Source organism: Aythya marila, assembly GCF_965140915.1.
Source record: "Aythya marila genome assembly, chromosome: 13".
Classification (NCBI taxonomy): Eukaryota; Metazoa; Chordata; class Aves; order Anseriformes; family Anatidae; genus Aythya; species Aythya marila.
In genome coordinates, this window is record NC_139054.1 from 1,215,158 (window position 1) to 1,452,364 (window position 237,207).

The window sequence follows — 237,207 nt, forward strand, 5'->3', positions numbered from 1 at the left end:
CTTTCAAACCTCCTCACCTGGGCTGCAGCTCCGTGGGCCCCCCCGGTGCCTCGCCGCTTCCCACGCGGGACCCGGCTCGGTGGCCAGCACGGTGCCCGAGCGAGGGCTCATGTTCCCGAGACAGAGCTGTTCTCAGAACATGTGCTAGCGCATTATGAAGCATAATCATAAATAATTAAAACTCTGCTACACTTGTCAAATAAATGAACAAAGTACATTTTGTGATGTATTATCCCCGCTTTCTCTTGACTGTGTTTGTCACTCGCTCGTCGAACTGGGCAAACTATTTATAGCGAGCGATTTATTCAAAGCATTTTGCCCTTTCTTCTTTCTTCCTGCTTGTGAATTGTTCATGAACAGACTCCGATTCTTTACTAATTTCTACACTCTTCCTAATTGCCCAAAATATGTTTCATGTGCATCGTCTCCAGCGTGTGGGCTGATTGCAAACAGCTTCCCTTACATCCAGCCACTATTTTTGTTGCTTCCAGCCCTGGGATTGCCACTTTAGCCGCGTTTTGTCCCTGGTGCAACGCAAAGGGACCGGCGTGTGGGTTTACCCGGACGCCGGAGGGAAGATGGGGCTCTGTTTTCCCACCAGCAAGACGGCCAAGGACCCGAATTCGATATGAGTCCTTCTTGGAGCTGAATTCAGTTCAGCCTCTGCAGGGGAAGGAGCCTTCCTTGGCCAGCATGGCCCACAGAAATGATGGGTGCAGGCTCCAGCCCCCAGCCCCTCTCCCTGCCCTGCAGGAGCTCGGGCGAAACTCGAGGTGCGCCCAGCCGGGGAGCCGCAGTGTCTGGGGGAATGGTGCTCGGGGGCATCCCTGCTTGGGCTTTGGCCACCGGGGCAGGATTTTACATGACCAAACAGTTCTTCTTTGCGGCTGGTTTTGGAGAAAATATGCAGAACGAGTTACTCAGGGAGGGAAAAAAAAGAGTTCAGAGCAAGCTTTTAGCATTCAGGTAGTTCCTCTTTCATTGGCTGGGCTATTTTCATACAGAAATACATCGCTTTGTTGTGTGTGGTTTTGTTTGTTGGTTGTTGGCTTTTTTTTTTTTTTCTTATTAAAGAGAAACCACCTTCAAAGTGGCATTTCCGTTAACCCCTCACTGCCTGTGAGTCCCAGCACTGCGGGTAAATCTCTGGTGCAAAAGGCAACAGGGCAGCAATGACGGCTTTTGGCAGGCAATGATGAGTGAGGAGACAGAAGCACATGCTCCCAAAATCCAGGGGAATCCCCGTAGCCTCCAGGCTGGTTCCTGCTGCCGGGAGACCCATGAGGTCAGCACGGGGAGTCGTGGCCATGCAAGGCCGCGATGGGCTCCATGGGGACCCCATCGATGGGTGGCAGTGGGGCGAGCTGGAGCAGCAGGGTGACTCAGGGGACGGCCACCATGCAGCCACCAAGCCCAGAAAGCCACCAGCCACCGGCCCTGAGAGCGCAGCTGGGGGTGGAGGAGATGAAAGCGGGTGGCCGGGAAGGCACCCGCAGACACCAGGATGCTGACACGCCCGGTGCCGTGGTTTCCGACTCGGGTCCGCGCCCAGGAGAAGACAAAGAGCTGGGGCAGGAATTTGACTGCAGGCTGCTGTCTCGTCAGGGCATCGTCACACCAGCTTCGTCTGGGGCTCCCGGGAGACGTGTGTGCCTCCTGGGGAGCCCGCCGGCACCCGGCCCCTTCCTCACCCACCCTACGGATGCTCCGCGCCCGTCCCTCCTCACGGGCTTTCCCAACGCCTTTCCCCTTCTCCTCCGCTCCAGACACGCAAATCCCAGATGCAGCCGTCATGCTCCTGGTATTTCTGGTGCGTCTTTGCCCCGAGGGAGCTGGGGACCTTCCAGCTCTCCTGTTCCGATGCGGTTAGTCAGGAAATTCAGCCCAGTCATCGCAGCCTCCGTGCAGCCACCGAGCAGGCTTCCCGGGAGCACCCGCTGCGGCGGGGCTGAGGCACGGGGGGACTCTGCTGGAAGGAGAAAGCAGGGTGTGAGGCTCCACGAGTGCTCAGCCACCTCGGTTCCCATGCAGGGGGGAAGGACACCACCAAAAAGCTGAGGTTCACCCCTCTGGGGCATGGCCAGGTGGCTCCCGCAGGCGCTGAGCACCCAGCTTTCCACCCAGTGAGACCATCGCAATGCGCAGTGAGGCTTGGCCCATCTTTGCTCAGGGCCGCAATAATGCTAAGGGATTTGGGAGGATTTTAGGCCTTTCTGTGTCTTTCACAAATGCAGAAAATGAAGAGGTACTTAAGAATCTGCTGTTTATATTGAAAGCTAAAATCCCTTTAGAATTTAATCTCCCAGCGATGGATTTAAAACTGTTACAGGCAGTCGAGTTCTTTTTTTATCGCAGGAGTCGTGGTAACTCTTTGAGGCAGGGTTTTGTTGCAAGCACAGCATTTGTCTCTGAGGCCCCATCACGGTGATGTCCATGTCTGACTCTGGGGACAGGCACTGTGACAGCCCCAGGAGGGGACAGCAGGGACGTTCCTGCGCCGTGACACAGCAAGGGCACGCAGTCCCACCTGGGGGTGCCAGCCGAGCATCCCTGTGAGAACCAAATTTTATTTTGCCAGGGGCCTCGGGGAGCACCTGAACCCCAAGGGGACAGGAGCCTGCAGGACATGGGGTCGGCAGGGTGTGAGCTGCCCAGCACCCAGAGGGGAGTGGCCGGATGCAGGAGCAGCATGGCCAGACCCTCCCTCTCCAGCATGAAAGCAACCCATTTGCTTTAACTGGGCACAATTAGCCAAAAGCCCCTTTGTTTCCAAGAAGAGGCGATGCCCAAAAGACGGTGCCCGCAGCAGCGCAGGGCCTGGCACGGCTGAATCAGCCCTGACTCAGAGGAGGCAGCCTCACCCCGAGCCGCGGCCCCGCTGCCCGCCAGCGCCGGCTCCCACCGCGCCGTGTGGCTGACCCAGTTCCCACTTAGCATGTAGAAGCTGGTGAGATTATCTACCTCGGCCAGCACGGCACAGACACCCTGCGTGCCTGCAGGGGAGGAAGGACTGAGATCATTTTGACGTAACGAGAAATAAAGTGAAAAGGGAGAGATGGAGCCGCGGCTGCGCGGGGATGGAGAGGGAGCCCGCTCAGCCATCACAGCAGCAGGGCAGCCGAAGCACGCAGCCATCCTGCGGGATGTGTCCAGCTCCTGCAGCAAGGAACAGAGCTCCTGACAGCCTGGGGTGGCCGCAGGGTGCTGGTCTCCAGGTAGCATCCGTGCTTGTAGGGTTTCTCCCGCTGACAGCCCCGGTCCCCTGATATAGTGCTCTCACTCAGTGCCCGCAGCATGATACAGCAGCAAAAAAGCCCACATCGACACTAAATCAGGCACTGGGTGCCACCTCTGATTACCACAGTGTCCCCACCTCTCTGCTGTGCCCCCACAGCCCCACCACTGTGCGTGCAGCAGCTGCAGAGGGCAGGAAGGTGCTAGCACAGCTCAGGCAGCGTCCCCAGCAGCACAGAAACGCACGGCTGGAGAGCAGCCCTCACCCCTCCCCAGCAAGAAAACTGCCAGCAGGAGTCACCAACCTTGTCTCATCTTCCAGATGCTGTTCCAGGAGCTCGGAGGGACGCACAAGGTCAGTGTCTCTGCCCGGAGGTGGCCAAGCAGCCGTTTCATGGCCGTGGAGAGGCTGGCGCTGAAGCACGGCTCATCCCGGGGCGAGGAGCTGACAGATGGGTGCTGTGTGGGCAGGACCAGGGAGACCTGACCTCAGTGCTTCCCAGAGCCTTCCACCTGGAGTTAGGCAGCTCTTCACTTCATTCAGCAGCTCCTCCATTGCCCCCACCCATGAGATGGGACACACTGTGCCCTGCGCAAAGCTATTTCCCACGGGGAGGCTGCAGAGGTGTCTCCTTTTGGTGGAACTCGGCTGTTCTGTTGCTCACGTCCTTTGAAAAAGCTGCTCTAGCCCCAAACCCCTCATGATATTTAGGGGACCTGGTCCTCCCACCATGAAGGAGGCAAATTTGAGGCCCAGACAGCGCCGTGTGCCATCCCTGGCTGCTGCCACAAGATGCAGGCACTGAGCATCACCTCTGCCCTGGCCGGGCACCCGAAAGAGGGCTCCTGACTCACCAGACCCTGCAATCTCCACTGACCCCAAACTGCTGCCTCACTGTTATGCGTCTGTCTCATTGGGAACTTGCTGGAATGACGTGCTTGAGAGAGCTGTCAGGTCTGCTTAAAATTATCCCCTGGGCTCGGCGTTATTACCGGGGGACAGATGGACACTGGTGCGCACACGGAGCGCGGCCGCCTGTGCCCGGTACCTCAAGGAAACCACGCTCACGTAACCACTGCGAGCCTGCCCCTGGAGAGCAGAGCCTGCGAGACACATCGGGCAGGCTTGGCAGATGGTGGAGGGCTGGAAATTGGGCTAAAACCTGGGCTGGGGAGGACTGGCCCCGAGCCTGCCCAGCAGCACACTGTGCTGCTGCTCTCCCCTGCTCATGGAAAACCACAGACAAGCGCATCCGTGTAAGATGTTCTCGAAACCCTCTGTAAAAGGGCAGGAGGCACCTGCCCAGCACAGGCTGCAAGGTTTCAGGGCCCTCCCTAGCCCCCCCAGGCCACTTTTACAATCCAGGGTGGTCCAGATAAAACCTCGCCGTGCTGTGGCTGTGTTTATGGGCAGCGATTCCAAGCCTTGCTGCAGGGCTCCCACAGCGCTGCCCTCGTCTCATCCCACCTGCCAATGAGCGAGCACATGGACAATTTTCTTTCTTTCCCCCAAAAAGAAAAGCCTCAGATGGGGAATTTTCTCCCTTGCCAGTCCCTCGTGGTCTCGCCATGCTGGCCGGTCACCAAGCCTCTACCCATCCCTGGGTGACCCCATGGGTACCCACAGTTGGCACCGTGGCATCCCAAAGCAGCTCGTGCCATTCCCACCCCCTGGCCCCGGTCCCTTGCAGGCAGATAATTACCATCTCCTGGCCTGGGTAGTCATAATGAGGCCAGGTGCTCATTTCCCATCCAAGCAATTTACTTGGCAGATCCTGCAGCGAACGAGGAGTCCCACCGAAGGGCCTTGGAGAACGGCTGCGCCTGTGATAAATGCGTAGGACATCTGAGCAAAATTACCTCCTCGAGGGAGGAAGTGAAACAAAAGATAAGAAAAAAGGCTGGAGAGCCTGGGAAGGGGGGAAGGAAGAGACAAAGAAAAGAATGGGAAAAATGCAGCCGAGGTAGCGAAGGAAAGAGAGCCTCTGATAGATGTTGTTCTGTGGCTTCCCCGTGCCCAAGCCCTCCAGCACCTTAGCAAATACGGTCCAAAAATCCTGGTAAACACAGGCCTTAGACTACAGACATAGCAAGAGCCAGCAAGCTCCAAATGGTATAAAAACACAAACACAGGAACTCGAAGGAAAACAAAAACATCCTGCTCAGCACCAGAGGCATGTGCCGGGCAAGGGCTGGGCGCCGGGGAGGGGGCGAGGGAAGGGGGAGAGCAGAAGGGAGCTGCCTGGTGCTCTGTGCCCTGCGCCCAAGGGCTGGAACCACTGCCAGGAGGTTATTTGGGTTATTTAGGTTATTTCCAGCGTTATTTCGGCCAGGCAAGTGGACTTGTGTACAACCCCTCACCGCCCATCCGTGCTCAGAGTGAAGCAAAGCGCCTGCTGCTGTGGGTAGGGCAGGGATTGAGCTTGGCCGGTGCCAGGCTGAATCTCTTGCTGCTCAGATGCCCTCGGACCGGGCTTTGGCAGGGCAGGACTTGGCAGGGCAGGATTATTTCACTGACATCTGCGAGCTCTGCAAGGCACCGCATGGGGCAGGCGCTCTGGCAGCACCAGCGCGTCTGCAAAGGTGAGTGGAGGGGAAATATTATTTAAAAATAGCGCCTGGCTTCACCTTGACGCCTTTCCCCTGGGAATCCCAAACTGCTTTTCGCCTGCCCCGTCCTTCCCTCATCCATTGCAGGGTAGGAGATCTTCCCGTGGTGCTCAGGGTCTGTTCTGGGCTGCTGGGTGGTGCTCAGCGTGCCACGTTTAGTGCGGGTGCATCTGTATGGATGTGCGTGGGGGTCCCTGCCTGACGGCCACAGGCAGAGGGTAAGGTTGATGTCATAAAATCAGCATACAAAAAGAGCAAATCACTTCCCTTGGATGTTTCGATCTAGCAGATCTGATGCTTGTACCCCTGTTTAACTTCCCTGTGCGTGCTGGGCACAAACTCCCCATGAAGCTGCTGAGCTCCCTCCTGGGTCCAGCTGGTCCCCGGCCAGAGCATCCCTCTCCCAGAGGCTGCTCCAGGCTCACCCCCAGCTGGTCAGAAACCCTTTTTCGATACCTGGCCTAAATTTATTCATGACTAATTCACAGCCGTTTGATCTTGTGCTGATATTATCACTTCACGTAAACGGTTTATCTCCCTCCTTGGCAGGTGCTCCTCCAAATTTGTTTATTGGGAGTCATTACATCCGCTCGCCAGCTCCGTTTGGCCAGGCTGAACAAACCACCTCCTCTCATCTCCCGGCATGGGGCAGATAAGGCAGATCCTCTTCCCCAGCCATCCTCTCAGGGTGCCAGCAGGCACGATGCTGCCTGAGCCTGCAGCAAGGGGAACCTTGGCCTTTGGCTCTGGGGAAGGCACCCAGCCCTGGGGAAGGCACCCAGCCTGAGCAGGGTCAAGCCAAAAGCTGCCCTGCCCTTCACACTTCCCAATTTGCCAATGCAGGTGTACCCAAAACAGACAGTTCCGTGTCCCCAGCTCCCTGGAAAAGGCTTTTTCCCCACGACCGCCTTGCAGAATTGGGATGTCTGTTAACAGGGCAGCCAGCAGTAGCTGGGGAGGCCTAGGCAGAGATAAAGCACTGTTAAAAAAAATAAAAATAAAAGAAAAACAACAAACAATCTAAATGTTAAGGGAGGAAAAACTTAATAAATTAAATGTAAATCTATTTTTGTTACATCTGTTCGGATCCTTTAAGGAGCTTTAGGACAGATGTTTCTATATCCCATTTAATCTTGATGTTACTGTAATGAGCTCGGGCCTGGGGTCTGCGCTGGTCGCCTCCCCAGGTGAATTCCTGAGCCCCAGGAGCACACCGCCCCCAGCCCCACGGTGCCCCCCGGACCCCGGGCAGCTCCGGGCGCAGACCCCAAGACAGGGCCGTGGAGCTGCTGGAGGCAGAGAGCAGCCCCAGGGCAGGGCGGCGCACCCCAAACTCGGCCGGGGCCCCTCCATCACCCCCCAAGCCCCCCCATCACCCCCCAGGCCCTGCAGGCGGCCGCGTTGTCACGTCCCCCCTTTGCGCTCCATCTCTCCCCCCCAGTTTGCTGGCATGGTTATTACCCTGGCATTAGAGGCTTTGTTTTTAATTTCCTAAATTACAGCATAATTTAGGCTAATTATTGCTTTGTCCCTCTGATCTTATTAAACCTTTAATCCCTCGGTGATTCCCCACCCAGAGCAAAGTCTGCTTTTCTCACATTCAGTTCTGCGCTGGGTCTGCTCTTGCCTCTCGCCCCGGGCAGCCTCACCTCCGAAACGCGTTGCAGATGCCCCTGGATCTTCCCTCCCCGTTTCCCTCCTCTTTGGTGCCGCGGGAAGCCCTCCCGCGGGCTGGGCAGGACTCGGTGTGAATGTTTTTACCCTCCTTTTGCCTCGCACCATTTGCCTCTGGCTCCCGGGGACTCTCCGGTGGCCGCCCCGCAGTGAGGAGTGCGCAGCTCGCTGCCTTCACCCCAATTTTTCTACCTGTGGAGCTCTGCCCCATCCCTTCCTGCCAAAATCGATACGGCCAAGGCGCCAGGCGCACAATGCCCGTGCTAATTTGCTTGGGCAAAACAGATTGCAGAAATGTACTTTTTATAGCTATGAAGTCAAAGGATTTTCTGACCACAGGCTGCAAAAATCCCCTTAATGAAGCCCCACAGCTCTCCGGGGCTTTAGGAAGAGCTCTGGCCCTTGGCCCCCCTTCTCCACTTGAAGTATTGTTTCTGTCTTCAGCCTCCTGCCAAGAATCTCTTCAGCTCTGCAGCTGGATTTGATACAGGGGTGGGGAGAGGAGCTTAATCACAGCAATAAAGAGAGCGGGAGAGAAGCTGCTCTGGGGGAGTCTTTCAAGGAGCAGGGTTTAAAGCATCCCCACGAGCAAAGGGGGCTCCCAGATGCGCTGCCCAAAGCCGGAGGAGGAAAAAGAAGGAATAAAAATGCCAAACAAAACCTCTCCATGGCCAGCTCTGCCTCTGATTTATCCCAGTCCCAGGCTGAAGCAGGTCATTGAAGTGGCGGCAGGGAAGGGGTAAGGACAGTGCTGCTTCTGCCGGCGAAGGGACAGCAAATTTGTGGCCCCTGCCCCGGGAAGAGCTGCAGGCACCCATCACAGGGCTAACCATGCCGTGCCGACCCCACAGAGCTCCCCATTACCTCCTGGGGGGCGCGGGCGAGTGCCCCACACCTACAATCACCGTGCAAAGCGCCGCCGAGCGCGGGGGGCAGCGGAGCTCGCGCTGCTCCCGGCGCAGCACAAAGAGGCCCTTACAGCAGCTCGGCAGCCGGCGCGCGCTGGAGAGGGGCACAATTATATTTTTATTCCCTCGTTTCGGCACTGATTAACATTCCTTCACACGGCAGCCGAGGGCCGGGCCAGAACAGACGGGAGCCACGGCGAGGACAGGCGTGGAGGCAGATGTCCCCAAGGCACTCTTGGGCCCGGCGGCTGCCAGCAGCCCCGCTCCTCGGCGAGCCAGCGCCAGCATCCCCGAGGCCGGCAGCATCACACCGAGCTGGGGGAGAGGGGAGCTGGGGTCGGCCGCGGCTGGCTGCTATAAATAAGAGTAAGAAACCTGCTTGCCTCGGCCTTACAAGGAAGTGCAAGTTGGAAGCCATCAGCTGCGGATCACAGAGCCCAGACACGCTTCGCGGAGCAGCGGGGAGCGGAGGAGAGGTTGCAATCCCCAGTAACACTAATTACACCAAGCACGAAGCTGCATGGGGCCCGGGAGCTGTCACCGTCTGCCAGGGGCTCCTCCAGGTCTCAGCCTGCTCGCTGCACGCCGCGGCGTGCTCTCGCCCCGGGCTCCCGGGGAGCCTGGAGATTTGCCGGGAAGCGCCGGGCTGGGAGGCTCAGCCGGGGCTGGGGGGGCAGCAGGAGGTCCGACAGCCCCACGGCACGGGCAGGACCCCGGGCACAGCCAGGGCTGGGGGCCAGCAGCAGGACCGACAGCCCCACGGCACGGGAGGGACCCTGCCGTGAGACGTGCGGCCGGGAGCATCCCGCGCCCCACCTCGCCCAGGGGATGTTGGCCAGGGCGAGCAGAGGCTGGCTCCTGCGGCAGAGGTGGGGTGGCCCTGTCCCGGGGCACCCAAAGCTGGCAGGCTGGAGCCGAGCCCGGCTCCGTGCCGCAGCGTGATGCACGTGCAGGAGCGGGACAGGGCAACGCGCTCCAAAGCGGGCGGACTGCCGGAGCCTTCCAGGTGGCCCCGGCGGCTCCTTGCTGCCAGCCAAGGAGGATGCTGAGAGCTACAGGATCCTCCTGCTCTTCCCAGAAAGAAGATGTAATTTCACACCAGGTGCTAGGATTTGGAGACTGGCGTGAAGGAGATGGGGGGGAGCTCTCCATGCCCCCAGCTCCCGGTGCCGTCCCGCTGACCCTGCAGTGAGAGACAGAGCCTCTCCCACCTCCATCCCCGTCCCGTGCCAGCTGAGGCCAGTGGGACAGAGCCACGCTGCTGCCTCCAATTAATGTTTTATTCCTGCAGCCTGGCCAGGCCCAAGCAGGTGTTTGAAAGAGAGACCTTCAGCTGCCCACGAGCACCTCCCCAACTGCCCTGGCTCCTCGCAGTCCCCTCTCAGCTCCCACCTGCAGTGGGGCAGGGGGAGATTGCATGGGGACAGAGGGGGCAGAAAGGGCTGGGAACGCCTCCCTGCACCTGGAACTGCACTCGGAAGCATCCTGGCCCCCAGTGCTCTGGTACCCCAGCCCGAGGGCTGTCCCCTCTCCTCTCCGCCTGCCTCTGGGGCCCCTCGGGACCCTCCCGGCCGGTGCCTGTGGCTCGGTGAGACCCAGCGCTGTCAGCGCTAACAATAGCGAGGAAGAGCTGGCTCTCGCTGGCGCCACGAATCCTGGGCAGCCAGGCTCACCACCCACAGCACAAAAGCAATTAAAAGTTGCACACAGAGGCCACTGTAAAGAATGAGGGCACGTAGCCATGTCGCTGCCGCGGCGTTCACGCCTGTCACACCAGCGGAGCCGGTCCCGGGGGACGCGGCACGGCCGGGGGATGCTGCTGGAGCGGGGCTGGGGCAGTCCCCAGGGGCTGGCGAGCAGGGTCCCGGCCGTGGCCAAGGCGCTTGCGGAGGACCAGGGAGCCTCCAGGGAGCAGGGACTTCCCCAGAGCAGCTGCCGTGTCCCCGGGGATAAATAAACCACCCCTGGGTGCCGTCTCCAGCCTCCTCTCGTGCCAGGCTGCCTCTGCTGCAGGCTGCGAGGGGTCACGGTGGGCACCGCTTCGCCCGCCCGCAGCCCCCCACCACGCAGCCGGCTCTGCCGCAGCTCCGGCCCGAGTTCAACCCATCCGGGGCCATCCACGGAGCGGGGGCCCAGTGCCCGCAGCCCCCACCTCGTGCCGCAGCCCATTGTATAACATGGCCGGGCCGTCAGGACGCATCTCGTCAGCCTGCACGGCCGCTCGCCCCCAGGGAGCCGGCGGCAGCAGCTGCCAGCACGCATTAGGCAGCGCCGCCTGCACCCAGCAGCGTGGGGGCACAGCATGGGGAAGGGTTTGGCTCCCGGGGGGCCCTCGGCTGCTCCCCAACGTGGGTGTGGGGCACCAGGAGCGAGGTGAGGCAGTGCCGGAGCCTGGCCCTGGAGGTCACAGCCTGAAAAGATCAGTGAGGGGGAAGCGGCGCGCCGAGCCACTCGTCCTGGCGGCACATGAAGGAAACGTCGCGGCAGAAGGTGGAAGAAAAACCGAGGGCAACGCGAGCTGTGAAAATGACTGACTTTGTTTTCCGTTCAGCCACCAAACAATAACAAGAATAGGAGAGGGAAATTTGTTTGAGCAGACCCGGAGCAGGCGAGGAGCACCACAAAAGGGAAGGCCTTTGTCTCCGCGAGGATAAACAAACAGCACGTTGTGTACAGCCGGCGAAAGTCGAGTTTATTTGGGGAAGGCAGAGCTGTCTTTAAAAAAAAACGTGCCCTATAGCTTAACCTGAGCTCCAACAAGTCTCCAAAGGCAAAGCCAAAACATTGTGCTTCAAAAATGTCAAAGCGAGACATTTTTATATTTCTGAAAATCCGTTATTTTGGCCACGAATCCAGAATGCATGAATAGTTCAGGCCAGTCCAACGCCGCATATTTCTGTCGAGCAAAGCATTCGTCGGAAATGTTTCACCAGGCTCCTCCAGAAACAAAAGTGCAGCCCGCGAAGGCTCTCTCATCACCCAAGCTGCGAGAGAGGTTCGGGCTGGGCAGGGAGCGTAAACACGGGGAAGTAAATCAGCTGCTTCCAGCCCCTTTCGCCTTCCCGAGCGGGGAGGTGCTTCGTGACACCGCCAAGGGGGCTGGGGAAGTTCCTATCCACCCATCCCGGTGGCCCTTTGCAGCAGGCTCGCAGTGGGATTTTGGCCCCAGGCAGTGACCCCGTGGCCCTGCAGCGGGATGGAGCAGGGCGCAGCACCCGCTGTGGGGACAGCATGGGCACTCGGGGTGCTGCAGGGCATCCCACTAACCCCCACCAGCAGCCATTCCTGGGCTTCCATCTGTCCTTGCTCTGCAGATTTTTCTCACACTGGGGGTAAGGAAATCCCCCTGTGCACACAGCTATGGTGCAGCAGAGGGGGAAAGGGGTGGCAGCATCCCCCTCCCTGCACACACCGCTCGGGGTTTTGGGGCCACCCCGCCAGCCCCTGGCGGAGCAGCTTGCATGGCTGCACTCCCTGAAAAGCCTTTTCTCTCCCATTTGTGCTGGCCACGTCAGGATTTGCCCCATTACCACCAAGCATGCATCCCATCCAGGCTTGCACGCATGCCCAGAGGGCGCTGGGCACAGGCACAGCCGGTGGGGCACAGCTGGAGCAGAGCAGGGCTCGGGGCCGGTGGGAGCAAAACCCCACCACATAAACCCTGCGGGAAATGGAGCAAAACCCAGCCTTTGCTGGCTCCCTGGAGCATGGCACTTGGCTGCCTTTGCTGGAGCTGCAAGCAGCCCGCTGCCTGGGCTGTTTTTGGGGTGCAGGATGTGACCCCGGCCCTCAGCCACCTCCTGGCTCTCACGGACACCCGCCCCTGCGCGCCACCCGGCAGCTCTGCCAAGGATGGCAGGGCTCGCCTTTCCCTTTTATTAAGAGCTAATTACCCCCCTATTAGTTTGGGGAAGGATAGTGTCGATGTTTGTAAAATCAGCATTCATTAACCCTTTCACCCCAGCCTGGGATTAATTTCCTGCTGACCCCGCTGGGCGATGCGCGCCCGACGGGGCCGCGGGCCGGGGCGCAGACAGTGGGGCTTTGTTCGGCTGGGTTGTCGGGGCAGGATCACCTTACGTGCGGGTTCTGCAGCCCCACCGAGGCTGTCAGGAGCAGCAGAGCCCAGCAGGGACCAGGATCATTACTGGAAGTCCAGGCAGGGCGAGGAGCAGGGGGTGGGAGGAGGCACCCCGTCCCATGCGCTCCCCAAACCCCGGTCCCCCCGTCCCCGGGGAGCCACCTCCCTGCAGCTCAGCCCTCTGCAGGAGCCGCCCGCCCGCTCCTCCAGCTTCCTCCCCAGGCTTGCCTGTTAAGCACATAATTAATGGCCGACACCTTATTACATTAAGCAGCAGGAAGCCAAAGTTCGCCACGCATCGCTCTCACAAGCTGCTTTTCCATTTAGAGCGAGACCAAAGCGAGGGACAGGGCTGCCCGCGAGCCCACGGGTCCCATCCTCACCAGGACGGGGCGGGCAGGTGGGGCGAGCTGGCATCACCCAGGGCGTGGGAATGGGGAAAAGAGGCTCTGGGTGCTCCCGCAGGAGCATCATCCCACAGCACCCAGGGCAATGGTGCCTCCTTTCCGAGGAGGACACCCGTGCCCTGCCCTGTGCCCACCCAGCCTTCCCTCCGGCTGTATCCCGGCAAGGACACGGACCCCGGGTCACCAGAGCCCTGACAGAGGGGAGGAAAAGCCCAGCTCCAACACGGGCACACCCCAGGGGCAGGGAGAGGCCAGACAGCAGCGGGGACACTTCCTCACCTGGTGCCCCGGCCAGCGGAGCGGGGAGCGAAGCCCCCCCAAGCCCACTTCCCTTGGAATCGCCGTCTCCCTTTTCCTTCTGGCTCAGCTGCCTCCCGCAGCCCCCAGAGCCGCAGCCAGAGCCAATTTCCAGCAAGAACCTGGCGCTGGGCTCGCTCGGGAGGATTACACCAGGCTGCAGGAATTGGGAGGGGGAAAGCCCGGCTGAAACCGAAGCCTCGGCCAGCCCTTCCCAGCCGGGGCAGGGCTGGAGGCAGCCCAGCACCTTCCTGCAGCCTCGGGGCAGGAGGGGGGCTGCAGGATGGGTGCGGGGCTCGTGCCACATCCCCCAGGACGTGCCCACCTCGTTGTCCTGGTGTCCCCGTGCCCCATGCCCTGGGGATGGGGCACTCAGCGCAGCCGGAGGTGCGGAGCAGAGCCCGCACAGCACCCGGCCAGGGCTGCACCTGGCCCAGGCAGGATCCTGCCCCGTCGGCTGCAGCGCTGACATTTCCCGTTTACCTCTCATCCTCCGTCACGGCCAAGGAAAGGAAAAGCTTTCTGTTTCCTTCAGGCCCTACTCCAGCAGCCAGGGGACCCTCTCCAAGTGTTTTGTTTCAATAACATTAAAACCTTGCACATAATTAATTTACATTTGCTGCAGAGCAATACTTGCACTTCGCTCTTTTTTTTTTTTACCCATGAAAAACTACTGAACTTGTCCTGCAGCTCCCTGTTTCGCTGGGCCTCACCTCCCTGGAAGAAACCTCTCTCCCTCCTCCCTCCTCCACTTTCCAGTTCCTTTTCTAGGCTGTCTCGCTCTTTTTCCAGCCTCATGCTCTCCCCCCACCAGCCCACCCCTCTCCCAGCTCCTGCACCCCAGGCTGTGAGCCCCGGCGAGCCTCCGCGTGCACCAGGTGCCCGGCCACCAGCAGCAGCAGGACGCACGGACACAGGATGGGGGTGCCAGCCCGGGGGACAAACCTGCAGAAATCAGCCAGGAGGAGCATTCCCCACCCATCCCACGCAGAGCATCGCAGGCACAGAGCGAGCCAAGGGTGGTGGCCAGCTTGGGGACAGGCTCGGTCCCCAGCCCCGGGGCAGCGCACTCCCCCGGGACGCATCCTGCTGGTGTCCAGCAGCCGCCACGAAGGGGCTGTGATGGACGGCCCGCCGGTGCACTGCAGTTATTGCTCTAATTACGGAGCCCGCGGGACTCGTTGCATACCACGACAGCCTAATGGATCTTCCAGGCTCCTCTTCGGGAGCGCGGAGACCAGGTGCAGCCGAGGTGGTGCACGCTGCGAGAGCCCGCGGTGTGGGAAAAGCCCATGGCCTCCACCAGGAGAACCTGTTAGCTATTGCGGATATCCTACGGGGAAAACGAGGATAAACTTCCCGATCCTCGTTGCAGCAGCTGGCCCGGCCAAGGTTTATTGGGAGGGCTTGCTGCTCCGTGGCCTCTGGCGGGCTGGCCGGACGCTCCCCACGGCGGGCAGGGAGCGGCGATGCTGCAGGCGCACCCAGCACCCAGCCACGTCTCCAGCACCCGGGGTGTCCCAGCAGCTGCAGCATCCCTGCCTCCCCCTGGGTGCCGATGCTCCCCGAGCACGATGCCTGTCTCAGCCCGGAGCTGGGCTCGCTGCACGCGGGTGGCTTTGCCCTCGCCCACCCGGGGGGCTCAGCCCCCTGCCCGTGGCGGTGGCTCCGGGCATGCAGCCTTCACAAACAGCGCCGGGCCCGCTGGGCTGGCAGCTGCCTCAGCTTCGAGCGGGAGCTGGCCAAGGGCGAGTTAATAAACTCGGCAGAAAGCTCCTTTACGTTCAATAATTAAAATAACTGATCCAGTCCTGACGGACATCCAAAAGCATCGAGGGCTGTAATGAACTTTGCAGACCCGCAGGCTGAGGTCCCGCCGATCCCCCCAGCACCAGCCGGCCCCAGGGGGCTGAGCCCCACAGCTCGCTGCCCTCCTGTGCCCCAGCCAGGGCCGGGGATGCTCGGAGCAAAGCCCTTTCCGTGGCCAGGGCTGTGTGGAGGCTCCCCCAAACCCCTGCAATGGGGGCGATGCACCAGGGACCCCCCCTGGGGTGGCCTTGCTCTGTGCCATGCCCCAGGACACACAGGGGAGCACACACCGGGATCCAACGAGCTCCATCCCACCGGGTGTTTTTTGGGGCTGCCCCATGCCCGTGCTGGGAGGGACCCACGGCGCTGCCGCTCCCCGGCTCAGCGCTGGGCTCCGGGAACTTGTAAAAGTGCTTTCCTCCTCCTCTGGCAGGTCCGAGCAAGTTTGGCACTTAGAGATTTACCCTTCGGGCATCGGGGACCAGCGAAGCTGTTTGAAATTAAAAGCATTATTTAATTCACCCTGGGATCAAAGCACGCAGAGGAGAGGGATTTTCAGCCCGGCAAACCACATACAAGCAGGGCTGTCACACCCAGAGGCCCGCTCCCCCCGCCCTGACCCCGATCCCAAGCAGCCCCTGCTCGCTCCTGCAGATGCCTTGGCACCGTCCCTGCGTCTCGGGCTGCTCCCCAAGCTCCCCGGGACCAGCCTGCCTCGTTTGATCTCCTCGCCCCACCTCGCCTCCCACCCCCTGCTCGCTGGCCCAGAAGAAGTTCCTCCTCCACCCTCTCCCGGTGCCTTGGCCTCATTTCTCCCCCGAGACCCCAGGAACCCAGCCCCGTACGCAGCACCACAGCCCCTTACCGGGCAGCCTTGAGGCAGGTGGGGGCTGCACCAGGCAGGGCTCTGAGTCCCCCCCACCCCTAGAGCCCATTGCGCATCCCATACCCTGCACCCCATACCCTGCACCCCGCACCCACACACCCTGCTGGCCTCTGCTCACCAGCAGGTTCCCCCTCCCCAAAAAAAGACCCCCAAAAGCCTGCTGCCGCCTTAAAACTTCGTAAAACATTTTAGGCAAGGGAGTCCACAGAGCTGAAACGCGGGCCCCAGGCTGAGCACCTCGGGTGGCCGGGCTCCCCGGGTGCTTCCCACCCACCTCCCACCCCCCTCGCTCCGAATTTATCGCCTCACGGGGCCGTGCAGGGATGCAAAGTGCCACATTAAAGCGGGTTATAAAGAGCAAGAGCGATGACTGTGGTGCAGCCCATCTCGGAGCCGGTTAAAGCACCATCTGTTAAGGATTTATTGCCATCCCATTTCCTAAAACGACTTTTTAATAACTTATTAAATGAAGGTACGCTGAGGAACGACTAAATAAATATCAGTCACCAGGAGGGATGGATGTTCCTGCCCCGAGCCATCCACAAAGTGGCTCTGGGCGCTCCCCAGCCTGGGAGCAGACCCCAAACCCCGTCCCCATCCCCTGCCACCCTCCTGCCAGGCTGGGGAGCGAGCACCCAGCAGCTCAGCACGCACTCAGCCACAGGTAGGGTGCCAAGGGGGGTGTAACGCTCCCCCCAGCACCCCAACTGCTCCCCCCACGCCGCGATGAGCTGCCCTGTCCCCGGCCTCCTTGGAGCCAGGCTGTGGCTTCAAAGGACAACCCGGGGCAGCAAAAAAGCACACGGGAGACGGCCAGGGTTTCCATAGGAAAAAAACCTTTTATTTAACAATATATCAGGTTCCATCACGGCTCCATGGGGTTCAGATGCCACAGAGCTGGTTACCGATGGCGATGATATGCTACTGGGCGGGAGAGCTGGGGCGAAGGCGAAAGGAACCGAAAGGAGGAGGAGGAGGAACAATGACGAGAAGAAACAAAAGCCCCCAGCGCTGGGGGGCGGCACGGCTGGCGGGGCCGGAGCCGATGGACGCTGAGCGGCGAAGGATGCTGAGCCCCGACCCCGGGCTGCTGGCATCGCCCCACACCACGCAGCCCCCCCGGGGCAGGGGGTCCTCGGCACCTCCCCGCCACGGCCACCCCAAGTCCCCACAGCCCCCCGGGGCTGCGCCAGCCGAGCCCCCTCTTGCGTGGCGCCGGGCGAGGGATGCGCGCGTGGTGGCAGCGCTGAAATGTGGGAGCGGGCGCGGGGGTGCTGGTGTGCGGGGCGGCGGGGGCACGGCCCTGCTGGGGGCTCCCCGAGCAGCGGGGGCAGCCGCAGCCCCCCGGTACCCTGTTGATATAATGAGGATTTAATGCACGGGCTGCCGGGGGCAGCGGGGACCAAGGAGTGTGCCCAGGTGCCGGGGGTGCCGGTGGCACCGAGCTGGCCGCAGCGGGGTGGCCACCTCGAGCCACCCTCGAGCTGGGGGGCACCAAGCAGAGAGCGGGCTGCAGCTGGAAAACAGGGCAGGGGGAGAAGGGCCCCGCGACAGAGCAGCTCCACGGGGCTGGAAAAGCAGATCTCAAGATGCTGCGTGGAGCTACGAGTCTTGAGGTTTTGGGTTTGCTTTGTGTCGTTTTGTTTTTGTTTCTTTTTTTTTTCTGTTAAATGGATAAAAGGAGATCGATTTGCTGCTGCTTGCATTTATTTTGCATTAACAGGTCCGTGCCCAGCAGCTCTGCTTGGACCCAGCAAGGAGCTTTCCACGCACCAGGTCCAGCTCCCCCCGAGCACCACGGGGTCCGGAGCTGCGCCCAGGGGCAGAGGGGCACCAGCCCCACACCACAGCGGGGGGAGCGGGACATCCTCTCTGCTTGGGGCCCGGCACATCCTGCATTATACCGAGGGTACAGACCCCAATCCTGCCCCTCGGGTGCCAGAGCACTCCTGGACAGCAGCACCCTGCAGCCCTCCCCTCGCCGAGGGGCGTTTTGGGGCTGGGGGCTCCTGCGGCGACCCCAGGACCGGCCCCCGGGACCCCCGCACACCAGCACAGACCCCGCGGTGCAGCTCCTGGATTTGATCGCAGTATGACAATGTTTTACACCCGTTCTCGTGGTTAATTTTTTTTTTTTTTTTTTTTTTTTTTTTAGTTCTCATTTGTTTTTCTAAGAAAAAGCAACCAGAAAATAATTCGGAGTTTATACAAAACATCTTTACATTATTTCTCCCAAAAAAGACTAGTATTTACACAAACAGAACAAAACAAAACAACGAAAAAAAAAAAAAAAAAGAACTTCAACGCTTCCAATGAAAAGAACAGAAGGGACACTCAGTTTCAGGACCCAGCAGACCGAGGTGCTCAGCAAAAATCAAGAGTTCCGATTTCACCCTTTCTGCACATATTTACAAGTGTTTTTTTTTTCAGCTGCCCGCCTCAGAAGGAGCTGGGCTGCCCAGGGCCAGCGGCCACCCCGGAGCGCCAGCAGGGCCAGCCACGAGGACTCGCTGCTTGGCTTTTGGCACGCTGCGTGGCCAGATCCTCAGCAAATCAACCCAAAACCTGCCGCCCCCCCGCTGCCCCAGCCTCGCCAGGTGAAACTCCTGCACCGAACCCACCCCAGCTCCTGCCCCGCTGGGCTCTGCTCCCCTGGGGACCTCCAGGTCGGAATTTGGGGAGGATTTTTTTTTTTTTTTAAGACACAATTTGATGGAGAGCAGACCCCGTCCCCTTTGGCAGCGCCGGCACAGCGCAGCACCTGCATAGACGCCCCGAGGGGAAGGCAAGGGGCTGGGGGGGGAGGAGGGGATCCAAAAGGTGCTGGGGGGGAGCGGGGAGAAGGGCTGGGCAGGGCAGCCCCCAGTCCCAGCTCCCCCCTGCCGCAGGCAGTGACCGCATTACTGCCCCGGGGCGCAGGAGCCGTCCCCCCGCAGGGATGCCCAGGCCGGGGAGGGGAGCTGGGGCAGCCCACGCTGCTCCATCCCGAACTCCCACCTTTCCAAAAATAAAAATAAAAATAAAAATGACTAAAGCAACATGAACAAACGCTCCGCTCGGGCCCACGGGCGGCGCAGAGCCGAGCACGCTCCTGCCCCAGCTGCCCCGAGCGAGGGCAGACCCCGCGGGGCTGTCCCCTCCGGGGCCCTCCGAGCTCCAGCCCTGTCCTCCTGCCACCCCCGGCCCTCTCCTCATCAAGGCACTTTTGCAGAGCAGCTCTCTCGCTCTTTGGGCACTTCCCAGCCCGGCACCCGGGGCTGTTGGTGCTGGACACGTGCCCAGGGCAAGGCGAGGAGAAGCCGGGCAGGGGAGGGGCGCACCGCGGCGGGCAGCAGCAGCCCCCTCCTGCTCCACGCTTGCTCCCTGAGCAAAAGCAGCTACTTCTGAAAGGAAAAGAAAGCGAGGAAGGAGCACGCAGCCGCCAGCCCTGGGCTGGGACAGGCAGGGTGGCAGGGCTGTCACCTCCAACCTCACTACTATGGCAGCGGCAGGCCCCCCCGGGCAGAGGAAGCCAGGAGCGAGCCTGCCAGAAGAGCCCCAAGAGCTCCAACCCTCCCAGTTTTGGGCACGAGGCGAGCCAAACCATAGCAGAGCACGGCTGGGCTGGTGACCCCCTGCAGGAGCTGGTGGGGCTGGGTGAGTCCCTGCACCCGGAGCATCACCCAGGGGTGCGCCGGGCTCGGGTTGGGCCCAGAGGCAGGGTGCAGGGGGGCACCAGGGGGTCCTGGCACAAGGGGAGGGTGGAGGAGAGGCTCCAGCTCAGCTCCCAGCCTGGGGAATGCCTCCTGGGGGCTTCCAGGTCCCCGTGGAGCACCGAGTGCTGCAGCACCACAACAACCTCCCGTACAGCTGAGAAGTGGGGTGCTGATGGGGCTGGGGTGCCAAGGAGGAGGAGGAGGAGAAAAAAAAGGAGGAGAAGAAAGAGGAGAAGAAGGGGAAGGAGGAGGAGGAGAAGGAGGAGAAGGAGGAGAAGGAGGAAAAGGAGGAGAAGGAGGAGGGTTGAGCAGACCTGCCTGGGTGGATGGTGAAGGAGACCCAAGAGCACCGGCTCCCAAATGTTGGCTTCCTCCTGACACCGCCGCTCCAGCCCCGAGCCCAGCACCATCGTTTTCCAGTTTCCTTTCCAAGGAGAAGCACCGCAGGGCTGCACCAAGGGGCCACCAACTGCAGCACCGCCCCAGCGCCGGCCACGGGACGGGACCGGTGACACGGGTGACACGGGACGTGTGGCCAGCCCTGCCCTCCCTCCTCCCCAGGCTGCCCCACGCTTCACTTCCAGCAGTCCCGGCCCAACGGGAAGCAGCAGCAGAGGCTTCCCCTGCTCCTCGTGGCACCCCGGGCAGGAGGACGCCCTGGGGAGGTCCGGGATCGCCGCGAGGCTGCAGCCTCCGCAGGGCAGGAGGAGCGCTCGGACTCTCGCGCGCTGAATGCTTGAGACATCATATATATTTTTTTTTTTTCTTTCTTTCTTTTTATAAAGAGACTAAAACAAGAGTCAACAGCTACGAACACAAAAGTTTAAAACGGCAGCGGCGGGCGACGGCGGGTCTGCCCCGCGGCCGGCGGGACGGCGTGCTGGAAGGAGGCGGCGGGCGGCGGGCCGGAGTCCCGCCCGGGATTCACAAAAATAAAAATGTTACAAAAAAAAATTAAAATAATTATAATAATAATAATAGTAGTAGTAGTAAATCGGGTTTGCCAGCTTCCTCCCTGCACAGTTCTCTGCATCTTGGCACCTGGGCGAAGCATCCTCCTCCTCCTCCTCCTCCTCCCCCCGGGGCCGCTCGCTCCCCGTCGGCCCCAGCTCCTCTCCGCGGCCCCGGCGTCCGTCCGGGCCCGAAGCGGCGGCCGCTGCAGCACCAGGTGCATGGGCACTTAACACAAGGACGTGGAGGTGACGAGGGGAAATCCCAAAAACGAAAAAGGGGAGGCAGAGTCTGCGGGGGCGCCGGCGGTGTCCGAGCGGGCGCGGAAAGGCAGGGTGCCCGCCACGGCGGGCGCTTGGCTCGCGCCCCCGCCGGCCGCAGTCCGGAGCAGGAGAGGAGGACGCTGGCGGCTCACCCTCGAAGTCCTGGGATTACAAAAGCTGAGAACTACAAAACTAAATACAAAGGGGAAGAGACGGCGCGCGAGCGAGCGGCGCGCTGCCGGGCGCCAGCCCCCTGCGCTCCCCGCGCCGTGCCGCGGGGCCGGGGGCGCTGCCTCCCCCCCGGAGCCGGACCCGGCGGCCGCTCGGCGCTCCCCTGCATGGCGGCGTGCCCAGGCTGCTCCTCACACCTTGTAGTAAATGTTGGCTGGGCTCTGCGGGGGCATCTCCTGGACGATGTAGACGGGGTGCCCGTAGTCCCCGCTCACCTTCTCGTAGTGCGGGCAGTAGTTGTTCTCTGTAGTCCGTAAGGGGATGATGATGTCGCTGGGCTCCGAGCCCGCGTTCCCGCTGCATTTGGGGCTGGCCAAGGTGCTGAGTGACAAGGCTGCGGCCCGCTGCTGCGTGTGCTTCCGGTGCCGCTTGCGGATCTTGATCAGGAGGACGACGAGGAAGATGATGATGAGGATGAAGATGACGCAGCCGGCGCCGATCGCCGCGAAAACGGCGACCTTGGAGCTCAAGAACCCGTCGCTGGGGCCTTGGGTTTCCTGCCCATTCTGGTTGACGGAGCCTGCAAGGCGAGGGGAGGCGGGCGTCAGCGTGCACGGGTGGGCTGCCCCACCTTCCCACCCTGCTCAGCCCCTCGTGTGCTTCACCCCTGCCTCCACGGCCAGGCACAACGTGACAGAGCCCTGGGCACCCACGGTGGAGGTGCCAGCCCGTCCCCTCCCGGCTGGATGGACCAAAATCCAGGCTGAGACCAGCGCATGCCCCGGGAGCCTCTGCTCTCCGCAGCTGACCTGAATGCAGTAATGAAAGTGGGGCCTGGTACCCGGAGCCCTGCAATATCCGATTACTGACCCCCACCTCCTCCTGACCCCGGCCCGGGCAGCTCCGGGCCCCCGAGGGGAGGCCACTTGGCTGGCTGCACCGCGGGAGAAGAAAAGAGCAACTTTTCCTGACTTCATCTGATTTCACTTTTCTCTCAGCAGGGTCAGGAACTCAGGAAACCACCTTCAAAGGGCTTTCACACTGGCTCAGCTCAAAAACCCAAGGACCTCAACTCCTCCAAGCCCCCTCAGATGTACGCGGAGGAACAGATGGGCAGCAGAGGGAGGAGGAGGAGGAGCGGCGTGCTGAACCAGCACTTCTCCACCACACCACTGCCAGCACAGCCCGGCACTGGGAGAAGGAGCCCAGGAGCCCGAGCTGCTCCGCTCAGCATCCTCACATCCAGCTCCCTGCCCCGGCACAGCCAGCAGCCCCTTGCCCATAACGCCCAGACCATGGCGAGGAGATGCTGGGGGTCAGGGCTGCGGCTGGCACAGGGGCGCAGCGCCCAGCACCGCCCGGCTCCGCGGCTCCCAGCCCCTCTCCGGGACGCTGTGGCCCCGCTACCTGGCTTGCCGGGCTCCTCCACCGCCGGGACCTTGTGGCGTGGGCTCTGCGTGACGATTTTCACCGTGTTGTCGGACTCCTTGCTGGGCCGACTCGTCGTCAGCTGCTCGGGGACGACCGCGTTCGGATCTGGGCGGGCAGAGAGGCGACGGATGAGAAACCTCGACTCAGCCTCAACACAGGCGGCTCCCACCCCACTAAATATCCCCTTTCCCCATCCCTACCGGCCACCCTGCATCCAAAAAGGCTCTCAGCCTGCCGTCCACCCCGGTGCCCCAGGAGGAGCAGCTGTAGCACACCGATGGAAAGGTTGTCCTCCCCTCTTTAGGCCAGTCTGTCCCCGGTGCACCACCAGCCCAGACAATTAGGCTGTTTCCAAAAGCTGCCCGTGGCACGGAGCTGGGAAAGCACCGAGGGGACAGAGGAAGGGGCACAGGGCCAGCAGTGTCAGACCCGAGCAGGACACAAGCCTCTGTCTGCAGAGCAAGATGCCAGCCTTGGGTGATGACCGAGTTGCGTAGCTCCATAAATAACAAAGCTCCATGAAAACCCGCAGTGCTGGTAGCAAGGGATGGACCCAATCACACCACAACAGAAGCCTCTGTCCTAAAACCTCCGACCTCCCTGGCAAACCCTGTGTTCAAAGCTCTGATTTGCTTTGCAAGCCACGGGACCCAGCCCTGCTCCTGCTCCCAGGTGCTCTGCGCCCTCCGCCACATCCCAAAAAATCACGGTGGCTGTTTGGGAAGCAAGAGGGATCCTGCCCTCCTCGGCAGCTTAAATGTGTGAGAACTGGGGCGAGCCCAATGGAAAGAGCTAGGAAAAAAGATGCGGCAGCATCACCCCGGGCTGGGCTGCCCTGGCTGCCTCCTCCCTCCTGGAAGAGACAGGAGGACGGAGGGAAGCGGCGTCCCCACCCTCACCCCGCACCCCGACGCCTTTTCATGTTTTCTGCACTCCCGCGCGTGGGCTGGAGCGAGTTTCTTGCAGGGGCAGCAGGAGGAACACGAAGGGGAGGGAGGCTGCCAAGGCTGCAGCGCTGCTTCTTTTGTTTATTATAAATACTGGCCCCAGAGTGAAAACAAAATAATGAGAAGCAGGCACCGGGAGCTCCGCAGCCGAGAGGGGGCCGAAACAAGCCCAGGGCATGGCTGGGGCCAGCAGGCACTCGGCAGCCCAGGAGGGGAGGTTTTGGGGGGCGATCTCCAGCAGCAGAGCCCACTGTCAGGCTGATGGGAAGGTTTTGGTGGGCAACAAGAGCAAGGAGATGCTCTGCCTGCATCGGGATCCGGAGTCTCGCCCGGTCGTTCAACTGCGGTGACCGAGCACTGCTCAATACATGGCTGGCACTGAGCATTTTTGGGGTGGGGGAGTCTGGAGAGACTAGAAACAGTGTGTAAAAGGCAGGTCTGAGATGGTGCTTGGGCAGAGGAGGATGTGGGAGGGTTTCTCTGCTCCTCTGGTAGGCGTGGAGGAAAGATGGGGCACCCCGGGAATGGGGTCCCGCAGCCGGCTGCGAGCTGGGGGCTTTGGGCACTTATTGGTGAGGGGGGGAAAAAAATTGATAACGCTATCAGGAAATGAAACCAGCTCCTCGCTCCTCTGCTGCCCACTGCTCATCACCCTGGGACAACACAGAGCCAAAAGGAAACCTTCCTCCTGCCGGGCGTTTTGGCACAGCACACTCCCCCTGCCCCATTTCCAAGCCCACAGCACGCTCCCCCTGCCCCATTTCCATGCCCAGGGGACACCCCCCCTGCCCCACACCCATGCCCGGGGACACTCACCCTGCCCCACTTTCATGACGATCTTCATGGAGCGCGTCTGGCAGACCCCCCCCTCTCGGTTCTCCAGGCCATCCAGCGTCCCATTAGAGGTGGCTGTAAGGGAAGGAGACGAGCGGTTAAGGGCTCTGTAGGAAACGCAAGAGCACCGACAAGGCTTTTTTTTAGCTCTCCCATCTGTGGCTAGTCCCTTTGGGCTAGCTTAGAAAAACCCCAAGGAACAGAGGAAAAAATTGTGGGAGTGATTCCTTGCGTCCCCCAGCCTGAAGACCCTCGCCCCAAATGGCACCAGCGACGCCGCAGTCACACGGGGCGGGGTTGTTCAACAAAACTCGGAGAGTTTTTACCAGCAAGGCTCCATTTTTTGGGGTTGCAGCTGCTGTGGGGTGCAGGCAGGAGGGCAGCAAGGGTTACTCCCCACTCCGGCAGCGGAGCAGCGTGCTGCCGGCAGGCCCCAGCAGCGCGGGCGTGCCTGCTCTGAAGATGTTTGCAGTGGTGAAGAAGTGATACCTCCAGCTTCCCCTCGCCGCCACATCCACACAAGCGAGCCATTCTCAGGGCCTGCGCGCTCCTCCCCCCTTAATTCCTGGATAATTTCCTTTGCTCCTCGGTGTATAATAGGAACACATGCATATGCAGAGTTTAAATTATACATATATAATTACACACTGTGCCTCAGTAAAGAATGTAAACTCAGAGCCCCAATGGGCTTGAATGGCTTTAATTGCAGGGCAGAAGTCAGTTAAATTCACATTAACTTTTTTCTGTAGCCGGCACGGATTTTTTCAGGCTCTCTCTCCCGCGGGAGCACCGCGCGCCGCGCCCCCGGTGCTGCCATGCAGGTAGACCCCCCACCCACGCGCCCGGCCGCCACGAGTGGGCAAGGGATGAGAAAACACACGGCAAAACTGGGCATTATGGGGTCAAAAAATGGCTTCTGGCCCCAAAAGGGCCCCCCGGTGCCAGGTGGCAGTGAGCGCCCAGTAGGTGCTGTGCGGGGAGGAAGGGTGCTGTGCCAGGTGCCAATGGGTGCCAATGGGTGCCAATGGGTGCCAATGGGTGCAGGGGGGCTCTGGCTCACAGCCCCTGCTGAAATGACCCCTATCCAGCCCAGCAGGACCAGGCACGAGGATTTATTCACACAGAGGAGCCAAAAAACACGGGGGGAGCACGGCGACGGCGCAAGGGGGCTGAGGGAGGATGTGCAACGCAGGACCACAAATCCCCTTGGAAAACTCAACGGAGACAAGGCAGCGAAGCCAGGCAGGATCCGGCCACCACCTTCCCCAAGCCTCGGTGCCAAAACTCAGCCCCGGAGTTTCGGGTTACCGCAGAGCTCCGGCCTCGGCCGGCGGCACAAGCGCTGTGCCGGGGAGGGGGGCGATGAGTGACGGTCGGCTGGGACAAATCCATCAGACAGCCCTCGCTGGCTGTCAGCTCGCAGGTTAGGGGAGGAGGCCAGCTACGAAGCGAGGTCTTTCCTTTCCTTCTGGGCTCCCCTTCCAGCGTCGGGGACCTCGGGGCGTTCGGTTGGTGCCGCGGCGAGGAATGGGGAATTTACGCAGGGCGGCAAGGCGCAGGCTGGCGGAGCCAAAGCAGGTCTGGGAGGCTGTGCTGGGAGGGCTGGATCCACGGGGCTGGATTCACCAGGAGCAGGGCATGGGCTCAGGATCCAGCATCGAGGCCCCAGCATCGCCCCTGCCCTGCCTGCGGGTGATGGCGAGCCTGGAGCAGGGCAGGGCGGGGGCTCCAAGCACATCAGCTCTGTCCAAAATCCTCCCTGCGATCCAGCCTCTCGCGTGAGACCCCAGCAAATGTTTTCCTAATCAGAGAGCTGCTGGGGCGGCTGCGGAGTCATCGCCTCGCCAGCGACAGCAGCTTCGTTTGCCAGCAGCTCGCCGGAGAAAGCCATACATCCACACACCTGGGATTCGCCTGCCCCGGCCTTGACAGGAGCACTGTCAGCATAAATCCCGGGGCAAACGCAGGGGGGAACGGGAGAAACGTCCCCTCGGTGCCTGCACGGCCTCTTCCCAGCTCGAGCAGGAGGTAGGGCCCGAGCTCAAACACGCCGTAAAAACATCGCAAGGAGCTAATTCCTGCAACACAAACAGCGGCTCCGCTCTCCCAGACCAGAAGCGCCTTTTTTGGGGATAAAATAAGTCAAAATAAGCAGTTTCATGAACAGCCTCCAGCCCAGCACCGTGCCACATGGAGCGGGGACACGGGCAGCACACACACATCTGGGGGCTGCTCCATCTCCAACAGACTTCACCAATTCCTGCTGCAGCTCGGAAAGGGGCAGCATCTCTCTGGGACGGACCCATTTGTGCTTGTTTTCACCCCAAACTGCACGTCTCACTGCCCGGAGCATCGCAGCTCCCTGCTCCACGTGGCAGCAGCTTCCCTACAGCCAGAATCCAGCCCAGCAGGGCCAGGGAAAACATCAGCCAGCGACACCAGCTCCAGCAGACCTTACAGGGGTGTGCTTACAAGGTAATGCCCAAATCATGTCAAAAGGATCTGCAGAGAAAGCAGGGCTTCGGCGCACGGGACCGCTGGAGATGTTGCAGAGGTGGAGCACGTGGAGGTACCGGGAGACATCTCCTTCTCCAAAATAACTCCCGAGACATCGCTTTCAGCCACGAAGTGCTCAAACAATACAAAAGCACGCCAGCTGGAGAATCACATGGCCGGACTAAAGAGGACACAGCTGAGCGTCCTTTCTCCCAAGCAGCGCGCAAGACTTTGTTGAAGGAGCCTCTCCTCATTCTGATCATAATAATTATGAGGAGAAAAAGTAGCTTTGAAAGGGGAGCCACATAAAAAAAAAAATATATGAAGCAGCTACTTGAGGGAACATAAAAGGGACAGCTAAAAGGGTAAAACGCTTGCAAAAACCATGGCGATCGTCTCCAGCACAGCCTCTTGAAACAGGCTTGAAACAAGGACGTGAAGGGCCCAGCTCTCTCCAGGCCCGAAATAGGCCACGACCGAAGCAAAGCGAGCTACTCCTCGCGCTGCAGAAAGCCGAGGCCACATCCAGATGAGGAGGAGAGCACAGCTCCTGACAGGCTTTATGTAAACACCCGGCAGAGCCTCAGATGGCCCCGCAGGCGGGTGCGGGTGCAGGACGGGAGCTGGTGCCTGCTGCAGGCAGCAGGGCTCCTGCAGAGAGCCACGCACAAAGCTGTTTCCATTGAAAACATCCTTTTGTCCAAAAATGCAGCAGAATGAAGCAGAAAGCGCATCTTGGAGGCGCGTAACCAGATCAAGACGGACACCTGAGCCGTGCGCTTTGCTTCTTGTTTTCACAATGGAAGATTTAGCAGCAGCACCTGCCCACAGCCCGGGGAGTGCACTGCAAGCAGGGAAATGAAAGCTCCCGAGCGATCCCGAAGTACCTGTGATAATAACTGCTAAGCCAGGTGCAGAGCTGTGGCGGCTCTGGGTAGCACAGAGCGACCGGTTTTAATGGCAGATGAAATCCAGCGTCACCAAACGCAAGGTGACACACAGGGGAGGAAGGCTAAACAGACAATCGTAGGCTCAGATGAGAAAACCACTGCTCGGGCACGGTGCAGGAGACAGCAAGGATCGTTTTCCAAACGACACCGCGGTGTCAGGAGGGGTAGACACCATTGGAAATGGTGCAGAGGCGACGCGTGGCACCGGGCAGGTTCAGCCCACCAGGCTCCATCCATCGGCAGGGACTGAGCGCAGGCAGCCGAGGGGGGCACAGCAACAGTGGGTGCAGGGCCCCGTGCCCGCATCCCCTTCCAGTCGGGAGGGACTCGCGCTGTCTTGTAGGAGCAGCAGAACAAAAGCAGCCTCTGGACAAACGACTTCGGCACAGGCTTAGCGCAGCGCAGCTCCCAGCCCGGGGAGCTATTAGATGCCTTTGCCTTAATGAAGCATTAAGCCCCGGGCTGCCGAGTGATGAGGATTTACCATTGATACTATTAACCATGTAATTGCTTGTCAACTCGCAGGAGATGCTCAGATGGCGTGGAAGCAGAGGCAGGACCTGAGCTTGCTGGCACCGCTCCTCGTGCAGGAGCCCCCCGGATGGCCATGCAGCAGCCCAGCCCCAGTGCCAACCAGCTGGCACGGCCCCTCTGTGCAGAACGGGGACGAGCCACGCTTGTGCTCATGCTCGTGCTCATGCTTGTGCTCTGCTCGTGCTCTGCTCGTGCTCTGCTCCAAGGCAAAGCAAGCAGTACCGGCAGCTTTCTGTCCGCACGCGCCCGCCCGCAGCTGCGCACCCGATCCATCACACCCTGCCTTCCCACCACTGCGCCTTCGAGCTGCACCATCGTTTTTCTTCCTCCACTAAAAATATTTCAAACAAGAACTCGGTTTTGGCAGATTGGAAACTCTGGAAGTAATACCTGGCAGCAGATAAAGGCAAGGGTCTCTTAAACGGTCAGTCTTGGACAGAGCGAGACGTTTGGTTTCTCTTCTGGATTCCCTCTAGCAGGACTCCGTTATGATTTGGGCCCCAAAGCACAATTAATGTGCTGAGACTGTAGCGAATCCAAGTCTCTTTCCTTTTATTATTCTTAATTACTCTTCCATCTGTGTACAGCGGCCCTGCTCCAGGCTCAGCCAAGCGCCGCATGGATCCAGCGTGGACGCTGGCCCCGCAACCCTTCCCTCGCCCCCGAAGTGTCAAAGACTCAAGTTTCCCTATTTTATCTCACAGCCCGCCGCAGGGCCCGTGCTCGCAGAGGATTTCCCTTCCTGTCCTCGTGCCGGGGCTCTGCAGCCAGCTCCCAGCTCCAGACGTGGCCTCACAGCGCGCGGTGACGGCACTTTGGGCACAGAGAAGGGGCGGTGGGGAGGCACAGGCCAGCAGCGCTCTGTGCACTGCATCCTCAGCCCTGCGAAGGGGCAGCTGGCACAGAGCAGCCTCGACACACGGCTCAGAGCCAGCACAGCTCACCCAGGACACCCAAACCAGGCTGAAAGCCCTGCCCGCTCGGGTCTCCTGTGACCCCGAGCACGTTCCTCGTACACCTCCAGTGTGCGCAGACACCTTGCCAGCAGGCTCCTGCGCACATCCCCAGACAAACTCCAGGAAGATTTAAAATAAAAACCTCGCCCGTGCCATCTTCCCCGTCCTCCCAGTCTTTCAGGTTGTTTTCTGCACCCGCAAAGCCCGCAGTGCAGGTGCTGCATCGCTGCAGGTGGGTGCTGCGTCCCTGCAGGTGTTGCAGCAGCGCTCAGCCCCATCGCGGAGCACCCAGCGGGGCCAGCACACCCCTCCCCGTGCCCTGGAGGACCCGCAGGGACACTTCCAGGCCCCCAGGCAGCAGCAGCACCCTGTGCTCGGCTGCACATGAACACTCTGCGAGCCCCTGGCTGGTCACAGCCCCCTCTCTGTTCCTACTGAAGCACCGACACGCAGCCGCACGGCACCGGCCCACGCTCCCGCTGCTGCTCGGATTTTTTGGGTTTCCTTCCCGGGCTGTGCTGGAGGGCTGTGAGCCCGACGCCCCCTCCCCACACACGTCACCCCAGCGCCCTTCCCATCGGCTGCGGCACACCGGCGGGTCGGCTGCCAGAGCCCCGAGCTGTCACGCTGCCAGCGGGGCCGGGAGCCGCCTCCGACCCGATCCCAGCAGCAGCTGCGCTGGGAAGGGGCCCCGCAGCCCCAGAAACGCCTGTGCAAGCCAGGCCGGCCCCGGCCCCTCCCCAGGCTCCTGCAGGAGGTGCGGGGCTAGGATTTCACACACCCTCCTGGCAGCCGGGGAGCTGCTCCAGCCCTGCTGTCTGCCAGGGAGAGAAGGAGCAGAGCAGCCCACGCTGCCCCACATCACCCCACCCCACGGTGCCAGGGTCTGCGCCTCCTCGCTCCCGGCACCGCTGCTCCCCTGGGCACCCTGAGAGCATGGGGAGCCCCAGCACTGTCCTAAACCCCAAGCCAGAGCTTCACAGGCAGCACTCCCTGTCCGCTCTCTGCCTCCTCGGGGTCCCCCGAATGCAAACAGTTCAGAAACCCGCGGGTGTTGGCTGGAAAACGCTATCCCAGGAGTGCAGAAGCTGGGAATTTAACAGCCAGGAATCGCGACTCCTTCTCAGTTCCCAGCAGCTGGTTTCACCTTCCCTCTGCCCGGGGACTCTGTCACCCACAGCTCCTTCGTGGGCCAGGCACGGAGCTGAAGGCGAAACCCTGAGCGAGGAAGGAGCCTCCCAGAGCCCCCACGTCCCACGCACCCCGCAGCCGTGGGCACCCCGCGGCCCCGCAGCTCCTGTTTGGAAGCGCTCGGCTTTTGCTGACGGCATCGACCTCGAGCAACAGCTGGGAGCCGCGAGCAAAGGCGGCTTTTATGGCTTCACCTGGCGTGGAAAGAGCCCTGAGCCGGAGAATACAGCGCCCGCAGGCACAGCCACATCTGCTGGGGACCCCCACCCCGGCCAGCGGGGACGGAGCCGGTGCCGGCGATGGCCACGTGGCTCCAGCTGTCCGGGGAGCAGGGGCAAGCGGAGAGGCCAGGCAGGGCGTGAGGGGAAGCCAGTTGGTGGCCGACACAAAGGCACCATTTATTGCAGAGGTGCTCGTGGGGGATTCGGGCGGGCAGGAGCACCACGTCCTCCCGGGGAGCACGGGCCGGCAGCGAGGGAGCCGCTGACGCCCACCAGCAGCAGGCGCCCAGCCCTGGCCGTAGCTGGTTAAATCAGTGAGAGCTACATAAATAAATGCATGAAGCTACATTTAAAAATGAAAGGCGTAAACAAATAAACAAGCTTCTCTATAAATAAATAACCTTTGAATCACCAAAGCCCTGTACAGCGCCGGGGAGGGAAATGCAAGCCCAGACCTTCGCCTGAGCCCCCGCGGCACCACGGGCAGCCCCCGCTCAGCCTCACGCACGGCAGGAGGAAATGACCCCACGGTGCTGAGTCCAGCCCGGGTCAGCATTTCGTGGTTTTGCTCTGAATTTCACGGCTGTAGGAGCGCTGCTCGGAGGCACCCCTTCAGCAGGGCCAGGGCACGCGGCCCCCTTGGGGCTGAGGGCACCGGGGGCTCGCAGGGCGCCCCGACCCCACCACAGCCTCTCCCCGCTTCTCGTACAGCGAGGGCAGGAGCCAGAGCCACCGTCCAAAACGGAGCCTACGCTGGACGCCAGCAGGGACTGGGACTTTCCAGGCTGCCTTTTCTGCCGCCGCAAACTGCCGGCAAACGCCTGGTGGAAATCAGAAGGCTGGAGGACGCTTTGAACAAGCCCCATCAAAAAAATGGTTGCGCGGGGTCTGGCTGCCATGGAGTTTGCTTCCTGCCGGCCGGGGTCAAACCACCACAAAGATCAAAATAGGGGAGGGGAAAATCGAGCATAAAACCAAGGGTAAAAGCCGATGCTTTCGGACCCCCTGGCCGGGCAGCAACCTGGGGTCTCGGGGGGGGGGGTGAGCAGCAGGCAGCCCCCACACCCCATGTGCCCCACACTGGTCTGGGGCAATGGGCAAGCACCACTCCCATTGCACAACACAAGATGCTTTAATTCAGGGAACGACATCAACAGCCTAATTTCCCATAAAAAAACAGCTTTTTGGTGGAAAAAATATAATCAGCCCTAATTAGCACTGCAATTAAGAGTCACAGCCACGTGGCAGGTAAGCTCATCAAGGCTGCAAGACCTCTGCTTGCTCGCTCAGCCACGCGCCCTTCAGCATCAACCACTACTGAGCCGTCCACGGGGGATCGGGTCACAAAATGAAGTCTTTGTCTTAAGGTCCATCCGCCCCCTTCCAAAAAGAGACAGCAGCAGCGGGAGGGGAAGGTTATTTGCAACGTCTCCGTGGCAGCCCCAGGCAGCTAGCTACACGTCAAAAAGGGAAAAAAAAAAAAAAAAAAAAGTGCCATGTAATTCTCCACCTGATGCTCTGCCAGAGTCATTTGTGGGCCCCGCTGGGACGCGGGGAGGAGGAAAGCACTTATTGAGTTTTAACAGGGTGTAAATCTCCTCGGTTAGGTAGCAAAACATCTGTGACTCTGCCGGGGCAATCTGCCGGCGCGGGGACGGGGAGCGGCTGGCGGGGGACAGTGCGGGTCCCTGGAGAGCAGGAAGGTGGCACGGAAGGACAGAGGGACAGAGGGACAGAGGGACAGAGGGACAGAGGGATGGGGACGTGCAGAGCAGCGCTCCCCTCCCGGCTGCAGCTGCAGCAGCGGGGTTAGCCAGGGCTGCGTCACCGCCACCCGGATGCCGAACTGGAGGCGGTTCAGAGCAAAAAATCAAAGTTATCAGGGACCGGAGCGGCTGATTTATGTGCAAATGTCCTGGAAGTGGAATCCGCCGGGCTTGGCGGAGCCACAAGCGAGGGAGAGCGCTCGGAGACGTGGAAGGCGTAAGGCGGCCGGGAGGGAGAGGAGCTCCGGGAGCGCTGCGGGACAGCCGGGAGGAAACCCGCCTGCAATTACGGGCACGCTTTGCATAAGCATCAGGAACCTGCTGGCAGCGGGGAAGTTTGCACTGTGTGCACAGGCAAACAACCCCACGGCGGGGACGGGACGCGGCCCTCACCGCCCTCCTGCCGGTCTCGGCGCTGCCGCAGGGCGCTGCCACGTGGACCTGGTGTCCCCGGAGCCACAGCACTCGGGCACTGCCAGGAGATGCCGAACACCCCCCGGCTGCCCAGCAGAGGACGTGCCCGCTCGCTGGGCCTGCAGGAAGGATGGAGAAGGGCCCCCTGTGCCCCCCAGGGCAGGACCAGCCCCGTGGTGGCGGGGAGCAGGCACCCGCTGCCGTCCCCTCGCAGCCCCGCGCCGGCTGCAATTACCTGTGCCAACAGCCGCGCCGCGCCGCGGGATCAAAGAGCGGCGGCGTTACACAGCAGCAGCAGAAAATCATCACTCCTAGGGCAAAGAAACTTCAAATAGCAACTCCGAGCCCTTCTCCCCGGAAAGGAGAGCTTGCAGAGGCGCAGCACGCAACCTGGGGAGCCTCCACCGGCACAGGCACGCCGGCCAAGAGGATTTCAAAACGCAGATCATTAGAAATTAAAAAAAGATGGAAAAGAGCTGCGTATCGCAACTCGCTACTGCCGGAGCCAAGCCGGCCTGCAGGCTGCACGTCTCGCAGCCCAAGCATCGCAATGCTCCCCGCAGCCCCAGCATGCTCTCACTCCACAGAATCCCGAAATCCCAAAAAGGCTGAGGTTGGAGGGGCCTGGTCCAACCCCACCTCGAGCAGGTTGCCCAGCTCTCCACCACTGCCCAGCCAAGCACCCACAGCTCCCATGCGAGTCCCCAGTGTCCCACCGTGCAGCAGGAGATACAAATCACGGTATTTCCGTGTGAGGACAGGCCAGGTCACAGCTGAGGAGATGTTTGCAAGCCCATGAAAATGCAAAGGGGGAGAAAGCTCCGGCAGAGGCGAGCCCCACTCCCACACACGGAGGTGAGCTCCTCCGACAGCCTCGTCCCGGCTCCCCGGGGACAAGAAAGCCCTGCGGGTGCACAGGCAACAAAGAGAAAAGCAGCGAGAGGGTCTCGAGGCAGGAGCAGTTATTTTAAAAATACACCAAGCAAGTGGTTGCCGGCGCTTATCAGCTGCACGCCCTTCCCAGACGTGCCTACACGCTGTGAGTTTTTTTCAAGCCATCTTCAAGCTGAAGGCTTCTTCAGCCTTTCAAGTGTCTTAGCAAAAATTTGCTCGAATCGCAGTCATGTTTTAATCTCTTCCAGCACTGCAGAGGATGCCCTCGGCGCTGCACACCGCCGAAGAGCAGGGTCCCTCCGGACACCGCCTGCCAGCGAGAAGCACCGCTGACTTTCTGCACCATGGAGCATCCCCCAGCTGCTGGATGAAGAGCACAGGGCTCAGCCCAAAGCCTGGTGTCGCAGCCCTGCCACCTGCGAGCCCTCGCGGGGTCCCCGTGCCCCGGGCAGAGCCGTCTCCAGCTCCCGCGGCCACGCAGGAGGTCGGGCAGGGGCCGGGCTGGCAGCGCGCACCGGGCACGGCCCCGCGGGGCCCCCGGCCAGCAGCAGATCAAAGCGCTGGGTATTTACCTCCTGGCCGGGCGCAGGGACACTGGCCCTTTCTGATAGGGCTTTTCATCCCTATTAGCGCCATGAAAGGCTGAGCCATGAGATCAGCTGCCAGGGGCTGCGCGGGGACAACGCTGAGCCGAAAAGGTCAGGAGGGAGGAGGAGAAGAGAAAAGAGGCAGAGGCTTAAGGGACAGGGCTCAACAAAATCGCATTTACTGTGGTCACGGTCTTCAGACAAGCCTCCGAGACAAGTAACCGCGTCTTGTCTAAGGGCCATTATTTGGGTTTGACATGTCCAGCGCAGGGGCTTTGAAGTTCCGAGGCGGGCACTGCTAGAGCCCGTTTGTCCCCAGCACCAGCCCAACGGCTCCCACACCTCCCAGCAGCTCCTGTGGGATGCCCCACGGCCGGGGCATCTCCTCCCCACCAAAACCACCTCTGCCACCTCTTCTCCCCCAGCCCCATCGGCCCGGGTGATGTCCCGGGGCTTGGCTCTGCTCATGCGCCCCTGCCACCAGGGCGCAAGGACGCGCGCGCCAGCCCATTTGGGTGAAGAATGAGGAAGCTGGTTAATTGGGTTTTTATCAGCAGAAGTTCACAGCTCTCATCACGGCATCAAACAGCACTTTTGCTTTCAACTCGTCTTCAGCAAACAAGTCGTGGGACGGGAGCTGAGGAGTACATGAAAGTGGCCACATTCAAATGCAGTCAGCAAAGAAAGGCGGAGAGCTTGGCTGGCGGGCACCCGGCACGGCACCCGGCACAGCACCCACCACACGGCCCATGTGGAGGGAGGGAGGAGGGCTCAGTGTGCGTGGGGACAGCAGGGGTGAGGGAGGAAACGAGCGGGCTGCAGAAAGGTCGAGGCTCCTGGAGCAGCTCCGCGGACACCCTCGCGCACGCCGCGACTCCCAGCCGGCTCGCAGGCCTCCTAAACCCATGGCAGCTATTTCGGGAGTCAGGGTGCAGCCAGAAAAACAAGTATGGCAACGTGTCTCAAGGAAAAAAAAAAAAAAAAAAGAAAGAAAAGAAAAAAAAAAAGAAATGGAAAAAAAAAAAAAAAAGGAAATGAAAACAAAAAGAAAAAAAAAAAAGAATAAAGGAAAAAAAGGGGAAAAAAAAGAAAAAAGGAAAGACAAGAGGAGTCTGGCACTTGGCAGTACACAGGTGACCCCCTTCTCCGCATTAAAATTCCAACTAAAATAGGAATAGAAAAATGCTGAGGAAGAAAGGGCCAGGGATGAAACCTGCATCGCAGAGGCAGCGATGGCGTGCAACAATAGCTCTTGCCAGGTTGGGCCTAATTGCATCTAAAAACAGAAATGCAAGACAAGGGGTTTAAAGGAACCGTCGGCGTCATGTATCTGGGCTCTCTGAATCCCGCTGCCAAAAACTGTTAGATTGGATTACGAACATTATGACATCAAAAATGGATTGAAGGGCTTAACGACGCACAATCAACAGGAAACGCGTGAGCTTTGTGGGGCGAGTGGCTGCCGCGGCCTCGCCTCTGCTTTAGCATTTTCTGCAAATGAACGGGAGGAGAAGGAAGGCTAGTTTTGAGTTGCTTTCCCCTGTTGGTGATGGGGACAGGTCGGGCGCTATGAGCGTGCCGGGGTCCCCACAGGGTCCCCAAGAGGTGCCTCCTGGAACCCAGGTGGTGCTGGGCGCTGCCTGCCCCGTGTGCCAGCAGGGACTGAGCAGGACTGGAGGGACTTGGCTCTTCTGGAGCTCTTCTTGGCTCTTTCTTCCCCACCAAAACACAACCATGGCAATGGCAGAGAACAAATCGATGTGCCCAAGGGTATGGTAAGCACCGGGCTGAAGGCACTCGGCATCCGAGGCATCCCCCTGCCAGGCACCGGCGGCTGCTGGGGCACTGCTGGGCTGCGGCCAGGGCTCCTGCCCCGGAGCCGCCAGGACAGCTGGCTGCACATCTCTCTATCTAGGCACCTGATTCCCAGAGATAGCAGAACTGGAGCAGGTTCAAAGAATAGCAGCAAGCGCAATTAAGAGCTGGAGAGAATTCCGGAGGGAGGCGAGGAGAGCTAAACCTGTACGGCTGGCTCGGGGACGGGGAAGCCGGAGCTGCCCACAAGCATCCCGAGAGCGCAGCCACCAGGGAGGGGGAGGAAGGCGATTCGCGTGGGACAAGGACGCGGCGGAAGCAGAGAAAACCACAGGAAACTGGGAAAAGTTAAGGCTGAGGAGCGGTGAGGTTACGGACAGGCTCTGGGACCCCGCAGCAGGTGGCCTGCAGGCGAGCAGGAGTCGCTGCCACACAGCAGAGCCCCCCGAGAGTCCTCCTCTGCCTTCCCAGCAGCCTGCCCACGGGCTTGGCCTCGTGCCTCGCAGAGAAAGCCCCAAATGGGCTCTGCGAGGGGGCAAAAAGCAAGAACTCCTTCCCGCTGCGTTCACCTTCCCATACGGCAACGCAGGAACCGCCCGGCGGAGAACCCGCTCCCCTTCCCCATCCTCCCAGCACTGAGCAGACACCCACGGCAGCCAGGGAGACACCAAAAGACACCAAAAGACACGCATGAAACCAAGGATTGCCCTGAACCTCCGTCATCCACGGAGCAAACAGAGGAGCAAAGCGCCCCGCTCCCCAGGTGCCAGCTCTCCTCCTCCCCACGCCCCGCCGCAGCCCCAGCAGCCGGCAGCAGCCCCACCGAGCCTTTGTCTGCGGCACGGCCGTGCAGCCAGGAGCTCCCGCATCTTTTTCTTTATGAAAAGGCTTAGGAAGAGGAATCACCTTCCCCTGTCCAGCCGCAGGAGAAAAGATGCTTTTAATGAAAGCCTCCAGCTGGCACTGAGGGGCTCGGCGCGAGGATTCCGGGGATGGGGAGAGGTTACGTTCGCTTTCAAAAGCCTTTTTCATCGCTCAAGCAGCCTAAGCCGAGGGCTGAGCGTCCCTCGGTGATAAAAGTGGCCCTAAACGAGGCTTGGCATATCCAACGTGATGGCGGGGGAGCGGGGGGGGCGGCCCTGAATGAGCTGGGACGGGGCCGTGCGGCGGCCGCGGGCTCTCGCAGCGGGGCTGGGGACGGCACCGAGCCGCAGCCGCCCGCTCCCGGCCGCCGCCGCGCCGCTTCCCCCCCGGCTTAGGGCCGCCGGCGAAAGAAAAGGAAGAAAAAAAAAAAAAAAAAACCTTTTGTGTGTCCGGGCGAGCTTGGGGAGAGGGGAATAACAAAAAAAAAAAAAAAAAGAAAAAAAAAAGACAACACGTGGGTGGTCTGCTCGGGAGACTTTTGACTTTGTTTTTTTGGCTATTTTCTTTCTTGGCAGAAAGGGTTCCTGGGGCTGCCGGGCAGAGGCTACGGGCAGATCACAGGAGCATCCCCGGCCCACCCAGGGGCCAAAGTTCAGCGCACAGCGGCCGCCCGGTCCCAGCGCCGCCGAGGCTCGCTTCAAAGCGCGGAGCAGTCAAGAGAAATTAAAGTCAGAAACGGAGCGAGACGGGGGCAGAGCAGCGGCGGGCAGGGGGCACCGCCGGGGGCAGCAGGGCCGGGGGGAGCCCGCGGGGGGACGGGGACGGGGACGGCACCTGGGCACCGGGACGGGGAGGGTGAGCTGGGTTTTGTGGCGGACCACGGGGAGATGCCCCGGGTTTGGAGTGGGAACTGGATTTTGTTATGAATAGAGAGAAAATCTGTCTGTGTGGGGTTTCTGGTGGCGGAATCGGGAACACAGTTCCAGCTTTCTCCCTCTGCAAGGGGAGGGACTGCTGGTGGAAACAGCACCGAGAGCCCCGGGCAGCTGAGGAAGCCGAGCAGCAGCTTTGGTAGGATTTGGAAAGCTGCTCCTGGGGAAGGCAGAGCCTGGCAAAGCCTCTGCCCACCCGGCCCTGCCCTCCGCCGGCACCTATGGGCTTATCCCATGGGGTGGCAAAGAGGAAACCCGTGCTCTTCTCCTCCCCAGGGCTTCCTGAGGCTCCTGATTTTGTTCTGGCTCATGTGTTTGTCCCGGAGGGCTGCTGACCCTGCATGCCGAGCAGCCACTGCCCGAGCGCTTCAAGACGTCTGCCCTAAATCCAAAAGGCAGATCTGTGGCGGCGCCTTGAGCCCCTCTCCCTCCTCTTCTCCTCTGCCTGCTGCAGGGAAAGCTCGCAGCTGAGCTAAGCCTTGCTGAGCTGGTGGGGCTGCAGGAGGGGCTGACCTTCCCGAGCACAGAGCCACCGGGCTGCAGCCAGCCCCGGCCACTTGCAGAGAGCAGGACGGGACCGTGGGGACCTGCGAGAGGCAGCGGGAGCTGGGCAGGGGGCGAGCGGGCAGCACAGGGGGGACCCCGGGGGAATGGGGCACAGGGTGGCTGTTGGCATCCCTGCCTCTACCCCAAAAGCAGCAAAGATGGGGATCCCCTGCTACACGGCGCTGGGAGCAGATGAGCAGAAGGGACGTTTTGGTTAGGAGCTGCTGCAGCCCCTTTTCCACCACCCCATGCTCAAGCCCAGCCTTGGAGCCGAGCAACGTGTGCGCCACGGATCCAAGGGCGGGCTGAAACCTGACCTGCGGGAGCCCATTTGGCTGCTTCCTCAGCACCAGGCACGCTCAGATTGTGCTGCAGTGGAAAGAAAGCCGTCTCCAACACCAGACGGGGCTCACGAGGGAGCACCCAGGCTGGCAGCCTCGCGCTGCCCCACAGCCAAGCACCCCCTGCCCCTCAGCCCCGAGCTAGAGGCTGCCTGCAGGATCCTCACCGCCCCTTCCAACGGTGAAGATCTGAGGCTAAAAACACCGGGTTTAGTGACCCCAGTGCACCAGCCCACACATTTCGGTGCTTGCCCCCCACACAGCCAGCTGACCCCTGCACCGGGCCACTTGCTGGCGAGCCCGCGGTGTGTGACAGCGAGCAGGCAGGGGACAGCAGAGCCACACCGTGCCCCTTCCCTGCTGCTCACACACGCCGAGCAGAAACAGCACGACATGGGGCAAAGCTGGCAGGGAGCTGGCAGGCAGCGCCCAGCCCCAGCACCAACCCCACGGCCACGAGGGAGGATGGAGATGTCCCGGCCGGCACCCGTGGACGCACCCTGTGTGCACCATGGGCTCAGGGACAATCCAGCCTCCTTCCTCCTACAGTTCCCAGTTGTACAGAGAAACAGCAGCACCCGGCCCGCGTGCTGACAGCCATTTCGACCGCAAGAAGCTCTGGGAGCATCTCTCCAGGCTGCTTCCCACGGCGGTCAGCGAGGACGGCCGAGCTGGTAGCATTTGGCACTATCGCTCCCGATCCCTGATTTTACACCAAGAGCATCCCAGCTCCGGGGCAGCCCTATGAGAGCGGCCCCACAGCACCTCCGGCCCCACAGCACCAAGCTCCAGCTGGAAAACCGCTCCAGACACAAACCCACTCGGCTGCGGGCAGGTCTCACCCCCTCCGGAGGGACCACTCCCGCTCCTGGCGCTGCGCGGCGGCCAGATAAGGGCCGGGACCCCTCGGCCTGCAGCGCATTCCTCCCCTTCTCCCATCCAGCGGGAAATATTTTCCGTGCGTGTCAGCTCTGAGCAGGAGCCAAGTCCCAAAGCAGCGCCTGGCGACACTGTCCAGGCCCCCGCAGCCCCCAGCCTGCGGCGCGGGGTCCGGCCGGCGGCGAGGAAGAGCGCGGCGACTCACATGTGATGAAGTAATCCTGCTGCCGCTTGAACTCCAGGCCCATGTAGTTGGGGCTGAACTCCTGGAACTTGATGGTGAAGCGGATCTCCTGCTCGGGCCGGTTGCACGTCACCAGCACGTTGGGGTCCATGACGGTGCTGCAGGCATCGGCCTGGTCCTTCTTCACCAGGTACAGCTTGTAGTACTCGTAAGGCTTGGACGGCTCCGCCTTGGGGCAGATAATGTCCAGTTTGTCCCCGATCTCCGGGTAGATGACCAGTCCCTTCCCAGTCATGAACCTGCAAGGAGAGGAGAGGGCGAGACGTTAGCGACACTCGTGCCCGGGCGTTCCACCCCGCGCACAGCCCTGCTCCCCCACAAATTATATTTCAGCCATGAACTCAGCTGTTCTCCCCCCGCAAAATGCCTTTTTATTTGTCACCAAGTTCTCCTCTTCCTTCACCAGCGCTGCACAAAGAGCCAGCACATCAGCCACCAGAACCAGGGGCTCCTCCCGAGCCCTCCCAGTATGGCACCAGCACACACCAGTGAGCAGCGTGGCCGGAGATGGAGCGGAGCCACCCCACCGCTGCCCTTCCTAGCGCAGACACCACGGCTCTGCCCATGCGCCCGTGCCCCAGGGCCAGGCAGCGAGCTTCCTGCGGGACAGCAGGTAATTAGGGACAGCAGGCAATTAGGCACGGGAGCAGTCGTCAGGACGGGGCGCGGGGAGGGATCCCTTCCACGCCCCGGTTACGGAGGAATTCCTGTCCTTACATGGCAGGGAAGGAAGCATCTCGCAGGACAACTTCTACCCACCCGGCGGTTGCCACAGCTCAACGGCGTGCCCAGGAGCGTGGGAGGACCGGGTGGAGAGGAGCGAGGAGGGAGGAAAGCTATTTGGGGCTGGAAGGCAGGGCATTGTGCAGGGAAGGGAGGGAAGGTAATGTGCTGATAATTAACATTCAGATTTCATTATTGCAGAGCAATACTCTGATTTATTTTTTTTTTTTCTTTTCACGGTGAAGTAGAGGATTAGGGCAACTCGGAGGGAAGCAGCAGAGCGTCCACTTTGATGTAGGCAACACAATGCGCTCCTGATGGAAGATAACGTGGGAATGGATGTTCCTGCAGAGCTATCTATCTCCGCTGCAACTCCCTCGTGCAATTTGGGCACGGTGCAGAGCAGAGCACGTGCTCCGACGGGCTGCACGTCCACGGCCTCCCCTGCGCTGCCAGCCCCTGCCTAGCCCCCCTCCCGTGGCAGCGGGGCCGGAGCCACGGGGCTGCCACCTCCCAGCGTCAGCTGCAGGCTGAGGCTGCAGGCAGCGGGGAGCAGGCTCAGGCGTACAGGACCAACCTGCTCCGTGGCTCCTGTGCAAGTCGCAGCAAGAAGCCAGGGAGCTGAAACCAGAGCCCGAGCAGCCCAGGCTCCAGGCTTCTCACCGCGTGAGCTCCGGCACCTTTCCACGCCGGCCGGGCTCGGAGAAGGCAGGAGGAGCCAGGAGCCCGAGCCCACACACACCCCGGTGCCCTCAGCGAGGGCTCCCAGGCCGGGTTTGGGCTGTAGGGCAGCCAGGAGAGCCACGCATCGCCAGCACCTCTCCACAGGCGCCTTCTGTCCACGCTGCCCCCAGCCCTGGGGGGCTGCATCACGGGGTGCTGCTCGCCCCATCCCTCCTGCCCATCAGGGGAGCTCCGGCTCGGACCGAGGAGCCGAGGTTCTCCACCAGCAGCAGGAGAACTGCCATGGCACCAGACATGGGGACAACCGGGACCATCCCAACCCCGGCAGCACAGCGGCTCCAGCAGAGGTGTAAGCTTGCAGGAAGCAATTACAGCTCCTGGAACCGGGCTCTCCTGCAGCAGCCCCAAACCAGAGCAGGGACCTCAACCCCTGCGAGGCCCCGCTGCCGCCGGGAAGGTCGAGCGCAGGCGGCGCCGCTGCAGCCCCGGCTGCCGGCAGGTGAGCTACCAAGTAGGTCAGCTGGCCCCCGGCCAGCAGCGCGCTTCCAAAGCCTCACACGCGATAAAGGCTTCCCCCACCCACTGCCTGCGCCCTGATGCAATCCCCGGAGACGTTTAGTCAAAGATGCAAAGAAGCCCCTGCCCCTCCCTCCCCTTGCTCACCATCCCCACCCTCCGCGAGGCCACAGACATGCAACGCAAGTAAACACTTGCATGCTCACTCACAGGTTCCCACCCTAAGAGGCAGCTGGATCCCACATTCATTTCTCCGCAGTTGGGCTGAGTCAGACGTTTTCTGGCAAAGGGCTCCCGAGTGACTCAAATTCCCTCCTTCAGCCTCTGCCAGCTCCCTCCTGCCCCAAAGATGCCAAACAGGAAGCCACAAACGAGTCGAGCAGATGTCTCGCAACTCCCGAGTGAGAGCAGAGGGCTCCTATCCGCCTCCCATCTCCACACCAGGAGGGCCGATCACAGCCCCTGGGCCAGCGGGGCAACTGCAGCACCCACGTGCCATCCACCCGCACTCACGGCAGGTCCACTGCTTTTCAAGCACGGCAGGGCTGGAGCGATGCAGGGAGGGCAGAGATGATAAAGGCATCGAGGGAATGAGGCTGAGAACATCCAGGCACGGTGTCCCGTTGGCATTCCCTCATCTCCCAGAACTCGGCAACGAGGCCCGTGCACGCTTTATTTGTTTTGAGGACAAAGCCATAAACCCATTTTCCTACATCGATGCTCAGCCTCAGCTTCAGCAGCGCGGAGCTTCTGCCCAGGGATCAGCCTCGCAAGGCTTTCCAGACTTCCTACGTGAGAATCGAGCACGAACCAGCTGCCGGCCGCAGTGGCCACGGAGCCCGGGGGCTCTCGCACGCCCCGGGGCCGCAGCAATCCCCGCAGCTCCCCGGGGAGGCCGGGAGGGATCTGCTTTGTATCTGCTTTGCATCACGGCCCACCGCCGCTCAGACACCGCGCACCCTCCGCCTGCCGCTTCCTGCCAGCAGCATTCCTGCGCGCGTGCACGTTTTGCCCTTTGTCCTTCCATTTCCCTGATTTTTTCTCCTCCATTTCCCCCTTAGTGCGCTCCCTCCCTTCTCTAGGAGCAGGGCTGTTTCCAAGCTACGAGGCTGGTCAGCATTAGCCATGACAAGAAACCCCCGAAACTGCCTTCCCGACACCTCCCTCGTTGTGCTTTGAACTCTTAGCTCCACATCACGATTTTTTCCCCCTATTTTCTTTTTTTTTCGTCACAAGCCACGGCCGGTGACAGCCGTTCCAGGGAAGACTGAAAATGGCTCCCATTAGGTGAGAGCCCAGTTCTCCAGGAAAGTGCAACAGAGGAGGTGAAAAGCAACATTCATCACAAGAACCGCAGAGGGAGAGGCATCCAAACCGGCTGAGGAGTCGCCTCTGCACGTTATTACACCAAGTTTTGCATTTGAGAGATTTTACTTCATGAGGGCCCAGCCGGGCTTAGCCCCTTGGCACACGGGGACTTGTCTTTACAAGGACACATCTCCAAACTCAGGCTAACTGGGAGGAATGAGCAGATTACTTTTAAATTAAAAGGGAAACTCGCTGAGCCCTGAGAGCACTCGCTGTAATTTTGGGGAGGATCTGCCGCATTCATCACACAGACAGAGCCTGATTTCCCTGCTCTAAGGTGTGGGGGGAAATCAAATTCAATTCGACCTTAACGACGAAACTGTGACTGACATCTGCATAATAAAGCACTCTGGGATGCTCTTCGAGACATGCAGTGTATTAGACAACTTAAATTAGGATACGGCAGACTGGCGAAGCACTGAGAAGGAGGATGGCTGTTGCTCTCAGCAATAACCTACTTACATCCCAGCCTCAGACGGCTCCAGCCAGCGCGAGCCAGCTCCGGGGACCCTGCGGCCACCCGCACCAGCACTGCAGGAGCGGGGATGGAGCAGGCAGCACGCGGCTGGCCAGGGCAGGCAGCCTGGCACGGCACGGCACGGCACGGCACGGCACGGCTCCTGCAAGCAGAGCAAGGTTGGCAGGGGGTGCACACAGGGGGATGCCCCAGCAGAGAGCACATGGTGTCCCTCTGGGGGCTAATCCTGCACCGTGCGTGCTGGCACCGGCGTTCCCCAGCCAAGCCATGGAAACTGCAAATGGGCAAGCCCAGCAGCCCATCGCTTGCTCCTGCTCCTGCAAATGCGACAGCGAGCACACCCATGCTTGTCTTCAGTGGGCAGCCCTGGCCAGACGCACGCAGCACCCTCCCCGACACCCCCAGCCTCCCAAAGCCCCCGGCCCTCGTGGCTCTTCCAAGCAAACCATGGCACGATGGCTTTGGGGGAGCAGTGCTGAGCTGCCCGGCCACCCCGTGCCCCCTCTCCTCTCCCGGCGCCTCGCAGGGATGCTCTTGTGCCAGGGCCAAGGGGAGCACACACGGCTCCTGTCCTGCAGCGAGGTCTGCCCATGACACCATGGATGCCAGGCACGCAGCAGAGGAAGGAAAAGCTTTGCGAGGCAGGAGAAGCCCGGGCTGCCACACATGCCAAGACGTGTCTTCCCCAAGGACCTCCCAAGTCTAAAGGCTGAAGCCGTCCAAGTCGCTACAAAACCAGAGGCAGGCACTTCAAGCCGATGCGAATCGGGAAGCGTGCTCCGCTCAGCTGGGCCTCCTTTTTATCTGGAAATCTCAAGTGCTTCATGAGATCGAGCCTCGCAGCCGCAGGAGACGGTTGAAGGACTTTGTCACCCCCGAGTGCAGCGCTGCTGTGACCGGGCAGCAGGCCACGCAGCCGACTGGAGCTCAGCTCCATCTGTACCTGCCAGCAGGCACCTCCCCGGGGAGCACGCCGCCTGCCCACCGCAGGGCTCCTCTTCCCCGCTGCCCCCCCTGTGCCCCCCCCCGGGAGGAGGAGCACATTTCTGCTTTGGTTCATTCGCCGTTTGTACCATCGCCGGTTAAGAGCTCAAAAAACATCCCAGCATCTTTGCTTTTGGTGTCAAAGGTGGGAAGGATTAACTGCAGCCATTCCAGTTGGAAAAAATAAAAATAATGTTACGGTGCTGCAGGCACGTGCTGGAACGGAGCTGTTACCAGCAGGCTCACGACGGGAAGGCCCCCGGGGTGATCTGGGGGGCACCTGGAGCTGCCACCCGCAGCCCCGCCGGGTTCAGGGTCCCCGTGCCGCCGAGGAGCATCCCGGCGAGGTGGCCCCACGCACCGGCCGGCCCCGCGGCCCCGCAAATTCCTGGCCCTGCAGGTTCCTTGGGAGCTATCAGGTGGCAGCGTCCAATTTCCTCATTGTTTCGGGAGGTGTTTTCTGATGGGAAAGGTGAAAAGGGTATTTGTGAGCCTTGTAAACCGATTCCTCCGAGTTGGGTAAACAAGGGGAGCTCTGTTGGCAGCCAGCCTCCGCGAGCCGGAGATGCCTGAGCAGAGAAACCCAACCAAGGGGCTGCCCCCCCGGCCCCGGCCAGGGGCTCAGGGGTCACTGGGGGAGCCCCCAGCCCCCCTGCAGTTGGAATCCAAGGGGCAAGCCCATGGGCAAGTCCCCCCAGGGGGCAAGTCCACTGGAAGCCCGTGGCTTCCAGCCCAGGCTTTCCCAGGGCTACCCCCTCACTGTGCAGGGGCTTGGGCTCCAAAAATCTTCGGTGGTACCCCATAGAGTGACACAGGAGTGACAAGAGGGACCCGAAGCAGTGACACAGGTGATGCGCTCCCCACCTCGAAGTGTCTGGTGTCAGGTGCAGCCACCCTGGTATCACAGAGGAGATTTAACAGGAGAGGAAGAGGACTGGGCTGATAAGGGATAATCCCTCAAAATATGCCGCTGGGCTACCTGGGGGGATTTCAGCGGCCTTTGTTTCACCGCCCAAGCGAGAGTTTTGCAGCCCCAGCATCTTCCCCAAGCAAAGGAAGGGGCCTGCTGCCTCCTCCCCCTCATATCCACACCATCCAGCCCCAGCCTGTGCCAGCATGGTGATGGGCAGGAGGGGGCATCCCTGCCACGCTCCCACCAAGGGAGGACACCTCCACCAGCAGCTGAGACGCTCAAACCTCAGCCTCAAGGAGAAGCAGCCCCACGAGAGGCTGGGGGGGCACCTGCAAGACCACGAGTCACACCAGCCACATCAGCCAGCCCAGGAACAAGGGGACGAGGAGGAAAAGCACGGATGCTTGACCCGAGCAGGCTCAGGAGTCATGCTGGGCACAGCACCTCGCTCCTCCTCTCCGCACGTGCACGCACTGCTGGCTTTTCTTCTTCCCATGGGCATGCACGGGCTAGCAGGCCAGGTCACGTTTGAAAGTGGACTGGCTAACGTGGTCAAAACACCACCTGCAAACCCCAGTGCTCCGCAGATAGGGCATCTGGCACCTCCAGAAACACGCCAGTGGTTAGGCAGTACTTCCTTAGGGCAAACATGACTGGTAAATTGCTTGAACATGTGTTGTGTTTTGTTTTTTTTTTTTTTTAAAGAATGGGTTAACACACTTTCAAGCAACCCATCTCCCAGCCCAGGCGCTCCTTGAATCCTGAGAAGTACAAAACCTCTGGGCAGGCATCACGTTTCCCTGTGTCTGAAGAACAAAACGCACCTTTCACTTTATCTCTGGCTTTGCAGAAAACAGAACAACACCGAACAACAACCCCCTCGCTGGATAAGATACTCTAAAGCATTAATTCTGACATACATAGAAGATGACATATGCTAAATGCTGTTTTCTTCAAAGAAACCCAGAAATAAGCATCTTACAAGGAGGACATCTACTTTTAGCAGCCGAGGCTGCAGGAAAGCTTAGGAGGCCTGGCAGAGCGATGCACGGCGAGCAGAGGACAGCAAGCACCCATTTACAGGGGGCAGATACTGGTACACAAGAGCTCCAGATTCGTCCAGGCTTTCAGGACTTGAAGACCACAGTAGAAGAGCATGTTTTGGAGTTGCCTTCCTTCCATTGAGTCTCCAAGAACGAAGTTAAGAGCTGCCAGAAGCGCCCAGCTGAGCGGCGTTGGGCACTCACTGCCATTTGGCGTGCCCCAGCTCCTGCAGGTCCCCACAGCTCGCGGGAGCTGGGAAACGAAATCAAACAGGGGAACAGCCAGCAGCTCTGAAAGCTGAAACGACCCAGTAAAAACGCTGGAAAACCCATGAAAAACCTCTGAAAAGCATTAGTGCAGCGTGCGGAATCTGGGAGAGCTGTGCAGGTGCCCAAGCACAGGCTGAAGCCTTATTTTCAGCAAGCCAGATGAACCAAGGGGTCAGGAGCAAGCTCTGGGACCACCGGAGCACCTTCACACCATCCCTGCCATGGCAGAACAGCATCCTCAGGGCAGACACAGCCCAGTCCAGTGCCCACATCCATCCCAGAGCGGCAGCACCGTGCTGGAGCACCAGGAAAATCAGGTTCCTCCCCGCCATCACCAGAGTTCATGCACTGAAGCAGGAGGGCTCTTACAACTTTCTTTTCCAACGCCTAGTGTTATTACAGTCCGATCCCTTCCTTTTGACTCCTGTTAAATTCTCGGGAACAAAGATATCCTGTGGAAGGAAGTTAATTACAACTTGAATGAAGCGGTACCCGGCCCTCCTCTACCTCCCATCTGTGTCTGTCGCCTTCCCATTCGTGCAGTCGAGTTGCTCGTCGCTGCAAGAAAGGGTAAATAGGAGCACGCCATTCCCCATCCCCGCGCTTTCAGATCCCACTTCTTTCATGTGCTCTTCTATTATTAGTCTCCTTTAAGAAGAGCCTTCGATCTTTTTATTCCTGCTAATCTCTGTATAATTATTTCCACTGCCCTTCTGCAGACCTCTTCTATTTCTGCTGCATCCGCCCGGCGAGGGGAGCGGGACGCGGCGATCTGGCGGCGTGCTTGTGCCTTCGGCCTCGGCGGCTCGAAGGAGGAGCTGTGCACCCCGGCACCTCTGCCTGGCTCAGTTTTGCCCATCGTTCATGCCCCCAACATGGTCCAAATGCCATCCCACACGGCCTCTGCAAGTCCTGCATCCCCCGCTGGTGAAGGCACGGCACGGCACGGCGAGCTCCTGCCCCTGCTCCAACCACCCCAAATCCTTGGGGAGCCCCAGCCCCCAGCTGGGGGGCTCCTGGGGGCCATTTCACACCACCAGGACTTCAGCAAAGGGATCGCCCAGCGGTTCGGCCCCGTCGCCACGACCAAGGAGGGCCGGCTGGTGGCTACCCCCCCGCGTTAAGTGGCCGGCTAATCTCCCCGGCCGGCTCCTTCCAGCAATTTATCCGGCTCTGTAGCAATGCGCCCCGGTCCGTAATTCTCAGGATCATTCCTAATACCTTTAATGATAAACACAATGCTGGCTCCCTGCCCGCCCCCCAGCAGAGCAGCTGAATTAACGAGGGATTCCACCTCGTTAGCGGTGTGGGGGCAGGGGGTGGCCACGTCCTGGTGCCCCCCAGCGCCCCGCTGCCCCCCAGCTGGAGGCCCCTCGCCCGCTTTCAGCATCAGCTGGGGCAGCATGAGCAGAATCCGTGCTTTTTTGACTTAAACACGAAGCCGGGGTGCCAGCAGCCCCCGGGAAGGGCAGCCCTCATCCCACAGCCCTGCCTCCTCCTCTCCACACCACCACGAGCAGCCCCCCCGCTCCCCACTCGACCCGTCCCCCTCCCAGACACACTTTAAGGCCCTTTTTTCCCCCGTTTCAGGTTTAATGAGGCCCATTCAACCCTCCCAAAGACAAAAGGCCCTTCTCGTTTCTAAACGGATTTACACGACGCATCAGTGAGGCAGAAACGGGTCGCCATGGCAACCCCCCCCCCCCAGGCGGCTGCCATTTTGTAGCGCCGCCGCTCCCCCAAACCCCCCCGCGGTAACGGGGGGCACGCCTGGGGAAGGGGCACGGGACACAAAATCGGCCCCGGAGGGGACACCGGAGGGACACAGAAGGGAGCGGAGACGCGAGGCCCCTGGGGACCCTTCTGTGGGGGACGTGTCCCCTGGCACCACCAACCCATGGCCCTACAACACCCCACAGCCACAGCTGGGCCGCTGAGGGGCCATAGTCCCCCCCCCCAGGAGCACCATTTCCTCCCATGAACTGAAACCCACTGAAGTAAACATTTCTCCAGCATATGTAATCCCCCGCAAAGTTCTGCGCCGATGACTGATCGGGGTTTATTACCAAACCCGAGCTAAAATGTAAGCAGCGGGCCAGTAAACACCAGCTGCAAGGGGAAAAACACGAGGAGGACACCCGAGGCTCCCCAGGCGGAGGCTGTGACGGGAAGGCCGGGGGGGGAGCGCTCCTCTCCGCCACCCACAGCCATCGGGGGGGCTCAGCCCCGTCCCGAGAGGCACGGAGGCCTCGCTCCAGGCTGGCCTCCACGGCCGCATCCTCGCCTGGCAGCTCCAGGGAGCGTGATTGCAAGTGGCAAGTACAAGGCGCCCAAACAAGCCGCCCGTCCACCTCAATTTGAGCGCGACGGGCGTTCCTCACGCCTCGGCAAGTGGCCGTGACAGCAGCCTTGTAAGAAACAAAACCAGCAGCAGCTTTGGGCACAAGGTGCGTGGTGGCCGCCGAGATGCTGATCACCAAACGTGAGCGGGGCCGGGGGCTGTGCTCGACTATCAAGGGGACGAAGAGCAGAGAGCCCGTTTCCATCAGAGGAGATGCTCTTCGTCCAGGACAGCCATCCGCCAGGCAACAACACGGTCCCTCCGACATCCAGCCACGTTCCTTTTGTTATCACCACACCAGAAGACCCGGCAGAGGAAGCCCGGTTCAGGAGCAGCTCGCAGAGGTCACCAGGCAAAAAGGACAATTCCCACAGCCTCGGGCTCGCTCTGTCCCCCCGAGCAGGCTTCCCTACCCACGCTCAGATCTGCCTCCACTCTCCCAGTCCGCAAGCACTCGAGGCTCCAGGTCGCACCACGCTTGCCACCAGCAGCGCCAGGAGAGCAGCAGAGGGCTCCAGGGGTTTTTGGTACGAGGATGCTGCAGAAAGCAGGTTGGCGGTCCAGGCTGCAGGTTGTTGGTGCCCACAGACACGCCACCAGGCTGCATGATCCCGTCCCTTAGAGCTGGGGGGTCTTTGGGTTTTTATTGTCTCTTTGGGTTTTCCTCATCTGCATGCAGTCGCTCTTTCAGTGCAAACCAGGTGCTCTTCTGGTGCCCCCACCGGATTTCCAGCGAGGCCATGAGGCAGGATGGATGCGGCTGAGGCAGCGCTGGCCACGTGCACGCTGCTCCGAGGAGTCGCAGAGCCGCCGTTACGCCACGCAGCCGCCTCCCAGCTCCGGCCTGCACAAAGGCATCGCTCCGAAGCAGCTTATTTACAGCTCACGCCTCTAACGCCATGCTGCCTCCATGCAATGGCTGTGAGCGACGTCCCTGGCCATGGGCAAGCCATGCGTGGGCCACACGTCGTGGGGGGGATGAGGCTGAGGAGGAGGAGGAAGAGGAGGAAGGCGTGCAGCCCTCACCAGGGCCAGGCGCTGAAGTGAGCAGCCCGCCGAGGCTCCTTGCTCCCAGCTCCGCGCAGCGCCCCGTGCACCCAAGCCACCTCAACAAATGCTATTTACCCAACCCCGCGAGGAAAATTAAAAACCAGACGGTAATTGAGGCAGTTTGGAGGAGATTTAATTGGGGCCAGGCCACTCGCGCGGGCTGCTGCTGCCACCTGCAGCGCTCTCCGCGAGCGGTGGCAGCGGCTCCGGGGGGACCGCGGGCCCCGGACCCCGCTTTGGGGGGGTCACAGGTGCTGGCAGGGCAGGACGAGGGACAGCACGCTGCCTGGGCACCCAGCCCTGCCCCGCACGCAGAGCCACTCCTGCAAACTCCTTATTCCCCCAGGACAATAAGCGGCATTGCCCAGGAGCTGGCCAAAATACCGCCAAATAAATAAATAAATGCGGGCGGCTGCGTTTCCCTCCCTCGAGTGGCACCGTCCCGCGCCTCCCCTCAGAGAAATGAAGACAAGCCGAGCTATCTAATTAATGCTGTCAGGCCGCGGGGAGGGGGCCGGCGGCGGCGGCCCACAAAGGCGGCGTGGGGAGCGGTCTCCCTGCCTCCGCGGCCGGCATCTCCCGCGCCGCCGCCATCAATGGGGCCCCACGCTGCGCATGAGGTAAGATGCGATTCAAAGCAGGGTTTGTAAGGGGTTTTGTTTTTTAAAATGGGGGAGGGGAAGGGAACAGGGCTTGACAAGAGCTGACAGACAACTGAACAAAACCATAAGGGCCATGAATGGCAACACGGCTCTTTAATTGGCGTAGGAATGGAGAGAAAAGTGAGACAATGAGGCGCAGGCTCTGGCCGCGGGGCCCCAGCCCGGCGAGGCGCGGAGGAGCGAGCGCTCCCCTTCTGCTGCTCCCTGCAGCCCTACGCCCTCGTTTGAGCTTCGCCAGGCCTACCGAGGTCAACATCTGCATGCATCCACCCCGGGAACCAGCTCTCCGGAGGCACGCACAGGCACCCTCCCAAAAACAGAGAGGGCGAGGGGAGAGGCGAGCAGGAAGGGCAGGGCGTGCAGAGGCTCTCCTGACGTCGCCCCAGAGCGCAGCGAGACCACCTGGTCGGCGAGGGGGCTTCCTGCCCCCCGAAGAGCCCAGGCTCTTCTTGCAGGACCCCGGCCAGGAAAAACGTCCCACAGCCAAGCCCCGCTCACCACCAGGAATTTCTAAAGCTAGAATTCCTCCGAAGCGGCACGGACCCAAAACCCAAGGCCTGGATGCTGCAGACATGAAATGATCTGCCGGAAGCAGCTCAGGTTCCCCACTCGGCTCCATTTGTTTTTCTGTTTTGCTTTGGTTTGGGGGAGGCCCAGGAACGCCCGTGCCCGTGCTCTGGCTGCAGCCCCGCTCCCGCTCCATTCATCTGGAGGCCGGGGGGAGAGGGAGAGACAGGTTAAAAGGGAACAAGGTCCGACCAGCGGGGTTCCCACTTCTTCCCTGACCCCTCCGAAATGAGACGGAGGAGATTTCGCCTCCCGGTTCCAAAGCAAAGAATTACTTTGGCATGGCACATCGCGGCGGCTGCGCGCCCACTTGGAAGGGAAGCCGGCAGCAGCGCTCCTGTGCCCAAGGAAGCCGAGAGCGAGACCTCCCCGCCAAGCCCCGCGCATTGTAATGCAGATGCGGCCCCAGAGCAGAAAGGAGGCGTGCTGCAGCCCTCCGCCCTGCAGCCCTCCGCCCGGACCCCGCACAGGGGCTCAGCCGAGGGGACGGCACCGCTCACTGGGTCCAAGGCCCGGCTCCAACCCTGGCACCTCCTGGAGAGCCCCTCCTGCCTGCTGAACTGCAAAGTCAGCCTCAAAAATTAAGAAGTGAAAGCAAAGACGGGAAGAGATGAAGTTACAGCTGTGGTTAGGCCCCGCGGTGCAGGGAAGCCATCATCTGCATCACCAGCACGCGGGGGCTCCAGCAGGCGCACGCTGCGCCCCGGTGACTGCTGCACCCCAAAACCTGCCCGGTCCCAGCTGTGGGAACCCCCAAAACCAGGTCAGGGCAACAACCGCCTCCCCACACACGGGTCCTGCAGGGAGAAAGCTCAGCACATCCCCACTCCGCAGACCCGATGGGTGCGGGAGGGCCCCCCAGGCAACTCAGCTCCCCGTGCCCCATGTGCCGACCCCGGTCCCTGGGCCAGCTGGGGCTCGGCTTGCCTTGGGTAAGCACCGCTGCGGTTCCAAGAGATGAATCCCGACATTAGGAACTGGGCACGGGGAGGAGAAAACCCCAGGACCGGTTACCCACAGCGCAATTAGGGGTGCCGTGCCCCGCTCCGACAGGTCGCGCAGGCTCCGGCGGCCCCTGGGGTGGCGGCTGCCAGCCGGCCGGGCAGGGCCAGCGCCGCGGCCGGGGCTCCCCTCCTGCGGCTGCGGCGTGACTCACGCCCGCTCCTTTTGATCTCCTGACTCCCAGGGGTGGCGAAACGAGTTTTGTAATTTGGGCTAAGTCTGGAAGCACCATCTTCCCAGGCAGCCGTAAATCACCGTCTCTGCGAGGCCTCGTGTCATTACCGGGAACTTGCTCGACTGGAGGCCGTCTTCTGACTTCTGCAGACTTTCTTAACCACCCCATTACAGCGAAATGCACGCATACAGCAACCACCACGACTGTCCACTCCAGCCATGTAATGACTGCCCCGGTAACCAGGTCACACCGTATTCCTACCCTCTGAGTCAGCCCTGTAATCTTCACGCTATACTTGGCTGTACAGGACTTTCAACCCCACACCACAGGCTGTTTTGGACGGGTCTAGGAGAAAAAGCTGAAGATGAGTCATAAGAGCTCAAAAGACTCGTTTCCCCCCCTCCCCCTTTTCCTCATGCACACAAAATGCAGGAGATCACCGGGGACCAGTGAGCCAGTTCCACAAGAAAGCAGAAAGCCAGCCTCCACCTCGGGCCGCGCTCCCTACAGTTGCTCAGCGGGGAGGAAAAATGCCCTTTTCTCCCCAAAACCCCTTCCAAGCGCCGCTCGCAGGCGGCACAGCGCGGCAGTGTCAGGTTTAAACCTCGCCCCTTGCTGAAAGAGATCTGGCTCGTACTCGCTTTTATTTTTAGGCTGGATACACGTACGGCTGAACTTTAATAAAATGTACAACCTCCTTTTGGGAATATGAGAAGCGAGAGAGGAACAAGAAAGCGCGTTGCTGTCTCAGGTGTCGCAGACGCTGCCAGACCCGAAGGTTTCGCCCCTCAGGGACACGGAGCAGAGCTGCTGGGTGGGCGCAGAGCCCCCTGCACCCAGCCTGGGTACACTCAGGGCGCACCGCGGCTGGTGAGACCGCAGGGATTGCAGCTGAGAGAGCACACAAAGAGCTTCCAGCTCCACAGCAGACACAGAGCAAGCACGGAGACCAGCAGCCTGGTGTAGAGATGTCCCTGCCCGTGCCATCGTTGAGGTCCCTTCCAACCCCAACCTCTCCGTGAGTCTCCAAGTTGTTCCCTTCGCAGCAGCACGGTGCCAAGACCTGCACCTCTCCAAGAACTCCTCCAGCAAAGCAGCGTCTCATCGAAAGAGCCTTTTAGCAGCACGCTGAAGAAAGCTCTCCCCAGCCCAGCAGCAAGCCTCTCTTCAGGGAGGCCACCGCCACAAAGCTCGGCTCCCAGACGTGTCATTAGGAGCTCCGCACACTTGCTCCTGCCCCAACACCTGGTCACGCTGCGGGCCGGCTCGTCTGTCTTCAAGGCAGGATTTGTGAGTGCAGGAGGGAAACGGGGCTGCTGGTCTCAGGCTAGTCCAAGCGTTGACTCCTACAAAACCCCAGCAGTTCGGGCGACGGGCACCCATCGGGGTCAGCTTGTGTCCCGAGAGCAGCCTGCCCTGCCAGCAGCGGGGTTACGCCAGGCACTGGGGAGGACCGTACGCCTCAGCCCCCTGGCTGGCCTTTCCTCTGCAGCGCTAGGCAAATAGCACAGGAGTTAAAAGCCAGCAGTCCTCTTTGGCAGAGCCTTCTGCTATTTGCTTTTAGGGGAGAGGGCAGGGAGAGAGAAATTGCCTGTGTCCTGGAAGCACAGCTTCTCCTACCGCCCCGGCCCGCCAGCATTCCCCAGCCCGGGCAGCCCGCCTGGGGCTGGCATCTCCTGTTTGCTCTTATTTTGAACCTGAAAATGAACCTGGTGAGGACAAAGAGGAGGAGGAGGAGCGGGGTAGAGCCACCCCAGGACACCGTGAGCCCACCGGCTGTCCCCGCTCCCCCGCCACCCTCGCGCCACTCCCGCGCCAGCAGTTTCCAATTGCCAGCAGCAGAGCCTGCGGACGGGGAGCGTGCACAATCCCCACCCCAGAGACAAAACCCCTCCAACTTGCCACCCACGTGCAGCGAGCGAGCTGACAAGATGCCGCAGGAGAGACCAGAATTCCCCCCGACCACTTCCTCCCCCACAGTTTCGCTGCCAGATGCGATTCCCCGGGGCCTCGCCCCAGCATCCCGCTACTTACGGCACTCCCGCCCGCGGTCCCCTCCCCACCACGCACCGTGCCACCAAGCTGGGGACACGTCCCCACCGTGCCACCGTGCCGACGCCGAGAGCCCTTCCCCTGCCACGCTGGAGGCAGAGCCTCGCACGTGGTGCTCGGTGCATTTAATGGGGAGCAGAACCCTCTCCTCTGCGTTACTGCAGCAGGGCGCAACGCTGTGTGCACGGGGACGCTGCCCACGCCGGGCACAGCACTGTCACCCGCTGTCCCCCTGGCACGTGGCACGGCCACAACACAACGCTGGGGACATCTCAGGGCCCTCGGAAGATGCACACTCCCTGCACACCGACCAAGACTCCCGAACCCACCCGCCCCGACACGCGGAGGCTTCGCATCGCTGCAGTCACCCAGCGCCAGCCCGCACGCCCTGCAGCGCCTCTCCATCCTCTCGCAAATGAAGAGGTCACACACACACCAGGAATAACCAGTTTTTGCAGACCAGACGCCTAGATGGCTAGCGCCAGAAAGACCTGGGCGAGGATTTTTTGGCCGGTGTTGTCTCAGCCCGTTGGGGTGCACGGCGATGCTCGACGCAGGGGCTGCAGCCGCGTCCACCCAGGGACCGACCCAACCATCCCTGACCCACCACCACCCAGCCTCTGCCTCCTTCAGCCCCGCTCTCCGAGTGCATTTTACTCATGTTTTGCACTTGAGGTCTCTCCTTTTTTTTTTTTAACTTATTAAGGAGAAAGTTCAAAACGCCTGCAATGTCTGCGACGCACTAATTTAGAACTTACTGCGGTGTCGACATTGCATTAAGTATTTCTGTCAACCGTGAGGACAGACTATGTCTATGTAAGAAATTACACCGGCAATTATAGCTAAAGAGGCATGTAAAATTTCCAAAAAAAAAATTAATGTATTCAGAAATGATAACTGACATTCTTATTAGGATTAATCTAATTTTAGTAGAGTCATTTATATCCTGCCTTTGGATAAAAAATGAATTTCAATTTTAAAACCTGGGTAAAAATTGGCATTTAAAAAAGTGCTTTGAGAAGTCACCCTGCGTGATTAAGGGTGATGATAATATGAGAAAGTTTAAGGGAAAAAAAAAAAGCCTTTCCATGAAAGAAGATATTTGTTAAACCAAAGGGAAGCAGGCACTTAACAACCTGCGCAGGCCGCTTCCGGACTCGGCGCTTTCGGGTGTCATTTTTAGTTGCGGGTTAGGCTCCGACTTGCTTGTGGCTTTTTCCAGCTCGGTGCCACGCAGCCGGGAAGGGCCGAGGCGAGGTGGCTGGAGCAGCAGCAGCAGCAGGGACGTCTGCTGGTACCCTCGGCAGCGCCCCGGCCGTGCCGCAGCGGGGCTTTCGGACCTCCGCCGGCAGCCGCGCCACGCTCCCGAGCCTCAGATCCAATTTTTAGGGCAGAGCCAAGTTGAGGCCTTCAGAGAAATCATCAGCTTCCACCGCAGTCGTTCAACGGGGAAAAAAAAAAAAATTATAAGCACGCTTCAGTCTCAAATAAATCCCTTAGCATAGTTTTGTACGCACACCAATTAATCGCAGCCCACACCTCCTTACAAAGAATGGCTCTGTTTGACAAACCTGACATCGCTCCGCGAGGAAATTACACGTTTAGCTGATAAGGCAGCTGCACCGAGGCACCGACTGCAGCGCAGCACCGACCCAACACAAGCCAGCAGCAGCGCGGGGCCACTGCTGGAGGCACCAGGGACCCGAGCTTCCCAGCGCTCGGGGTGAATCCTGATTTCACCCCCGGTTTGCATCGCTGGGAAGCAAGCAGAAGATCGCTGCTCACCAAAGGCAGGGAGAAGAGGAAGGTTAGCATAGCATGACGGGCGAGAGGGAGGGCTCCGAGCATCTTGTCAGCTGAAGAAAATGCTCGGAGATGCTCGGAGCTCTCTATCTGGATGCCAGGAGCACGGGACAGATCCTGCGCCCATGGCGCACACAGGGAAATGCCAGGCACTGGAGAGAGCAACACTGCCCACAACCCCAGAGCACAGGAGTGACTCAGGGATAAGAGAAGAGTGGGAAAGCATTGGGTGCACTTAGCTAATCCCAAAAAAAAAGAAAAATTCCCCCAGAAAGACATTCAACACCCTCCACAGGAGGGAACTTCAGGGCACCGAAGTCTCCATGCGGAGAGGCCTGCCAGGACAGGACGCGCAGCTACGGGCTGGCTGCACGCTCCTTCCCCCAGAGCTCTGAAATTAATTAGTTGTCTTGTAGAAAAATGCATCATTGGCCTCACACACAGACCTCACCGCTGCTGAAACCAGAGGCAAACGGGTGGCCTGGGCCGTCAGGGTCCTGCCCGGCCCCGCCGCAGGCACGCCGTCACGTAAGGATACGTGGGGCGGGAGGCAAACGCCAAAGAGAAGGCGAAAAAAAAATGTCCTGGGCTGATTATTTTATTTTCTACTGACAGTTTCAGCCATGAAGGCCAATAAATCCCGATTACAGATTTTAAAAACGCTTCCTGCAGACACTTGGACCATCAAGGCAATTCCGGGCTCCCATAACTCCTGTTTTATGATGGTCATACATGTCAGCTTCTCACGGAGCCCAGCATTTCAATAAAGATGACCATAAACCTAGATTAGAGATTAAAGGACTGACTCAGAACTTTGTCAGAGGAAGAAACAAGTTTGTCTGCAGCCGCCTCGCGCTTTTTAACGGCTGTTACAAATGCTTCATTTTTGATGCTTTTACGCCAGCAATAAATTTCCCGGCTGCCGACAGCTTCCCGAAGGTGAAGGCAGCGCCTGCGTCCTGCGGGCAGGGGAGGAGAACGGAGCCAGACCCGAGCCGGGAGCAGGCAGCCACCGGGGGGAGAGACCCCAGCCCGTGAGGCTTCAAATCCATGGGACTGGAAAGCTCCACACCGAAAGAAAACACCGCACGTGGACAAAATCCGGAGCAGGGAGGCTGCGGCGAGCCGCGGGGCGACGCGGGGACAGCCACGAGCCCGGCGCTCAGCTCCGGCAGCAGGGACGAGAAGTGACGGGCGGTCCTCTCCCGTCGAGATCGCTGCAGACAGCACAAACACAGCCACACGCCAGAACTGCCCGACCTTCCCGGCTCCTCTCCCCCCTGCCTGTCAAATCTCCCTCCCAGGGAGCAGCTCTGTCCTCGTTTCTCCTCCTCTCGTCTTCGCAAGGTTAGCAGCTGCCAGGCAGAGGCAGGCGAGCACGTGGAGAGGTGACAGGAGGAGACCGACCGCCCCCAGACCCCCCCCCCCAGGTCCCCACAAGCTGTGCCAAGCAGGATGGAGGTGCCTTTTGCACAATAAATGCCGTGCATTTGTTTTGCTCTGGTTTACTGGATCAATCTGCTGCTTCCTTTTCATAAATGCTCTGTTGGGAGAAGAACAAAAAAAAAAAAAAAAAGCAGCAGAAAGGAAGAAGAATGAGTCACGACAATGCCACATCTCCACCAGCGCTTGGAGAGCTGCTGAGACGGTGCCAAGGACAAGGGCTGGGACTGGGTGAGATCAAAAGGACGACGGGGGCTGCAAATCCAACCCTCCCCGGAGCGGGGACAGGTTTGTGGGGGCTGCTCGGAGCACGGCCAGGACGCAGCCGTGCCCTCCTGGCTGCCCCACTGAGCTTCAGAGGATGGGGCTCTCCAGCTGTTGGCTTCAAGAAGCGGTGGGCAAGGATGAATGCGGGGGCTCTGCCCAGCACCCAGCCCCTTTTTTGCCTTTCCTTTCTCGCAAAAACACTTCTCCAAACCAAGCCTTAAATTCCACCCCATTCCCAGAGCCCTGCCAGGAGGCAGAAGAGGGGGAAGGTGACCGCTGGCCGGAGGTCTGTCCCCGCAAAGTGTGACCGTCCCCATCCCATTTCTGCCCGCCCGCTGGGCACGTGGGGCCACCGCTCGCTGGGACACGGGCAACGATGAGGACGGGAGGAACATTGGGTAATTGGAGGTGCACCCGACAAAGCGCCTTGGTGATCAAAAAGTGCCCTTTCCTGACCACATAAAGAGCCCCGGAGCTCTGCACGCTGAAGGGGGCCAGTGCCCTTTCTGCTGGTGTCTCTCAAAGTCCATCAAAAAGTCCCATTTACATCAAAATGCACTTCCAGACATGCTTCAATTTTACTTTCCCCCTTTCATCTCCTTCCACCCTCCCACCCCACCTCTGAGCTCTATTGTTCGCGCAGCATTCGCGGCATCCCGTGCCGCAGAGAAGGCCAAGAAAGCTGCCAAAGTTAAAGAAACAGCACAGGAAGAATGAAGCTTTAAACTAAGCCAGAAGCCGGAATCGCTGCTGGTTGTGCTCCAGCATCCGAGCGGGGCACGAGGGTGCCCGCTGTTGGCGGCCGCCCCGGGGGGGACGGCGCTGGCCGCGTCCCCATCCCGGGGGACTCGAGCTGCCCCAGCCTCCGTCACCGCTCGGGCTTTCTGGTCAGGCTCCGGCAGCCACAGATGGTTTTAATGAGCTTTAACAAAAGCCCCGGGCAACGGGGTTGGAATCAGCAGCCCTGCACCTTGCACAGAGCCGCTCGTTCTGCCTCCCCTCGGCGCGGCCGCACGCTCCCAGCCCGCAATGAAGTGCCCAGGGTGGGCAGCGCAGGATTCAGGTCCCCCCACCTCCAGATCAGGGGTTAAAAACGCAGAGGAGCTGGAGCGTTTTCCTCCAGTGCTGGATTTTTCTCGGCTGTTTGGCAGTGGAAGCTGTTTCCCACCTGCCCTCCTTCGTTAGGGTTTAATTAACTTATTTCTTCTCCCAGGCCAGGCCCCCCCAGGCTCCGCATCCCAGCGAGATGGGCGCAGCATCCACCAGAGACAGGGGAGCAGCAGGGAAAGGGAACTTCTGGGACACCCTCAGAAAAAGGGGCAGCTCCCCCGGGTTGATTGACGTCCAAACCCAAGAGCAAAACCTGCTTCTGGTTAGGACAAGTGCAAACGAGCTTTAATTCCAGTCTGAAATCATTAAAGCCAAGCCCTAGCAGCTCAGCGTAATCCAGATGCCTTTCACCCAGCTCCTGTCCACTTCCCTTAGCGCGGAGCTTTTTCAGTCCTTCCTTCCTATTGTCAAGTGTCTATTTTTAACCCCAAGCATTATTTCTCCCCGCACGGCTTCAGAAACTCTCTGGGGACGGTCTGGACTTGCTGAGCTTGTACATGGCAAAGTGACTCGACTCTCACCTTCAGAAGCACTAGAGAAAGCACGGGAGTCATAAATTTCTCTCCGTTCACATTTTCCTTTCTCTTTCCCACCAAGCTTTGTCAAGGGGCTAAAAGCAGGGGAAATTGCGGAGCCGCAGAACCTGCGCCCATCAGCCGGCACCGCCAGGCGAGCCACTTTGCTCCCTCTTCTTCCCGGCACCTTTATCATCAGGCTGCATTTACCCTCATTCCAGTTAGCCTGAAAAAAAAAAAAACAACCCACATCGATACCAAATTGTCGGTGTAAATCAAGGTCAGAGCCACAGCCTCAGAACAGGTCGTAGGAACGGAGGCTCTTTGCCAGGCAGGGGAAGGAGCGCAGCGGAGCCCGATGGATGCGCGGGGACCGGCGTGCGAGGGGGAAGGCTGCGAGCAGCGCCCCGCTCCTCCCTTTCACCCGACAGCCCCGGTGCTGCACGGCAGTAATTAACGGGGAGGTCAGCAGCCAAGCAGTTTCGGAACCTCTACCTTGAGGAAAGTTTATCAAAACAAGGCTCCATCCGTGAGGCGACGCCACCTCCTTTGAGTAATTCATGAAGTGCTTCGAGCCCGGCGCTGGGAGATAAGCCCGCGTCCCGCCGCAGCAGCACCTTTGCACTGCATTAGCCAGCTGTTTACGTTACTCGGCATTAAGAACCAATAAATAATCATTAATACTGCTGCTAGCGCCGATGCTCCGCGCACGAAAGCCCGGATGCCAAAAAGCACAGCCTCTGCGGCACAAACAGCCCGAGGCAGCGGGAGCCACAGGGCCACGGGAGGAAAGGAGAGGAGAGGAGAGGAGAGGAGAGGAGAGGAGAGGAGAGGAGAGGAGGGCAGGCTGCTTCGGAGCTCGGCCCGCGGAGCACAATGGAGCGAGCGCTGCCAATTCTGCATTTCATCACGAGTCCCACCGCGCTCGACATTTTTCAGAAAGCCCCAGCTCGGGGGCTCATGTAACCGGCAGGGGCTCAGCTGCAGCCCGCCAGCCGCCCCGCTCCCACCAAAGCGCGGCGATGCCCCGGCCGCCAGCGCCGTGGGGGGACCCGGAGCCACCCCGACGTGATTCATTTCGGCTCATTTGAGATCTCTCGGGCCGGCCCCGGCTTTTGGCTGAGTCCTCGGCTGCGCTCGGCGAGGCTGGCAGGGAGGAACACACACGGCACCGGTGTCCCGGCCAGGGGAGGGAGCATCTGGAAGCAATTAGCCCACCACTTCACTATCTGTCACCCTCTCTCAAGACTTGTGTAAGGAAACCATTCGTGCTATCAACAGATCTCTTTATCTTCCATAAACGGGGAGCGCGATTCCCCTGCGCCCCTGCGAGATGTTGGCTTCCCAAAGGGGGGTGCAGGGGGGACCCCTCCCGCAGGGTGCAGGACGCGGGGGTGACCCCAGCAGGAGAACAGCTCCTGCCACGGGGAAATGGGAGCTCCTCAGCTCTGCCTGTGCTATGTTATGAAGCCACAGCACGCCCATGCCCTGCTTGCAAGCCCCACGTCCTACAAAGTCGAACTGCTTTGTGAGCATGGATTAACTCCGGCAGCTCCGCAGCAGGGCCGGCGCACCTCCACCCCCAACCCCGGCACCTCCACGCTCAGAAAGGAGAAACACGGCAGGGACAAAGGGCTGCTCCTGGGACAGCCAGCCCTCACCCACCACCAAACGCCCCATTTCCCTGCTGCTCACACCGGCACCCCCAGCACCGATGGGTGCCCCGCTCCGAAACGAGGAGGAACGGAGCGAGGAGCGCTGCGGTGCGGGGACGTCCCCCCCCAAACCAAGGTGGGCACAGCCCCGCTGCCGGACAGGGGGCACCCAGCACCCGTCTGTGTTCGGAGCACAACAAAGGGAGGCGGTTTTGGAAAACTTTCGTGCCTCTCCTGGATGTTATGAAACCGGTGAAGGAGCATGAAACTGCCTGCCGTGGGTGGGAACACCCTGGGCTATATGAACAGTGCTCCAGGATTCCTGCGCTGTATGGGAAAGCACGCTGCTCTCCCCCACCCTACACACACCCTGGCAGGAGGTTTTTTATTATTTTTTCCTGAGAGAGATGGGATAAGCATAAACAACCCCACCAGCCCTACACGCAGGGGGTAATTAGGGAAGCAGCTCCCATCACTAACCAAGTCAGGGCAAAGATCAAAAGCGTAACCAAGCGTTAAACCTCCCTGCCACCTGGAACCTCTCCTCCGGAAGGGACTCACACGGGCCCCCCCCCTCTCTTGCTGTCCCCCCGCATGCCACCAAGCCCCCCGACCCCGGGGAGCAGTGCAGGGCCCATCCCTGCCACATGGGACTGGCACCAGGGCTGGTCCCTGGCAGGGCTCAGGGCACCGGCTGCCCCCACCGCTGCCCCCGGTGCCGTTCCCTACCCATCCCTTTGGGACCAAAGTCTAATTTCACAAGGGCGCACACAAAGGAGCGGCCCTGGAGCTGTTTCCTTGGTTGATCCGGGGAGGAAAAAACCCCAGAGCCCAGGTGGGCAGGCTGCCTCGTGCACCGGGGTGCTGGGTGCCACCCCAAGCACCCGCAGCCACCGACGCTGCCGGGGTTGTGCCCCTCTCCTTGCCTTCACCACCGCCACAGGGGTGGCTCCAGCATGCCACAGCTTTCCTCCGTCCCCTATCCTTACCGATGAGCTTTTGTTTAAAACTGGGAGAGCAAAAAGAACAAATAAAACCAGTTACCCAACTGCAGCAACAGCAGTGCCCTCGCAGGAGCTTCGGGCACACCCCCATGCTGGTGCAGGAGCGAGCACCCATGCTCCAGAGGGGCGGGAGACGGCTTGGTGCACGATGCCTGCTCCTGTCCTTGCCTCTGCCAGCCCTGACCTTGCCACCTGGCCACGCTGTCGCTGTCCCCGAGCCCAGCAATTAGCCACAGCTGGGGTGGGGAGCATGGGGGGGGGGGCACGGCGCGGGCACGCACGCCGCTCCGGACACGCAGGCAGGGGCGCGCACCCAGGACGTGTCTCCGCAGAGTTTACACCGAGCAAGAATAATCCAAGCTCAAAAACAAACACAGCTGAAGGGGAAATTCCAGCCGCCTTCAGCTCTTCGCACCTCCGAGCCGCTTCCTGAAACTTTAAGCCAAGCAGGCCCCCGCTCTCCCCGGCCAGGACGGGGCTTCGGGCACCGCAGCGACGTGGGGCACAGAGCTCCGAGCCCCCGCTGCCCACAGCACCGGGGGGCCCTGCCCCACCTCGCAGCAGAGCATCTCCTCCTCCTGCTGCCGCGAGGGAAGCTGGAACAATGTGGCACGCTGCTGCCAGCCCCGGAGGGGACAGCCCGTGCCGCACGGCTGCCGCAGGACAATGCAGGGGGCAGACAGCTGCGGGGGGAACACAGCGAGCGCGGAGCCGAGCCCAGAGCCGAGCCCCCAGCCCCTGCTCCACACAAGCAAGATGCAGCGCCCCGTCTCACCGGGGCAGCAGGGCTCTGGCAGCCAGAGCGTGCTGCCAGAAGCTCCCTGCCCACCACAGCACTTCACAGACCCCGGGCCATGCAGCAGAAGCATGGGTTGGACCCGTGCTTGCTCGGGGTTCAAGTCAGCAGCACGAGCTCACCGCGCTCTGGCCCCCAAGCTTCCCCCAGCAGAGGGGCCGCTCGCTGATGCATCAGCCAGGCCTTCCCCTCCCACCTCAGGACAGGTTTCTTTTTCATGTTTTCTTAAAAAATTTCCTTATTCTGAAATAATTGACTAATTGGCCAAGCCCCAGTTCTGCGCTCGGAGTGAATTCCAGGCTCGCTCTTGCATGAAGTGTTTATTAAATACATCAGAGCGGGAGATTAGGATAAATCACAACACCGGGCAAGCCAGAGGAACCGGGCGGTGCCCGCGCGGGGAGGCAGCGCCAGGTGGAAATTTCCCATCGCGCCCAGAGGGAGGAAGCCCAGAATTAATCCCGGCCGGCCCCCGCAGCGCTCCCCAGCCCCGGCGGGCCGTGAGTCAGCCGGGCCGGCACGCCGCGGGCCCCCACGGCACACCGGGACACCGCCGCTGCTGCCCCCAGCCCTGCCCACGGCGGGCCAAATCGCCCTCCCCGCGCCGAGGGCTGCCCCCCTCCCTTTAATCCCCAGCGCCAAAGCAGAGCCCTTGTAGGGGAAAGTGTAACGCAATACCTGGAAAATTTCTCCCACCCGCTCTTCGCTGCCGGCTGCCAAATTTAAAACATATTTGCTGCTCCGCGCCGAAGAAATGTAACCTGCTGCTTAATTCCAGCGCATCGATTCTTTGGGGGCAGCGAAAAAATGCGCGCGGCCGCGCGCGGCCCCTCTCCTTACACACCACAGCCTGGGGGAGGGCTGGGGGGCTCTGCAGGGCCGGCAGCACCGGGCACAGGAGGGGACACGGGTGGCAGCCACCACCTGAGCGCACGGCAGCGGGGCTGCTGGCATCGCCCTGGGCCTGCTGTGCCTGGGGGAGGACGAGGAGCAGCGGCGGCTGAGCCGGAGCGCTGCTTGGGGACACGCAGGGGCACCCGGGCAGGCTCATGGCGAGGGCACCGCACCCGCCCCAGGGACACAAGCAGAGAGAACAAGGCTGGGAGCATCCCGGGCTCAGCAAAGCATCTGAAAGAGGTACCACCAGCCCCAAAGCCCTTCAGACACAAAGTGCAGCCACCAGAGGAAGGGACAGGAGCCACCCCAACCGCACAGGAATAGGACCTGTCCTGCAGACCCTGCTCCAAGGACGGCGGCACCGCTCCTCTCCTCGCTTCACAGCCCTGAGCCCCCTCAGCCCGAGCAGCCCCCAGCCCCTGCCTGCCCCTCCGAGGCTGCAGGAATTTTCCAGAGGGGCTGGGTTTGTAAGCAAAGGCTGCGCGAGTGGAAAAAGGCTGCCGAAGTGCGGGCCGGCCGGGCGGGGGGCTGGGGGAGGGCACAATGTGTTTAGCAGACTGAGCGATCCGACAGGGCCCATTAAAGGAAACAATTTGTAATACAATAATTATTATGTCGTTTCTCTGGACTCTTTCCTAAGCCTCTCTTTAAACAGTTAGAGGCTTGACGGGCCTGTATAAAACAGACATGATCTGTGGGGCTGAGGATGCTGAAGTGCCCGCGTGTGTCGAGGCGGCGCGGGGGGCGGTGGGCGCACGGGGATCCTGCGACCGCCGGACCCGCTGCGGCCACGGGCACCGTGGAGCCGAGCCCCCGGCATCCTCCAGGCAGGGAGAAACCATCCAGCAGGGAGAAACCGTCCCTGTGCCACGCTGGGCACGGAGCCGTGGCCGCCACAGCCCCTGGCAGCACGGCCGGGACCCCCAGCTCCCCCGGCTCACGCTGGCTCCGCTTTTATGCTCTGAAGTCCTCGGCCGCACATCTGAAGAAAGCAGCGGTAGCGAACAAGAGAGCGAGAGAAGGGGAGAGCAAGCAACACAAATCCCCGGGATAATGAGCCCGGAGGAGGGAGACGGTGGGCTCTGTCTGAGAAGGGAGCCGTGCTTTTATTGGAGAGGCCTAAAAGGGCCATAAATCCTCAGATTCAAAGGCGAGCTCGAGCTCTTTCAAGTCTGAGGAAGGCCTGGGATGTGTCAGCCGGGAGGACTAACCGCACCGCGTCCCCTGCTGAAGTGGCCTCTTCAGCAAAGCTGTTCTGCAGCTCGGGATATTACACCCAGATCCTTTCCATATGCCGCCCGGGCTGCTGCAGCAGGCTGTGCCGGCAGCCCCCCCGCCTGCCCACGGCCCCCTCCCGGCACCACCGGGGCAGCCCCGGCCCCGCTGCCACCCGCCCAAACCCCGCGCACCGGAGGCACCCGCACGCGTCGCCCCTTTCCGAGGGGGATGGCCGCGAGCTGCGCGTCCCCTCCAAGCCAGGTGGGGAAGGGGCTGGATTCCCGGGGGGGGCCCCCAGACCTCCCCCTCGCGTTCGGCCGCGTTACTACAGCGAGGCCAGACAAAGGAACCCGGAGCACCCGGAGCACCCGCCGGCCACTCGGCACCCCGGCGCGCAGCAGGAGCCCACCGCGGCGCCAACGCGGGCGGCACGGGGAAGGGGGCACCGAGCCCTCGCCTCGCCTCTGCCACCGAGCTGCGTGCGGTGTGTGCGGTGCTGCAGCCGCCCCAAAGCCTCAGCAGGAAGGAAAATGCGCCCGCATTCGGAGCTGTGTTAGCGGTGTGTTCGTGCCCAAAAGCGGCACGAGCGCGCGGTGCTTCCCCGCGGCACGCACCCGGTGTCGCGCACCAAAAGCCAAGCCCCTGCTAGCAGTGGGGTGGCTGCTGCACAGCACAGGGAAAGGGAGGGCACTGCTGTCCCCTCGCTGCTGGGGAGGGACACAGGGCTCGGGAGCCCCCAACCCAGCCACCAGGACCCCTGTCCCCAGGGATGACGCCTCTCCGGGTGCAGACAGGGATCAGGACGGCGCTTCCTAACCCCCTGCCTTCCCAACCATCTGCCTAAGGGCAGGCCCAGGGTGGGGACACAAGGAGCACCCCTCGGACATCACCCTGCGAGCACCAGCGAGCTGCCCACAGGAGCTGGGCTAACAGCGAGGCTCTGGGCACTGCCCAGCCCCTCCTGGGGCACAGCACCCCCAGTTACAGCAGGTACCGCCGCACACCGAGCAGGATGGAAGGCGTTTGCTGCTCTGCACAGAGCCAGGAAAAGCCCTCCCGCAGCCCTGCCACCATGCCCGGCGTGGGGCTGTCCCCGAGCACCACCGTGCCCTGCTGGACACCGGTCCTGGCACCCAGCCCCGAGCTGTCTGGAGGGCAGCGAGGGAAGTTCACCCATGGACACGTCCAGGGCCTGGCCTCTCCTTTGCTCACACCAGAACGTCACAATGCTAACAAAACCACAGAGGCTGAACTTCAGATCCAGGAAAAACAGGGAAGGACAACTTAGACTTGGGGGAAAAAGGCATCCAGGGGGCGTGCCACCAGCCCCTCACCTGCTGCGCCGCCACCCCGTGCCTCCCCGCCTCTCCCTGAGCACAGCCCAGGCCCCCTCACCTGCCCCCTTCCCCAGCAGCCAAACCCACGCCACCACCAGCATGGACAAACCCCCCAAAACTGCCCCTCGCTGCGGGGTGGGCAGTGAGCAGAGCCCGGGGTGCCCCCCAGGCACCTGCCTGCGCCACGCACCCCTCACAACGCACCCGCCCAGCCCAGAGCCCAGCATCGGCACCCTCCAAGCAGGGACAGGGCCTTGCTGCTCCAGTACAGCTACTGGCAGAGCACTGGTGCCAAACTGGGACAGCACAGGGCAGGAAAAGCCTCCTCGGAGGATGCTTGGTGTGCTGCCCAGGCTCAGCCCCACAGCCTCCAAGAGCAGGAGGGGTGGCACCAGCCCGGCACAACGAGACACCTCCTGCTCCCCGGGGGACGCTGAAGAGGCGCCTTCCCTGTTACAGCAACCACCCCGAAGCGGGGAACGGGAAGGGAAATGCAAAAAGCAGCAGAAAGCAGCAAAAAGGAGCCCGGCTCTCCACAGCCCAGCACAACAAAAGCCCCGCACCAGCGCCACATTCCTGCCCAGATGTGACGCCGCGATAGCGCCGAGCCCGGAGTCCTCCTCCTGCTCTCCTGATACAAGCAATCATTAATTAGACACAGAATGGATTTCAGCTTTGTTTCTCCCCACCCTGTTTCGGCTGCCAGACTCCAAGTAGCATGTGCTACTGATCGCTACAAGATGTTTTCCCACCGGACTCCGGCGCTCCTCGGGCAGATCGGCTTCCGAGCAGCGATGCCGCTGCCGCTGCGACGAGGGGGTGCCGCCAGCGGGACAGAGCCAGGCAGCGGGGCCACGGGGCCAGGGATCCCACACAGAACACGGGGTCAGTCCCTCTGGCCAGCCACCAGTTCCCGGGGAACACCTCTCATTGTGTGCCCTGCGCAGCTCCAGCACCCTCTGCGCCCCCAAGGGTGGCTCAGAGGGGACCCTGCCCCACAGCAAACCTGTGCCAAGGTGAGGACGTGGCCACGGCACACCTCTGCTGCCCACAGCTTTTTTGGGAAGGGGACCCACGGGCAGCTTGCAGCTAGGAGACACTGACGCCAGGCCCAGGAGCAGCCTGCCCGAGCCCCGAGCAGGAGCCATACAAAAGCCCCAGCTCTGTCGCCGCTCCCGACACAGCTCCAAGGAACTGCAGCAGCTGTTTTGCTCTGGAGAAAGCTCCAGCTCCTTTTACAATCAATCAGCCACCCCATCACGGCTCTTTTTTGCCTTTTAAAGGAAGCAGTTAAAACCATTTTATAGAATCCAGTGGTATTTACCCAGCTACTGCAATAGCCGCAGCTCGGCATTCACTTTTTTTTTTTTTTTTTTTTAATTTAAGTTAATGAAGCCATTCCCGAGAGACACACAGGCAGCCCCGGGTGCCCCTTTCCCCCGGGGGGAGCAGAAGGGGAGCTGCGCCCCGAGGACCCTGACAGCAGCACCCAGGGCTGCGCTCCCACCGCGACCTCCTGGCACGCTCGGAAGGGGGCTCCTTCTTTCCAGAGGGAAACATGAACCCGGATTCAGACTGTCCGGGCTTGCTTAATCCAAACCAGTCCTCGGAGATTAGGCAAAGCCCCTCGGATGCAGCAGGCGAAGGTGCACGCACGCCATAAGATCGCTTACGTGGCCATCTGGATGCCCCAGACCCCACGAGCCAGGGGCCGCAGCCACAGCACCCGGCCCCGTGCTCCCCTCAAGGACGACGTCCCCAGCGGCCCCACGAGCCAAACATGTTTTTTAATTAAAAATAAGCAGCGTGTTTTCAATATTTCCCAACTCCTTAGACTGCGGAGCGCCTCATGCGCCCACTAGTACGGTAATTAAATTACATCTGCTCCGACAAGTGTTAGCCCACTGATGCAAAGCTCCAGGCCAACTCTTCCCATCGAAAACAGCTTTCCCGCAAGCACTTTGTCCCTCATAAAAGGCATTAAAAAAAGCAAAGATACACCAGGCTTCAAACTCAATGCTCACAGAATTCAATAGGACACCATAATGTCATTAAAGACAGAATAAAAATACCACAAAGGATTAGACTTTTGTCTGCGTCTGGATTTTTTTTTCCCCTCCCCACCCTGCTTACTTTTTCATTTTTTAAATGCATTTGTTTTGTTTTTAGAAAGTTGCTCGATGGCTCCACGGAGCTAGCAAGTGAGCAGATCTGAGTAAAATTTATTTGAGAGAAAGAGAGAAAAGCAGAGCCGCAATGACCGATTCTTAAAAGCTCCATGGATGATGTGTCCCATTTCCCCCACCTCCTTATTAAAATGCTTTCTGGAAAGGCGAATTCCAGCCTGAAATGAATTTTCCAAACCATATTTTATTAGGAATGCTTCCTTTTAACGTTCGGCACAGGAGCCCACCAGGGTCAATATTTCTCCAGAATTACAGTCGGGGGATTTCAGCACAGATTTAGTCAGAATTTCTGTGCAATTCCAGGTTGTTTAACAATAGCGAGCTCCAACCAACAACCCCGAACGCTAACTGCTAAGTAGCAAAAGGGCCGATTAAATCATTGAAACCACACTTCAGCTCCCCCCTCCCATAAACGCAGAGAATGGTTTTCAAAAAGCCCCCTTCAGACATGATGGAATAAAATTAAAACCATATTGGTTCACTGAGACCCCTTAAAGAGGCTCTGCTCACATCCCGAGGAAAGCTCACTCAAAGGGGATCTAATTGAGCCTAAACTTGTCCCAAGCAGAGGTTTGTGAAAATTGTAACCTTTTATCCTGCGAAAGCATTTCTGGGCCTGTTTTTCTTTTCTTTTTTTTCCCCCCTTTAAAGAGGCAGAACCATTCACAACACAAACGCAGTCACGATCCACTTCTGGCTTTTGAGCGAGCACCCAGGAGCAGAAGGAAAGCATTTTCCCCGGCACCGAGTGCAGGACTAAAGATTAAGATATTCCTAACTCGTTTAAGAACGTTAGGAAATTGCTCTCGGTATCAGACGTGTTATCAGTGCCCCTTAATAACAAATATCAGATCAGAAACCTGCCCGTGACACACCGACGGAGTCCCACACTCACGCTTCACAGGAGCAGCAGCCCAGAGAAGAAAAGGGCAGAAAAATATTTTCATTATTTACAGTGACACTATCAAGGCCGAGCGGTCCAGCACGCAACACTTTTTCCTTGTATCTGCTGGAAAATTCCACTTAACGGTGTTATTTTTAAAGGCTTTAGCGCTCTTTACTCTGAAAACAGGCAGGCACCCCGGTGCTGACAAAGGCAGGCTGGGGCTCTCCCCGTGCACCACGAACGGGCTCTGGAGAGCCCAAAGCACCCCGGAGCACACGCAGGGGTTTGGTAATGTGCAGGGCCAGGGAAAGTAATCCCAGCCTAACAAAGAGCGTGGGTTTCCGGCACGGGGCTACTCGCGGCGCACGCTTTCCAGGCCGTTCCTCGGAAACGTGCTCGCTCGATTGTGTTCGCTGGCGAGAGCGGCTCTGAAGAGGTCCTGCCTCATTCCGCACACCCTGCGGAAACCTGAGGAGGAGCACGAAGGCATTAAGAAGCGAGGAAAAAGAGAGAGGGAGAGGGAAGTTTGAGGGGCAGTGGGTAACGTGGAACAGGAACCAGCAAACCCAAGACGAACAAACGCGGACGGAGGGCGCGAGGCACCGCGGCCCAGCCGGAGCTCCAGACGCAGCGGGCGGGTGAGGAACCAAGGCCCCACGGCAGGCACCACCGCCCCGCCACCTCCGCTCACCTCCACCGCCTCGCCTTCCTCGCCAGGCACGGCATTCACTAGGACACCCCGCACAGAACCCATCCCGCTCAGGCTGCGGCACCCCGAGAGCCATTTCTGGGCGGCTGCGCTGCCATTTCAGGCACTTCCACCTCCTCCTGCCACCACCGTGGTGACAAACCAGGCGGTGTCCCCATGGGTAGGTGCCCCCAGACTGAGCCACGCAGCCCCACGCTGGAGCAAGCACGACGCCCCACAGCTGCCCACATTTACGGCCAGGGCTCTGGGCGCAGCCATGCTCCAAACCCAGCAAAAACTCAAGGAATGGACGGGTCACCAACTGCCACCCTGCCACGGGGACATCCGCGAGGCCACCAGGCCCAGGGCTTTGCACGGGGACAGCGGTGGGCATCTCGCAGGCCCCTGCAGAGGGATTGGAAAAGTTCCCCCCGCACCCAGCCCCGAGCAGAGCCGCGCTGCGCACCAGCAGGGTCGTTACTGCCATGGACGCCTCCCAACTTTCCAGGCCTTGACAATTTAATAAACGCAAACGCCAATAAACCAGGTTCACTCGAGCAGCGGCAAGCTTCCCAGCTGCACACCAGGATCCCCAACCTCTGGGCTCCACCGTGCCAAGGAGCCCCGGGAATCCTCGCCCTGGTCTGGGCACCGGCGACGCCATCGCCAAGTGCACGGCGCGGGGGGAAACAGCCGCCCCTCGCTGCCCGGCTTCACACGCATCTACCTGCACGTTCCTCAAGCTAACACAACAAACTCAAAGAGATTTCTATCTCCCACTGCCCCTTTTGAAATAAAAAGGTGGCGGTTTCTGGAACCAATTTGCTTTTTCCTCGCTCCCCGCCCCCCCGGCCCTTCGTGCTGACATAGCAGACTTATAAACACAAAAGATCAATTCCTACGGGTAAAAGTTCCTTTGCTTTTTGCTTCGAGCTAACAGAGAAATCTTCAAAAGGGAGGAAAAAAAAAATCCAAGTAGGAGAATTTACTTATTGCAGTTCTTAAAACCACCAGAGATCTCTTCCCAGCTTTTCCAACACGCCGAATTCAGGAGTTTATGCGCAGTGAAGTTGCCCCCCACACACACACCCAAAAAAAGATAAATGTTTGGTTTTCGCTTAAGTGTCCAACTGGAGAGGGCTCCCAAACCGTGTCAGTTTTCTCCAACTCTCAAGAACTTTTCTTTTTGTTCTCGAGAAATACGGTGGGGGTGGGAAATCAAGATAAAAAGCTGGATTTTTTTTTTTTTTAAACTACGAAGAGAAGGGGCTAAGATAAACAAACAGTCCGCGATTTACAAGATAAAGCCCAGCAAGAGGGCTACCAAAAACATCCTGATATAATCGGTCCCAAAACATCGATAGGTCATTAGTAACCATGTCGAGCGTTTAAACGTCTTTTAAAGCTTTTCCTTACTCTTTATTCCAGGCATGCTGGAAAGGCGACGCTCATTGTCCGCGGTTTTAAGCCCCGAGCGCAGCGGGCAGGGGCTGGGGGAGGCGGCAGCGAGCGCTGGAAGCCCCCCGCGCCCCCCCCTCGCTCCGCCGCCCCCCAAACACAGCCACCACCGGCCGGGGGGCGAGAGAAGCGCCTCTCCCCTCGCCCCCACGCACCTGCTTTTGGGGCCAAAAGCGCCCTTTCCAAGGCTCTGCAGGGCCGCCCGCCCCGACGGGGGGCGGGGGGGGTTGGCTGGGACCCCCCCGGGGCACCGAGCCCCGCCGCCCCCGCCCTGCCGGGCCCCAAAAACCGAGCCCCGCCGCTCTGCCCCCACAGCGGGCAGAGCTCCCCCCCGGACCCCCCCCAAACTCCGGGGGTGTCCGTGGCCACCAGGCCGGGGGGGGTCCCAGCCCCGCACCTACCGCCCGCCGGCGGCATTCCGCAGCTGCCTATTTATAACAGGGGAGCCACGGGGAGGGAGGAGGAAAAAAAAAAAAAAAAAAAAAGAAAAGAAATAGCAGGCAGCCGAATATAGCCGCAGCCTTCGGCACACCGAAACGCGAGCGCGGAGCCGAGCCCGGGCTGGGAAGGGGGCGGCGAAGGAGCCGGCGGCGGTCCCCTGCCGGCGCCGAGCGGGTGCGGAGCGGGTGCGGGGCGCGGCGGCTGCAGGCGAGGAGCGGCGGCTGCGGGACGCTCTCGGGGCCGCCGGGCTGCCTCCAGGCGGGACGCGACACGCTCCCCAGATTCCGGACAAAAAAAAAAAAGAAGAAAAAAAAGAAAAAAAAAAAAAGAAAAAAAAGCCACCAGACGCTGGGGCAGCAGCCAGGCGTGCTGCGCGGCTGGGAACGAGCAAACCAGCAGCGGCTCGAGCTCTGCGCTGGTGCAGCGCTCCGCGGGCTCTGTATTCCAAGCGGGGATTTTTCTATTTCTCGCCGTCCGTAGAAAGCCGCCGCCAGCTCCCGGGCGGCTCCGGCGTCCGAGGCGCGGCCGGCGGCAGGTCCGCACGCAGCGGGCGCTCTTCGCGGCTCCCCCGGCCGCTCCGCTTCCGAGGCCAGAGAGCGCGGGGCGAGATTTTCTAAATACACATACAATTTTTTTTTTTTTTTTTCCTCTCGCTTCGCCTCGTTTTGTTTTTTTTTTTTTTGTTTTTTTTTTTTTTTTATTTCGCCACCGGGGGAGGGCGAGGCGGGCGCCCCCCCGCACCCCCCGCGCCCCCGTGCCGCACGTACTTGGGGTTGCCGGCGCTCCAGGAGACGGGCTCCAGGCTCTTGGCGAGCGGCGCGGCCAGGCGGCACAGGGCGAGCAGCACGCCCAGCAGCCACCGCCCGCCGCGGGGCCGCGCCATCGTCCCTCGGCGGCGGGACGGCACCGGGCGTCAGGCGCCCATGCCGCGGGGGCGGCTCCGCTCCTCAGCCCCGCATCGGCGCCGCGCCGCCCGCGGGCAGCGCCCCGACGGCGGCTCCGCTCCTCCGCGCTCCGTGCCGGCCCGGCCCCGCCGTCTCTCCGTGCCGTCCCCTCCGGCGTCCCGGCTCGCACAGCGCCGCCGCCCGCCCGCGCCGCCCCTCTACTCCCCCCGGCAGGCAGCGGCGCGGCCAACCCGAGGCGGCGCGGCCAATCGCCGAGCGCCCCGACGGGGCCTTCGAGCCGCCGGCACGCCCCTCCCCGCCCCCGCCGTCGGTTCTTAAAGCGATCGGGCCCTCGCGGCTCCCCCCCCGCCCCTCCACCAAGCGGGCGGGGCGGGGGGACGGGGACGGGGCCGGGCCGTCGGGGCGCCGCCGCCCGGCGGCGCCCCGACGGCCCGGCCCCGGCCCCGGCCCCCCGCCCCGCCCCCGGGCTCAGCCGCGGTCCAATGGCGCCCCCTGGCGGCCGCGCACCGCACGCTGATTGGCCCGAGTGGCGCGCCGAGATTTGCCGGCCTTTCCCACGCCCCTGCGGACGGAGCCGACACCGGGCGGGGAGCGCTCAGCTCGGACCGGGATGGGGGGGGCGGGGGGGGACGGGAATTTTGGGGAGTTGCCCCCAAAATGAGGAGGTGCCCACCCAAGTGAGGAGTTGATCCCCCAAATGAGGAGGTGCCCCCAAATTGAGGAGGTGCCCCCACAATTGAGGAGTCGTCCCCAAAATGCTGAATTGCCCCAAAAGGAGGAATTGCCCCCAAAATGAGGAATTGCCCCCAAAATGAGGAGGTGCCCACCCAAGTGAGGAGTTGATCCCCCAAATGAGGAGGTGCCCCCAAATTGAGGAGGTGCCCCCAAAATGCTGAATTGCCCCAAAAGGAGGAATTGCCCCCATAATGAAGAGGTGCCCCTTCAACTGAGGAATTGATCCCCCAAATGAGGAGTTGCCCCCAAATTGAGGAGTTGCCCCCAAAATGAGAAATTGCCCCAAAAGGAGGAATTGCACCCAAAATGATGAGGTCCCCCCAAAAAGAGGAATTGTCCCCAAAATGAGGAGTTGTCCCCCCAACCGAGGAATTGATCCCCCAAATGAGGAGTTGCCCCCAAATTGAGGAGGTGCCCCCAAATTGAGGAGTTTCCCCCAAAATGATGAGGTTCCCCCAAAATGAGGAATTGCCCCAAAATGAGGAGGTCCCCAAAAATGAAGAGGTCCCCCGAAAATGAGGAATTGCCCCAAAATGCAGAATTGCCCCCAAAAGGAGGAATTGCCCCAAAAGGAGGAGGTCCCCCAAAAATGCAGAATCGCCTCCAAATTGTGGACTTGGTCCCAAAATACAGAATTGCCACAAAATGAGGAATTCACCCAAAATGAGGAGGCCCCCATAAAATGAGGAATTGATCCCAAAATGAAGAATTGCCCCCAAAATGCGGAATTGTCCCATAATGTGGAGTTCCCCACAGAATGCGGAATTGATCCCAAAATGCGGAATTGATCCCAGAATGTGGAATTCTACCCAAATGCAGAATTGCCTTCAAAACTCGGAATAGCCCCAAAATGAGGAATTGACCACTAAATGCGGAGTTCCCCCCAAAACGCGTAGTTGCCCCAAAATGAGGAATTGCCCCCAAAATGAAGAACTGCCCCAATATACAGAATTGCCCCCAAATGCGGAACGCGCTGCCTGTGCAACAAGAGGTTTGTCTGCGCAGAGAGAATTCAGCAGCCTGATCTCCCTGTCTGACTGCTCTTCTTTCTCCTTTGTTCCACACTTCCTAAGCCTCAGGGTTGCGTTTTAGCTGTGTCTCGAGGTGTGAGGTGACTTCATCAACGAGAAATCAGAAAGGAACTCGCATTGGGAGGGTGGACCAGATGGTCTTGGAGGTCTTCTCCAGCCCTAACAAGTCAATGTTCATAAACGCACCTGGGATTGAACGTGAGGCTCCTCGCCACAGTCAGTTTACATTCTACTCCAAACATCCTTTAAAAACTCCAAGGTTGCATCATTTTCTATTAACACAACTTAAAAACCCCTTGGTTCACAACAACCTCAAATGCACTCAACCCCATTACTTGTTTCTCATTTGGCTACTTGCGCGTTTTTTTCCTCTGGCGCCTCACATGGCACAATGTTGCCATCAGATTTGGATCGAGCTTTATTAGGTTTCTGTGTTTAAAAAGAAATTAAAATCTGGAATGAAATGTGTTGTTAAATTGAAGCTGTGCAGATGCTTTCCTGAAAGCACGAGTCTGCAGCACGGCCTTGTCCGAGCCGTTCCCTGGCTGCTTAAATTAGGTTATGCCGGGCATTTTACAGAGTTAGAGTCCTGAAGACAATGTCAGTTTGATTTAGGCTAAATGAATGAGCCTATCAATTGCTTTTCCAATGACACCTTAATTCAAATGAGACAAAAAACCTCGAGGACGGAGGAAAAAAATATTTTCATTTTAGGTGGGAGGATTTAGAGCCTACCATAATGAATTATATTGCAACAACGGTAATTATTCCAAGCAGGCTGGCTGGGGAATTGAGAACCTCAGTAGAGCTTCGGTGACTTCCCTCCTGCGCCTCCCATCGCCGCTTCCCGTGGGGAAGCCAAGCGCCAGGCGGGGAGCTGGCAGGGCCCGGGGGGGGCGGTGGCACAGGGCGCTGCAGCCCCCATGCCCCCCGGCCCGGCCAGCTGGCGGGCACCCCTGGGCGCCCCTGCCCAATAATCTCTGCAAATGACATCACGATTAGTTGCCATGGCGACGCCTGCTCTCACAGCACTCCGGCTCAGGTGGGAGATGGGGAGCCGAGGAATTTAGAAGCTGGAGGACTGGAGGACAGCATTTCCACGCCTCCCTCGTGCCAACGGGACCGTGGTGGATGAGGAGGGGACGAGGCAGAACAGCTCGGGGACCTCCTCGTACCCTGCACTGGGCTCTGGCACCCAACACCCTCCCGGAGCCCTTCAGCCACACACACGGGGTCTGGCACAGCACCCACACCACGGTGCCACCGCCGTGCCCCCCTGGCCAACAGCTCTGGCAGTGCCCCCAGGTGCACACCTGTAGCGCACAAAGGCGCTTTGCATTCGGCATTTCATGCGGGTTGTCTCACGGGAAACAAGGCACGGGGGCTGTTTGCAAACAACCCTCTGCATCTCCGAGGTCTTCGCCACCTCAGAGCAGACCAGCGGGGACCAGTTTGGTGCTAATCAATGTTGGTGCATCCTGAGAATGGGGAAAACAAAGCCCTGCAAGTGGGGCGAGTGCCCCGAGCAGCGCAAGCGCCGGCTGTTGTGGGTACTCTTTACAAGTTTAAGATAGGCAATGTCAACAACAAGCATCCAAAGGTCAGCCAGTGCCTCTTTATCATGGATTAAAATGGTTTGTACATACCTGACACACCAGTATAGCTGTATGCTTAAATGCTGTGCAAATATCCAGTTTAACTTCATGTTTTTATCATTTCTTCCCCTCTTGGAATTTCTCGGTGGACAATGGACATGGGGAAAACCAAATACTTCTGGCATGGGAAAGGCACCGGGGATCAGGGAGAGGTTTTGCTCGTTGCAGGCTGCTGGTGTGGAGGGCTGGATGCCCGGCTGTGAGAGCACCTTTCCAGGGTCACCCTTACCACGGAGGGCTCCCACCCATTAAAGTCCCTCAGACACAAAATCCTGCTTTTCCAACCTGGACCAAGCAAGGAAATTTGTGATGCCAAACAAAGCTGATTCCTCAGAATTAATTGCTGAGAAATGAAGGCCATTAACCCACAAATGGTTCCTAACCTCGTCTGTGCTGGTGACTACTGGCAACCAGTGAAACCAGTGAAATCAGACGGTCACGAGCGGCACAGGCGGCAGGAGGAAGGGCTTGCTATTTTGGAGAGGGTGGAGGCAAGGATTTTTAGCAGTTGCCAGGAAGAACATTAGCTGGGCAGGTGCAGTGGAGGCAACGACACCCCATCCTTCTCCAAAAATCCCAGGCTTTGTGAGCTCTCCTCGTGTTTTGACAAGTAGCAGGGAGCGGGAGAGAAGTTGCCAGGAAGCTGTCGCCTTGCCCATCCCTGCCTGTCTCCCCCAGGAGCAATGGGAATTCAACTCTCCCTTCCCTTTTTCCTGCCTTTCTGCTACTCCCTGGAGACCCAGAGCTGAATCAAAACTGCGGGGTGAAATGCTGAAACAAAGGAAGAGCTGAAGCCCTGCTGCGCTCACATGGGGAAGGGCAAAAGGGAGAGGGCGTGCATGGAGCGTGTGTGCATGGCGGAGAGGGTGCACAGCTCGGGCACACCTGCTAGCCAAAATTCGCACACTTTGCCACGGCAGAGAGAGATCAGAAGGCTCACGCTGCGCTGGACCGAGCCCCCCACCTGTCAGAAGGATTCGCATGCCATCCATCAGGGGAAGCAGCGCTTATAAGATCCCATGCCAAGGGCACGTATGCGCACACAAGCGTGGGGGGCAAATATAAATACACATGCGGCCCAGGCCCGGGCCCAGCTGTACGAGGCATTCCTCCGTGGCACAGACACACAAACACACACGGAGAGCAGACCCAGAGGCAGGCACGCAGCGGGAGCGCTGCGCCGGGCTGCGCTGCGGATAGAAAGGCGCGACGCGGGGCTTGGCCCGCGCTCCCCTGCTCTGGCAGCGAGGGGCTGCTCTCGCTGCCTTTGATGTCCTGAGCGGGGACAGCTGGCGGGCGTATTGGGTGTCACCGGGTGTCACGAGGAGCGGGGAGCTTCAGCTCCTGCTCTGCAGCTCCCAGGACCGAAATGAGCCGCAGGAGGGCTCCCGTGGGAGCCGAGGGGGCTCCAGCAGGCCTGGCGCTTCTCCAGGGTGGTCTCGCGTGGCTGTGGGAGAGGAAAGGGCATCGCCCCTTGGACGTGCTCCGTGCATCCAGGCCTAGGGGTTGCCTTGTGCTGCAGCACCACGTGCACTCGCATGTCTGTGCTTCCTCTGCTCAAGCTCCATGTGCCCCTTCCAACCAGCATCAGCCCACTGCTCTCCCCCTGCACGTGCACTCCAGCCTCTTGGCTTCCATCTCCCCCTCCCTTTAAACCCGATTTTAAACAACGATCCAATTCCTGGGAGGATTCACCCCCGCCTGCCCCTTTTTTATTCCCCAAACGTTTTGTTCTGCAGGGACAAGGCAGGGCACGAGTCACTTTGCCCCCTTGCAGGCACCCACACTCCTGCAGCCTTCCTGCAGCCCACTGCCCCCCGACTCCCCCTGCCGCAGCCTTACCCTGCACAATCACACCCTCATCAAGTAACGATCTGCATCACAAAATGTATTCCACAGCCACTTCATATTTAAATTACCTGAGACATTTTAGAGCAAAAGAGTAATGGGATAAAACAGAGCAAAAGAAAAATTTAGGCTGAACACCAGGAAAAAGTGCTTAGTGCAGAAATCTGTTCGGCTGTGGGATGGCTCCCCCAGGGAAGCCGTTTGGAGTTATTTAAAACTCACCTAAATAAAAAGCAGTAGGGAATAAACTCCGCTTGTCCCAAAGGCATGGCCACGGTGGGACCTGGGAGACTTTCCCCCAAACTGCTTTCTGTGATGAGACATGTGAGATGGGAGCCCTCACGCAGCTGAACCCGTGCGGCACGGTTATCCCAAATGCTTCGCAGTCCACCCGCGGAGACGCACGGCCCCGTCCCTGAGCAGAGCCTTTGCAAACAGAAACCTCCCTGCGGTGTGGGCCCTACTGTCGGTAGCAGGTGAATTGGGGCTGAAATTCGGGGTTAATCCAAGCCTCTTAAAGAAAAAAAAGGAAAAAGAAAGAAGTGGATTTTTGAAATACCAGGACACCGGCTGCATGGAGATTTCTGACAAGCCTTGTACCTATTAAATAGCAAACAGCCAGGCAAAACGGGTGCCAGAAAGCTGACATTACCCTGCTAAACCAGAGGATCAAATTCAGAAATGAAGGTGATGTCAAGGATTTTCCTCCGCTGTGATTTATACCATCATTCTGGTGCTCAGGCTCCTGGAAACTTGCACCTTCTGCAGATGTGCCGGCTGATTAAAATGACGCAACTTAGTCGCTAGCTGTGCAATATGATTTAAATTAAAAGCCCATATTCTAACCGAAAATCTGCTGCGACTGCCTGCAGCCTTCTCACCGCCTCCCCTCTTCCTCCCGCATGCGTCCCATCCGCACGGGGCGGCAGGTGTGGGCGCTGCAGGAGCCCAGCACAGCCCTTTGCATGCTCCCTGCTCCAGCACAGTTTTTCCAGCCCTGGGAAAAGGCAGCTCCCACCCGCTGCGGGTGCTGGGCTGGGGGAAAGGCAAGGTGCTGGCCGCAGGCTCTTGAGTTGTTGGGGTAAGGAGCGAGCAGGGGAACGCGGCAGCTCAGGGCGGTTGGGTTCCAGAAGGCACATTTTATGGGGCTGAGCAGTCTGCTGCATAATGGTCTGGGGAAGGAAGTATTAAAATCTTTAACCAGTTTTCAGAGACGTGATAATTAAGGTGTTGTAAGCTACAATTGCCTGGAAGAAAAATAAAATAAAAAAAAAAAAACAAAGGCAAGGAATACGATTTTTATCACTCCAGAAGTGGCCACTCATGGATTTGAGGTTAAAAAAGAAAAAAAAAAAAAAAAAAAAAAAAAAAGGATAAAAAAAGAATCCCTGCAAGAAAAAGAAAATGTAAAAAAGGCGCCTGAACAAGGGTCTGGCCAGGGGCTCCGGGGGAAGAATGGTGGCAGAAAGCAGGAGCTCAGTGTGCAGCCGCAGGCACTGGGAAGTCAGGGAACCTGATTCAGGAAAGCACTTAGCATTGTCCCGAGTCCGGTCATTCAGCGCTTTAATCAGGCACTCTAATGGAACTTGAGCACAGGCTTAATGCTTAAGCATCTTCAATAGAGCTGCTCTCTTTCATCGGGACCTCTGGGGAGGAAAGAATATTGGCTTAAATTAATGAGGCCTCAGAAATGGGTGAGAGATGTTGAACTCGGTGCTTTGCCCCCTCTCGGGCGCGGAGTTCAGGCGCAGAAGGCAGCAGCTGCTGTGGGACGGGCAGGAGAAACCTCTGCCACTTCCAGAGCTGGGAGCAGAGCCTGTGGGCTGCTGAGCCTCGGAGGATCTGTGCCCGCTGCCCCTCTGCACGGCCAGCCAGCGTCCCCCCGGGACACCCAGGGGAAAAGGCTGCCGAGAGCCCAGAAGTCAACCAAACGCGAGCGGAACGAAGCGGGGGCCTGCCAGAAACGGATCGCCTTGCCTGAGGATTGATGTCAAGTGGCAGGGAGGTATTTTTAGCTCTTTTTAACAATATCGTAGAAAACGTAAAGGGAATTGTTGGAGATGGCTGGAGCGCGAGCGGCCCTGAGCTGAGCAGCGCCGGGGTGGGGATGGGGGGCGAAGCGAGGAGCTCCCCAGCTGCAGCAGAGCGAGGAGGTGGAGCCAGGAGGATCCCGTGGGGTTCTGCAGGGGTCATTCGTTAACATCTTCCTTAATGACCTGGCAGAGCGCGTAAACAGCATGTTAATGATCTGGCAGAGAAGATAAGCAGCTTGTCAATGAAATTCCCGAGGATACGGCGAAGCGAGGGACCGTGCAGCTTTCCACAGTCGGGGCAACATGAAAGGGGCCTAAGTGGCTAGAAATATGCACAGGAAACTTAATGATATTGTTAGGGGAAAAAAAAAAATCTAATCTGATCTATCTGGGGCAAGTGATTAAAAACTTGTCCGGGGTGGGGGAGGCGAGGAGACCGTCACAGCAAGAGCTGGCAGGCGGCAGCTTAGCAAGGGCTGCTGCTGAAGGCTTTAATATGCAGCTATGCCAGAGCTGGCTGCACGAGCTCTTCTCATCTACCTCTCCGAGGGAAAACACAGAGTGCATTTTCAGGTCACTGATCCACCAAAAGAAGGAAAAGCCCCAAAAAGGAGCAGAAGCTGGAGGAATGGTATGTAAGCTGAGATTTTCAAACACATGGATCTGTTTTCTTTGGACTGGTAATGGCTAAGGGAAGTCACAACAGCATGCAAATATCCCGCAAGGTTTTAACACCAAAGGAAAGATGATTGAGGGTGGCAGAAGAACAGAAGGCGACCTCAGGCCGTATCCTGCCCGTGGGGAAAAGGCCGGGGGCCTCGAGGCCGTGCTTCACAGCGTGGCAGTGTCGTGCTGGGCACATGGCTGCAGGTGGTGGTGCCCGGGGCTTTGTGCTGAGCTCGGAGCTTGGAGAAGCCCCTGCCCTCGTCCCTGCTGCGTCCTGGCACCACGGCGGGTGCCTGCCATGCATCTGGGAGAGGCTGGCTGGTGTGCACAGCCACGTAGTCACGCTACCTCAGCAGGAGGAGACGGGCTGGGAGGGATGAATTTTTCTCCCCTCTCCCCCTGGGGAACCCCCAGGCAGGCCGGGACGGGGCAGGGTCCCCGCAGCAAGCGCAGCGCACACGTACCCGCACAAGTGCCCCGACCGCCTCGGTGATCTCACGTGCATGAGCTAAGAGCTGGCTGGGTCCTGCCAGGATTTACATGGGAGGCTCCAGAGAGTCTGTGTGTACTCAAAACCCTCCTGCGAGAGCCGCAGCGCTCTCCCCGCGGGGAGGAGGAGCGGGGCTCCCTTTCCTGCTTCCCCACCCTGCGCTGCCAGCTCCGGCTTGCTGGCAGCCCTCCTGCAGCCCACGCGGCCTCCCTGCCCCGCCAGCTTCATCCCCTGCTGCCCCGGGCCAGAAAGCCCCTAAATCCTGCACCCTGCACCCTGGGGTCCTGCACCCTGGGGTCCTGCACCCCACATCCCTGCACCCTGCAGCTCTGTAACCCTGCAGCCCTACAACCTGCGCCCTGCACCTCTGCGCCCCTGCACTCCACAGCCTCTCCTCACCCCTTCCACGGATCAGGAGGGGACCCCAATTCCACCCAGGGCACCACGGGGATGAAATCCTCCCACCGAGGCAGTGTGCTGTGTGTTCGGACCGCTGCTCCATGCCCTGGCACCAGGGATGTGCCAAAAGTCTCATCCCCACAGCCTGCACTCCGGGGAGCGCTGGCTCACGGCACGGAGCAGGACGGGGCGAAAGGCGGAAAGAGGAAACTGCAGGAAAGATGTTTTATCTCAGCAATCGCCAAGAGGGATAAACTGACATCATGAGTAGTTGCACAGCAGCATTTCTTTTGTGGGGCTGGTAATTTGTGACAGCGAACATCACTGAAAATATCTTAATTAATGTTTATTTTGATGGCTGTGTAGGTTTGGGGTGATGTGTCCCTGAGTCTGGAATGGGGAAGGGGGCAGGGTGGCAGGAAAAAAGGCAGATTTTTTTTGACTTGCTGCCCAGAACCACAAAAATGTCTTTTAAAGACTCACTCCCTCGCCCTAACAGGCTCATCGGGAGAGGAGAGGAGATCACGGAAAGAAGAGAGATAGAAAGATAGAAACCCAGAGGAAGGGGGGAGAGGGGCAAAGACATGGGAAGGAGACAGACAAACACACACTGAGCAATTTGCATGTTTTATGAGTCTTTGATTTCAATGTATTTACAACCCCAGTGCTAACACCCCGGTGGGAAGTTCTGGAGATTACTGTATTTACCCTCTATTTCTCTTTACATCTTTATCGAGCGATCTGTCTGTCTCGCCTCCAGCCAGTCATTTAACAAGCTGCATCTCGGGGAGGTACCGGCCCCATCGCGAGGAGCCCCTGCTCCTTTTCTCCAGTTCCCAGGAGTGCACGCAGCCGGCGCAGCCCTGGCCGGGGTGCATGAGGTGGCTGCCCACAGCCAGCACCCATGGGTGCCCCGGCTGCCCCAGCCCTGCTCCAGGCCTGCGGGCGGAGGAGGCTGTGCCCTGGGAAACATGGAGATAACCTCAGGAAGCAGCAGAGATCTTGAGGCCTTTGTTTTTTTTTTTCTCGAGGTGCCTCATCTCTCTGCTGCTGCTGGTGGTTTTCCCCAGCCACAAAGATGCGCCACAGCACTTCTGTGGGCAGGCTGGGTGGCTTCTGGTGGAGAGATGGGTTTGTTCCACAGAGGGAAAAGTGAGGCTGAGGGCAGCACTTTCGGTTCCTAAATGGAGAGGGGCGAGGCTGCCTGCCCCTGCTGCCTTCATGGTGATTGCACCCTGCCCTGCTCAGCTGCTCGGGCCGTGCCCTTCCCAGTGCTGACACCAGCTTGTCTTTTTCTCCCATTTCCTTTCCTGTTCTCCTTCTCTTTGAGCCATTTTCTCCCTGCATTCCCTCTAAAAGAACCGAGTTCCCTGGATGCCACGTAAATGGGATGGCCAAACAAACGGGCAGGGATGGCAGCTCCCGTTCAGACAGCAACGCGCAGCCAGCCGCTTTTTTTTCCCGTTTGACATTTGAAATAGTGACATCCAAATTCTGTACAGCTCCACGCAGGAAATGTCTTTTCTACCAAGGACATCTCTGCTGGGAGAGCCAATTTTCTGCAGGAATTTCGAGATCGGCTGGAGATCTGTCATCTCGCCGGAGAGCCCCCGTCACCCCAACACGCGTCTTGGCTGCGCAAAGAGCAAGCGGCTCGCACCGGGCGTAGCAGCAACATCGTCCCAGAAATCACGCCGTGACCCCAATTAGCACTCAGGAGGAGAGATAATAAGCGCTTTTTCTAATGCCCTTTTCAGCGTGTTTGGTTAGCATGAATCTTGTGATCTGCCTCCATCAGTCAGCGCGCACCCGAAAGTCAGCTATTATTCCCCGACCCTCTGAGCGTGCTGAGTTGTGATCAAGGGAAGATTTCCGAAGGATTTGGCTTCTTTTGGCGCTTGGATTTCCCCCAGAGAAGCGTGATTTCTCTCAGATCCAGACACCCCCACGCACACACAAAGGCAGGACCTGCCAGGAGGAATCAGAGGGTAGCTCAGCGCCTGGAAGTGGTTCCTCCCTGGCTGGCAGGGGGCTCGGAGCAGCGTTTTGCAGTTTGAACCATGAAATCTCGCTCCAATTGGCTGCAAATCCCCCAGCATCATTTCCATGCCTTAATTGGGCAAGCGATGCTCTTCATATCAGATCTTCAGTGCAAGCGCTAACTAGTGCCTGCAAGTCCAACGGCTCTTCGGTGAATAATAAGGAATATTCAAGGAAAATTTTGTACTTTTTCTCATCTCGTTTCTGCCAGGAAACTCATTTTTCGGGATACCTGTGGGAAGCGAAAGCAGCTGAAGCAAAGGCAGCGCACAAGCACAGGCAGTGCTCGCATGACTATTCATGGGCAATCTTCGGAGTATTTGCCTAAATGCGAAGCAGATTTGGAGGAAAAATAGGAAACCTGCAACCCTCTGCAAGCCGGCGCCAGGGGAGCAGCGCGACAAGCCTTTGCCTACGACTTCTTGCCGTAGCTCTGCCTGTGCGAGGACTAATCATGGCACTGGAGGAAGCTTCTCCACGAGCTCATTCAGCTCATTTATACCGTGCTGCTTTTTTTTTTTTTTTTTTTCCCCTGACATTATTTAAATCTTGTTCCTTAATAACTCTACAACTAAAAGCAATTAAGGAGTTCAGTGAGCAGCATCAATTTCAGCCGTGCCTCCAAAGCATGTCCAGCCGAGATAAGCCGTCGCTCGCAGGCGGCGGGAGGGCAGGCGGGGGCTGGGGGAGCACTGGGGGGGCCATGGGGGCCGTGCTGCCCCCAGCCCCAGCCAATTCCTTAGGGCAGCCCCGCTGAGGACGCCTCTCCCCACAGCCATCACCCACTGCATCTCCCCTTCCCCACCCATGTCTGTGGTCCCAGGGGTTGCTCCAACCCCCCCGAGGTTTGCAGACCCCTCAGCAAGGTGGGGGCCATGGGGGCACAGCCCCTTCCCCCTGCCCACACACCCTTTAACCAGCAGGTGCTGCTTATCCAACAGATGATGTTTAAAACAAAATGCATAGAAAAAAAAAAAAAAGCCAATTTTTTGCCAATGGAGCAGCAGACCAGGAGCAGCTGCATCTGCGAGGCAGACGATAATTGCCAGCAGTAAGCTCCCAAACATTTTGGTGACATTTTGGTGACAAACAGGGACGATTCACCTCTGGAGGAGCCCTCTAAAAAGCTGGGCCATCCGACAGCCAAAAGGGCGAAGCGGTGGGGACCTGGGTGCCAGGGGCAGGCAGCCAGGAGGGGTTCCCTTGCCTGGCAGGCAGCTGGTGTGGATGTGGCCGGGTGCCCGAGCACCAGCACATCCCCGGTGAGGTTTTCTCCTGCCCCCTGTCTCTCCTGGACCCAGGCACAGGAGGCCCAGCGGGTTCGGAGCACCCAGAAAGCCCTTTGAGCCCAAACTGCTTTACATCCTCCCTAACAAAGGGCTTTTGCTTCCATCTCAGCAGCAATAAATACCGAGGCAGGAGAGGTAACCTCTTCCCACAGCATTTTAATGAAGAAAACACCCACTGAGATGCAAACGGCAGCCGCAGCTCGCTGCCTGGCGGTCTTCCTTCCACCCTGGGCTAACCGCCTGCCCCAGCCACACGAGGAAGCACGGGCACGCACAAAACCACGCCCGTGCAGCCAAATGTCCCCAAACCAGGGCAATGGCACACGTGGCACAGGGTGGCACGGGCTGGAGGGACACAGCCACGAGGGCAGCGGGCGGCAGCGGCGAGGGAAGGGGGAGGGAATCTGCATTAATTAGCAGGAGGCAATTTTGCGCTCATCTGCTAATCACCGGCTGCACACGCCGCTCCACAAAGCTAATAACAAAGCAGGGTGGTTTCAGTCCGTAAGCGTGCTTAAACAAAATAGATACTGGGCTTTTAATGTCAACATGTCCTTAATTACCAGGAGCAGGTACTCGATCCGGATAAGCATGTGCCAGCTCCCCGGGAAGCAGGAGCAGCCCCGCCACGGTGCCAAGAGCTCGGGGTCGGTTCCTGCCCTCCCTGCCCTGGCCCCGCTCCTTCAGACGGCACCAGCCTGGGCTGCTTTGGCTCTGCAGCTCCATCTCCATCCCCGTTATCCTGGTATCACTCCTGGCTGCCCACATCCACACTGCAGCACAGCCCTGCTCGCCCTTGCGGCATCACCACTGCTGAGCAGAAAGTGTGCTGAGCCTTATGGCCCCTGGGGCTCCAGTCCCTCGGGATCCCATCCCATCCCCATCCCCATCCCATCCCCATCCCCATCCCATCCCATCCCATCCCATCCCCATCCCCATCCCATCCCATCCCATCCCATCCCCATCCCCATCCCATCCCATCCCATCCCATCCAATATCCCCATCCCATCCCATCCCATATCCCCATCCCCATCCCATCCCATCCCATCCCATCCAATATCCCCATCCCATCCCATCCCATCCCATATCTCCATCCCATCCCATCCCATTCCCATCCCCATCCCCATCCCATCCCATCCCATCCCCATCCCATCCCATCCCATCCCCATCCCATCCCATCCCTTTCCTCCACAAGCAGCTCCCGTGCCATCTTTGTGTCTTGTCTGCAAAAGAAGTGAGTAAAAATGGAAGTGATTTATTGAAATCTTTTGATTTTCAGGGAAAACCTGAAGTATTTTTGGTCTCAGAGGTGTAGTTTACAGCTGGGGAAAGTATGAAATGGGTGTAAGTGAAAGAAAAATTGGAGAAAAAAATAAAAAATGGCTGAAAGGCATTTTTTATTACCCAGGCAAGGAGGGAAGGGGAGAGCCGAGAAGAAGCTGCGTCCCTCTGCCCTCGTGTCCATCCCACCTGCAGCATCGCACCCGGGGGGCTCTGCTGCGGGTCCGGCTCTGTCCCTGCTCCATCCCTGCAGCATTTTCCCCGATCCCAGGGGAGATCCCGGCTGTCTGCACGGCTCCCGGCCTTCCCAGGGCCCCGGGGCTCCCCCAGCCCCGAGATGCGGCTCCCGCGGGGGAGCCCAGACGGGTGAAGCTCGCTTCTGTCAAAACATTTCAGAAAAATCGTCATAAAGCACGGCCAGGCTTCAAAACAAGTTAAAACAGAGCCGCCAAGGTCCGGTCACCTCATAAACCACAGATAAAGCCAGAAAGGCCTCGCGAAGGCAGGTTTGATCTTCCTCCCTTCCTGTATCTCTTTCGTAAACATCTTGGGGAGCCACAGGAGGAGAAGCTTATTGATGAAGTCCGAAAACTAACATCCTATGGGTGCTGGGAGAGCCCCGCTCGCTATCCCACACTTCATCTTGTCTGCCCGACCCCGGCAGGCTCTGCCAGCGCGGCACACCGCTGCCCGTCCCGCCCCAGCTCCTCCTGTTTATGTTAGCCCAGTTCCTGCCTAGCTCGAGAAAAAGAAAATAAAAAATTAAAAAGGGCCCTGTAGCCTCCCTCCGTGCTGTCTGACCCTGCGGGGTGTCGGCCAAAGGAATGGGTAACGTTGACACCGGGGGAAGCATCTCAAGGGGTTTTGTCGAGCCCACGGTGCCTTTCCAAAGCCCCCTCACCGCCCGGTGCTCTCGTGGGAGTGAAGTCGGAGCTCCCAGCCTCCAGCCCAGCTCCTGGCACCGAGGGACGGCTGAGAGATGCAGCGACAGGGCACGGCGGGATGGCAGACAGCCCCGGCGCTCAGCACTGAACAGTGATGGACATGAAAAGCATCGCCCGCGCCGTCCCCGCACAGAGACGGGCTCTGTCCCGGCAATTGCTGCGCTTTAAAGAGATCCTGGAGACGCTGCCGGGCTCTTTGAAGGCATCCTTTCAGTGATTAGCCAGAGTCAGAAAAGGCAAGTGGGACATGAAGGGCTCTCGGAGCCAGAAGAGAGAACAAAAGAGGAAATGTCATTATTCCTCCGTCTGGGGCTGAGCAGCTCCTGCAGCTCGGCCCCAGCTGACCCATGGAACGAGCGGAGGACAGGGTGCAGAAAATCGAGGCAGAAGGGATCAAAGGTAGGGACAGCGTCTGCAGGGAGTCGAAATGGACTGGGTCCCTTCTGCCTGGAGAAGAAGATGAAGAGGCAAATAACTGAAAATTACAGAGGCTTGCAGAAGAGTGAACAGGAAAAGTGACAGAGCCGTCCTCGGGTGGCAGCTTTAAAACAAGCAGGCAGAAATTTGGAGAAGTTTGGGGCAGACTGAGTTTGGGGAGGGGGTGCTCCCCATAAACCCTTCATCCAGCTCCTTTCTTGCAACACCCCGCTTTTGTCTAGGAATTTTCCAGATCCTTCCAGGAACTCCTCAGTCTAAAGCCTTTCTATGATTTTCACAGGTTGTTTTTTGCCTTGTGTCTAGCACTTTTCCAGGAACATTCAAGGGCTTCACAGGACTTCTCCAATCGGGAACACCCCAAGGAGTGCCCAGAGCTTCGTTGCTCTCCGTCCGTCTCAACCTTCTCAGGAATTTTCCAGGCTTCCAGGGAGGTTTCTGGTATTTCCTTATCTACAACCCGCCCAGGAGCATCCCTTTGCATCTCAAGAAGCCCACAAGTGCTCTCAAGAAATTCCTCAGTCTAGAATCTTCCTATTAAATTCTCCAAATGCTTTTCAGATATTTCCCCACTGAGGAAATCCTCAGTCTAGGGCTTTCCCCAGACTCTGCCACTGTTTCCCAGAAGCTGCACAACCTCAGACCTTTCTGGGATTTTTTTTTCCCAATGATTTCTAACCATTTTCTTTGTGCTTTCTAGGATTTTTCCTCTCGCACTCCAGCAACACCCCCAAAATTTCAAGAAATTCCCCCAACGCTTTCTAGGAGTTCGCCTCCTGTTCTGGAGGAGTCTCCCGAAGCCCCCTGGCTCCCGTCTCGTGCCCAGTGAGGTGCCAACATCCCCACACGTCCCAGCCCAGCGTGGAGGAACCAAAACTCCCCAAAACTCGGTGCTCTTCTGGGACCTCCCCACGAGTCCCAACCGCTCATGCCATGGCAGCAGAGCCTGAATTCCCCTCGTGGTGGGAGGAGGCCGATCTGTCACCGTCACACCGAGCCGTCCTGCGTCCCCCATCCATCAGTGCCAATTAGCAGGGCGCACAAGGGCGGCAGGCACAGGGGTGCAGCCGGCAGCCGGAGCTGTCCCAGGGCACATGTGGACAGATCTGAGGAGAGAAGGGAAAAGCAAAGTTGTGACAAAACCAAGATAAATCACAGCTACACACCCGGCTTACTGCCAGCCTGCTGCTCTCACTACTGCCCGTGACCGCTGTGGGGCCACCATGGTCAGCCCCCACTGAGGTCCCCAGGGGCACAGCGGGGTTTTGGGGTACAACCAGAGGCAGCTGTGAGCACTCAGGGCTCTTCACAAGTCCCCCTCTCTGAGGGTTTGGGATCCTGGCCCCACAAATTCAGCAACAACTCACCAAGCACCCCCTTGCTGCACAGCTTGGCACCAGGAGCTGTGGGGCGAGCATCCCCCTGGGGAGCTGGGGGCACCCAAGGGTCCCGGCACCCCCCCTGGTGCAGGGTGAGCTGCAGGCTCTGCACAGTGCAGGGAGGAGGAATGGGGCTGGGAGAAGCAGGGGCAGGAGCAGCCGGGTGCTGCTCACCCTGCTCCAGCTTTGGGGAGCCCCCAGGGGTGCAGGCAGGATCCCGCCACCGTCCCCCCCCCCCTGCACACCCTGCCTGGTGCTGACTCACGCCGGGCGGGATGGGCACGTTCCTTCTGCAAACATTTTCTGCAATGAGCTAGCCGAGGCCGTGTTGACTCTGTTTATCTTTCTGGCATTATTTATTTCCTACCTGCCGATGAAAGGCCGGGGTCAGCCAGCGCTGAGTGGGTCGCCCGGGCTGTGTTGGCTTTGGCAGCGGGGCAGGGCAGGGTGCGAAGCGTGGCTGCGGCGTGTGGTGAGGAAGAGGAGGCGAAGAGGAAGGCTGGGCTGGGGTGACAAGGGGAGGCAGAACCAGCTCCGGGTCTCCTGGGAGGCACCTGGCGGTGTGCAAGCAGCTTAGAGGGGAGCCGGGGGATTTGTGTCCTGTTTCTGGCTTAATTCCCCTGATATCCGATCCCTGGGGAGGAAGAGAGGATTCCTCTGCCCCCATTATTTAGGGCCAGACACCAAGCAGCCCTGAAGCAGCACAGGAGGAGCTCAGAGCCCTCAGATGTGGGGGTGTCCCCTGGCAGGGGCTGGGGGGCTGCAGGCAGTGCCTGGCCCCGTGCTGCCCGGAGGAGCGGGGCTGGGGGGGCTGCTGGTGGCCACCCAGCCCTGCTGCCAGAAGGAGACGCCACTTAGCAAAATAGATAGCTAATGAAGCCGAGATCGCCTTGCTGCTTAACCAAGGCCATTTTCTCTCCAAATCCTTCCTAATTCCTCGCAGATATTAATTATAGCTTATTGTCCCCAGGCCTCGGGAGCGGCAGCTTCCCGCCGTCCCAGGCCCAGCACCTTCCCGGGGGCCCCATTTGCAGCCAGCACTCCCCGGGCTAAATAAATCCCCGGCCTAATGCGCCCGACTTAAATTAGATTTGGGCCCTCCACCTCCTCTCCGCCACTTTCTTCTCATTTCCCTAAACACGTATCGCAGAGAAAACAGGAGGGATTTGGAGAGGCGGATTTGGCCGCCTCCTCCAGCGCTGCGCACGCGAGGCCAGCCTTGCAGAAGCGTGCCAGCGGGCAGGATGCTGCCCTGCTTTCCCCACCGTCACCCCACAGCCCCGGCAGGGTCTGTCTGCACGTCTGTCCCACCAGGAGCAGAGCCTGAGGCTTGAGCAGGGTGGGCTTTGCGCTCCCCCCAGCAGCGAAGCTCGGCGTGGGCAGCTCGCGGGGGCTGCGGCGCGGCGGCGAGCTCAGGAGGGGTTTGCGCTGACCTTTCGGCTGAATTCCACTTTAATGAAACGGCAGCTTCACGGGAGGGATGGGAGCGAGCTCTCAGCCCATCTGCAAACAGATCGCTCCCCTGGGCCCTGAGCATCCTGCGCCGGGGCTGGGCAGCTCTCCCCAGCCAGCGCACGGCTCCTGTGATGCGAGGAGCGGAGCTGCCCAAAATGGGTGCACCCAAGGGTGCTGGAAGCACTTCATGGTGCAAGCGGCCACGGGGCGAGCATGCCCAGCTGGTGCAGCAACCACGCACGGGATGGTTGCAGGGATCCAAGGAGAGGAGCACTGGTGTTACGTGGCAGCCCCTGGATTGCTGTGGCCAAGCCTCTGCACAGGCTGTTATTGCAGATCCCCTCCCCAGAGCAAACAGGAAGACCCCCGGGCAGCGCCCTTTGCCCGGCGCCGCTGACCTGTGAGCAACACCTCGCTGCTCCCCAGCCCCGGCCACGCTCCAGAGCGAGCTGCAGGCTGCAGAGCCCCTCGGCACCACGGGTCAGGGCTGGGGAGGGGGCTGCCCCCCGCGGGCAGGAAGGCATGGATCAGAGCTTCAGAAACACTCCAAGGGATGCACGGGGTGGGGGTGAGCCTCCAGGGCTCGGGGTTCTGCCTGGGGATGGGGTGCCCCGGCCGTGCCAAGAGCACTGAGCAAGCCAGGGTGGGTGCACAGCCCCATTACGGGTGCACGGCCCCATTATGGGTGCACGGCCCCAGCGTGGGGGACGCCAGCACCCAGCCATTGCCAAGAGGCCCCCCCGTGCTCCAAGGCACCCGTGCTCCCTGCTCCCTCCCCCTGGGGAGCGCTTTCATTCCGCTGGGGTTTTAGTTTCGTGTTTTCCCTCTTGTTAATGTTTGCACCGCTCGGTGCCCGGGCTGGGAGGGCAGCCAGAGGCGCTCCCTGCCACCCCCAGGGCTGGGGGGCTGCAGGAGGCCCCCTCCCCGTCCTCCCTCCCCTCGTGCTCGGGGTCATGGTGAGCCCCGGTGCTCACCACCCTGCAGACACCGCTGGTGCTTGGGCACTGCCCTCTCAGCAGCTCTGCTTCCTTCACACCCAGGTTTTCCCAGGTCCCAGCTGGTTTCTGCCAGGTTTCGGGCAGCTTTCCTGCCAGCCCCCCCCCATGGCTGCGCCCTGTCCCAGCTGGTGGCAGCAGCTGAGGTTTGCCCTAGGGTGCAGCCCTTGGGCTCCCATGGGTGCGCCCAGCCGGCCCCCCCCTCACCACATCCCCCCGAGCCCGCCTGACCCCTCATTGCTCATTAACCAGCTCTTGTAATGAGGAATAATGAGTCATAAATCACACCTGCAGCCTGCCTGGACTTTACCCACCAGCCCTACCATGCTGGGAAGTCCCCGACCCGCGGCACCCACCCGGCCCCGCTCCTCGGGGCTGCCTTGGGCTTTTTTTTTTTTTGGGCTCTGCCCTAATCTTGGAGCAAACAGGCGCTGGAGATAAGGCAGCCGAGCGACCCGCCGAGCCCTGCAGCCCTCTGTTTTCCTTTCACCCTGCCCTGGCGCGGAGCCACCCAGGTGTTTGCTGCAGGACCGGCCCCACGGCAGTGGGGTGCCACAGGGGCAAAGTCTCCCGGGGCAGACGGGAAGCACGGACACAGCCCCTGGCACCCAGCCTCCACCCAGTTCTCCTCCGAAACCCTGCTCCGTGCTCCTGGAAGATAAAAATTCCTCCCCACATTTTCTTATCAAATTCTTTCTCTCCTCACACAGTTTCCATGTCCACACTGACAAAACTGCTGTCCCAACACCAGCACCCCCCTGGTTTGGCACTGCCCGTGGCAGTCCTGCACTCGGTTCCCATCTGGATGCCCCAAAATCCCGTCCCTGTCCCCCCTCCTTGCGCACGGAGCCCTCGCGCTCCCTTTGAGCCTCCCCCTCCGAGCCCCCTCCCAGGATGCGCCTCTGCTGGGCCACCTGAAAGACATCACCCGGCAGATGCTCAGCGGGAAGGGAGCGCTGGGTGGCTTCAGATGTGCTCGTGGGAGTGACCTGCCTTTGATCGGGACCTTTGCTGCCCTGCCTCTTTCCTCCCCGGTGCTCAGCAAAGCGCTGCGGGGCTCTCCACACCAGGGCGCACTGAATTTACCCAGGCTGGGGCTTAGCAGCCCTGCCAGCCCTCTGCCAGGGTGTCCCACAGTGCTTACGGAGGTGGCATTTGTGCAGCAGGAGCAGCTCCGAGATGCAGGTGACCCAGTGGCACAGCAGCTCTCCCCCCATCACCGCGAGGAGAAATGGGCGGCTTTGCGCTCAGGAGCGCAGCAGCAGCCCCGTGCCACTGGGACGGGCTCAGCACGGGGGGGCTGAGCGAGGGGCAATTCTTCCAGGAACCCCGGGGACAGGAGGAGCCGCATCTCCCCCCGTCTCCACGCGCACCCCCAGGTGCCGGGGGGCTGTCAGCAGCGGGCAGGAAGGATGGCTGAGCTAAATCGTGCGTCCCCGCCACACAGGCTGCTGCGCTCCCAGCCCTGGCCCCGCGCATCCTCACGGCCACCCCCTCCCAGCCAGGGCTGCGCAAACGCTTCCAGACACGGTTCAGGACACCGGGGTCTTCCCTGGCCCCCTGCTGTGAAGATGGGAAAACAAGACCCCAGCCTGGCTCTGCTTTACCCCCCCTGTCCAGCACCGGGTTATCAAGCGGACCAGCGGGACGGATGCAGCACCTGTGGGTGAGGTGGGCCCCAAATGCAGAGGGGCTCTGCCGCAGCTCCCAGCACCCTGCCAGCGGCGATGCCAGCTCCATCCATCCCACAAGCACAGCCACCCCTCCGGGTGCAAACACCTCTTCCAGCTTCCTCTTCAGCAGGAAAAATCCCTTTTCCAGAGGTGCCTCGTGAAGCTCCTCCAGCCTTCAGGTTCACCTCTGCGTGTAGCAGGAATTGGTCCCATGATTCATCTTTGCAGGAATCCTCTGCAGATCCGCTTTGTGCTGGGAGGGGACATGGCAGCCACTGCCCCGAATTTCTCTGGATTAGCAATTAAGACATCTTTTCTCACTTTATATCCAATGGAGGGAACTTCTGCTAGACCCATTACTGCCTCCACACAGCCTCGCTCTTTGTATGGCAGAGATTTCCTCGACGGTCTTTTCTCAAATCTTTCACTAAGGTATTTTTTTTTTAGGGACCACAGGCTTAATTAAAACATTGGTTAAAACTTTAGCACCTGGTAATGCCTCGGAGGTTTTGCAGGCCCTCTCTGAGCGTCCTGGGGGCAGAACACCAAATGGCTCCCACGTTGCCTCGAGATGAACCAAGAGGAGCAGTTGTGATCCCCAGCTCGTGGCCTGGCCCCCCCAACACTCCCTGACCCTCGGTGCCCCCCCCCGGGGCTCCTCGCCCCCGGCCAGCCACCGACCCCAACCCGAGCTGTAGGGCAGGACGTGGGGAGCCAGAGCTCAGTGACCGAAATCAGGACATGGGGAAGGGGAAAAGAGGAGCTGAGGACAGTCGAAACGTGCTCTCCCAGTGTTTTCATAAGCTTTTGTTTCAGTCGTGAAGACCATTTATTTCTTAATAAGTTTTCCTACAATTAGATTTAATTTCAGGATGTTTGAGAGAGAAAAAGCTAAACATTCAGTAATTTGGACAGTTTTTCTCTTTCTTTCTTTTTTTTTTTTTAGCGGAAAAAAAAAAAAATCGCAGTTCATGACAAAGTTGATGAATCGGCATTTCTAATAGAAAATTCTGTTCCTTGGACAGTTCCCAGCCTGATGTATTTAGTTTAGCAGCTGAGCCGCTTCATCCTCCTGGGCTCTTGGAAAAGGCTGCCTGTCCTCGGCGCTCGCAGGCTCTCCAGTTATTTTGGGAGCCCTCTCCGGAGGCGGCGGCTCCCTCTCCCCGTGGCAGGGCCCTGTCGCAGCTGCACACGCTGGGGAGGAGGAATCACCCCTGTCCTCTGCCGTGCCCTTCCCTGCTTGGTTTTGCTCTTATTGCCTCCGGGCTTCTCGCGCCTGCACAAATCCTCCTGCAGGGTTTCTCCCTGTGATGTGCTGGAGCGCTTTGTGCCACAGCCTCCTGGCATGCCCCGAAATCCCCTATACAAGTGACTTGCTGCAGCTTCTCCTGCCCTCGGGCAAGCTGGGCTCCTTGATGTGAAGGAAACCTTTTAGCTGCCTCCCCGTGGGCCCTGCACTCTTCCTTGCCAGCCGAGCCGTGCCAGCCACTGCTGGGCTCCCCCCATCCTCCCTGCCCCGAGGCTCTGCCTTTCCCCAAGGGCTCCCGAGCCCCTGCCCGAGCACTGCCACCACCAAAAAGCCACTGCCAGGAGCTCTCCAGGCTGCTCTGGGGAATTTCTGCACGCAGGGATGCTGGCGGCTCGTCCCAGGCAGTGTGGGGCTTGGAGGATCCAGGTGTTGGGGAGGCAGCAGCCCCCAGTGTGGCAACAAAGGGTTTGGGAAAAAATTGCCATGGAGAGTGCGTCAGCTACCCAGGGCACTGCTCCCTCCATGTAACCACGGATTTACCTCCCCAGACTCGTACAGACGGGTGGCTGGGAGCAAGAGCAGGGGACACCCTGGCTCTCCTCTCACCACCAGCTCTGGGAAGTGCCCACATCTCCTCCCCAGGTCGAGAGGGGCTGGCGGGGGCAGCTTGTGAGCACGCAGCCCCATACATCAGGAGAAGCGGAGACCCCAAGGGTCCCTGACCTTTCAACAGCCAGATGCAAAATACCCGCTCCTGTTACCCAGGTACTTACTCATTTCCAGTTGATTGAAACATAAATACAGGTCCTCAGCCTGATGAATCGCCTCTGCTCTATGCAGCATTTACCTTTGAGGGGGAGTAAAAAGCAGAGGAAATGGTTTCCTATGCGCTTTCCGTACAGTGCACTGCGCGGGGAGGGCACAAAGCACATGGAAAACATCATTGCTCTGTGGAGAAGATACTGATTTGAATCCTAGACCTGCTGCTACAGTCTTAGGAAAGTCATTTATTTCATCCCTTTCTGCCTCAGGTTTATTTTTCCCCATTTGTCCTTGCTGTTTAGATTTCAAGCACTTACGGCTGGGTTTAGCCGTTCGCTGTTCAGCAGCCCTGGCACCAAAGGGGCAGTGAAGACAGGACAGAAAACCAAGGAGCCAAACCCCCAGGGCCCTTGTAAGCCCCAGGGCCCTTTCCATCCCCAGCACGAGGTGAGCACCCAGAGACCCGGGGAGGGAGGCAGCAAGCCTGGAGTGCATCGGAGCGAGGAGAGGGACCCCGGCCGGAGAGGCGATAGCGGGGCTGAATTCCTAGATAACCCCCGGCAGATATACGGCCGGGCTGCAGGGACCTGCCCTCCCTCCTCCCGTGAATGAAAGCAGCCCTGGCTGCCCCAGCACATAAATTAGTGATGGAGACCAGAGATAGCAGCCAGTCCACACCCGGAGGGGCTGGGGATGGGCAGGGGGCCGCGGGGCGCTGGGGTGCCGCGGCGCGGGGACGCTCCTCGCCTCCCCAATGCCAGCCAGCTCCTCGAGGGCTGGCTTCTCGCTCCCCACCAGGCATGAGGAGCTCGTTAATACCTGCTGACACCGAGGTCACGGGTCACCACGCCACCGTCCCGCCGAGCGGGGGGAAGTGGCCTTTGCAGTGACACGCAGCCGGCCCGGCTCCGCGCAGTCCCACGGCTCCCCGGGCTGCGGGGCTGTGGGAAGGATGCGCCCCGCGAGCAGCCCCCTGTGCCTGCCTGCCCCGGGCTTTCTGCAGCCCCTGCTCCCCACGGCCATGCTCCGTCTGTCTTGTCCTAGAGGCCAGGCAGCGAGGGGGAAATGTTCTCTGCACACACCTAGCCCTCTTCTCCTTCTCCTCTCCTTGCTGGAGAACATCCCTCCGCTGATAAAACCTTCCACCTTTAAGCCTGAAATTTCCTAGTGCAAGAAAGTGTGGGGAGAAATAAAAGACACAAAAAAGTGTTTGCATCCTCTGCCCAGCAGTGCTGCTGGCTGGCCTTGGGGCATCACAGTGGGATGTCACCTCACGGAGGCACTGGGGCATTTCTGTGTGGCACAAGCCCCCTGGTGAGGGCAGAAACCCTGTGGGCAGAGGCATCCTCGCAGCTTCAGGATCAATTTGCACGGGAAGGCAAGTGCAAAACCCCAGCAAAACACACCGTGAAGCCCCCCTCACACGGCTGGGGTCCCCCCCACCCCTGGCTGGCAGCGCACTAATAACCGCCGGCGCCAAGCTCGGGGCAGCGCGGCCGCCCTGCGCCGCGAGCGCGTGGGTCACTAATGAGCCCGGCGCTCATTAGCCCCAGCTGCGGGGCTGGGGCTGCACTCCTGGTGCTGTCAGTGAATGCAGGGGGGGGGGATGTTCGATTAGTGCCCCACGGGGCCACCCCCGAGAGCCGAGATGGGGAATTAAACATCCCCTGAGTCCGGCAGTGCCCTGCGCCCGCTGCCGGGTGAGAGCCTCGTGGACCTGCCCCCGGAGGGATGGATGCTGCTGGGCTGAACCCAAAATGGAACAGGCTGGAGCTTAAAAACAGCCCCCAAACCTTTCCCAGCCGCCCTCCCCGGTGTTAACATTTTCCTGAGTGCACGAAGCGCAGATAAGAAGAAGTTAAATTTATCTTCAAAGAAGCCCCAAAAGCGGCTCTCTCTTAACCCCCTGCTCGCCGCCTCCCTCCTCGCCCGAATAAATCTTCCCCTTATCTGAACTTCCAAGGAGCGGGGCTGGGCGGGGGAAGGAGCGGGAGCACGGCAGACTTTTTTAAGCCAAAAAAATCTCTGGTTCGTATTAGAGAGGCAGGATAAAAGAGCGCGAAGGGTCCCACTGCGAGCATAAATAACGCAGGATGGGCCGTTGGCGGAGATTTACGCCGGGCGGCTCTCTCCGGGAGACACAAAGCCCAAAACAACAACAAGGAGGGGACGCACCAGGGAGCCGTGTCCCCAGCTGTGCCCGGGGCTCGGCACCAGGGGGGCTTGGCCCTGTGCTCCCCCCGGCTCCTCCAGCCTGGTGGTGGCCGTCCAGCAGCGTGGCCGCCCCCAGGCTCAGAGTGTTTGGGTCTGAAAACGGGAAATTGGGGTCTCGGGGAAATCAAATCCTGAGCGAAAGGCTGTGGATGGGACAAGGTGTGGATGGGATGGCGTCCAGAAGCCCCCAGCCCCTCTGCTCGGTGCAGCCTCCCCCCACGTGGACCCTGCAGACAGGAAAAAAGGGGAAGGGGAAAAAAGGAGACAGGGAAAGAGAAGGGGAGGGGGAAAAGGGAAGGGGACAGGGGAAGAGAAGGGGAAGGCACCCACGCCGCAGTGACCCGCGGCTCACACGCGAGCACGTACGCACCCCTGCCGATCGGACAAAGGAAACCGGGCAGACAGAGCCAAATTCCAGAAAATTATTTTTTCATTTTCTCCTTTATTAGTTTTTTATTAGAGGAAAAAATAAACGTAAGCTGACTCTGCCCCAGCGCTGTCTTCACCAGAAAAGCTCCTGGATCCTCAGCGGCTCCCCTGGGGCTTGGGGCGCTGTGGGGGTGGCTGCCCCCGGCCCCGCACCTCCCCTGGCCCCCTCCTGGCCCCCTGCCCTCCCGGGGGGGACACGGCACGGGCTGCTTGCACCCTGTCCTGCCTGGGGATGCCCAGCAGGTGCCGGCCAGCACAGGGCCTGCAGGCAGCCGAAGCGCAGGGCAGCGAGTGCCACGGTGACATCCAGCCACAAACTGCCCATCCCGGGGGGGCCCTCAGCTTCTTTCTGTATTTATTGCTCTTTTGGGTCACGTTTTGGTCAGGGCTGCACGGGAGGGCGGAGCTGGGGCTCAAGTTGCTGCTGGGACCCCCCAGCCCTGATGCTCATCCAGGGGACACCCACACCGCAGGTGCTCCAAACAGGGGTCCCCAGGAGGGCAGACCTGAAGCAGCCCCCCAGGATCCGCGGCAGATGGGTGAATAAATGCAAACAGGACGGGAACATCCCGGCCAAGGGATGAGCTAACCGCGGGGCCAGGCGCGTTGATGCAATCTGGGGAAGGTGCAGCCCGATGGGAACCGTCGGAAAAAAGTCTTTGACCTCCCTGAACCCTGGGAAAGATTGAAGCAACACCTCCGGCCCGGGGAGCTGCAGGCAAAGAGAAAAGCATGAGCAGATGTCCCCCACGGCGGGGGGCACGGCCAGCGGCCAGGGAGGATGAGCAGCATCGGCAGGCGCTGCCCCGGGCTGCATCCCACAGCCACCGAGGGCAGAGCACCGTGCACTGCCCGGACCCTTCCTTGGCTCTGCCGTGGGCAGGATCGGGCTCGGTGGCAGCTCGGGGAGCTGGGGCCATCCCCGTGCCGTCCTCCCGCAGCACGAATCGCGCCGTGGCCCCGGCACAGCTGCAGGTTCCCGCTGGAGGTGGGAAGGGCTGCCAAGAGCCATCACCCTCCTGCAGCAATGCTCCGGGGTCTGGAACCAATTATTCTCCGGGCCCAGGAATTAGCACATTACAAAGGCAAAATGACTTCAAGAACCTGGAATGGGATCAGTTTTTGCTCAAATTGTCACCTGCTGACCCTGCCCCTAGCCTCGGTGCGGGGAGGGGAGGCTGCAGGGCAGCTGCGCAGGGCGCGGGGCCCTTTGAGGGCAGCAAAACCCTTGCCCGCACCCGGCAGCTCCGGGCCGAGGTTACGGAGAGGTGTTGGTGCTCGCTCCCCACGTCAGAGGCATTTTTCTCCCTCCCAGCTGAAGCTCTCCAGAGCTCAGCCCCGGCTGAGAAGTGACCTGGGGATGCCACACGCTCCCTGCCCAGGCGCACCCAGGTGCTTCCCACCCAGCAGCAGATTCTGGAAAAGCAGATTCTGCCCCAAAATGCTTTGGGTGCTCAGGATGAGCAGCCTTGTGTGCAATCCCACCCCATATACCCCAAATATGCCTTCCTGAGCCCGGCAAACCCAGAGGTGGGTGCCTGGGGTGCACGAGGCGGCCCCGGTGGTCTCGTCCCACACCACCCAGGGCAGCGTGTGGGTGAGTCTGGGGGCTGCGATGCCCCGTGCCCCGCGTGACCGGACCCCCCCCTCTGCCTCCTGGCTCCAGCTGGAGAGAAATCCTGCTCTCGCCTCGCGACCGAGCTGAGCGAGCTGGAGAAAATCAACACGGGATTTGCATTAACAGCAGTCGCTACAACAAGAGCGCGGCCAAGCACAATATTGGGAACTCTGTTTCCCCCCCCCCGTCCTTAGTGCTTCCAGATGGAGCCCCTCGCGCAGACCAAAGGGTAGGGGCACAGCCCCAGCCCGGCTCTCAGCACGGATGCTTTCTGCAGCCCCGGCCCCGGGGGGGGGGGGGTGAGGAGGGACAGATCTGCCCTTTGTTCGAGCTCCCAGCCCCACGCCAAGGCAGCGGAGAGACCTGCAGCTTCCCCAGCTTCCAGAGCAGCAGATTTATTTCCGCTTACATCAGAGAAAGTTAAAAAAAAAAAAAAAAAAAAAAAAAAAGAGAGAGAGAGAGAGAAATAGATCAGGATATTCTGTAGGTCCCGCGGGCTCTGTATAGGGGAAGACATCCTTGGAATAACATCACTGGCCCCAGCGCTGCCTGCTGAGGCCAGCCAGGACCCGGCCCCTCTGAGCACTAAAATGGCTCTAGCAGAGTGCTAAAAACCTTCACGACCCAGGAGGGAGCCGTCACCGCCGCGGGCCCCAGGTATTAAGTAGGTAGCAAGACCTGGCACGGGCTGCTTGGCTTACACCGAGGCACACGTGCTGGGGTTGGCCATCAGAGCGAAGATGATCCCGAGGAAGGGCCAGACCCCAAAGCCTGGCTCAGCCCCCGCTCCCCCCGCCAGGAAATCCCTTCCTGGCTGAGCTGCCAGCCCATTCGGCTCAGGGTGCAGCGATAAGGACGGAGCCTCCCCGTGCCGATGTGGGGTGTGCGGGTGCAGCCCTGCCCATGGCACCCTCGGTGCCGCCGTGCCGCTTTGTGTCCCCCCTCCACCGCTCTGCTCGTGTCCTCGTCCTGAAACGAGCAGGATGATTTGTGTCTGGGCTTTGCATGAGACTCTTAATGCCTTGGGCAGCGGCTCCTGCTCCTCCCAGCCCCCAGCACTGGAAATTTCTTTCGCTGCTTCCTCCGGGCGAAGGGCTCGTCCATCAGCACCGAGCCACCCGGCTGCTGTCCTGGGGACAAAAAGCCCCGAGCGTGAACAAAGCACCTTCAGACAGGCACAAAATCAAATTTAGGTCACAGATTTCTCATTTTTTCGCCACCATCCCCTCCGGCCTTTCTCCACCACGGCGTGAGGGCCCGGGGCAGCCCGTCCTGGTGGCGCTGGGGACGGATGTGGCCGTCCCCGTCCTGTTTAGGCTCAGACTGTTTTCGGACCGCCGGCCGTGTTTATCGGCCCGCCCGGACCCGCTGCAGACCGGAGGCAGCTGCAGCTGCAGGGAGGAACGGGGAGGGGGACGTTTTTAGGAGGATGCTCTCCGGACCGCAGCTTGTTTATGGGGCCGCGGCTTCCCCCGCTGAGCCCCCGCAGCTGCGCCCTGCACGGGGGTGCTCGGGGCCACCCGCTTGGGCTCGGTCTCTGTGCACATGGGGGTCTCGAGGCCCTAATCCTGGGTGGGAGGACGACGGACAGGAAGGGGCTGAAGGCAGGAACACAGCTTGGGTCCTTCGGCCAGGAAACCCGGCCAAGTTTTAGGCTGCCAGCTATTTCCAGCAGCATGTTTTACCCCAAAGGGCAGCGTGGGGTCAGGCTGTAGGAACACAGAAGAACCTCTACCCCAGGTCCGTCTGCGTTGGGAGCAGAAACCTGATGAAGAGCAAAAAGAGCTCAGCACGTGTGATGCTGCCCCAGCCTCTCGGTGTCTCCAGCCCAGGCCCTCCCGGCAGCAGCAGCCCCCCGGGAGCCACTTTTCCGTGCACTTTTCAAGTCTCCTCGTGCATCTGTGTAAAGTTTTAGGCCCGTGGACTTTCAGAATGGGTTTTTCTGCTGCACGCTTCCCATCACAGCATCTTCTCGCTGCAGATGCGATGCAGGGAGCCTGGGGACTGTGCAGGGCAGGACCACGAGGGGTCTCAATCATGCCCCCAGAGCCGGGGCATGGCCGGGACACGGCTGAATGATGAGGGCTGAGGGCTGAGGGCTGAGGGCTGAGGGCTGCAGCTTTGCTCTGCCCACGGGTCTCCAGAGAGGGGACCAGGGAGCTCTGTCAGCTTTTGCTTTCCTCGTTCAAAGAAGCAGGACAAGCCATCAGCCCAGGAGCCACAGAGCAGCTTCTTCCTGCTCCTACCAAGGCCACCACGCACACGGATCAATTCCCCCTGCTTCCTTATCAGGGCCCAATAAAACCCTGCCTCTCACTGCAAACACTCCCGGATCCTTTTCCTGCGGTGCCCATGGGTGCAGCCGGCCCTGCCCATGCTGGGGGACAGCGGCCCTTGCACCCCAGGAGCTGCCAAGGGCTTGGTGAAAGCACCCAAAAATGGGTCAGAAACTGCTCTTAGCAAACGCCAGGGCTCAGGACCAGCCTGAGCTGGAGGCAGAGAGGTCGGGAGCGCAGGGCAGCACGGGGAGCAGGCAGAGATCTGCACTCCCCGCAGATAAGGGAGGATGTTAAGGGCTGGTTTTACACACCGAGATACAAAAAGCCAACTCGGGGAGGATAATTGCTCGCAAAACAAAGGGGCGCTTCATATTTCTTGGCTCCCTGACAGAATTAGCGCAGCGAGCGCTCCCTGCTTTCCTTTCATTCTCCTCCAAAAACATCGCTTTCCTCGGGGAGGGCGAGGAGGAGGCAGCGAGCACCGCCGGGCCCCCGGCAGCGCCGAGCATCCAGCTGCAGGCGGGGAGCGGGGCGCAGCCAAGACCCCTCACCTGGCCGGGGCCAAAGGATGCTCATCCCGGGGCTGGGGGGATGCTCGTCCCATCCCACATCCCAGAGGGGGAGCCCTGAAGCCGGGGTGCCCGTGGCAGCTCCCCCAGCCTGCTCCGCGCTGCCCGGGCTTGTGCGTGTCCGCGGCGGGGAGGCAGCGTGCCAGCGGCGCGGGCTGGTGCGCGAGTGGCGGGGAGGCGAGCAGCTGGGGAAGAGCCTCGGAGGCTTTTTCCCAAGCTCGGCGAGCTCTCTGAAGCGGCGTGGAGCTCGCCCCCGTACCCAGGTGTCCTTTGAAATGGAGCTCGGCAGCCCCAGCGCCGAGCAAGCCGTGGCAAGGCAGGGCAGGGCAGGGCAGGGTAGGGCGAGCGGCCGGCCCGGGGCACCGTGCCCGGGCTGCGGGGTGCGGATGGGCAGGTGGGGGGGGTTCCTTGTGGGACGTGGAGGTGGCACTGCCCGGCCCCGCCGAGCCCCAGGCCTGGCAAAGCAGCAGTGAGAAATGTGCCCCGTGGGGTTTGCACCGCCTTGGGGGAAGAAGGGAGGAGGAGGAGGGTGGTGGGTGAGAGGGGAAGAGAGGAACGGGATGGAAAATGGAGAAGGGTGGGTGGGCACTCGGCCCCGGGGTGATGTCTGGGTGACATCCCCGGTGCCATCACCCCGACCCAGCATGGGGAGCATCACACCCGGTCCCTGGGGGTACCAGAGCCACCTTGATCGAGGCTCCCCCTGCTTTACCCCAGCAGACAGTGCACGTGAGCCCTGTCGTTGTCAGTCCCTGCAGCGGGGGTGCCAACAGTGGGGGTGACACTCACTGCTCCCCCCCGTGCCTCCCCGTAAGCCCCCATCCCTGTGCTCACCCCCCCCAGCCCCAACTGCAGCTTTTCAGGCCTCCCCATAAAGAGTTATTCAGGGCTGGAATTAAAAAGCTGGAGCGTAAAAGAGCGCTAAAGGGAGCAGTGGCAGAACCGGATTTTCTTTTATTTGATTTTTTTTTTTTCTTTTCTGAAGGATGCTGTATTGAGCCGAACATGACAAATATGCCAGGAATGTTTGCCCTCGGGGCTTGGGAGAGCAGGGAAAGGCCCAGAGAAAGGCACCGCTGGCACCTTATCAATGCACTGGCCCCGCTGTTTGTGCAAAGGCCAAGCCCCGGCAGCAGGTCCCTGTGCCCCGCGGGCAGGGTGCCACCAGTGCGGGTGCCTGCGGTGCCGTGGGGCCGTGCCACTGCTGCAGCGATGGGTGACCTCCCCTCCGGCTCCACGGCCACCCTGGGCACCGGGCAGCCCCGTGCCCTGCCCCAAATCCTCCTCAGGAGATGAAAAAGCAGCAGAAAATGTCACAGCCTTCCCAGGAGCCGGGAGGAGATGCGCCGTGGAGAAGGGGACAGCACTGCCTGCCTCGGGCGCTGCTCCGTCCATCATCGTGCTGGTGTCCTCCCCGCCGGCCTCCCCATCCCTCTGCCCCATCCCAAAGAAATCCTTCCTCCCAAGGAGCTTTCTTGGAGCAAAGATCACGCAGCCACTGCCACGGGTCCCCCGTTGGTGTCTCCACACCAAGGAGAGCCCCGGCCCCGCCGCCCCGCTGCGCCGCACAGCCCCGGCCCGCGAGGCAGCCCCGCGCAGCAGGCTGGGGCCGGGGCTAATTAACAGTCCTCGTTAAAAATATATTGTGGTTGGTTTAAACGAGGTTCCCCCGAGCCAGAGGAAGCTGGTGAGGGACTGCGGAGAGATAGCGAGCGAACGAGGCGGCCAGGGAGGGGGAGGCGATGGCTGGGTGCATTTATTTCTTTATTTACCTCCATTTCTAAAATAAAATAAAGTGCCTCTCTGTAGCTGTAGGCGCCCTAACGTCTATTAAAGCACCACATAGGAAATTGTAAAGTACAGGAAAACAGCCCAATCAGCCTGACCCCTTAACAAACTCCAGCCATAGCCAAAGTTGCAGAGTAAACAAAGCAAATCCTCCGCCGCCGCCAGGCCTCGGCCGGGCGCTGGGGCTGCTCTCCCGGCCCCGCAGGGATCCCTCCGGGATGCTCCCACCTGCCCCAAACCCGAGGATGCTCTGCCTGGCCGCAGCCCCTTGGCCAAAAGGCCGGTGGTGAGCGTCTCAGGAGCTCGGAGGGGAAGGCTTGCTTCGAAGCGCGCTGCTTCCTCTCCTCCGCGCTGCAGGGCACGATGCTCGGGGCCAGCCGCAGGTCCCGTCTCCCTCTCAGCCTCAGGATGCTGTGTCCCCGAGCCCCGGCTTTGTCCCAAGCCCCCAGAGCCCCTCGGACACCCACGGCAGCCGTTAGCATCGGTCCCACCCAGGTATGGCTCCGTTTCCCTGGACACAGATAATTCAGCCAGAACCTGAGCAATTTTCTGCGCATAATAGCCAGAAATTTGCTCTCAGCGGCAGGCTCTGAAATCAGCATCCCAGCGGAGACAGCCTGGATTAATCAGGCCGGCCACAACTCGGAACAAACCTGCTGATTAAGTCTTGGCAGAGGTGCTCAGGGCCTCCCCGCGCCTCCTGCCCCGGCACAGCACGAGCTCCGAAATCGCTCCGAAGCGCCGGGCTGCGTTCCTCCGAGCCGGCTGCCACCAGCGCTCAGCCTCTGTCCCCCATGTCCCTCGTGCCGGGGACACTGGGGGCATTATCTGAGCGTGCCAACCCTGCCCATCCCAGGGGGATCCCTCCGGTGCCACCCGGACCCGGAGGGGGAGGCCGGAGGGGGAGGCAGGACGCGTCCCCCCTCGCTGCGCCTGGCGGAGCGGCCGGATGTTTACGTGACGGTTTCTGGCTGGTGAAGGACACGCAAAGCCTCGAAAAAAAGAAGAAAAAAAAAAAAAAAGAAAAATGAAATGGAATAAAGCAAAACAAAACAAAAAAAAATCCCCTGTTGTTCCCTCCAGCGGATGGAAAGTAAACACAGCTGCTCCGCTCACCCCGAGCAGCGCCGTGCGCCCCGGCCCCCGCCCTGCGCCCCGCGGTGGGGACGCGCACCCGGGGGGCCCCTCGCCACGGGGGACACCCGGCCCCCGGCTTCTCCAGCAGGACGGGATGGAGCAGGAGGTGTTTCTGCAGAGGGCCACGTCTCGTAGCCGTGGTGTTAGCATTTTCCTCTCCCTGGCTCTTTTTATCTTCCTTGCTGTGATGCCCGCAGCCGATGCCAGGCGTGGCTGGGCTGGGGGTGCAGAATGGGGTCGCCCCCGAGGATGCCACGGGGCCCCCAGAGCCTGGCAGTGATACGGGTGAGGGCTGCAGGCACCACCGCCAGCATCTCCTCCCTTCCTTCTCCCTTCCTGAACTTCCAAGCAGCGGCAGCTCCCTGCAGCGGGGCTCGGCAGCCCCCACCCTGTCTGACCCGAAACCGGGGAGCACCCAAAACCGTTCCCATATTTCCCATGCAACGGCAGCAGCTGCGGGGCAGAGGCGCAGTGGGAACCTCCCCGAGAGCTTCCTTGCCCCCGAGAAGCGCTCGGGGCTGGGATCCCAATCACGCCCCGACACCTCGCAGCCCCACGCCCCGGCACGGGCACCCTGCGCCCCCCAATTCCGCCCCACTCATGGGGGGTCCCGCACGCAGCCCCCGGCCCCACAGCCCCCGGGAGGCTGCGGGGGGCTGCAGGGGGCTGCGGGGGGCTGTGGGGGTGCTGGGGGGGACAAGGGGTGCTGGGCTGGAGCCTGCTCCCGACCTTTCCATGGAGCTCGGCTGTCCTCTAGTGCCCGCCCGGCTCATGGCACAGCCAGGCAGATGCGCGAATTGGGGACCTCTGCCCCACCGAGCCCGGCCCCATTTCAGCCTCCTCCCCCCTTTTTCTTGGCCTTCTCCTTCTTGCTGGCCTCCCTCTCCTCCTGGACTCCAATTTTTCCGGCCTCCCCACAGCCTCCAGCCTCCCCCACTCCTTTCTCTCCCCCTCTCCTTCAGGCCTCCTCCGTTTCTCAGCCTCCCCCAATTTCTCAGCCTCAGCCCCTTCTTGGCCTCCAACCCATTTCCAGCCTCACGTCCTGTTCGGGCTGCCCATTTCTCTTTCGGCCTCTATTTTATTTTATTTTATTTTTCCCTCCGGGCTCCCAACCCTGTTCACCTCCCACCTATTCCAGCTCCCACTTTTTCTCAGCCTCCGGGTTTCTTTTTTTGTTTGTTTGTTTGTTTTTCCCCTACCACAATTTTAATTCCTTTATTTGCCCTCCCACCCCTTTTTGGCTGCTCCTTTCTGTCCAGCCTTCCCACCCATTCGACCTCTACTTTTTTTCTCTGGACTCCCCACCCCTTTTTTGGCCTCCAGCCCCTTTCCAGCCTCCAGTTCGGGGAGGTGCAGGACGCGGCGCCCCTCAGAGCAGGCATTTAATCCTACAAAATGAGGCTGTGCCCCTCTAATCCAGCTGACACCCGCCGAACCCCATGGGCTGTCAGCCCAGAATCAGTCCCACAGCACAACCAGTAATCCCCAGGGAGATGATGGGGAGCCAGCCGGGTGTGGGATGTGGGAAGGTGATAAGGAAAAAATGGGTAAGGGAGCACAGGGGGGGCACTGCTGGGCTCCCCACACCCGCCCTGGCTCCATTTAAGCTCAGGCCAGCGCCCTAGGGACAGACCCTCCCCCGCCTGGGGTCCCCCCCCCCGTGCCATGTCCCTGGGGGGGGGGTTCCCAGCTCCCATTTTCGTGCCGGGAGCTCCCCAGCCGCATCCCCCCCGTTTTCGGGTCGCCCCCGCGTGGGGCTGGGCCGAGGGGCGCAGCGGTGCCGGTGGCCCACGCGGGGGCAGCAGAGGGCCGGGGATGCTCCTGGGGGGGGGTCGGGGATGCTCCTGGGGGGGGGTCGGGGATGCTCCTGAACGGGGACCGGGGATGCTCCTCTCCCCCCCCAGGCATCTCCAGGGCCTGTCAGCCCGAGCAAGGGCATTGCAGCTTTAACCACCAAATAAAAAAAAAAAATAGAAAAAATAATAATAAAAAAAGAAAATAAATTAATTAATTAATTAAAAATAAATTTAAAAAGGAATAAAAAGAATAAACATTTAAAAAAATACAAAATTAAAAAATAAAACTAAAAATGATAAAAAATAAAAAATAAAACGAATAAAACGAATAAAATTGAAAAATTAAAAAATTAAAAATAAAATTAAAAAAATAAAAAATTGAAAAATAAAAATAATGAAAAGAATAAAAATAAAAAAATATTTTTTTAAAAATAAAAATAAATTTAAAAAATAAAAAAATAAAAAGAATAAAAATAAAAAATAAAATTAAAAAATATAAAAAAGAATAAAAAAATAAAAATAAAAAATAAAATTAAAAAATATAAAAAATAAAAAAATGAAAAAATGAAAAATAGAAATAATAAAAATAATAAAAATAATAAATATAATCAATATAATAAAAATAAAATATAAAATATTTAAAAAATAAAAAGAATAAAAAGAATAAAAAGAAAATAAAAATTAAAAAAATAAATAATAATAAAAAAGAATAAAAATAAAAATAAAAATAAAAATAAAAATAAAAATAAAAATAAAAATAAAAATAAAAATAAAAATAAAAATAATAGAAATAAATAAAAATAATAAAAATAAAAAATTGGAGCAGCCACCCGTGCCCGGGGGTGCCACCTTCCCTTCTGCCCCATGGGGTCGAGCTGCCCTGACCCACGGTGGCTGAGACCAGGTACCGGGCCCCCTGCCCCAGCAGGAGGAGCGCTCCCAGCCCCCAGCCACGGGCGCAGGGGCTCAGCTCAGGTCTGAATCTGCAGCCTGAATCTGCTCTACACACACAGCCCCCCCCCATAGCCCCCTCTTTTCCCCCCCCCCCACCCCGTGATCTTCAAAGCCAGGGACCTGGCAGCCGTTCTGAAGGGCGGGCAGCGCCTCGGTGCCCCAGCTTGGCACGCAGCTCAAAGGCTCAATTAGCAACATCTGCTGCTGCGGGCTGCGCAGCCCGCTCCCCGCTCCCCTCCCTCGCCACCGCTCGCAGCTGGGAGCAGCATGGAGCGGCCCGGGGGGGGCTCCGCCAGCGGCCCCAAAGGCTGTCCCCAGCGGGGTGGCCGTCGTGCCGGCGTGGCGTGGCACCGCCGTGCTCCTCGTCCCCTGAGACTTCTGGCCCCAGGTGAAGTGGAGGGGCCCCGGTGAGGTGTGCGCGTGCTCATCTCTTGCAGGGGATGGTGAAAAATCTCAGAGGAGGCACAAGGGGGGTGTGGGGGGAGCAGGGGGAGATCCCTCCGAGTGGGGATCGATGGATCGAGGGCAGCAGGACCGGGGCGGGATGGACACGGGTTGGGTTCATGTGGAGAGGACCCCAGGAGGGACCTGCTCGCAGGGTTAGTGGCAGCAGGGGAGCAGTGGGGGCTGTGCCCTGTCCCTCCCCAGTCCTCCCAGTTGCAGAGGTGGCTCCGGGCTGTGGAGCAATGGGTTGGGACCGGCCTCGTGCGCCTGGCAGCGCCGGTGAGGGATGAGCCCCTCCAGGTCGCCCAGTGAAAAGCCACGGGGCAGGCAAAAGGGAGAGGCAGCAGGGAAGGGGCGCACGGCCGGTGTGCTGCAAACAAAACACAGAGAAACCAAAACGGAAAGCAAACCACAACCAAAAACCCGAGGCCGTGCACCGCGGGTCCCTGGGCACGGGGCTGCTCCGGAGAGAGCCCGGTACCGCTGAGCTGGGAGGTGACGTGGCAGCTCCGGCCGTGGCCCCGCTGGCAAACGCAGCCCGCGGGAGCCCCCCGCCACCTCCCATTGTCTGGGAGCTGAAGCAATAGGAGCCCTGGCCCCAGGAGCCCTGCGCTCTGCAGGCTTTCCCAGGGGGGCCGTATAGAAGCAGGGCTGGGCGCTGCTGACACCGGCCAAGAAACGCGGCCAAGCGGTGCCACGCGAGGGCCACCGGGGTCGGCAGGGGACAGGGCTGGGGGGAGAGGAGGATTTGTGGATGGGGGTGAAGAGCGCGGGGTCCCCCCGGGGAGAGGGGCTCCTCAGCCTCCCCGTGAGCCACCGAGGGCAACTGGGTCCTGTGGGGGATTTTTTGGGGCAGGGGGCTGCTGAGGAGTGGCACCCAGGGGAGCACAGCACCAAGGCATGGCTCTCCTGCCCTTCCATCTCCCTCTGCAGGGAGGTTTGGGGTGTCAGGGTGGCCGTGGCCCTTTCCCCACCTTCTGGCAGTTGTGTGGATTTGCTGCTCACCAGAGCAAGGGCGGCTGAGCTGTGGAGCTCTCAGGGCCTCTCCCTGCGTCAAGCAACCTCATCCTGGCTGCGGGAAGCCCTCCCAAACCGGGGGCATCCCTTTGGAGACCCCGCTGATGCCCAGCAGGATCCCCCCTAGCTGGGAGCTGGCGAGCTCTGTGATGGGGGTGGGGGTCTCCTCTGGCACCTGGTCCCCCTCCTGCCACAGTTAATGCTTGTTTTTCCCAGCAAAATGCCAAGAGACCCCCAAAACACATCACGGAGAGCCTTCACAAGGAGCTGACCGAGCCTTGTTGCGCAGCGCAGCACACAGCAAGACGCCGGCCTCATCTGGCGGGGGCTCCCCTGCTGGTTTTTTCCCCCCGATGCCTCTGCTTGAGCCCCCGTGTCTCTGCCTGGTGTCGGAGAAATGTTAACAAAGCGCCCTGCCCGCCGGGCGGCCAAAAAAAAGCGGAGACAAGGCCGGGGAAGGCTGAGCAAACGGAGCCGTTTGCTCGCGAGGGGCTGTGTGTACACCAGCATTTTAATTTTTTTTTTTTCTCGGTGAAAGAGCAGGGGCCGGGAGGAGCAGGTAATGTTTTCCCAGCGAGGGAAAGCCGGGGGCATAGCAGCGCGCCCTGGAAACGGCCCCCTCGTCAAACAGGGCCGTGTTTGAGCAGCCGTATCGGGGCTCGGCGCTGCTGGCGGGGCAGGGGCAGGCTCTGCAGCGCTGCCCTGAGCAAGCACAGCTGGGACCAGCTCCCAGCACGGCCCCCAGCAGCTGGCAGCGGGTGCCCTCCTGCTGCCCCCAGCCCCCGTGCGTGCACCTCGTGCACCGGGGGAGCAGGGTCGGGAGGAAAATAGGGTCCTCCGGCCAGGCTGGGGTGGGAACAGCGGGGTTTTGGGGAGACAAGTGGGGGTTAAAAGAGAAAAGGCTTCCAAAGCGGCTCCCTGCTGAGGAGAGGAGGGAGAGCAGAGCGGCTCTGCTGGCACAAACAGCTCCTGGAGTGCTGGGCTGCCCGCAGCCAGCCAGGCCTCCGCAGGAGCCCCAAACCCAACCCCAAACCCAACCCCGCGGGATGCCGTCTCCCTTCCTGCATCGAGCATCCCATCACCAGCACGTGGGGCTCTGAAAAGGGAGGAAAATCCCCCAGCAGGGCTGGGCGGCGAAGAAATGAGGAGGCAGGACCCATAGAGGCAGGAGCAGCGCTGGGTTGGGCTGTGTGGCCCTGGTCCCAGGGCACTGGGGCACTTTGCTCTCAGCATCTCATGGAGCATGTTAGGGTTTGGGGTGCTGCTGTGTGTTAGCCCTTTGTAGGAACGACAGCAGCGTGCTTCAGACAAGGGGCACACGGCTCCTGCATCGTGCCTCGGTGCCTCAGCGAGCGCGGAGCTACCTGTTGGGGCTCAGGCTCGGGGCCGTGCTGTACGGACACCCAGGCACTGATTCCCTCCTCCGAGGCTCCCCTGGGTGCTCTCCTGCCAGCAGGACCCGTCCTGGAAGGGGAAGGAAAAGAGGGAAGGAAAGGAAGGAGAGAGCCACAGGGCTCGTGCTCCATCCCGGACAGGCTGGGATGGGGTGTGAGGGCGTGAGGCTCGGGGATGGCAGCAGCTCGCCCCTTGCAGGCATCTTCCCTCGGGTTTTTTTGGGCAAAAAAACACCTTTAGGGGATTCCCCAAAGCTGTGGGGTCCCACCTGCGGCAGCCCAGCCCGAGGCAGCCGAGGCTGGATGTGATGGTGCGGGACGGGGGCGAGCGGCGACCCCCGCGGGCTGCCCCCCCCCCAGCCCGGCTGCAGCCCCACGGGGGGCTCCCGGGGCCGGGCCGTGCCGGGAGGGAGGCGCGGAGCTGTCCTTCAGCACCACGGCACCGGGCACGGGCACACGGCGGGGCTGGACCGGGCCGGGCCGAGCCGGGCCATGAACCGTGCTGGGCTGAGCCGGGCTATGAACGGTGCTGCGGTGGGCTGGACCGAGCCATGCACCGTGCCATGCCGTGCCATGCACCATGCACCATACACCGTGCCATGCCGAGTCGAGCCGTGCCAAGGGGTGCCGTGCCGAGCCGTGCCGTGCACCATGCACCGTGCCATGCCGTGCCGTGCCGAGTCGAGCCGTGCCGTGCCATAGGGTGCTGTGCCGAGCCGTGCCAAACGGGACCGAGCCGTGCCATGCCCAAGTGTGCCAAACCGAGCCGTGCCAAACCGTGCCAAACGGAACCGTGCCGTGCCAAGCGGTGCCAAATAGCGCCAAACCGTGCCAAACGGAGCCGAACCGTGAACAACCCGAGCCGTGCCGAGCCGCGCTGTCCCCGCTGCGTGCAGGGGGGGCCCGGCGGTGCCGGTGCCGGTGGCGGTGCCGGTGCCGGTGGCGCAGGCGCAGCCCCTCCAGGTGCCGGCGGCGCGGCCGAAGATGGCGACGGCGTGAGGCCGGCGGCCCATGGCGCCCGGCGGCGGGCGGCAGCAGGGGCAGCCGCGGGGCCGGCGGAGAGCGGCGTGAGGCGGCGGCAGCGGCCCCGGCCCCGGCAGCGGCAGCGGGAGGAGCGGCGCCGGGAGCGGGGCCGGCAGCGGGGCCGGCAGCGGGGCATGCCCCCGCGGCGAGCCCGGCCGCCGGTGCGGAGCGTGCGGCGCGGCGCCGCCTCCCCCCGCCGCGGCATGGCGCGGCCGGCGGGCCGGGGGCCGGGGCTGGGGCGGCGGTGGCGGCGGTGGCGGCGGCGGGGGGGAGAGGCGGAGGAGGAGGCGGCGGCGGCGGCGGCGGCACCGGCATCGCGGCCGGCCCTCGGCGCCCCTCGGCGTCCCCCCGGCCCGCCGGGCGCCGCCGCCGCCTCGCCATGATCCGCGGCGCCTGGCTGTCCCCCCGCGGGGGCGGCGGGGCCGTGTGCTGCGCCCCGCGCCGCAGCGACAAGCCGGCGGCCGACCCCGAGCGGGCGCAGAAATGGCGGCTGTCGCTGGCCTCGCTGCTCTTCTTCACCGTGCTCCTCTCCGACCACCTCTGGCTCTGCGCCGCCGCCGCCAAGCTGCGCGCCCGGGAGCGGAGCGGCGCCGGGAGGCCGCGGGGCCGCGGGCCCAGGGCGCTGGGGGAGGCGGAGGAGAGCGGGGCCGGGGGGGGCTGCGAGGCCTTCGTGGGCAACCTGAGCCGGCCGCCGGCAGCCCCCGGGCCGTGCCCCGCTCCCCGCGGCGACCTGGACTCGGCCTGCGCTCGCCTGGGCTCGCTGCAGCGCCTGCTGGGCTCCTTCGCCGGCGGGCAGCTGGCGGGCACGGCCCCGGCGCCCAGGAGCTTGCTGCAGGCGTATTTCGGGAACTTGAACCTCTCCTTCTGCGATAGCTACACGATCTGGGACCTGCTGCGCGAGATGGCCGGCCCCGACAGCCTGGACTGCAGCCTGGACAACCTGATGCTGGACCTGGTGGCGGCGGCGGCGGCCGGGGCGCTGGGCGGGGAGGCGTGCAGCAGCTGCGTCCAGGCGTACCAGCGGCTGGACCAACACGCTCAGGAAAAATACGAGGAGTTCGACCTCTTGCTGGAGAAATACCTGCAGTCGGACGAGTACTCGGTCAGATCCTGCGTGAGGGACTGCAAGGTACGAGGGGGCGCGGTGCGGTGTGGGGCTGGAGGCGAAGCGCGCGGCCCCCGGGGTGCTCGGCCACCCTTGGCCATCCCCGTGGGCATCCTCTCCCCGTGACGCTTCTTCCTGGCGTCCTGGGAGCCCCACAGGCCTCTAACGCAGGCAAACAGGCCCAAAAACCCGGTGGAGGAGGCAGAGGTGGGAGAAGGGGACAAGGCACACAAGCTGCTCACGGCCCCGGAGCTCCTGGCAGCAGGAGGACGGGGTGCTGGGGGCTCCACAGCCCTCCTGCCCCCGTGCCGGGTGGAGCCACGCTCCCTGCGCTGCCCAAACCCAAGGGCTGGCAGCGCTTGGGGACAGGACCAGAGTCCTGGGACAGGGCTCGGGCAGGGCAGGGCAAGCAGACTTGAAGGCAGAGCCTCCAAACACGACACCGTGAGGCCGTCACCGCCGCCTCTGGCCTGCAGAGAGGAGCTCTGCGCGGCGCCGGGGCAGCCCAGGGCTCTGCCCGGACAGCATTAATCCAGGCTGTAGGGTCAGCGCTGACCTGAGATGAACCAAGGAGCTGCAGCCCCCTCCCCAGGGGCACGGCGGGCACGCGGCCCTTTTGCAGCCCTTTTATCCCTTTGCCCCAGGGAGATGGGAGATGGTGAGCTGCGATCTGCCTCCCCCGGCACCCCCAGCCCCGGTGGGTCGCCCTGGGGGTGCCCCCCGATCTGCCCCGGTGCCGGCAGGGCTCGCGGTGCCCCGATGCGCTCCTCCAGCAGCTGTCCCCGCTGTCCCCGTGCCCTGCTCTGCCCAGCGGAGGGGAGAGCTCGGAGCAGCGCGGTCTTAGCAGGCACTCGGGGAGCTCTTCGTGTTCCTACAGCTGCGGGGCTGCCTTCCCCAGCACCACACGGATCAAACCTCAGCCCGGTGCTGCCTCTTCCCAAAAGCAAGCAGCGTAGCCGTGCGTCTCCCCAGGGCGCTCCCGCTCGGTGCTGCTTTGCACCCCTTGTGGCACAGGCTCTGTCCCCCAGCCCCGCGGCTCCCCGCGGCCCCCCGGCTCGCCCCTGCCACCTCCCTCCTCACGCAGCCTCCGGGAAGCATGATGGCTCCGTAATTAAACCTCTCCCGGAGCCGTGTGCTGGAGAGGCAGCGCCGTGCCTCGCAGCCAGGCGCTCTCCTTGTGCGCCGCCCCGAGAGGGCTGCCTGCAGAGCGTCCCCTGCTCCCCGGGCAGGGCTCGGACGCTGCTTTAACAGCAGAGTTTGGAGGGGTGCACGGGCAGCTCGGGGCCGTGCTCTCCCCCCGGCACGGCGCTGGGGACACGGGGCCTGCCTTTCACCAAGGGCACGGCCGCGAGGTGCTGGCCCCGGCTCTCAGGACCGCGTTTCTGCGCCGCTCCCGCACGGAACCGTTTCGGGAAAGGAGCTGGCGCTGGCGTGCTGGGCCGGCGCCAAGGCAGGTAATTACAATCTGCTCGCCCAAATTCCCCCTGCGGTTTCGGAGCTACGTAGTAGCTGGCTTTGGTGCCGCTGCTCTGCTCCCGTGACCGCATCTGGGTGCTGAATGAAGCAACCCGGCACCGGCAGGGGCTGAGCGTGCTGTGCGCCTCCCGTGCGTGCGGGCGGTGGCGACTGCTGGCCCCGGATCTCGTGCTCTGGTGCCGGGTGGGCTCGGCAGAAAGCAGGAGGAGCTGGGAGGGATGGAGCGGGCTCCAGGAAGGGCTCGTGGCCACGTGGGCTAGTGGCAGCCCTCGTGGGGGTCCCACGGGGTCAGGCTGAAGGCAACACCCAGCAGTTGCCCACTGGTGTTGAGGGGAGAGCAGAGGAGGGAGAGGTTGGTGGTGGTGGCTTTTCGGGAGAGGGGAAGGAGCCCAAATAGACAAGGTGGGTTTTGGGGCAGAGCTCCCCGCGCCCTCCAGCCCTCGCATCCATCCCCGCCGAGTCTGAGCTGCGTGACCCCAGCACAGAGACCTGGGGAGAGCAGCACACGGAGCAGAAAACCCTCAGCTGGGCTCAGGGGACTCCAAGGCAGCCAGAAACAGAGCCCTGCGTGGACGAGCCTCCCTCGGGTGCCCGTGGGCCGTGAGCAGCCGTGGTGGGAAGGCAGGAAACGAGCTGGGGAGCCGCGAAGCTGGAGCTGGCAGCTGCGAGGCGTGCGGCGCCGCTCCCGGCTCGCGCCCTGCTCACATTCGCGGTTGCCTCCGTGGAGCATCTGCGAGCGGCAGCGCCGCGGCTCCACAGGCGCCACTTGGGAAGCAACAGGAGGCCGCCAGCAGCAGGCGACCCGCGAGGCATTCCCCGGGGCCCAAATTCTCCGGCGTGGGCGCCCGAATCTGCGGGCGTCGACCCCAGCCCTCGCTGCGGTGCCCGCTGGAAGCAGGGCGCTTGTTTGAGGCGATTCCCTGCGCGCTGGGGCGCTTTGCTTTCGGCTCTCCCAGCTGACAGCCACAGCTTTCTCCTCTCCTGTGACTTGAGGCCGCCAGCAGCCTGGCCCGGTGCTGTGGCCGTGAGCTTTTGGCCTCGTTTCCCCCCCCTTTTGGCCTCGTTTCCCCCCCTTTTGGCCTGGTTTCCCCCAGCCTCCCGAGGCTTAGCGGGGGCTGCGCGGGAAGAGCCGGCGGGCGGGAGCTTTAAAGCGCCCTGGGTTTGTGATTGCTGCCCGAAGGCTGAACAACGCTGCACGTTCTGCCCTGTGGTGCTGTGTGCTCGGTGGGGTTTGGTGGCGAAGCTGTGGCCAAATGTCCCGGGGGAAGCCCAGGACACGGGCACGCAACCAGCGGGCTCTGTCCATGCGTGATGAAGCGTGGCAGGAGATCCCGATTCCTTCAAATTGCTGCCCCGCCTGGTGCTTGGGGCTGGTTTTCTCCTCCTCTTCCCCTCTCTTCCCAAATTGACGAAGCCCAGCGTCGCCTGCAGCTCGGCTGCCACGCAGTCAGGGCTTTGTGGCTTTAAAGCCGGAGGCTCTGTGCTTGTGCTGCCTCCCTCAGCCCACAGCCGCTGCGCAGAGCGCTCCTGGAAGCGCAAACCCGGCCTTAGCCGGGCAAATAAAGATCTATGGGACCACGGCTGGTGAATTAAGGCCTCATTAGGCTGCGGGAAACAAAGCAGCGGGGAGAGAAGGGCTGACAGGAGGGAGCTGGGCTGGGAAGGGCAGGCTGGACAGGACCTGTAGCATCTCAGCCCTGATTAGATTACCAGCGCTCCTCTGTTTGCTCGGGCCGGCGGCTGTTGCATCGCGCTGCGGCCCTGCCTGGGGCTCCTTCCCCGCCCTGATTTCCCCGGTACCCACATCAGGGACCCCTTTGGGTGCGTGGCAGGGCAGGATTTTGCTCCCCAGGATTTTGGGCAGCGCTGGTGGGAGGCAGAGGCTGGTCCCATGTACAGGGCAGCGGCAGCAGGCTCAGCTTTTAGGTCTCGGTGTTGCCCGGTGAAGTTCCCAGTGGATTTTAGGTCCTGGGTGGGTCTCCAGGTACAAGGCTGCCACGGAGCCCATCACCCCTGCGCCGTGCTGCCCTGCCACGGGGCTCTCCCTGAGTCCACAGGGATGGCAAGGATGGGCTGAAAACCGCCAGGAAAGCAGTGTGCCTTCACCCCAAAAACAATCAAAAATGGGCACCGGCTTCTGGAAGGAGGACAGGAAAGCCGGAAAGGGAAGGAGCTGTTGTTCCGTGCAAACAGGAGGGAGTTTTGCTGATGGTTTCGGTGGTGTTTGCCTGCCGGCTGCCAGCAGTGTGTGTGTCCATCAGACCTCGTCTGCGTTCACCAGCGGTGCCGAAGGGAAGCACGCCCGTGCCCGTGGGGCGCGGGGAGCGAGGGAGGGCTGCAGCTCCGGCCCGAGAGCCGTGGGGCGATCCTTCAGCAGCTACCGATGGGTTTTGGAAGGCGTCCAGCGTGCCGTGGGCCTGTAGGGCTGCAGGCAGCCGGTGGGCACGGCTGCGTTTTCGGCAGCCTGTATTTACAGTGAGCTGGTGGAGCGGCCTCGCTGCCAGCGCCAGGAGGCGGCAGGCAGGGCGCAGCGCGGTGCCCGGGGGGCCCGGATCGGGGACAGCTCGTCAGGCTGCTGCCCTACGTGATTCCCTAGGTGCTGTGCGATGTGTGCTGGCACAAAGGATCCTGGCAGCATCACCTCGGAGCTCCTGTCCTCGTCCGCGGGGTCGCCACGCAGCCCGGAGCCGCTCCGGCACCCCAGGGTGCTGCACCCACCCCGTGCCTCTGAAGCACCCTGCAGCCAAGCAGGCTTCTCCTGCAGACCCAAAGGCAGCGGGGGTGCCTCGTAGCGCTGCCCCGCGGGGTTTTCCCTCCGCTGGCAGCGGGCAGGATGCACCTGGGCTGCCGGGGGCTGTTCCTGCCGTCAGCGGGAGGCATTAGGATGCGGCTCATGCCTGGCTCTGCACAGAGGAGGCCGGGCTCCGCTGTCGTTTGAAGGGCAATGACTCAGGGACAGCAAATCCATGAATGAGACACGGAGGCTGCCCGGGGGAGCAGGAGCCAGCTGGCCACACGGGGCAGGGTGGGCAGGGGGCGCGGTGCCGGCTGAGGCCCCCAGCAGAGCAACTCCTGCCCGAGCCCGGCCCCGCTCTCCTTCCTCATCACTTTTTGGCTTTTACTTCTCCCCGTGGCCTTTCCTAAGGTCTGGGGGCTGTCAGGTGGAGGAGCAGCCTGGATGCACGCAGCCAGTGCGGGCTCCTCCAAATTCTGGTGTGAGCACGGATGGCAAAAGGCAGCTGAAGGCACCACCTGGCAAGGCTTCGGCGTGCCAGCGCCCTGCCCCGGCGAGCTCCTGGTGCTGGCTAAGAAAGAGGAGCTGCCCCTGGGTGCAGGTCCTGGCCTCCCCCATCTCCTGCTGAGGCTTGGGGCTGGGGACCCTCGCTGCAAGTCCCCTTCCAGAGGCTGTGCGGGCTGCAGCCTGCAGGCGATGTGCAAAGTTTTGGCAAACAGTTTCTCTTTCCTTTGGAAACGCTCAGGATTTCAAAGCCCGAGCCCCTGGCATCACGCAGAGACCCCCACCAGCCACCAGCGGCTGCTGCCCGGATCCCACCGGGGCTGGGGAGATGTCGTGGGCTCTTCAGGGCACACACCATCCCCTCGGGGCTGCTGGCAGGCTCTTCTCTGCGGTGAATTTTGCTCATTTCTTGCCCCTCTTCTCACCTCCACGGGCTCCTTCTGTTGTTTCGGGGTCCCTACCGGAGCTCACTGCGCCTCCGTGCCTGGCAATGTCAGCAGATGCAATTAACGGGGCCGCTCAGTGATTACGAAGTCATTTGGGCTGATTTTGGCCTTGGTGGCACCTGGCTGGGCTTCTCCCTCCGCTGCCCTTCTCGGAGCCACCTCCGTTGGGCGCAGCAGGGGACGAATCCTCATGCAGCACTGTGGAGATTTGGGTTTCCCCTTGCTCCGAGCCACTTCTGGCTCAGCCTGTGCCTGGGCAGGGCACTTCCAACCCCAATTCCCCCCAGAGACACGGCGTGAGGCTGAGGTGTCTCCTTGAACCCTGCCTCGTGCTGCGCGCCCTGCTCCGCCGTGCCCTCGCCGCAGAGACCCCGCAGTGCTGGAGAAACTTCTTCAGGCTCCAGCTGTGGGTAATTGATGGCTTGTGGCACTGAAGTGTCTCGCCTTTATTTTTTTATATCCCTCCTAATGTAACAGGATGTTCTCATTAGCCCCATCAATGTTTAATCTGCTTTGGAGCCCTGGCTGCAGCCGTATCTGACGGGGGTGAATTCCTCCAGCGCCTCTGATGGATCGCGGGCACCTGATGGCTGCGTCTGCCCCGGCTCTGTCGGAACCGTCTGCGTCCTCCTGGCTGCCTTTAATCCCTTTTTACTCGGCTTTAATCCCTTTTTACTCGGCTTTAAGCACTTTTTACTCAGCTTTCGTCACTTTTTAGCGGGGGGCTGGCAGGTGGCAGGGGGCTGCGCCTGCAGCTGGGGCTCTCCAAGTGCTGCCAGGAGGTGCCTGCTGGTGGGCAGCTCCCAAACCCTCCCCGGGCTTCGTGCCCCAGCTCGGAGCCCCCAGGGGTTGTGCTCGGGGTGCTGCTCTTGGTTCTCCACACCCTGCAGGCTTCGCTTGCCTTGGACACGCCGCAGCCCCCGATGGATGGCAGCACTGGGGGCGCATCCCCTCTCCCTGACCACGTTTTCTCCTCGGGGCTGTTATTTCTGCATCCAAGCAGCATTTTGGGTGTAGCTGCTCAGGGAAGCGCCGCTCTGGAGCCAGGTCCCAGCCACCATTTGACTTCTGCTGCTCCTCCAGCTCTCGCCATCCCCGGTGTGCCCTCACCAGGGCCAGGCAGGGCCCGGTGCCGTTAGTTCGCGGTCCTTGGGTTCCTCCTGCAGGCAGCACCGTGCCCCAGGAGCTGCTGGAGCCTCCCAGGCACTGCTCCGGGGTAATCCCATCGCTCATCCATGTCCTGTGGCATCCGACTGCGCCCTGCGTGGCTGCTGGGAGCCGCTCGGGCTCTGATTTTTGGGATGGGACGGGTGCACCCGGACCAGGCGCTGGGCTGGGGACTACCTGCTGGGGTTTGGCACATCTGGATGGGGCAGTGCCGCTCCACCCGGGCATCTCCCACCCCTCCATCCCCCAATTCACCAGCACACCCTGCTGGGCTCACCCCCAGGCCTCCAGGGTGCCCCTGCCCCTGCTGAGAGCGGCAGGGCCCTGGCTGCTCCCTGCCCCCTGGCCGCGTCCCATCCTGGCTGCCCCTTCCCACGCATACCTTCACGCCGTGCCCTCCCGTCCAGCTGCGCTTTGTCCCCTCTCAAGCCCGGCCAAAAACGCCTCTCCAAAAGCAGGGCAGAAAGCAGCTCTGGGGATTTACAGCCGCCCCTCTTGCCCCGTTGGCTCTGCGTGGGAGCGCGGGCGCTCGCCGCCTTTGCTCTCGGGTCTGTGCGCGCCAGAAGTTTCTCAGGACGGGGTCTGTCTGCTGCCCGTGTCGTGCAGCCTGTGGCACAATGGGGCCCAGTCCTCGCCCGCTTCCATAAGCAGCGGCCTCAATGTGCATTTTGTTTACATTCAATCCATTTTGTTTTACAGCAGCGCCTGCAGGCAGCCCACCAAGACTGGGGCCGCGTTGTCCCAGACGCTGTCCAAAGCGTGGGCTGTCGACTGCCAGAAGAAAATCGCGGGGCAGAGAGGACAGAGCCAGGATGTGGGGGGACTGAACACGCCGCCGACATCACGTAGGCTGCGCCGGGGCTCGGCCTTTGTGCTCGGGGGGCTGGCGGGCAGAGCGCTCCCAGCCCTCGCCGGCCCCGCTGGGAGGAGGAATGCGGCGCCCCCAAGGTGGCATTTTGTTGTTAAACCGGGGTTTGGTGGGAATTTGGGTGCTCCGAAGAGGCCGTGTGGGATCAAACCCCTGCGGCAGCCGGCTTGGGTCTGCCCGATGAGGGTGGCTGTGGGCACGCGGCCGGATACCAGTGGCAACGGGGTCATTGTGGCAAAGCTAAACTGGGCAAACTGGGAGCTGTGGTGGGAGGGAAGGGGCCCAGGGTCCCTTCTGTCTGCCGCAGGGTGGTTTTTGGGGCTCCTTTCCCCGTGCCCAGCGGGGATGTTCATGGCCATCGTGTTTGTCCTGCGGGCAGCAGGTGCAGCTGTACGGCCAGGGCCCTGTCCCCAAAACCCCGACCTGTGCGCCCAGCAGCTTTCCCAGGGGAAACGTCCCACATTTCCCCCTTGCCTGGCTGGAGGTTTGTGTGTGTGTGCGTGCACAGAGGTGCAGGAGCTCGTTCTCTGCATTGCCAGCTCCACGCAGCGAGCTGAACGTGCTGCAGGCAGGGCTGTGGGGTGTCTGAGCAGGTGAGGGGGATGCGCTCGTGCCCTAAGGCTGCTTTCTTAAAATTTTGTCATAGATGAGCTCAGGGAGCTGCTTGTGTCTCGGGCTTGCTTTCAGGGGGCTCTATTTGCAGTGAGAGGGGCTCTCAGGTAGCTTCCTCGTTCCCTTCTTCTGGGGGGTAAACCAAAGACCCTAAAAACGAGTTTCTTCATGAAACCACAGAGATCAGCAGCGTTGGGACTGGATTTAGGATGCCGTGGAGGAAGGCGGCCTCCAGCCAGGGGCACGGCAGGGATGATGAGGAGGAAGAGGATGCCCCCACTGCCCTGCTGCTGCCCCCTTCCCCCCCAGCACCCCCCGGCCACCCTATTTCTGGCTGGTGGCCCCCGTGGCGAGGTCGGTGCCACCCTTAGGTGCTGGGCACAGCGGGCGGCGAGGAGCCGGCCCCCTGCTCGCCTTCCCCCTGTGAGACGGAGGGTGCCCGGCTCCAGCGCTGTCATCACCAGGCACCAGGCAGCTTTATAGAAAGGAGAAAAAAAAAAAAAAAAAAGAAGTAAAAACGCAGAAAAAAGGAGCGGTCGCACGCAGTTCTGCTGTGTTTTTTCCTCTTCCCCGCGCCCCAGAGGGGAGCATGCGAAGGGGCAAGGCGGGGACAGCACAGCCGGGACCCGGCTCCAGAAATACTGAAGTTACCAAAAAACCAGCTGTTGCAGATAGGATGTTGGAACGGCACAGAGCAAGGCTCATGAGAAAAAAAAAAAAAAAACCTTGCTCTTTCCAAAGCCCAGCGCCGTTGATGTCAGGGTTGCAGGCGACTCTAATTGAATCCTTCGGTAATTGGGCGCTGCAGTTGTGTTTGTGACTCCTCCGGGCCGGCCAGCGCCGTTCGCGTTCCCTTAATCCGCTGCCATCATCCACGGGGGCTCTTCTCTCCCCTGCTTTACGTGGCCTGCCTCCCTCGCCGCATCCTGATGTGCCAGAGCTTGGAGAGGTGCCCGAGCGGCTCATTAGCAGCGCTCATTTCCCTGCGTCCGAGATTAATGAGGCGCAGCCCCTCCAGATGCTCATCCCAGGCCACGGTGGAGACGCTCTGCTGCCAGCCCTGGGTGCCGGGCGCCGGGTCCCCGGTGGCCCCGTGGGTGTGCACGGCCCCAGCTCCACGCAGCTGCCACCGGGTCGAGGAGGAGGAGGAGGAGGAGGAGGAGGAGAGGAGCCGTGAGCGCAGCACCGAGCAGCTTCCAGGGCACAGCCACCCCAGCACGCTCCTGGATGGTTCTGCAGAGCCGCCCCTGAGGCTTTCTCCACAGAGCCCAATATTACTGCAATTAAATGCAACCCCGGGAAGCTTTGCCAAGCTCTAAACCCGACGCTGGGTTTCTCAAAGCGTCCAATTTCCCTGCACCTGGTGTAACCACTGATTACGGCCCCTCCGTGGCTCCCTGTCCCTCGCCACCCCTCGGCTCGCTGGGCAGCGTGTGCTGGCTGCTCCCTGCCCGCCCCGGCGGGGAAAGCTTTGTTGCTTTGTTGCTTTGGAGCATCCTTTCGATGCTCCTCCGTCCCTGCCCTGCGCCTCCCGGAGTGTGGTTCAGACAGTGCCGGTGTCCACAAGGTGCTGGCATCACCCCCAGCCCAATTATTTCAAGGAAAAAAGCAGGAGGTGGTTCTGCGCAGACATCCCGAGAACACAGAAGGACTCTGGGGAAGGTTTTTAGAGACCGGGCCGGTTGTGCTCACATGGCCCGGCTGGGGAGTCTGATCCTGTGATCCTGAGAGCAGCCAAACCCCAAAGCAGAAAGGAGGAAACGCCCATCAAAAGGCAGCTTAATTCCTCCAGAAACGGTAAAGAGCGAGGAGGAGGCACGGGCGAGCTCTCCGCGGTGAGTCAGGCAGCGAGTAAATCTCCTCCTGCCCTCAATCCTCAGGCGTCCCCTGCAAGAGCAGGAGGAAGCTGCGGGGGACGAGCGGCGAGGGGAGGCGCAGGACGGAGGGGATGCGAGCAGTATGCAGGCATGGAGAGAGGAACTCGGCCGAGCCTGCCTGGACTGTGCCCAAACGGGGAGCGTGGTGCACCCCCGGACACCAGGAGTGTGTAAACACGGAGGGAGAGGGATGGTTTGTGGGATGATTGAAGGCCTGAGGCATGTCGCCGAGCTTTACCCAGCAAATTCTGCATCCATCTGAGCAGTTCATGGGGCGGTGAATGGCTCCCGTTTGTAATCCTGGAAATTGGGGGGGGAAATTCATCCCTCCCCACCTCGGCCGTTCAAATTCTGCACATGGAGGCACCAATCGGTCCTTGTCCCCATCTCCATCAGTCCTTGTCCCCATCTCCATGAGTTCTTGTCCCCATCTCCATCCGACCTCGTCTCCAGGCTGCTCCCACCACCTCACCCACCGCGTGTTGCCTGCCCGAGCAGGGGTGAGGAGCAAAAGCCGGGTGCTGTGGGTGGTGCTGGAGGGGCCGTGGGTACGGTGCAGCCCCAGCACAGCCCCAGGCCCTGGGCTCGGGCAGTTTTGGCAGGGTTGGGAGCCCCTGCTGGTTGGGAAGTCCACAAAGTGCTGCTCCCCAGGCCCTGGAGAAGGGGATTTGGGAAAAGGAGAAGGCAGCGGGGTCGGGGAAGCGATCGCCCCGGGCTCCCTGCCCAGCTCCCCTCCTCCTCGGCCCCAGGGAATGAGCTCAGCAGAGGCAGATCCAGAACTGGAGCTCCAGGCTCTCCCTCCTGGCCGTGTCCTCGCGGTCTGCGTCCAGAGCCAGGCCTTCCTCTGGAGCTGTTCCCCTCGGCCTGAATAATTAACATCCAGAGAGAAACAGCAGGGCTGCGGCTGCAGCTCCCACATCCCAGCCGAAAGCCGTGGCCGCGGGGCTGCTGACTGCCCCGGGGGCTGCGGCCCGGCCCCCGGTAATTTAAATTTTCTGATGAAAATTTCACCAAAACAACGCTTCCGTGGGAATGCGGGGGTCTGTGAACGGGCATTTGCCAGGGGGAAAAAGGAAAAGAAAAAAAAAAAGAAAAAGAGAACTTGCCAAGAATTTCCCAACCAGCACAAATCCTGAGACAGCACCAGGGTCCAGACAAAGGGAGATAAGGATCTGTGGAAAACGCGGGGGTTTTGGAAACATCGTATGGAAACGTCATGGGTTTGAAGCCTCCAGAACATACAAACCCGTGGGGAAGGAGGAGCAGGGGCTTTATCCCAGCACATTTAGGAGGGAAACTCCTTCCCTCTGTCTCGCAGGGAGCTAGGAGCTGGCTGTGGGCATCAACCTCACCTTAATTTTGCCGGGCAGGCAGCGGGACGGGAGCGCACGAGCCCCGTGAGCTGCTCCCTCCCTGCCCGTCCCGTGGCTCATGGGGACATCTCGGTGTGCTGGGTGCCTCGGGGGGAGCTGGGTGCTGCGGGCAGGGGGCTGAGCAGTGGCAGGTCGTCTGCACGTGGTGCACAAAGCTCTCCGTCGCTGCTCTCGGTCACTGGTCTCAGCAGCAGTGCCCACCGGGGGGGGGACACGAGTCCCCTGCGGCCGCTTTGCTTTGTTTTCGTGGTGGTTTGGGTTTGGTAGAGCAGTGCTGCGGCCCCTAACGCTTTAAAGGTCTCCTTGGATTGCTGGATGAATTCAGTGAGTAGCTCAGGTGTGCTGACGAGCTCTGCCAAGTGAGCCAAGCGAGGTAAGCGGCCTCCCCTTCCCCTTTTCCTTCCCTTTTCCCTTCCCCTTCTCCTTCCCCCCGGGGTTTCCGCGGCGCTCGTGCTACCCCGCTGCGTGTGTGGGTGACCCGTCCCCCTCGGTGCCTTCCCTAGGCTGTCTACAAGGCCTGGCTGTGCTCCGAGTATTTCAACGTGACACAACAACAGTGCCGACACCGGATCCCATGCAAGCAATACTGCCTGGAGGTGCAGACCAGGTGCCCGTTCGTGTTACCGGACAACGACGAGCTGATCTACGGAGGCTTGCCTGGCTTCATCTGCACGGGTAAGGACACTGCGGGAGCAGGGGTGGGTGCTGGGGAGCCCGCAGGGCTTTGCAGGCCGTCTGCCAGGCTGTGAGGTCGTTTTGGGGAGGAGAGGAGGGGGAGGCGTGGTGCAGAAACGCACCGAGTGCGTGCTGAGCGCCGAGACGTGGAGCTGGGGTGAGATGTAAGCGCTGCACGGAGAGGGAGCGGCAGGTTTAGCTCGGGAAACAAAAGCCCAGTGAAACCTAAAAAAGTGGGAGGGGGCTGGAGGTGATGGGATGATGCAGGGCCAGGACAGATGGGTGCTGCCTGGGGAGCCCTGACCGCGCCGGGGTCCCTCCCTGTGCACCAGTCCCACCAGTGGCTGCTGCTGGGGGTCTCCGGGTGTGCCGGTGCTGGGGCTGGCACCGTGCTCGCTCCCGCTGCTCGCCGTCCTCGTCCTCCCCGCTGACCCCCTGCTCCCTTCCCGCAGGGCTGCTGGAGACCCAGCTGCCCGAGGAGGAGGCCAAGTGCTGCGAGGTGCAATGGGACTCCTGCGACCACCCCCCAGACAGCAACTACAACACATCCCCCAAATCCACGGCGTCAGAGTCGCTCCATTACCACCGCCACGACCCCCACCTCCATCACCAGCGGCAGAACCACTACCACCTCTACCACCACCACCACCAGTACCACCAGTACCACCACTCCCCGTCCTTGCTGCCGGTCTCCGCAGGGTCTCGCCTGGGCAGCAGCAGGCTCAGGCTGTGCGTGCTGGTCCTGATGCTCCTCCACACCATGGTGTCCTTCTCGAGCGTGCACAGCGGCGGCGGGGGGCTCAGCCTGGAGGCCCTGCCCGCCCTGGACGAGAGCGTGGCGCGGGACGAGTGACACGGAGGGGGGAGCCGACCTCCGAGAACGCCAGATCTTTTTCCACGAAGGGGGGCACATGCTATTCCTCCAATGGGAGGCACGGGATTGGGGGTGACGCACACACACACACCCCCGCACATCCCCCCAAGAGCTGCTCGCCGCGGGGCATCCCCGTGATGAAGAGTCTCTAATGCGCACAGGGCTGCGGGACTCGGCTTTGAGAAGGGTTCGGTCAGGAGCAGCCGGGCGCAGGAGCAGGGGCAGCAGGGGGTTCAGAGGAGCAGAGGGGACAAGGGAGCAGAGGGGACGGGGTCCCCCCCTCGCAGGAGGTGGCCCCACGGGGCTGCCGCGCTCCTCCCTGCCGCCCGCCGCGAGTGCCTTGGGCGCCCGCACCTCACCCGCCAGCCACATGCCAAGAGTTTGGAAATCAGCCTGACCCCCCTTTTCTATTTCTCCTCCGTCCACAATGCCCCGCACCCGGCCGGGCAGGATGGAGGCAGCACCTCTCTGAAAATCCCCGTCCTCCCTTCCCATCCCCGGGGAATACCCCGCTGGTGCAAGGCAGCCCCTGCGCGGGCTGGCCGGGCTCCTCCTGCTGCTGGTGGGGCTGGAGGATGCTGCGCCACGGGGCCGGTGTCCCCCACGGCCCCACCTGCCCCTCCGGTCGTGCTCGGGGAGGTGGGGAGGGGCGTCCCGGTGCCCCCGTTGGCGAAGCGTCCCGATGGTTTCGTGTAAACCTCTCGCTCTCGTTCCCCATGACTCGGAGCGGAGTCGGGGAGACGTGGCTCTGGCAGGGCGCAGGCGAAGCTGAGGGAGTCTTCAGCTCGTGGTGGGATCAGGCGTGGTAACAATTGGATGAAAGGCTTCCGAAGGCGTCCGTCCCTGCTCGGCGGCTGCAAATCATCTGCTGGATGGCAGAAGGACTGGGCAGAAGGGCTGGCGAAATCTGGCTGGTAGGGATGGTCTCCCACACAAAGAAGAGGCGCTAATAAAGCCCAGCTGGGGAAGGGAGTTCTCGCGACTGCTTTTTATCACTGGATGCGCCCCAGATCAGAAACCTTCTAGGAGCCCAGCTGGGACAGCGGGACACGGTCGGGCAAGGTGCTGGCTGGTGCGGCCCGGATCGGCTCGCTTCTTTCCTTTTCACCTGAGCTCAGCGTTTCCAGCCATTCATCAGCTCCCCTCTCTGCTCAGAAACTCCCAAATTCTCCATCCACCCACCAGGATCTGCTCGCGGGGCGGCCCCAGGGGGACGGTGCCGCTCGTCAGGCACCCGAGGCGAGAGGGGGTCCCGTGGGCACGGGGCGAACACCGGGGTGGGTGCACAGAGACTGCTTGCCCGACGTTTCCAGCCCATTTCCAGACCAAAGAGGCTCTGAAAAGCAGCTGAACATTCAACGCCTGCTTTGCCTTGAAGCTCGGAGCTCCGGGGAGGTGTTCAGGTGCCACCAGTTACCTGTGACCAAAGCCCTGCGGATGTGAAGCCCGGCAGCTCGTTGGCATCGGTACCGGGCTGGAGAACTCGCGTTCGGGGAAGAAGCAGAGCGCATCCCGAGCGGATTTTGCTGCTGGTGCTGCCCAGAGCAGGTAGGGCAGTTCCTGTTTGGGTGTTCCTAACAGCATCCCTACATTTTCAGCCAAGTTTGCACTGGTTGGGGAGCCTGGACACGCAGCGGTTCAGCAAGCAGGAGCGCGGCTCCTGCGCTTGTTGCTGAAAAATCGAGTGGTGCCGCTGCCTTGAGGAATGGTGAGAGCCCACGGCCAGACCGAAGGAGGGAGCGCAGCCGCGTGCCTGCCTCGAGACGGCCGGATCCAGCTCGTCCTGAAGGAAATTAGATTTTTCGTGCGCTGCCAAGAGTTAAGCTAATTCCAGGCGCCTCCTCGGGAGATAGGCTGCGTCCGATCTCGCAGCGGCTCATCTCGGGAGGGAACGGCCCCGGGTGGTGCGTCAGCCAGCGGCCCTGACTCACCGGCCCTGCTCATTGTCTGCCACACAGCCTGCTCGGGGCCAAGCAGCCCCCGGCCCGCGGACAGCACGGCGAGGGGCACGGGGCCGGGAAAGGAGTGGATCCCAGGCGGCCCCGGGGTGCTGAGCGCGGGGAGCCGCCGGCCCCAGGTGGCCCGAGGAGGCTCGCTGGCCGCGCCAGCCCCAGGGGCTGGGATTTTACCTAGTGTGACTGGAAGGAAAGTGCTGAGTCTTCACAGAGCGAGGCTGTTGGAAGGAGTTCTTTTATTTAGCAAGTCTGGGCTGCTGTCAATAAGTTCTGTGGTTTTAGGGCACCATATGCTGTATTCAACACTTTGCCAATCTCGTTAAGTGGATCCAGACGAGGCTGTTCACAGAACAGGACGGAGCAGCTGGAAGCGGTGTACGTTGCAGTCCATCATTACGGGGCCATCAGATAAAAATCTTCTCCCCGCTCTGACATTACAACTCCAGGAAGCCTCCCGATCGGCTCTCCCTTTGCTACTCGGGAGGAGAGCCCAGGAAGGGGGCTCTGGCGTTGCCCCCATCCATCCCGCTGGCGCTGCTCCCGCTGCAGCGTGGCGCGGACGTGCCTGGGGCGAGGAGGGGCCCTTTGCAGAGCAGCTCCGGGTGCAGCCCCCAGGGGAACACCCACCCCAAATGCCCTCATCCTCCCGGGAATTGAACCCGAGGTGCTTTCTCCTTTCCCTTCCAGCCCAGTGATCCCGTTCCCTCTCCCAGTGCCCACCGTGGTGTCAGGACGATGCTCACGGGCAGCCCGGGCGGCGGGGGAAAGGTGGCCGTGGCCGGCCCCTCTGCAGCATCAGCCCTGTGTTTTGCACTTTAATGTAGCTGCCAGTTGTACAAATTAATTAAAAATAACTGAAGAAAAATCCCAAAGAAAGGCCCTGCTTCCTCTGGTGAAGATTAATCATTACTTGAGCCCTTTTCTTATGAAAATACAGATCCATGGTAGCCCCAGGCAAAAGATTCCCAGGGAGAGCCCTCACCATTCGTGCTCTGAGTTAGGGAAATCGCTTTGAAAGCATCTGACAACTAAAGCAGAACATGTTGAGTAACTTGGCAACACTCAGAAAACATCTTGAAATGGTTTTTGTTCAACACATTTTGCTTTGCTTCAATAGGAGATGTCAGGGCAGTTCATTCACTGCCACTCAGGACTGCAGGCGATGCCGGGAGACGGCTCCTCTGCCCTGCCTTTAGAAAAGACAGAAGGAAAATGAAAAATCCCTGATATCTGCTGCTCGGCGTGGCGCTGGCACTGCCCGCTGCCACGTCGCTGCGTCCCGGGCGGCCCCGCGGCGCCTGGAAGGGAGGTGGGCAAACGGGGCGTCCCGCAGCCCAACGCTGCATCGCCCTCAGCCACGTCACGTCGGCCTCTAACCCCCAAAAAGTCACGCTCCGGCTTGTGAGAAGGTACAATCTGACACCCAGCTACCACCCCGGAAAGGAGTGCCTATAGAAACCCAGAGACAAACTCAGCGCAGAAATAGATTTGGCAAAAATCTCTGTGAAAACCTATGCAATGCGGCCAACAATTTTGTTTATAGGCTTCTTGAGCTGCCCTGTGGATTTCTATCCACAGCAGTATAAATCTCCCTTAATTTACATCCGAAAGCTGAGGGAGGGCAGATCCTGGTGTGAATAACGACCCGCTGCAGGCTGGAAGGTGCCCAGGTCGTGGTCCCCCTGTCCCTTCCCAGCAGAAGCCTGCTCTGCGCTCCTGGGGCTCGGGGGCTCGCACAGGTCCATCTCGTGCCTTGCCCACGCACTGCTCAGTCTGGGTTTGGGGAGCAAAGCTCCTCAGCAGCTTTTTTCTGGGTGTTTTCCACCCCGTGTGGCTCTGTGGGTGCTGCTACCCCTGCACATTGCTGCAAGGGGGGCCAGGAGCGGGGTGCGGGTGAGGAGGGCGGCACGCGGCGGGATGTGCTCCGCTCCCTGCGGGGCAAAGGAATCACTGCATCCACACACAAAGGTTAAACCCTTTGCAAATCATGTTGTTTTGTTTTTAAATGATGCCTTTTAAAGGTTGCTGGGGTTTAATCTCTCTGTTCCCAACCTGCTCATCGTGTGCCTCCCGCCACCGCGCGCGGGCAGGGTTTGCAAACCAAGCGCCGAGCTCCCCGAGCCAGGCCAGCTGCTGGCGTTCCCCTAGGAGAAAGCTGAACCGTTGCGGGGGGCATTGCTGTGGGATTTTGTAACAGCTCCTTGCACACAAAGCACAGGAGACGGCCCACGGGGTGCCCGGGGAGGCCTGGGTGTAGCTGGGTCCTCGGGCTTCTCGCTGCCCGTGCAGGACAGGATGGTGGCAGCTGTGCGAGGGAACGTTCCCATTGCCAGTTTCTCCCAAAACCCATAGCTCCGTTTCCTTGGGTTTAAATCCTTTAGGACCTGCTCTTGCTGCCTCGTTCCCTGATCCCCCCATCAGCTCCATGCTGCATGGTCCCGACCTGAGGAACGAGGAGCAGATCAGACCCACGGCACTGCCCTGGGGGGCTGTGCCCAGGACCCCCCCAGCCTCGCCAGCAGCCCTGGGTCCCTGCCTCCTGGTGCAGCTGAGCGTGGGGCAGCTGCAGACCTGCCCCAGTTCCTCAAAATACGGTCAGGAGCAGGTTCCAGCCCCCTCAACCTTCAGAACAGCATTTTACGGCGATCCTCCTGCAGGCCGGGCAGTCTGCAACCTTGCCTGTTGTAAACCAAAACTCCCCCCACAATTATCAGTATTATTAATTTTTTAATTGGTTCTGGCTCATGAAATTTGGGTTTGGTTTTACCATTTTTAAATGTATTTTTTTGGGGAACGGGACGTGCTCGAGTTGCAAAACAAAAAGCCATTTCAAGCCAGAGAGGTTTTTTTTTTCTTTTCTCTTTTTTTTTTTTTTTTAATTTTGAAACTTGTCAAAACAAGCCATATTGATAATTATGACCGATTTTTTTTTCAAATTGAGAAATGCATCAAGAACAGCCCTTTCCCACAAAACCTTTCATTTTCAAAAAAAAAACAAAACGCAAAAAAAAAAAAAAATTATATAAAAAAAAAATCAATCACACTTTTTCTGCTCGCACAGTTGGAACTGGTGGCAGCGGATTCGGAGAGAATAGCAATTTGTGAGGAATTCCAACCAGCTCTCCTCAAAATAGCACCCAGCCAGTTTCTCGGGCTGAGCGGCGCGGTGCTGAAAGCGAACTGGAGAGCTTCCTTCCCCAGCGGGGCTCCTCGGCGCACCTTGGGAGCTGCTTGGGGATATTCCCGACGGGGAACTGACGCCGAGGTGCTGCTGCCTGCAGGGCAGCCTCCCTTCTCCTCCGGGTCCTCAGCTGGTGTCGGGTGCCCCCAGCCAGCCCTCTGAGCAAGCTCTGTTTTCTTTTCCAAACCAAACTGAATCCAGCTCCTTCTAGCCTCCAAAGCATTCAGCCGTCGCAGCGATGGGAAGCCTTCAACCCCGGAGATATTCCCACACGTTCATGGGAGTTTAAATTTGGAAGGAATTAAACCCGTTGGTCCGGCAGGGATACCGCAGAGCGTGTGTGCATGGGGAAAAGCAAACACCACGCTTCAACGAGAACCATTTGAAGGGAGAGCACTGCAAAGGAGGAGAGAGCCCCAAACGCAGCGCCCCGGCACGGGGCAGGGGGACGGGGCGCGAGGGGACCGCGCGGGGACACCGTTGGGTGCGGGCAGAAAGGGCTGCTGGTGACCGAACCCTTCTCAAGTGCTTGTGAAATGGTGGTGGTTACAGAGCTCAGACCTACCAAAAGGTCCTTTTACAGTACGCGGTGGTGAGGTGAAAAAACAAAAAAACAAAAAACCAACAAACCATACTGCTGAAGTCAAAATATTCTTTCTAATCCCCCTGCCCGGTTTCTCTTTCTTTCCAGCTTTCTTCCTCTGCCTTCCTGACCCTCCCTCTCTGTTCCCACCCCCCTTCTGTTTCTCTTTCTCCCCTCTGTCATAAGAAAGTGACTGTGTCCTCGAGGGGACAGTTTTCTTATGCCATTTTATACACTGTGCTTCATGTTTAGAACTTTTTTGCACTAGTTCCTATTACATTTATTTTCCAAAATGGTTTGACAAAAAACAAACAAAAAAAAATACAAAAACAAAAACACAAAACCATGCTATAATTCAGTTGTATTAAAAATATTATCCTACTACTCTCTGTGTTCAATAGTCTCTGTACCTGTAATGCTTTCAGTTCTGTTGTATTTTGGGGCAGAGGTTTTCTCCGCTCCTTGTTTAACCCAGTAAAGAAATAAAATGTTAAGAATTGATGATAACCTCCTGCTCCCTCTCTCTGTGCTTCGCCTCGGGATGCTCAGGTTGGGCGCCCGGCCCCCGCGGTGCCCAGCGTGCCCGTCCGGCGGGCGCTTTCCTCCCCAGCCCCATCTCAAAAGGAGGACAGCAGAGGCAGAGCGGAGGGACAATAACCCTGCCTCGCTGAGTTTGATTTCGTAACCTTTCTTTATATTCTTTTGTTTCTTGCCTTCACATTTTTTGCCATGGGGCTCACCTCAGAACAATAGGGGCAAAGACTGTCACCAAGAGATTCATCAGAGAATAATGACTAAACCAGGGTATCCAAATTTTGCCCAGCTGAAGTCCACACCCACATATAATCTGGAATTAATTCATCTGGACAACAGATCTCGGCATGCAACAGAGCTAGGACACTCCGCTCCAAATTGAATGCTGCATGCCAGGCTGCAAAAGGCCATGTAATAAAACTCTGAAGTTGCGCCTTGGCCATCCCTGCCCCCAGCTGCAAATCCTCCCTCTGGAAAGAGGATGAGGAGCAGGGAGCAGAAACGGAATGAGGTTGGACAGAGATGGAAACAATACGAATACAAAGAGGGTGTTTGGTACAGAAGGCAGCTGCCAGGGGGTGCGGGCAGGCGGTGGGCTCTGCCGGAGAACGAGAGGGGAGAAGAAGCGGGGACATCTCCCTCTGCCATCGCCTCGGAGAGGCTTCTGGCTCCTTCCTCCTCCCTGCCCCGCTCAGAGCCAGCAGCCACGTTCAGCCCTCAGTGTCCCCAGGCTGTCCCTGTCTGGAGGTGACACCAAACCCCCTGTCAGAAGGAGCCACAATTTGGCACAACCACCCAGCCGTCCTCCTGCCCTCCCAGCCCTGGTGCAGGTGGCTGGGGAGATATCACAGGTGGTGCTGACACCCCCAGCTGCCTGCGATTGCCAGCAATGAACCTTGCCAGATAAATTTGCTGCTGGGTGCTTCCCCTCTTGCTGCCCTGGAGAAGGAAAGTCACCTGCAGGCTCTTGTGAGCTCTCCAGAAGCACTAGGTGCTGGTTTCTGACCGGGTTTCTTGGATAACTTCACTGCTCAGGTAGGGAAGTGGTGGGTGGTGTAGATGTGCAGCAGCATTAGTGGTGTGAACTGAGGGTGCTGGGGTCCTTTATGCTAAAATCTGGCTTTTCTGCTTATTGTTTCCTTCTCTTTTTTTTTATGTTTTTTGAAGGAACCTGGAAGCTAGAGACACCCAGTTAGAAATCTCCCTGCACGGTCAGGGATCCTCACCCTGCTCTATGTATTTGTTCTTTAGGGGTTGCCTGCAGAGCCTGACCCTGCCCAGCTTCTGGGAGTGCTTTAGGGTCAGGCACCTGGCTGTGCTGTTAGGGGTCTGTGGGGGCTTTGGGAGCCCATTTATTCCCCAGTCAGCCATCTCCTCCTCCAGGTAAGAGCTCTGTCACTGCGAGCATCTGTGTGTGCATCAGTAGGATTTGCCACCCAGTGCAGGACCTGAGGTGTTGTCCTAATCTGTCAGGTGCCTGAAATCAGTCAGATGTTTGGGAGGGGAAGGAGCATTGCACCACGGTGCCCAGGTTCTGTAAAAGGGGCTTACGTCCCCTTCCCTGAAAAAGTCCAGCCTGGAGTGCTGCATTCTGGTGCCCCCAAGCTCAAAAATGAGCCAAAATCCAGGTAATTTCCAGGAGGAAGAGTATGAACATCTGATGGGGAAGCATGACTGCCAGGTGTCAGAAACAGGAGGTGCTCGTTTAGAGGGGACTGTGATTAGGCTCCCAGAGAAGCAGATGCTAGAGGCTGTATCCAGAACACCCTTGGGTGTCTCAGCTCAGCAGACGCCCACCCTGTGGGGTGCCACCCTGCGGTCCAGCTGCTGCCCGATGGCTGCAGACCCCGTGCCATTGTTTGTTCCTCCAGGAGTGATGGGGACAGCGTTGGTAGGTGGTGATGGCTTGCCACGAAGCCTTTTGAACCTGGGTCTTGGTGTTCGAGGCAGGGGGTCCTGCATGCACGGGCTCTGAGCCCCTCCTGCTCCAACAGCCCCTGCCACCGCCTCCAGCGCGCACTGAGAGCACCTCCCCCGGGGGCTTGGCTGGGCCGTGGATTAAAAATAATAATAAAAATAATGAAAATACAGTGAAGAGGCCAAGCAGGAGCGAGCTGCGGCCGGGGCCGTGCCGCCAGGGGGCAGCGCCGCTCCTCGGCCGCGCCTGGACAGGGGGCGCCCGGGGGGGGCCCGGCTGTGTCTGGCCCGCGACCCCCAGAAACGGGGGTGGGAGGCGTAAAAATGCGGCATGGAAGGGCTGCAACCCCCCAGATCAATAAATGGTGTGCAAAGCCGAGCCACGGCCCGGGGTTGGAGGTGATTTGATGCGCTAGGTGGGACCCGGCAGGAGCAGGGATCTTGGGGGGGGGGGGCTGGATTTGGGGGTAACCTCTGCTGGGGGTGGTGAGGAGCCCCCTCCCTGGGTATCCCCATGGCCTGACAGACCCGTCTGAGGTGTTGGAAGTCTCCTGTCAGGAAGAAAGCAGCCCAGTCTTCAAGCACATGCGTCTAGGAATCGCCCTGCCCTCATAACCGGATTTCTGAACAATTCCATGAGGCTTCGTTGTCCCCCCTGCATGCAACAAAACCTGTGAAAATCAGGCAACGTGTTACCGGGGATCTAAATCCGAACTCGAGGGCCTTCTTTTTGACGCCACCATTTGAACGTGTGAGGCTGAATCCTGAAGGGAGCGTGTGCGGAGGACGGGGACGTTTCCAGGCCCTTCAAAAGCCGCGTGTCGGGGACGTGTCGAAACCAGAAGGCCCTGATGTTGGGGATGAGTTCTGCACTCATTTCTGTGATCAAACAGGTACTCCTTGTTGATTTATGGATTTTGACTGGAAAGTTAGCGTGATGCCTCCTCAGAAGACTGATGAAAATCTTGTAGCTGGAGTTGAAGAAATTATTAATGATCATAATTTTCCGCAACTTTTGCCTGGAGCGTTCCTTTGTTCTCCTCTTTGTCTAAAATTTGCATTAAGTAAGAGCTTACAATTTATTCTTCATTAGCACCCCCCTTGCCATCGCAGAGCAGATGTTGCTGGGACGGGCTGTAGGTGACTATATGTTAGATGCCATGAGCTGCATGGGGGCTGCTCTTCAGCTTCTCCCTTGCTCCACTTTTCCTGGCCTCTCCTTTGCCCCCTGTAGACCAAAACCCCAACGCTGCGCAGTGGCCCCTATCGCCCTGCTGGATCCATTCTGGTAACTGAGGAAGGACCAGGTCACAGCGATGTTTCCTTCACTGCAAACATCAATGTCTTTAACTCAGATTTAACAGAATTAATTTTAACTGCTGGTGCCGTGGGGACCTTGATTGTGTTGTTCCGTGGTGTTGCCTGGAGCTAGCGGTTTACCTGGCAACCCTCTCCGTTAGCTGCTGGTGCTGCTGACATCCCCGGAGGGCTGAGCAACCCTGTTAGTAAGAGCACATCAGGTGAAGCATCAGGTCCCAGTATTCTGGAAAAATATAAATTTGAAGCCTGTGTGAAGCACTGGAAGCAAAATAACCCTGGTCATTGTGCTCTTGGAGTCTCCAGAAGGGCAGATCCCCAGGCTACGGGGAGGAATGGGTGGCGGTCAGCAGACACGTCCTGGTGTGTGCTTAGTTATGAGTTACTGAGTCCAACTGTTACCCAAAAGGAGGTGATGTTTAAAGGCAGTCCACTGTTTTTTCATCCCCTGTCAAATGCCCCGCTTTCCTTGGGCCCCAAGGAGTCATCTCTTTTTGCAGCCCAGCTCCAACCATGGAAAATCTGTTCCCTGTTCGTCCTCCACAAACTCTGCTCCTTGTTGTAAGGCAGCATGGAGAAAAATCCTGGTGAGAGTCATCACGAGCCTTCCGCTGGTGAAGGTGAGGGCTCACAAGGAGATTCTAGAGGAGGATTTGATGTTGTGTTGGGAGCAATAAATGTGCCCTGGGATGTGTCCAGGATGCCATGGGCGTTCATCTGGTGCTTGGGGATCCCCCATCATGCTGCCTTTTGGGCAGCTTCCTACAGGGAGAAGCCTGCAGGATGTTTCCTCTCTTTGAAGAGGGAAATGTTAAGTGCAACCGAAGATCAGACCCTCACGGGCCTGATAAACCCAGAGGATGTCAAATTGCATCAGACTTGCTTGTCTTAATGTGAAGAGCCAGGACAGAAGACCTGAGCCAAGTGTCAGAAATTGTCATACACCAATGCTGCTTTAGGGAGAGGTTTTTTTTGTGTAACCCTGGGCACATCACCTCACTTACACCCTGTTTACCTTTTCCCTAATGGTCCTTTCATGTTTCAGTATGAAGTGACAGCCCCAGGCATGCAGTAATTGGGATTACCTCTCTCCTCTCAGGCTCCCCAGCCACCGTTCAGGTCTGATCCACCACTCTTCCCGGAGTTTGCTCTGACACACTCTCACATTCTCTTCCCTCCAGTCTTTCCCAGTCTCTCCTTGCAGATTTTTTCCACTACACGGACTTCAGAAGTGCTTGGTGTTGCCCTGTGCCACCTTGGTGCAGCTCCCGGGGACTATTCGATCATTTCTACCCCAGTATTTGTTCCTTGCAAAATCATTTAGTGCTCTGTCTTCCCCAAAAGTGCTTCTGCCGCCGCTTTATACCAAACCCTGCTTAGCAGCCGAGCCGCAGGTAGGCCTGCAACTAGCTTGGAGGAGAGCTCTGCTGTCAGAAGGTCCCCTGACATGTGGGTATTCATCAGCCTGTCAACATTTGGCTTTTTTTTTTTTCCCTCTTGGGGAAAATTGCTACTGTTTCTAACACCATCTCAGATCCTCGAGTCTAGTTGTGAACAAGCCTCGCACCAGCGCTAACGTGCCAGATGCCACGGGGACCCGTTCCGGGTGAGCCTACGTGAGAAGCTGTTACTACGTTGGCATTAGTGATGGTGGAGCTGGGAAGCCAACGAGAACCTCTTTTATATAAACTGTAAGTTTTTCATAAAAGCCTTTCTAATTTGTACCAAAGAGACTCTAGCACGCCCTTGGGACTGGTAAAAATAATAATAGCTTAAGTGGTAGAAGACTGTGAATTTGAAACAGAAGGTTATGAGATTTAAAAGTATTACAAAAATGTCAACATTGTATATCAATAAATGTAATTTAGATATACAAAGGAGATAGCGAAGATTTAAACAAAGAACTGTCAAGTTTTACCTCTTCAGATCTCCTTGAAATAAAGCAGATGTCTTCATCCAATTGATCCAGAGAAGCTGGCCTTCACATCCAAAAGCATTTTATTTAAAATCACAAATGAATTACTCATTTCAAAAATTACATGGTTTGCTATTTTTCAATCATTTTTTTTTTTTATTCTGAGATGAAACACATATGTTTGTGTTGGCTAGTTTGGGCTAGAAATGCAGCATTCCCCAATGCTGGAAATCCAGAGCTCGGAGAGCCGTGGCCGCTGGACCTGCAATAAAAGAGATGAAGGCAAATGGCACTCATTAGGGCTGTATCTGTTAGCTGCTTGAAATATGCCTTTGTAATAAGCAGTGTAATATTTTAGTATTCCATGCCGTAACAAATGGCTACTACCTCTCTCCAAATCCTCTAACCAATATTCTGAATGGTGTGCTTCATCAAACCTTGATCCGGCGTGGAGTCCAAAGAGGAAATTGCTGGTTTAAGACTGTGTTACTATAGGATATTATGTCTGAGCCCTGTGATCTTTCTCCTTGCCTAAATCTCTAACTGCTGGGACACATCTAAGAGCAAATGCTCGGGCTTTTCTTCCCGTGGTTATTGCTGTCACGTAACACCACCAGACCTGAGGCAGCAAATCCCCGAAATCCCAGGTCACCTGCACAGCACAGCCCTCGTGGGGAGGTCCCTCGGCTGGACCCGAGCCTGCAGCTCCCAATAACCCAGGAGTGAGCAGAAGATGACAGCACCATATGAGTTCCTTATGACTGCTCCTGCTTTGATATAAATTCCCTGGATTTACCCTCTTCAAAGCCAGGGCTTTAGGGTGCTTTAGAGGCAGTGATGATGCACCATTAGCCCAGATACGTGGTGTGCACCCATCAGGTGTGGCTGCAGGTGGGGTGTGCAGGATGAATGCTCCTCAGGGGGGGCTAGGAGGGCAGATGGAGCTGGCAGAAGGAAACACACTTCTCCACGGAGCAGGTTGTAGCCCTGGTTTCAACCCTTTGTCAGAGGGAAATCCAACGGGGCGTGTGCTGGAAACCCTCTCGCCTTTGCTTTGTGCCTGTTCCAGCCTCCTTGACTTGTGCTTCTCTGCATTTAGAGACTTGCATTCTGTGGGTAATAATTTAATCAGGGCCGCTTCTTCAAAGAGGTAGTTAGTGCCATACATTAGCAGAGACAAATATCAAATGACCAAAATCACTTGCAGATGTAGCGGGGCCACAGTTTGAGCCCCGGTACGAGCAAAGTGTGCCGTGAGACCCGACTGCTGCTGCTCGCAGGGAGCTGCTGAGTGGGAAAGGGGCCGCTTGGGGACCTCCTGCCCAAAACGAGGGGGTCTTTTCTGCCCAGGAACACCAAATCCAGAGCCAGGTCAAGCAAACATCTTAGGGGCAGAGATGCTGGGGCCTGGGAAAGCTGGAGAAAGAGGAGAGGAGCGCCCACCTCCTGGTCCTTCCTCGAGACAGGCGAAGCCTCGCCGCACGCTCCTGCTTCCCCGGGGGCTGCTGGTGCCAGGCGTCACCCCCCGGGCGAGGAGCAAACCAGGCTGTGGGCTTTCTGAGAGGGCGCCTGTCACGTAAGACGTATGTTCCTGGAGGCAAAGATCCTCTCCCCTTTCATTCGCAACAATGAGTCCTGAAGCCGGCGCTCAAGGACAATAAGGAGCAGGAATCCTCCGGCCTCCGCGACCTGTGATGTGGGGAGCCGAGGGGTTGGGGGCGATGAGGCAGCGAGTACCGGGGTGTTGTATAATGTGGTGTGGAATATCATTGTTCGAGCCAGGATGAGTAAGAGAACAGCTGACGCTGGTCACCGACTGCAGTTCCATGTGTCTGAGGGAGGGGGAGGCTGAGAGACGGTTGCACAGTTGAAAATAAAGACAATAAGTCTATAAAAGTTTAAGAACTGAATAGATTCCGAACATTTGTTTTTCATTATCACCAAATAACATATAAATAAACATACAACAGAACCAAGAGCAACATCCTAGTTACCCTCTCTAGAAGAAGCTGTGTTTAGGCTTAACTTAGCATTCTTTGGCCAAACTTCCCTCTCGTATGCTCCGTAATGGGATGAAATAGCAAAGCTGGCTGAGCAATTAGGCCTCCATCTTCCTTTAAAACAGAAAGCAAAGCGAAGTCTCTGCAGGAAGCTGGATTTCCACTTGCTGATAATTCTTAGAAGGCAGGGGTATGGGAGGAAGGACATGTGAAAATAAGCAGAGCTGGTCAGTAAACTTTCCTTTTCCTCTGTAAAAAGGACACAAGTGTACATAAGCCCAAGCCTACCTTTCTGTTGTTGTTACTACATGTTGATAATTATTAGTGCATCTCAAACATTTCTGTCAATAAACGGTGGTTCCTACTTTTCTGTTTTTTCATATCTCATGATTTAAAATGAGACCCTCAAGTGAAACTGCACGTTGCAGAAAAAAATATAATTCAGGCTTGAAATGTGGTGGCTGCTGAGCTGTCGCTGTCATATCGAGTGGTTTCTGACCCTGCTCTGCCTTGCACATCTCAGCCCTGAGAGCTTTGGGGTGATCTCTGCAGTGACTGCAGCCAGGTGGGGAACGGGATGGAGCTGGGGCAGGGTGGGTTGAGGAGGCTCTGCAGCTGTGGGTTAAGTGGCAGCTGTAAGAGCTCATAAGTCAGATGAGGGTGACAGACGAACGATCAGAGACAGACAGCGATGCCCTGAGAGGGGAAAACCTCAAAAGCCTCCTAATCAGATCTCAGAAAGATAGCGACCCCATGAATGCAACTGCTCTGTGTGTTGCTCTCCTAACACAAATGTGGTGTTCGATCCGTGCATCCTGGGCTTCAGCTGCATACAGCGACCGTGGCTGCGGAGGCAGAGCTCGTAGCTGCTGCAAATGCAGTCTTAAATGATTGCCTACAAGAAACCTCAGCCCTCGCTGAGGAGCATCTGTAGCTGCACTGATGTATGAAGGCTTTATAAAAGTCAGGATCCTTTGTCCTAAGGGCTTATAAACACATCTGAGGACACGTTCTCGGCATGCTATGATGTCAGGTTTCAGGAGACTGCATTGTATTAACGTTGCTAACATCATAGAGAGCAAAAGAGATGGCTTTCCTGCAATTTAGTGGAGCTTTCCTCAAAGGAAAGTCATGAATTCCAAAGCTTTTAGGTCACGCATGTTAAAACCTACTCTATTGCTGCTGCAAATATTGCAGCTGTTGCCAAAACGTAAATGGCAAATGGGCTAAAATCTTATTTGCATCATGCTTCCAGGAGATTCACTAATCCCTTAAACATGCACAACAGCGGGCACTGGCTCTGCCCCTGACATGCCCCGAGTTGTGCTCAGAGGGCTTTTCCAACAAGCTGCTGCAGCAGGTTCCTCCTCCTGCTGCTCACTTCGGTGCTGCTGGGACACGAAGGCTGGCTTACCCACGGTGATGGCAAAGCCAGCAAGCTCAGGAATCGAGGGGAAAAGCCCCCCGGCACCAGAGGCATCGCCTCTGCAGGTCCTTCCTCCCTCCGGCCCCGACCCGTCCTCCAGAGGAGTTTGTCGCGCAGCTCGATCTGGAAGGAACAATGCCTTTATTTTTGGAATGTTTCCTTTTTTCCTAGATTTCTCTCCATTGTTCAAGGGGAAAAAAAAAAAAGAAAAAAAAAAGAAAAAAGAAAAAAGCAGGGGCAGCTGGACCCAATAAATTCCAGCAGATATAAAGAGGCAAAATTTGGGTGGGGGGACCTCTTCCTTGTGTAGCAATGCTCTTTCCTGATTAAAAAGAACTGTTCTTTATTTCCCTATTGTGGACCCTGCCTTTGATCAGCCAGTCCAAAGCATTAAGGATCGCTGTCGTTTCTGCACCAGAGCAAAGGCTCCATGATGAATGTGAGGCTTTTCTCTCCGCCATCCTCTCCTGGGCTGGGACTCCTTGGAGCCACGAGGCCGGGCTACAGAAGACAACTTAAACCTTCGAGGTTCTCCATTCGAGAACAGTGCAGCCGGGATGGCTCAGAAAAAGGGGATGAGACCTGTAAAAGAAAGGGCAGTGGCTGCGTTCAGCAGAGGAAGAGGGCTCATGGCTCAGCAAGGAAACACCCACGGCAAGGGCAGGCTCTCCACCACGTGCTCTCACCTAAGCCTGAAGCTGACAGCCAGGCTTAGCACGAGAGAAATTAAAATATTAGAGAAAGAGTAAAGCCTCGGCTTGTGGGAGTGGGCCAGTGCCACACGGCCAACATGTGAGGACCTCTCTCTGGTCTGGGGCGACAGATTAATTATATCATCAGGTGTGATTTATCTTTAATTGAGAGGATTTTGTATGATGACCTGCTCCAGGAGGCTTGAGTACTTCATTTATAGGATCAATGTCCCTAATGAGATCCCAGTGGAGCCGGAGAACTGACTTCTTACAAATGGTTAATATTAATTGCCTATTGACCCACCTGTGTAGCGTGGGATTAAGACATTTGCAGCACAGATCTGTCCTTAGGCCCTAAGAACACAGAGTACAAAGTATTTCAGGGACTTGTGGGCTGCCTTGACCTCTAAAAGTCATCCTAAAAGTAACATAAATTACTGTTGAAATAGAGCTAGGCTATTGCAAGTCTGAGTAAGTCAATGTAAGATTGTTTTTAAACAATTTGGATCTTGAGAGACAATAACAACCATAAGTGTTCAGATAATTATAAATGACCCCAAAATAATTGCGGAATTTTGTACAAAGAGGGCCCACTTGCTTTTATTTGCTTTTTGCTCTTGAGTTGTTAGGGTTGGCGCTGGTTAATGCTTCCAGTTTTTTCTACACAAATATTAGGGAAACATTTCTCTCTTAAATGAAAACAGAGACGCTCATGTAATTCCATGACTATTACACAGAACTTAAAAAAAAAATATATCACAAATCCTTAGTGCAGTAAAATAAGTCTAGGACGGACTACAAAGAGGTCATCTAGTTCACCCACCTCCCCTAAGGCAGCATAAACAGCAACCGCAGTATTCTTTATAGCCATAATCTACGAAATACAGCATCATGAAGACCCCACAAATTCCCAGGCAATGTGTCCCAGTGCTTGGAAGGCTTTTTGCTGGAAAGGGCTGCCTTGCAAAAAGCTTGCCCTGCCTTTGGGATAACAGGGCAGGGGCACCTGGACCCGTGGGGACCCAAAGCTGGGCTGCCTCACAGGTCCTGCAGGTGATGGTCCTGCTGGGACTGCTGCAGCAGCATCTCTCTGCTGGTCCAGGTTCATCAGATCCACCCAAAAAAACAGCAGCGTCCCGCAGCAGTGCCACCTAGCCACGCGTGCCTCGCCCTGTGCCCACTCGCTGCTTGTTCTGGTGTGCATGAACACTTTTGAGCTCTTTCTTTTTTAATTTTCATGCTATTTTCTTCAGGGCAGCTCTCCTACTTGCTGAGACTGGTGCTGACCCTGTATCCCGACTCGCTTGCAGCCTATGCCATGGGGGCGTCATACAGAAACTTGGCCATTGCCCTCTCCATCCCATCGCCAAGTGAAACCACCGATCGGTGATAGGAATGGGGAACATTTTTGCAGAGTTTCTCCTGATTCCTTGGCTGGCAGCTATCCGTAAGCTGTGCCCAGAGGTGCCTGTGCTCATTCAAACGATCTCCCCTGCCCTACCACCACTTCTTGCCTTCCCCCATCCCCCAGGCTAGGCAAGGGAATGTGAAGGCAGGATAATGATAAAGCAGCTGATAACCATTTGGCTGAAACTTTGTCTTCCTTGGGCCCAGCTATTCACAAAAACACTCATTTACCTTCCACCTTCCCTCCTTCAACTCACCTGCTGCTGGTGTTAGCAGTTGCCTGAAACCCAATTAAAAAAAAATAAAAATAAAAATAAAAAATCCATTTCTTACTGGAATAGCCCCAAACCTTCTGCCGATTTCCACTTTGGCTGGTCACATTCCTCCTTGCTGAGACGAGCCCCCCTCCACCTGCTCTTTCTCTCCTTGTTTGCTGACCTCCTGGGTGACGTTCCTTATCTCTGCCACTTGCTGTTTGTCCTTGCTGTCCCCCGCTGCCACAGCCCCGCTCCCTCCAGCTGTGTCCCCGCACGCTCGTGCTATTCTTTTACGCACGGCGTTAGGAAGTGGCCTGATTTATACTTTCTGTGCGTGTTCCTTATTGTCTTTGAGATGACCAGGCTGATCTCATGCTATTCTTTCTATCTCGCTTCTGCATCGGGATGGTCTGCAGATGTGCCATTGCGCTAACTCTGACAGGGAGCTGGCAACTCCTTGTGTCCTCCCCCACTGCCTGTGTTCTCAGGCACGTAAAGTGACCCAAACTCGTCATTTATTCGCCTGCTTTCTTGAAGTCTTCCCTCTCAAAAAGGAACACAAAACATGAAAGGGGCATTGAGTTACTTGAGGGCATCCAGAGGAGCACAGCAAGGCTGGTGGGAGGGTTGGAGGGGACCTGGGCCCTCTGGTGTGCAGAAGAGGAGGCCCAGAGGCGGTTTCTTCACTGTGAGAGTGAAGACCCACAGCATTCGGTGATTTCATGACCGTGACTCTGTGATTCCACTCCATCACATCCCATGCCGTTCCATGTCACAGCACCACAGAATATCCCGAGTTGGAAGGGACCCATAAGGATCATCAAGTCCAGCTCCTGGCACCACACAGCTCTACCCAGAAATATCCCAGACTATTAGCACACCTTGACCAGCCGATCTCAGCAACCACGCTGGCTCACGCAGAAGAGGAAGTTTCCCAAGTAGCTGCAATCTCCATCACCGAGTTTTTAATTTCTGCACTCTAAAATGTGCCTGGAACAGAACACCAAGTCTGCCCACCCTCTGCAGAATCAGGATGATGCACTCATTCCCTCCTATACTATGCTGTTCCATTTTATACTATCCCATTCTGTTTGACCCCATCCCTTCTATCCTATCCCATTCTATCCCATTCTATCCCATTCTATCCCATTCTATTCTATTCTATTCTATTCTATTCTATTCTATTCTATTCTATTCTATTCTATTCTATTCTATTCTATTCTATTCTCTTCTCCCATTCCATTCTATCCCATTCCATTCTATTCTATTTTATCCTATTCTATCCTATTCCATTCTATTCATTTCTATTCATTTCATTTCATTTCATTTCATTTCACTTCTCATCCTATTCTATTTCTAATTCTAATTCTATTCTATTCTATTTCTAATTTTAATTCTATTCTAATTCTATTCTCTTTCTAACTCTATTCTAATTCCATTCTATTCCTTTTCTAACTCTATCCTAATTCCATTCCACTCTCCTTCTACTTCTAATTCTCTTTCTAATTCTAATTTTATCCCAGTCCTCTTCTCTTCCTAACTCTCTTCCAATTCTCTTCCATCCCACCCCATCCCACCGCGCCCCCCCCAGCCGTTCCGTCGGGATCCTCGCTGTGCGCTCCGCGGCCGCTCGGGGCGGAGCGGCCCCCCCCTGGCCCCCCCCCCCCCCCCTACCCCCCACCCCCCCGGCCGCCCCTCCCCGCCGCCGAGCCCCGCCCGCTGGTGGGGCGCTGGGGCGGCCCCGGCCGCGCAGCCCCCGGCGGCCCGGCCCGGCACGGCACGGCACGGCGCGGCTCGGCACGGCGCGGGGCGGCCCGGCGGAGCATGGAGCAGTAGCGGCTGGGCGCCTCGCCGCTCGGACCGCCGGCCATGGGCGCGGAGCGCAGGGGGGAGGCGGCCCGCGGGGGCTGCGCCTGCAGCGGCGGCGGCGGGGGAGGAGGAGGAGGAGGAGGAGGAGAAGGAGGAGGAGGTGGTGGTGGAGGAGGAGGAGGAGGCGGCAGCTGGCGGCTCTTCCTCGGCTTCTTCGCGCTGTCGCTGGCGCTGCACGTCCTGACGCTGGGCTGCTACCTGGAGCTGCGCTCCGAGCTGCGCCGCGAGCGGGGCCCGCAGCCCAACGCCCCCCCGCGCCGCGACGGCACCGCGGCCGCACCGCCCGCGGCTCCGCCCGCAGCGCGCCCGCAGCGCCCGCCCGAGGGCGCCGAGCGGCGGCAGCAGCAGCAGGTGGGTGCCGGGGGGGCCCGGGGGCGAGCACTTGTCGCCGGGGGGGGGCCGGCGGCAGCGCTCCGGGACGGCGGCCCCCGGGGCGCACCGCGCTCCACCTGCCGTCGAGCCCCGCAATCGCGATCCACCGTCGCGACTCCAGCATCGCCACCTCGGCGGATGGCCCCAGGGTGCGCACCGGGCTCTCCGTGCGCACCCGGCGTGCTTTCCACCCCCCCTTCCCTCCACCCCCCAGCCGCCCTCGGGCTTCCCGGTGCAGGGGTCCGCTCGCCAGCATCGCCCCCCAGCCAGCACACCCGGGGGGCTGCACAAATCCGGCGTGCGCAGAGCCACCGGTTTGGGAACTTGTCCTCCCGCACGGCCCCGGGGCGAGCTCGGCCTCCGTGCCCGCACGCAGGGCAGGCTCTGGCTGCCCAAAACCCCTCTGGGGCTCCGGCTTCCCAAAGCAAACCCCGAGCAGCAGCCGAACCGGGAGAGCCCGAGCTATCCGGCCATCTCCCCTGCCCTTTGTTACTTAAGCGGTGTCAACGTAAAGTGAGCCCGAGCCGCCCGATGTCATGTTTGGATTCTTGGATTGTCTTGTAATAGCATGCGGCTGGAGCGCCTTTCGTGTTATCATGCTAAATCTGCTCAGGCTTCAGAGCTCTTCTTTCCAGCGCATGTTTAATGAAATACCAGAATGAATAGCTGAGGCATTCATAAATTACGGCGTTAGATAATTTGTCTCCGAATGTGTGCCGAGATCCAAATGCTGCTCTCCACAGCTGACATACTCCAGATAAGGTAATGCTAATTATTAATTTATTTCTTTCACATCTGCCCCGTCAGGCGCAGGAGGAAGGGTTCTTGCAGACATGTTGAAGTGCTTGGTCGCGAGAGAAAGTTTCCTGGTAGCAGGAGCAGGCAGGGCTCCGGGCGCGATGGGCAGCAGTTTGCAGCCCAGCTGCTGGCCCCGAAAGCTGCCTGCTTGGAAGCGCGTGCACTGACACCACGGGATTGATGGTACTTGTGGCATTGTTTCTCCCCCGATTCTCACTGACTTTTCTGCATTACTGTCTGCTTGGGTGTATATATGGCTGAGAAAACCCAGCCTTCAGTGTTGCAGTGTTTCACTCGTATACCCGTTTCCTGATCGCAGCAGTGAGGCGAGGTGTTTGCAAACAGCCTTCCCCCAAAAAGTGAACTACGGTGTTAGAAACCTCCCAGTGCCTGTAGGATTCCTAGCTGCTTTCCAAGCCCTAGCAGCCAGCCTGCGCTGCTGTTAAACCCCGAGTGCAACCCCATGCAAACGTGTCCCGAGGCACAAGGCAGCAGAACCGAAGCGGGAGTGACTCAGGGAGCGTTTTGGAGGGGTACCCGGGGGGGCTGTGAGCGGTGACACCGCTCCCCACGGGTCGGGGCGTGCAGCGGGGGGGGCTTCAGCGTCCTGACGGACGGCGACCCCGCGAGCCCTCCCTGCACCGCTCCTCGGGACGGTCAGCGAAGGAGCAGAGTAAGCGCCGCGTGTGCCGCTGCGCTCGTGCGAGCTGCTTTAAAGCCCTTCCCCTCCCTTTTATTTTATTTTCTTCCTTTCTGACCCGAGGCGGGAGGGAGGAGGAGGCCGGGGAGCGATGGTCAGCGCAGATATTTTGGCAGAAGCCTCGCTGGCGGCGTGCCAGAAATGACCTCATGACAGGAGTGAGATTTGGCAGCGCGATAACGCTCTGCTCTCCTATCTTACAGGGTATTCAAATATGTAACTAATTTAAGATACAAGGGCAATTTTTCATGGCAGAGGTTGAGGCATTGTAGTTCACATCTTTGTCCCAGAAGCTGCAGAGGGTTGCATCATCAGTTTGGCTTCTAGATTAAAAGTTCGTTAATGCCGCTTTAATTCTTTGACTCATCGATGGCTGCCGCTCCGAGGCGAGCGGGGCTGGGTGGCGGCCGCGCTGCTGTCATGGTGCGTTGGGCCCCGGCTGGCAGTACAAAATACAAATCATCTCTGCGGATGGGTGTGCTCGTGGAGCACAAAGCGGGTCTGTCAGTGCGCTCGTTAGAGTTTGGCAGGCGCTTCGTTAATGGCTCCGTCGCAGGGAGCAGGCGGCAGGGTACCACATACGGCCTGGTTAAAACTTCTGTGCCTGATCCGGGCGATGTTCTGTTGCCAGAAAATCGCTGTTTTTGTGGCTGAGCACTGCCTTTTCAGAGGAACCTGATGGATCCCGAGTGTTAGTGACAACCAGCTGCGTGTGGTGCAGGATCCGACCTCGTGCCGGTGCCAGCTCCTCGTGGGAGGACAGGTCGGGGCACCAGGCTCTTCAGCATCAGGACACCCCAGGCCAAATCCCAAAACAATATTTGCAGATTTAAACATGGGCTGTGACGAGGCAGGTGCTGTGGTGTAGCTGTTACAGGGCCAGGGCTGCTGCAGGGGCCCAGTGCCGCGTTGCTGGGGATGCGCACTCCAGGCCAGCGCAGGGCCAAACGGGTGACCTGAGGCGGGCACAAAAACTGCCAAAGCCTTCTTGGAGTGAGGTCAGACATCCACCAGCTGTGCCAGACCAAGCTCGTCCTGGAGGCGTGCATGAAGGGCGGCTGTCTGCTTGGTGCTGCCGTGGAGTTGCACCAGCAAGGTGCTGAGCAGAGGATGGATGCGCACGGAGCCCTCTGACCAGCAGCTGGGCACCGGGGCCAGCCACAGGAGCTCGCTGAGTGCCAGGACTGGTGCTGCAGGAGGGCACACAGCCCGTGGCCAGCAGCACGTCCCACTCCGGGCCATCCTGTGCCAGGAGCTCCCAGCCACTGCTTGTGCCAGTGACTTCAAGCACAAGGTGCGTGCGGGACTGAAAATACATGACCCGAGCACTTTTTGTTTCTCCTTACTGGTCATAAACCCGCAGGACCTACAGGTGCCCTTAGAAGAGGGACCTTTTACCACCGAGGGTTTTATTCTTTGAGCTGTTGGCTCTTTGTATTTGATGATTTAAACATTTATTTTTGGAAGGGGTTTCAAACTCCCACGGCCAAGTTGCCAGAGTGGTCCCAAATGGTTGGGACGCAGGTAAGGAAGGAGGAGGGGTGGCCTGGAGGTGTCACCTGGGGTTTGATCCCTGCCCTTTCCTGGAACGCACCAGGTCAGAAGCAGGGACAGACGGGCAGCTGGTGCCCTCCGGAGCAGCAGTTTTGTGGGATTGGGGAACTGCACAGAAAAGCTCTCTTGTCCTCTGACAGCATGAGGATACCTCAATGTCCTTGCCTCACCAGTGCAAAATACCAGTTATTATGCTCCCTATCTCAATTCCGGCCCCAGGGCGCAGGTACGATTTGCACAGCAAACCATCGTGTGGCCTAAAAGCTCTTAAAGCTGCTTCAGAAACATCTCCACCCTTCATCATGCCCCAAACCCACCTGCATGCCTTCATCCCCATGGCGTGTGCCTGGCTCCTGCACCCCGAGCCGAGAGGCCGTGCGGGTGCACCACGGATCTGCAAAGAGCTAGAGCGTGGTCCTGTTAAGGACGTGTTTAATGGTTTGTTTTCCCTCGAATTACACTTGGCAATCCTAATTGTCGCTGAAGGAAGCTTGTACATGACAGTAAAGGGAGACCGCAGCGCGCTATCTGGCTAATAACGCTCAATGCCTTTGGTAACCTTCATGCACGTGTTAATGGTGCCCTTCCCTCAGCGGGGGGAACGGCACGCCTGAGGTTGCGTGAGGTTTGGGGGGTGTGCCGGGGGGAGAGGCGCGTAGCGTGATCGCCTGATATCAAATAGAAAACACATTCGTGCTACTATGCCTAGGAATATTCTGTGCAGAACCTGGCACGGGTCCATAAGCTCCAGTTCTTCACGGAGAACATCGTGCACGGCGTCAGGAGAACGGGAGCGGGTGCCGGGCGTGCGCCTCGCGCGTGCTCTGCGTGAGGCTGGGGGCGTGCTGGGGTTTCAGCCTCCCCAGCACCAACAAGCTTGCTTATTTACAGACATACCGTGCCTCTTTGGTGCTGTTTGTTCCCCCGAGTTGCCCCGTGCCAAGCAGGTCAGGCGGTCACGCCGTCTCCTCTTTGTGCTGCTTGCTCGCTGACTCTTGCACGACGCCGAGCACAGGTTTTGCTTTTTGGCTGAGCCTTGGGCTGCTGGATGTCGTCGCTGCCCAGCTGCTCAGCCCAGCAGGCTCACGCCTGGGGGAAGCCGTCGGTAGGATCGCGCCAGCTCTCCTGCCTCCCTGAGCACGTCAGCGGGGGGGACGGGTGCTGGAAAATAGTTGATAACTGTGCAGCACAATAGGAAGCTTTTTTTTTTTTTCTCCTCCCTCTCCCAGCCAAGAGCACAGGAAAAATAGATGGGGGACAAGCATGGAGAGCACTCGGTGATGCGCGGGAAGGAAAAGAGGAAATGCTTGGGATCACGGAGGTGCTGATGTATTGTAGGAAACAGAAACGTGAGCATGGGAGTAGCCAAGAGCTTGGTCAGGTCTCGGCTCAGATACAACACAAAGTGCTTTATCAAACCGTGGTAGTATTTTAACCTTTTAATGTTGTTTTTCTTACCGCATAATACTATAAATCTTCCCTGCTCTTCCATACACATGTAGTATCTTGTAATGCTAATTAAACTGCACACAGTCCTAATTTTGCTCTCATACTAATCCAATATATTTTTCTTGACTCGAAGCCAAGCCCTGAGAACCTCAGAGCATGCAAAGCTCTCAATCCACTCTTATTATATGTTAATGACTTTGTATTTTAATATCTTTCAACACTTAAGAGGATGTTATTTTTTTAGAGGTGTCTGGCTGCAAAAGGTAACCCGTATGCGAGAGGCTGAGGGGTTTCTGCCAACGTAGAGCAGTAAACAAATTCCCTGCAATGAGTGAGTGGTAAGTGCATCTCTGAAGATGTGATCTGTCAGGATTCATTGTGCACAAATACAAATTACAGCGAGATTTGGATGTAATTTGAAAATAGTTAACTGTCTTTATAGGTTAGGAAAATAAAACTCCTGCCTAGGCTTTTACATGTTGCAGTTGTAAGCGCTCTCTTGTTAAACTCTTGGGGAAACGAACTGTTTTTGTATGCTAATGGTGCTGATGCCAGTTGGGCCTGAACGCTACTATAACAGAAATAATTACTAACAGATGTGGGGATATTAAAATGAGCTCTTTCCATAAGGCCAAATAAAATTCTGTTGTAAGTGCAAAGTACTAAATATGCGAGATTGTATTGATGAAATGCCAGTGCTGTAATGCGTTCCAAATGGCAAGTGCCAGCATCCTCTGACTCAAGCTGCACCTCGACTGCAGCTCGGCTCTCCCCACTATGCTCCCACTTCCTCGTAAATGGCTCGCACAGCGGGAGAAACAGAGCAGCCACTCGAAATGATCTGTAGGTCTGCAAGCCATTTAGCTCTGCGCTCTGCCTCCTGTCTTTGCGTGGCGGAGAGGAACGCCGTGCAGAGCTGAGCGGGGTGCCCGCAGCGCTGTTTTCTTGGTCAGATCATCCGGGAGAACTAAATGTGTGCAAGCAGACGTAGGGAGCTCTCCCATGCTGCAGGCACGCCGGTGTTGCATGGCGTTGCAGCAGTGGGCCTGGCATGGTGTCACGGTGGCTTTGTGGGGTGCGGTGTTGCATGGCACGGGGTGCAGCAGCTCGTGTTGCACGGTGTTGGCTGGCTTTGGCACGGCATCGCCTGGTTGTGCGTGTGGCGTGGTGTTGCAGCAGGTGCTGCAGGGCACGGTTTTGCAGGGTTGCAGGGTTTGCGTGGCCTTGCAGCGGGATGCTCTGGGGCCCAGCAGGAGGCACGGACTAAATATGTGTTAAATCCAGGCAAAGATCACAATAGACCGAGCCACTGAAGTGATGGCAAATGTCACTTCACAACACCAGGCCCTTCTTTTCTCTGCTGTTTACTCCCCCCTTTACAAGAGGCACAATGTGCCAATAGCTCCCAGAGCCTTAGCAGCTCATCAGGCACAAAGCAGGGTTAAATGCCACATCTGCCTCTGGCAATGGGCTGGTGCCGCTGTCCCTGTGCTGCTGTCCCTGTGCGCAGCCTTTGTGTGGCTCCCATTCATCCCCCCTTTGCAATTCATTTCACCTCTGTGTTTTAAATCTCTCTCCAGGCACATAACAAGGCAGAGGGAGGAAGACAGTGAAGTAGTTTCTTAAGCCATCACTTGATGGGAAATCCACCTCTGGAGCGGGTAGCAGCTCTGCAGTCCCGTGTGGCACAGGCAGAAGTGCAGATTCCTCGCCACGGTGCCACTGCCCTGCCAAGGAAGGGGGGCTGGGGTGCCCAGCACCAGCGTCTGCCAGCAGCGAGATGTGCCCGTCTCAGGAAAATGCTGTCCCTGGGCTTTGGGGTCTTGTCCCTGGGCTTTGGGGTCTTATCCCAGTCGGTATTCTCCACCCCGTCACAGTGAGCACTGCCCTGTGGGCATGGGGGTTTTGTCTATTTAAAAAAAAAAAAATTAATTGGTCGAAACAAGAGCAGAGATGAGGCAAACATCTGCTGGAGCATCCCTGCACCAGAAGATGCTCTTCTGCCCTCTCTCCCCCCTGACTTTATGGGTAGCCCCAGTGGGGAATGGGGGTCACTTAAGGTAAAATAACATAATGCATCCAGGTATGCAGCGAATACCCCGCCAGCTTGAGGGCTAAAGGGAAGCACAGGAATTTGAAGGCATAAATGCAGCTTACTGTGAAATGCAGCTTATGGTCACGAGATGCTGGGCCACCCCTGCCACCATTCCCAAACGAGAGCTGAGAGCAGCACTCCTGGCCTGCAGGGCCCTGGCCCAGGGAATGGGTTTGGAGCCAGTGTGTCCTTCAGCCTCCTGCACCGCTGCTGCTGGCCTTCACCGGCGCTTTTCCTTAACTTCCCATGGGGTAGGAAACCCAGTAAATGATATACAGCTTTTGCTGTGCCACCTTGCTGTGACACTGAGCTGAAAAAACAACTCACGTTGATAAAGGAGATTTTTTTTTTTCCTTACTGCTATTGTAGGATTCTTTCATTCTGGCTTAGTGCATTTGACCCATTGCCCCCTGTCCACCTAGATCCTCATCAGGGCTTGGGAAACCTGGTGATACAAGTTAGGAGGGGTGCTGGTTTTGTCTGGAAAGCTTTAATTCTCATTCTTTCCCATTAAACATACCTGGGCAGAAAAACGAGAGCGAAACGTGGATTGCTGGATTTGCAATTGATGAGGCATATTGAGAGAGAGCAGGGTGAAAATGTGTAGAGAGAGTAGCTGGTTTTTCACTGCAGCTGTTACTGCCTTTTTAGTGATAATGAACCAAATTGGCTGCTCCTGGCTGTGGCTGGGCTTGCTGGTGCATGTTTGTGCAGCAGCGTTAGCTCCTGGCCCCAGGACCCGCCGTCCTCCTGGCCCGGGGCGTGGGAAGAAGCTGGGCTATCGCCGTGCCTCCAAGGAAATCGTGGGGCATTTTTCTGCTGAAGGTCGAAGGGAGGCCTCTTCTCGTTGCTGGTGAAGGATGGAGTTGAAAGGTATCTGTTGTCGTTTTTAAATGAATATTGTATCTTCTTTTTAGCAACATCTTTATTGCTGGCCTGGAGTTTGGCTTTAATGTGAGTTATCATCTTCATTTCTTGGCATCCTCGGATAACAAACCCATGACGTTATTTTTTGAGTTTATATTGGTTGCAATTCCATCCTTAGCCGTGTCTGCACTATTTCTCCTCTTGCTGAAAGGAGCAGCTCTAACCTCCAAATGCCTGCCCAGCCTAATACTGAGTCACCACAAATTGCTTTATTTTGGTGTTCTTTCTAGTGGCAAAGTTTTCTTTTTGGGAAAGCTTATAGCAGCTGAGTGCTGTCGTGGTGCTGCTCAGGTGTTTGGAGGAGGTGGCGTTCTTTTGGTTTTTGTTTTCCTTGTTTTTGTATTATCGTAAATGTGGAGGATCCATATCATAAATGTAGAGTGCCACTAGCTAAAGTTTGGTAGCAAAGCTCAGGGAGGATGGAGACCTTCCCTTGCTCATAGATGGCACGCGCCAACCTCTTCCCTTCTGCCTGCTCCCCTTCCATACCGTGTGTGCTTGTGGAGGAGTTCTCTCATCTTTCTTCAGCAAAAAATTAAGTCACTGTTGGACTTTGCACCAGGTCTTAGCTTTCACTGATGCTGTGCTAAGACTCAAGCTCATTCTTCAGTAGAAGCGGTGCTGCTGTCTTTTGCTTGAGGACAAAGACAGGAACATGTGCAGGAGGAGCTGGCAGGTAATGGGGCTGTGGGTTTGAATTCAGAGATAGCTGCCCTACACGACTTCGAGGGCTGTTATGTTGCACGAGGCTGGACCTTGCTGTCTGTAAGGGCTACCTGCCTGCTGCCTGGCTGCAGCAGCTCGCCTGCTTGTAAATGCAGCATCCAAATTTTATTCTACACTACACACATGTGTATATATATATTTTTTCAGTGATTAAGGTTTAAAAAAAAAGCAACTAAACATGAAACTCAAATCTCATAATGTGCTTGCTTTTACAGGTCACTTTTTATTGATGCATCACTTCATTTTTAAAGAATTTCTAAGTTGCTTATAGGCTTTTTCTCTTTTTACGAGGAAGCTTTATAGCTTAAAGTACCTTCATGTGATTTGGGTTCTTTTTTAGTGTTATTCGGTATAAAAAAGCACAATGTCTTTAACTGCGTTAGCATGCATTTTTATGGTTTATATGCTCAAATTGGTCGTGCTTCCATCTCCTTGCTGTCTCCCTTGCGGTGGCTGGGCTGGAGAAGTTCTCGTCATGCTCGTTGACCGCAGCTACGCGAACAGCACAATATTAAAATGCCATTCTTGTGGAATTTTGAAGTGGTTTTGATGTTTATATGTGCTCGTGACTCTTTAATCTCTACTTCCAAGAAAGGTGTGACTTTATTTTCTGTGTGGTTTTGTTCTGGACAAGATCTAACGAGCGTTGCTCTAACAACACGGGATTTTTCTGCTGCTCCCCGTGACTGATGATGGCTTGCTTGTGACACAGCGTAGTATTTAGGTGGCCGTGAGGCCCTTTCTCTGAAGTTGTAGTAGTGTTTGCTTCCTAAAACTTGAGTATTGAATCCAGACTGACTAAATCTCTACACAGGAAAATTACTGTATTTAGTAATAAAATGAAACGTGAGCTCGTCGGGTTCAAATGAATGCATTCAGACTCGAGCAGGAGAATTAACTTTCAGGTGCTGTGTTCGCAAAGGCAGCAGTGAAGCACTGGAACCATATGAGTTCCAGATGGATCTGCAGCAGCAGAGCTGCCTGCTTCACGGGGAGGTGCAGCGCTGCTCCTGGACACCCAGGGGTGAAGATCATGTCCAGCTTCAGCTGAGAGTGAGGAGGCAGCAAGAGCATGGTCTGATAGTTCTTCATTACAGACGCATTATTTCTAGGTCAGCTTGAAATTGCTCTGGGTGCTGCAGAGAAGCAGGAGCCCCAAGAAATCAGCATGAACACGAAGGAAATTTCCATCGCAATTATCATGATCGTGGCTGAAGAGCATGCAGGTCTTTGTTTGGTATAACGTGAGCCTTCTACTTTTTGTCCCCCATTAGAACTTGAAATCGAGGGCTCTGCTGCCTGCGGGGCAAAGTCATCAGCCAGTTTTCCTGCTGGGAGACAAACAGGGGACGAGCGACAGCACCCGCGGGCTTGGCTCTGCCTGGCGTGCGGTCCTGTGCGAGGGTGGTTTTGGTACCTGGGGTGATGGCAACTGCTGGGCAAGGAGAGGAACAGCAGGCTCCTGTGGCTGCCTCCTCCTGCTGGGCTTAGTCACGCTGATGAGATTAAAATTTAATCTGATTCTGTTATCTCTGTGGCATTAATTAAGGCTCCACAATTTTCCAGCCAAATCCTTGACAGTGCTAATGGGAGCTCTCGAGACCGCTGTGTGGTGAAATGGTGCGGTGAGTTATTCGCATGTGATTCTCCAAAACCTGAAGGAAAACAGTGCAACTTTGCATCAGTTTATTGTCATGTGAGAGATGACGATCGCTTGGGGTGCTGTTTGGCTCTGACTCCATTTCTACAGACAAGTTGCATCACAATGTAGTAATTACCGTGATATCTCAATTAAAAAAAAAAAAAAAAGATAAGCAGAAACAAAAAAAAATAGTCATAATATAACTGGCCAAACCCTGCGAGGCTAATAGTAAGAAGATTTTGCAGGGATGCAGCCAAGGGTACCAGATTTCTGAAGGAGTCTGATTCCAACTTGCTTCAGGTATGTTGATAATGGCTCTTGCAGCTAAATGCATTTGGTGAAAGCATCGAGAACAAGGATAACGCTCCTTAAAGCCTTCAAGAGGTCAGTTGTGAGGGCCTTTGGAGGCTCAACACAAGCCTTGCTTGGATTTATGTCTGGCGAGACAGCGGCTCAATGAGAAGCACCAAACCTCGCGCTGCCAGAAACGCTACCGGGCAGCAGCGGTGTGTGCGTGGTGGGATTTTGTGAGGAGCTGGAGAGCCTGTGCACTCAGTGCTTGTGTCGGTGTCTGCAATTTAATCGTATCGAGCAGCTCTGCCCCTGGCATCGCCCACGTGCCGGGGTGCCCAGCACACCGAAGCTGGGGCCGCGCCGCGCTCCCTCGGCCGCACGCTATCTGCAAATGCCGCAAGCGTCAGCGAAGTCACGTAGCGGGGAGCAGCAGCCAGTGCGCGGCTCTGAAGCCGAAAGCAGCATGCCTGTAATAAAAGCAGGCTCCGACTTCAAACAAATGTGTACTGCACAGTTGTTGTTAGCACTCTGATGTGCGGCTGCAGAACTTGGACAATTTATAGTCGTTGCATCAAGCGTCTTAGTCAGTTCCATATGTGCTGTCTTCATGCGTTTGCTGGTATGAAATGGTAGGATAAGATCTCGGAAGTTGAGGTCTTCAAGTGTTAAATACAAAGCATTGCTCCTGCAGGCTCAGCTCTGCTGATCCAAGTGTCTGGCGCACATTTCTAAAAACAGCCTGAATTTGCCAAGGAAAATTACGCTAGATATAGCAAATAGCTGTCAACTCTTTCCTCCCTAGTCTGTCAGTCTGCTTTTCTCTCTCTTTTTGGAAAAAACGGGGAAGCTTAGAAGTGAGAGGAGAGGTAGGTTTTTCTGTTCAGCGTGCTCCCAATCTCGGCGAAGCCCCAGCCCCTCTCCTCCATCTCCTTGCCCCCTCGGGTCCCTTTGCAGACCCACTGGCGAGGGCTGCATCGAGCCTGGAGTAATTTGAGTTCTTCCATGCTAACCAAGTATGGGAGGAGGAATTTTGGCTAACGTATTAACTAGCCCTGAGGAAGCAGTTCCTGTGTAACCGAGACTTTGCACATTTCCCTGGCACTGTCACCCTGCACTTGTGGATACCTCCTGTTAAAACAGACGGGGCACGGCCACTCATGGGTGGCTGCAGCTGCACTCAGAGCAAAGTCCCTGGGCCGGTGTCCCCCTCCTGGAGCACTGTGTGCTTCTCAGGGCTTGCTGGTTCTTGGCTCAAAGCTGCTGGAAAAAGAGTCTCCTAAATGGTAATCCTGATAACGACAGTCAGCGGGGGCGGCTGGGGAAGTCGAATTTTTGGTCAGCTCTCAGTCAAACATCTGGGCAGCTTCAAGTGACGTCTGGATCAGGTACTGAACTGGTTAAATATTCCTGCTGGTAAAGCAACGACAGGTATCTTCTGCTGGATCCACATTTGCAGTATCAAATCTGGCAAATAGTGCAAATTTTTATGTTGTGAACAGAAACCATGCCCTGAGGCTACGACTGAAAGGAAAGGTCTCATTGACATATTTACCTAGCAATTTTGCTATCATTAAATATGCTTTCTCGAAAACCCCAAACCCCAGAACAATAGCAACAGAAAAACATTGAAGGTTTTGTGAGCAGATGCAGCTTCAAGATAACAAATTATTTTTGCTCTTTGTTTGACTACTTGGCATTTAAAAGGTAATTAAAATGAGGCCAAGTGTAGTTAGAGAGTTTATTTAAAAAAAAGTCTCCGTGCTTGGAGAATGAAGCAAAAGTGCATTTGTGAGAAATGGAGGCACTGTCCCATGAAAAATCAATATTAATCTTTCACGTTGTAAAGCGGTAACACTTGTTCTGATCCAGCTGTTTCCTTTTCTTTCAATATTAATTTTCACGACAGAGAAGGCTACTGACATTGAAGTTGGTCCAAACTACACCTGGAGCGCTCTGTTAATACTGGCACATATAACACTGAGTAATAATGCATCGTTTCTAGGAACGGCCTTAGAGGGCTGTTGTACAAAGCAGGGCACAAGAAACATGATACTCAACTGGTGGTTCCAGGCAGAAATGCTTTGCAATGGGGAAATTTTAGTTTAGTCAAGGTTGCTTACATGCCTTTCTTCCAGCTGAAGGGCAAATGACGCTGTTAGCGTTAAATGTTAGTCTATGACATCTTAACATGAAATATGCCTTACCTCTCCAAGATTGAGCTGCAGTTATCGCTGTTCCAAAAATTCTTCCCTGGTTTTTATTTTTGGCCTTGCCCAAAAATGGACCCATGTTAAATGCTCATGCTATTAAAGTGTTTGGTTGGGAAGGGAAAAGCACCAATTAAATGTCCTCAAAGGGCCTTGGAGGGCTCTTATCCCTTCGTCTGTTTTGCTCTGAGGTTTGCACCTTTAAAAAAATTAAAGAAAAAAGAAGTCAGATTCTTGACGTAGCTGCTAAGTCTTCTGGACAGTGTCTACCTTGGCCCTTTCCAAGGACTGCCTACTTCTGTGGGCACTCATCTATTTTACTGGCAGCGTGGCATTTCCAGCTGCCCCCAGCTCATGGCAGCAGCGTGGATCCATTCTGCAGCTGGAAATTAATATTTTGAAGGGACTTTGTCACATTTAAAAACTAATTTTGTTCCGTCAGAGGCAGTGTAGCCTATGGCCTGGCTGAGAGGATGCTGTTTTCAGGCAGCTCTATAGGTTTTTGGTTGATTCTGCTGGCTGAGGGTGCTGTGTGGCACTCGGCCCTCACGCCTCGTGATGCACACGGTGGCTCTTGGGCCTGTAGAGCTCTCAGTTGGGTGGCAACATCTAGGCTGAGTAGTGCTGGTGATAAACGTCTCCTGCTTCAAGTGCTGGATAAAAGCACGTGAGGGCACGTGCACATTGGTTTTGTGCAAGCATTTCCTTTTCGCTGCCCTTCTCGCCCCATCAGCTCTCAGTTTGCCCTTAGGCCACATCCACCCCCCGAAAGTGCAGCAGGGCTTTGGGGGAGAATTTTTGGCACTTCTGTCCAGAGCCAAAAGCCCTGTGTGTGAGATGAGGAGAGCAGGTTGGCACCTGAGGCCAGGAGGGGTGCAGAGGCCAGGGTGCACCTCGTGGTTCCACCCCAGCCTCTCGAGCATCTCGTTGGTAATATGAAGCCTTGGATAGTCTTTAAAAAAATTGCTTTAGGTAAAAATCAGACACGTAGAGTGGATTAAGTTTTAAATTTTCATGCTAGCCTAGTTGGAAACACATCACCATGCATATTTTACACTTAGAGGATCTCTTTGGTGATTATTTTGCCTTTTCCCAGTTCTGTGCTAAGAATGAACAAGTAAAGATTATTCTCATTTTACATTTCTGCTGTCATTGCAGAATGCAGGCATTTTCAGATTGAAAGGAGTTGGGTTATTTCTTACAGAATCCTATTTTCTTTTTTTTTCCCCCATGCTAACTCCATAACATAATTGTTTGCACATAAATTAAGCAGAATTCTTTGGCCAGCTCTTCTGCACACCTGTGCACTCACTCGCATGTTCTGCCAATAAATCGCTACGGCTGAATGTTACTTCTGAAATACTTGCTGAAGAATGATTTTTGAAATCTGAAAATTATTTCACTAATGCTTGAACTACTCAGGAATAGTGATTTCCACTGCCCCCCGCTCCCCTCCAAGACCTAAACTTGTACTTCTCGTGTGGTCATTTGCGAGTTAGTGTTATGTGCAGATGTGTTATTCTTGTAAGTAAATGAACTGCTTATGTTCTTTAAAATATAATTTTATCATTTTATGATGGTCCAATGACTGAATTTACCAAAACTGGCACCACAGAATACACCCAGCTGAAGCTGTCAGGAGGGTCCTGCACTGCCACGGGCAGCTACTTGCTCTGGCAACATCCCATGTGCTTGTGGACACTTTGGGATTAATCTGAGATGTGAATTCAAAGTGGATTGACCTGTGCCAACCCCGGGGTGGTTGCTGTGGTCCTCCACAAATCCCACCCGGCACTGGGCTTGGTCTCCACTGGTCCAAGCTGGTCGCTGGGTTGTGTGCTGCAAGGGGTCAACCTCGGGTTCATTTCTGGCCATTCAAATAGCACAAGAATCTCCTGCAATGTCCAGCACAGCTGAGCTTTCAGGAATTGAAAACCTGTTCATAGTCGATGTTTTCAGTCCTTCTTCCCCCATGTCTGAAAGGCTCCCCTTCTTATTTTGTGCCATTTACTGTTACTTTGTGCATTCTTCTTACCCAAATGAGCGAATATTTCCTCTAATTATTTTAGAAGCTCTTGACTACAGTGATACCCTGATAGCAGAGAATTCCCTGGGTTAAACTTGTTAAATAAAGTTAATTATTTGGGGATTTTATTTATTTAGTCTTATGGTTTATGATTATCAGGATGGAGTTTTAGCATTATGTGAAAGGCTATAAATGCATTGGATTTTCCTGTCATCCCCTGTTTTTACTTCAAGCCATTTGAGAGTTGGTAATTATCTGGACTCGCTTAGAAATATCAGAAAGGTAATTACCCTTCTAGTTATGAGCCGTTACCGTAAGGGTGATTTCTTACTGCTGGTATTAATGCTAACCTGTCGAGTTCCTCACGTGGTGGCCGTGCCGGCAAGCTGCTTGTTGTTAGATTAATGAAATACCGCAGCAACGAGCTTTCCTTTCAAGTTTTAGGGCCGCAGCCAGGCACCTTGACACGAAAGGCAGCGCTGATTGCGTTCCACGTGCCGCCTCCAGCCCAGGGGTCTCACGTAAGCCCTTTGTCCCTGTCCTGCCTGCTGACCCCGGCTGGTGCTGCCGCAGGAACCGAGCCCTCCACTGGCCTGCAGTGACTCTGATGAATATATATGGGATTTTTGTCCTTTAGAACAGCTCTCTGTTTGTAAAGCAGGGCTAAGGTTAGCCAGGGTAACAGGAGAAAAGCGATGAGAGTAGTGCGGCAGGCTGCTGCGCGGTGCAGAGGTAGGTTTTTACAGTAGGAGAACGTCCTCAGAAGAGCGTGTGTTTGTGCCCACAGCCATTAAGCTTAATAATCTTGCTGTCTGTATCGACTTACAAATGAAAGCTTGCAGTAATTTGGAGCAGCATTTGAATTGTGAGTGGTAGTGATGATGCTGAGCTTGTCTTTTAATGCTGAGTTTAGAGTCTTTGAGGTTTGGATTAAAAAAAACTTCAATGAAACCACAAAAAAGACATTGGAAGCATAACTGAACAGGTGGAACAAATTTGTTAAATCTGTTATTGGGAAAACAGCAACTTGCTTTTAAGAAATAAATCAATCTGCAGCTCAGTGTTTCATAATGAGGAGTGGGATAGGAAAATCTAAAAATATCTACAAATGAGAGCTAATGCTCTGAAGGAACAGATCCAAACTAGAATATAATATTGCCCATTGTGGTGACAATAAGTATTTTAAAGTTCATTGAGATCCTTGCTGTGATGCAGATGGGACTTGAAGAGCCAGCATATTTCACTTGGCTGGGTCCAGTTTTTATTTGCATAATAACTTATTATATGTATTGCCAGTAGCTCGCGGAGCCCCTGGTCAGGATTGGGAAACCACGATGAGTTCATACTCCTCTCCATGGTTAGACAATATATTAAACGGCAGATTTGGAGGGCGGTGTCTCTAGTAAGTAATGCAAGTGATTGTGTGCTTAAAATGGCAGGAAAAAACAAATCTTTAACCCCTGCTTTGGAACAGGTGGGTGACCTTCGCGTGGTCCCAGCTCTGTTTGCCAAGTGCCTCTTCGGCTTTGTCGCTTTGTCGTGTTTGTCCCCAGCCTTGAGCACAATTTCCAGGACCAAATCTTAGTAAGGGAAAGGAATTTATCCAGGCAATGTAAAATGCATGCACTGGCACCTGCGTTTTCAGAAGGTTGTCGCTGCATTCTCCAGCTTTTTTAATTTTTTTTGTTTTAAATTTCCACTTTAACGTTCAGGCAGCACAGACAGCTTTGCTTCCATGTTTCTTGGAAAGCCACTCCTCAGCTTGGTGCTGTTCAGCAGGATTTTTCTGGCCTTATTCCAGCGTTGTCCTTGCTCAGCTGAGTCCGAGCACCCTGTGACACCCAGTTGGGCAGCTCTTCAGCGCTGCCACCAGCTTCCCGCTCTGGCCCATCTCCCTTCCCTCTCTGATATTTGCTGAGGGCTTCTCCGTGCTTCTCACAAGTGCTGTTTCAGAGTAGCTGTTCCGAATTAATGGGATCCACACGGACAGCTGTTGCTCAGAGGCAAGTAGGTAAGTGCATCCATACAGCTCCAGCTCTTGCATGACGCTTGCCCTTCGGGGAAGCACCGTGCACTTGGGAGCTTTTCTTATGGCACTTAAACCAGGAAAACCGTCTCCAGCTTCCAAATTCTGGTTGAACTGGGCATAGTTTGGGTGCAACTGGGGCCATGGAGCATCGGGGTGGCAAATACTGCTATCCACACCCACGGTGCAGCAGGTTGGGATGTCCTCGTGCACCAAAGCACAGGGCTGCTGCTGTCTGTGTGTTTGAGATGTTGAACACCAGCATCCACCTGGTGTCAGAGCCTCACTTGGGGCTGCTGCTTTGCTTTGCAAATGGTGCTGAGGGCTTTCACTGAGCTCGGGAGCACACGGGGGGTGCTTCTGCATGGCTGGGATTCCCTCAGTGCATTGCAACACAGCGTTTGCCCCAAAACCCAGCACAAACTTAAAGGACTTTTCTTTTTTCCCAACTGGTTTACCAAAGACCAGCTAAGTTTTAACTAACCGTCATCAAGCTGGTTATTAATGTGCTGCTCTCGGGATGGATCCATGGCTTTGAGAAACTCCCGTCTGTTGCTTTAATGAAGAACGGAGCTCTGCTTTCGGGGCTCGTGTGGCAATTGTGCTGACTCCTCCTTATGCTTTTGGAAACCCTGCTCGCCTTCTGTTTCCGTGGTTTGCGAGCGCTTTTATTTGATGCTCAGGCCCCGAGAGAGCATCTCCGCGGCAGCCGTGCGGAGCTGCACAATGGCACTGGGCTGCGCCGGGCTGCCCGGGGCGGAGGTGGGGGTCCCGCAGCGGGGCTGGGGGCTCCCGACAGCACCCGCCGCAGGGCGGTGGTCAGCGGCGCGGAGCCGTCACCCATGGGTGCGGAGGCTCTCGGGACGCACCAGGGAGCCTCCTCGGCCGCTCGGTTGGCAATTTCCAAGGCCAGGGGTTCATGGAGGCTTTGTGTCCCTGCTTTGAAGCTCGGGTCTGAAAGTGTTGTAATGAGATTTTATTATGTATTCTGGCGAGGTCTTGTTATTTTGTGTGTGGATTTATTGTATAATGAATTGAGTGATTTTGAAATGTTTTGTGCAACGATTTTTTGGAAGGGACATTGTATTTTGTTTATGGGATGTGTGAGTTTTTATGAAACTTTATTTAGCTTTTAGCAAGAATAATCTTTATTCAACAAATAGTGCAAATAAATCTTTAATTGAACAAATATGTGCCAACTTTCAAACACAGCAACAAACAATGACATGAAACAAGGAAACTTTGGAACAATATACAACTTTAAACATAGTAAAAAAAAAAAAAAAAAAAAAAAAAAAAGCTAACAAAGAACAGCTCAGGCGGTATAGCCGGGCAGCAGCTAAGTGCACTTATATCTGGGACCTGCCGTGCTGAGGGGAGCAGCGGGGAGCCTCGTGCTCGCTGCCCTTCTCAGGCGGGTGCAGGTGGGGTGGGTGCAGAGGGGTCCCCCCACCCCATGCCGTGGCCGGGGGAGCCGCCGCTGCCAGCTCGCGCCGGGCTGCCAGACGTGACTGGGCTGTGCTAGCGCTCGTAGCTGTGGGGCGATGTGGAAACATGTTCTCCAGCAAAGCTTTCTGCTCCGCGGCAGCTCCAGGAAATATTTCATATATGTCCTTTTCTCAGTGGCAGTCCTGGGGCGGCCCGTGCCCCCTCGCCTTCTGGGTCTCTGTTAGGAGCGACCTTCTGCCGGAGGAGGTGGCTCTGGTGAGCATCCCGGGCTGGCCGTGGGGACGGCATCAGCGTGTCTGCACTAAGCTGCTCCCCGGCTCTGCAGACAGCATGAACCACACTGCAGGATGGGACCACGTTGTGGTCACTGAGATAGGTTTGGAGTGACTTGTAACAAAACCACGTCCATGTTGAGTGCAGTTTTCTGCCTCGTAGCAGTGGTGAACCATCCCCTGCTCAGGATACGTGGAAATGGTCAAGCTCGTGGTCATCTCGTGTAGTTTCCTAGAGCTCCACTAAGCCACGTCCTCCAGCTCTGCAGAATTTTATCCTCTCTGAATTCTCCTTCTTCTTGTTGAAATATCTTCATTAGGAGTAAATATGTGAAATTAGTTCTGGATTTCCCAGAGTCTTGCATGAAATCTGTAGAAAAGTTACAATACAAAATGTCTCATCTATAAAACATACACTGGTTTCCACACACACAAAAAAAACTCACCACCTTCTATCACAACCTCATAAGTGGCTTTTACTTTTCTTTGTATCCTCTGGGCTATCTCAGCCTTTCTGTTTTACTTCACTTTTTTGAATGTTACTTTTTAGGGAAGAAGAATAGGATCCTCTTTCTGTTCATTTCCGAGTCGGATTTCCTTCCTCGTTCCCACACTTTAGTTGGGTTATGCTCTTCACTTTACCTGCTAGTAATTATCCTAAAGTACAGAAGGAGTTTATTAATGGAGATGTTTGTATCCCTATCTGGCTGCAGCTTTCCCTGGGGCTTGTGAAATTCCTATATTGAATTCTTATTTATTTAGAAAGTTTTTTCAATAAGGATGGAGAAAAAAGAATAAAGATGCTGAGGTGGTCGTCATCATTCTTGTTGGGTTGTAGAGCAGGAAATAAAATGCAGAAGACCATGAAAACAAAATAATGTTGGTCTTTATGGCAGAAGGAGACCAAACTCTGCTTCTAAGTGGCTCTCCTGCACTTTCTAACCTTAGAAGTATCAGGAACGCGAAGCCTGATATTACTTATTTCTGTGGGAAATCTCATGTAGTGAATCCATTGTTACGGGGAGGAGCATTTTCAGCCCTTCATTGGCCTTTTCAGCCCCTACAAATTTTAACAAAAGAGCTTTTCTTCTAATAGTGAGCAATGGAATTGGGTGTTAATGAAAACAAATTAATTCTGAATGGAAAATTCCTTCTTGTCTGTGTTGTGCCATTCTCTTTTTATAGCGTAAACCTACCAGATCTCTCTCATTGCCCATACTTTTCCAGGAAGAAGAAATCGGACTTATACTTCCAGTACTGTGAGCTAAAGGCATCTCATGCCTCTTGTGCACGCTTGTGTTGAACCTGTCCATCTTTCTGCAGAGCTTCTCAATGTCCCCAAAAGTGTATAAAGTAAATGTTGCTTTTTTTCTGTGCTAGTTCACTTTTAAACATCATTTTTTTCTCCAAGTCACACATCCTTCCTCTTTCTTGTACACTGTAATTACTTTATCTACCCAAAGAGTCTAGTCAAGACTTTTCCTTTATAGCTACAAATTCACTTTTTGTTTTAAGTCCTGATATGATGTGGACGAGCTTCATCTACGCTGGAGCTCCCTGGGGCAGGAGGAACCTGTTGGGTTTGGGGAAAGTTCTACCCCAGTTTGTCAGTAGAAGTAGGTGCAGCAAAGACTCGTTTGCCAAAGGCCATGGAGAGCCTTGCAGCCGAGCCAACATTTTGAAACCAGATCTCTTGAAACACAGCCCAGCGTGCTGCGAGGTCATGCCACCACTTCCAGCTAGACCTCTCGGCCTTTGCTAAAGCTCTAGCTGGCTGGTTTTGCCTTTAAAATAGAGACAGAAGGCCAATTGCGGAGAAAACACCTGACTGCCTGTTTTATTTTTAAATCCATATATTAACTTATGAGATCAATGAGTCGATGTCATTTGCACCACGCAGAAGGAATCAGTGAAAGCCATTGATGTGCCAGATGTTTGGTTGTAAAATCTGCATTCTTCGTGGCCGTGTGGGAGCAGGCGCTCGGCTGCTGTTTGTCCAGGCTTTCTTGTCTTGGGCAAGGAGAGCAAGTAGGGAGACAGACGGTGATGGAAAACCCTGCGGGCGGTGGGCTGCTCTGCGGTAAATCTTCCACTCGAGCCACAGCAGATGGGAAAATTGGGATCAGGCAGCAGTGTTTGGTAGCAGCACACCAGCATTTCAACAAAAGGTACATGTTTAATACTAATTGTGGGGTCATTCTCGAAATAACTTTTACCACTCCACAGCCGAGGGACCTTCCTGGGGCTGAGGCCACGTTGTCCCTGCTCCATGTGAGGTGCTGTGAGGACCAGGGGCTGATGGCTGGTGTCCTGAAGGGCAGGAGAAGAGGAGGCCTGACCTCAGCTCCACATCAGTTGCCTCAGCTGGTTTGGAGATGAGCATGGATTGAACATGGCAAGGCCACCAGGGCTATCCAGAGAACATGGGAGACATCGTGCTGACCAGCAAGGTGCTTGCGGTCATATCACTGTCTCACTGCTGACCCCTGAAAAAGAGGATTTTGGAGTCCCTGGTTGTTATCAGGACAGAGTGACGGGATTTACTGGCCCTGCCACAGTGACTTTCTGTGGCCTCTGAGTTTCCCTGTTCCCTATCTGGTGGAGCCCAGTTCCCCCGTGCCTTCATCTGAGCTCGCTCGTCCTCCTGCATCATGGCTTCAAACTCAGTAAAGAGCAAGTTCCCTGGCAGCCTGCTCTCGGACCAGCCATGCTCACCTGGCAGGACTCATGGGGCCTGCTCTGTGAGGGACAGGAGTCCCTGTCCTCCTACGAGGAACCACAACCCCGTGTATTTATTAACCTGCATTCCTTTCCATGCTGCCCCACCAATCTGTCCTGGTGCTGCTCTGCAGGCTGAGGCCCTGTGGGCCATGGTGGCCATGGGGAGGAGGGCACGGGGCTGCCTTCAGGTGTTCCCTCAGGGAGGGAGGCTGGCGTCCCACACAAGTGCCGGCTGGCAGCGGCCCCGCTGTATTTCATGTCAGCAAACAAGAGCAGCCATCACCTGCTCCGTGCTAGAAGCAGTAAGCCTGCCCTGGACCCGTGTCAGCAGGATATCAGGCGTGTAAATGTGTTGGCAGACAACCTTCCTCTCGCTCGGGCTTTGGGATCGCAAGGGGGGGATCAACCAGATGTCCTCCAAATCCTGCGTATCCTGTAGCTATCAGCGACGCAGCCTGAGCCCCGCACGGGGAGCTCGGCTCCCTCAGCCTGCAGGCTGGGAGCAGGTGGAGGTGAGACCTCCCATGTCCTCACACGGAGGAACAGAAAATGCTGAGCTTGTCCTACAAATACTGCTAGTGAACGGTCATATGTGGTCCTTTGGAGCTGTTTTTCCCCCTAAGGTAGGGGATTAGGGCTGGATGACAGTTATTAGTATAAATAAATCCTTGATTTACACCAAGCTCAGCATTTAAATGGTCACGGGGGAGAAGAAATTGTTGGATTCACAGTACCTGTCTAAAGCAGCTAAGTCAAAGCCCAGCAGTATTCAGATGTTTGGGTTTTCAGCGTTCATTTCTTTGATTTCAGACCTTCAGTTTGCTCCAGAATCTTCCTTTGGAAAGAATGTGATGTTCTGCGTCAGAGTGCTTGCAGCTTGTAATTGCTGCAGAGATCCTCATCCTGGTTTTAGGATGGAGATTTTGATCTTAACCTGTGAGTCAGAACACACACTTCAACATCATCTTAAAGAGTTTATGGCCAAAGCTATTTATTATCTGTTATAGCAGGCCTTTTATTACACTGGAAAACTAATTTGCATTGCTTGTTGTAATTAACACTGTAAAATGTTTAAACAAAAGTACAGATAGAAATTAAATTTACAGGCATCGAATTCAATAGCATTAAAATAAACCTTTGATTTGTTTTTCTCCTTTGGCAAGAAAGTGATTAGCTCAAATTAAATTTACGGAAAGCTCTCAACTTGGAATGAGTGATTTAATGAAAAAAATACATCACAAATTGCTAGAGCAGCTTGAGGAAGATCCGAGCTTTCACTTGCAGAAGGCCGTTGTAGTGAAACTGAACCATTTTGGGTAGGAGAGGTACAATTGTCTGATAGGGACGCGTTGTCTGATAGCGGCACATCATGCCGTTGGGCATCTTCCTCCTGTCCTGTCAGCTATGGACATGCATCCCCTGCTCAGTGGGGATGTGAGGTGTAATTGGGGACATCAGCCTTTTTGACTGCGGGGAGAAAGCTGATCCAGAGCAAAGGGAGAGGGAATGGAGCCACATCGCTTCTGTTCCCAGGATGCTAGGGGCAGCAGTACAATCCAAGTGACCCAGTCAAACTCCCACGGGCAATAGTAAGTGTCCTGCAAAACATGTAAGGTGGTTCTGGAAAAGTCTTTCTGAAGACTAGGAGAGACTTCAACATGTTCGTCCTCAAAGTCATCAAAACCAGACCATTCTGCTCTGATTTATGCAGCAAGCTTTGACAAAAAAAAATATAGTGCAGGCAAATGTCCTCTTGGTAAGGTTTGGATTCTCTTCTATTGTTATGAATATTTATTTTATGGCTGCGATTCACATAGTTATAATTTGTACCGTCTGGGCCTGAGGCTCTGAGTCGTCCCTGTGTTGGTACTGAGCTGCTGCAGGGATGAGTGGACGAGTACGTGTTCCCCAGGGCCAGGCTGCTTGAGTTACAGCTCACAGACCTCTTGGGAACTGTTCTGGTCTGTCTGGCAGAAAGTTATGGTAGTGCAAATGAAAAAAGGTAGGGTGTGAGCATGGCACTGGCCTTGAGTCTTCTGAGATGTCGAGCTGCATGGAAGGTTGGTTTTTTTTGGAGAATTTGCAGCCACAGGGACACTGCAAACCTGGTGGTATTTGTTCAAAACCCATTTAATGGAATATTGCTGGAGGGAGCATTTGGCTAAAGACACAGGTTTGAGAAGCTACAGCTAGGTAAAAGCAAGGTCTGTCCTGACAATTCATGGAGAGTAGGATGAGAATCTCTGATAAAGTGGATTGGAAGTTTCAGGTCTACGGCTGCTCCTCTCTCCTTGGCAATTTGGTAGCTTTGAAATGGTGTATTTTTTCCTAAAAACCTCTCCTTTATTGGGGTGAAAACCAATGGTAAGAACATGTCTGTATTAGCGGACTTTTTTTTTTTTTTCTTTTTGCACAAATCTCCTGTGTCCCTGAAGGAGTGAGATGACAGCAAGTAGAACACCAGCCACAGAAAAAAAGGAGATTTTCCACGTTGCTTTTATTGTAGAATTGCATAGCTAACAGGTAGTGTTAGAGAAAAGTGTATCTATATGGTTGTAATGCAAAGAATTGGCAGAATCCTCATCAAAACGTAGCAATGGCATGACTCTGCATATATCTGGCTGAACTGAAGTAACTGCCAAGGGAGAATGGATGCCAGTGGCTTTAAATATGAGACTCATTTGCAATTAGTGATAGAATCCAGATCTACCAGCTCCACGTCTTGTGCTGCCTTATCTTGGTTGTACTTGCACATCCTCTTGTGATAACGAGCTGGTGGTTAAGCCCGGTGGGTACCGCACGGGCTTTTTGCCCACCCTCCCCTTGCCAAAATGTGGCTCCTCTCCCCCAAACCACCACCACCGTGCCAGCCCTCACGTTCCTGGCCGAGGCAGGAGCTGCTGGTTTCATTTGGGGAACGCACGTGTGCTGCCAGAAATCCTCAGCATCTGTTAGATGCTGATGGGCTCCAGCCTCGATCCCTGCCTAGAGCGTGCTAAAGCCTCGAGGAATGGGGATGGGAATCATGTTTGCAGGGGCACACTGCGCAAAGCGGCTCTTTCTGGACTTTTTTTTTTTTTTTTTCTTGTAGCAGGTAGTTTTTACTGTTGGTTTCTTCTGTCTTTGAGTATTTTCATTTTTAGATCACGCTCACGTTGCTGTTCAAGCCGCTGATTGCTTCTTGCTGTTTTGGAAATAACAGTTCTTTAAAAGTTCAAGTGTCGGTGCATTATCTGGGCTAATCTGAACAGATTGTCAGTTGATACGAAATCTCTTTCAAACCTTGCCAGACTATTCTGCAACCTTTCTTCTTCTTTTTTTTTTTTTTTTGTTAAGGCTCTTTGCTTATGTAGGCACTGTGTTTATGTGCTGTTCTTTCTCCAGATTATATTGTAAATTCTCTTATGCAACATATGACTCCAAGCTGGCTGAGTGCATTTCCAACCCATATGTAGATTTGCATTAAAACTGCTTGAAAGGATTGTTGAAGTTGCATCACTCCCGAGTCTGTGCTGAGAAAGGAGCAGTTGGCCTGCCCGTGCACTGCAGGGCAGGAGGGTGCTGAGGCTGCTCGGGCGCAGCACCCAGCTCCTTTTTGCCCCACAGGCTGCTGCTCGGCTGGGTCCTGGAGATGAGGATTAATTTTTTGGAATTTTCATTTTTTTTATATTAATTATAATAAATACCTCCTTTGCACTCTTTTATTGATTCTTCTGAGTGTCCCAGGCACCCAGTACACGAGATAACATCATCCTGTTACCAAAAAGAAGACAAAGATCACCTCAAGCTGTGTCAAAGCTCATGTTACAACTATTGTTAAAGTTGGGGTTTTTTTTGATTGACTTGTGAGGAGGAAGGACGAAGGGTAGTGTTGCTTCTGAGCATTTGCTCTCCAGAAAATAAAAATCAGTTTTGAACACGTTGTTTGAAAGGGTTAGTAGGGAAGAAGGAGCATCCTGCTAGCTGCAGCAATGTCTGGCAGGAGAGCACGTTTCTCAGTGTGAGGAGGGATTTGTCATGCCCCAAATGCTGATTGTGAAGCACAATTAAAGTTTTTTTTTCCACTCGTTTTGTTTGGTTTTGCTCTGTAGGGCCCTATTTGGGAGTTTGACATTTAAATCTCTTAATCAGTTGTTAAACTTGTGAAATTAGTGAAAATGCAGCTTGATAATCGTGTCTTAGGGTTTCTTAAAAACACTAGGCTAGAGGAGCTGGGTAACGCGACAAGCTGATGGAATATATCAGAAACACGGGACTTGATTTTTGTTCTGCCTTTTTTTTGATAAAATATTCTCCATATTTACTGCGAGGTGCTCTGACTTTCTCTAGTGGCATTATTGTTTGGAAACGAGAACTTTGTTAGAGCTTTGGGAGGGATCGGTTTGTTGTCTTGGTGGTGGGTTTTGGTTTGTTTGTTTTGGGGTGGTTTTGTTTTGTTTTTCTCAGGCACTAGAGCCCCAGTTTTCGAACCAGGAGTGCTTGGGAAGCCTCACAGCTGATGTGCCAAACATTACACAAGGTATTTGTATGCAGCATCACCTGGAGCCTGTGCCGAGCACCAAGCACGTGCGTCAGTGCGTGCCTGGGCAAACAGAAGTGGCGTGGGGAGCAGAGCAGCTCTGCGGGTGTTATCTCAACATTACTCACCACCCGATCTTATTCATGGTTGACAGTCCTCAAGCCTGGCTGCTTTTTGGAGTATCTGAGGGCTTTGCAGGGGTGCTGTGCAAGAAGAGCAGAGCAGCTTCCTTCCCTCAGACCGGTGCTCTCTGTCCTTCCTCTCCTTGGAGCTTCCCTGACACTGGCGTGGCTGGGTTCTGCAGCCACTCACCCTACACGAGGTGGGCTTTCACACTTGGGGACTTCCCACCGTGCTGAAGGCTGTCACCTTGATTTGAGCTCTCAGTGGGACACAGCCATGGCCGTGGAGGTCTTCACAGCACTCAAGGAGCTGGCGGACATGTGTGATGCTGATCTCATGTGCTGGGCTTCTAGCACTTGCAGCCCAGGATTTTGCTGGGTGATATGGGTTTTTTTATTTATTTCTTATTTTTTCACCAGTTGGAGGTTTCGTGATCAGAGCACAGTGAGAAGCATTGATCCCCCTGACCATGTTAATGGGGAGATGGCAGTACCAGATAATGATGCATCTCGAAATCTGCTTGCTAGTGAATAATCTCTCTTCAAAAACAAGGTCTTAGGTTAGCATTAAGAAGGGATGCTGGAAAGTGGAAGAGCTTGGTTGCGTTCAAATACAGCACAACCGAGGCCCTGGGAGACACGTTGGAAGCTGACTTGCAGATGGTGAATTAGGAACAAAGAGGAGGAACAGCTTCCACCATTGCCTTCTCACACTTTCTCCTGCCCTGTTGCTCAGTGCTCTGCATGCAGTAAATACGTGGTGGTTGCTTGTGTTTTTTTTTTTTATATTTTATTTGAAGTAAAACGTTTTCAGTTGGAGAAGGTCTGCGCATCTCCTAGGTCACCAGGCAGCGCAAGAGCAACCAGTGTTTGTTGTGGTGCTCCAAACTGTTGCTGCCCTTCATTTGGTGTTCTGCTGAACGCATCTGTAAGGGAATTAGTTCGGTAAGTACACGGTACGAATACTGCTCCTGGCTAGAAGGATAGCAGCTAATCCACGAAAACATGTGGTGCAGCCCAACCTTTTGTGGCTTTCCATTTTGCATAATTCTGCAGAACAGGATATGTCAACACTCAGGTGTTTGACAAAGAGCCACTTAAGGGTGTGTGGATGAAACGATAAACCGAGACCGAAGGGGTAGGTGTTGGGACATGCTGTTGGATATCAAGTCTGCACAGAAACAGCTGTTTTATAAATCCGTCCTCTCCTTTGTTAATGGAAAACTGACAGCATCCCCGAAGAAAGCAAGTTCAGGAGGTGCGGGGTGGTTTGCGCTTTCAGTCAAAGTGTAATTGGTTTCTCAGCGGAGTTAGCTGACGTTGCTTTGGGTTTTACATTTGTGCTGCTGGGGTGCAGCACATGTTTCATCCCTTTCAGATGTTTTCTTCTTCTCTCTTTTTTTTTTTTTTTCTCAGCTAGAAGAGTTGAAAGAGGTTTTTTGTTTCTTCTGGATTTAAATGCTGACCTTACCACATAAAGTCGTCTGACTTTCTTCTTGGCCTTCCAAGTGATATATGGGAGCATCTGGTAATGAGGCTGGGGTGATCGTTAGTTTTTTGGAATTTCCATACCTAAGATCAAGCCTGTCCTTCACTGTTTCTTGCCTGTTTGCACGCAGCTGCCTGTCAAAGACCATGCCTCTGCCAAGCCTTCAAGCTCTTCTTTCTGACCATGCTCTGGACCATTTTGCCCCCATCTGCCAGGCTCGTGCCACTTGGCTTCCCCGCAGCTGCTAGGTCAGCCTGTGGACAGCTATGAGCCAGGACCCAAAGCCTGCTTTGCCTCAATTCTTTACCATCACTTTGCAAGAATTCAGGACGCTTTTCCAGTGCAGTATTAATGGTGCCAAATCCATGAAAATATCCGTGCGTCTTGTTGTATTGCTGAGTGTACCTGAATCACTCCAATATCTGCAACCATTATTGGAGTTCTGGGATCTGGAGCTGGGCACCCCAGCTTCTGTAGCAGGAACACTTGGTGGCCAGCAGCGCTCATCAGTCTGGGTTTGGCACAGGGTCGCTTTTTATGTTCCACATTCTGTTTTTGGGGATGTTGTCCAGACACTGGAGCATCCAGAAATTCCCCCATATGTTAAAGCCACCGCCGTCACTCCTCGGTGACTTCATTCATCCCTAGGACAACTGTAGGTCACTTCCTTCTGAGAGATGTGATTCAAATTAAATGTTGGCTGAGCTCGGCAATGGGTTGTTGACATACCGAGTGTCAACAAAGCTCAATCGACCGAGCTCGCGGTAAGAAGCCCGGTTATACTTTGAAAAGGTGAACCCCGGTCTGGGTAAATATTTACTCTGTCTAGTGCTTCGGTGCTTTTTCTAAGTAGCTGAGTGTTTGGAAGAGGGATTTCACTGTGATTCTGGGGAGGAAGATGAGGGCGAGGGACCAGGCACTGCCCCGGATCCTCGTCAGCTGTAGAGGAGTTCTTCATTTTTGAAGAGGTCAGTCATTTTTGTAAATCAAAAAGCCCACCCCTGGGAGCAATCAGTTACTCCAACTGGAGAAGAAGCAGTCCTAAAGCATGGGGCTCCTGAACCTTCCTCTTCCTCCATCCTCCTCCTTCTCACTGCTTTCCAGAGGAGTTGGAGCAGGAACAAAACCAGTCCCAAGCATTTGGGAGCTGTTGGCTTGGTGTAGTTTCCTGTCTTGCCTCCTCATTATTCTAATTGTTTCAGCTGATTTTACAAGGTTTTCCTAGATTTTCGAATAGCTGTGTTGTTTTCTCCAGTAATTGTAACAGGACTTCCAATATCGGCTGGCTCGGAGTGCTAGGAACCACCAGTAAGCCCATAATGTCATCGAGCTGTCTTCTGGGGTGCGTTGTGTTGTACCCCAAGCAGTCAGCTCTTCAGACTCTGCGTGAGACCACAAGGGTGTCTGGATGACAGCAGATATGGCTTTTGGAAACGTTTCAATTATAAAATCCCATGAAAAGGCAGGGGATTTCTGTACATTAACATTTTCTGAGTGACGCCAGGCTGAGGTCCCTGCAGGGGACAGATCCCCCGGGTGAACCTGCGGGTCAAGGTGGTACGGGGAGAACCTTCTCAAGATGTATGAGCCCCGTGTGTGACTGCTGCCATAACTACCCATCATCTAAATATTCCAAAATAACCCATTTTACAAGGCTGCTTTATTGGGAGTTTCTATTCTTTGCCACTTTATGGGGTTTTCTTTTTTTAAGTTAGGACAATAAGATCTAGCACAAGAGGCTCATTTCTCACATGGGTGGTATTATTTCTATCTCAACGTTGGCGTTTTTCAGTCTGCTAGTAAAAAAGAAAATAAAAAACACAAATTGCTGTCTATGTGCATGAAAAGCTAAGGAGGTCCAGAGCCATGTGCTGATGCCAGCTGGTCAGTCCTACCCATCGGTGGCAACTTGGCCTCAGGACTCCACAAACCGCCTTCACCATACTTCACAGAGGCACCAGGCTTTCTTCATAACCCATCTGGGGTCTATAATAATCCAAAATACAGCTGTGTGGGCTTTGGTGCTAGAGTTGGGCTGGGCTTTTTCCGCACTGGAGCCCCTCCTCAGCCCACCAGCCCGGCTGGTGCATGGGGGGACGAGGAGGAGATGGGACGTTTGCTGTGAACCGTGCGTGTTTTACCCGTGCATCTGCTGTGCTCTCCCCCTGCTTCCGAGAAGAAGCTGATGAAAACCTCTTGCAGGCAGGGCATGTTGCTCGTCAAAGCACTCGAGTGTTCACCGACCTTGTTGTCATGTCCCTTTAGACCCAAAAAGATGTGTGAAGGGGAGATTTTAACTATAATGTCATCAGTACTGATCATCTCTCTCTGCTTTTTGATATTCAGTGTCAGACCTTCACGTTACGAAGACCACAAAGCTTTCCCATCCTGGGAATCTGAAGGTCTTAGCGTGTGGGTTTGCGTTGTACATGGCTCACCATGGTGTCCTCGATGGTTTTGGTGTCTCACTGCAGTGTTATAGTTTCTGTTGTCCTGGATGTTAGCTGTGGGCACTCTCAGGTAAGCAGGTAACGCTTAAAAATTGGAATTTGATTGCCTAACGTGATAAACATATCTGGTGTCATTGGGTTGGGTTGGCTCTATGGGAAGAACTCCCCCAAATTCGGTGCCTGTTGGCACCCCATTGCTGTCTTTGCAGGTTTTTGCTCCTTTTCTAAAAATTCTTTCTTGGTCATTTTCGGGTTCTTTGTCTTGGAGTGTCGCAGCAGCTGGGGTCTGGGTTTCTGAAGGTGAGAAGGAGAAGGCCTTTTTTGCTCTACCCCATCGTAAACGGCAAGGACTTCAGGCCACAGCAGGTCCCTTCCCAGTGGGTGTGGACACGTCCCATATTTTGTTCTCCAGTCATCCAGTGCAAACAACTGTTTAAAATGTTCTTCTGCCTTATCTACAGTTGTGTTTACAGCTGCCTTTTGTCATTCCCGGCAGCATCTTGCCCCCTCTGCCTCTTGTTTATTTAAGGTTCTGGTGAAATGTCAAAATACCCCTTTCATCTGGGGGCACTTGGGAGCCTCTCCCAGCCTGGCTGATCCCGGGGGTCAAGGGGATAAAGCCTCATGATGCCGAGATCATGCCAATAGCTTCAGATTGTGTGAGCGCTGCTGGTTTGCCAACTTTCCAGAGATGCTCGGTGGCTGCTGCTCGGGGCTGGGATCTCCGCCAGGTTCTGCCCTCCACCTGTGGCAGCTCGGGCGGTTGCTTGCACCAAAGACTGCTTCTCAGCATGTTTGCTGAGTGCCATGGAGAAATAAAGGCTTCGGGAGGCTAAATTTGTCGTAAAACCTGGCCAGTGGAGCGGTTTTTGTTTGGGTATCTAATCAGTGTGATGTCCCTCTTTGTTTGTCTGTCTAGGATGATTTAGAAAGCCATTTTCAGCTTCAAAAACAAACAAACCCAAGCAAAACTGCCTGAAAAAACCCAGTGAGGATATATTTGATACTTTTTCCTGGCAAAAATCAAACAGTTTCCATCCTCCTTCAGTTTCAAGCCTCCGGAAGGTTTACGGGTCCCCCTGCAGCACATGTTGCTGCCTGTCCTTGCCCACGCTCGCGTGCTGGTGGGTGCTTTTGGCCGCCCGGGACGCAGGTAGGGCTGCACAGAGCTCAGCCTCACTCGGCTTCGTGGCCCCACCACGGCCAAATGTGACCTGGGATGACATTCAGAGTAATTGCAAAACTCTGTCTGTAAACAGTCCTTTTTCTTATACTCAGCCCGAAGCCATGGAGCTGTTCGTCTCACCCAGCAGAGCAGGAAAATGCTCCCTGGCTGCAGGAGTGAGGTTTTTTTTCCTAATTTTCTTTGCTACAGCAGTGTTTCCCATTAACCGAAAGCATGCAGAGTGCCTGGATGAGACCTCTAGCATGCGTGCCGCACCAAGGTGCGTGTGTATGTATGTATTTGAGATACGAATGCGTGTGTGTGTGTGTTTATGTACACATCTGAAGCCTCACAGCCAGCAGGACGTGGGTCAGCAAAGGAGGGCTCGCCTCTTCCACGTCTGCCAGCCAGCAGTTTGCTGGGTAAAAAAGGAAAAAAAGGATAACGATAAAGTGAAAGATGAAATACAAAGACAGAGCAGGGAGATGAGATTTCCCGGGAGATAATGAGTGGGGCCCGATTCGGAGGAGGTGAGGGATACCTGGCTGCACGGGGGGCACGCTGACAGCTGAGCACCAAACTGTAAAAGATTGGGAATGAGCTGGGGGGTTGGTGATATCGGAGAAGACTGAAGAGCCAGCCTGCAGATCGTATGAGCCGATTTAGCCTTTATTTTAGGAATTTGGCATGGACAGTGTTTACTAAATTTTTCTTTCCTGACTTCTTTCTTTTTAACCTTCAGCGAGGCGCTTGATCTTTTCGTGCCTGGCTTTGCTGCGTCCAGATGATGGAGGAAGCACCTTCCGCGGCGGCAGCGGCCTGCGCAAGCTTAGCATGACACCTCAACATTTTAACTGGCTTTGACAAGTCTCTCTGGCCTGCACAAAGGCGTGCTGCTCCCGCATCACAAAGTGCAAACCTGGGAGCAGCGAGCCCCCGGCTCGGCGGCGCAGGCAGCTGTGCAGCAGCTGGGCTGGCTCGCGAGCTGGAAACATCTGGCTGGCCTGACATCCCGCGGACCCCGGTGTCATGGAAAGCTGCGCCGAGGGCTGTCGTGCACAGCATCCTTCTGTCGCTGCTCTCGCCTCGTTAAAAGCCATGCTCGCTGGTTCATCACATCAAAGTTTAAAGCAGAAGGGCTTGGCTTGCATAAAGGGGAGAGCAAGCTAGCACCTCGCCCTTTTCCTATCGCTTTGCTGCCTCTCCTGCCCACAGCCAGAGGCTGAGCCTGATCAATGAGCTTTATTAGCTAAAAATATAGTCTAATTCCCTCTGTTAGCCTCAAAATGCACTTGCTAGCACTGTGCTCGAGTGACTGCTCACCAGGCTGCTGGGCAGTTGGAGGCGTTTTTCTTCTGATGGCAGCGGTGATTTTGCTTTCGTGTGGAGGGTGCAGGGGGAGTGTTGTTCTGATTGTGGGTCTGTTTGGTGCTCAGAGCAGCGAGTGGAGCTGGGCTCTTTGGCAGCCCTGAGGCACGGCCCAGAACACGGCTGGGGATCTGCACGTTGCTGCTGCTGGGACCAACCGGGGGCGATGGGGTTGTGTGGAAAATTTAGGTGTGAATGAGTTAAAATTCCTGAATTATTCCCAGCTCTTTTTCCACCGTTTCCATGGTGTTGTACAAAATCACATCGTGTTTCCCAAGCCTGCTCGCCCTGCAGGGTGAGGACTGGTGGCTCTGACCGCCCGGGGTGCCCTCAGCTGCCCAAAATCCGACAGAGCTGGAGGGGCGGTGCGGTGGCACTGCTGGCAGCAGAGGTCCCGACGGCACAGGCTTTGCTTGTGGAGAAGCCGTGTGCAGGGAGCTGCCGGGTTTTCCACCCTCGTGCTGCGGTTTTTGTGCTCCGGGGTGTCTGCGCCTTCCAGCCAGGCGAAGGCAGCCAGGGAAACCAAACAAACAGCAACTCCATTTGAATTTTTGGCAAGAACTGCGTTAATCTGGAGATGAGATAAGTGGTTTCCCAGGTGCCGTGTGCTGTGCCGTGCGAGTACCTCGGTGCTCTCTGCTTTCAAGAGCGGGGGCTCAGGGGACCTTCCCCTTTCCCCGATCCCATGCACCAGCTGAGTGCGTGCTGGGTGGCTTCTCCTCCTTCCAGCCAGCCTTCCTCCCCGTATCTGCCCGGAGACGCTTTCCCATCTGCTGTGTAATGCACAGACCTTACAGATGCACCCTGCAGCAGGAGTTGCCAAAAACACTTGACATTTTGCTTCCAAAGAGGCAGTTTTACGCAGTGCTGGTGGGTGCCCTGCTAGGAACGGGGCAGCAGCGAGCGCTTTGGGACCATTTAACCATGTTTGTGTGTGGTCGTACCACTCTCCTGACCCTAATTGTAGTGGATCCGATTAGTTAGGCAGCAGTAGGTGCCTTACAAAAACAACTGAAGACGATGGTCTTGAAGTACATAACATGCAGGCTGCCCTGGCCGTGCTCCCTCGGGGCTCTGCAGCTGCTCACCGAGGGCTGGGATGCAGCAGCTACTCGAGGTGCGTGGGCAATAACCTGACCGAGACCGAGAGCAGCTCCCAGCTGCAGTTGGCTCCGTCTCCTTCTTCTGGATGCGTTATTTCATGGATGTTACATTTACAGTAGACTTGTTTTTCTTCTGAAGGCAATACTATTTCATTTGGACTACTTGAAGCCCTCCTCCTGTTTTCTTCCCTTCTGTTTTTTCCTTCCAGTGAAGTGTCATAAAAATTAATCATAGCTGAAGGCATATTTTAACATCCAGATTTAGAAAACAGGATTTGAAAACCCTTTTGCTGGAAGTACAAAAGCACTGTAACAAGAAGTTTTTGTTTTGTTAAGGAGCAAGGAAAAATGTTTTTTAAACTGTATCTGAACAGACTATAGCAAGAAGATTTCAAAATGTTGAAGCTTTCTGAACATTCAAGAAAAAGGGAGAAAAGAAGAGGGGGTGGGAGTGGATCTCTTGTGGCAAGGGCAGAATAAAGTTTGCAGAGCAAGCATCAGTTCTGGTGCCTAACAAATGTCCTCTCCTAACTTCCTACTTCAGGGATGGTTTTAACGAGTAAATCCTAACCCGTTTTTCACTGTAACTAGTCCCATCGAAGGCAATGGGTTTCTGCAGGACTTTGAAAGATAAAGGGAAAAATACCGGAGAACTGGGAAATGGAATAAATTCAGGTACTGCAGCTGTGTGCTCCATGGAGAGCCTTCAGGAAGCTGCTCTGCTCAGCAGCCTCAGCAGCAGGGGCTCCAGCGCTCCCATCTCAGCAGAAACATCTGAAAGTGGTGCGAGTTAACAGTGCTGGCTGGAGGAGAATCAGCAGAGCAGGAGAGCAGCACCTTCTCCAGCACGCTGTGTTTCATGCTGTGTGCTGGCTGTGGAAGCCACGCGCAATTGTTGTTTCCCTCGTGGCTAACAGACCGTGCCAGGCGTTCTTAAAACTCTTTTTGAACGCAGGAAAAAGATGCCTCCTCCTCAGGAGAAGACCCGATGGTGGCCTGAGCAAGCCTTTAGAGGCTGGAGAGCCCCCAGTTCTTCATTTTGCAGGGCAAGGGAGGAGCTCCAAGCGGAGCAGCAGAGCCCCGGAGCTCTTGGCTGGAGCCCTGCCTGGCTGCAGGAGTTCCTGAAGAGCTGTTTGGGCTTCAAGGAGGGCTGCGTGATGGAGCTCACGCTGTCCTGGCTGGACTGGAGAAGATCCAGGTGGCGAGGAAGCATGAGCAAAGCACAGATGGAGAAAAACAGAGCAGGCAAGGGAGGAGAAAATATGGCTAGTATCAAGGCGCTGAAGCTTGTGGTGTCTCCCTTCGTGGCCCTCCAAAGCAACCGTGCGCTGTGCTTTTTGAAGTGTGCAAGTGCTTTGATAATATAAACGCTAAAATAAGAAAAGAATTGCTATTGGTATGCAGGAGAAGGAACTGTGACCTCCATATGGAGGGGGACGTAGCCCAGCTGGCTGAAAATGGGGCTGAAAAAAGACTATGAAGGCTAATTAAAATGTGAAAAACTGAGAATTCATGCTAATAGACAGCAGATCTCTGTCTGGCGCTGGTTCACAGCTAAATTTGATTTCCTTGGGAAACGAAAGGAACTGATTTAAGGTCCTTACCTTGCACTGACATTGATACTTTTCAGCGTTTTAACCAGTGTGTTCCCAGGGAAGTGTTGGGTTACTGCAGGTCTGCCTGCCCGCAGAGGGAAGTCCGCAGCAGGAACCTTTTACTCCCGCTACCATTGAAAAATTCAGCACAGGTGTCTGCGTATATGGTGTTAAACTCAGCTTTGACCTTGTTCTACCTAACATCTGGCTTGTGTTTCTGCCTTTCCCTTCCAGTGCCAACAGGTGCAGCACGCTGCGGAGCTCAGCCTGCGCTCGGTGCTGCACGCAGCGCACGCACCAGCGGCGTGGCACGCCTGCACCAAGCGCCCTCGCAGCAGGCAGCAGGCAAAATAACTCGGCTGAGAGTGTCTTGAGACGGGCATCTAGGGAGGTAGTTGTTCCTCGAAGTCGGTTCCCCGTGGCTGACTTCTGGTTGGGACATGCACAGCAAAGTGCAAGGGTGAAGCCACCTGCCCGTGGGCAGCGCGCCGGGTCCCCGGGTGGATGTGGCCGTCGGCACCTCGCCTTGGTTGGGTCACAGCCCACATGTGGCTGCAGAAATGGGACCAGGGATGGTCACACGAGGGGTTGCTCCCGGCGTCGATGCCAGCACAGAGCTGCTTCTGTCTCCCATGTAGTTGGCAGCTCTGGCTGGGGCCTCGGGTTTTGTTCCCTCAGCATTGTCGGGGAGCTCGTGCTCGTAATGCTGCGGCCGAGGTTTCTGCGTGGGGAAAGCTCTCCCTCTAGGCTAAAGTCATGTACCAGCAGCTGATAATATGGAAGAGCAGTCATGGCTCGGGCAGTAAATATTGTACACCCCCAGGCTGAGGAGGAGCCTTCACAGGACAAGACTTGGACTTCTTCCCCGGGCCAGCACAAGGACCAAGCGTGCTTTTGGCCTTTCTCTGCAGCAGGCTGATGTTGTGGTGCTCAACCTGAAGCGTTTAAAGCCAAGCTGCTTTAAAACCTCATTTTGTGGTGTAATTAACACACACATCCATGGAAGGAGCGGAGCTGATGCTGGTCTGGGGGTTTCCTCTGGGCAGCTGGGGAGCACCTACCCCTGCTGCGTCTCCCCTGCTCCGTTTATCGAGGGTTTTGTCTGCCTGCGCGGGGCCGTGGGCCGGTGTTTGTGACAGAACGAGCTGATTAAGCTGCTCTGAGTCACAGCGAAAATATTCATTTGTTCTCCCTTCTGTAACATGAGTGGGGTATTAACAAAGAGCAGTTAGCTGTGTTTGAAAAGTAGCAACGAGTTAGTGGTAGAAACATAAATACTCGGTGCGTTACACGTTAAACTAAAGCGGGTTTATGGGATGCGCAGAAGCTGCCTTGATCAGCTGGCCAAAGCCTCTGGACTTGAAATAGCCGGAGGAACCACCGTGAGACAGTGTTTGGGTATTTGGTGAGGCATTTGGTGTGGTGAAGTAAGGTTTTATGTTGTAACCTGGGCAGTTGTTGCAGAGGTTTAATCAGGGTACGGCAATTCTGGAATTTGCTGTTTGTAGGGGATGGTGAGAAGGTGACCGGCTCGCTCTGGCCCCTTGGGAGAGGAGAAAAGCTTTGGTTTAGGTGATGGGGCTGTGTGTGGGGAGTGGGCTGGTGTTTGGATTCCTTTCATCTAGCCATCTACTGATGGGCAACTGAAAAATTAGAATACTGAATCTAGGTGCCAGTTGCCTTTTGTTCTGGAAGGATACCGGTTCTGGCAGAGCCACCTTTCTTTGAGGGTTTGGTTGTGCAGGGAAGTTTACGAGTTGCGTTAGAGCCGCTAATGAGCATTAATTCCCTGCGCCTGGCAGTTCGTAACAAGGCTCGAACTGATAACTGGCAATCAGACTTCATGTTCTGCGCTGAAAAATACAGTGGCTTTCCTGAGTAATGAAGTTAAAATACCAATAAAAACTTAGGAAAATATGCTCCCTCCTCTTTTATTGTTGTCTAATAACTTTATATTACCACAGTGCCTAGAAGACCCAAGAGCATGACTCACTGGGCTCGTATTTAAAAACTGTGATTGCGCAGCCCTCCTCTGAACGGCTTTTCAACCAACCTAAGGACAGAAATGCTCAGCAGATCGAGAGGAAGCGCCTCAAACCAGCTCCTGAGGTGTGATGGTGACACGGGGATGGCCGTGCCCGTATCCAGCCCAGGGGCAGTGCTCAGTCCCCGTGTCAGCACAAACAGCCCGAGTTGCTTCGGGTGAGCTCAGTAGCATTCCTCGAGCATTTATCCCCTGGGTAGGAAATGGAGATTATAGAATTCCTTTGCCTCGTAGCTTTGGGAGGCAAAAACTTTTAAAGTTCACTGTCGAGTCTAAAAACCTCAGCGAGGATGCTTACGTGCAGATTAGAATGAGGGGGAATTGTGTTTCTCTTTGCCTTTTTTTTTTTTTTTTCTGTCAATTCAAAGCTGATGTTTTGTGCCTCCGGGACCTCGGGCTGCAGTGTGAATAGCTGGCAAGAAGCGCGACCCGGCTGGCATTGGGAGCGAAAGGGAGGAAGGCTGACGGGGAGCGATGAGAGAGATGAAGCAATCGGGGCGAGAAGAGTTATGGGCGAGCTGGAAGGAGGGGATGATACTTGAGCCTTCGCGCAGCAGAAAAGCCAGCGGAGGGATTTAGGAGGACAGCGTGTAGCCCGGCTCCGATCCCCTGGAAAGGAAGGAGCCGAGTAGCTGAGCTGGGCTGAAAGCACGAGGTGTGGAGGAGGCAGATGGGCGACCAGGGCTGTGGCTTTGGGCACTGTCGCTCGCTGCTCTCCCCACGCTCTGGCTCAGGCTATAGATCGCGTTACAGCAGCTTTGCACCCAGAGCTGTGGCTTGTCTCACCAGCGAGATGTATAAATTTCTGTCGTGTTTTGTCATGTTGAAATGTGGGTTGTTTACTCTTTCACTTCTTGCATTTTTCTAAGAAAAAGGAACGATGACAAAAGCGAGGCTGGAAATATGTTGAATGGCTTTTTCGGCAAAACAAAGCTACCCCCAAAACTTCTTTCTAGCCTGTTTGAACATAAATAATCTACTTAGTATTTTACACCACGTGTTACCACAGGCAAATTTCTGATGTAGGACAATGGGGCTAATATTCAAGTAGCTGTTATTCGAACCACAACCTCCGACTGCTGAACTTCAGAGCGCCAGAAAAACAACAGCATTGCTTGCAAGGAATGTCTCTGAAGAGCTTAGTTTGCTTATTCATCTCCTCACACGAACGATATCCAAAATTACAAATGAATGAGGGAATTTGATTTTAACAGCACCATTAAACAATCATGTAAGAAGACAAATTCATTCTTTCTCAGTAGTGCTTTAAGCTAATGTGCTGTAGGAGAGCATGAGGTTTTTGATTAGATCTAAAGCTGGCTGCTCTCGCTCTCCCATTATTAATTGGAAGCAAACTTGGTAATGCAGCATGCAGATGAGTCTTTTGTTGGTGTTTTTCAAAGTAATGAATATACTCGGAAACACTTCTCAAGAATGTGCTTCTCGCTGCAGAGCCAACGCAGAGCAGCTCAGTTCTGTAATGCTTTTTTTTGGTTCCTTTAAAGCGCTCCTCTTGACCCATAACCTCACCTTTCAGCTGCTTTCCAGCCATGCCACACCACCACCAAAGTTATATCTCCTCATTTCCAAGCCGTTAGACTGTTTGAAACACGTTCCCTTGGTGTCCAGTGGGTCCTCGTTCCCCTGCCAGGTGTGTCTGAGGGCTGTGTATGTCAAGGTGTTTGCAGAGAGGTGCAATTGAGTATGCAAATCTTACCAATTAATTTAGCATCCCAGCATTGCTTTATTATTATTATTATTGCCTGTAATTTGTATATTCAGCCATAACTCCATGGCACATCTGAGTTTCATATCCAGCTTCCTATTTCATGGCTCCTTTACATCTATATACACGATATATTTGTATATATATGTATGAAATAAAGCATCTTCATTCCTACTTATGCAGAGCGAGGCACGTCCTTCCTTACAAAGCAGACTCACTTCTCGGTGACTGCAGGCTGCAGTGCCCTGGCAATTCCTATTGTGTTCTCTTGCCATTCCAGAGCATTCTTGTTCAGCATTTCCAGAGAGGGTTCTGCATGTCGCTGCAGAGCAAGCCAGTGCTTTTGTGTGCATGTCTTTGTTGTTCTTTATTTTGCTGACAGAAACCAAGGTATCTCTGATTCATTCTGGTAAGGCATGCTTTCGCTATTGTTTCGCAGGTTATTTTGAGGTATGTTTTCCCCCAGGGTTTTTCCTCGCTTCGCTTTTTGACCTTTTAGCATCCTACAAGCGATCTTCTTGATTAAACGTAGCAAGTCCTAATGGGTTTACATGGTGTTTCTCAAATGAGGGTAATTTGAGGACTTCAGATTGACGTGGGGAGGGAAGTGGTGATTGTTCCAGACTTCGAGGTGCCCATGGCATAACTGCATGGGATAAAACAGCATTTCTCCACCCCACTCCCCCAGGAGGGGAGCCCACAGACACGTCCTGGTTGCTCGTCACGTTGGGCAGACACGTGAAGGGTTATTTTCAGCAACATCTGTGTTGTAGCGCTGTCCTAGGGACCATTTTGCTGGAGGTAATTTCTCCTCCTGCATCCGTCCCATCCGCCTGGCTGTGCTGTATTTCACGAGATGGGTGGCAAACATCTGCGGGCTGTGCTGCGCGAAGCCTCTCGTGCTGTGGACACACACAACAACAGGAGAGTAGACAAGGTTAATTCGTGACAACATGCAACCTCGCCTCCAGAGCGAAAGCTGCAGAGGCCAAGAGCCGTGAGCTGCTCTGGTCATCAGACCTCCGGGGTGGCGAATGGAAAGAGCATCGCTGGCTCCCCGGCGCGGTGCAGCTGCGTGGGGACCAAACCAAATTCCCACCCCTGAGGGCCGTGGGCTGCGGAGCATCCCCAGCTGCAGCCTGAGAGCAGCGAGGTGGGGAGATTTGATGCCATAATTTGCATTACTGACATTGCAGAGGGAGTCCCCAGGACAAACTCCTCCGTTCGTCTTGGTACCGGCAGCCTGAGCTTGGAGGACGCGTGGTTGCTCCTCCAAGAAAGCCTGCTTTCACTGGGATTGTTCTCAGACACTGTGTGCTCAGAGCTGGTGTGGTCACAGCCCCTGTCTTAAGCTAGCTCTATTATTTTTCTGAGTAAGTGGTTTATTCGTTTCCCTCACTGTCATTTATCTTTTTGACTTGGCCTGATTAGAAAGACAGAGTTTAATGGTTAGATCTACTTGTAGCCAAGACTAGGTGTCACAGCTGGTTCCCACTGCTCCGTAGGCACCGTTTGGGTTTGCGTTGTATTCACTGAATATTTGAATTTATGAGGCTATCTTTTGATTTTTTTATTATTATATTTTTTTAATCTAAGATTTCACATTGAAAGTAATGCTTATCAGAGCATGCTTGAGCCATGATATTAGAATTTGGTGGTGGAAGGGTATTTTGATGAACTGCACTGGGAAATAAACATATTGTGGCAGTCTCTTGTGTTTCTCCTTCTGAGATTAAAATTAAATGGCTTTGCCCAGGTTATGAAAAGCTTTCTGGTCAAGAAATTTTGCTTCACTGGGAAACAAAACCCCCAGTCAAAATGAAAAACCAAGGCATTTCAGCCATTCTGAGTCCTTATAATTTTTTTTTTCAGGTGAAACTCTTATCTAGATTGTTCCAAGCATGTTGAAAGCTTTGTTTCTTTAAAGCATGAGAGTGTGGCATATGAGAAGCCTGCTTATACCTGTCAGGAAAAAAAAAAAATAAATATATATATATATATAAAAATGGCCCTGCTGCATTTATCAATAATCTTTGTGACAAAACAGAGCTATGGAGATCGAGGGAGCCCCGAAATGTCTGCAGCCCTCTGTGTCCCCTGCTGGGTGTTGAATTAACACAGGTTTACAGAGCCAGCAGGCTTCAGCAAAGGTTGGTTGGAGCCCTTTGTGCTCCCCAGCCGTGAGGTGATCTCTGCAGGCGCAGCCGGGCGTCGGGCGAGCTCCATTTGATGCTGCAGCGTTTCAAAACTCTGGATGTCATACTGAGATTGTGTTCACAATAGCAGGGAAATGAAACATGTTTGTTTTGAAACGATTAGTGCTGTGCCATTACAAAACCTCCTTGGGATGAGGGCTGTCATTTGTAGCCTTAGCTCTGCCAGCAGCTGTGCCACTCGCTTGCAGGGTTCCTGGGCGCAGGTCCCCGCGTGCTGCTCTTACCGTGGCAGGGCTTTTATTTCATCGTGCTCTGCAGAGCCCAAACCAGATAGCCAGGGAACCATGGCATTCAAAAGCGGCGCTGATGAATTCGTTGGCCTTTTGACCTGACCTACAAAGTAATTTGTTGCTTCAGTTCGTTTTACAGCACTTGGGCACGCTTGGAGCCGCTGGGCTGGGGAGGCGCAGCAGGATTTCTGCCCGTCCCTCGCACAGGAGGCAGATGCCAGCTCTTTCGCTGGGCTGGTGTGTTGATCTCTGGGCTCTGTGGCTGGATGGGCTTTGCTTTGCTCTCCGTTTTCTCTGCTCTGCTATCAAGCCTCTCTTTTGGGAGCTTTTCACTGGCTGCAACACCCATGCAAAGAGTTTGCAGCCCCCTGGGCGTCATCCCGGCTGCCCGAGCGGCCTCTCTGTGCCTCTGCTGGCGGCTGGGGGCCAGATCCTGCCCGTCCCCAACCTGCCAGCTGCAGAAATAAATAGAAACACGTGCTGTGAAGGCAGGAATTTAAAGTGCAGGAGGTTTTGAATCAGGGTTTAGGAGCTGTAACGCCAGCATCGGCTGCATCCACGACTCTGTCGGTGCCAACACGCTGACCCAGTAAGTTCAGCCAGTTCTCCCCTTTGTCCTTCAGACCCCTTTTGTGTGCTGCTGCCTGGAGGTGACACGTCCACAAACAAGGAGAAAGGAGGAGGGCAATGACAATTTTAAATGGGTTTTACAGTTTTCCTTCAGAAAAGCTAATGCTTGCGGATTCCCACCTGCCGACAGCGCTGCTTTTCCCTCTTCGGCTCTTTCAGACCCAGCTAGGAAACGAGTGGTGCAAGGCACAGCCCGAGCAGGTGGGTTTGCTGAGCCCACCTCCTGCCGGGGCAGGATCCGGCCCCTCCTGCAGCCCTCTGCAGCTCGCAGGCGGTGTGCGAGCAAAGGGGAGGGCCAGGGCTGGGTGCACATCGGGAGCAGAGAGGCCTTTAATGATCGTAGCGGGGACTTTTATGACCTGCAGCTTCACAAGCCACTCTTTTAACTGGTAGTCCATGAAAGGAGTTTATTCTCCTCTGCTATTTAAAGGATGCTTTTGATGCCGTGGTTTTGTTCTCGGGGCAGTGTCAGGGTTGATAACCTTTGGAGCTGCTTTTTGAAGCCTGTTCGTTCTTCCCTGAGGTGGGCGTGCATGCATTTGGTGCGGGTAGGTATTTGGGAATCAAATACCCGCCATCAAGTTTATTCAGCACAAAAAAAAAAAAAGAAAACCCCATCCTGGTGAAGCTGCCCAGGTTCCTGGTGGGTGCAGCAGCAGGCAGAACGGGAGCATTTGGCTCCTCCTGCCTTCATCTGGTGTGAAATCTCTGATTTTATGGAGTGGAAATACCTGGGGAAGTGCCCCGGGCAACGAGCCGCCTCGTAGCTGGGAGGGCTGGGGAGGCTTCTGAGCCGAAACCCAAGTTTCGGGGTTGGGATGTGTGTTTAATAACTGTCAAAGAGTTTTTAATGCAGCGACTATTTTTCATGAATAGGAGGTCGCTACATAAAATGTTTGCCTCTTGGCAAAAACCGTGTTATAAAGATGTACTTGCTCTAGGTTTAAAGTGTTAATTATGTGGTATACTGAATTGGATTTAAAGGTCCCTGAAGACCTTTGAATCTCAGTAGCTAATGAGGCTTACAGAAGAGGGCTTGAGAGAGAAAAACTTACTGGCAGTGAGTAATACTGGTGAAAGAGCTCCAGGATTGAGCAAGTTTTACAGAGGATAATTAGCAAGGATTGCATCAGCGTTTGGGGCTTGTGCTGATCTCCAGCTCCATCTTCCATGATCTGCATGTCAGTGGCAGCCGGCTGCGGGCACCGAGGTGGTTTTCGTTGGGTTACCAAACCAGAGGGTGATAGAAATGACTTTTCTGGTGCAGCTCAGCCGCCCGGTTGGGATGGGCCAGGCGTCTGTATGCTGCTGCCACGCGTCCATCCTGCTGCTGCTGGGCTTGGCAGAGCCTGGCCTTCGGGCCGTCCACTGCCACGATGCTTAACCGTGTCCTTGTTCTTCCAGCTGGCCTTGCTGAACTTCTTTCACCCTGAGGAAAAGCTGCACGTTGGAGAGGAAGGGAGACGTGTCCGGCGGAATAAAAGGAGTAAAGGCAGCGAGGGGCCCGATGGTGAGTGTCACTCTGTTCCTTGCTGCTGTGCCTGGCACTTTCGCACTCGTAATCAGGAGGCTGACCTTTTTTTTCTGATCGTGGTTATGTGCAGAGTTCCGTATGTAGGGGGAGGAAAAAAAAGTGTCATCTGTGGCTTATAATTGTCTCTATATAATTTTGATTGCCTTCAAGATTATTAGTTCCAGCAGTCCTTTTTTCTACAACTGGAGCTCCAGTGAGCTTGCACAAATCAGTGCTACTCAGTACTCTTGTCGTTAGCTCTTCTTCTCCAATAGTGAGGCTCTGTGCTCATTCAAGCTAATAATTTGTACTTGTACACCTGTATTTGTTGCTCTATTCAGCTGTTTTAGATGAATACAACCAGACCTTCTGGTTGGGTTTGGAGGTGGTATCTGAGGGTGCCTCCTCTGCAAGGACCATCCTGTCACCTGCTCCTTGATGGGATGAGATATTTTTTGTTGTTGTTTTGTGTTTTTTTTTTAAGTGTTTTAATCTTCAATCTGGAAGGCTCTGGGAGGTGGAGCCCATTCCTGCTGTCGACCATTCCTGCACTCGACCACATCTTTCAGCAGAAATGCTGCTACTGCTGCTACCCTTACCCTAGCATCAGGAGCTGGTATGTGAAACAGGACAGAAATCAGAGTAAGAGGTGCGTTAGGGCAGATTTAGAACAACCACAGCTTACCGACAGCCGGCCCAGCCGCCAGATCACGTTGCCCCCATCAGACAGGGTCTGCCGAGCAGCAGCAGAAACATGCGCTCCGCTCGGCTCTGCCTTGGCACTGGCTGACAGCGAGCAGCGAGGCTGCCTCGCGTGAAGTAGAGCAAGAAGTAATTAAGGAGTGGTCTGTGCGTGGCTCGGTGCCTGCTAAGCTTGTCAAGTCCTGACGGCGTTTATAAACTTCTCAGCCCGCGTTAGTTTTCCCCCCCTCGGCTTCCAGGCTCGGTGAGCTCCCCATCCTCCCCTCGCAGTTTCGCAGTGGCGAACGCTCTGCGGTGGCTCCGCTCCAAGAAATAGCTTCATGAAACTCCCAGGATTCCTCCTCCCCGAAACGCTGACAAGTATGATGCATTTGGTACAGACTCACTGAGTGATTCCAGCTCGGTGTGGTCCAGCATCCTCAGCGTCGGTGTCGGCCTGATGCTCAGATGGCTCGGGGAGGATCCGGAGCCTTTTGCAGCGACTCCTCGAAATCCATTCCAGCGTCTTCGCGAGGCGCTTGTGCGAGTAGCAAGTTTCCACTCGATGGGAACCGTGTAAATTCAGTGCTGCCGGCAGATGTCTGGTGGAATTAGCCTCGTCCGTTAGGCTGGCTGAGCACCGGCTTCGTACTGACAGATGTGCAGAGAGTCGTGGTGCTGTGAGAAGGAGCTGCTGAAAGCCGCTGGACCAACGGGGGCTTTTCTCCTCCGTGCTGTGCCTAAGAGAAAGCGTGCGCTGCCTTTGTGACACCTCGGCAGCCCCCGTGCCTGTCCCACATCCACTCCATGTTCCCTGAACGCACCAGGGCTGAATCATTCCAGCAATCTAGCGCGGTTCCACCAATTATTATTATTATTTTTTTTTTATAAGTTGTTTTTTGACCGTGAAAGGTAATGGGGATGGGCAGAAGTGCCCCAGTGACAGGTTGTTCTCCTGCTGACAAGAGCAGGATGGGCTGTGCTGGCAGGCGGCTGCTCAGTGTTTGGCCATCTCAGTTTTATGAGGGAGGGAGGCATTTAACAAGTGTAAGCTGTCAGGGTAGGGATTGTTCTTGTAACAACCATAAAATCAGTAAACAAACAACAGAGCTTTCTTCCCTGTGTGACTCCTGGGGTTTGTTTTAGGTTTGCGTGCAGGAATCTGTTTTTCAGAGAAGGCAAATGAATCCTTAATACACACACACACAAATAAATGATTGTTACGGTATTGATAACGCCGCTTGCTTCATGAGTTTTACAAAGGAAAAGCTGATCAGATCTTTGATCTCCAAAGAGCCTCCTGAAGATAAAAGTGGATGCACTGTAACTTCCCAGAAGGAAGGAGATGTGCTTTCCACTTGAGGCCTCGCTAATATTTGTCTGGAATTAATTTTACCAACTTTCAAGTCCCTTCACACATGCAGCGAAAGGCTGGGGCGATGCGACGTGTGAGAAGCCGTGGCTGCAGGGAGGCTGCGAGGCCTCGCTGGGTGCCTGCTGGGGTCCTCACCAGCCTTTCCCAACAAAGCGATGGGCTGGATGGTGTGTCGATGTCAACGATACTCTGGGTCTTTTCCTAAAAGTTCGGGTTCTTTTAGGAAAAGGAGCTTGGGCAGCGAAAAGGGCGTTTTGAGGAGGGCTCAGACGGGTCCCATCCCCTTCCCCAGGGTGGGAGGTTGGGGGCCGCCGGCGGTGAGCCCGGTGTGCCGCCTCTGTGCTGCTTTCTGAAAAAGCCCACAAAAAGCTGTGTGCAGCAGGGCAAGGCCATCAATCACGCCCCGCCACTGACAAACACGGCTTGAGTGCTCCGAGGGCTCCTCCTCGGCGGACTGCTCACTTGTCATGTTTTACGAGCGTGTTTGCTTAATTTTTTGTTTGCGCCCCTCCGTGCGCGGTGCCCTGGAACCGCCTGAACAAAGCCGGGGTCGTGTCCTGGGAGGAGCAGGAGGCTCCTCGTGCCTGGCCCCACGGCTCGCCCCGCTCCTGCTCGCCCTTTGCCGGCTGCCAGCCGTGCCGTGCCGCGCCGTGCCGCGCCGTGTCGCTTCGCCAGGGGCCAGCGGCATTAACGGGAGGCTGGTGCCTGCCCCAGCCCCGAGGAGCGCAGATCGTGTTTCAAGCCAGCTTCCTCTACATGCCTCCAAAACCAACGTTTGCACAGCTTTTAAAGCTGCTCCAATTCCTTTCGACTTCTCAAGGCGCGGGGTTAGCCTCTTTACGGCTCCAGTTTATGGCGCTCCGCGTTACCGGCTCCACCTGCCGCTTAACTTGCCCTAGTTCACTAAAACTTGACCCTCTCCGATGTCTCTCTCTTTATTTTCCTCTTTGTGCCCTCCTTCCTTTTTGTCTCGGTGTATTTATGCTGCTGTGGAACCGCTGTAGCTCCCAGATTAACAAATCATTCTGGAGCTGGTAATTAGCAACAGTTGTGCTAAAAGGAACCATCAAGAATGTTAAATTAGTCCACTTTTAAATAAACTGTGTATGAAATGTTAGATCTCTATTCCCAGAGCAACAGTAAAAATGCTGCTGGCTCTTTGCTAACAAAGCCAAAATATGGGAGTAGCATGGTTGTAACTACAGAGACAATTCCGTGCTCTTGAGGTTATAAATAATGACAGAACATTTACAAAGCAGATGTCAATAGGACTCTTTAAAAAACATTGTTTTAAAAAAACTAGTTTCTTTTTCTCCTACTTTCATCTCTGTTCCCAGTTAGATCCCTGCAGTGCCGCTTTCCTGGTTTGTTTGGTTTTTGCTTCTCGGTTTGGGGTTGGTTTTTTTGTTGGTTTTTTTTTTTTTTCTCCCTTCCTAGGTTTTTTCATATTGAGCTTGGTGAGAAACATAAATGATTGTTATCCATTCTTTGATTTGGAGCATGGCAGCTGGAAAGAGGCTGAGCAGATGGCTGTCCTTAAGCTGACAACAATTTGGTTCCTACTACTTTGGCAGTCCTTACTGCTGAGGAAAGTCCTTGATGAGAACTCACTGCTTTTAGCGCTGTGAATGGTTTCTGCTGAACCAAAAATTCGGTTCCTTTCACCGGGATGGCAGCAGCTCGAGAAGAGCCCCGCTTTTACCTGGTGCTGGGGGAACAGCGCGCTGGGGCTCCCCTGGGTGCCGGCGGGGTTTTGGCTGCAGGTAGCTGGCCCCGAGCCCCCCACCCCATAGGGACAGGCACCTGCGGCTGCCCCCGTCCCCACGTCCCCTCCTGTGGGGTCGCGCTGGCGGTGCAGCCGGGTTTTTTTTTTTTGTACGGATCACAATAGCGACCTTTCCTGCTCGCTTCCTCTGCTTTGGAAAGGGAAGATACATCCCTCCGACTCCAGAGCCCAGAACAATCGGTTCCTTTGTGTCGGCCCCGTGCAATTCCCCAAAGTCCAGGAATTCTCAGAAACACAGATGTATTAAGGGCGATAGAGCCTTATTGTGCTCAGAAACCATGGTGATGAGCACTCAATAAATAAAGAACATTTCCTGGATACTGGAGCGGAGGAGACAGTCCCAAGGAAAGGCTCACCAGAAAATACTCACTCTTCTCTGATTTTTCCCCCCCAAGAATTTCTCTCTGATTTCCCCCAAAATGGCAGAAGGGAGGAATTAAGATATGTTGCAATAGATTTTTCATTCTTCGTGTACAAGGACCGTGACATCACTGCCAGTATTTTTTATGACTGTGGCTAAAACTAAGACCCCAGCTCATTTACAGATCCTTACCTACGTGATACACCGAGGTTTATTATAATAAGGTGGGCTGTTTGTCTAAGGTCCCTTATCTTGGGCACTTTCCGTCCATGAAGACACATTGATAAAAACGTAGGAAACTAATTTTAGACCCTGGTCTTGTGTCTGTGCTTGTTTCTAACCGCTGTTTCCACAGAGACGGATCCAGAGAAGCTTAACAACTGTCTGAAAAATCAGAATGAGTTCAGGTCACGGTTTTCAGCTCTCTTACTTAACGCTAGTGGCAGATTAATACCAAGTCATTTCTGGAAACAAGTGAAAATAAAGGGGAAAAATACATTCCAGGGGGTCTTCTTGCTCCAGGTGTAACTTGTAAAAGAGTGTATTTTTAGGCAGCTGAAATGTTTTCAGCTTATCCTTGGCTCAAACCACTCCAAATTAATTTCTTTAATCCTGAAATCACTTTGAAGCCAAATTTGCTGCAGTGTCTGTTAACAGTCTTTGCTGAAGCCCGGCTTGGGACACCGTAGGGAGTCATTTTCCATGCAGAAGCATGATGGGGTGTGGGTGCAGACGGAGTCCGGATTTCTTCTTGAACTCTGCTGGTACGCAGCTACCCCAGGAGCCTTCCCTTCCACTTCTGACCTGGCTTGTTGCAGAAGCCCTGCTTCCTTACTCTTAATATTCCTAACGATGGGATGGGGTTGATAAGTTCCATTCACAGAGCTTCCTTGGGGTGTGTTTGTCCTTCTGGCACCTCCCCATTTGTCTCCTGTCCGCTTTGCATGAGCTGGGTGGACCGCCAGGGAAAGGTGTGGGGATGCTGAGGGTGCTTGGAAGGCTCGAGAAGGAATCCCCTGGTCAGAACTCCACCCAGATTGCGTTTTCAGATCCTTGTGCTAATTGAGCCTTGTCCTGATGGATCCTTAGTGCCTGACCCAATGTTGTGTGCTGCTGCAGTAGGCTTTGCTGAAACTCGACCTAAACTTTTCAACTTCTTTTAAAACTCCATGCTGAGCAGGGTCCAACATCATTAGAAGTGACTGGGGATTCCATCTGAATTCCACTTGTGGAACCGGGCCTTCTCTTAATGCCTCCGGTCAGATGCTGACTTTTTCAGAATCTCAGTTTCTCCTGTTACAAAACATGGTGCGGGCTAATGAGACGAGAACAGATGTCACAGCAAGGCAGGAATGCGATCGCATCTGAGCTGTGCGCATCTGGACCATGGATGCCCTGTACCAGGCATTATAAATGCTCGACGAGACTGGTAGGTGGTGATTTCTTTCCCACAGTACGAGAGAGGCTCCATTGTCTGTCTTACTGAAGTATTTGCAGCTGAGCTTTGATTTCTGTGCATAAACCGGCTCGCTGGCCACATCCACAAGTACTTTGCAGGCAGACACAAGTTTGCTCAGCACATGCTCCGAGCGCATCTGGTCGCCGATCAGCTCTGACACAAAAGCTGGGGGACTGGTGCCGAGTCGGGGCGTGCAGACCTTCCCAAACGGCCAGGGCTTGGGGTTCAGGCTCAGCGTCCTGCTGCAGCAATTCCAGGGTATCTGCCTTGGGCAGATCCTGGGCAGAATAACCCTATTTTCTGTCCGTGGCAGCAAGGGCGTGACCGAATGGCCAAACCCAGAGCTGCTGCTCTGGTGACGGGAATTGTGAAGTTGTCTTCAGTTGTGGCCTGTCTGGGCGCTCAATAAAACTCCGCTCAGTTAGGGTAGACCAGATACATTAACCATAAAAAAAAGAAAAGTGCTGTTGCACAAAGCTAAAGAACACCACCACCGAGAAGCTCTTTGGGGAAAAAGTTGCGAATGAGGCACGATAATTCCCTGTTTTCATTAGGGCTTTGTTAGCCATGATGTATAGCAACATTGTTGGACTCATAACCGATCTCGTTAACACGAGCAGGATTCGGTTAAGTACGTTAATCTGTTTGCAGTGATGTGAATGGGTAAACTCGAGGGTTGGCAGAGCCAAGAGCAGCTCCCAGTGTCACAGCGGCTGCAAGGACGGGGCCACGCAAAAGGCACAGGCTTCCCAGAGAGCGGTCTCTGTCCCTTGGATTTCTTTAAGGCTGCTTTTCAGATTCATACGGCTCCAAGTGCACGTTTGTCTTTAGATATAGGTCCCATGCTATTCGGCGTAATTAAACCATCAGATTGCAGGCAGCTGTTCACTGCTGCAGAGGTTTGCAATCCAATTAGCCAGAATTACATGCAGCAGGAAGAAAAACATGTCAGCCTGTGCAGAGATGAGATAGCTGAGTAGATTTCCTCACACCTGCCCTTGATTCCTTGTGGATGGCTGTAGCGGGGAGGCATGCGTTTAAAATCTCCAGCAAACAATTTCGGAGAGTCTTTAATACGCTCGGTTAAAACCTTGCTGCAGCGCCACTTGGGAATCATTTCTACTGGAATTCATGACATATGTTAGTTGTTTATCTTAGTGGGATATGACTTAAAATGTCAGAGTGTTTTGTGTTAAGCAACAACCGAATAAAACAAACAAAATAAAAACACAGCTGTAATACTACGCTTTAAATTGTTGAATTCAAATATGCGGTATTGATAAAGTAAGCAATAGGGTGCAGCGCTGTATAGAAAAATAAGCCTTGTGGGTCCAGCCAGCAAGACAAGAAAAAGCCTTTAGATACTTGAAATAGAAATAGTAATGCTGTTTGTCAGCTCTGCTGTAAAGATCCAGCTTTTGGAATCCAACCTAAGTGCCTGAAGGAAAACAAAAGGCACATCATATTCTTCTTCCATAGCCAGTGAGAGTGCGGAAAATGAAATATGATGGCCACAGGTTCTGGTGTGAACCCCAGGAACTTGGCTGGGACTGATTATGTGGGAACGGAGCTAAGAAGGGTGGAGATTTATGTTTGATTGTTTTTTTCTTTTTGGGTTTTTTTTTTTTTTTTTTTGAAAAGTCAGTGCAATGTTACTTTGCCAGCAACAGTGGCTCTGGAGTTAATTGGGAGCAGGATTTTGTCTTTGTTCATGAACACATTTGCGCTGCGATGTGCTTGCACCTAGTCAGTGGAGACTGGATTTAAAGGAAAAAAAGGCAACCCTTCATGTTACCAGGAGGCTGTCCTGAGGTCTTGCCTCATCTAAGTAATACATACACACATGCAAGGGTAGAGCCCAGTGCCACCTCAGCTCTTGCCAGCCATCTCTGGGGCCTCTCTTGCCTCAGATCGAAGATTGAGGGATTTCGTTTCAGTTTGCTGAAATTTTTCATTTTTTCAAGCGCAATAATGAACATGAGAACCTTCAGGATAATGAAACATTTGGCTTTCAGCTATTCTTGTGGCGTGGTTTCAAGGGCTATCTCAAACTCTTCAGTGGTTCAGCATAGCCCGGTGCTGCCCATGGAGCTGTCATGCGTCAGCCCGTGCCTGTCCCCATGGAATGGAGCAGACCCCGGGAGGTCACCAGATCCCTTCAATGCGTGAGCACAATTACATTCATCCTAATCCTTTTCCCCCATCCAACTGGTGCAGAGGGTGTCGACAGGGTGCTGCTCAACAGGGTGCCTTTACCTGGGCAAATGAAACAGGTTTTTGCCTGATGCTCTCCTAGGTCTGTCCCTTGTTCTCCCACTTCAGTTAGACCATCTTGAACTGCTGTAACTAAAGATTTTTCTCCCTTTAATATGATTAAAGACCGATATAAATTACACCACAACTGCCTGGCTTTATTAGCCAGTATCACTGTATTTCTGCGTTAACTGTCCTCACATTCCTTATGAACTTGACCGAGTTATTCCCCATTGTGAAGAGCCCTGTTTCTTAATCATCAAACCAGGCAGAAATCTCTCTGAAGTATTGGCAGGAGAAAAAAACAATGGCAGCAACAACAAAAAACCTGTTACGTGATGAGATGTCTCATAGTCTGAAGCTGTCTGAGGCAGAGGGATTGTGGCTCTCTGGCATCTAGTGTCGCTCCAGGGACTCGAGAGACGGGGCTGGAATGAGCTGTGCCTTCTCCATTTGTTTTCAGCCCGATAGGCTTGCGTTGGGGTCTGGTGCAGGGGATCAGAGGGATGGGGAGGGAGCAGGCTGCTGATCCGTGGAGCTCCTGGAGCAGAATCGGATCATCTGGATAGCACATGGACGTAGGCTTGTCCTTTGACAGATTGCTCGGAGGAGAAGAGCAGTGAGGTAGCAGAAAGCCTTTTTCATACCTCATTTACCACAAGAGAAATGATCTTCAGCCTTTGGTGTTGGTGCACAAGCTCTTCTCAGACCCTGCTGGCCAAGCAGCAGAGTCCCAGAAGTGTCGGGGGAGACCTCCGTGTGGGATACTTCCCCTGGAGACATATGGAGACATGGGAAAAGTCCTTAAAGGAGATGAAGAATAGCCTTAAAAGTGCATGTAGCCAAGGGAGTGCCTCAGAAGAGCACAAAGAGCTGCAAAATCCCCATGATCTCCCAGGCTTGAGGAAACTGGTTTGAGCATTGGGCACTTAAGTTCAGCGCCAGGGTGGGGTATCAGAAACCATGGCAGCTCTGAGTTGGTGCCGAGCCAGCCTTGGGCACTTGGCAGCCCACAACTGCAGAACAAGACAGGGTGCTGCTGTCTTTTAAGCTAAGATTCCTGAAATTCGGGGCTTAATGTTCTAACGCGTGCAGTGAAAGGCGGTGAAGGTGGAGCGGCGGCCGTTAGATGAAGGACGCTGTCCTGTGGGGGGCCATCGTGGAGTGTCTCAAAGAAGTAACGAGGAAAAGACAATGAAGGGTGACTGTGTCCATGCATGAATTTTGAAGAGTTCAAAACAAAATTGGAACAAAAGCAGAGAGAGAGGCAACAATGGTGGTTGAGAATAACTGCATGGCCCAGGGCTCTGCCTTACATGCTTATACATCAAACGGCACAGTTTCATCCTTTTATTCTCCCTCCACTTTGTACAATAAGCTCCCCTCTCAGTTGTGCAGCATGCTCAGTGTATTTGGATTTATTGAAATCAGTACTGGCCTCGTACCTGCGACATCCCATCCCTAGCTGGGATTCAGCCGCTCTGCCTGTGGCTGCTGACAGCATCTTTCCTCCACACTTAGCAGGAGCCCGCCCTTCCTCATCCCACCCCCCCAAAAAGCACTCTGCCAAGGCATACCAGACACTCGGAGTAGCACATGATGTGTTTTACTTCTGGGACGTTTTCCTAGATCTATAATTCATCGTATTTTCTGGAGTAATCATATCAATAGGAGCTGCTCCTCAAGATCTGCTGCCTTGTTCTCTGGAATTGGTGAAGAAGCACTTTCTTTTTAGGAGAAGGGAAAAATTCATCTTGTTTCAGTATTTGTATCACCGACTGATATTTCAGTAGGGTCCAAGAAGCTTTCATCTGGCTAGACCAAATTTCCTGAAAATGTTGAAAACATATTGGTTCCAAACCTCCCCAAAAACCACATGTTCTAGATTAAGCATGTGTTTGGGAGCTAACATCCTTCTTTCCCCAACTCCACCATAGTCTGGCATTAATAACGCTGCACTTAAAAATATTTGAAAAGCCTTGCATATCTCGTACCCATGTGAGTGAAGTAAATATCATTACACGCCTTCTGTAAATGAAACGACCAAGCTTTAGTGGACTTAGTCAGTCCACTTTTAAGTGGACTTTTTGATCTTGCCCATGGAGACAACATATCAAAGAATGTAATGGATTCTTCATCGCTTGAAATCTTACTCTCAGAAGTAACGCTTGAGCTTCTCTTTCTGTCTCCCCTCCCCCAAGTAAATAAATAAATAAATAAATTAGTCAAATAGGGTTAGGGGAGCTGATGGGAAGGCTCAGTGGGTCAGACTTCTTTATCACTTCATCATCACAGTGGTTCCTTCTGGTCCTAACACCTGTGGGAGCTGACAGTGCTGGTTAATGCCCGGCTGTAGGTCAGGATTTTACTGCTTTGTCCTTTTTTTTTTGAGGGGGAAGCTCCAAGTGGCAGAGAACTTCTTCTGGGGGAGATGGGCACTTTCACAGCTAGAAGGCGCTTGCTGTCAGAGCAAATACTGAAAAAAAAAAGAAAAATACTTTGCACAAACTTCCATAGCTGTTGAGAGCAGTGGTCATTAAACCTGATGTTCTTCTTCCAGCTACAGCCAGAAGCTCACACTTCAAAGAAAAAGCTGCAGGTTTTTTTGGTAGTGCACAAAGAGAGAGAGTTTTGAAAAAGTGCATATTAGATCAGTCACGTAGATTCCCTGATACCATCTTCAGAATCCGATGGTTGTTGTGAAAGTAGCTGTGGGCTTAATGATTTCAACGAGTGGTAGCATTGCACTTTATAAACGAGTGAGAAGCGATGAGACGTTTCTGGGAGACTCTGTGGTGTTATGAATCACCGAGATTTTGTGTCCGATTCTGTCTGCGCCCTCGGAGGAGGGTAATTTCTCATATCCCAGAGGCAGAGCGGTGATGGTAGTGTGGATACGGTTTGGTTATATCATCCAGTCCCACAGATTCCCCAAAGCAGAGCTGTGCTTAGGTGAGGAGACGGGTGATATGCTGACTGGAGTAACTCAGTGCTCAGAAATAGGACAGGAACGTCGTACTGATCCTGGCGAGCAGTGAAAACAGCAAATTCGGGAAGTGGGTTGGCACTGCCTGCAGAGGACGTGGTGGTTTTTGCAGCGCACCTCCCTGCGACTGCTTCCCAAGGTGAGCACCTTGAAGACATCAGCGGATGTCTTTGTTCTGAATTTGATGCGGATGTTGCTCGAAGGCGGTAGTGGCGCTCGCTGGCTTTTTCTGCTCCTGACAACTGCGAATTTGAGCAAGTTCAGCAGCTTGCCTAGGTACTCGCCCTTTGTTTGATGGTTTTCTATAATGGTCAGCCCTTTATAGGTTTTATATAAAATAAAAGTAATTACAAAGATCTGTTCCCGTCAATAAAACCAGTTTGAACTGTTTTGAAAGAATTTAAACTATTTCTTGTTAATCCACACACACAACTAATAAGTGAACGCAGGTTTTTTTTTTAGTGTGCTATTTATATCGGCACATGTCCTAAAGAAGTTTTTGATATTTTTGTATTTATAGTAAATCATAGCAGTGTGTAGCATGCAGAAAGTAAAATCAGGGGGGAAAAAAAGTAAACTCTCTTAATCTTTATAAGCGAAAACATGTCATATGTAATATCCTTGGGTTGCATCACCATCTGTTTTTTTTCTGAAGCCCTTGGAAATTACCCAGCAGATGTTAGGGCTGCAGGAGCAGAGGGCCAGAGCTGTTTCCCTGAAGCATCCATAGATATCTTCTGCTGCTTGCAGGTGCTGTTGTACACAACAGCAGCTCGTCTGTGGCAATTATTTTCATTAGCTTAGGTACGAAGTTTGCTGGCTTGCTGCTAGCACTGACGAAAGCAGCAATGCTGCTGGGAGAAGTGGCTTGGCATTGCCTCAAGCCTCCCCCTCCCGCGGGCGCCCAGCTGCTGTCGCTGTGGGCAGAAGGCTGCGAGGGTGGGAGCTGTGTGTGGGTTGGGGTTTTTTGTTATCGTTTGGAGCTGCCTTCTTCTGCTTGTAACTTTCCCTCAGAGTTTGCCACTGCTGCTCTTTCTATGTTCCCTCCTGTTCTGTGAGCTGACCTTTCCTTTTCTGAACAGATGTGGAAAAGCAGCTTTGGGATGGGGATGGGTCTTGAAGGCTCTTTGAAGCCAGGGTCCTCAGCAGCCCAGTGCACAGCGTTGTCACTCTGACACCATTTCTGGTGGGGCAAATCTCATCCTGCACTGGAGATGTCATTGGGCAGGTGATAGAGCTGGCGGGGCCTATTACAGCCAAGGCTGAGGAGCCTTTTTCTAAAGGAAATGCAGTGAAAGAGATGATAAATGTTAAAAGCAGATCAGGTGGCTAACTTAACCGTTTTAAGTTAGGGCAGCAGCCTGCTTCGTAGTTTTCTAATTATGGCTTTCAATATCATTAGGCAAAAATAACCTTGCTACTTCCCAAAGGGACCGATGAGTTTGTGAGACTCAGGCAGTGCCTCGTGATGCTGGGGGCCCGCTCTGAGCCAAAAGATCCCATCCAAACCTGTGCTCACTGCATGCAGACTGTGTCCTCCTCAGCTCCGGCTGAAGAGCTCCACCATACAGCAGAAATCTTGATTATTCCCTGTGTATATATAATTTATAGGGCTGCCCAATTTGCATGACTCAGTCTCATCCCGTGCTTATTACTGTGTCCTTCAAAGCCACGCAGCCTCTCCTCTGATATCCCAGTTCTCTTCCGTATTAGCGGTTCTTGTCAACTTTCTTTCCTGTGCAAAAGAAAGCTGAAATGAAGGATTAAACGGAGCTGAGAGTTCCTTCAAGGAAGGATTAGAGCATAAGCATGAATATAATTTCAGATGAAAGGGAAGTAAAGAAGGGGATAGACTTCCCTACATCTTGGGGTCTGGTTTGACCTCGAGCACAAGCAGAAAGCATGCGGACAGGAGGCAGAGGAGAGGTGGGATTTTTAGGAAGAAATGTAAAAGTAGAGCACAAGCACCTATGGAGAAAAAACAAACTATGCTGTGGTGATGGTGGCGTTTAATACCAGCAGGCAAGACCACAAGCTTGATCTCTGCTAAGGACGTGCCAGATAGTGAAAGGAGCTCATGAGGAGCAGAGGTGATGTCAGAAAATTGCAGAAAAGCAAACTAAAGGTTATTTACATAAATAAGGCAAAATAGCTACTGGGGAGCAACTGGCCGGTCGATTTACTCTCCAGTCCAACGTGTACAAGGATCTGAGACCCGGGAGGGTGAGGTGGGAGTAGCAGTGCGGGACGAGGCTCCAGCCAAAACCCTGCTTAATTTGTACGGTAATTAACCTGCTCCCTCGATTAGCGGATAACCAGAGGGGGATATGCCTAAAGTATCGCAGCACTTAACAGACTTTATTGTTTAAATACTGGGGAGTGGCCTCCGAAGAGTACAGCAGACAGGACTTTTTTTTTTCCTCTGCACATGTGTTGGGCCAGCGAGTATCTAGAGTCTTTCAAGTCCTGTGCCTCGGCACCTTGCGTGTGGAAGGGAACACACATCTGATATTTTGGTGGAGCTCTTCTTTCCAGCCTCAGTGAGAGACTTTGTTACCGTTTTAGAATAAATTCCGAAAAGTTTGCCATTTTGAGCAAAAATGAGGAAAATTCGGTCTTCTGGTGCATCAGATGAACCTCGTGGCTCTCTCTACAATTAAATTATCCATCCCCTCCTATTGGGAGATGAACAGATGCAAACCCCCGAGACTCAGAAGCTCCCAAGTCTAATAATATTGTGTTTTTTCATGTCAGAAGTATTTTTGTGTTTGTCGAAAGATTCACTTGCACAGCCGTAACATCTCTCTCTGCCGTGCCTGGAACAGATGCGTGTGTTGTAATATAGACTGTGAACATTGACATCACATGTGGTTCTCATTCCTCCCATTCATCTTTGAAGCTAATTGGTTCCATCCATTTCAAATGTGTTTGGCTCGCCGCAGCTATTTGTACTTTCACTCTGGTTATAGCGCTAATGGTGTGATATATATAACATGAAATAAACTCTCGTGACTCCAAGGTCTGAAGAGACACATACACAGCACTTGCATTTCGCTTGCTGCGTTGTTTTATTTTAAATGATGTCCCCAGACAGTTTTTTTCGTTTCACTGAAAATGTTATTAACTAGCTGGTGCCCGCAGGGATCGCCAGCGGGGTCGTGGCGAGTTCTGCATCGCGGGAAGTTTCAGAGCTCAGAAGGGGCAGAGAAACCCATCGGTGTTTGCAGAACATGACAGATTGTACAGTTGGTCCTGATGGTTGGCTTCAGCGTTTCTTCCCAGCAGGATGCTGGTACGGGCATTGCAGGACAATACACGGGTTTCTATCTTCATGATTCTTAATATTCCGAACGTAAGAATTAGTTTAAAAATAAAAAAATAATAACAAACAGTAAATAAGTAGAGGTAATAAAATAGATAACAGCATAAATTTCCCATGATCCAACATCATAATCGAATATTCCTGCTGGAAAGGCAGGAATGAGGTTACTGGGTACTTCTCTGGTCCTTCTCTCATCTGTCTCCTACTTAGGGAACATGGCACTTCTGTGCTTGTTTGCAGTTTGGCTTTCCCTACCACTGCTGACTCGAAGCAGCCTCGCTGCCGTCCATTCCTAGAAGTTATGCAGTTCCTTCACCCACAGCTGGGCTTGCTCAGCACTCGGTGCTGGGATGCTTGTGTCCCCAGCACAGGTGCCCCTTTCCCAGCAGGTACGAGCACACCAGGGACTGGAGCTGGACGTGGCTGGGGCATTAATTTTTTGCCTTCCCGGGTCTAATTAGCTATTGGCCTGAACAGAAATTAAAAATTGAACTTTTCACATCTATGTTGAAACCGGAAAAGAGGTGCAAATCAGAGTATTGTACACATTTCTTTTAGCTAAAGGTGAGTTCAGTCTTTGGTGCATTTAGGGATTTGACTGACAAATTGTGAGCAAGTATTTGGGGATTCTTGCAGTTTATTTCCATCACATGATTAATTTTCAAGGAAGCAGTGGAACATGTTTCACACTTCAACTTCTGCTCAAGGCATCATGTAGTTTCTCAGCTTACCTATAAATATTTCCACTTCTTGCTAGGGAGGTTTGTATTCCCATTGATTAACAGTTTATAGTAATTATTTGCTTCTTTTTTAAATCATATATTTATTTTTTTTAAACAACACTGTTTGCAAGTACTTGGGCCACTGCTTTCAGCTGAGCTCTGAGCCCTGTTACCTTTCTTCTAACCTGTCCTCATCGGGAAGTTCAATGTGCCAATTTTAAATTTTAATCTGTGTGACTTCAAGCTAGCGTGGTTTTAGCAAACCTGCTCTCTGCTGGTTTTGCAGCTTCCCAACTGCAGGTGTAGGTGGAGTTCAGGGGAATTTTCAGGGCCCTGAATGGCCAGACCTGGATGTGGCTGCGACGGGCTCCGTCCTGGCACCTCAGGGGCCCTTGGGACTGACTCTCCCTGCCAGGTGTCCACTGTGTCTGAAGTACGGGGACAGTCCGTGTGCTGCTGCACGGGCTATAAATGCGTCCATTGTCTGCTTGAAAAATAATCAAATAATGTGCTGTGTATGGGTCACATTCAGAAATGGGTTCTGCTAAGTCTGAGGGTTTCTGCTGTCTGAAAGCTTGGAGTGCAGTACTGGTATTGGCAACTTCACTGGCCATGTACAGCAAATCTCTGTGCAGAGATCTGAGCAGCATCGCAGCCGAGCTGGAAGTAAGATGGAATCTGAATAAAATATCTGGTGAGAAGCAAAAAGCTCTACATCTTTGTCTTACTGGTTTTCTCACCAATTTTGCTCCAGCATCGCAGCGACACCCTTCTTGCTAAGTGGTTATTGATGGGGGAGGTTATGTAAGATGAAATGATCACCGAGTCTCAAGTTTTCTTTTTTTTTTTTCCTTTGCAGGTCCAAGTTCAGTTAAAAACAAGAAAAAGGGTAAGTTTGAGTTTTAATTTAATTTTACTTCAATGGCCCCTTGCTGTGCCTGTGTAAGACTGCCCCAGCTATGAATTCTCTTTAACCAATACGAATGAGAAAAGCAATGAGGCGTTCAGCCCTCAGCAAATAGCGAGGATTAACGCAGCGTGTGTTGATAAAACAGGCTGTGTGCTGCTCCTACAAGCCCTTACTGCTACGGCAGGATTGCATTCCCCAGCAGCAGCAGCGAGGGGTTACAGATATTTATTGAAGCCGTCTTTAAGAGCTGAGGGAAGTTAATTGCACTGTATAGGAGTAATTCCAAAGGTGCCGTAATTAAATAGTGGAGCTGTCGTGTACCAGCGATGGCGAGCTGCGTGCTGGTAGCACAGCCATCTTTGCTGGAGCAGCTTTAGTTTTCTTCTCTCTTCTGCCATGGATCTTGCTGCAGGTTGGTGTCTACTTCCAACTCACCAACCGAAATGTGAATATACCCTGCAGCTTCTGCTTGTGCATTAAACTCATGAGTGTTGCCTTGTTTCCATGCTGAGCGTTGGTCAGCCCGCAGGTATCCTGTCTGACTTTCTTGCCACGTTCCTCAAGCTGTTTGCAATACATAACTGATTATTTTGTAAAATGCACACTGGTGAGATTCTGTGACTCGGGTTTTCAGCACGCAGCCCTGTGTTTCGTGGCGTGTCTGACGCCATCTCTTCTTGTGTGGGACTCCTTGAGAACATTTAATGGGCATAATATATTTGTTTGCTACCAGGAACTTAAGCGAGCCAAAGGATCTGAGTTGCTTTATAGACTTACTCTCAAAAATATGCAACAGCCCCGATTTTAGGGAAGCAGAATCCAATTGCCTGTTCTTGCTCCTTGTAATGATCAAAACACTCCTGGGAGTGTTTCGAACCCCACGGTGCGCGCTCCCCTGCCGCAGGTTGCAGGAAAGGCATCGGCTGTGTGCAACTCAGGGGCTCCCCCAGACGTGCTGTCTCTGAACCACACGGCGCTCACGGCTGCTGCTCTGTTACCCAGGGGCTTCCAGCAGAAACCTGGCTGCACGTGCTGCTACGACCCCACAGCCTCACCTCGGTGCTCCTCGCATGCGGCCTCGCAATTTATGGCTGAGAGGTCGGGACCGGCCGCAGTCGGAAGCTTCGCTTGTATTTACCCTCCGAAGCAGCATAAAATTTTATGTTCAGAAAGCTTGTCCTAACAAAACTCTGAAACCCTAAACCCGCGCTCAGTCAGCTGAACTAATAACAAATGGTGCCTGTGGTGTTCGTAGCAGTTTTGGGTGGCTGAGGGATCTCGTGGAGCTGTATTACATACAGCTGTAGTGCTGTATAAAATATTTCAGTTTTATGGTATTGTCACTTTTTTTTAAAAAAGAATTAGAGCTTATTGTTTAGCAAATGACAATTAAGGAAAGCATACTGATGGTGCTTGGTTCAGTTGGCTTGGGGGTGAAGGAGGAGAGCTGCATGGAGCTGGGGAGTGCCACGGGACGTTCTCAAACCTCTGCAGACCCAAGAAGTACGGCAGCTCTGCACGAGGCCTCGTGTGCTGTGCGAGAGCCACGTGCTGCCTGCCTGGCCCAAAGCTTCGACTTTGTGCTCGTTGTTAAACGCTGAGTGCTCTCAGGAGCTGGGTTTTGAGAGCTGGTTTCGGCTGTGAGATGGTTTCCCCTGCCTGATGGGAGCACCCGGCACAGACCCCACGGTGCACAGGACTCCTGGGAACGAGGACTTCTCGTATTCTGCCCCAATAAGTGGCTCTTAAAAAAAAAAAAAAAAGTGAAAAGAAAGAGGAAGCAATGGCATCTCATTCCCCACATATCCTCCTAAAAGCGTCTGCAGGCTTTCCCAGCTTCCTGGCGCACAGCTTGTTTTGCACCACAGCTCGGCCATGAATGGTCCCCTCAGTGGGAAGATGAATCGAGCTTTATCCGCTCCCAGAACTATTTTTTGCCTTGTGACTTTAACAGGCAGGATTGCATTAATACAGAGAAGAAGTTGAAATTACTTGAAGGAGCAAGAATGCATAGAAAAATAAGTGTCCCTGTGCGGCTTCAGAATTATGTGCAATTGTTTTACTGCTAAACTAGCAGCTAATTTAGTCGCAGACCAGATTTCTGAGACAGATTAGTTAAAACAGCTGTAATGTGTGTCCCTCTTGGGAAGGAAAGCAAGGAGAGACAGCCGCGGGATTCCTGCCTTAGTGCCTGTGATCCTGCGTTGGGATTGTCTAGATGGAAGGGGGCGTGGATGAAAAGAATTCATTAAGTGTGCTGCAGGGGAAATAGGTAAGGGATTGGATTCAAGCTGAGGATTTCCAAGACCTGTCATTATCCTGAGGAGGAGGCGGAGAATTGCTGGATTAGAGGCAGCCTGGCTTGGGGCCAGCTCAGATTCGAAGGCACCTCTGCTAATCTGGGCAAAACCGCTGCAGGTAACAATTTGTCCCCTTAAGCCTTTGCCCTGTTTTTGTAGGATACCAGTGTTACCGCAATATTATTTTAATTAGGAGTATTTAGCTTGAAGTAGCTTTCTACTTTAAACAAAGCACCCGACAGCATTCTGCTTCCTTTATACCTAGAAACAAAAAGCAGGGCTGGAGGTCGATCCCGTGCAGCTGATTGAGCCCGGGCCCCGTGGCAGTGCTGAAAGAAGCAGCTGGGTGCTGGGGCAGGTGACACGGGAAGGGACCGTGTGGCACACTGCGACTGGGCAGCACGGCTGACCCTTGGCCATGGCTGGTGGCCACAGTGCAGCAGATTGGATCCTTCCAGTTCTGCACAAAGTTCATGTCTTGTGGTTTTGTCCCACCACAGCGACGCATAGTTAGTAGAGAAACAAGTACCTAAATGTATGCAGAAACCATACCCATAGTCTTAATTTTCTATCCTTGCTGTTGTCTAAAAAATGGTTTCGTGCTGTGCTGTAGCAGACTTTGTTGCAGCAGTTGATGAAACGGCTTTGCCATGTTAGTAAAGCTCTTTGGCATCAAAGCTGTTAGAAAATCGCACTCCAAAAACTACGTCAAAAGACCACAGTTTCTCACAGGGATCTGGAAAATCAGGAAATCACAGGTCAGGTTTTCCCTGCAGACCTTACTTCGGTCCACTGCGTGCGTGCCTGATCAGAGTCTTTGTGTCTCCTTGCAGTCTCCTTGCATCGTTGCACTTTCTTTCCCCATCCTTTGTCCTTGTGCCTGCTGCAAGGTGCTCAAGGAACGCAGCAGCTCTTTGGTGCTTTCCTCCTCGGGGTTCAGCAAGCCCTGCCAAAGCCCAGACTGGACACTGAGATTTTTTGAGGCACTGAGCATCTTGGTGCTTCCTGCAGTGTTCAGCACCGGGATGCTGCGGGGAGGGAAGGGGCGAGAGTGGGAGCTGCAGCTCGGCTCCGAACTGCCCTCTGGAGGAGTCCCTGGGCCAGGAGATGTGGTGGCGCCCGGCCACGTCCCTCAGGCTGCTGCTGCTGTTAAAGATTTAGCTATGAAGGCACACGCGTACAGCAGGTGAGAAAGGTTGCAGCTGTTCTACCTCAAAACTCTATTTTCATTGTAAAAGCAAGAAATTGCAGAATGTTTCCAGGGTTGCCTCTGTGGCCCATCCGGCCGGGTGCTCCTCCTTGTCGGGGCTGAAGTGGGAAACGCTGACGTTTGGCCTTGTTTTGTTTTTTTTTCAGGTAAAAAGGCCGGTCCTCCAGGGCCCAACGGACCCCAGGGGCCACCCGGCCCTCCTGGCCCCCAGGGCCCCCCCGGCATTCCTGGCATCCCCGGGATTCCCGGCACCACCGTCATGGGACCCCCCGGACCCCCCGGCCCGCCGGGCCCTCAGGGACCCCCTGGGCTGCAGGGCCCCTCAGGTAACCGCTCGTCCCCATGGGTGCCCCCTCTGCCTCCATTCCTGACACAAACCCCATTTCTGCATCCAGACCAGGGAGGTGCTGCTTAACACGGGCACCAAAACGAGAAACCAAGTCACACAGGGTTTGCCATACAAGTCAGATGAAAATGTGTTTTTCTCCTGCAGTCTTGGTTGTGTTTTGCTTTGTGCATGATATTATTCCTCCGTGGAGTCTTGTGCCAGTTATTTTGTAAAAATCCCTGGCTGTAATTACTCTTTAAAATGCGTGTTAGTGGAAGCTCACATCGCTGTTGTTTGTGCTACGCACATGAACAGTCTGGTATTAAAAAATGCTTCTTCAGAGAAATCAGGGCTGTCACCCTATGGCTTGCATGGCTCTCAAAGGAAAACTCGGTTGACTTTTCAGTTTATGTCTCAGAAATTGCTGAAGCACAGGCCAGCAGCAGCATGAGGTCCTTAGCACTCGAGAGTGCTGCCCACAAGCATCTCCTCTTTAACAGAGATTTGGCTCTCGGAGAAAAGAGATTTCAGCATGGAGCTTGAATGCAGTGAATGACCTGCGTTACTGCCGAGTCAGACTTGTAATCTTTGCAGCCAAGAGTCTTTATTACCACTACTGATCAGCAAATGGTTGTGCAATTTTTCCTTCTAGTGGAAACTGGTTGAATAACGTTGGGGCATTGTGATGATGATAGGCAGAAATGCAGGAATGAAACAGGAAAGAAGTGGGATGAGGCTTTTCCTTGCTTGCATACTTTCTAACATGAAGCCATACCCCGGATAGCTGTTAACATCCTCCTCCTGCTATAAACGGGTCTTGAATGTTTGTTATGGGGTACGAGGAGTTTTCTCTAGAGGAATATTTACTGCAGCTCCTTCAAGCATAACTCTGCAATGATGTGAAATTGCGTTTTGCAGGTGCCACAGACAAGGCAGGCTCCAGAGACATCCAGGTTGGTTGATTTTCTTTCAAGTTACCGGTTGTTTGCCGAAATGCAGAACCCACCCCTTCCCCTCTGTGCTAAATCAGAGCTCCACAAAATGACCGACTGAGCTCTCTTTTCTCATTGCTCAAGAGCAAGCCGTGTTAATCTGGCTTGGGCTTCTCACTTCTTGGCCAGTACTTGAGCATGTTGTTCTCAGCTGCTCCCATCTTCTTTTTTGTGTTTGTTTATGAAAAGCAGTAATGATCTCAGAGTGCTGTCATATAGCAGTCAGCAAAGGCGTGAAGCCATGTCAGGTTACTGTAAGATGACGCAGTGTTTCTGACCCCCTTTAAACCCCTGTAATCTCTTTGCAGCCAGCTGTGGTCCACCTTCAAGGCCAAGGCTCAGCAATCCAAGTGAAGAATGGTAAGGATCTCATGATATTGGCACTTACTGAACCTGCCCTGCAGCCCCAGGCACATACCTGGATCTAAGAGCACCCTGTGACAGGGGGCATCGATTGCTGACCGTGACAGCCTGACTCCCAGTGCCCAGACACTGCAGAGGAGCTTTCTGCTCAGTGTCCGTCCCCATTTCTTTTGTGCTCAGACCTCCCAGTTTGTCTCTGTTCTCCCAGAACTCCAGCCCCACTGGGTCTCGCTCCCCCTTGGCCCCCAGGTACAGTGTGCCTCCTCCCACCTGTTGTGAAATCATTTTTCCTCAGCCCCTTGACCGGCCAGCCTTCTTTCCCACTCCATTTTGTTGTTCTTGTTTTCTATTTTAAGCCAGCAGTATATCCTTTTCCTGTCGAAACCCCATTAGCCTGCGTTTTTCCCCATTTCCCCAAGAATATATTTCAGGGGAAAGCGCAGCTCCAGAGGGAGCTGCGGGGACACAGAGACACACACAGCTGCGAGCTCCTCCTGCCTTGCCCCACTGCAGGCAAGCACACCCTGCAGCTCCCCGTCCCCCTGAGCATCCCCCCCATCATCTGTAACTCAGCCCAGCTCCTGCCGAGCCATCCCACATCCACCAGCAGTTCTCTGCTCTCCTCCTTCCTCCCCGAATCCCTCTCCGATTTCTGCTCGGGTTTCTGCTCCTCTTGCCAACAGCTGGGTCTCATTCATTAGCCGCTGTCTCTCGGCTGGCGATGTCTCGCTGTGCTGGAGGGGAGCTGGCTCGTCCCCTGCCCGGACCCCGGGGAGCCCTGGGGACAGGGCTGCAGGACCCGTGCTCACCAAATCCCGCACCGCGCCTGGGACGCTGAGGGCTGGCCAGGTTTCCCCTTGAAAGGCTCGGTTTATCTCTTCCACCAGGCGTGAGCCGACATTTCTCACGGTTAGGGAAGCGTCCTTCCAGCTGAATGCTACGGCAGGGCGGGGGAAAGCTCCCAAAAAAAAAAAAAAAAAAAAAAGGAAATCGGCCGTTTCTAACAACAGCACGAGGGAAAAGATGCTGTTTTGCTTATGTGCAGAAAGTAATTATCCCGTTATTAATGGGAAGCGTGTATGTTTACAGAGTGTACGCTACTCTCTAAGAGTGGGAATTACCCTGTAACTGTCCTTCCCTGCTGCTCGGGAACAATCCCCAGCTCCGAGCCTGCCTTCCCTGGGCACTCAGGCATTAATGCTGTCCAGCTGACAGTCAGCAGAAGCCGCAGCCTGCCGGGCTTGCAGCTAGGGGCAGGGAGCAGAAACGCAGACGAAGACTGGGAGGAAAGAGAGTTGTGTTTGATAAAACCTACAGACTTGGTGCTGTCCTCGGCACGTAGCAGCGTGGCCTTGGGACGTGCCCATGCAGGGAACAGAGGTCTGCTGGTGTCGGTTATCCCACAGGCCTGGGTGGTCGGTCTGTAAACCCCTAACTGTGCTGAGGACCCCAGTATAGGTCCATGTGGTGTGCCGTGGTGCCATATCATGCCTCATTGTTGGTTTGACTTTTTTTAAAATCTAGGAAATGCAATCACAAAGCAGTCGTTAAAACAATGCCAGTTACAAAGTCAAGAATGTTGAAGTCAAGGGATATCAGAATTAAAATCCATCGTGCTACCCTAAATTGGCCTCCGTGCACATGCATGTCCTGAGAGACTATTTCAGGCCATAGTTGCACACCATTTTTTCCATTATACTTTGATTTATTTTGCTGCAAGGACCGGTTTTCTTCATGGGAAGATCCCAGGGCTTAAAATGAAGGTGAAGGCTGTGTCTTCGTGCTCAGCAGCACTGAGTGGGGCAGGCAGATTTGCCACATTTAGTCCAATTCCCACAAGGACAGGAATCATTGTTCTCATCCCGGCCTTGCTGTCATCCTCAAGGAAGCTCCCATCTGCAGCACACTGTGCAAGTTTTGCTTTGTTTAGTGTGGAAACTGGGTAGAGAGGTGTGGGGAGGGGAATGAATAAAGAGAAGGGAAGTCGAGGAGATTTAATAGTCTTCTGGCTGGGTAATGTCAGTTGGAAATCTTGCCTGGAGAGCTGGATTCTGATGCTTCCCTTCTGCAGAGTTTCTTCCACGATACCAGGGAAGTCACCAGCAGCAAAGGGCCAAAACCTCGAGAGGCGCCTGGGGTCTGGGCTGCAGAAGGGCTGCTGTAACCACAGCTACCAGAAGCTGTTTGTGCTCTGTGGCTGAGCATGCAGAGTGTCAAAAACCAGCCCCTGGCCTCGGAGATGAGTTTGGAAAACACAGCAAATACATTAAAGTACTGGCACGGCTTTCCATGTGCCAGTGTCCTTGCTGTGCAGTGGGGATGACAGCACGTAGTCCTGATGAGAACATTTTGTCAGGGCTGGGAAACACTCAGGTACGATAATAGGCTCACCTTAGCCTTGGGAGAAGATGAGCTCGTCTGCATCCGATGCTGGGGCTGAATGCAGTGTAGTACAAAAGGCCAGGTGCTGATTCAGGGCTGAGAAGAGCTGCTCCTGACAAGGATAAGCAGAGATGGAAATCACTCATCCTGCACGCTGCGTGATGTGGGTGTCCCATTCAGACAGCAGCGAGTGCTGGTGTAATCAGAGCTAGCGCCATGGGAAGGAGTCAAAACTAGCACAGCAAAGCCCTTAGTTCTGGGGTTTTCTCGCCAAGTTACTTGACTTTTGAACGTGGGTCTGTGTCGTTGTGTATGAAAGCTTGCAATGTCACTGTATTTCTGTGCTCCCGCGCTTTTCATCCTGACGGGTACTGAGTGACTGCCATTTTCTCATACTGAGATCTTTCAGGTGGAGTCCTCAATGACTGGTCTCGCATCACTATGAACCCCAAGGTGTTTAAGCTGCATGCCCGCAGTGGGGAGCTGGAGGTACTGGTGGACGGCACATACTTCATCTATAGTCAGGTAGAAGTGAGTACGGTCCTAGGCCTAACTCCTATTCTTGTGTTCCAATGGAAGCCTTGCATGAACCACGAGAGGGCTCCAGACAACTAGCAAATGCCAAGAACTTGTATGTACCTTTAACCACTTCATGCTCTAGGAGATGTGTGTCGGAGGAAGAAGTTAGAGTTTGGAAGTGCGAGGTCAGACGTCTCGCCATGACACCAGCTGCAAGAGATTAGTTACTGCGACACGCGCGCAGGCGCCCCACCAAATCCCATATGCCACCGATGACTTGTTCCCCCACCATACTGCCTGCGCAGGCAGTCAGCAGCAAATCTAAACCGTATTGCAGAGCAAGAGTCCCAGCAGGAAGCTGGGCTCTGCGCTTTAAGAGGGATGTAATACCAAAACCCCGACAACTTGTGATCATTGAGAAACCGTGTCGCTCTCTGTAAGCGTAGGACTCCCAGCCCGGGTGGCCTGGCCAACCTCCAGCCCAGGTAATTCCATTTTGCCTCCACGTTCTTCGTGTAGCTTCAGAGGGACACGATGTGCCAGCAGCCTTGTGGTGCAGCAGGATGGCTCAGCTGCTGCTTTAGCTGGTACCAGCGATGGACGTGCAGAGCTGCCTAGGTAGAAAGTACTGAACAAAATAATTCATATTAGGATTTAGGATACAGGAAGTAAAACATAATTTCCTTTCCTCATTCGGAAAAAAATAATTGCAGGAGGCGTACTGTCATTTAGCGCAGTGCTCCCAGTCTTCTGCAAGTTTCTGAGCAGCTTCTAAGCTGCAGGGGTGTGAGCTGCCATGCTCAGCCCAGCCTTCTAGAGCAGGCACGGTGTCCGGTCACCTGCGGGCTGGAAATCTGTCCAGTTCTGGCACAGATCTTAGCCCCTCCAATCTCCTGATCAGGATTTGCCTATATGCAGCTAGCAGGCCCACTGACTGTACCAGGTGTGATAAAATGGGCTGTGGACGTCAGGTGAGGCAGGGCTCTTCCATGGAGCTGCTCATGCATTGGCTTGGATGGGGGCAGGAAAAATAACTCTACATGGGCTGAAATAGAATTGTTCCCCTAGCACTTCATGCTGATTGCTGGCCATAACGCTGGGCCTCTGAAGCTTTTGTCATTTGTAGCCCATCGAGGAGAAAAAAGGGGACTCGGCCTCATTTAGCTTCTGTGGTCACAGCAGATAGGCTAAGAAGAACTAGCAGATGCATCCAAAAAGGAATAGTTTCCTTCGGGAAGAAGCGGCTCCCTGGGACAGACTGCTCCTTGTGCGGGTCTTGCTCAGGCATCTCGCAGTTCTTCAGAAGCAGCACGTGGGAGATGGTTAAGGAACTGAGCAAGTCACAGTCATGGGGACTTAGCCACTCAATCCAGGAGTTAAATCAGTACAAATACCCTAAGGTCATCCCCCTCCAAGCTGCGGAGGCTGGGAGAGTGTCTTCCCTGTAATAGCTTGTGCCTTTGAAAGCGCCTCAAGTCCAGTTACAAAGAAGGCAGCTCCCAGTCATCTTAGGGCATTTTGATGTCAACACTAAAGGAGGCTCATGGGATCCAGAAAGCAGGACTTGCCAGGTAAGTGACAGAGGACTTCAGTTAAAATCTTTGTCTGTTTGTTGGATGAAAAGCTGTTTGTAGCAGATAGGTTTGTTCTCAGGTCGTGGTAACTCAGCCTGCACAGGTTTGTAATGTTTCCTTTAATGAGCAGGGGCTAACGAGAGGATTCCTAGCTGGGCCATAAAGATACTTGGATTTGCAGACGCTTGCATGCTTGTACTGTTAGTGTGAAGTGAAATACGAAGTTTCCTTACGTTTTGTTGGCTTGAGGGTCTTTCTGCCTGAACGAGCCAACCTCCTGTGAGCATGGGTGGCCAGGGGCCAAGGAAGGGATCGTTAGCAGAGGGACCACGCGTATGCCTTGAGAGGAATGTGGACTTCTTCCTGGTGCACAAATACACTGCCTAACAGTCTTTCTTCTTCCTGCTTCACATCAGGTATACTACATAAACTTCACAGATTTTGCCAGCTATGAGGTGGTGGTGGATGAGAAACCCTTTCTGCAATGCACTCGGAGTATTGAGACCGGCAAGACCAACTTCAATACCTGCTATACAGCTGGGGTCTGCCTCCTCAAAGCCAGGCAGAAGATTGCTGTGAAAATGGTCCATGCTGACATCTCCATCAACATGAGCAAGCACACAACTTTCTTTGGGGCTATACGCCTAGGAGATGCACCAGCATCCTAGATGAACTTGGCATATCCAAGGATACTCACAGAACTGCACAGTGCTGCTGTTCATAAGTGTATCAGTATTTCAGGGGGTTCTGTAATCCGGCCATAAAGAAAACTGATCCAGAGCTATTTATTCCTATATGTGAATGCAGGAAGCACAATGTCTTCTGTGACTCGCATGGAGACTTGGATCAAAAAGCTAGCTGAAAAAGCGTTGTGAGGAAGAAAGGCTGTTGTGTCTGCCTTGTCTCAGTATTTCCAGTATTACTGCACTGATATTCTGCTCTGTGATCTTCACATGAGGCTTGTTGAGAGTGATGTGGGTCTCTGCTTCTATGTTGCACTAGCAAGAGCATCCCAGGCAGTAGCAGGAGAGGACAGACGTCGGTCAGAGTGGTCCTGCCTAGGCTTCACTCCTGCTTCTGCCCGCTAACGAGAGCAAGAAATGGGGTTTCTGCTTTGCTGCCTTCCCGGTTCCAACTGGGAGGGCAGAATGTTGCGATGGGAGGCGAATAGGACAGAGTCAGTGGCGTTTACATTCATCCTCAGGAGCGTGAGAGAGGAAGGCGAAGAGCTTGCAAGCAGGCTGCAAAAGCGGTGTGTCTGAGAGGAAGCTAAACACTTAACAGAGCAGGCTTAGCACAGAGAAAGCTGCCTCTACATTCCAGAAATTGCAAAGTCCCAAAGATAAAGATGATCCCGGTTCCAGAGCCTCTGCTACTTTCAGCTCCTGCCATTGCCCCAGAGGTGTACACTGCCCTAATGGGGGCTGCCTTAAAGTACTGCTGCTGTTACAGCAATTTGTGTTTTTGTTTTGGTTTGGTTTTTTGGTTCTTTTTTTTTTTTTTTTGTCTTTTTAATTAATGTGTTGCAAACCAGAACACATTTCTACAGGCTTCACAGAGCCATGTAGAGCAGACACAAGTACTTGTGAAAACACTCTGAAGAAGTTTGTCATGTTTAAGAATAAAATATTCAAACAGGAAAGGTTTTTTTTTTTTTTTTCTGTTTTAATAGCAACTGCCCTGCTCTTAGATGTGGTTTTTATCCTTCCTCCCCACACCCTTTTCCTTTTGGCACTCTTCTACCTAAAATGCTCTAATAAGTGGTGATGGAGTCTCGAGCAAAAATGTGTATTTAAGAAGTCTGGTCCAGCATGAAGTCACCACTTTTTCTTTTCTCTGAGCCCTGCTGAGTCTAGTCATAACTCGATTTCTGGTGACTAATAGGGTAGCTGGGACGCTATTGTTTCTTTTGGCTTCTTGAGCAACTCTCTCCCGTTACCTCCCCTCAACTGGTGAGATCTAAAGCTATAAGATGTGCTTGGGCTGGGCGCGGGGCTGGGCCGCTGGCTGCTCTTCGTGCCGTGCCTCGGTTCGGGTTTGGAGGTGGCATTTGCTCGGTGGTGCAGCCGGGTTGCTTCTCAGAGCACGTTTCATTAAGCCAAGAGGGCAGCAAAATTTCAGCCTCTATGGCCAAAAGGAATAGCAGGGCCGGGAGCAAGTCCCAAACTGATGCCTTGGGTGATACAGCTCAGCTCCTGGCCAGCAGCAGAGCTCACCTGCAGGGTGTGGGGTTGCCATCGGTGCGGCCGCCCTGGCCGGGGCATTCTCAGCTCCGCCACTTTTCCCGATCCGTAGCGAGTGATCTCACTTGCCAACTATTGCAGTTATTGGGAGATAAATATTTCTTGGGGGCACCCGGCTTTGGCTTCGGCCTCGCTATTCACAGGAGGCGTGCAGTTTATAAAATAGCTGCATGAAAAATTGCCTGCTATTTCTTTTTCAATATGTTCTCCTCCTTTCTAGCCTTAACATGTTGGACGAGCAAGAGCCTTAGGGGCACTTAACTAGTCTTTGTGGTTTATTTCCTTTAAAATGGATTAAGAAGGACATGTTCCTCTGACAAGAATGAATCAGGACAACTGTGTATAGTGAGAACATTAAGCAAATCATTAACAGAATTGCTGTAGAATACAGTCTGAACAGCAAGACTTTGGGGCAAGCATAAATAATGAAAAGGCTCGGGACAGCACGATGGATGCAGTTTGCATTCTTCGTCCCCCACTGGCAGGATCTGTGATTCTCTTCTGAGGATGGCTGCGAGCAGGAGGAGGCAAAGGGAGAATCCCCTGTTGCTGCAAAAACCCCAGGCAGCGCCGCCAAGCTCCCCCTTGGCATGTGCACAGGGCAGCGGGGAGGGGGGCACGGGGAAGCGATTCCTGCCTCCCTCCTCGCGAGCAGCGGAAGGTTTTAGGGGCTGCTTCTGGTCTTACACCACAGCCTGAGCGCCACGACGTGGGCTCAGAGACCGGGGAGTGCCTGGCTTCGGGTGGCCTTCGTGCCAAGAGCCACCTTCACCGCTGCTCCGAGCGCTCGCCGCATCGCCGGCCCTGCGGCAGCCCCGGGGGTGTTTTATACTTGAAACCCTTGGGCCACCCAGCAACAAGTTCTCGTTGATGAAGTATTGCAGAGCAGGTTGCCTAGGCTGTAGCATAGCTTCTTCTGTATGACACTTCTCTGCGCCACCGGCCTCGGTGCCTCTGCAGGTTTCCATTAGCGGAGCCAGGAAGGGCTGGAAGCAGCGCAAAAGAGCTTGAGGAGGATGCGCGTGGAAGAGTCCAACCACCTCCAGCAGGAACAGGGCCTCGCTCCAGCCTTTCCCTCTCACGTCTCCTCATTCCGATGTGTGTCCATCCCTAGGCTGGCTGAGCAGGAAGCTCCTCACGGACAGACCGACATCGGCGTGCTGGAGACGGTGGCGCAGCGCTGCGGTCCCCCCCAGCAGTCGCTGCTGGCCTCCCCTCGGCAGCACTAGCTCGCTCTCACCTCCGTGCCTTAGCTCTGCTGCTCGGTGCTTGGCTGGACTCCACTTGCAGAAATGTAGCAAGCAGCTGATTGGTATTTAATTCGTTCAAAACCCTTCTCCCCCCCCCCCCGAGACCCTCTATGCAGAGACAATCCATAGGGAAGCCGGCTCTGCTCGTGTGTTCTTGTGTTCACCTTTGCAAGGAAGGATTCTCTCCAGCAAAGGTGTTCGGGCACGGCTCCCTGCCCACAAAAACCTGGCTGTGCTTTCCTCCAGCACCTTTCTCGCCCAGGTAAGCAGTTGTGGGCTTACTGCTGCCCCCTGCCAGCCCGTCAGGGGACTCGGCAGTGTCCTTCCAGCACTTGGTGCTGAGAAAAGGGCACCTGGGCTGTGTTTGGAGAGAGATGAGCAAACTACATTCGCTTGGGCCTTCTTCCATCCGCTAGGGCAGCCCCTCTTCTGGCAATCAGGGGGGCAGAGAGCCCCGTGAAGGCGCTCACTCTCTCGTGGCCCTCTGACTTACTGTGTGCCTGCCGTGAGCCCCCCTTCACTGTCCCCAAAAGTCCCAGCGCGGGCATTTGGGGAAAGCGGAGGAGAGGCTGCGTCTCCCGGTCTGCGAAGGTACGGGGCAGATGTTCGTGTGGGAGCTGCTCCCAGGTGTGCATCTGCCGTGGCTCTGTGAAATGCGGACATGCCGCAAGCAGCACGCTCCCGGGGGTGTCAGTTCAGAGCTCGGGAGCAAAAAGGCAGCTGGCCACAGCCAGCCCCCGGCTGCGAGCTGAGCCACCTCGGGGCCGGCTGCTCAGGTTTGTTCCATGTCTCTGGCCCACGGACCAGACGCTGTCCCCTGTCCAGGCGCAGCTGTGTTCAGTTGCTGCACCCATTTGCAAGCCCGATCCCCCCCTGATGTCTGCCTGCATCACGTCCAGGTGTAGGAGGAAGCCTCTCCTCAACCTCCCCAATAAAAGCGTAATGGGAGAGGGGCTGTGGGAACAGACACCCAGCTCCCAGCCCGTTACCTGTCTGAGCTGCACAGAGATATCCTGATGCTGTTTTGTGCTTCGACATCTTTATTCAAGACACTATCTGTATATAAAATATACATAATGTATATAAATTAGGATGTAAGTTTATGTAAATTGTCAATATTTTCTTTGCAAATAAAGCTTTTTCCTGACCTCTGGCTGTTCCTCCGTGCTCAGCACTCTATCGGCCTGGCAGCTGGGGGGTGCGGAGGGGCTCGGCCCAGGGCTGCTGCTGCCCCGGCTCGGGGATCACCCTCTGTGGGAGCAGGGCACCTGGAATGATGCCCTAAATGAGAGGCAGCACGAGGAGGAGGAGGAAACAAAAGGTGCTTTGTTCTGGGTTTGGGTTCGTGGCTTAGGGTGGCCTTGTATCTCGGCTCCCGAGCACCCGCGCACCCCACTGCTGAGACCTCGGGTGCCGAGTTTTCTTCAGCACGGGGAGTTCATGGGGTCGGGATGTGAGTGCCCAGGGATTCTCTGCAGAAGTCCCTTGCTTCCGATCAGGGACTTTCAGCTGATTTCACCACCGTGCCTGCTACGTGGGCCCGTGCCCGGTGGCCGGGGCGAGGGCTGGGGTTCCCCGGGAGGTGCTGGCTGGGGGCCGGGGCCGTGCAGGTTCAGCCAGAGGTCGGAGGCTGCTCCCACGTCTGCACAGATGTGCGAGCCTCATCCATCCCCTCCGGGAGCAATCGAGGGCTGCTCTCCTGCAGCTGCCTTTGGCCCCGGCTGCGGTGGAGCGCATCCTCCATCAGGGCAGCATCGGGGGAGGCCGGGCTGCTGCATCGTTAGGTGTAAGGGGTTGCACAGATATAAAAATAGGGAAAATATTATTATTAATATCATTTATTATTCTGCCAGGCACGGCTAGGAGCAGAGCAGCAGCTCTACCTCTGGAGCAACAGCTAAGGCTGGGCAGCAGCCCGGATGCGTTCCTACATATGGAAAGAAATCAGCCCCCTGGAGCCAAAAAAAGCAGCAAAAGTCCAGTTTGCAGAACTCGCTTTGAGTTCCCTGTGAGCAGGACATGGCCACGGCCCTGTGTCCCCAGGGACTGTCACCACCAGGTGGCACAGGGACACGGAGATGTCACCACGAGCACACCTGTGTCCGTGGCGTGCGGCTCTGGGGACCCAGACACAGCCTGGAGCTGCCACAGGAGGTGTCCCCACGGCTCCTGGGTGGCACAGCCGCCCCTTTCCAGGCCTGCTGGGGACGCGGGGACATGGCAGGGAGGAGCCCAGCCCTGCGCATCCCGCTGGGGACAGGGGAAGGGCTGACAGTGCCAGGGGCCGTGATCACCCCTGGTCCCCTCTGAGGGCTCTGCTTTGTGCCAGGCACCCCCTGCCCCAGGGACTGGGCAGTGAAAGCCACAGCGGTTGGTTCCCAGGGCACACAGGTGTCACCGGGGAGCCCCGGCTGTAGGGCCAGGAGGAGAATTTTCTCCTTTGGGCACCGAGTTCTGCTGCGGCCCTGGTGTCCCAGAGGGTCCCAGGGGTCCTGGTGGCCGCTGTTGGGGTCTGGGCACAGCCCAGCCCTGGCACAGGGCAGAGGAAACTGGAGAAGAGCAGGAGAACCCCCGCAGCAACCCCCGGCTTTCCCAGGTAGCAGCTTTCCTCCCTGGCACTTGATTTCCACGGCAGTTTCGGTCGATCACCTGAGCCCCTGCGCAGCCCTGCCGCCTCCCTGCTCCAGCGGTTTCTCTTTCCCTTCCCTGTGGCTTCGTGCACTGTTTTTCCCCTCCGTAGTCGTATGTCTCTCTTCTCCCACTTCCGTAGCTGCGAACACCCCCCGCGTTATCTCCTTCCCCCATCCCACGCCGAGGCTTATTTATAGCGAGCCCGGCTCGCCGGAGAGCACCGGCGCAGCGGGCAGGGCTGGCAGCGCCCGCAGCCCACCATGCTCCAGCTGGGAGCCCGGCTCACCGGGGCACGATGCTTGCTGCTCTGCCTGCTCCCGGCCATCCTCGGAGCCCAGCCTGGCTGGGCGGGGAGGCCCAAGCCCCTGCCGTGCCAGCAGGTAAGGCTCTTTCCGAGGGCTGTCGCAGCCCCAGCTCTCCCCGATGGCTCTGAGCTGGGCCCGAGCACCCATCCCGCTGCACAGCGCAGGCAGGTTCCAAGCGCAAATCCCCCGTCCGTCCCCAGCCGGCCTCCGTCTCCTTTTTCCTTCCCTCTCTTCCCACCTTCGTCCTCCCCTCGGCTCTCCTGCCTTCCAGCCTGTTTGCCCCGGGCCCTTTCCAGCCGCTCTCCGTCCTGCTGTGCTGGTGGCACCTCGAGCAGTGCCCCCCTGCTCTGCCGAGGCGATGCCCTCCGAGGGGACCACTTCAGAGGGAGGGGACGGGGATGCTCTGGCACTGTCAGTGCTGCCCCTGCCCTTTCACCCATGGTGCTTGCGGGGCTCCTTGGGAGGACAACCAGACCCCGAGGCTTCTCCTTGCTCAGACAGCAGCAGGCAGAGGTTTTCCTTCCCTTCTGCACAGCGCTTGTCCCCGCGGGCTGGGGCTCGGGGTGTTGGTGACGACCCGCAGAAGCCATCCGATGCCTGCCAGCAGCCCGAGGGGTGTGGGCCACCAAAACGGTGCCATCGGTGACACCAACCTGCACCAGGGCAGGAGCAGGTGAGCCAGGCCACTGGCTCAGTGCCACCCCATCACAGGACACCACAAACCAGAAAACTGCACTGTCCACGAACACAAAAGCAAAAGGCTACGTCCCCCTTCCCCTCTGACAGCCCTCGGCCCTGCAGACAAGCTTCTTGTCTCCTGAGCAGCTTTCGGTGGCCTGGCCCCTTCCCAATGGGGGTAGGACACGGAACGGGGCTCATCTTCCCATCGCTCAGGCACGTGGAGAGGAGCACACCCCCTGGCTGGCGGTGCCTTTGCGCGCCCTGTCCCATGCTGATGGGTTTTCCTGCTTCTCCCTAGAGCCCCACGAAGCTGTCGTGCAAGGGTGCCGGCCTGCACAGGTTTCCAGAGGAGCTCGGCCAAGGAGTGAAGTACCTCGAGCTCTCCAACAACTTCATCCGAAACCTGTCGGAGAGCCACATGAGTGGGTTCGGGCAGCTCGAGCACCTGGACCTGCGCTTCAACCAGCTGGAGGCGGTGTCGGGGGCCGCCCTGGCTCAGCTCCCCCAGCTGCGCTCTCTCCTCCTGGGCTCCAACCGCCTGGACCGCAATTACCTCGCTAACGGGCCAGCCTTCGGCTTGCTCGGCAACATCGAGGTGCTGGACCTGTCGGCAAACAACCTGGAGAGCCACGTGGCGGGCTGGTACCTCAGCAGCCTCCCCACGCTGCAGAAGCTGGACCTGTCCGGGAACAGGATGACGAGGCTGCCCGCGGGCATCTTCTGGAGCACGCCGCGGCTGAGCGAGCTCAACCTCAGCAACAACTACATCATGGAAATCGAGGAGGGAGCCTTTGGGGCTCTGGAGGAGCTGGAGGTGGTCAACCTGGCCTTCAATTCCCTCCACTGCATCTCCAGCTTCAGCCTCAGGCAGCTGCGAGTTTTAAACCTGAGCCACAACGCGCTGGAGCTCTTCGTGTCGGAGGAGGGCGAGGAACCCTACCTGCTTCAGGTGCTCGACCTGAGCCACAACAGGCTCCTCTATTTTCCGGAGCTCCCCAGAGCGCATTACCTCACGCACTTAAACCTCTCCAACAACCTCATTGCCTCGCTGGCCCCGAGCTCAGGCCCCCCGGCAGCGCTCACGCTGCACTACGACGAGATGGGGAGGTTTAACGGGTCCTCGGGCACCGCGGCTGGCCTCACCCGCGTGGCCGACTTGGATCTCAGCAATAACCAGCTGCAGCTCTTCCCATTTGCTTTCTTCCGTGGCCTGAGCTCTCTGCACAACCTCAGCGTGGCCATGAATTGTCTCCAGGACATAACGAGGGAGACGCTTACAGGTGGCGCAGCAGGGGACAGCGTGGCCACGTTGCAGGGGAACGTGCCCCTCTCCGTGCGCTCCCTGGACCTCCACGACAACCTCCTCCGCGCCTTGCCGCCTTGGTTCTTTGATTTTCTGCCCCAGCTGGAGACGATCGACCTGGGCTCCAACAGCCTCCAGCCCTGCGAGAGCCGGGGAGGTGACCGTGGGGGGACGTCGGGAGGGGACCCTCGGGGGGCAGAGCCCTGCACCGCCTTCTCCAACGTCCCCCAGCTGAAGCACCTCAGCCTCTCCAGGAACAACATCACCCGGCTGCAGCCCTACACCTTCAACCAGACCTCGCTGCTCTCCCTGGACCTGTCAGAGAACGGGGGCTTGTCCCTGCCCAGGACAGCCCTGGGGGGGCTGGAGCTCTCCCTGCAGCAGCTCTGGCTGCGGGGCAACCAGATGGGGGACGGCTTGGCGGAGCTGCCCTGCCTGGGCGCCCTCAAATCCTTGGACCTGTCGGGCAATCGCTTCAGCCTTTTGCCCGCGGGGCTTCTCTGCTCCCCGCTGGAAAGCCTGGACGTCCGAGACAACAACCTGCCAGCGCTGGCCGAGCTGGCCGTGGCGAGCTGGGCTCGCAGCCTGCGGGTGCTGTGGGTGGCCGGGAACCCTTTCAGCTGCTGCGGGCTGGGCTGGCTGGATGCGCTGCGGGCGGCACGCGTGCGCCTGCCCGACCTGGACCGGGCGCTCTGCGCCTACCGCCACCGCCGCGGCAACTTCTCGGCCCCGCTCAGCAGCCACCCCTGGGGGCCCTGCCCGCGTCCCAAAGGGGCTCTGCCGGTGCTGGTGGTGGTGCTGAGCATCCTGCTGTGCCTGGGCTACGGCGCGTGCTGCCTCCTGAGGAAGGGGCAGAAGCCGCCGGGGTGCGGGGCTGTGCGGGGCAGCAGTGGGGGCGGCTTCGTGCCCCATCCCAGAACGGGGCAGGCAGCCAAGGAGAGGCCAGCAGACGGTGACACTAAAGTGTAGGCGGGTGCTGGGAGCTGCAGCTGTTGGTCAGGATGCTAATTGTTATTAATATTATTATTAATATTAATTTGGGCACACGTTTCCACAACTCATGTGGTTTGCAGAGCAACGTCGGGGCTGAGCCCAGCGCTGGGCAGGCACCAGGAGGGGCTGGGTTCCTGCAGCCCCCTTGCTCTTGAGAAGGAAGGTGTCCCTATCCACGCTACTTTGTGGAAGAAATTAAATAATTAAGAATTAAATGATACTTAAATAAGTAGCCGCAGGGGGGGTCCTGCCCTGCCCTCCAACGTTTTCAGCACTAAGGAGAAGAAAACCCAGCTGGTGCTGCTCTGTCCCTGCTGAAAGCTGCTGTGAGAAGGTAGCTGCCTGCACAGCCTCGCAGCTCTCCCACCATCCAGGGCCGGGGACCAGCTCTGGGAAAGGGAAAAGATCAGGGCGTGCCAAAAACCTCGTGTTTCACATCTCTCTGCTTCCACCTTGAAAGTCCCCAGCCGGCCCAGCGCACGCCACCTCCTCGTCCACACACCTGTTGTGCTGGGGGATGTGAGAGCAAAAGGGCTTGGAATTCACTCAAAATCCCAATTACCTCTTTCCTTTTTTTTTTTTTTTTTTTTTTTTTTGTTGTTGTTCTCAAGCTTATCATGGTCTTACTGTGAAGCAAAGGGCATTTCTGGCAGCAAAAAGATTCGTGGTGCAGGGTAAGAGGGGTGGAAGAGAGCTGCTGGCTTAGCCAAGGGGCTGGAGAGGCTGCCAGGGCAGGGGGCGATGAGCCTTAACAAAGGAAAAGAAAGCCTGGAGAAGCTTCTTCTTGGTTCAAACCGAGGGTAAGAGATCTGTAGAACTTGGAGGTTTGAGCAAATAAATGATTATGTCAAAATGTCCTGGGTTTGTGCCAAGCTGTAAGGGTATAAATCGGAGCCTGACATAGAGCAGTGGTGGTTAAAATCTTCTGACCGTTTACAACTTTTCTAGAGAATTAGTTGAGAAATCCAGCAAAACTCATTCTTTCCAGTGGAAAGCTTTCGCATTTCACTGAATCAGTCCGTTTTCAAAGCAAAATAGATTTTATCAGGAATTCCCAGCTAGCTGTTCTGCTAACTCGTGTGGAAATTACCTTGTCTGCGACCAGCCTGAATTCAGAGCACGGTTTTGGTGTTTTCCCTTTTTCTCGGTGAGGGATGCCCTTCGGGGTGCTGCGAGGTGTGGGACTGTGTGCTGTGCTGCCCCTCTCCCCTGCTCCGTGATTCACCCTTTCACCACCACCGAAGGTATCCCTTTTATTGCATTTTTTTGGGGTGATGTTTCCGTGCTCCCACGGGCTCTGAGGAAGCACCGTCCCGGCACAGCAGCCGGGCTCCCCGTGGCAGGCTGGGTTTGATGTCTCTTCGGGATGGGACAAGGGGCTGGTGGCAGCTTCCCCGTGCCAGCGGCCGGTCCCTCCCTTTCGCAGGACTTTGCCACCCCTGCTTTCCATTATCGCTCGCTGCCACAGCCCCTTCTGCGTGACTCAACACAACTCCCGCCAGCTATTTCCATCCCGCTTGGCGAGGCCGGGCGTGTTATTCATGACACTTTCTTCCTCTCTGGTGGGGCTCCGGCCGGCCGGGGACCTGCCGCCGAACCTCCGGCACGCAGCCTGCCCAGCCCGCAGACGCTGGCAGGGATAGGGGCTGGGAAAGCAGCTCCCAAACCCTGCGGCAGCTTCGCTCGTCCCGGGCTCGCAGGCAGATGTTGTGCAGCTGGGTGCCCCCACCCTGCGGTCCTGGGGCCCTGGGGACAGGGCGTGCTGCCGCAGCCGGCCCCGATCCCAGCAGCACGGAGATGTCCCCAGGTGCCCCGTTCCCCTCCAGCGTGAGCCATCCCAGCTGCCAGGCACCGCTGGTCCAGGCACAGCACCCTCTGGGCACGGAGGGGAAGAGGGCAGGAGGCGTCCCCGTGCTCCTGGGGGTGCTGAGCTGATGGAGCAGCTCCTGGCAGGTCGCTGCCACCCACGGAGCACTTCTGGGTATCCATCCCGTGCTGAGGTCACCGCCCGAGCGCGTCGGAAAGAGGAAGGGGGGCGGTTTCCCTGCGGGAAAGCAGCGTCCTGCAGCGGGACCATCACCTGCTGCCACCGCGGCCACCACCAGCGCCACCAGTCCAGGTCCCATCCGTGTCCCCAGGACGGGGCTGGAGGTGGCCGGGACACCTGCAGCCAGGCTGGATGCCCGCGTGCCACCACCCCCGGCGTCACCGCAGCTGTCACAGCCTCCCAGACACGGGGCTGGGGTTCCTCCCCGGCGGGTAGGTGAGCGGGGGGTGCGGAGGGCACTGTCTTCTCCAGGGGCTTGAGAGGGGCACCTGGTGGGAGGGAGCCCGTGGAGGATCCTCAGGTGAAGCTTCGAAGCTTCCCGAGCGACTGCAAGCCGGGACGATGCGCGGTGAGGGATCGCCACGTGCTTGCCCAGTTCACAAACCGGAGGGACCCGGCTGGTCACCGCTTCACTTTCTACCCCAGGAGCTGCCTCTTGCTGGGCCGGGAACCCCCTTCCTCAGCCTCCTGCTGCCCCACGGCAGCCCGACGTGGAAGTGGAAGGGGTATTTTTAGTGCTCGCCCTGCGCTTGCTTCAAGGATGGAGCTAAGAGGAACTGACATCAAACGAAGCGTTGCGTTTGCTTTAAAAGGAAGCCTTTTTTTTCCTGCTGCTCAGTCATCGCTAAACTTTTCTACGAAGAGGGATCGGTGAAAATCACCTCTTGTAGGAGGCAGACGGAGGTTGGCATCAGAAGCCTGCGGACGCTGTGCCCTGTGCTGGCAGCGGCTTCTCAGGAACCCGCCTGCGTCCCGCGGTCACCTGGCGCCCAAAAACACACCCGAGGAAACAAAGTCCCTCGGAGATCAACACTTACGACTCGGATTTGGGGGGAGATGGTGGCCCATAAGAGCAAAGCCACTGGCCAGAAGGTGGCAACATGCCCTCTCCCATCGGGGCCTGGCACAAAGCACGGCCTCAAAGAGCTCTGTCCCGGTTGGGAAGCTCTGACCCCGCTCAGACCCAGCGTGGCTCCAGCAGCGCTGCGGTTTCACCTAGCCCCAGGTCAATATGACCAAAATTTGGGGTGCAAAGCCCCGGGGCCCTGGAGGACACCACGCTGAACCTGGGCCAGCGATGCACCCTCACCACACAGCAGGATGGTGCTGCCAGCTAACAGCCAGGCACCCGCAGAGCCCAGGAGCCTCCCCACACCACCAGCAGCAGCAGGGTTATCTCTGCTTGGCAATTCCAACGTGTGCTGGGTTCAATGCTGACTTCCCTGCGAGGCTGCGCGCATGATGCACGGAAAAGCACCCGATCCCCTCCCGGCCCCGCCAAGAGCAGCTTTTCCTGGTCCAAAAATTCCTCATCCCTCCAGAAGCTGCTCAGATTTCCCCGCGATGTCCCCCTCCAGGCGCAAGGCATTTCCCCATTCCCCAGGGCTGCGAAAGGGAACTTACAGAGGAAAACATTTCACAAGATCAGAATCTTCGGGGCCGGAGCGAAAAGGGCCCGTATGGGGACAGCGGGAGGGAGAAGTGGGGACACCGCAGCTGATTCTGGCCAAGGTAGGAGAAGGATCTGCAAAAAGCCACGCTGGGAAGGTGGGATGTCAAAAAAATATCAGGGACTTCCAGAGTGCAGAGCAGCAGCACCGAGCTGGTGGCCACAGCCGTGGAGCTGCTGCCTCGTCCCACGCAGCACAGTGCCTGGCCCAGCACCGGGTGCTGCTTTTTAGGGCTTTATTTTCAGCCAGGAGCAGGGAGGTTAACGGGATCAGGACCAGCTGAATCCAGGGAGCCATAAAACTGCGCCTCTCCCTTTCTTTTCCCTCTTTTAGCCCAGCCCCTCGTAGCTCTGCTTGGGATTCGGGAGTGACCTCGGCCCTTTCCTCGGGGACCCTTCCTCATGGGCCGCTGCCCAGGCACAAAGCACCCCGGCCTTTGGGGCGCAGGAGAGGGGTTTGGGAAGGTCACCCAGTCAGGCTGCGTGTCCTGGCCCTGGTTCAGGGGCCAGCAAGTCAGCGGGAGGTCAAGGGGGGGATGCTCAGCAGGCGCCCAGCGCAGCCCTGCGGAGGGAAAGCACCTTCCTGCCAGGAGGGAAGTTGCACAGCGAGGGAGAAAGTGAAATCCCAAACTAGAAGTCCTAGACAGAGCAGCTGCTGCCCGAGGAGGCCCTGCTTTCCCTGCCACATCACTGCTGCCCGCTGCCACTAAGTGCCCGGGCACCACCCCAGCTTAAATCCTCTCTCCCTGTTTCCTACTGGGTGCCTTTAGTTTTGGGGCTGTCTCAAGCCTCGTTGTGCAGGGCGTACAGCGGCGTGCGGAGCTGGGAGACGTCGCACCGCATCCCATCACCTCCCTGCAGCAGTGCTTGAACCAGGTTACGGGGAATTTGCTCACAGGCTGCACGCAGGGTCCCTTCCCCGCAGCCCCTGCTGCTCGCCCTGGCTGTCAGCAGCCTGGCCCTCGGGGTTATGAAACCCCTGCTGGTGCCCCGCCGGAGACAATGGGTCAGGAGCGTGGGTTGGCTGCCAGCACAGCCCCGCAGCGGCTGTCTGGGGGCAGGATTTCCCGACAAGCAATTAGCTCCAGTGCTGGCGCAGTGCTGGGCTTGGGGGCACGGGGGTCCCGGAGTGCCCACAGCCCGCACAGCTTTCCCTCTGCCGGCCCCCGGGGACTGGGGCTGCTCCGGGCCCCCGAGAGCATCGTCCGTGCCCTTGGCTGACCCATGCACATCTGGAGCCCTGCTTGCCATCGAGCCCTCCCCGGCACCGTGGGGCTGTGGGGACAGAGGGGGCAGGCAGCTCAGGCTTTCGCTCTCTCTGGGTCCAGGAAAATGGATTTTATTTTTTTTTTTAAAGCTCTGAGCAAAGAAAATAAGGAGAAAAAAAAAAAAACATAAAGAGATAAATTAGCATCAGCCCTTGCCAACCCCTTTTGTCCCTTCCTAATGTCATCCCTTTCTGACTCCTGCCAGCATCCCCTGCGTGCAAGGACAAGTTTTTATCTGCTGAGCAAAGAAACACGTGTTTGCTTTGCAGCCCAATGGCTCTCCTGGAGATGCCACAGGTGATATCCGCTCACCTGGGCGAGCAGCGCCTGCGGTGCCGGGGCCTCCCCCATGCCCTGCTGGGCTGAGAAGTGGGCTGTGGCCGGGGAGCGCTTGGTGGGGCACAGGGCAGAGCCCAGGCACCCTCTGCCACCACGTTCATGGAGCTGCTCTGTGCCACCGTGGCTTTTTCCCCAAGGAGATGCCACTTTGGGGACGAGCGGGGTCCCCAGGCACCCAGGCTGGGGGACAGGGGCTGGGGCGGCCTCCCCAAGGGCTGTGAGCTGTGAATGGCCCCGAAACCGCCTTTGTTCCCCTCCCCGGGGGGCAGGACGGCAGCGCCCGCGGGTATAAAGGGGGCGGGGGCCCTGATCCCGGCCCCATCCCCATCCCCAGCCCTGTCCCCAGCCATGGGCCACCCCGCCGTGCCCCCCACCCTGCTGCTCTGCCAGCTGGGGCTCGCCGCGGCCATCCAGTGGCTGTGAGTAACGGGGCGCAAAGGGGGGAGGGAGGAAGGGGAAGGAAGGATGGGGGGCTCCCCGGGGGTCCCCCGCAGCGGGGCTGCCCCCTGTCACCCTCTCCCCAGGTCCCCATTTGCTCGTCACCTGTGGTCCCCATCCCCTGGCCCCCAGCCCGGTGCCCACGGTCCCCTCTCCCCTCTCCTGTCCCCGCAGGGGGCTGGCGGAGAGCGGCAGCGGGGTGGCTTGGGACGAAAGCCACCACTGCGGGCTGCTGGCCGGGGTGGTGCCCGAGCACTTCCAGATGTGCCGGAGGAACCTGGAGGTGATGCACAGCGTCGTCCGGGCGGCCGCCGAGACCGTGAGCGCCTGCCAGAAGACCTTCGCGGGCATGAGGTGGAACTGCTCCTCCATCCTGCGCGCCCCCAGCTTCGGTCCTGACCTGCTGAGAGGTAAAGGGGGCTCCCCTCGGGTGCTCACCTCCTCCTCCTGCTGCCCCGGGCAGCTCCCCGGGCTGTGCATTAGGCAGGGCTTTAACAGTGGGTGTCAGTCCTGATTTAGGTGCAAAAGCTGCACTGTAAACCTGCTTTAGGATTTCCTTTGGAAAAAACGTGCTGCCATCACCCCGCTGTTAATCCCGTGCCACTTAGACCAGCAGGAGATCCCAACCAAGCAAAAACAGCTTTTGGAGGCTGCAAACAAAGGGGAAATCAGGCTGTCTGCTGCAAGCAGGACACAACAGCAGCACAGGCTAAAGATACAGCCCCCAAAGGGCATCAGCTCATAGCTTTATCCCGTCACACGAAACAAAACAAGCCTCCTTCCCTTGTGGGACGCGAGATTCCCTTCTCTTTCAGGGACCCGGGAGTCTGCCTTCGTGCACGCCCTGGCCGCGGCCGCCGTCGCCCACGCCATCGCCCGAGCCTGCGCCTCGGGGTCGCTGCCCCTCTGCTCCTGCGGCTCTGCCCCCTCCGAGGCGCCGGGCCCCGATTTCCGATGGGGGGGCTGCGGGGACAACCTGAGCTACGGCCTCCAGCTCGGTGCTGCCTTTGCCGACAGCCCCGTGAAGTCCAGCGGGCCGGGCAGGACGGCTCTCAGGGCCGTCAACCTGCACAACGGCGCGGCGGGCAGGCAGGTGGGTGTGCGCCGGGACCCCACTGCCTGCTGCAGGGGGGCTGAGCTACGAGGGGGGACCCCAGGCAGTCCAGGGGGTGCCATCCTTAGAGTGAGGAGGCACCTACGTGGTTAAATTGGAGGTAGATGTGTTTGCAGAGACATTCCCCTTACTCCTCCTCCCCCAAAAAATGTTGCCAGCACACCACAAGCTCCTGCAAACCTTTCCCAAGGGTTACGTGCTTATCACCCCTCAATATTTATTAAAAGCAGGCACTCTGCTGTCCCAGTAGCATCGTTTTCTTCCACCCCTAAACAAAATGAGCTCTCCCGGGTGGCAGCACAGCTCTTTCATCTCTTAAAACTTCCCGTGGATGCTCATCCAAATTGGTGTGGTGGGCGCAAGCCCCAGGCAGCACGTTCATCCTCTTTCCAACCTCCGCAGGTGCTCAGTGACTCCTTGGACACCAGGTGCAAATGCCACGGTGTTTCGGGCTCCTGTTCGGTTAAGACCTGCTGGAAGGGGCTGCCAGGCCTGGGCGAAATCGCTTCCGAGCTCAAGTCCAAGTACCTGGCAGCCATCAGGGTGACCCACCGGCTCATCGGGGCCAGGAAGCAGCTGGTACCCAAAGAAACAGGCGTCAGGCTGCTGAAGGAGACGGATCTGGTTTATCTCATCAACTCCCCCGACTACTGCGTGCCCAACGTCCCCCTGGGGTCTCTGGGGACGCAGGACAGGTAAGGAACTGCTGCAGATGTGCTCTGGCAGCCTCCCAGGCAGAGCTTCCATCCGGCACGTGGAACCAGGAGTGCTCGGTGGCGGTCGGGGCGATCCCTTTGTGTGGTGGCAGGGGGGTGTGAGGAAGGTTCGTGCAGCCCCCAGTGCTGCTTGCATGGGCAGGCACGGTCCCGACCCCTCACCTCTCTCCTCTGGGCAGGCAGTGCAACAAGAGCTCGGTGGGCAGCGAGGGCTGCGACCTGCTGTGCTGCGGCCGCGGCTACAACGCCTACACGGAGGAGGTGGTGGAGAGGTGCCACTGCAGGTACCACTGGTGCTGCTACGTGGCGTGCAAGAGGTGCCGGCGGCTGGTGGAGAAATACGTCTGCAAATAGCGCCCGGGGCGGCGCGGGGCACGGGAGGGCTCCCCCAGGGTGCAGCTGGAGACTGGGCAGCAGCCGCTGGGGATGCGCTAAATTCGGCAAGGAGGGGACTATGCTGGGAGCCCCGGCTCCAGCACTGCCATGGAAAACCCCAAACTGAGCGATGATGGGAAGCCAAAACCCCGAGCCTGACCTCTGCCCCTTCTGCCCGGAGCAAGACAAAGGGCTGCCCTCCCGCGGCACAGCGGGGGCATCCAGCGCCCGTCTCCAGCTGGGGACCGTCCATTTATCACTTCGCCCTTTTCTCCAGGGGTGAATGGGGACCCTGGGCTGCCATTGTCCTGTCGCGGGAGGTTTTTGGCAGTGGCCTGAAAGCCAGGAGTGATGGATGGGCAGGGGGGAGCGAGCTGCCCGTCGGGAGGAGGCTGCAGGGGAGGAAAACTGCATAGGGTGAGGGGGTCACGGGCAGCTCCCCTGGCAGCAGGTTTCTGCTGGGGGTTGACCCAGCACCATTAAAACCTCCTGGTGGGCAAACACTGCTCCAGTGCCCTCTGCAGCATCTGGAACGACACGGCTGGGACGCAGGCAGAACCAGGTATGGCTCCAGGAGCCAGAGCCCATCAGTCCCCCCTACAACCTGATTCTCTCACTGCGAGGAGATTTCAGCCCACTACTCTGACCCCTTTGATACCAGGTGAGCTGGCACTGGCCTGGAGAGAGGACAGGGCCCCAGGGACATCAGAACAAGCCTTTTGTCTCCATACTTGGTGTAAGCAGGATTCCGGTGTGTGCTTCTTAAATAAACCTATCGTACCATTCCCCTCTGCGACAGCCCTCTGTGTTTCCTAAGCCCACCTCCCTCCAGCTCCTTGCCATTCACAGAGAAAATGAGCCTGGGGGGGAGATCCTAAAACACAAAGCATAAAAGTTCTGGTAGCTGGAAACTGAGGTAGCTGGGGCTTATTTCCTGATCCCAGTGCATGTAGTTTGGACTAAACAAGTGTGCCTCACGGATGGGGTCCCGATCTGCCTTTTACTTCCCTCTGTTGCCTCGACTGCTTTTAGCACAGGGGTTGGCCGAGTGCTCAGATGGAATAAGAGTTTCCAGTTCGTGCAGCCTTTGGAGAGAAGGGCCGAGCCTAAATGCACACGTGCTGAGAACCCACAGCGTGAGGGGCTCAGGTAAATGTGACCGAAGTCCCAGGACGGTTTCCTGCAGCTGCCACCGTGCCCGAGAGCCTCGGCCAGCTTTGCGTGCGCCTTGTGTTATTTGTGGTTTGTACTGAATGGAGCTGGCTGTGCTCAGCCCCGAGTCCAGCTGTAAGATTACTCATTTCCATATTCACTCAATCATTTTTAACAGCCTCTGCTGGGTCACAGAATCAATTCATAAGCTTTTACTGTAAACCATCCCCTCCATTTAATGTGCTCCAGGTTTCCTTATTAACAATGACTAATAGCTGGGAGCCCAAGGTGGCTCGAGAGGAGCCTGGGAGCTGGAAGCTGAAATGCTCAGGGGTGAAGCAGATGCTCACACAGCTAACTAAGCGAGTTAACTACCATTATCAGTTGTTAATGTGCCGCTGACTTGCTGGGGCTGCTGACACGCAGCCTTCCCAGGGTGACAGCAAGGCCGCAGCTGCGAGGCTTCCGCCACAGCTGCGCAAGGCCACGAAGCTCTCTGCAGCTTCTCTCTTAAAATGCAATTAGGAGTTAGTCACCAGCATTCCTCGGAAAAGGGATGCTGGGCTGCGGTTTCTATGCCCAGAGCCAGGCGGAGCACAGAGGGTGCAGGTACCTCGTTAGGAGGGTTGCTCACCCCAAAAGCGCCGCAGGGCCGGATCAGAGGGAGGTGAAATCAGGAAGGGCTGCCAGCTCCCCCCAGCTCCCCAGGGCATTGCAAAACGAGCTGGGGAGAAGAAAACAGGCAAAGGCCGCTGCTGCGGAGGGAGAGAGCCAGCCAGGAGGGTGGGAAATGTGATTTGCATTTGGTAACTCCAAACACACAGCGCCTGGGGCAGAGGAGAGGAGCCACAATAGCGAGGAATGCCCCGGGGAGATGTCGCGATCCCCTCCTGGAGAGGTCCTGTTTGAGTTTCTGCCTGGGAAACGGCAGGGGCAAGGGCTGAATATGCGGAGCCCTCTGCTCCTCGGGCTGCCTGCATGGTCCAGGGGTGAGCTGGAGGGGTCGAGGTGCAGCGGGGGCACTGGGCTCTGCTGATGTCCTGTGGGCAGCGGGGAAGTGCTGTAATTATCAGAAGGGTGCTGAGGGTCAGGCTGGCAGGAGGGGCTGTGGGGAGGTGACAGCGAAGTGACAACGTTTAGAGGGGGAAGCGTTGCAATCTGGGCCCGCAGCTGGAATCACCAGCTTTGTGAGATCTGCTGGGCTGGAAGAGTCTCCCAGGGACTGAGAGCCAGAACAAGGCAATTAATATCCGGCAGTGGGTCCGGGGGGAATAAACCACCCACTTGGCCCCGCGGGCTGAGGGGATCCATCTGACTGGATGTATTTTGTCCAACTCTGCCGGCAGGGAAGCTAGCATAAAGGCTGCCAGGGGAGCACAGAGCCCTGACCCCTGGCACAGGCCAGCACAAGCATCCTCCAAGGTAAAGGATGGGAAAACCTGGACCCTGACATCACCCTTGGGTGGCTTCCAGCACTAGTCAGTGCAGCACTGCCAGCGAAATAAATCAGTGCTAGCGGGTCTTTCTTTAGCTGTCTGCAACTTCAGTCCCCCAAAAAAACATCTCAGGCTCTGGTAGGTACCTCTTCAGGACCTGACCAACCTGGGCATGGTGACAGCACTGTCCGTGACACCGGGAGGATCTCCGTAACAATTATGGCTTCGCAGCCCTTCAGACACATCCTCACATGTTTCTCTTGCCCCACTTTCACAATCAGTCCTCTCCAGACTGTGGTAGGCTGCTGTCATTACCCTCTGCTTCATGAGCCCTCGTCGGGCTCGCTGCTAATGTGACGGATCTACCTCTTTGACTTTCCTGTCACTAGCCATTTTTCCCTGGGTCTTGTGGCTTTTTGTTTATCTGTCGCTGGAAATGAGAATCCCAGAGCTGAATTCTCTATGGTGGTGGAAGAAGTTTTTCACTTTCTGGTGCTGTGAGCTGACATGGGAGAGATGGTTCTGAATGTGGCCTGCGCACAAAATAAAACCAGCCCTCTGCATGAAATGTGCTGAGAACCGGGCAAAGGGTTTGCTCTGCAAAGCCTGCCCATAGTTACTACTTGACTTTTAGTTTGTGTTTGAAAGGAGTAACACTGGTGTGAACGTGATCCTTCCCTGCTGGCCAGATTGTGCAGACAATGAAGTCTGGAGAAAGGAGAGTGGGAGAGTGATCTTCATGGGCTCTTTTGACCTTGTTGCTAAAGCACTTTTTTTTTATTTTTATTTTTTATTATTATGTATACCTGTAGAGATGCTGCATAACTTATTCCAGGTGGATAACCCAAGCCAAGGCAATAAGATGTTGGTAAATAAGTAAAAGTTTTGGGGTAAGAATGACACTAGGACATGTTGGGATATTTCTCTTTCTTTTCTCTTTCCTTCTGCTCGTCACAAGGAGACCTGAGCTAGAACAAGGAGAAGACGCACGGTGGGGCCACTGCCTCAGTGCTGAGCTGTTGATCAACGTCTGCAGTGCTGTAAATATCTGGGGGATGTTACTTTGACCTTTGGGATGGTTGGCGCCTCCACTCTCGCACCACAAGACACAAGCATGAGTAAAGGCTTTGTATCTAAGGAAACTCCCTTGCATCTCTCTTCTCCTTTATTTCTGGGGTGTTCCTCAGGATGTCCTGAGGATGACAAGTAATAGTAGGGATTGCCCTCATGGGGATCTTCAGCTGAGAGACTGGGACAAATGAACGTAAGTGAGTAACAGCCATGAGACCAGAGGGGGAACCAGACTGCAGTCTGAGGGCCCCTGGGCATAGCTTGAAGGGCGCTTGTTGCAATGGCTGTGCTGGGTGGACTCATCAGATCGCCTTTATGCCAGTGCTGAGGAAATGCCATGGCCTCATCGAATAGCAGCATTTTTCCTTCGTGCACCCCTGGGGAAAGTGAGCTACGGCAGGGTGGGAGCTGCAGAGCAGCCTCCTCTCCACAGCAGGAGCAGACACAAGCCCATGAGCCCACGACGTGTGGGTGCCTGCAGTTCCTTATGCTGGGGCTGAAGAGCAGGCAGACGACAGGTAATTTGGTCACTGGCCCTTACTGATTTCATGCCTCTGTGGTATAAGTGAAACCTGTTCTTGACCAGTTGGGACAGCGGGTAAAAACAGGGCTAATGAACTGCTAGCAGGGAGATTCAGGAACTTCCATCCAGCTGATAGATTCACCTCCTTGGCTCTTGCAAGCAAAACCTTCTCCATCTCGAAGGAAACAGAGCCTCACATAGATTTCCTGCTCCCTCAGTCCAGCGTGGCTGCTGAGCAGTGATAACATGTGGCTCAGGGCCTGTCCTGTGCTGCCCCTGATAATCTGGGTCAAAGCTGACACCACTACCACCACCCCGCCTCCAGTTTTAAGGGAAGGGGAAGTGGGCTGAGGTCCGTGCTGCATCATCAGCCTATTCACAATTATTTGGAGAGCAAGCCAATAGCTCCCTGTGAACCTATCTGGCTTGCTCTGAGAGGTGAAGGCCTCAAGGAAGAATGCCCAAAGGAGATGTTTGCTCAAGATTAAACAGAGATATCCTATAGGCAGGGTAATCCCATAACTGCTGAGGCTATCTGGGTAACACAAAGGCTAAGGCACTGAAGAAGTTCACTCCAAAAGTGTCTTTTGCTCTGATCCTCAAAAATGCTGTTGAAATTTAGAATCTTAAAAGCTTGGGAAGGGAGGTGGGGGAATGATTTGATAGGTTTACTGTTGACTTTAACTAATGCATGCGAGGAGGGAAGATGCTGCACAGACTGGAGCCTTTACTCTCTGATAAAGGTGAACTGGCCGTAATTGCTGGGGGTGTCATAGCATCTTCTGCTGGTGAAGGAAAAATGGCTGTAGATTTCTGGCCTCATTCTACTTCCAATTATTATATTAATTATTTTTTTCCACTGCTGGGCGCAGCGTGGTTCTTCGCTTCCTGCCTGGTGCGCAGGAATACCACAGAATGATGTGTTAAACTGTTGACATATCTCATACTACTGGTGCCTGCGCTTTCAGTCTGAGCAAAACAGTCACATGGAAGGAGGATGACAGGAGAGCAAACCCATCAGGATGTACTTGGGACACGGCATAAAGGAACCTAAACCCACAACTCCTCTATCTTTTACGATTAACTTTTTATCAAGCTATCTCGTGTACGCATGAGGGAAACAAACAGATTAAGTCATAAACTGACTCATCTGTGGAAGTTGAGTGCTTCCAGCCTGCCCTGAATTATTATCACACCATATAAATTTTTCACATCTAGGTCATTAACTTGTATTGTGTTTCTGCACGTCAGCTTGTAAAAGCCCAGCTTTAACCATTACCTGTCTGATGCCTGTTTTAATTTCAGAGATACTATTAAAAGGGACTCAGGAGCTAACCAAAAAAGAAACGGTAAAGGGTCCTTATCCTACTTTTGTTATAAAAACAACACATGGAGATGAAATGGTGGGCACTGCACTTAAATAATAAAATGTAGGACTTTGCTGCGGAGCATCCATGCTGTGCACTGTTTCTTGCCTGGATGGTCTGCCAAGTTCCGATCCCGTGCTGTGGAGTGATAGCTGTGTGCAGTACAAGCCCCTAGTGAATTCCAGCCTTGACATCCTAAGGGGCTGCCGAGGCTCTCCCAAGAGTAGGAGTGGACCATGTGTGACCTACCCTCCCAGATGGAGCTCCTGCCCTAGCACCTGGGGCAGGCTTTTTGTGACAGCAGTGACTTTGGGGACCCCATGGAGCGACCCTAGGCTAGCGATGGCTTGGCTCCCTCTGGTGCAGCCGCATGGGCAAAACACACCCGAGGAAGGGAGCTGAGCACCCTGCAGAGATACCAGCATGGGGTTCTGGGGCAGGGTGGTTCATTAGTACGATCTTTGGCTGGGCTTGGCAGGACACTGCTGATTGCACTGCTAGTTC

At 56.3% G+C, this 237,207-nt stretch overlaps 5 protein-coding genes across 5 annotated transcripts; 4 read left to right on the forward strand and 1 right to left on the reverse strand.

Annotated features, from left to right (window-relative positions):
* Positions 1 to 20,409: 20,409 nt before the first annotated feature.
* EFNB1 (ephrin B1) lies at positions 20,410 to 73,451 on the reverse strand. The gene is made up of 5 exons (XM_082770668.1): positions 73,128 to 73,451; positions 39,790 to 40,067; positions 24,181 to 24,273; positions 22,394 to 22,522; positions 20,410 to 21,566 (listed from the first exon to the last, which is right to left on the reverse strand). Exons 1-5 carry the CDS (start codon positions 73,241 to 73,243, stop codon positions 21,178 to 21,180), a joined length of 1,005 nt encoding a protein of 334 aa, XP_082626794.1. The 5' UTR covers positions 73,244 to 73,451; the 3' UTR covers positions 20,410 to 21,177.
* Positions 73,452 to 112,592: 39,141 nt separating this feature from the next.
* Positions 112,593 to 132,223, forward strand: NALF2 (NALCN channel auxiliary factor 2). The gene is made up of 3 exons (XM_082770952.1): positions 112,593 to 113,415; positions 124,952 to 125,123; positions 125,576 to 132,223. The coding sequence occupies exons 1-3, from the start codon at positions 112,666 to 112,668 to the stop codon at positions 125,974 to 125,976; spliced, it is 1,323 nt and encodes a 440-aa protein (XP_082627078.1). The 5' UTR covers positions 112,593 to 112,665; the 3' UTR covers positions 125,977 to 132,223.
* Positions 132,224 to 145,050: 12,827 nt separating this feature from the next.
* EDA (ectodysplasin A) lies at positions 145,051 to 217,342 on the forward strand (the record flags this gene model as incomplete). Its single annotated transcript, XM_082771097.1, has 8 exons — positions 145,051 to 145,401; positions 188,370 to 188,475; positions 204,283 to 204,312; positions 207,990 to 208,169; positions 209,090 to 209,124; positions 209,472 to 209,523; positions 212,309 to 212,439; positions 214,418 to 217,342. 8 exons carry the CDS (start codon positions 145,051 to 145,053, stop codon positions 214,667 to 214,669), a joined length of 1,137 nt encoding a protein of 378 aa, XP_082627223.1. The 3' UTR covers positions 214,670 to 217,342.
* A 3,043-nt stretch (positions 217,343 to 220,385) lies between these two features.
* On the forward strand, positions 220,386 to 223,383 carry LOC309883199 (transforming growth factor beta activator LRRC32-like; the record flags this gene model as incomplete). The annotated part of the gene is made up of 2 exons (XM_082771098.1): positions 220,386 to 220,505; positions 221,410 to 223,383. The coding sequence occupies 2 exons, from the start codon at positions 220,386 to 220,388 to the stop codon at positions 223,381 to 223,383; spliced, it is 2,094 nt and encodes a 697-aa protein (XP_082627224.1).
* Positions 223,384 to 228,844: 5,461 nt separating this feature from the next.
* Positions 228,845 to 231,271, forward strand: LOC309882942 (protein Wnt-11b-like). The gene is made up of 5 exons (XM_082770481.1): positions 228,845 to 228,930; positions 229,124 to 229,359; positions 229,765 to 230,042; positions 230,466 to 230,758; positions 230,959 to 231,271. The coding sequence occupies exons 1-5, from the start codon at positions 228,860 to 228,862 to the stop codon at positions 231,131 to 231,133; spliced, it is 1,053 nt and encodes a 350-aa protein (XP_082626607.1). The 5' UTR covers positions 228,845 to 228,859; the 3' UTR covers positions 231,134 to 231,271.
* Positions 231,272 to 237,207: the final 5,936 nt, after the last annotated feature.

What these genes read in the sequence shown, in the direction of transcription:
- NALF2 (XM_082770952.1), top strand. Translation starts at nt 112,666, where the DNA reads ATGATCCGCGGCGCCTGGCTGTCCCCCCGCGGGGGCGGCGGGGCCGTG. An exon ending in CCTGCGTGAGGGACTGCAAG is followed by an intron (nt 113,416 to 124,951) that starts GTACGAGGGGGC and finishes TGCCTTCCCTAG; the next exon opens with GCTGTCTACAAGGCCTGGCT. An exon ending in GCCTGGCTTCATCTGCACGG is followed by an intron (nt 125,124 to 125,575) that starts GTAAGGACACTG and finishes CCCTTCCCGCAG; the next exon opens with GGCTGCTGGAGACCCAGCTG.
- LOC309882942 (XM_082770481.1), top strand. Translation starts at nt 228,860, where the DNA reads ATGGGCCACCCCGCCGTGCCCCCCACCCTGCTGCTCTGCCAGCTGGGG. An exon ending in ACGGCGCGGCGGGCAGGCAG is followed by an intron (nt 230,043 to 230,465) that starts GTGGGTGTGCGC and finishes CAACCTCCGCAG; the next exon opens with GTGCTCAGTGACTCCTTGGA. An exon ending in TCTCTGGGGACGCAGGACAG is followed by an intron (nt 230,759 to 230,958) that starts GTAAGGAACTGC and finishes TCCTCTGGGCAG; the next exon opens with GCAGTGCAACAAGAGCTCGG.
- EFNB1 (XM_082770668.1), bottom strand. Translation starts at nt 73,243, where the DNA reads ATGGCGCGGCCCCGCGGCGGGCGGTGGCTGCTGGGCGTGCTGCTCGCC. An exon ending in TGGAGCGCCGGCAACCCCAA is followed by an intron (nt 40,068 to 73,127) that starts GTACGTGCGGCA and finishes CTCTCCTTGCAG; the next exon opens with GTTCATGACTGGGAAGGGAC. An exon ending in GCAGGATTACTTCATCACAT is followed by an intron (nt 24,274 to 39,789) that starts GTGAGTCGCCGC and finishes CTTCCCTTACAG; the next exon opens with CCACCTCTAATGGGACGCTG.